The 288,358-nt window shown below is 40.7% G+C and overlaps 1 protein-coding gene and 1 long non-coding RNA gene across 5 annotated transcripts; one reads left to right on the top strand and one right to left on the bottom strand.

Moving 5' to 3' along the window:
* Nucleotides 1–6,622: 6,622 nt before the first annotated feature.
* On the bottom strand, nt 6,623–189,370 carry LOC125452818 (CYFIP-related Rac1 interactor A). 4 transcript variants are annotated; one of them, XM_048531703.2, is made up of 12 exons: nt 189,231–189,370; nt 75,802–75,870; nt 31,643–31,722; nt 27,738–27,859; nt 26,930–27,035; nt 22,757–22,893; nt 22,596–22,673; nt 22,383–22,499; nt 17,322–17,401; nt 16,612–16,738; nt 15,494–15,564; nt 6,623–9,614 (listed from the first exon to the last, which is right to left on the bottom strand). In XM_048531703.2, exons 3-12 carry the CDS (start codon nt 31,713–31,715, stop codon nt 9,545–9,547), a joined length of 981 nt encoding a protein of 326 aa, XP_048387660.1. In that variant the 5' UTR covers nt 31,716–31,722; nt 75,802–75,870; nt 189,231–189,370; the 3' UTR covers nt 6,623–9,544. The 4 variants fall into 4 exon arrangements, with proteins under 4 accessions (XP_048387660.1, XP_048387661.1, XP_059501606.1 ...); XM_048531704.2 differs by lacking the exon at nt 31,643–31,722 and adding an exon at nt 31,923–32,001 and having other exon boundaries at nt 6,624–9,614; XM_059645623.1 differs by lacking the exon at nt 31,643–31,722 and adding an exon at nt 31,923–32,001 and having other exon boundaries at nt 6,624–9,614; nt 189,257–189,301.
* LOC125452819 (uncharacterized) lies at nt 27,754–33,409 on the top strand. Its single transcript, XR_007247603.2, has 3 exons — nt 27,754–27,928; nt 28,595–28,631; nt 33,223–33,409. It is a non-coding gene; the product is annotated as an uncharacterized LOC125452819 (long non-coding RNA).
* Nucleotides 189,371–288,358: the final 98,988 nt, after the last annotated feature.

Below are 288,358 nucleotides of genomic sequence, written 5' to 3' on the forward strand. Positions count from 1 at the left end.
GAACTCTACATGTTTTCATTGGAGTAAAAATGATTAAGGGGAGCTTACAAAATTGTTCTTTTATGAGCAAACAGAAATGTTGAAAGGTATGCCTCAATAGAAGTGTCTAAAGTTTTGAATTGACATTGGTCTTCTGTCTTGTTCAACAATGCAGCTTTCTTTAGAATGTTAAATAAATGCTTTCCGGTGGATTATGCACAAGGCAGCCATGAATGGCACAGATTCAAATCAAGGAACTTTCAAAGAGAAAGTAGCCTGTCCTCCTCCTGCCTGGAGGTTGAGAATCAGGAAATTCGAGCTCATTGGAAACAATCTCCTCAGCAACTACAAAAGCAAATTCTAAATTAATGTAATAAAGAAAAGCTGCAAATGCTGGAGGTTTGGATTAAAAACAGAATAAACAATAAATACCAAGTGTATCTCCTTCTTTAAGCAAAGTTTTCTCTCTGAAGTAAAAATTTTTTAAAAATCTGATATCATTTTAAGTCTGAAATTTACTTTAAAAAATGTTTAAAATTATTCTCCAGCTTACTTTCCAATCCTCTGGAGAACAAAACAATGTTGTAGAACAGGGAGACCGAGGGATACAGGTACATTATTCTCTGAAGTTTGCGACACATGCAGGCAAGGTGGTTAAGAAGGTATTTAGCACGCTTGTATTCATTGCCCAGGCTTTTGAGTATTCGAGTTGGGATATTGAGGTCGTACTGGATGTTGGTGAGGCCTATTCTGGAATACAGTGTGTAATTCCGGTTGCTTGGTCATAGGAAGGATATTGTAAAGCTGGAGAGGGTTCAGAAAAAAAATTACCAGGATGTTGTCAGGAATGGAGGATTTGAATTATAAGGAGAGGATGGATAGGTTGGGACATTTAAACTAGAGAGTAGGTGGTTGAGTGGTGACCTTTTAGAAGCTCATAAAATCAGGAGGGGAGCAGATAGGGTGAATGACAGGTGTCTTTTCCCTAAGATGGGGGATTTCAAAACTAGGAGGCATATTTTTAAGGTGAGAAGAGAAAGATTTACAAAAAGACATTGGGGCTTTTTGTTTAAAACACGGAGAGTGGTTAATGTGTGGAACTAACTTCAAGAGAAAGTGGTGGATGCAAGTAAAGTTACAACAATTGAAACATATTTGGATAAGTACATGATAACCAAGTGTGAGGCTGGATGAACACAGCAGGCCAAGCAGCATCTCAGGAGCACAAAAGCTGACGTTTCCGGCCTAGGCCCTTCAGCAGAGAGGGGGATGGGGAGAGGGTTCTGGAATAAATAGGGAGAGATGGGGAGGCGGACCGAAGATGGAGAGAAAAGAAGATAGGTGGAGAGGAGAGTATAAGTGGGGAGGTAGGGAGGGGATAGGTCAGTCCAGGGAAGACGAACAGGTCATAGAGGTGGGATGAGGTTAGTAGGTAGGAAATGGAGGTGCGGCTTGAGGTGGGAGGAAGGGATGGGTGAGAGGAAGAACAGGTTAGGGAGGCGGGGACGAGCTAGGCTGGTTTTGGGATGCAGTGGGGGGAGGGGATGAACTGGGCTAGTTTTGGGATGCAGTGGGGAAAGGGGAGATTTTGAAGCTTGTGAAGTCCACATTGATACCATTGGGCTGCAGGGTTCCCAAGCGGAATATGAGTTGCTGTTCCTGCAACCTTCAGGTGGCATCATTGTGACACTGCAGGAGGCCCATGATGGACATGTTGCCTGAGGAATAGGAGGGGGAGTTAAGATGGTTCGCGACTGGAAGGTGCAGTTGTTTATTGCGAACCGAGCAGAGGTGTTCTGCAAAGCGGTCCCCAAGCTTCCGCTTGGTTTCCCCAATGTAGAGGTAGCCACACAGGGTACAGTGGATACAGTATACCACATTGGCAGATGTGCAGGTGAACCTCTGCTTAATATGGAACGTCATCTTGCAGCCTGGGATGGGGGTGAGGGAGGTGGTGTGGGGGCAAGTGAAGCACTTCCTGCGGTTGCAGGGGAAGGTGCCGGGTGTAGTGGGGTTGGAGGGGAGTGTGGAGCGGACAAGGGAGTCACGGAGAGAGTGGTCTCTCTGGAAGGCAGACAAGGGTGGGGATGGAAAAATGTCTTGGGTGGTGGGGTCGGATTGTAGATGGTGGAAGTGTCGGAGGGTGATGTGTTGTATCCGGAGGTTGGCGGGGTAGTATGTGAGAATGAGGGGGATCCTCTTGGGGTGGTTGTGGCAGGGGCAGGGTGTGAGGAATGTGTTGCGGGAAATGCGGGAGACACGGTCAAGGGCATTCTCGACCACTGCGGGGGGAAAGTTGCGGAATGTGGACATCTGGGATGTGCGGGAGTGGAATGCCTCGTCCTGGGAACAGATGCGGCAGAGGCAGAGGAATTGGGAATAGGGGATGGAAAATTCCATCCATTGAACTGTGTTCATCCAGCTTTACACTTGGTTATCTTGGATTCTCCAGCATCTGCAGTTCCCATTATCTTGGATAAGTACACGAATAGGTTTGGAGGGATATGGGCCAAGTGCAGGCAGTTGAGACTGGTTTAGTTTGGGATTATGGTCAGCATGGGCTGGTTGGATCAATGGGTCAGTTTCCAAGGTGTATGACCTACAATAGCATCAAGATGGACTTGCATGCAATAATTCTTACCCATACTCCTACGCTGCAAATGCTCAAACGACAGATTTCTTGTCATGAGCACAAATGAATAGTTCTTGGACAACTGTAATTTAAAAGTACAGGTTTTTGTGGATTTATTAAGGTCTCTGAAAAATCAGACAATACTAATATACGATGCATCCCCATATGGTGTTGGGGTAATTTTATCCAACAGAATGGATGATGGGTCAGACAGACTTGTGGGATATGTGTCAAGAACCCTTACTGCCACAGAGGAGAAATCAATAGAACCAAATAGTCACTTGTGGCTTCAAAAAGTTCCATCATTATCTGTATGGGGGCTCATTTCACTTTAATGGCATTCTACTGGCCTGGATACGAATAGACAACGCGGGTACCCCAAGTTATATTCCCTTACCAGAGACAGTGTACTTTTTAAAAATAAGTGTTTTAAATTGTTGTTTTATAAGGTAATGAGAGCGCTAAACTTTGAAGTTATTACAGGAGTAATTCTTTCTTCAGGGGCCAATTACTTGCCCTTCTTGTCATCTTCCTCACTTCATACGAGGAGGAGAAATTTATGCTTCATATTATATTTCAACATCCAGCCCCTGACTTCACAATATATTTTAATCTTACGTTTTAATTGAAGAAAAACCCATTAGATCTAGCACATACATACTTGGCAAAAGTTTATTTAATTTAAACTTTCTGCAAAAGTACAAATTCGCAATTAACAAATGGCACAAATTAATATCCCTCCGCCCATCACATTATTTCATGTTTCCCAATGATTTGTTAGCACAATGGTGGCACAGTGGTTAGTGCTGCTACCTTACACAGTGCGAGAGATGCTGGTTTGATTCCAGTTTTGGGTGACTGTGTGAACTTTTCATATTTTGCATGGGTTACCTCCTTGTATTTTGGTTTGCTCTCAGTCCAAGATGCGCAAGTTAGGTGGACTGGCCATGGTAAATTGCCCCATAGTGTCCAGGGATATGCAGGCTAGGTGGGCTGGGTCTGGGGGGAATGCTCTTGGGAGGGCTGGTGCATACTCAATGGGCCTAACCGCCTCCTTCAGTACTGTAGGGAATCTAACGCTTAGGAATCACAGACAAATAACTTTTACTGGAAAGGAATTAAATTTGGCTTTATAAATTTAACAGTACAGAGGAATATTTGACACTCAAAGTCACAATGTTTGCTGAAGTATTCGCATTACAATTTCTAAATGTTGATACCTGCACAAACTAACACTTATGATCCACTTTCGGATTGTACAACATCCTAATTACATATTCAGTTGTGAGGGGGTTTTGACAAAATAATCAATTGGAGGAATTTATAAACATGCAATTTATTTATTTGGTTGAAGTGTGATTACATTTTAATTCTCCAAGAAATGACATTGAGAAGTGATTTCAAAGAATGAATACTACAATGTATTTTGTCAAAAAAAAATTGAGATTATATTACAAGTTATAACAAGTATATCTTATAAATGTAATAGAATGAATTAAGATCCCAGCTATCTCAATTTATTTTCCATCATCTTCGTGAAATAATATTTTTACTGTTCAATTTGCAGTGACTAAGTAAAGGTCAGTGGCAGGTTACAATTAACGAAGTCTCCTTATCGAAAAATAGACTTGTCAACATGTAACAGTGCACATACTTAGTTCCACAGGTTGCAGCACAGAAAGGCTACTTGACTGTGGAAGCTGGGGACTGTCACTTTTCAATAACACTAGGGCACTCTTCAATTGAGACTTAATAGATATTTGTCACATGTTTCTGACGATTTGCTTTGACAGGATACTACCATCAGTATTACCATAATTTGGCTATTCTACATAACACAGGCCTCAATAATGCTAAAAGAATATCCAAGTAACATTTGCACCACACAGATACCAGAAAATAACCATTTCCAACAAGGGAGAATCTAACCATCCACATTCAATGGCGTTACCATCGCATAATCCCCCACTACTATCATCCTGGGGGTTACCACTAACCAGAAACAAAACTGGATCAGCTATATAAATATTGTGGCTACAACAGCAGGTCAGACTAAGGGCATTCTACTGTGCACGACTCACCACCTCACTTCCCAAAGCCTGTTCAGCATCTACAAGTCATAAGTTAGCAATGTGATGGAATACGGTTGCCTGGATTACTGCAGCTACTAGACTTAGGAAGCTCTAAACCACTCAATACAAAACAGCCCAAGGCATGGAGGCATCAGAATCTCACTGAGAGGCAACTACTTTATTCCATGTATTTGCATATCATTATTAGCTCAACTTGCTTAATTACATGTTACTCAATTTCTCTTCCCAAGAACCTAGATGGCGTAAATCTCTGATGTAAAATTCAGAGCAATTGCAACTCACCAAATGATTAAACCTGCCACCATTTAACTAAGGGTGCACCACATGGTTCCCACAGGCTCCATGGCTACCGTTCCCCCTGAAATGTTGTCCACCCAAGCCAGCATCGGGAGCTAACCAGCCTCATTGCATCAAGACTGCTCTCAAAGCAATTCTCATACCACTTCAGCCCTTCAACATCTGACTTTGTGGCTCAGAGGATCTTGTGACTTGCAACTTTCTTCCAGGTCACTTAGCGCACAGGAAAACTCATGCATTAGCATAGGACATTTCTATGGCTCTTGGCTTATTTTCTTTGCCTCCACTCACTTGGTTGGAGGCTGCCAGCCTCTGCTGTTTATTCTGATCTCTATTGTGACAAGTTGTCTGCCTCCGCCTCTGCACTTAAAGCACTGTCTAATCAAGGGATAAGAGAGTCACTGCCCTGCAGTGTGGTAAGTCAATGACAGCAGCTTGCAGAATGTGACAAATACACTGCATGTGCTGCGAGCAAATGGTCACAGCTGAGTCAAAGGGAGCAAACTTTACTGGGGTCAAAGGGAACTACACTCAGTCAGGGGTTACAGTCACATTCAGCTTCTGGGCTCACCGATTCTGTTGGCCACAGTCAGTTAGGAGCTTGGTCTGACCAGCATTTGGAGATCTGTGTCCTTGCAGGGCAGGAAGCGGGCTTCATTCAGTCTTACAGGTCAAGTGTAATCAGTCAGGGAATTATGGGTAGGTCATCCTTGATACTGTGGAGACATGGTCCAGGGGCTGGGCCATTCTCAGTCCAGGCAGTCTCACCATGTGATTTCAGGGAGTAGGACACTGTCAGTTCTTGCAGAGTGGGCAAAATGATCAGGAGTATATTCTTGGTGTCCATGGAGTCCTGGGGCAAGTGGAATGTTTAAATCTAGGGATGGGGTTTATTGCTCTGGGTCACTGAACGAATGATTACAGTGAAAGGAAAAAAAATTACTCAGCAAGGGTAGGATCTCAGAACAAAGGAGAGGACCAGGAGGATGGTGTTTTAACTGGTCATAGTGACTCTGACCTCAACATGCAAGTGTAGATCCAACAAGAGCATGGAAATTTAAAAAGCCATGGGCTCTGGTTGTCCAGTGGAGACAGTAATAATTATATAAAGGAGCTGAAGTATAATTGATTGAGCAAGTGTTCCTTAAAATACATTCAGACATACCACTTTTCTTTTCACAGATGTTTGCTGCTCATTTCATATACTTGACATATCAGCATATTTATTTAAAAAAATGTCTGTTAGATAACTGGCATAATTAGAACACCAACCACCAATATTTCTTTTGTGCCATACAAATAATACTGATCACTTATTTGTTTATTGAGGAACAAATGCACACCATGGTTTCATTTTTACTTCACGCATGTATAACAAAAAGAAAAGCAAATACCTGGTTTCACCTAAAATGTGGTCATTATCTTTGCAAGTAAAAAGTCCATAGGAAGAGTTTAAAATATTCACTTTGTCAGAATTAGTATTTTATTATGTTGGTTAGATTCTGATTGAGCAAATTTCCCTGCACGGTAATATCTTTTGAAGAACTACCATCCAGTATGATGCTTCCATTAACATTGCTTTAACAAATAATTGCAGTATCAGGCCAATTGATTTTTCATCATTTTTAATCCAGTTTAAGTTAGAATTCAAAATACAGAGCAATATACAATGTATCACAAACAATATCAAAGCTTTTATTACTCATATTAAACTGCAACAATAACTCAGTGGAATAAAATAGCAAATCTCACATAGGATGAATACTGTTTTAGTACAATGGAACTGAAGTGTCATGCCACCATTTAAAAGGCCTGATCTTTAAACCAGCTTTAAACATATTTTAAAGTGGCAAATATTACTCTTTGGAGAATGCATTTAAGCCATATTTTCATTTTCCACTGCATTCAAAATACTGTTTACAAACAGAATTTTGCCAAATAAATCCTCTGAAACTTATAAATTAATGCTAATGATGTGATGATCAAGTATTCACAAAAGTTGCTGACTTTCTACTACTGTGCTCTCATCTTGGCAACTTTAGAGAAAGGCTGCAATGCAAAAGAAATGCTATGATGGTTATGTTCCATTAGTAATGGAATTGAGATTCTACAGTTTTGTGTGTGATTTTTGTTACCTGTGTGAAAAGGATGTTCTTGAATTTGATAATGCAATTCAACCCAAGTCAATATACTTTAAAAAAATACAACATGATTGGGTTCTTCATAATCTTTTACAGTGCGGCAGCAGATTCACCTGGCTCAAATCGGACACAATATTCAATTGTATTAAATTGTTGTGGCTGATCTCTCAAGGCACCTAATGTGATGTTCCAAGTGGATGCAATCAGATTTAACCCCCTTGCTGGCCACTTTGTCACTGAATTCTGTAGGCTATTTATGGAAGTATTAACTTGTACTAGTGGTGTTGCTGACAATCCAAGAAAATATTTTCACTTTTCCACAGGCGCACAACATTAATTGCAAGGGTTGGACCTACTACACAATCAATCATTCTCGATCGAGTCAACACAACGCTGTTTTCCCCAAATAAAAACATTGCCATGGAAATAACTGACCAATCCTAGATTTTTAACTCAGGTTTTCAAGTTGCATTTTTTAAAAAGTAAAAATTTTGTAAAATTTAATACTCAATTAACTCCAACCTTATAGTCTGTAAAATACTCCACATGTAATGGAGAGGCTTCATATAAATAGATAATACTTCAAAATAGTAATGTGAGCATTCTGATTGCCAATAAAAATCAAACCTGCGAGCTTTAAGTTTCCTCACATTTTTAAAATCAGGATATCCAGAAGGACAAAGGGTCGCTGAGTAGAATCTCAAATGTATAACAAGCAAGTAAAATATAATGTTTGAAGAGGAAAATCAGTATTTGCCCTAAGGACATTTTCCTCAGTTCATGACACTGGCTAGTCATCTCTTCAAGGAGATTAGGGCCAGCTTGCATGACCAGAAGGCAGCTTTAGAAAATCCTACTACCATTGCTACCCTACTGAGATAATTTTTTTCTTAAAAATTAACAATGGTAAATCTGTGGTGTAAAAAGAATACATTGTTGGCACGCATGTACTATAATTTATACTTTCACTCATGATGCTGACTATTCAAAACTTCAGCAATTGTGGATTATTCATTCAACCATATTATGGAAACAAATATTATTTATGTGCATTATTGTGACATATCCCCTACTTGCAGAATACAGGTGTGATATATTTTGTTAGAATTCATATTAAATTGCGCTTAATTTATGCGCACTTCATTCATAGAATGCATCACGTGAAATTTTATTGCTTGTATAAAAAATACGTTGAAATAGAAATATAGTTTTACATCAATGAAGACGTTAAAGAAACATACCCTCTTCTTATAGGCCTATATAATTTTCCTTAAATGTTTTTCATTTGTTCTCCTTTCTGTTCAGTTTGCTTCCCTAAGCTATATTTTGCAGATATCATTTCAGGTTTAACATTTGCCCTCAATCATTAAAATGGTTTTTATTATTACTTTGCAGCGTAACACTCTTACGTAACAAAATTTGGATTGATTGATTTATCAGTCTGTAGTACATGCTCAGCAATGACTGCAATTACATTCAACTAACAGCATGCGACCTTGTGCCTATTGCTTATCGGCATACCGATCTTCTTGCCAGTATGTAGTATTCCCCCTTCTTTTAACTGAAAGTGCATATAAATGTAAAATGCACAACCTGGCAAATTAAGTCCAGACTAGACATATAATCTTATTTTCATGTTCATGTTGTGAAGCTCAGAGAAGAAAATTGACTGTATTCCATTAATGGTCTGCTTTAAAATGCTAGCACAGAAATCGTGCAGTTAAAATGGTATGGCTTTTTAATCTTATGGGCTTTTATTTTAAACATTTCATAGTCTGTTCATTTTTTTAAAATGACAGATAAACCCGGAGTGTAAAAGTGATTCTTAAATTCATTGCTGCAGGCTAGTAAAAGAGACGTTATCTCTTCAAAGTTCAAAAGCATGTTTCCAACCAAATATGAGCACCAGATGGAACAAGGTGCAGATTTCAATGATCTATGCCCATAGTAGCTGACTGGCCAAACATGTGTAGGACGACTTGAAAAATCAGCAAGCTTGTGTGTTGTTCTTTGTCATAGTAAGAACTGGTTCCCTGAATGCTAACACACTAAAACACTAGCAAAATTTACAGTAGGATTTGCAGATGTACTGGATCTTTATAGCAATATAGAGAAATTCATACTGGAGCAAAATAGCATTGTAACATCAATTCTGCCAAAACCAAACTGCACTTTGCAACATCAAATATAAGGCTGCAGGTATGCTTCATATTATGCTATGTAAAAATTAAAAAAAATGCCATTCATGGGTTTTATTATAAAGGTTTTTCTTCATATGTTAAGTGATGAGGAGGGAATGGGTATGGTAAATAAGACAAATAAGTATTAACACCAACTTGTATTAAATTATGTAAACATGTACATCTTCTGAGGTCAGGACAGAGATCCTCTTGCCCAAGGAGTTACTGAACCTGAAGCATGGTTCGAATCTGTTTGGATGCTGATTCATCATTCAGGTGTCTTGTGGTGTACCTAAAAATTATTTAATAGTATACACTTATTATTGAAGAGATTAATCAACCACAGTAAGCAAAACTATTGCTGCATGCTAAGACTTTTAATTATTACTTTTGTCAGGGTATCTTTGGGGTGTTGTGGTGTAAATGCCAATTCTTAAAATGTAGCTCTTTCTCCTTTCCTACAGGCAGTACTGTACCACACATGCAAGACAGCAGTTTTTAAACAATTCAGTAGGGTCCTCTTAGATTTAATTAACGTGAATAGATACAAACACCTTTGGTCAAAAAACAATTTCCTTTAATGTGTTCAGAGATAATGGGAACTGCAGATGCTGGAGAAGCCGAGATAACAAAGTGTGAGGCTGGATGAACACAGCAGGCCAAGCAGCATCTTAGGAGCACACAAGTTGATGTTTCGGGCCTAGACCCTTCATCAGAAAAGGGGGATGGGGAGAGGATTCTGAAATAAAATAGGGAGAGAGGGCCCTCAAACTGGTTCCACCAGACCATCAAAGAATGGCTGATCTGTACCTCAATTTGCCTTTGCTTTAAGCCTTCAATATACCCCAGCCTAACAGAAGTGTAACCCTTTGTGAGTTTGAATGCCTCAATAAAGATTACCCCTCAACTTGTAGAAACTAAGAAACACTGTTAAAAGCAAACTGCTGGGAATTCTGTCCTGTATTTTACATGCTGAATTTGAGGAAGGTGATGGTGGCCTTTCAGTAGGTCAGAAAGCTGCGGTCAACCTCGTCTTAGCATTTCTAGGAGCAGTGACCCGTTTGTTGCCATTATGTGACAAATGGCCAGGCGTCAAAACTCGCAGCCCTTAGGGTTACAGATTACCTAGGAACTGCTGGTCAGAGGGTTGGCTGCTCTTCAGTGCCAGCAGTGTCACTGAGAGAGGTAGCCAGGGAGCCAGTGGCGAGAGCAGGTGTTGCCTTCACAAGTGCTGTCCTTGCTGGAACCTCTTTCTTGGGTCATAAGAGTGGCCAATCAGGAAGGGATTCCTCTCTGCCAGTTTTTACCAAGGATCTCCCCCCATGGCAGAGGGGATCTCTTCCTCATCTTGCTGAAAATGGCCTTAAATTGATCACTTTAGGGCTTCAACTTGCATTTGGATGAAGAGACCACCTCCATCTTTAATGGGGACATAGGAGTGGGAATAGTCAATTTAGCCCACCGAACCTGCTGTGTCATTCAATACAATCATGAGCAATCAATGCCTTTTCTCCAAACTATGCCCACATATATTTTTCTCACTGGTATTCAGAAGTTCATCGCCAACCTATGTGGCTTCTTCCTTAGTTTGAAATTATATCTTTTGGGTCTAAATTCCCCAGCTGCAGCAAATGTTTTATACGCACCCATCCTGTCTATCCCTGAAGATATTTTATAGCTTTTACCTGTCACTCTTCAAAATTCTAGAGAATAGAGGCTTAGATTCCCCAATACCCCTTCATAGGACAGTCCCGTTATCCCGGTAGAAGTCTGGTAAATGCTTATTGCACTACCTCTGTAGCAATACCATCCTTAAGATAAGGGGACAAACACTTTATACAGTACTTCTGATGCCATTTAACCAAGGTATTATGCAACTGAAGCAAGACTTCACCAGTCCAGTACTTCTCTTGTGATGAAGGCTAACATACCATATGCCTTCCTAAATGCTTGCTGCATCTGCATGTTAGATTTCAGTGACCGACTGATGAGAATTCCCAGGCACTTTTGTGTATCTATGCTTTCTAATCCCCATGTGTTCCTCCTACCAAAGTGGATGACCTCACACATTTTCAGATTAGATTCCATTTGCCATGGTCTTGCCCACTCACTAAATGTCAAATTCTCTGGAAACCACCTTAAAACTATGCCCTTTAGTTTTGGACTCCCCCACCCTGGGGAAAAGACCTTGTCTATTTTCCCTATCCATGCCCCTCATGATTTTATGAACCTCTTTATGGTCACCCGTCAACCTCTGACTTTCCAGGGGAAATAGCTCCTATCTATTCAGCCTTTCCCTATGGCTCAAACCCTCCAACCCTGACAACATCCTTGTAAATCTTTTCTGAACCATTTCAAGTTTTACAACATCGTTCCTACAGCAAGGAAGCCAGAATCGCACACAGTACTCCAAAAGCGGCCTAGCCAATGTCCTGCACAGCCGCAACATGACCTCCGATCTCCTATACTCAATGCACTAACCGATAAAAGCAAGCATACCAAAGACCTCCTTCGCTATCCTATTCGCCTGCGACTCCACTTTCAAGGAACCACGAACTTGCACTCCAAGGTCTCTTGTTTAGCAACGTACCCCAGGACCTTACCATTAACTGTATTAGTCCTGCCCTGATTTGCCTTTCCAAAATGCAGCACTTCACATTTATCTAAATTAAACTCCTTGGCCCATTGGTCCATCTGATCCAGATCCCGTTGTACTCTGAGGTAACCTTCTTTGCTGTCCCCTACACCTTCAATTTTGGTGTCATCTGCAAATGTACTAAATATACCTCCTACGTTCACATCCAAATCATTTACATAAATGACAAGCAGTGGGCCCAGCACTGATCCTTGTGGCACACCATTATTTATAGGCTTCCAGTCTGAAAAGCAACCCTCCACCACTACCCTGTCTTCTACCTTCAAGATTCTGTATCCAAATAGCTGGTTCTCCCTGTGTGTAGTGCGATCTAACCTCACTAAGCAGTCTACCATGAAGAACCTTGTCGAACGCCTTACCAAAGTCCATATAGATTACGTCCTCAACTCTGCCCTCATCAATCCTCTTTGTTACTTCAAAAAAAAACTCACTCAAGTTCGAGAGACACGATTTCCCATGCACAAAGCCATGTTAACTATCCCTAGTCAGTCCTTGCCTTTCCAAATGCATGTAAATCCTGTCCCTTAGGATTCCCTCCAACAACTTGCTCACCACCGATGTCAGGTTAACCGGTCTATGGCATGATGCATGTGGTACTCTATTTGTTACCATCTGCTAGTGTCAGGATGACCTATTTCATCCTACTGTCTTCTGCCTGCTAGCTTATATTCATGCCAATACATTAACTCATATCTCAAGTTCTTTACATTTGCTGACCAAACTCATATACGGAACTTGTTAAAACACTTCTGATAATCCGAGTGCATTATGTCCATTAACTCCCCTTTGTAAATTATTTTAAAATCAAAAATCTCTGACAGGTTCAGATACAATTTTCCATTCACAAGTTCATGCTGACAATGCCGAACTAGACCATAATTAACCAAGTGTCCATTTATTATACCTTTTAAAAATAGTTTGCAATATTTTGTTACAACTGCTGTTGGCAAGGCCAACAGGTCTATGGCTCTTTGTTTTCTCGCTTCCTCCCTGCCTTCCTACATACTGGGGCGACATTTACAATGATGCAAAGCAGTGATTTTCCAATCTGCAGGATCCATTCCAGAATTTAGGAAGATGTTAGCTATAAGAGTGGTGGATACATTAGTTCTCTCTTTCAACACCCTGGTATGTAAATCCTCAGGTCTAAAGGACTTATTGTCCTTCAGACCCATTATTCCTCCGATGCAATCTTCTTACTAATAGTAACTTTCATAATTCTCTCAAGTCCCTTAAATTTCTAATTCTGGGATATTTCTTTTATCATCCATTGTACATAATCATACATTATATATAATTTAGTACAGATAAAGTATAGAAGACGCTGATCAGTCTAGGAAACAATAGTGATAATCTTGGAACTAATATTGTGATGTTCAGTGATGAGGACATGGCTCATGGAGATAGCAGAGAAGCTAAATTCATCCTATTTCACATTTCCTCATTATAAATTCTTGACTCTGCCTGGAATGCAGCCACATTTGTCTTAGTCAAACATTTCATTTGTATGCATCTGTGGAAGCTTTCACTGCCCATTTTCATGTTTTTTTTGAGAGTTTACATTCATATTCTGTTCTCCCTTTATCAGTTTCTAGGTCTTCCTTTGCTGTATTTTAAAATCCTCTGTGGTCAGGTTGCCACCAATAGAAATGGCTACTAGGCTGGTTAAGAGCTATTATCAAGCACGTTGGGAATTTTGGTTGAGCTAGTTTAAACTCTAACCTCAGTTAAACTGCAGTTTCCTGTGTTGACCAAATAAGGCAAGTGTTGTGGTGTCTCTAGAAACGCTGGCACTATACAACCTGAAATGCAGTATGGAATGTAGCTGTTTACAATTTGGTTGTAAACATTTGAGTTGTTTGCCAGTAAATTCCATTGGCAGGGATTGAACAATGTGATCAGGATTTGATCAATTCATTGGCTGAACTCCAGAGAATACTCTGGAAATCAAGCATATTTTGAAGTAAGCAGAACAAAAGATTTTCTCAGGAGGAGGCTCTGTGACCAGCACTTGAGAAGTATGTATCCTAAAGTTATCTTCAGAGGAAGTGAAGAACCATGAGGTGAGATCTACACTCAGTACAAAGATTGCCTCTTCACTCGCATCAGCTAATATTTGATTCAAGCCAAACTTATGGAGTTAAAGTTAGAGTCAGGGTTTAAGATGAATTAAATTAAAGGGAAGTTAAATGAAGTGTGTTAAAATTGAAGTTAGATAAAATAAGAAGTAAATGTTGCAATGAATGTAGGTTTTATATTAAGTATTGGTACTTAAAGAGTTGAAATAAAGAAGGGTTTTTAAAAAATTCAATTCTGATTAAAGCCTTAAATTAAAGCCTTTTATCTGTCAAACAAGGGAAGAACACCTAATAAAAGGTTTGCGTATTCCTTCATGGGCAACACCTCCCAGTCCTCAGAATTAGTTCCATCCCTGGCAACTGTGCAGACCTTTTCTTAATCTTATACATTACTTAACTTGCTTTGCTGGCCACAGTTGGCTAACTTGCCCACTGCTTGAGTGAATTACTCAGAGTAGGGAAAATAGTAACTTTTCTACCCAAGTAAATGATACCAAGCATTCGTAGTACCTGTGTGGACAATGTTACTCAGAGACTTGAATTAAAAACATGCTCAATTCACCTTGTAAAGCATAAAATTTTGGCAAAAGTTAAGACTACACTATATCTAAAACTGGTGTGTATTGGAAACCTGTTTCTTAATTTGGGTGGAAGTTCTCAGTTTGCCTGTCCTACAACGTTCATTGCATTTCTCAACATAGCATGAGTGAAATCCAGACGTCTTAGTCTTCGAGTAGCCTCAAGCCCTATATGAGAAACGTGCTTTGGAATATCACTAACTGCTGGACAAGTATGAGGCCATATCCTTTCAAGCAAATACTAGCTCATCCAGCAATGTACATCCTGCTATCTGCAAGTTGATCATTACTTCTCAAACGGTGATGTACCATGTAACCAATAGGCCACTCCTCAACTTTACCTTCACCGAAATGCATAACATGGCCGTACAAAGCTTTCCCCAGTATGTTAATAACCACAGGTAATACACAAGAGAGCCCTTTAGATACAATGTATCAGAAAAGAGAAATGAAATGGAAGCAGTCACTCTCAAACACTCTGAGCAGTTCAAATATATTAAGCTAGAATGTAAAGCACAAACAATTTTAAGATTATATTCAAAGGTAGGTTAGGTTCTGCCATGGAATTTCATTGGATGCAAGACTTTGGAATGAACAGTTAATTTACTTACAGGTATACATTTATCCAGTGAAAATCAAGTATCAGTGTTTACTAAATACAATGGAAGATTATTTTCATACCTCAAGGCTAAAACTGTATGCAGCCAGCTAGACATTAGGTATAAGATCATTAGATATGAGCTACAAAGCAACTGAAGATAAAGCAGGCTGCACTCAATTTGCAGTGAGAAATTTTACGTGTGTCTCATAATATTAATTCTTAAAAGAATCTGGTTTGGAAAAAAGAAACAAATCTTACCTGAGTGCATTCAGAAGACCTTCCACATTGTTTGGTGGCTGCTCTTTCAGAACTTTTATGCATCCTTTCATCTGAGAAACAACATAAGCAATGGTTAAGTTTCGGTAATACAAACATTTGTTATTTTTTCTATTGAAATTTTACAGTATTATTATCTCGTTAGAGTGGTGGTACATTTTAGCATAATGTCCTGTTGTGGTTTTTAAATGGGCGGTTTAAAGCATCCATCTCTTCAAAGAATTTGTTTCAAATCAAATGCACCCTATTAAAAACACATTAAAATGTCATAAAGTGAAGCTCAGAGTTCATATGAATCTTCAGTTGGAATCAGTCATTTGCTGTTAATGACCTGGATTTCTATTTAATGATCTGAATGTCGGCGAATAATCTTTATTGTAAATTTATCAAATGAGTCGACAAATCAAAACCAACGTATAGCAAGTGTAGCATAAAAAGAAGTCCCCTAAGTATATTTCATGCTGCTTCACACTAACGTAATGTCTCTATCTGGTAAATCTGTTAGATATCATGAGCAAAAATACCATTGAATAACCTCATAAGAATCCAGTTACATGATATGGCTGTCTAATGTGTCAGAATCCAGAAAGCCAGTTGGTAAAAGATATTCCTGGAGCCAATATCTAGTCAATCTAATACTTATTTAGAGTGGAACATTAGATGTTTACAGCTCCTTACTCAACCACTCTCAGTCTCAAGAATGTTTCCTAAAGTGAAACCCCAGCCTCTTCATCCTGTCCACAAGACCCTCAAAACCTCAACATGAGTCGATAAGGAAATTTCTAAAATGTCATAAACGTATCTGTTTTTCTTAATCTATATATTTAAATATAGACCATGAAAGAAACTGGCTTCGAGACTCGGGAGGATGATCATGAAAATAGAGAACGTGAAGCAGGGATATGGTCAATACTTCGCATAGGATGCAATTCAGCACTTTGCAATTTTACAAGCAAAGGTAAAGAAGGTAGTTGATGGCAATAAAAATCAACACTTAAAATGAGAGTGTATTTTAAATCCAATGAAACAAGACAGCCTTATTTCTCATTCTTATTAAACACAATAATGATGCTTATTTTCTCCCACATATATTTCCTTACATCAATTTTTGATGTTTTTGCGAATGCTCCCACAGGGTGTACATGATCATACAGTATAATGACGCCCACCATCACTCTCATACAGAACAGTAGAGTTTCGTCATTGGTGAATCTGCTCTTGTACTCCCTGTTTAAAAGGTAGAAGTTTAAAATATACACTTAAAATAAATTATTACAAAATTGATTAATAAAATGATTTACAGTACTTTTCATTATTATCAATGGAAGTGGGGTTTTGAGGTATACAGAAGACCATTTCAAATGTCTCTGGTTTTCAAGATAATGCTGATTAGTTAACTAAAAAAATAATCATTACTAGCAGGTGATAGAAAAAGAAACAGAGACCAGCATATATTTAGCATCAGAGGCCATCAAAAAATTGTGACATGCTTGATGCATAAATTTTTTAACTGCTACTTTAAAGAGTATGATTTATTCATTGTGGCAGACTGCTTTTCTATAATTCAGTGCATTTTGCCACAGCTCCACAGCCCAAATATTATTAGTATACTTTTTGCACAAAGACAAAAAGGCTCGAATAATTCAAGCACTTTTGACTATTTTGTTTCATACATTCAGAATTGTACATCTCACTGCCCATCAGGTCCCTTTTGGAAGATGATATTTAGGCAAGGTAAGAATCTCACACCGAAGTCTGATCAATAGATGCCACAATAACGTGAAAATGTGAATTTCTGGATCATACTTACGGTGTTTCCAACATAACTTTGCACACACTGGCCATTGTACTTAAACAATCAGTCGTATTTTCTATAGGCAGGGTCTTGTTCTATAACAGAAAAAGTAAAAACAATTATAATTTAAGACATAAGAATCCGCCTACAAACCTGAATATGATACAATATTAAACGTAATATTCTTTGACCATTGTGAAACTGAGATTTCCCTATAACTTTATCAACAATGGTGCAGTCAAAACACTTCATTCTCAACCAGGTGCAGTCAGACTGAACCCTTATAGTTAACCATTGTTTTGATTCTTATTTGTTTTGAGAGACACATTTTACTTCGGCCCAGGTGCATGTGTTGAACAAAGTATTTAAGTGGCTGCAAGTACTATAAACACTTCCTGCAGGTAGCACCAGCAGCATGCACATGTGAAGAAGTCCACTACATAATTTTAGAGCTTCACAATAGATGCAGTCAGTCTCCAAGACGGTACTTCTTGAAATGGTCCAAGACTCAGATGGAACTAGGTCTGACAAAGAGCAGCAGAAGCTTTTGTGGGTTTGGAACTTGACCCTTCAGAAATCAAGATACTGTCACCTGGTTTTCTTCAGGGGACACTGCAATTTCTCACACCCGCTTGTTTCTTTAAAAAAATATTACTCATACGACATGGGCATTGCTGGCTGGCCAGAGTTTCCTGCTGTCCCTAGTTGTCCTGGAGAAGGTGGTGCTGAGCTGCTTTCTGGAACCACTCTAGTCCACCTGCTGTGGGTTGACCCACAATGTCATGAGGGAGGGAATTCCAGGATTTTGACCCAGCTACAATAAAGGAATGGCGATAGATATGGTGAGTGGCTTGTAGGGGAACTTATGGGTGGTTGTGTTCCCATGTATCTGTTGCCCTTGTCCTTCTAGGTGGAAGTCATTGTGGGTTTAGAAAGTTCTGTCTAAGGATCTTTGGTGAGTTTCTGCAGTGCATTTTGTAGTTAGCACACACTGCTGCTACTCAGCATCAGTGGTGAAACGAATGGGTATTTATGGATGTGGTGTTAATCAAGTGGCTGCTTTGTCCTGGATGGTGTCAAACCTCTTGAGTGTTGTTGGAGCTGCACCCATCCATGCAAATGTGGAATATTCCATGGACATGCTTTGGGGAATTAAAATGAGAGTTACTCACCATAGCATTCCCAGCCTCTGACCTGCTCTTGTAGCTACGGTGTTTATGTGGCAAGTCCAGTTGAGTTTCTGGTCAATGGCAACATCCAAGATTTTGATAGTGGGGTATTCAGTGATGGTAACAACATTGAATGTCAATGGACAGTGGCTAAATAGTCTTTTATTGGAGATGGTCATTGCTTGGCATTTGTGTGGATTGAAATTTCAGTGTGGGGAGCACTTTGGAAGCATTGACTGTAATTCTGTAAGTTTTAAGTTGCTTTTGGATAAGGAAAGGTCCAGTCCTTGGGGAAAGTACTAAATTTAGGAAAGGCTAACTACCACAAGATTAGGCAGGAACTGGGGGTTGTAGATCAGGGGTAGTTGTTTTGAGGGTATATCCTCATCTGGCAGGTGGGAATCTTTTAAAAGTTGATTACAGTTCAGGACCAGCATGTTTTTGTGAAAATAAAAGATACGGATGGCAAAATTCAGGAGCCATGGACGACAACAGAAATTGACAGTGTAGTCAAAGGGGAAGAGGAGGCATAAATAAGATTTAGGAAAATTAAGACAGGCAGCGCCCTCAAAGAATACACATTAAAAAGTAGGAAAGAACACAAACAAGGAATTAGAAGGGCTAAAAGGGGTCATGAAATGTCTTTGTCAAACAGAATTAAGGGAAATCCTGAGGTGGTTTATACACATAAGGAGCAAGAGGGTTGCTAAGGAAAGTGGTGAGATCATTAAGGCATACTTTACATTGGTATTCACAATGGAGGACGTGGTGAATGGTGAGTCTTGAGAACGATATGTTGACATTCTGGGGCATTAAGGTAGACAAGTCACTAGGATCTGATGAACTCTATTCCAGAATGTGAGGGAAGGCAACTGAGGAAATTGCTGGAGGCTTGTATAAAATCTTTGTACCCCATTAAGTCACAGGAGAGATCTCAGAGGACCAGAGGACAAGCAATATTATTCCTTTGTTTAAGAAGGATGAAAGGAATAATCAAGGAAATTACAGGTCAGTGAGCTTTACATCAGTGGTAAGGAAATTATTGGAAATTATTTTTAGGGATAGGATTTACCTACATTTGGAAAAAAAATGGGCTTATTGGCAATAGGCAGTAAGGCTTTGTGTAAGGAATGTTAGATCTCACAAATTTGTTTGAATCTTTTGAAGAAGTGGCAAAGATGATCGATGAGGGCAGGGTGATAGATGTTGTCTGTATGGACTTTAGCAAGTCTTTTGAAAAGGGTGATAAAGGCAAAGTCACATGGGATCCATAGTAAGCTGATAAGATGGATGCAGAACTGGCTTGGTCACAGAAGACAGACAGTAGAGGTGGAAGGGTAGTTTTCTGACTGGAGATTTATGATCAGTAGTGTTCCGCAGGGATCAAATGCTGGGGCCCCTGTTATTTGTAATTTGTACAAATGATTTGGAGGAGAATGTAGATGGCCTATTTAGTAAGTTTGTGGTTGACAAAGACTGGAGGAGCTGTGGATAGTGAGGTGGATTGTTAGAGGAAACAGCAGGATATAGAGAGGCTGGAGACTGAGGTGGAGAAATGGCAGACAGAGTTTATTCCAGGCAAATGCATTTTGGAAGATTTAATGCAGGAGGGAGGTATACAGTAAATGGCAGAGGAGTATCAACATAGAGAGATGTAGGTATACATGTCCACAGTTCAATCAAAGTGGGAACACAAGTGGATAAGGTGGTCAGGAAGGCACATTGCAGACTTGCATCTGTTGGTCACAACGCAGAGTATAAAAATCAGCAAGTCATGTTGCAGCTGTATAGAACTTTAGTGAGACAGCTTTTGGCATATTGCCTTCAAGTCTGGTCACCACACTACCCAAAAATATGGGGAAGCTTTGGAGACGGTACAAACTTTAAAAAAGTTTACAAATGTTGGTTTGCAACACTCTTCATTGCATTCATGAACCTGACCAAAGCTTTTAATTCAGCAAATCATAAGACTCTGAGGATTCCAAGAAGCAAGGTCCCAATCGTACAACTGCTTCTTGGTGCTATGACTGCAAGGAGCTTGAGTAGAACATCCTGAAACTGACCCCTTCGAAATCCAAACTGGGGTTAACTGAAGCAATGGGGTAGGCTAAAACTATTTCTAATCTAGCTGATAAGGGTCATTCATCTTATCAGATGTCAGTTGTCCTGTAGTGTCAATATTAAATACTGCATTAATGGAAATCACTTTATTCTTGGTTGCTTCCATGTCAAAACTAGAATAAATATCCCAGCCATTATGAACTGCAGTTTGTGGAAGTAGTGCAGTATCATTGCCCACACCAAAAGGTCTGCACATTGTTAACAATCTCTTCAATTCCATGAGTGTTGCCAAAATAAAACTGATCTCAGCCCTCGCCTGGTCAGCCAAATATTACACATCCCATACATGTTAAAGGAAACATTCTGAAATATTTCAAAATGTATCAATATCTTGGCAGCCACTTATCTCTAAAGACTACCATTGATGAGGAGATCCAGTACCGAATTAGCAGTGCCAATTCGTTATTGTATGCACGAACTCCAATTGTGAGTATTTGACAATAAAGACTCCTGCAAGTCAACACAAGTCTAAGTGTAGAGAGCAGTTATCATCACCAAAATCACAAGGTGCCTCAATGTTATGTGGAATTCATGCACAGTTGTTTTTATGGATTTGCTTCAAAAGCAGAATCCAATTTCTGCTCCTTTTAATGGTACAAAAAAATTATAATCATTATCTCATCCGAACAATAGCAGTACTGTTAATACTCAGGTGAGGTAATAGAGTCAGTCATACAGAAGGGAAACAGACCCTTCGGTCCAACTTGTCTGTGCCAAACAGACATCCCAATCTGACCTAGTCCCATTTACCAGCTTTTGGCCCATATCCCTCAAAACCCTTCCTATTTATGTACCCATCCCGATGCCTTTTAAATGTTGTAAAGCTACCTACCTCTACCACTTCCTCTGTCAATTCATTTCATGTACACACCACTCTACATGAAAAAGTTACTCCTCAGGTCCTTTTTAAATCTTTCCCCTCCTCTCTTAAACCTATTACTTCTAGTTTTGGATTCCTGCCAACAAGCAAACAGATCTTGTCTATTTACCCTAACCATGCCCCTCATGATTTTATAAACCTCTATAAAGGTCACCCCCCTCAGCCTCCAACAATCCAGGGAAAAAAGCCCCAGCCGATTCAGCCTCTCCTGATAACTCAAACCCTCCAGTCCTGACAACATCCTTGTAAAGCTTTTCTGCAGCCTCTTAAGCGTAAAAACATCTTATAGAAGAGCTTCTAAAAGTGGCCTATTCAATGTCATATACAGCCACAAGATGACAGCCCAGCCTCAATACTCAATATTCTGAGCAATAAACTTAATCTTGCCAAACATCTTCCTCACCATCTTGTTTATCTGAGACTTCACTTTCAAGGAACCATTCACGACACCCCTTTGTCTCATTGTTTGGCAACACTCCCCACTGCCCTACCATTAACTGTACAAGTCCTGTCCTGGTCTGCTTCAGATTTATCTAAATTAAACACCATCTGCAACTCCTTGGCCCTTCTGGTCAAGATCCCATTGTACTCAGACAGTCTTGACTGTGGACTACATCACCTATTTTGGTGTCATCTACAAACTTACTACCATACCTCTTATATTCACATCCAAACCATTTATACGAATAATGAAAAGCAGTGGGTCCCAGTACCAATCCTTGTGGCACACCACTGGTCACAAACCTCCGTTCCGAAAAGTAAATGTCTGCCACCACTTTGTCTCCTACTTTCAAACCAATTTTGTATCCTATTGGCTAGCTCAACTGGGCTCTATGTAACGATCTAACAAAAAGGCAATTATTACTATATCACAAATTAGACCAGTACCTGATTTGGTGCACATACCTCTGATACAAATTTGGTTGTTGCATCACTTAATGTTTTTAACATTGGTGTAGCTTCTGCGTAAAATAAGGACATTCTGTTGGCCATTTCATTGTTTACTTCATTCTCAGCATCTAACTATACAAGCAGGATAAAAAGAGCATGGATTAGTTTTAAAGTTACGTAAACCCTATTTCACTAATTCCATTTTAGTCTCTGACAGACTGTACTCACATGCATATTATTAATTCTGTTACGACTAATTGTTCGTCTGTAATAGCTAAAGTCATTCTGGATGGCTGGATTTTTCATCTAGGACAGAAAACAACAGGATATTATAATTTAATAAATTTTGCACTTTATTAAAAGACCACAGGCAAGTTTGAATATCAAACCTTAAGCTCATCAAAACGGAGAGTAAAATGCAGAATTTCAGCAAACTGTTTGGCCAGAGCTTGTTCCCGTTCCAGATGTTGAGTTGGCGTATAAGGTGGGTACGTTAAAGATTCCAAAAGACTCTGCAACGCTTTCTCTGTATGTTCAAATCAAAAACACATAGTAAAAGGAATTTGCATTTTCCCGCCACAAGTTAAAGTTTGCAGTCAAAATGGAGTGAGTCTCAAAAATTGTCACAGTTAGTAAACCAGGCTATCAAGAATCCAAATTGAGCAGATTTAGCAATTAGCAAATTTTGAGAAGATTTGTAGCTCAGGTTGAGGTTCTGGATGTAAGTTTGCTCACTGAGCTGGAAGGTTCGTTTTCAGACATTTCGTCACCATTCTAGGTAACAACAACAGTGAGCCTCCTTTGAAGCGCTGGTGTTAGGTCCCCCTTTCTATTTATGTGTTTAGGTTTCGTTGGGTTGGTGAGGTCATTTCCTGTGTTGGTGATGTCATTTCCTGTTTCTTTTTCTCAGAGGGTGGTAGATGGGCTCCAAATCAATGGGTTTGTTGATGGAGTTTGTTATTGGAATGCCATGCTTCTAGGAATTCTTGTGCATGTCTCTGTTTGGCTTGTCCTGGGATGGATGTGTTGTCCCAATCAAAGTGGTGTCCTTCCTCATCTGTGTGTAAGGATACGAGTGATAGTGGGTCTTGTCGTTTTGTGGCTAGTTGATGTTCATGTATCCTGGTGGCTAGCTTTCTGCCTGTTTGTCCAATGTAGTGTTTGTCACAGTTCTTGCAAGGTATTTTGTAAATGACGTTTGTTTTGCTTGTTGTCTCTTTAGGGTCTTTTAAGTTCATTATCTACTGTTTTAGTGTGTTGGTGGGTTTGTGGGCTACCATGATGCCAAGACGTCTGAGTAGTCTGGCAGTCATTTCCGAGATGTCTTTGATGTAGGGGAGAGTGGTTATGGTTTCTGGGCACGTTTTGTCTGTTTGTTTGGGTTTGTTGCTGAGAACTCGGCGGACTGTGTTCATAGGGTACCCGTCCTTTTTGAATATGCTGTGTAGGTGATTTTCTTCTGCTCTTTGTAGTTCCTCTGTGCTGCAGTGTGTGGTGGCTCGTTGAAATAATGTTCTAATGCAGCTTCGTTTGTGGGTGTTGAGACACATACACCAGATACCACTAACCTCATCAGCAAGGACATCATCAAGCTAGTGGACCTATGCCTTACCACCCACTTCACTTTCAAGAACAAAACCTACAGACAAACCAATGGAACACCCGAGGCAGTAATGCAGAGACCCGAGCAAACAGCTCTGCCAACCATCTGTCCCAAACTTTGGGTCTGATTACCTTTGTCATCACTAAACAAAACAAATTAGAGGAAACCTTCAAGACCATCAATAATACCCTTTACTGGCATAACATTCACAAAAGAGGAGGAAAACAACAACAAACTGCCATTCCTCGATGTCACAGTAGAGCGAACAGCCAATGGGGAACTTCAAACCAGCGTCTACAGGAAAACAACACATACGGACCAAATACTGAACTACAGGAGCAACCATCCCAACACCCACAAACGAAGCTGCAATAGAACATTATTCCAACGAGCCACCACACACTGCAGCACAGAGGAACTACGAAGAGCAGAGGAAAATCACCTATACAGGGTATTCAAAAAGAATGGGTACCCTATGAACACAGTCCGCCGATTTCTCAGCAACAAACCCAAACAAACAGACAAAACGGGCTCAGAAACCATAACCACACACCCCTACATCAAAGACATTTCCGAAATGACTGCCAGACTACTCAGACCTCTTGGCATCAGGGTAGCCCACAAACCCACCAACACACTAAAACAGCAGATAATGAACTTAAAAGACCCTAAACAGACAACAAGCAAAACAAATGTCATTTACAAAATACCTTGCAAGAACTGTGACAAACACTACAAAGCTAGCCACCAGGATACATGAACATCAAATAGCAACAAAAAGACATGACCCACTATCACTCGTATCCTTACATACAGATGAGGAAGGACACCACTTTGATTGGGACAACACATCCATCCCAGGACAAGCCAAACGGAGACACGCACCAGAATTCCTAGAAGCCTGGGCATTCCAACAACAAACTCCATCAACAAACCCATTGATTTGGAGCCCATCTACCACCCTCTGAGAAAAAGAAACAGGAAATGACATCACCAACACAGGAAATGACCTCACCAACCCAACAAAACCTAAACACATAAATAGAAAGGGGGACCTAACACCAGCGCTTCACTGGAGGCTCACTGATGCTACCTAGAATGGCGACGAAACGTCTGAAAACGAACCTACCAGCTCAGCGAGCAAACTTACATCCAAAAGGTTTAGCAATAACAAACAAATGCACGGACATAAGACTAATTCATTTCATACCGCTAACACAACTTCAAATCAGCTACACATTTGAAAATTTGGTGCGATATAATTGTTAATTTGGTTAGGATCTTCTCTGCTTTCAGGAATAACTCTTGCACAGACCTGCAATATCAAAGTTAAATGAATTATTTGATGAGCTGAGACATTTGTTTACAAGCGCAAGATAGAAAGCCTGATCCAATTGTGTCTGCCATCAGCTGTTTACCATTACCAATGCGTTTACACGAAAAAGTCACTTTTCAGGGGAGCTCCAGACTATCTAATGAAAATTATTGTTACTTAGTTTGTTTTACAGGATTGAGTTTGATGGCACATGTCTCATTGATGGGAAACCTGCAAAGTAATCTACACAGATAGCGGCAGAGTAAGATAAACTAGCCGGAGCTCCTCTGCTCCATCCATTCTTTTTTTAAAAAAATCTTTGTTTCCTCCTTTTCTGCATCTTTTTTCCAACTTCTGACTTGGACTTCGCTGGAGGCGAAAGGGACAGCTGGCAAGTCCAGGAGGTGACTCCATGAGCAGAGGCCAGCGTGGGGAGTCAAGTCCCGGAGAAAACTTACCTTGAAGCAGCTGAGAGCTGGTATGGGGCAGAGTGGAGGCTTGAAACAGAGCGGGGACAGTTTTCAGACTTGGGTCTGGAGCAAGTGGTTAGACCACATGTGGGAAGCCTGCGCTGAACTACTACAATGTAATGTTTATTTGTGATTTATTTATTGGCTGTGATGTCTATCCTTTTAACTATGTTATATTTCTAAATTATACTACAAATCACTGTAGATAATGTAACTACTTTTATTTTTATTCCTCTTTTCGTATCTAAGATTTGCACCTTGGTACTTTGTACCGAAGATGGGACCATAAGAGATGACATTGTAAAACTTTCCACTGTATTTCTGTACTTCAGTACACATAATAAACAAGGGCAGGGCTTATACATTTAATGGTAGGCTGCTGGATAGTGTTGTAGGCATTCAGGTACATAGTTTTTTGAAATTTGCATCACAGGTGGACAGGGTGATTTAAGGTGTTTTAGTACCCTTGCCTTCATTGCTCAGACCATTGAGTGTAGGAGTTGAGACATAGAGGTTGTACAGGGCATCGGTGAGACCTTTTCTGGAGCACTGTATGCAGTTCTGGTTGCCTTGCAATAAGAAGGATAATATTAAATTGGAGAGGGTTCAGAAAAGATTTACCAGGACGTTGCTGGAAACTGATTTGGTTTGAGTTATCAAAATAGGCTGGGACATTTTTCCCTGGAGCATAGAAGGTTGAGGGGTGACTTCGTAAAGTTTTATAAAATAGTGAGGGGCACAGATAAGGTGAATAGCAAATGTCTTTTCCAAAGGCTTGGAGAGTGCAAAACTAGAGGGCATAATTTTAAGGTGAGAGGAGGAAGCTTTCGTGGATCTGAAGGGCAACCATTTCACACAGAAGGTGGTTCATATGTGGAATGAAATAGTAAACGCAAGTACAGTTGCAACATTTTAAAAGATATTTGGATAGGAAGGCTTTAGAGGGATATGTGTGACACACAGACAGATGGGATTAGTTTAGTTTGGGAAACTTGGTTGGCATGGACAAGATGGACTGAAGGGTCTGTTCTGCATGCTGTATGACTCTAAATAACAATAAAGCATATTCTAATTATAAATGTGATTTTCTATGTTACATCAGGTAGGTACAGTGTAACCGAGCTTCTATACTCTCTCTGCACAAAAATGGAAAAAAGAAAGTTTAAAAGCTTACCCAATCTTATAGAGAATTCATAGAACCTCTTAAGTCTCCCAACTAATGGGCACACTGAGCTCCATGCTCTGTCCTGCAGTTGGCCATCACTGGGATTTTGAATTGCCTGGGAGAAAACAAAATGTTTCGCACTGGCATCATACCTTAGAATTTTTGAATGTGTACACTGAAATGCCAAATGACAATGCTGGTTCTATGGAAAGCTTATTGCCAATATTAAGATAACAAAATGTGAGGCTGGATGAACACAGCAGGCCAAGCAGCATCTCAGGAGCACAGGTGCTCCTGAGATGCTGCTTGGCCTGCTGTGTTCATCCAGCCTCACATTTTGTTATCTTGGAATCTCCAGCATCTGCAGTTCCCATTATCTCTTGCCAATATTAATTTAACTTTTGTTATTAAGCTGAAAAATCGGGCAATATAGGTATCTTATTCCCTATATTCAGTTTGGGTCAGTATAAAGCATTAGATTATATATGAAATCCTTCAGATTAGCACTGCCATCTTTAAGTACTGAAGTACTCCAAAGTGTACATTAATAATAATAGATTCTAATCAGATCTCACTGCAGAGCCATAGTACTTTAGATCTTTCATATTCTATGACGAGTATGGTTAAAAAGATTGCCTAGCTTTCTAAAAGGAGTCAAATAAAATGACAACTCAGTCTAATAAATTATGCACATATTTCTAATAAATACAGAATGGTACAATTTGTTTTTACAGAATTCAAAATAACATTAACACTCTACACATTCATTTTTAAAATTAAATCAACACTTGTAAATGAATGAATGTTACTGGCATACATCTCTTATCTCTTGTCCAGCTCCCTTATAAGCTTGCAGCTCTGTCAAAATGCTTTCAGAATCCTGCAGTACAGCATTCACTTGGTTCCAAATCTCCCGCTCTCCATCTGTAGGTTGTGCGTCTACACAAATATGACAAGATTCAATGGTGAAAAGAACCAAGATTCTTACATATTTAGTTTGACACTAAGGTGAATTTATAAAGAGGAAGAAAAAGTCTGATTTCAAGATGAATACTTCATCGATTTTTTATTTTAAAATTGAATGCTATTATGCTGCAGCATGTGCTTAGTACAAGAATAGTATATATAGCTGCTTGCTAATTTTAAATGTTTCTATCTTATATATTTTGAATAAGCAATTGCAAATCTGTCTTTCCGCAACTTTCAGTTAATGAGTAAATTCAAATAATATAAATGATCGGTTTCTTGCGATGTTGTATTAAGTCAATACTACCTCTCATGAATTTTGACTAATGCTAGTTATTGATATCAATGTTCTGAAGAGCCAAGATAGGCTTTTATATTTCATTTCTTCATTCATATGCATTAAACAGATAAAGTTTTTCCCCCTAGATTTAAGGATGTGGAAGGAGAAAGACTCTGAAAGCTTGTATTTTCAAATAAACCTGCTGGACGATAATTTCTTCTCTAGGTTCAGACCATTGAACTGTACGATAGGACTTCTGTTCAACCAATGGCATTAGCTGTCATCAGACATCTGAATTTATTCCTTTTAAGTTTTTAAAGAAAATGTGTAAATACTCTCTATTTGCAGCATGAATTCTAAAATTTTTATTTCAATTCATCTCAAAATAATAAAACTTTAAATAATTAAATACCACATCTTCACATTAGAATCGGGCAGAAAGATCCAAGTCAACATGTACCAGAAGTAAGTAATAATTTTAGTTATGCTTTTACTAGATTGAATTCTGCGGGATGTTTAAATGGCATGACTTGTGTTACAGTCATCAATGACTACCTGAAATTTTACCATAAACTCTTGTCATAAGAGGTAACTAGCTCATATAATTTAGATTTTTTCTCAACTGAAAGCTAACAGCAACTTTTTCTTAAGCTTATTATATGCAGGATAGTTTCAGGAATTTTCAGTTTGAAACACTAACAAAGGAATGGGGGCCATGAATAGTGCTAATTATTTTAACCTTGTTATTAACAATTCACACTAGTGAAAAAGAATACCAGTGGTGTACAAGTTAATACAAAATAATTCATATGATGATGAAGTATTTAGGATTATATTTTCCCCTGCACATGCCCAGCTCGCTTAGGGCAGTCAATTCTGCAGAAATAACCTGCCAGCATTGTGTTGTCACAAATCACACCTGAATAATCTTTCATTTTTATCACCATTACACAAAGCTAAGAAAGATTGTAAATTACCAGAATTATTTACCATAAATAATCATGGCCAAGCCTCTTGAAAATTCTTAGAACACTTTTTATAGCCCATGAATGCTACATCACTTCCTAACATGTTCAAAGCAGAAGGTTTTCAGAACAATGGCAGACATAGCACGAAGGAAATATTCAGGAAATATGTTGGATTCCATTTTAAACTGTCAGATTTAAGCTGTCTGCAGGTTCTAATACAGTACAGTACATAACTGAATACAAATACAGCAATAACTTAATTCATTTAATAGTGTTAGTTTTAATTAAAGTTTCAAAAAAAGCTTCTGCATTTAGATCTGTAATTTTCAACTTTAGTTATTTTAACTGCAAAATATCATTAATTACATTGTTAACTTTGACTTACTGCAGTTTTGATAGAACAGTTGAACTTTTATTTTAGTAGGTGAGACAAGGAAATAAATGGCACATCCACTACAACACTTCCCATCAATTTCAATTTCTAGTACAAGATAATATTATTGCAACTGATACAAAACTCCTCTTATGCTAGTTTGTTAAAAACCCTCTTTCACTACTGTGTGGCCACTCACCCCCCTATTCCTTGGGTATAGTCTACATAACACATACTTCATGTGTGCCTTAGAATCATCATCAAATCCAACAGCCATTTCTCCTTCTATATCTTTCACTTAACCGAGTTATCATATTTTTCTGAACCTGTATTCCTCATTTTCCAACTCGGCAAATAAAAAGCAAAGTGATCAATAACTTGCCATTAATCTACATAAAGTTATCAAGTTCTCTGCAAATTCTTCAATGTTGTCTTAATGTATTCATTTTCATTTTGTAACCCATAATCAATTAAAACAACAGATTTGAAGGAGTAGTCAAATTATGACAATTCTACTATTACTATATGTAAATATATTTAAATAACTGATTTTATATCATTTATGATGTATAAGAAGCTAAATTAATAAAGTTTAACTAGAACCTACACTGTGCTGAGCAGTAGGCAGGAAGACCTTTGTAAGCAATTTCACAGCATTGTTTTTGCTATCCTTTATTTAGTTTGAGCAAACGTTACATGGAATGGAGTTTTTTTTAAAAAAGATCAGTTTTGGAAACATTGGAAGAAATTGGTCTTTAAGCTAGAATTGCCTCAGAGAGGAGTAAAGTGCATCAAAGCTCCCATGGGCTTGATTTACAAGTAGATAAGCAATATATAAGCAAATACAACTTCAACACATCATGCACCAAATTGGGTTAGTACACAACAACTAGATTCCTGTAATTATGTACATTTCTAAGCAGTGCATTATCCTATCAAAAGGATAATTAAAATAACCCTCTATATTACATACAGCATAAAGCCATATATGCTGAGAGTAATTCTGGCCAATACCCCCATCGTACACTGTAGCCAACTAAAAGAACACCAGCTTATTAAAATCATGCATGAATATGTAATAATCACCAGGTTCATAAAATCAGAGTGGAAAAAAATGATAGAAATCTAAATTTTAATATTCAAACCTAATGAAATTAGAGACTTAGAAACAACAAAACTATGTTTGCTGGGTGATTAGAAACTATATTTTATATCTCATTGAAAGTTTTCATGTTGCTTCAATTAAATTCCTTAAATAAATAAATAAATAAATTATACAACGGTAAATGGTGAAGAGTAGCAGATTCAAATGGCAAGCCTCATTGTTGAATACATTTTTCCACACTGAGATTTCTTTAAAATGGGCATATTCTAAGAAATTAACTCAACAGAATTAGAAATTCCGGTGAAGAATCATGCATAGCATAATGTCATCCAAGTACCATCCAAGGGGCATGCAAGGAACAAAATGTCACTACCACTACCTAAATGATCTTAAACATTTGTCTTACGTACAACAACAAACCATTTATGCGCTGCAGTGATCTGAGAACTATGCTTTTCTAAATAAAATTCTTCATGTTAATTTAAAATGTACATAATTTCAGAAAATAAGTTAGGTTAATCCAAAGAGAAGAGTGCTTAATAAACAATACATTGTGAGCAAATAACAACATTTTGATTTACTCTAGAATCTATTGTCGTGCAAGCTATTTAGTTAGTTGTTTAAACTGTTTAAAATCATGTCCAAACATGGGGGAAAATTTTCTAACTTTAGTGTAAAGAAGGTATTTTTAATTGGATACAACTGAAGTGCTAAGTGTTTTGTTTGGTTTTTTCAGCAGTACAGAGCGTGAGATTAATTTGCCAGATCAAATGACCGTAACCATCATAACATGTTCACTAACTTGGTGTTTTGGGTTCTTTTACAATTGCAAACTCTATTGTTGTTCTTGGTTGCAGTGCCAACTGATAATGGAAAAATTGCATAATGTTTGAACAGATTTAGGGAAGTTGTAGTATTGCAGACACCCAAATATACACCATTTTAGTTCCTTTCACACCCCAATTTCTCTATTCTACAGGCACATGCAGATTGGTTTTATGATAAAAGCCAAGCAAGAATCTATTCTCACTTTCAAAGTCAAGAAAAAAATTTGGCCCTTGATCAAACTCTGTGCAAGTGAGAACTTTTAGCAGATTCCCCATTTGGTTCCTGAAAGAGAAAAAAAGGGAAGAGATAGATGCACTATATGGCAAATATTAAAAGCTACTGAAGGGAAACTGCTCTGTTGGTAGAAGTGAATAATTTCCATAAGTATTTTGCTCCTCAACCACATTTTGTGAGAAGGATTTGATTTCAAACAGCTGAAGCTTAGGCTTATAGTGTTCATTCTGCCCAGTACTGCAACTTACTTTCAAAATCCAGGAAAAAATGTGGATAGTTTTCAATCTCCCTGGTTAGGACCTTAAGCAGATTACCCATCCCAGCAACCTGATTAAAATGGAACACATAGTTTAAATGAACATTAAATAACGTAGAACATTTAATAACTGCAGCTGTGAATTCAGTTTAAAAACTGAAAGTAAAATTATAGAGTTAAAACATTTCACATTAAATATCTTTCATACAGAATGATCATTTATTCTAGTTGCTTCTCACAGTAAGATTACAATACACGATTTGAACAGTTTCTATGATTATCACCAGTTTAAAAACAAATAACCATATTCTTCAGGTTCATGTTACAGATGATGGGAAGCCATGATTTCAAAAATAAAATGGAACCACCAAGAAGAAAAATGCTGACGAGTATATAATAAAAATGTACAATTGTCTCATGGCATGTTTTGCAAGAAACAATGTATAAGTCATGGTAAAAATCAAGAAGTTTATATGAAATAAAATTACAATCAGCCATCAAGATGTTTGTGCAGAAGTTAAAAATAGTCCCATTAAACCGAAAGCACTAGCGGCTAATCCTCACCGATGGTAAGACTGGCAGCAGAGTAAGATACAGAGAGTCAGTAACTGAAAGACAAAATACTGTAGATGCTAGAAATACGAAATAAAAACAGAAAATCTTGGAACTCCTCAGAAAGTCCTCCAGTATCTGAGAAGAGAGAAAGTTGGTCAGTGAACAAATGTTTACATACTGTCCTGTTATTATATTACCCATGGCAGGAGAAGACTGATCCATAGCAACTTTTACTGCAAAGGCCAGTGGCAAGTGAGGTGCAGGATGGGGAAGGCGCTGGGCGAGAACCTTTTTTCAGGATCCTTTGGAGGATCCCATTCTCAACTTCCCAACATGGTCATACCCTCCTTTACCTTTCCACACTCGGCCTCTTGTACCCATTCCTGTCCCTTGGGCCTGCCAGCTGAGCCCCACCAATACCCTGAACAATCCTGACGTGGGGGAAATCCATAACCACACCTTCTTTATGAATTGACTGTAGTCGCATTGATGAGTATCAGATTACCAGACACAACGTGACCAGAGGGCTGCCAGCCAATCAGACTGTATGATAGCTCTCTAGGACAAAACATCCTTTCCAATGGGGGCAGCAGACTTGATCTTAGGCAATTTGAAAGCCTTTGTAATATTATATGGATACGTGGCAACCAGTATTAGCAGAGATGGGCCATCCAGCAACTCTTTGGTTGACAGGGCAAGTAAAATTCCCACCCAAAATTTCATGACTTTTCTTTCAGAACCATTGAAGAATCATCTGAAGAAAGGTCCATGACCCGAACAGTTGCTGGGATCTTAGAGGACCTGAGTCAGCTATGGCGAGATTTGCGACAGAATCAGATGAGAAGTCCAGCATGGCTAATCTCAGCAAACTCAGGAAAAAACTAAACATGCAAAGTAAAATACAAACAGAAATAAACTTGTAAATTAAGCCTATAATCAAAGCATTACTTCAAAGAAATAAACTCTTGCATGTGAAATAGCATCTTTCACAATCTCAGGACATCCAAAAGCACCTTACACTTAAAATCTCAGCTGCCAATTTTGCATATAGAAAAGTTCCATAAACAACATGACGTCTAAATTTTCTTTAATAATAATATTGGCTGTAAGATTGATATTGATTTGGATATTAGGTGTGGTGGTGCAAGGTTCCCTGTTTGTCAAAATCAGGGCCTGTCATTTTTTATGCCCACCTGAGGGCAGATACATCTTATCAAATAATGTAGCACTCTATTTGTATCGTTTTGAAAGGTGACAATAATTTAAACAGATCATTACCCTGGATTTGGGGAATTTTATTAGTATTTTAAATCACATTCCCAATATGTAACTTGATAGCAAAACATGTCTTTTCAGTGACCTCTGCTTCACTCACTGTTATTCATCAATGGCTAAATTCGCCAAATAGATTTGGATGAGGTTTAATCAAAGCAGGTAAGGTGGAAAAATATGAAGATCTGCACACAGGTCTTGGGGACGAAAGTGAGTTGGTGGTGTGTTACAGTTCGTTCACATGTATACTGCAGCCTGTAGCTGACCAAGAATTCCCTCTCTTATTTCTTTTCACATTCTGGCTGAGTCATGAATGCAACTTCCTTTGCCTACCAGATCTGCTGAACTTTTCCAGCAATTTCTGTTTTTGTTCCTTAGCCTTCTAGTGCTGGACTCAAACCTGGACCTTCTAAATCAGAGGCAGGCTGAGTTTTCCAAGCTTTTCCTTAAATTTTATTTCCAATTTCCATCATCTGGAGTATTTACTTTTAGCATGTGTTTAATTAACTGCCATGACTCTTATAGGAATGCCTACCTTGAAGCAGTTATACTCTTCTCCCAGCTGGTATTTCCATTTGGCCTTTCTAGCTTATACACCTTTGCTTTCTACTTCCTCCCTTTTTGTTTTCGGATATCGAGTCAAACACAACTTGTTTCAAAAGATTCATTTCCTTTCTCTCCTGCTTCATCTTATTCCAAACTTGTCTTCTCATTATATCTGAAGATGTAGTTTTAATGCCACATGTACACTCCCAATGCGTCTCTAAGAACACTGATTCGTTCTATCATAAAGCTGTCCTGCACCATGCTTTCAATTTCTGCCTCACTTCACCTAGCACTTTAATAAAAAAAATGTATCTTCCTTTCAGGTGCGAAGGATCAGAGGCTCCACCAACTTGTCAGTACTGAAACCCATCCAGGTCCTTCCTCCCTTTTCCTTCCATCTGACCCCACCCTCTCACTTCAGCTTCATCACCTCATTTACAACTTGATTGCATGATGCTGAGCTCTTCTTCCATTGCCTCTACCTCCATACCCACTTCTTTGACCAGGCATCCTTCCCCTGCTTAACAGAACCCTTCATCTATCTCCAAAATTTTCCATGCACCGGTACCTTTTCCAATGGCTGCTGTCTCTGGATGTTTTCATTGAGAGCCTCCAATATAAACAAACATTGGCCACGTCAGTTTCTCTGTTCCTCTCACTCAGAACTTGCTGCAACCTATTCTCGAGTTCAATCATAGCATAAGCATCAAACCCGCGTTTCAGGGGTGGCACGGCTGTTGTTTGTTGTACCGAGGTCTACCTGGTAGGGGTTGAAAATCAACTTTCTCTTACCTCCCTCTGGGCTGTGACTCCAATACCAAACTCAAGCCAGAATATTCAGGACCATCACTAATCTCATATTTTCTGGAGATCTTCCATTTGCTGCATCCAATTGCACAACCTGCTTTTACCTCTTTCCCAACGTCCATAAAGAGGACTGCCATGGTTAATCCATTGGGAATCCTTCCGAAGGTATTACTGTTTCATGCCATTGACACAGTGTCATATTGAGGTTGACTGAGCTAACAGATGTGTGGTCCCAGTCGATCGGGACAACATATCCATACTAGCACCAGTCAAACAGAGGCATGGCAAGGAATTCCTGGAAGCCTGGCATTTCAACCAGAACTCCATCAACAAACACATTAAACTGGGCCCGATATACAAACCACTGAAAAAAACCACACCACAAGTGATGCCAACCATCCCAGAAAACCGAGGCATGTAAGTAGCAAGCAGGACAGAATGCTAACGCTTCACCGGAGGTGCACTGATGATGTTACCTTGCAGTTGTTTTGTCACCCTGCTATCAAACACACCGGCTCGGCTAGCAAGTCTACAACTCCTAGTGATCCTTGATTATTTATCTGCAGTTATTGGGCAGCTGTTAATTTCAGTGCCCATTTTATTAGTTGCGATCAGGAGTGGGTGGGAAGGTACCGAGCGGGGCATCAGTCCTAGTTGACAAGCCAACCTGCTGTCTCACTAAATTCACCCCTTGCAGCGGTAGGCAATATTCAGACTATTAGTTCAACCTAATACTGTTCCATAGAACACAATTTGCCCTATCTTGATTCAATTTAATTCTCCGCATTTACAGTTTCTACTGAAGTATATTGACGATTATTTTGATGTCATCTATCAATTCAACAGTTTCCTGTGTCCTGGTTTCAAATGTATCTTCTTCATAATGGATGTCCAATCCCTTTATGTCTCTGACTCCCCATGGGATCATCTCAGAACTTTCTGCTTCCTTATCAAATGGAGACTTAACAAATCCCTGTCCAATGTCACATCCCTCTGTCAGGCAGGGTTTGCTCTCAGTCTGAATAACTTCTCTCTTAACTCTGCCCACTCCTCCAAATGGCAGGTGCTGCTGTTATACCGACATGATTCCCAGTAATGCTTACCTCTCTGTGGAATATGTGGAACATCCATTGTTTCATTTTATTCAGGCGCCACTCATCATTTTTACTGGCAAATGATTACTGTATCCTTGCCACCTTCTGCTACTGCCAGGAACTGAGAAAAAAAGACCAGTTACCAATTTTCATTCTGTCCTCCCCTTTGTTTGGTCTATCTCAGAGTCTTCCTTTCCCAGACTTCTTGGTCTCCATTTCTGGAGTTGGATTTTTAGTGCACATCATTAGGTAACCCAAGGACTGATATAGCTACCTCGACTACAGTTCCTCAGACTCCTCTTTCTGTAGAGACTGAATTCCATTCTTAGTGTTTTTCTGACTCTATATTCTGATGATGCTATGTTCCACACTAGTGCTTCCAATAAGTTTCCTCGACTGAAGTTTCCCACCCAGTATGGTTGACAAACTCCTCCAAAGTGTTCAGTCATTTTCACACACCTCATCCCTCATCTGTTTCCCTCTTTCTTAGAGGCTTGTCAGGGTTCCCCTTGTCCTCACTTTTAAGAATTTGCATATCTTCAGTCAGAAGTGTGAGTGGATGATCCAACTTGGCCTGCTCCTGAGGGCCCCAGCATGGCAGATGTCAGTCTTTAATCAAGGTATCAATTCTACCTAATATCAAGAAACAGCTAAAGACACTGTATACTGCAAAGGTCAAGGGTTCTGATAACACTGCAGCATACACCCCCCCACTTAAACCCAGGCAACTCTTGATCAAGAGCAAAATGATGGCGAGGTCATTGACAGTGCTGACAAATGTCACGTGCAAAGGAACAATCTACTGACTGATGTCTAGTTTGGGTTCCATCAGGGTTATTCGGCTCCTGTTCTCATTATAGCTTGGTTACAAAAATGGGCAAAAAAAGAGTTGAACTCCAGAGTTGAGGTGACAGAGACTGCCCTTGACAACTAGGCAACAATTGACAGAGTATTTCATCAAGGCGGCCAAGCAAAACAGAAGTCGTCTGTGGTAGTCAGAAGTTAATAGTTTCAGCTCCAGGATATCAATTCAAGAACTCTTCAGGTTAGTGTCCTTGGTTGCATCATGACGATCTGCAGAAGTGGGGGTCTTCACTAATGATTGGATAACATTCAGCATCAGTCATGCCTCTTCAAATGTTGAAGCAATTAATGTCCATGTGCAACTACACCTGGTGAATATCTAGGCTTAAGCTGACAGGTGGCAAGCAATGTTTGTGCCACACACACCAGGTAATGATGATCTACAACAAGTGAGAATCTAACCATTAACATCAGATGTTCAATGTCATTATCACTGCTGAATCTTCCAATGATAATATACTGGGGATTATCATTGTCAAAAACTAAACTGGAAAAAGAACTAAAGAAACTGGAGGGAATCACCCTGGGCACTAATTTTCTACCTCAGAGGGCTTTGGAATCTTAATTCATTGTGTACATTCAAGACAGAAATTGATTGCGTTCTGATGACAAAAGGATACAAAGATAGTGCAAGAAGGTAGCACTGAGGTAGATGATCGACGTGAATTAAGTGAACGGCTTAGCAGGTTTGTTAACAGGTTGAATGGCTCACTCCTGTTCCCATGCTTAGGTAAATGTGATTAGCCTGTAGTACTTGAACTTTGTAAAATAACAAGTGATAAATGAGACAGACAGTATCTGTCAACAAATCAAGTTTGTAATTTGCGAAATCGAACTCAAATGTTGCAAAAATCTTTATTGCACAAATTACTCATTGTGCAGAGCCTATTGGTGCAGTAGTAATATCCCTAACTGAGCCACGAGGCCTGGCTTCAAGGGCCACCTGCTGCAATAGGTGTGTAATAACATCTCTGGACAATTGGATTGAAAATATCTAAATTTTTACTTTCAAGTTACAATGCAAAACAGATTTAAAGCTCCACATTGTCTTGCATACATGCCAAGACTTGGACTTTGACTTCTGCAACTAAAACAAGAATCACATATGTAAGTAGATGTGGCATATCGGAAAGGTTAGTGACAAGTTCCCCATAGTAGAGGTGTGCATTACAGAAAGCAGAGCATCTCTTGTACCACAAACTTTCGTACCAACTAATATTGTGATTCAAGGCATTTTTCAAGAAGTGGTTGCTCCAGAAACTGAATGAGCTCCAAAAACTCAAAGAAGCAACATGACCTATTGAATGCAGTCAATGTATAGTTGGTTGACCACAAAATAGTTCGACACAAATAAGTGTCTAGCGAACAGAATAAAAACAGGATAACAAAGTGTGGAGCTGGATGAACACAACAGGCCAAGCAGCATCTTCAGAGCACAAAAGCTGAAGTTTCGGGCCTAGACCCTTTATCAGAAAAGGGGCACGGGGAGAAGTTCTGAAATAAATAGGGAGAGAGGGGGAGGCAGATCAAAGATGGATAGACGAGAAGATAGGTGGAGAGGAGACAGACAAGTTAAAGGGGAGGGGATGGAGCCTGTAGAGGTGAGATCTTCCTCTCACCTATCCCCTCCTCCCACCTCAAGTCGCACCTCCATTTCCTACCTACTAACCTCATCCCGGCCCCTTGACTTGTCTGTCCTTCCCGCACGGACCTCTCCCCTCCCTACCTCTCCACCTATACTCACCTCTACAGGCTCCTTCCCCGCCCCTTTACCTTGTCTCTGTTTCCTCTCCACCCATCTCCTCTACTCAACTTTGATCTGCCTCCCCCTCGCTCCCTATTTATTTCGGAACCCTCTCCCCATTCCTGAAAAAGGGTCTAGGCCCGAACACCAGCTTTTGTGCTCCTAAGAGGCTGCTTGGCCTGTTGTGTTCATCCAGCTTCACACTTTGTTATATCGGATTCTCCAGCATCTGCAGTTCCTGTTATCTCAGAATAAAAACAGGATTTGCTCCATGTTAGTTTTCTATCTTCCAAATTTCTCTCCAGCATGATGCTGTGCAAAGCCAATACTATATGAATAATATGTCTGTATACATGACATTGAGAGCAAAGGGAAGAGGACCAATTATGGTTTAATTCTAATAACTTAACTTGAAATGTATATAACAAAATCCTCAACATTTAAAAAAATAAATTCAATTCACGCAAGCCATAGAGGACAATACGTGGTTATATTGGTGTTTGGTAGCATGTAAGTTTACATGAAAAAACATTAGGATTCTAATTAAATATCTGTCTCCTCCTATACTGCTGGAAAAAGCCCTGTTCCTGTTATGTTTCTCCAGCCATTTGAGAGAGGCTGGAAATATTCCTGAATCCAATGTGTGTATGTATAAATCCATTAGCTTTGGATTGTATATGCTTTTGGAATAAGGATGATGTAAAAGCTCCAATACATAAATATGGGAAGCAATTAAAGTGTTACTGTTCATAAGTGCTGACTGTTGTCCAGTGTTTGAGCTAAAGCTGATAAACACAAAATTGTTAAAAAAAACTATTTATTCTGAACAGAAATAAATCAAGGTGTCTAGCATACCAGAATGTAAATGGCCATAACATGAAATGTTAATACATTTAAGCATAAATCTTACGTCTTCAGTTATCAAAATATTAAATAATTGGTATTTTCAAGAGTTTAGAATAACATTTTGAGCTTTGTCACTCTAAAGAAAATTAGATTAAACTGTGTTGAAGAAAGCTTTGAGGTCTGCACCAATCTAAAATTGATAGTGAGTCTCACTGCAAACCTTTCCCCAACATTGTCAACTTAGACTTGCTTGCAATTCCAAGTTGTATATCACCAGGATAATGCCTGAAATTTTAACTTCATCGTGTAGAGAATACTGGCCCATATTTCAGTAAGTGACAGGTAGAAAGAACTTGCAACTTTGTAGTACTGTTTAAAACATCAAGATTTATGAACACTCCTTATGCAGCAAATCTCCTGTATTCAACAAAATCACAAATTGCAAAACTGCCCATCCGTGCCAAAAAACAAGAAACAACAAAAATCAAAATCCGCAGGCAAAACTCGCATATCCATAATTTTTAACCTTTTCTTAAATAAGCTCAACACTCTCAAATTTTATCATTCGTAGGGGTTCTCAGGAATGGAATGACTGTACTTTTCAAGTATAGCCACTGTTTTAGGCATATTCATAGGATCCCTACAGAGAGGAAACAGGGCCTTTGACCCAACAAGTCTGCACCAACCCCTCAGAGCATCCCATCCAAACCCATCTCCCGACAACCCATCTAATCTGCACATCCCTGAACACTGTGGGAAATTTAGCACGGCCAATCCACCTAGCCTGCACATCTTTGGACTGTGGGAGGAAACCCACGCAGACAAGGAGAGAATGTGCAAACTCCACACAGTTGTCTGAGGGTGGAATCAAACTCAGGTCCTTAGCACTGTGAGGCTACTGAGCTACCATACAATTTACACCTGTCAATTTGTGCAGAGCAAGATCTGACAACAAGTAACCAGATGTGGTGCTGATAGAGAGATTAGTATTGGCCGCAGCACCTTGGAAAGCTCTCCTGTTCTTTGATGAATGATCTCATGAGATTTTTAACATCCAACTGAGTGCAAACAAAGCCTGTGTTGAAGATTTCATCCAGTCTACGTAATGGACGAGTTTCTCTGGAATTGGATACAAAACCAGAATTTTCTGATTCAGAGGCAAAAGTATTATCACTGATCCATAGCTGAGGTATTATACATATACAAACAGAGTGAAATTTCCCCAACATTTCACCTTGATTTCATGCAGCAGGCAACATCAACAAAAAATAAATAAGTTGAAGCAGTTAAACCTAATTCTTAAGTAGCAAAGTGTAGCGCTGGATGAACACAGTAGGCCAAACAGCATTAGAGGAGCAGGAAAGCTGATGTTTCGGGACTGGATCCTCCTTCAGAAAGAAGGGTCCAGGCCCAAAACGTCAGCTTTCCTGCCCCTCTGATGCTGCTTGGCCTGCCGTGTTCATCCAGCTCTACACCTTGTTATCTCAGATTGTCTCGCATAGGCATTTCCTACTAACTATAAGCCTAATGCTTGCCAAATGGTACGAGTAAATAGAGCTACTTCAATGGTAAAAACAAGGTAATGGAGATTTTACATTGGGATATACTTTCCTACAGAACATGTTAACTAATGATTTATGCTAGAGGTGCATGGCCATTTTGCACTGACATGATACATACACCAAAGCTTAACCTTACATGAGTTACAGTGTGTTTTGGAAGATTTCATATAAATGCAAAAACCGCAAAGTTATTTAGTTCTTAAGGGTAATTGATCTAAACTCTGTTATTTATGTGTAATATACTATTAGATTTTGTTTAGAGAAATTGGGAGCAGCTAGGGGACTTCAGTGTCTAGCTTCCTCTTTTGTGATTGCAGGGTGAGGGGAGTGCTGAGAGGATGTTGAGTTGAAATCTGTGTACGAGTTGTAACATTGAAGCTGGGCTGCTGTGTACACCTGTTGAGCTGTCACCCACTGCAAGTTGATTTGGCAGAGGTCAGCCATGAGCAGAGGGAGCAGAGAAAGGCTGTTCTACCAGACTCCTCGAGCTGGGTCATCACAGCCCACAGAGGAATGCAGAAATGGATAAAATAATGTGTCGGGCTTTCTTTGAAAACCTTTTCATTTTGAGCTAAGATTCAATGGAAAACAATGCATTAGCCAGCACTGACATCAAAGATGCAGAGGTCAAAATTCAGTCAACAGTTGTTGCAGCATTTATGATGACCTCTAATTACTTCCTGTGGCCCTAGGGCTCTGGGCATCAATACCATGTCCACTGCCACTTGTGCCACCAAGATGCTTCAGGAAGGAGGTGGCAGCTCTGACTCCATCCTGTCCCTAACTTTCTGGAATGAAAATACACTGGCCGGGCAATGTCAGTCAGAGATCACAATCTTGGGAAATGGAAGATCCCATGTACTGGCATGGACAGAGGATTGACTAACGGGCAGAAACCAGAGAGCGGAATTAAAGGCATCTTTTTAGGATGGCAGTGGAGTTCCACAACTGCTCATGTTATACATTAATGATCTGGGCAAAGGAGCTGAAGGCATTGTTGCTAAATTTTCAGATAGGTGGTGGGACAAATACTGTTGAGGAGGCAGGGAGTCTGCAGAAGGACTTGAACAGGGTAGGGTCCACCAGTTATCATGGTAGGAGAGTGGGAAAAACGGCAGATTGGAATACAATATGGAAAAGTGTGAAGCTATTTTGGTAGTAAGAATAAAGACAGACTGTTTTCGAAATAGAGAACGGCTTTGGGAATTTGAAACATTAAGAGACTTAGGAGTCCTAGTTCAGGGTTCTCTTAAGGTCAACATGGAGGTTCAGTTGATATCAGAAATAATGGGAACTGCAGATGCTGGAGAATCCAAGACAAAGTGTGAAGCTGGATGAACATAGCAGGCCAAGCAGCACCTCAGGAGCAAAAGAGCGTTTCGGGCCTAGCCCTTCATCAGAGTGGAATGGGGAGAGGGCTCTGAAATAAATAGGGAGAGAGGGGGAGGCGGACCAAAGATGGATAGAGGGGAAGATAGGTGGAGAGGAGAGTATAGGTGGGGAGGTGGGGAGGGGATAGGTCAGTCCGGGGAGGACGGACAGGTTAAGGAGGTGGGATGAGGTTAGTAAGTGGCAAATGGAGGTGTGGCTTGAGGTGGGAGGAGGGGATAGGTGAGAGGAAGAACAGGTTAGGGAGGCAGGGATGAGCTGGGCTGGTTTTGGGATGCAGTGGGGGAGGGGGAGATTTTAAAGCTTGTGAAGTCCACATTGATACCATTAGGCTGCAGGGTTCCCCAGCGGAATATGAGTTGCTGTTCCTGCAACCTTTGGGTGGCATCATTGTGGCACTGCAGGAGGTCAATTATGGACATGTCATCTGAGGAATAGGAGGGGGAGTGGAAATGGTTCGTGACTGGGAGGCGCAGTTGTTTATTACGAACCGATTGGAGGTGTTCTGTTCGGTTCGCAATAAAACTGCACCTCCCAGTCGCGAACCATTTTAACACATTAATAGGTGTATACTGTAGGTCAGCAGATGCAACTACTCACAAATGAATACTGTACTACTGAGCCTGAAACAGTGGCAAGTTGTTGTGAGGTATAAACCTGGACACTCTTAACATTGTCCTACATGGTATTCCGACTTATGCATAAAACTGACTTGCAAATGGACTCCAGAATGGAACACATTTGCAATGTGGGAACGGCATTTACAAGTTCTACAAAACTGGATAACAAAGTGTGGAGCTGGATGAACACAGCAGGCCAAGCAGCATCTCAGGAGCACAAAAGCTGATGATAGGTAGAGAAGAGAATATAAGGATGGGGGGGGGGGGGGGGGGAGGAGGAGAGAAAGAGAGTAGGTCAGTCCAGGGAAGACGGACAGGTCAAGGAGGCGGGATGAGGTGGTAGGTAGGAAATGGAGGTGCGGCTTGAGGTGGGAGGAAGGGATGGGTGAGAGGAAGAACAGGTTAGGGAAGCGGAGACAGGCTGCCCTGGTTTTGGGATGCAGTGGAGGGAGGGGACGAGCTGGGCTGGTTTTGGGATGCAATGGGGGAAGGGGAGATTTTGAAGCCTGTGAAGTCCCCATTGATACCATTGGGCTGCAGGGTTCCCAAGGGGAATACGAGTTGCTGTTCTTGCAACCTTCGGGTGGCATCATTGTGGCACTGCAGGAGGCCCATGATGGACATGTCGTCTGAGGAATGGGAGGGGGGAGTTAAAATGGTTCGCGACTGGGAGGTGCAGTTGTTTGTTGCGAACCGAGCAGGGGTGTTCTGCAAAGCGGTCCCCAAGCCTCCGCTTGGTTTCCCCAAAGTAGAGGCAGCCACACCGGGTACAATGGACACAGTATACCACATTGGCAGGTGTGCAGGTTATCTTGGATTCTCCAGCATCTGCAGTTCCCATTATCACTTCTACGAAACTGGTTTGGTTTTTGCAGCTGGAGTTTGTGTTTGGCTTTCCTATAGTAGCAGTAAAGTTATCTTAAGACAGACACTAATATAATAATTCACCTTCAAAGGCAAAAATGTCTTCATAATGATTTCAAACATGTATCAAATCAAGACAGAAAATTGAAACTGAAAGTGTGTCTTAATTTAGCTCCATTAACGTTTGGTCACAGAATGAATTTGCAGGGTGAAAGAAAAAGGAAGATTACCAGTCAGAAATTAATTATTGAAGAAAGATATAGAATAATAGGTTTTGCTGTTTTTGTTAGGTAACTTCACTAACGCTTTGTCTGTTAGAAAGTGAAATATTTCAGAATATAAAGATTTCCACTGTTTATGTGTTTATAATTTCTATTTCTTTTGCACTGATTTTAACGCAAGGATACCAAGTTATGTTTATTTGAAATGACAAAATGAAACAATAATGAAAGAAAACAGATACTCAGGTAACATAGTAACAAGGCTTCCCATGGCAACAAGATGCTGTTCTGTTGCCTCACACTGCTGCTGTTATGCCCAGAGCACAAGTACCAAGTGCAATCAGCCAGCTGTCAGAGATCATCTCCAACTGCAGCTCTTGAATTTCAGGATTAGTAAAAGCCAGGGAGGACTTCCTCTTTGCTAAAGTTACAGTTAAACATAAGTACAGTAGATAATGGCTGTAATTCGATACTCTTTCTTTGCAAGTTAAAGCCCATAGTCTAGTCGATAAAATAAGTTGAGGAAAAATAGTCAAGATTTTATGAGAAAGCTTTCTAATAACTGGAATGGTAGTAGATCCGGCACACATTTCACATGCATATTGGGAAACAGCAAGAACACAGTCAAAGATAGAAATAGGGCAGTCCTTCAGAGTAAAGCCTATTAAAATATTTCTGCGATTTCTCTTTCTTTCACATTTATTCACCAGATGATGGCGTCACTGGTTAAGCCTGCATTCAGTGCCCGCCCCTGGTCAATTCAGAGTTAACCCACTGCTGCAAGTCTGGAGTCACATATAGGCCAGAAGGGTAAGGATGGCAGTTTCCTTCCTTAAAACATTATTAGTGAACCAGAGATAACACAGTATGGAGCAGAAGGAGCATAGCTGGCCAGGCAGCATCAGAGGAGCAGGAAAGTCGACATTTCGGGTTGGGATCCTTCTTCAGAAATGGGGAAGCTATACAGGTTTTTCTGAGAAACGACAATCATTAGACTCTGAATTCCAGATTTTTTTAAAAAATTGAGCTCAAATTCCACTCTCTGCCGAGGTAAGATTCGAACATTGGTCCCCAGAACATTAACTTCGTCTCTGTATTAACAGTCCAGTGACAACACCACTAGGCCATCGGCTCCCCGTTGTGTTCAGTCACTCTTTGTAGGCATGCTTCAGCCAGCTTAAAAGAACTGATTATTCACAATGAAGAGAAGAGGAGTCTTTTATTTTCCATGCATGTAGCTTCACTGGGCATATTTAAGAGTGAGAACAGTATAGCATAACATTTAGGTTACTGGACTAATGATTCCAGAGATAACGGGAACTGCAGATGCTGGAGAATCCAAGATAATAAAATGTGAGGCTGGATGAACACAGCAGGTCCAGCAGCATCTCAGGAGGACAAAAGCTGACGTTTCGGTCCTAGACCCTTCATCGGAGAGGAATGAAGAAGGGTCTAGGCCCGAAACGTCAGCTTTTGTGCTCCTGAGATGCTGCTGGACCTGCTGTGTTCATCCAGCCTCACATTTTATTATAATGATTCCAGAAACAGGTATTCAAATCCCAACATAATAGCTGGCGAGTTTAAAATCAATTAAATACATTTGCAATTAAAATCATCAGTAATAGGGACCACAGAACAACCAGGCTGTTGTAAAAACTCAGATAATTCACCAATCTTTAAGAAAGGAAATTTATGTTTCTTACCTTGACTGGCAAAGTCCTTCTCATTACTGTTTAGAATCAATTAATCCAAGGAGCTCTGGCTCGTTCATCAACAATCTCTAAACCCATGATCCCACCAACTAGAAAGAGCATGGACATCAACACTGCCTGCAAGTTGCACACCATCCTAATTTGAAACAATAGTCAGAATCTTGTTGAGGCATCAAGGGTCTTGCCTGCCAACTGGTGAGCCAGTGAAAGATGTACAATCTGTGTTTACACGAAGACCTACTGAACCATCAGTGACCCAGACAGTGATGAGACCACCAGCAGGCTTTCCCCTGGGATTGAATCGACTCCTTGGGGGCAGAAGTCTTGCCTACTGATAACGGTTGGCCAATTAAAGGTTCACAGGTCTTGTTTTCAGCTGTGCCACCAGGGAGGAGAAGGCTGCTATCAAAAAGACACGGACACCAAAGTCCCACAATTATGGAGTAACCCAGGCTACAGGTACGCAATTCTAGAAGGTGAGTTTTGCAGGGGGTGTCAAGGGGAAAGGAGTAAAGGGGGAATTTGCTAGATGGTTCTCAACTGACACCTGTCCCAATGCTTCCCTAAGTCCAGATCCGCCATTATACACTGAGTGCCACTTGGGGGCTGAATGGTTCACTTCTGCACCTATTTTCTGTGTTACTGCTTGACACATGAAAATTGAAGTCAATTTCAGAATTCAAAAATCAGAGAATCATCACATTGTTACAGTGTAGAAGGAAGCCATTTGGTCAATTATATCTGCACTGATTTCAGGACATATTATTGCACTTTTTTGCTGCGAAAAACTTGAGATATCAGTCTGAAGATGGTTGCAAATGCCTTTCTTGACTTTTTGCACTCTGTGTGTGGTGCTGCCGTGGCCGAGTATAGGAATGTTTGTGGAGCGTGGCGGTGGATGCAGAAGTGAACCATTCAGCCCTTCAAGTCTGCACCACCATTCAATATGATTGTGGCTGATATGCAATCTCAGTATCCCATTCCCACCCTCTCCCCACTCCCCTTGATCCCTTGGTCCACAAGGGCCATGTCCAGTTTCCTCCTGAATATGTCTAATGACCTGGCCCAAAAGCTTTCTATGGGAGGGAATTCCACAGCATCACAACTTTGAGTGGAGAAATTCTTTGTCATCCCAGTCCTGAATGGCTTACCCTTTATTCTTAGAATGTGGCCCCTTGTTCTGGACTTCCCCAGCATGGTGAACATTCTTCTTGCATCCAGACTGTCCAGGCCATCAGGATTTTATACGTTTCTGTGAGATCCCCTCTCATTCTCCAAATTCCAGCCTAGTCAATCTAGTCTTTCATCATATGGCAGTTCTGCCATCCTGGGAATCGGTCTGGTGAACTTTAGCTGGATTCCCTCAATGGCAAGAGGGCCCTTCCTCAGACTAGGAAACCAAAACTGCACACAATACTCAAGTAGCAGCCTCGCCAAGGCTCTGTATAACCGCAGCAAAATATCCTTACTCTGATGCTTAAACCCTCTCGCTATGAAGGAGAGCATGCGATTAGCTTTCTTCACCGCCTGCTGCACCTGCATGCCAACCTTCAGCGACTGTTCCACCATGACATCCAGGTCTTGTCACACCTTACCTTTTCCTAAACTGCCACCATTCAACTAATAATTTGTCTTTCTGTTTTTGTGACCAAAGTGGATAACCTCACATTTATCCACATTATACTACATTTGCTGACTATTAGCCCACTCAGCCAGTCTATCCAAGTCTCTTAGCATCCTCCTCCACACACTGCCACCCAGCTTAGTGTGCAATTAAAAGTAGGCAAAGTAACTGCTTTTATTAATGATCCAATGATACATACTGGAAAGTGTTCAGGGATTGTTTGATGTGACTCCACAGTTAAATAGTCTGGGGATATTGTCCAAGCTCACACCAAAAAAAATTACACATATAATGTGCTCTAAGTTTGTCTGTCCTGGTGGAACGATACCTTAGTCTGGGGCTGCCTTCAAAAGAAGAACTTGACCAAACATTTAAGGTATTAGCATCCAACAATATGGATTAAATAGAGTTAAGGCCTACATAACAGCTTGCAAATACAAAATGGCACATCATAGATCTTGGAAGGAAAAAATTCCTGTCAACATCACAAGTTCAACCATAACACAAACCAACAGAGACTGAAAAAAATCAACTAATACAAAAACTCAAAACTACAGAACTAAAAAAAACATTAACCACTCCAACTATAAAGATGGAACATTACAAATGCCAGTTACCAATATTTTAAGGCCACTATAACAAAACAGAAAAAAAAATTGCACAAACTAGGCTATGTTAAATTGCCGGTACAGTTCAGGGATGCTTAGCTTCGGTGGGTTATAGGGGGATGGGTCTGGGTCTGGGTGGGATGCTCTGATGGATAGTGTGGACTTGTTGGGCCGAAGGGCCTGTTTCTGCACTGTAGAGATTCTTCTTCTTTTATAACACAGCAATTACATGAAATCTAACCAAAGCATACAAATTATACCAGATAACATAGTTCAAAAATGACACATGGAGGAGAATATAGAGAAAATGTTCTGCAATGTGGGCAATACCAACACGCTACTTCTATTATCAATTCTAGGTACCCTAAAAAGGTGGTAACAGAGTTTTCTATGCAAAACACTAATTTTTTTATGAGCTGTTTCTCTCAATTATGAAGCATTCCAATTTTTATTGAAGTGATAATGAAGTAACTGATATTAGACTAAATCAGGATGATATGGTAGAGAACTTGAAAGAGGTGATGTTCCAAACACTTTGCTGTGTGTTAGGTATTAGAGATGAGTTCATGAAGTGCTGTCAGAGGAATTTTGCTGAGTGATAATGGGAACTGCATATGCTGGAGAATCCAAGATAACAAAGTGTGGAGCTGGACGAGTACAGCAGGCCAAGCAGCATCTCAGGAGCGCAACCTTCTGATGAAGGGTCTAGGCCCGAAACGTCAGCTTTTGTGCTCCTGAGATGTTGCTTGGCCTGCTGTGTTCATCCAGCTTCAAACTTTGTTGTCAAAGGAATTTTGCTGATTTGTCATAGTCTAACCTGTAGATGGCGCATTGACTGAGCACTGGTGGTACAAAAAGAATTTCTGTTGTGGTGGTGCATTCAATGATATTGCTGTGTTCTGGATGAGGTTGAACTTCTTGAGTATTACTGAAGCTGCAGCATCAATGCAATGATAAGAACTCCAACATACTCCTGATGTAGACCTTCTAGATAGCAAAGGGGCTTTGAGGGTGTCAGAGTGCATCAGTGCAGAGTAAATGGGCCAAATCTGTTGTATGATACTATAAATCACTTGTTAAAGTACACAATCTTAATTCTCTTCTCATAGTAAATGATAAAACAACTGGTCCAATCTATAGTAATTGTAATGAGGTAAGCTAGGTTTACCTCAGAATATAGGTTCCCTGATTGGACCAGATTAACAACCCTATCAGGAAGCCCTGACCAACAAGTAAAAGAACAGCAGTATCAACCATCCTGTTCACTCTAAGAGCTCTCTCAGAGTCAAGGACTCTTGACATCTAAGTAATGGATGAGTTGGTGACAGGATACTGGCCTCTGAGGAGTTACTTCACTATTAAACTCCTGATTCGTGATGATCCTCAGGGTGACGACGCTGGATGAAAATAGTGTTGCCCAAAAGACAGGGGAGAATATATTTGGATTTCTTGTTTATGAAAATCCCTGCCTGCCATATTTATGACATAAATGTTACCTGTTATTTATCATTACAACCTTTTCTATTACTGTTCCCATTGCTTATGTTCTTATTCAATGTCTTGATGCCCTGTTCAAACATTGTTGCGGGGTGACAATAAGCTACTGTTTTAATGGTATCATTTTGGTTGGAACAGAACATGATAAATCACCAAACTGCCCTACAATTATCTATTGAAAATAGAAAGATCTTTGAGCAGGTGCGTCTAGCATCCAAAGATGCTGCCCTTAGGAAGTCCTGAATCACAGGCTGCTTGGCTGGTAATATTTAATCCTTTCTGTACAAATCAAAGAAAAAAAAACATTTACATTCACAAAGCACCTTTTACAATCACAGGATTTCTCCAAGTAATTTACAGTCAATGAAGAATGCCCAGTGGTGTCATTATTATTCCAAGATAAGAACTGACAATTTATACAGCAAACCCGTGACAATGGATAATAACCTTTTATGATGCTGGTTGAGGGATAAATATTGGCAGGATATTACTGCATCCTGTTGTTCATGAAACTGCCTTCATCTTTTAACATTGTTTTGGTTATATACTCATTAATATATAATGCTGATATACTCATTAGTATCTTCAATCTTTGGGCTGTAAGTACTATGTAAATGATGTTATTTTCATGAAATACAATCTGTATTTGCATAGAGCTTTTCACACAATTAACGTTCCAAGTTCTTCACAGAAATATTTAAAGTAGAGTTTGACAATGAACCATGTAATGAAATATAAGGGAAGATAGATGAAAGCCTGATCAAAAAGGTATACTTTTAGGAGTACGTTTTAAGTAGAGTGAAGTAGTAAAGCAGAACGGTTTAATGGGGAAATTCCAGAGCTCAGAGCTTTGGCAGCTAATGTTGCAGCCAATAACTCTGGAACAATTAAAATTATAGATGTTGAGGAGGCTTGAAATAATGAGAATAATTCAATACTATGCTGTTGGAGGAAATTAGAGATGCGGAGAAGTGAGGGCCATGGAGGGATTTGAAAACCTAATTTTAAAATCAAAATGTTGCTTAACCAGGAGCCGACCTTATTTGGTGAATAGGACTAGGTGCATGTTAGGACATGGGCAGCATAGTTTTCAATGGCTTTGAGTGTACAAAGATGGGCTTGGCCAGAAAAAAGTGTTGGAACAGTCAAGTTTAGAGGCAATGATGGCACCAATGAGGGTTTCAGAAGCAGGGAAGCTGAGGCAGGGGTAAAGTCCAGTACGTTGGAAGTGGAAATTGGTGATCTTAGTGAGATAGTAAGTATGCAAACTGAAGCTCATCTTGGGATCAAATGACAGAGAGGTTACAAACAGTCTGATTAGATCTCAGTTTATTGTCAAGCAGAAGGATGGATTCAGCAGCCAGGAATCAGGGTCTGAATGTTTTTTGTCCTCTCAATATTTAATTGGAAGACATTTTTGGACGACTAGTAAAATTAGATTCTGATGACTGGTCACTGGGCTGACATGTGGGCTTAGATTTAGTGCGAATGACAGGGGAATACGCCGACACATCAGCTAGTTGTAATCACACACCATTTCCGTGATAGAGGAGCAGGCACTTAACAGCCAACTTCAGGCCTTCTATATAAACAAAAGTTCGTAATGTTGCTGACAGCTGATGGCCAAGCAGAAACCAGCAACTCTACACTGCTCAATTATGTTCAAGAGGCCCAGCCCAAGTAATTGCCACTGGATTTCTCTTAAATGGGGTGCGATGTATGCCACAGGCCAAAAGGAAAGTGGCTTCTTTCTTTCCCTCGCAATCCCCAAAACTAATTTAGGTAACTCTTCAAACTGTCAGCTGAGCCACAGTAGGCCAAATGGTCTCCGTTCATATTGCATGATTTTACAGACTTCATGATGTGACTAAGCTAAATATTTCACTTAGTCTGGGCTATAGCTGTTGCAGTTGGTCGCAGGGCTATTGAGAGGGAGCAGGGGAGTGAGATTCATGGTAGGCCAACAAAACAAAATCTAGCAGAGGCAAGATCAGCAAACAATCTTCTTGGGTGCCTTATGATTCTATGATATCTGGTGAAGAATCATTTCTCGCTGTTCGAAGCAGACAAACAGGAGTAAATAGCAAATTCATTATGTTGCCTTTGGCATATTTCTTTTAACAATTCCCTTCCACTTCACAGCAGTTAGAATCACTGTATGCAATTTTTTTGGAACAAACAAAATTACAACAGATGAATATGAAACACATCATGCCAAATAACAGCAAAGATTCACTGAAAATCTTAATAGGAATACAGTGAATTACTTGGTAATATTCAGATTTAAAAGGTGAACTGTTAATATATCTATACAATGCAAAAAAAACAAAGATGCACATAAAGTCTTTGTTCCTGGCCAGCACGGTAAATTCTCTCCAACTTTTTTGAAATCAGTTATTCAACAATGTTAATCGTGTGTGCCACTCCACAGGCACTGATAAGTTCCAAATCACAATTCTTCTTGTTAGAGCCTGAGCAGCATGTTTTGGTTGATAAAAGAAGTTCATTCACACACTTTACCTGACTTCCGTTTTATATCTACAATGAAAGCAAAGAATTTAACAGCGATCATTTCTACCTTATCGTTCACTATGTTGCATTCAGAGGTAACGGTGCGGCAGTGTCAACAACATACTCAAGAGTTGTTGTTGTTTTCACAGATAGGCAAGATCCTTGATGGAGCAAATATGATCCAATACATGTTTTACATTCAAACTTGCCAAAATGGGGATGGAATGCTCTATTCTTTATTTTAGTTATAATGGTGCTTTGACTCCTGAGGTGCATATTGCACTATTAGCAGGTCAATGAGTCACCAAAAATTGCGCCAAGACAAAACAAATTTCACTCAATACTCTGAACCAAGCATATTATAGGTTTTAAATGAGGAGTCCAATCAGATTATGTGTCCCAGAATTCTTCCTTTTGCAATATATTATTTGTTACTGCATGCAAATAAAGCACATTTTCAAATGAAGGTTGAAGTAGAAGATAATTTCGCACTGTTTTAAGATGAGAGTTGATATTTCTAGAGTGAGTGTGGTTGGTACTTGCAATAAGATCATGACAACATTTCAAGATATCACCAGCATGAAAGAGTTTCAAAAGCAGTGCGGTGTTCCTGTACCATCCCCCTTCCTGAAATGATCCCATTGGCTTTCTGAGCAAAACTGAGTCTTAGGCTGCCATTCTCAATGTGTGAAATCAACTAACAGGCATCAGAAGGGAAGGAACAGATGTTTACATGAATTAAGTTCCCAACATAAATCACCAAATAACGCACCACCTGAAAGCTTCAGTTTGGTAGCCACCTGGCAACACACAAAATAATGTGGGATTCGCCATATTTGATGAATTTTATTCACTGATGTCACAGAACTTAAATCGAAAGCTCTGTAAAATAGATCCAGCAAAAAACCTGATCTCACAAATGGCTTGTGTTCTCTATCAAAACAATTTTCTCATCAAACAAATATGACCAACTGATCAAGGATTAGTGTCTACACAGATCTACTCATCCTAAAAAAATGTAAATTTATAGAGAATTCTCCGGAAAGTCATGAAACTAAAAAATTAAGTTTGCGTCCCCAACAGATCTTTTACATAATCTCCAATGTACAACAATCTCCAATTATCTTAAAAAAAAAATTGTCACCGGATTTTGTTGGCATTTGCTAAGCCAGCATTGTGGCCCATCAACTGCCCTCAAGAGTGATGGTGAGATGGTAGGGTATCCTTGCATCTGCTGCTCTGTTATTCTTGTTGGTTGAGGTTATGAATTTGGAAGATGGTACCACTCTAGACTTGATAAATTGCTGCAGTGCATTTGCAGATGGTAACACACTACTGTCACGGTTCACCAGTGTGACAAGGAAGTTACTGTTTAAGGTAAAGTATGGGCTGATCATTAAATGGGATGCTTTATTCTGGGAGATGTTGAGCTTAATGACTGCACCCAGTCAAGCTCCTCCATTTGATCATCACTCTTGTGAGGAATAGGTGATAATTAAGGTGGCTGAGGAACTTCATACAGAAACAAAACAAACTGTTCTAAATATTATAGTTGGTCGGCTCAGATATTTTCTTTAATTTATTCATGAGAATGAAGTATGACTGGTAAGGTCAACACTTATTGCCCATATCTAATTATCTTTGAGACTGTGGTGGAAGTATGCGTGGCTTAGGTTAACCTCAAAGAGTTGTTAAGAAGGAATTTCTTAGATTTTGATCCAGTGGTGAAGGAACTGCAAACTATTTTCAAGTCAGAATCATGTGTGCTGTGGAACCTCTAGAGAGGATGGAGCTGCACTCAAAGCAAAAGTATTCAGTAATACTCTTGACTTGTGGATGTAAATGGTTGACAAGCTTTGGAAGTCATGAGGTGAGTTACTTGTCTTAGAAATGCAGCCTGTGACCTGCTCCAGCAACCACTGTCTTTATATTACTGGCCAAGTTACATTTACGGTGGAGAACTCAGTGATGATAATGTCTTTGACTGACAAGAATAAATGGTTGGATTCTCTTGATAAAGACAATAATGCCACTCATTGTCAAGAGGTGGCTAGATTCTTTCTTTAAACTAAATATCAGACAAAGTCTGAATCAACATGCCCACTAATTTCTCTTTGTGGTGTATATCTGATTTAAATATGTGGCAACTGCACATCCTCCATGGAGAGTTTTAGGGTAAAGATGTAAGATGTTATTCCCTAAAGACCATTAATGACTTAATAAGTTTTTACAACAATTAAGAATTGTCACCATTGCTGAGTCAATATGCTGGATTGTTGTCATTGTCACTATTGCTAAGTCTAGCTGTATTCACCAGCTCTTAGGTTTATTTATTGAATTTATATTCCACTAGCTGCTATGGTGGGATAGGAACCCAAACCCATATAGCAGGCATTGTGCAGTATCCACAGAAAATCTGTAGCAACGTACTGGGGCTGAGAAGATTGTGGTGGTGGAGGTTAAACATCTTCCTTTGTGCGAGGCATGACTTCACCCAATAGATGGGTTCAATTTTATTGGGACTCACCAATGCCACATTTGGTCAAATGTTGTCTTGATGTTGAAATCACTTTGATTCACCTCTGGAATGCCGCCTTTTTTACCTTTGTTATCATGAAGTTTGCAGTGAGTGGGCCCGACAGAACTCAACTTGTTCCTCACTGATCAATTCATCGGTGAGCAAGGGCCACTTGGCGGCAGTGTTCCAACAACACCTCCATCACTTTGCTGATGATGGAATGTGGAACAATGGGGTGCTAATTGGCTAGGTTAGATTTGCCATGCTTTTTATTGATAGGCAATTTTCCACATTGTCAGATAGATGCAAGTATCAGATATACCAGAACAGTTTAGCAGACAGCGTGGCTACTTTTGGAGCACAAATCAACACCACAGCCAGGGTGAGGTCAGGGCCCACATTGCTCAGCCAGCTTTTTTACATATCGCATGGAGTGAAATGAATGAGACAAATTGCATTTTATGTAATGTTAAATTTGAACCATTATATAAATGTTCTTTGACAAACTTTATGAATAATCCATATTTTTGTAAAAGAAATGTTGCCATCAACTCCTGATTTTCATGTTTCAGCAACTTGTTTTAGTTTGGTTCTCATTTTTCACAAGCTACACAAGTTTAATGGTGAATACTTGTTTAAAACACACCTAGTGCTACACTGTCACTTACAAATATAGCACAGATTGCAGTACAGTAGCTTTCTTGCTGTCAGGTTAAGATTTTCTGTTGAAGAGTGGGTCAAAGTGGAACTTGTGCTGGGTTTATTAAGTTCAGTTATATAAAAAGACACGTTCTAGCTCCACAAGTATTAGTTCAAATATTTGATTTGCAACATTCTCGGAGTGCTAAATTCAACTTGATATTCTAAGGGGATGGCACAGTGGTTAGCTCTGCTGCCTCACAGTACCTGGGACCCAAGTCCAATTCCACCCTCAGGTGATCATCTGTGTGGAGACATTCTCCTAGTATGTGCATTGGTTTCCTCCGACAGTCCAATGATTAGGCAGATTGTGCAATTTAGCATGACCGAAGTGTCTAGTGATGTGCAGGCTAGGTGTTTGGCCATGGGGAATGTAGGGTTACAGGGACAGTGTGGATCTGGGTGGGATGCTCTTCAGAGTCAATGTGGACTTGATAAGCTGAATGGCCTGCTTCCACACTGTAGGAATTCTATGACTTCTCAAAATGCTCTAAAATTATTTCATACCAATATTTTGTTTTCTAGTAGCTGAATTATTTATATTGAAGTGAGATTGCTTATGGTCATTGAATGATGTTGCAAAATTAAGTGAGTAAAATAAAGCTCCATACTGAGCATAAGTGCACTTAGAGGATTTCAGCATTCCAACCCGACAATGTTAGTGCTACTTCCATATGTGAGGCCACTTCACCACCCTAGTTGTATAGTTCTGTACAAAACACTGAACAACATGAAATAAGCGATAAATCTGGGTAGGATATCCCTGCTCTCTCCTGTAATGCTACCTGAGCTCTTCAGTACCTCATTCAAGTAGTCAGAAGCCAATAAATCAGTATCAGTAAGCTTTTATAACTGTCTCTGAAGGCATGGGTGAAAGAAACATAAATAACATACATGTACACCTTTAACTTAGCAAAGCATACCAAGATTCACCATTTTGCTTTAGTTTTTTTCCTCTTTTTGGCACAAACTATACAGATTACATGGTGAGTGAACAACTGATGAATTTTGGAGTATAGTTACAGTGCAGAAGGAAGCTATTTGGCTCACTATAATCTGCGCCAGCACACAAATAATCTTTTATTTAATAAGAAGTTTACTGGATGTGGGCTTTGCTGACTTGGACAGCATTTATTACCAATCCCTCGCTGTCCTTGAGGTTGGAGGTGCCACTGTGTGTCGGTGAAAGGAGTGAATGTTGAAGGTGATGGACAGTGTGCGAAACAAGCAAGCTGCTTTGCCTTGGATGATGTCATGCTTGAATGTAGGAGTCTTCCATCACATTCCCAAACATCTCACCTAGTGCCAAGTCCTACCTTCTCCTTTCAACCCTGCACATTCTTCCTTTTCAAGCAACCATCCAACTCCATTTCAAATATCTTGATTGAATATACCTGGGAGAATGGATTCCAGACCCTACCCACTCACTGCCTGAAAAGTTTTCCCGCATATGACTTTTGCTTATTTTGCTAATTACTTTAAAACTGTGACCTCAAGTTTCAAACCCTTCCACCTATGCAAACATTTTCTCCCTTTTCAACTCTATCCAGATCTTCTGTGATTGAATATGACCTCCTCACAGCTTTCCCCCATCTACCTTCATGACAGATACTCCTCAACCCTGTAACTATTCTTGCAAACCTGTTCTGCACTTTCTCCAATGTCTTCACATCGTTGCTCACGTGTGACACCCAGAACTGTATAAAATACTCATAAAAGGATTACGAACTCTTTTTATGAAAAGATGTCCATATGCTACATACTACTCCTTCCTTTACCAAAATGACATGCAGTTCAGATTGCAAGCACCTTTAGGAGAGTCATTGGACATTAAATCAGGTAAAAGAATTCTAGTTGTTCCCTGATTTATGAGCCCAAGGTGCTGAGTCAAATGTTGCCATTACCAACTGCCATAAATTACATTCACACAGAACATGCACAAATGAGGACATCCTTGGTTTGCATGTGCTTAGCATTATACCAACCTACATGTTTATCCACATCAACATGAGTTCAAAGATTGTTAATTCTCACCCTGTTTACCAGGTAAGTTTGAACTAATGGCTCAATCATAGAAAGGAAACTGATTTTTAATCAAACATCCTCTCTGGATCAACCGCCTCTCATGTTAAGTCTATCCATCATTTCTCTGTTGAAACGTGTTATACACTACCTCACAGTGTAAGGATGGAATCAAGTCTACTGTGACAGGAAGATGGCACTCAAGTATTTGTGTTTCTTTCCCATTGGACATGGCACAATGATAACAGTGTGGACTACAGCACACCATGTATAAGCCATCTACTGAAAATGCCAAGCTACCCCGGTATCATGGATTCTACTCAACTCTGGGATTATGTTTAAAAAAAAGTCTAGATAAAAGGGAAACAGTGGCAAGCACCTTTCTTTCATTATAATCACATTCTTCACCATACATTCAGACGTAAAACAAAGTTTGGAGGTGATGGGAAATGTGTATGTGACAGGCAGCCAGAGCGGAAGGTGAGGTCCTCCACCTGAAAATTTAGACAATCCTTAATTGCTGTGCAGTCACAGAAGCAGCACTAGCAGGAGCCAGTTTAAAAAAAAGACTTCAACAAAGCCTGCTTACTAGTTACTACCCAGCATGCAGTCTGAACGGTCTGATCCTGTTCTTATTTCTTATGGGCTTATGGTTACAATTCATCTTACAACCCTGGAAAAATATTATTAGTTTTAAAGCACACTTCATGTTTACTTTACTGCAAGTTTAAAAAAAAGCTTTTTAAACTTGGATTAGACATGGAAGAGAAACCTTACCTCTTATTCATATATGTATATTGTATATATGTCAACTTAATTATTTATATTTCTTCCTTGGACACGGGAAACCTCAGACAGAATTTCTCAGACACTCCCTCCCCCTCCCTTGCACTATGCTACCCAAATGTTCAGCTCGCGAAGGAAATACATAGATGCATGGTGTAGACTCTCTTGTGCTGTGGGGAGTTATGAGTTATTGGTTGAGGCACACATTTAGCAATTGGCTGGAAACCCACTATAAAGAAAATATATGCATTTACATAGAGCCTTCATGATCTCAGGATATCCAGTAATGCTTTACGGCCAATTAAGGATTTTGGAACTGAAATGTTAGAAATATGACAGTCTGTTTGCACATAGCCAGCTCCCATGGACAGAAATGTTGAAGTTAGTAGAGCGAACAGCCAACGGGGAACTTCAAACCAGCGTCTACAGGAAAACAACACATACGGACCAAATACTGAGCTACAGGAGCAACCATCCCAACACCCACAAACGAAGCTGCATTAGAACATTATTCCAACAAGCCACCACACACTGCAGCACAAAGGAACTAAGCAGAGCAGAGGAAAATCACCTATACAGCGTATTCAAAAAGAATGGGTACCCTATGAACACAGTCCGCCGATTTCTCAGCAACAAACCCAAACAAACAGACAAAACAGGCTCAGAAACCATAACCACACACCCCTACATCAAAGACATTTCCGAAATGACTGCCAGACTACTCGGACCCCTTGGCATCAGGGTAGCCCACAAACCCACCAACACACTAAAACAGCAGCTAATGAACTTAAAAGACCCTATACAGACAACAAATAAAACGAACATCATCTACAAAATACCTTGCAAGAACTGTGACAAACACTACGTTGGACAAACTGGCAGGAAGCTAGCCACCAGGATACATGAACATCAACTAGCCACAAAACGACATGACCCACTATCACTCGTAACCTTACATACAGATAAGGAAGGACACCACTTTGATTGGGACAACACATCCATCCTAGGACAAGCCAAGCAGAGACATGCACGAGAATTCCTAGAAGCATGGCATTCCAACTGGAAGTCCATCAACAAACACATGGGCTCCAAGTCAATCTACCATCCCCTGAGAAAAAGAACAGGAAATGACATCACCAACCCAAGGAAACCTAACCAGATAAATAGAAAGCAGGACATAACACCAGCGCTTCATCGGAGGCTCACTGATGACGTTACCTAGAATGGTGATGAAACGTCTGAAAACTAACCTTCCAGCTCAGCGAGCAAACTCACATCCAGGAGGATTTAGTGCTAAGAAAGTGACTGCTTCAAGCTGGATGGCGTCGAGTTTCTGCAGTGATTTTGGAATTGCATCCACCCAGGCAAGATGTGGAGAGCATTCTATCCCGTTTCATGACTTGGACCCAGAAGATGGTGAATAGGCACTTCAAGGAGGTGGGTCAGTCACTGCAAAATTCCCAGACTCTGATGCACTCTTGTAGCCACAATTTTTAGTTGGCTAATCTGGTTAATACCAAGCACTGGATATTGATAGCAGGAGATTTAATGGTAATGCCATTATCAAGGGCAAAAGTTAGATCCCGTCTGGTTTGAAATTGCTTGGCGCATATCAGTCAAAGCCCAGATACTGTCCAAATCTTGCTGCATACGAACATGTGCTGCTTCAGTATCTGAGGAACTCAGAAATGGTGCAGAACACAAAGCAATCATCACTCCAATTGCTCTTATTCAAAACAATGGCAAGGGACTGTTTACATTCAGTAGGAGGCAGATGAATTCTCATCTAGGAGAAGATTTTCAACACTGCTTCATTTAATAGTGAATTTCTGTGCTGTAAATTGACAGATATCACCTACTTCAGAGTAAAAAGGATAAGAAGAACTTAAGCCGCAACTATTACCATGGTTCCTAAGCTTACTATTCAAATGAACACTGGAAAATCTGAATACCGAACTGTTCTGAAAAGACAGAAGTAGATATATAGCTTTGACTTTGCTGAATGGTCAATTAGTTTGGCAACACCCAGCATTTAGCATTGTATCTGAAAAATAGCTTCTTTAACAAGATGACTAGAAGATCTTCTTCATTATCCTTGAAACTATACCCCAGAATCAAAGGGTGCGTTGGAACGTGGTGGCAGGGGAGACAGCAATATAACTTGATCTACAAAGCATGTGCCAAATGACCTCCTTGTATGCTGTATCCTTCTCCAATTATAAATGAGAAATAAAACAGTAGTAATCAGCATGTGACAAATATTGCAATTTTAAAGAATGGAACAACATTTCCTGCCAGTTTCTGTGTTCATTATAATATTTAAATCAGGAGTCTGTGTCTCAGCCCACCAAAGAGTGAAAACAGTTTTCATCTGGTTACCATAACAGCTGTTGACAGTCAGCACACACTATGCTTACAGACATTGAATTCAAATTCTAAAATACTGTACTGAGCTTTGCTTGCTTACTGCAACAACAGCTGTTACAGTAACTAGTTGGTAACATCTTGTGAGACAGGCGGATTATTTTAAAACTTTCTGCTTAAAACTGAAGTGCAGATGAAACAAATGACTGTACAGGTCTACAGGACAAAGGCTGGTTGCAGCTTTCTGCCCTAAAGTAATACCCAACTCCCACCATGATTTTTACCACATCAAATCATGTGTTTCTTTAGTACACAAGAAGGGTTTTCAATGTCCAACAGCATAATGGTTCTGCCAGATTAAAACAAAAATACCTGATATTTTCAGATACTTTCTACTATGCAGGGTTTTGAATTATCAGGTTTTCATTACTGAAAATATATTAATCCAAAAAAGACCTGAGACAATGCACCACTAATCACATTTCTTCCTTAAACGCTTTATGAACATCTAAATTAATTGTCAACAATGATGCAAAAGCAAAGTCAATTTAATCATAAGTGCAGAATGCACTGGCTACAGAAGTCACATTCTTACATATGCAGCTCATCAGGGAAACTGCATAAACCTAAATAAATACATGAAAATGAATATAGTGCAGCATGGTTTTTTTTTGCAGTTAAAAGGTACTCAGTTGACTTCCTCTATAGCAATCACAGGCCAACAGCTCAGACATCTGTTCAAAAATGCAATTACTTGTTCTGGTAGAATTATGCTTGAGCAAGTTGCGCAGCCAAATATTAAATCAAACAGTGCCACCTGCAGGGCATTATAATAGATACACAGACTCCATGACAGGAGACCATGTACAAAACGTGTTCCGCTGTCTCACGACAGTTGACCATTCTGAAACTGGGAGGTGAATTTTCCAAGCACTTGTTGATGACATACAGCCTGCAAGTGTCCCTCAACTGGGATCACTGGACAGAAACTCAGGTGTAGTGCATCCATAACTGTCCCATGTCCATGGTGAGTGAGCAAGGCTTTTCACTTAGTGTTCTTGAAAACGATCAAGAATTATTTAATGGCCTGTTTGCTTCTACAACTTCTCACCCTTGTGAAACTTAAATTTAAAAACAGTAGTACAACAAAAAATATTAATTACATGTAGGAAGGTGACTCAAGAGTGATTCACAATGAAGGAAATGGATGCATTTGGCACTGAATAAGTGGAAAATCAGAGGAGAATGGAGAAGCCCGACTGGAGTGAAAAATACATGTTCAAAGATGGCCAGTATAATTTAAGGCGTGAAAAGGGCTTGAAGTGATTTTTTAACCTTTACATTACATTTTAGAGCAGCACAAAATGAGAAATAATTGCGCTGGGGTCAAGAGCCAGCTTAAGGCTAATATACTTCTCACATTTCTCAATGCATGGCATAAACCTAAGTCCGCTACCACCTCACCTTCAGGGAAACAGCATTTCAATCATTAATTCCTTTTGCACACTTCTACCAGTGAGCCTAACTTACATGACACACTTTTTTCATGTGCTTTATTCACAAATATTGCAAAGGTACTCTATGTAGCAGTTCAAAATTGCCACAATATAAAATGCAACACAGATTTCTTTGTTTCAACAGAGTATAAGGTGCCCCCCCCTTACACTTACTATTGCAGATTATGTTTACAATATGCATTTCATGTTAAATATTCTGACATATACAGCCTAAGGGGATTTCCATGCTTTCCAGGCCTCATACACTATAGTCTACCACACAGTGAATGAGGGTCATTGTGCCCTTGCAATTATTAGCTCCTCCATATTTACAAAGTCGACTGTTTCAGAAAAAGATGTTATAAAAATGAGCCTATTCTCCCATGCAGCTCTAAAAATGCACCCAGAAAACAGGGTGTATCCCATTCACCTCTTGTGCCTTGTAGATCATAGAAATCACTGAATTCCTATAGCGTGGAAGCAGGTCATTCAGCCCACTGAGTCCACACCCACTATCTGAAGAGCATCCCACCCAGATCTCTCCCCTCCCTCACTCTATCCCTGTAACTCGGCATTTCGCATGGCTAACCCACCTAGCCTGTACATCCCTGGACACTATGGGCGATTTAGCACGGCTAATCCACCTACCTTGCACATCTTTAGCCTATGGGAGGAAACTGGAGCACCTGAAGGAAATCCAAACAGATGCAGGGAGAACATGCAAATTCCACACTGACAGTTACCTAAGGGTAGCATTGAACCCAGGTCTCTAGTGCTGAGCCAACATGCAGATGGTGGCTTTGGAGGAATCAGCAGGTATGTTGGTCACTGTATAATTCTGAGCATCTGAACTGCTTTTGTAGCTATAGTACTTATGTGGCTGGTTTAATTCAGTTCCTGGTCAACGGTAAACCTTTAGGATGGGGGGGATTCAGTAATGCCACTGAATATCTAGGAGAGATGTTCCCGTTGAGTCTTGCTGAAAGGGTCATTGCCTGGCACTTGTTTGACCCAAATTTGGAACTATTCAGGCCAAACCTGAAATCGGTTCTTGAATGTGGACACGGATTCCCTCACTATCAAAATCATGGGTGCCGTTGAACATTGTACAATGAAAATAGTTGATGATATCTGTGTCTAAGATATTATCCTGAGAACACTTGTAATGATGTCCTGGGACTGAAAACATCGACATCAAACAATCACAGCCACCCTCTTCTGTGCTTGTTATGACTCCAACCTTAGTTATGTTAGGGTTCCTTGATGCCACGGATAATTAACTGCTGCCTTGATGTCAAAGGCAGCCACTCACACTTCTGGAATTCACCTCTTGTGTATGTCTTGTAAAAAACGGCAGGAACTGAGTGGTCCTGGCAGAATCCAAACCGCATGTCAGTGAGCAGGTTACTCCATTACAGGTGCAACATAATAGCACTGTTAATTCCCACTGTGATGACGGCCACATAAGTATATTCTCAAATGTTGAACGTATTGGATTTGCCTTGCTTTTTGTGGACAGAACATAATTAGACACTTTCAGGTAGATGCTAGTATTGCAGCTATACTGAAAAATCTTTTGTACTATTGCCAGAATATTATTGGGGCCCATAATGTTAGAAACGGATGCAGGCACTGGATACAGCTAAGTATCGTGTGACTGTACTGGCTAAAGTCTGGCATCTTCGATAAGCGTGATCTCATGAGAAAACAGAAATGCATTAACTATTCAGCACTGGTAGCGACTATAACAAATGCTTCAACATCGTCCTTTATGCTGATGTTTTCAGCTTCTCCATTGTAGAGGATGGAATATTTGTGGAACCTCTTGCTCCACTAAGTTGTTTAATTGTCCACCAGTTTTAATACTGTATGTGGCAACACTTGAGGGCTTAGATTTGATTTGTATGCTGTGGGATTGCTCAGCCCTTTCCATGCTCCTGCCACTGTTTGGCATGTCGGTAGTACTGTGTCGCAGCTTCACCAAGTTGAGGTGTACCTCAATATTAGGAATAATCAAAAGATTTCTGGATCTGCATGCACAAAATATCCTGCTGTATTGTGGTAAATAGAACTGTGTGTTGTGGATGATTGAACAGTAAAGAGGTAGAAGCAAAAAAAGGTGAACTCATTCACAGCAGCAACAACAGGATCTAAAGCTAAGCTGCAGATGGCATGTGTGTTGCGGGGACAGGGGTTGCGGAGGTGGCAGGAAGAGGAGCTACTAATTATGTAACCATTGATTTCATACAACAAAAGCTTGATAACCTAAAGAAAAGAAAATGATAGTATAAACTCTTGACCAAATTCAGTTCGACAACAGTGGTTCTCAGTAATCACAGTAAGAAACATTAGTTGTTTCCTTTTGAATATAGCACTTAATTACAGGCTCTGGATGGGCTATATGAAAGTAACACAATTAATTTAAATAAAAGTTCGAAGGAGGGAGCATGACCTTTGGATTTCCTCTAATTTTCTCTTTACAGAACCTTTATAGCCAATGAAAAGCAGATAAGTGATCGGATTTGAAATCACAACCGGTGTTGTTCTTTATGCTGCTTTCAAAAGGCTTGCAGCAACTTGCTAGTGTACTGAGCAGCTTGGACTGTGTTCAGCAGATCCCTTCCCAATAAGTTCACGTCAGCAATCAAGCACAATAGGCTGTAAGGACAGTGCTGGGAGGTAAGCAGTCAGTGGTTATAATCAGGCTGCTTGGAGGCATCAGAAGGCCCGAAAAGCATACTTTCTCAACTGTGAAACCGAGTAACCTCCTGCTCTTAGTCACCCTTTCACTTCATCTTCCTGTGACAGTATCATAGCATTGGCCTTCCAATAGGGACTTACTGCACCATTATTTTAAGGCCAGTCTTCAAGCAGATATCGTACATGTCAAATCTTACTACTGTAACAAATACACAATATGTACAGGCCATTTTCATTATTAATGGAGTGTTAGTCAATGTTTTCAGTTGAGAATTAGTACCGCCTATACATGCTGCATTCCAAACAGATACAGCATCTGTTTCTATGCCATTATCATGAACCAGTTCACAGCAAAATAGATGACATTGATGTTACATGAAATGGGCACGTTTATCAAATAAATCCTGAGCACTTTAAATTAAATTACTATAAAAATGAAAGTGACAAAAAGATAGGGGCCAGTCAGGTTCTTCAGCTGTTGGTTCAGTTTGCAATTGGTTAGAAGGGTGGTTAGTCACTAACATATTCATGAGGCTTCAGATGTTCCTTAACACGACTAGAACACTATATACAGATAGATAACCAATACATAAAAGATTAATACAAAGATCTCTAAACAAACATCAAAAACAAATTTCAAACTGTTTTCCAACAGTTCATAGATGCTAGATTTCAGACCAATCTTCAATTACTTCAATCACTCCTCCCAGTTTCTTTTCCTCCCAACAACAGAGACAATTTTATGACTCATTTTCAAGTCTGCTGGTAAGAAACTTCACAATTCTGACAGCATACACTTTTCAGCTTCCTGGTTTGGAAACCTCACACTAAAACACTTAAGATAAACTGACTTATCTTAGTTCAGGGGAACCAAAGTGTGAAGCTGGATGAACACAGCAGGCCAAGCAGCATCTCAGGAGCGCAAGCGCTGACGTTTCGGGCCTAGACCCCTCATGAAGGGTCTAGGCCCGAAACGTCAGCTTTTGCGCTCCTGAGATGCTGCTTGGCCTGCTGTGTTCATCCAGCTTCACACTGTTATCTTGGATTCTCCAGCATCTGCAGTTCCCATTATCACTGGTTCCCCTGAACTGACTTGATTCTCCTGCTCAGGGAAACTATTTCACGTCCTTAACTCCAATCTTGAACCTCTGTTCTGAAGTCAAAACTAAAGTGCTACTCTGTCTTAAAGAAGACAGAACATTTTCTGTTAACACTACAGGAGCTCTCCTAGGCATTTTATTGCAGTCACATGCTTTCTTGAAACTAATGTACTTACATCACTGTTCCAAATGGCTTTCTAACTACCTCTATAGAATTGATCCACATCTACATGTCTCACTTCGGCAATTCAAACCCCATAAGATATCATACATACTTTGTCCAATTTTCAAGACATATTGACACAAAGAAAAAATGAACAAGTATCCTTAAGAGGCATCTCTATTTCCTAACAAAAATTCTCATAACTATTTCTGATATAGTAACAGTAATAACATGCTTACATCGCATCAGACTTTCAAAATTATATCCGATGCAAGGTCGATTTTGATCAAAGAATTCAGTTTCTTAATAAATCATCACTATGACATTGTGCTTGCCAGCCACATATTTATGTTAACTAAATGGCTGTAGCATGAACGAAAATAAATTTTTCTGTCAAAAAATACTTCAAAAATAAAAGGATCAGAATCCTTAAACAATAATCTCTTTGGAGTTTCTGAATGTGTAAATTTCAACCTTTTGTAAATGTTCAGGGGGGCTTTCTCCATGATCGAATAATTCTTTTCAATATACGGCTAAGTTTTGAGAAAAATAACTTACTGTCCATTCAATCCAATTGCATTGACATGCAGTAAAACAACACCCGCACCAAGGTCACTGGCATCACCAGTTAGCTTGAAAGGATTCTCATAAGTCAGTTTTGTAAAACCATTGTAATTTTCACCATAGCTTTGAAGTTGTCTAACATTATTTTGTCCTTTGACAATAAAATTCTAAAGGTGTCATTTCGGTTCTGAAATACCGCCATCACTGCCAAAATACAAGATTTTGCATTGGGCTCAGGAAATTCAGTTCTCGCTTCACTCGGTGCTACTAGACTGGTTTCACAGTGCTGCACAAGTAAGTCACTAGCAATTTAGCAGATTCACTTTGGGCTAGATAATGATCAAACTGATGAAACAGGTCATTCAACTGATTTGACTTCTACTTGTAATCCTTGCAAGTGTGGAAACAGACCCTTTGGTCCCACAAGTCCAGTGATCCTCACAGCATCCTCACAACCTACCTAATCTACACATCCCTGAACATGACAGGCAATATAGCATGGCCAATCCACCTAGCCTGCATATCTTTGGACTGTGGGAGGAAACCAGAGCATCCAGAAGAAAGCCACACCAACAGAGGAGAATGTGCAAACTCCACATTGTCACCCAAGGGTGGAATCAAACCCAGGCCCCTGGTGCTATGAGGCAGCTGTGCTAACCACTGAGCTACCTTGGCACTAGCATAATGAAAACAGGCTGCTGTTTCTAATGTTCTTTCCAGGTTCACTGAACATAGCCAATCAAATGCAAACAATCTAGTTACATAATCCCTAAATGATTTTCTTGTTTAATCTTCAGAAAGTTGCTGGTTTAATTTCCATTTCAAACAGCACTACTTTGCATTGATAAAGCCTATCTGGTGATCCAAAAGCTTTGGCTGTATCATTCAAAGAAACTTGGCAATATCCTACTACAAAGACAATCTTAGTGATGAACCATGCTTGTCTAACTAGTGTTTTTAAAATCAACTGAACTGGCTTGCCTACCTCAGATCCATATTTCAGTTTCTTTTATTTTTACTGGCTGTTCTACCTATCTTGGTGAGGCTGATACTTTTGAACCAACTCCAAGATAAAAAATCAATTCCTTCAGTGTAATCTGTTGTATGACTTCGAGTTACGAGGTCATGCTTTAATTCATGGTAAATAATGGGACCAGTTTGTCACCTCTATACCTTCAATTCGTAATTGACTTCATTACCTCTTCTGTATGAAAAATTATGTCAACCTGTATTAATGACTGTTTTGCTCCATTGTTTCACTGTATATTTACTGGTTTACCTCCTTGATTTGAAGAATAAGGTTCAGAATACCGTTTAAGATAAAATATTCAGAACATCCAATGGTCTGATTCTCTTCATCAATGGTCAGAAAAAAGATTTCTGTACTGAGTCATCTTTTCCTTTACAGAAGATTCTCAAGAAGTATTTTCTCTCTGTACCACAGCAACAGCTTTAATATCCATCTCCTTTCTTATGCATCCTTTTCTAATGGGTTTTTTGTTTCTGAAATCAGTCTACTTGTTCCAATTCATGTTAATATGTCCAACCTTATTACAATTGAAGCACATTGTCTTTACATCTCTTTCAGGTTCTAGCCTTTCTCCCTAAATACTTTAGGATCCTGTTTGCTCCCCTAATTTAGTACTTTCTCCATCCCGACTATTTCTAAACCTCCAATTTCCTTGTGGATGTCCATATGACCATTTCACCATATGTAAATGTCTGTGTTAGATATCATAAGTATCTGCTAGAACAGCTGTCTCTCACATGTTTAATACATGACACTCATCTAAATAAGTATTAAGATTTACTTGTGTGCTATTTTTGAATTCTTATATAATCTATGATTTCCCCAAAGTACTCACTTATTGTTCTTTGAGTTCATTAATTGAAACCACTGATCCCATACTATTTCTTATAACAAACTGAGTTCTATCTTCAGCTCCTAAACTTTAATTGATAAACTCAGTGTCAGCATACGCATTCAGAATATCTTTTTCAAACGGTTTCACAGGTCATAGATTGTTCTCCTGCCAAACTGGTGTATGCAAATCATTTCTATTCCTGTCAAACGATGACCAGCTTCTTCCTCGCTATTATCAAACTTATGAATGGATCTCTCATATCAGAACTGACCTTTCTCTGCACCTTTGCTGTAGCTGTAATACTATATTCTGCATTCTGTTCTATTACCCTGTTATATTTATGTAAGGTGTGATCTGTCTGATAAGCATGCAAAACAATATTTTTCACTGTATACTTTTCACATGGTTCATGTGACAATAATAAATCAAATAAAATTACTCTTGTGACTTGATCTGCCCAACTACTTTTCAAACAAGGTGAAATTTCCTTTGGCTCGGTCCTCGGTAACTATAGGCACTAAACACCGATCTCTGGTTAAATCAAATTACTTACTGGAATCAGAACCAATCTCTATGCTACTATCCCTTCTATTTTCTTTTATCCTAAACTGATCGCTCTTTGAAAATCAAACTTTGTCAATTCCATTTCTATTGCTCTTTTCTCTTAATTCTCTTTTTCAATTGCTCTCTTTTTCCACTCTATTTCAAGAGTTATTTTAATTTCATTTTTAACTGAATCTTATTTAATTCTAGCTGAGACATCTCAATTTCTCTCCTAACTCTAAATGCTGGATAATCACTAAGCATCTTATCTTTAAGAGATCCTGTTTTTGATTTTAACTTCATTCTATCGTAGTGTAATCTTACTTAAACACTTCGAAAAAAAATCCACTGCTTTAGCTTCCACTCCCATACAAAGACTTAGCAATATACAAAGCCATCTTGAAAATCCAATTTGTGCAGTAAATGTCACTACAATATTCTTATTTCACATGTAGAACCTCCACATGCCTATTTCTTTCAAGAAGGTGGAGATCCCTCTTAAGTTCAATGCATTCAAATCCCAGACAACAGACCCTCACTTTGCTGTGATCTCAGGTGATAGAATATTGGACAAGTGAGATCCCAGGACGAAACCTGCACTGACAGATTGGGTGTTTAATTTTTGTAGTTGTCACTGAAACATATTCACAAAGAAGTTTTCAGATGTTCTTTAACAGTAGAACATGTTTATTCTTTTTCTTTTGTGTGATAAACAAAACTATATATCTAGACGACTGTTAGAAAGATCTTAATGAGGGCCCTCTTGTGGCACAGTGATAGTGTTCCTACCCTCAGTTAGGGTCCTGGTACCAGTCCCACCTGCTCCAGAGGTGCATTGAAACAGCTCTGAAGAGGTTGATTAGAAAAAAAAAGTAAATCTTAATAAAAGCATCAATAAAGTTACAATTTATTTCCAAATACTATTCTTTTGCAGATACTAAATTCCACAGAAATTTCACTCCTATCTCAACTGTAAGTTTTAATTAACTAACTATCTCCTCTCTCAGTTTCTATCTCTTTGTATTAGAGACAAATTTATGATTCCTTTCTGAATTTACTGTTACGTACCTTTTATAATTCTGATAGTGCAACATTTTCAATTTTACTAACTTGAAGATTTTTATCCAAGCTCTCCTGGCTTTGAAACTTCAGTTTAAAACCTTTCAGTTAATGTGACTAGATCCCTGAACTAACTCGATTATCTCCCTGGGAGAAAAAGTGTTCTACATTCTGAGATGAGACCTTAAATCTTCTGTATTGCATGGCCAACTTATTTTCACCTACTCAGTATCCCCTTTATCAATTTTTTTTCTTCCCTGACTTATCATCAATCATCACTTTGTTTGCCTAACTTTGTCTCGCACTCTCTGACCTCTGTCTTCGCCTGGCCATGCATTCCTTGAACACCCCTCACCGGACACAAAACACTAACTCTGCTTTTTCTCCACAGATGCTGCCAGACCTATTGACTTTCTCCAATAATTTCTGTTTTGGTTTCTTGAATCTTCTATTCTGAAATCAAAACTTACAGAACATAATAGGTTTAGTCTGTCATAAGCTCAAGAGCATAAACTTTTCATCCATTTACATTACAGGGGTTCTTGCCAGGCACTAGAATGCAATCACATGCTTTCTTGGAATTGATATGGTTTGACTATTGTTCCAAATGACTTTCTGATCTATTTTTTAAAATATTCTACATCTTTCATCACCTTATAATTTAAGAAGCATGCACATTGCACTAAATAAAAATACATAGCCTGTCCAGAAGTTTGGAAAATTGCATCTATTATCATCGGAAATATTTTCATGGCTTGTTCACATTCGACAAATTGCTCTTGATCGATAATTATATCGCTAATCCGAAACTGAAAAAGACACAAATTGGAAAGCAACTACTTGAAGGGAAAACACTGTAGATTTAATGCATAACAAGCAAATGTGGAGCATGTGGTATAACTTCAATGGTCTGAAAATAACATGCTGTTTAAAGTTTATTATCTATCATGTTGCAGCATTACTTGAGAAGAAATCAGGTTCTCTGGAGAAGTCCAAATGTTTGACATATTTCATTTGTACACTATAGATAAAGGAACAGATTTGAACCATAAATGCAGGTAATTTATTTATGCACTAAAGAGAAAAATGCCACAAGTTAGTCAGTGGTCCTCTTTACTTTGATAGGAGAATGGATATGCTAACTTTTAATTTGCTAGATACAAGGTGGAAGTTTATTATTAGACCTCTTAAGACATAGACAATAACGTCGTCACAGCAGGAAGCCACCAGACACTAAATATGACCCGACTCCCTTTTCACCTCCAAAACTGGACAGCCTCTGTAGTATTCACAGCTGCAATATTGACCGGCTTAAGTTTTACATAAGGATTTGACTGGCTGAGAACAGTTGCAAAATGGATGGCTGATACATATTTTTACTGAAACTATGAGTCTTTTTTAATGAGAAATCTCATAACAAGAGACTGTATCTTAAAACATTTTTACATCTCATGGTACAATCTAGATAAAAATAATGCAACTGCAATCTAAAATACTTTCAGGTTTTCATAATAAAAGCACTCAATATTAGTTCAGACGTCATGCCAAATAACTTTTAAAAATGACAACAGAATACCTTCACTAATAAGTGTAACAATCTGCAGCTACAGCAGTAACACCATATCCTGCATTCTGTTGTATTACCCTGTTGTACTTAAGTAAGGTATGATTTGTCTGATTAACTCTATCCTCTATTACTTTAGGCACTAAACACTTATTGGTAGTTAAATTACATCACTTACTGGAATCAGAATCAACCCCTAAGCTAGTACCCCTTCTATCTTCTTTTATCCTAAACTGCTCCCTCTTCAGGAGGTCAGAGTTTTGAGGAAGGGACCCGAAATGTTAACTCTGCTACACAAATGCTGCCAAACCTGCTGAGCCTTTCCAGCAACTTCTGTTTTTGTGCCCGATTTATGGCATCCACAGTTCTTTTGATTTTTATAAGTGTAATTCAAGCATGTTCAGATTTTCATAACTTGATGCCTCATCATAAATAGATGCTACAATAGAACAGTACCCTGTTACATGACCCACACAAGTTCTACTTTTAAAAAAATGTTCACTGATAACAAATAGCATTCCTTAATAACAATAAATATACTTACTAAGCTACCATTTAAACCATTCCTTGTTTAAATAAAAAGGACAACATAATGAGCAAACACACTGAAATACAAATATACAACATCACAGAACTGTGGGATACAGATGGCTTTTATTTTGCTGAGTAACTGAAATGCAGCTGGATTTTGACAGATGGCAGCAAAGTTGCCCTGATTGCTCAGTACCCACTGACAGCTAACAAGTGTAATGGTGGTAAAGGAATGTTGAACAACACCTAATGATTCTCAGTCGGTGTGCTGCAGTGGGGTGAATGGATGGGTAGATAGCAAGGATTAAATAAAAGAATAGAGAAAAACCTCAAGCAAATATACGAAAATATACGAGTATGTTGTAAAAAATGATGCACTTTAAAATTATTTCCCTATAAGTAAAACCCAATTTCATATACAAGTTGTTGTAGAGATAGTAGGAACTGCAGATGCTGGAGAATCTGAGATAACAAGATGTAGAGCTGGATGAACACAGCAGGTCAAGCAGCATCGGAGGAGCAGGAAAGCCTGATGTTTCAGGCCTAGAAGAAATAAAGTGTCTACGCCCAAAACGTCAGCCTTCCTGCTCCTCTGATGCTGCTTGGCCAGATGTGTTCATCCAGCTCTACACCTTGTTATTTCATATACAAGTTTCTCAATAAGCCACCAGTTATTTACAATCAATTTGCCCCATCAAATGCAGTACCAAACCTAACTACCAGAGGTCAGTATAGATTTACTTACCAATTTTTCATAACCAAATTTAGTGCTGAGGTTTGCCCAGGTTTTCTAGTAAGAATCAGAAATTTACATGGAAATATAACAAGATTATTATCTGGCTTTCTTACAGAACCAAATCTTTTAATGGGATATAAAGAATCTTCATTTATGAAATACTATACCTTCAAGCACTTCTACATCTTTCCATGAAATATATAACTGTGCTCTGAATAAATATGAAAGTACAAGGGGGCTTCTGAAATGATGTGTAGAATTGTCCCCCAGTAAAGCTGCTTTACCTTGAATCATATTTTTGCATTTCTTAAATAGATAAATATACCCAAGTGTTGAGTGCACCTCCCCAAGGTGGCTCACAGGGATAGCTGCATGATCAGTTGAGACAATAGCTTGTCATGGTAAAAGGTGCTGCACATCAAATACAAAATTTTTAACAAGACTTATGATTTCAGAGTAGAAAAGGATTTTAAGAAGTCTGCATTCTTTCTCCTAATTATGCTGCTGAAACCTTACTTTGAAATTTGTACACGTGGGCCTCAGGTGAAGGTAAAGTTTGCCAGTGATGCATTCTGCATTAATCAACAGTTATATCTGAATACTGGTTACTTGTGAATAGTAGCAAGCAACATTTCACATATCCAACAAGTTATTGACCAAAGGAGATAAGTGGAAATAATTGATAATATATTACATGTATTTAAGTGCATTTCTTACACAATCAACCTTTTCAGATGCACCATGCCACTCATTCGCCACTGAAGTGTGCAGATTTATTATTCATCCTTAGGCATTACCAGCTGCCTATGCTTTCTTGAATTGTTTTCTCGAGCATATGTAGTGTTAAACGCTAAATGGAAACACTAACAGTGCCAACTGGTCAAACCAGAATGGTTGTAGATTTTATTGCCTGAAAAAAGAAAGACTTTTGTAGTGGGATTCTGTCAACATTTTACCAAGGTGGGTTGCACAATGTAAATCTGTAGACTGCATACAAAGAATGAAAGGACACAATACAGGTAGGATGAAAAACAAATTAAATGAGGAACAAAAAAGGAGGAAGAACCAGGAAAGTAAAAAAGCTTAGAAACTATGGTAAGTTTAATTCAACGCCAAAATGTATGAAACTTATTTGTTACACTGCACATTTACCAGCGATGATTCTTCAATTAGAACAATCTATTCCAATGTTATTCTTCTGCTTCATGTTTCATCCCTCTCCCTTTCTTCATTAATTCCCCTCTGAATGATACCATACATTCCCTGTCAATGGCCATTTGTGGTTAAATGTTTCTTCCAACGTTCCCTTATGGTTTTCATGTGAACGTGCTGAATCCATGCTTTCTCATCGTGGCGTGTCAAGCAGAGGAATGACTTTGTGTGTTTGGTCTTTAAAAGTGTTTGTGTTGAAACCCTCAATTAGAATTCTTCGAGTTCTCTCCATTCCAGTAAAACAAAATTCAAGTCTTTTTCATAAGTATAACTGATTCTCGTTCGCTGAACCATATCAGTGGATTTTCACTTGACCATTTCCACAGCTCAATTAACTTTCTTTTAAAAAGGACCTGAAATTATAGTTGAATATTCTAAAATATAGGTTTTCCACATTTCAGTGGCATTATAGTTTTAATAGTGAAAAAAATAAGAATTTCAAAATAATGTAGATGTTATAGAAGAATCTCTACAGTGCAGAAACAGGCCCTTCGGCCCAACAAGTCCACACCAACCATCAGAGCTTCCCACCCAGACCCATCCCCCTATAACCCACCGAAGCTAGGCATCCCTGAACTATACTGGCAATTTAGCACAGCCAATCCACCTAGCCTGCCCATCTTTGGAATGTGGGAAGAAACTAGAGCACCCGGAGGAAACCCACGCACACATGGGGAGAATGTGCAAACTCCACACAGACAGTCACCCAAGGGTGGAATTGAACCCAGGTCCTTGGTGCTGTGTAATAGCAAGGCTAACCACTGTTCCACTGTGCCACCCAAGTTCGAGTACTACATACATCCTTGAGTACAGGATTGGGGTTGAAATTCTAATGCTGACTTTGCCTTCCTGTACACAGAAACAAAAAAAGACGCACTTTGCTGAAATTTATGTTACATTCAATCACATGAGGAATTAGAATGCTGATGTTATTGAAGATGACACAACTGCATGATTTTCATATCAGCAATGCTGTCTAGGGTATAACACTGCAGAACTGAAATAACAGGAAAATAGTACTATACAGAATAATTGCAAAGATCATTGTTCAAGCATACACAATGTTTGTAAGCTCTCATTATAATTAGCAGTTTATAAACTAACATTAAGCTCCCTTTTAAAAGAAATATGAATAAATCAACTTCTCAAACTTGTGGACAAATACGGAGGCATTTCAGAAAATAAATACTGACTGTATATCTCAGACTGGGAATATGTATACAAAATCAGCCTTTTGTGGAGGGAGAAAAGCCTTGGAACAAAAGAGGGGTTATTTTTGGGTGAGACTCAAGCATTTACTCGGCTACCATTTCTAGACAATAATTCCAGATAATAGCCAAGGTTCACAAATGGATGAGCAGGTGGCTAAGGCATAGCCGTTCGAGCGCTACATACATTCTTGAGTACAGGACTGAAGTTGAAATTCTAATTATGTACAAAGCATACCAGACAAGCATCTGGCAGTCCAGGCTATGGAGTACTCTATAAAATCACAAAGCTGCATGCAACATTCATGTTGGCTAACAGCTGTAACTCAAAAGGAAACTGGCATGCTCTACTATAGTTTTTACTGTGAAATTAAGTCATACAACAAAAAAAAACTTTCCACCTACCTGGCAACAGCTTTGGAGAAAAATGTTCTTTGTCACACAGCCAGGTATTATGGTTTAATGCATCAGAATCTAGAAGTATAAACACATATTTTAATTAGAATTAAAAATAATATGTTCACTATACTATTAAAACGGGAAGATTTTCTGTAGGCCACCTCATTTTGACTTATTGTGAGCATTTATCACATCAAACAGGTAATACAGGTCTCTACTTGGTCTGTTACAATCAATAAACTCAGAAGAGAAAATGGGAAGAAAATTTACGACATCCTGATAATAATGCATTTCAATCCCAAGTGTGCTCAGAAGACCTCAAGCATACCAGTAGTTGCTGCATGCTCCCTCCCTTGTGACATCTGGGTACAAAAGTAACTGCAGAAGATGGACAACAGCTACATCAAATGATTCCCTTGACCTCTTCTGTCTGTACCAGTTGATGGCCAGGCGCAACCCCAAGAGGAGCTCCTTCTGAGTGCCCAATTCCTGCAGCAAAAGGTTGTCAACGATCAGGACTTTTTACCCCCACGTTAACTGAACTCTGGTGATTGAAAAGTAAACTGATGTAGTTTCGCAGGACATTCTCTTTCCTCCATAAATGTAACTAAATGTTCCTGAAACAGGAACAGAAACTGCTGCAGAAATCAGCAGGTCTGGCATCATCAGTAAAAGGTTACTGCATTCGAAATATTAAATTCGCTCCTCTCTCTACAGACGCTGACAAACCTGCAGAGTTTCTTCAGTACTTTCTGTACTTCAGAGTTCCAGCATCTGCAATTCTGTGTCTTTATTTACATGTTCCTGATATTAATTGGTGAAATAGTTAGTTAATATGTTAATAATAAGGGCGTCCTTGACCGCGTCTCCCGTATTTCCCGCAACACATCCCTCACACCCCGCCCCCGCCAGAACCGCCCAAAAAGGATCCCCCTCGTTCTCACACACCACCCTACCAACCTCCGGATACAACGCATCATCCTCCGACACTTCCGCCATTTACACTCCGACCCCACCACCCAAGACATTTTTCCATCCCCACCCCTGTCTGCTTTCCGGAGAGACCACTCTCTCCTTGACTCCCTTGTTCGCTCCACACCGCCCTCCAACCCCACCACACCCGGCACCTTCCCCTGCAACCGCAGGAAATGCTACACTTGCCCCCACACCTCCTCCCTCACCCCTATCCCAGGCCCCAAGATGACATTCCACATTAAGCAGAGGTTCACCTGCACATCTGCCAATGTGGTATACTGCATCCACTGTACCCGCTGTGGCTTCCTCTACATTGGGGAAACCAAGCGGAGGCTTGGAGACCGCTTTGCAGAACACTTCCGCTCAGTTCGCAACAAACAACTGCACCTCCCAGTCGCAAACCATTTCCACTCCCCCTCCCATTCTTTAGATGACATGTCCATCATGGGCCTCCTGCAGTGCCACAATGATGCCACCCGAAGGTTGCAGGAACAGCAACTCATGTTCCGCCTGGGAACCCTGCAGCCTAATGGTATCAATGTGGACTTCACCAGTTTCAAAATCTCCCCTTCCCCAACTGCATCCCTAAACCAGCCCAGTTCGTCCCCTCCCCCCACTGCACCACACAACCAGCCCAGCTCTTCCCCCCCACCCACTGCATCCCAAAACCAGTCCAACCTGTCTCTGCCTCCCTAACCGGTTCTTCCTCTCACCCATCCCTTGCTCCCACCCCAAGCTGCACCCCCATCTACCTACTAACCTCATCCCACCTCCTTGACCTGTCCGTCTTCCCTGGACTGACCTATCCCCTCCCTACCTCCCCACCTATACTCTCTCCACCTATCTTCTTTACTCTCCATCTTCGGTCCGCCCTCCCCCTCTCTCCCTATTTATTCCAGTTCCCTCTCCCCATGCCCCTCTCTGATGAAGGGTCTAGGCCCGAAACGTCAGCTTTTGTGCTCCTGAGATGCTGCTTGGCCTGCTGTGTTCATCCAGCCTCACATTTTATTATCTTGGATTCTCCAGCATCTGCAGTTCCCATTATCTCTGAGAAGGTTAACTGTTGTTTATCATTTCAAGCCACTAACTCGATCACAAAAAAAACACTTTTCATGGGTAAACAGTTGATCATCAAAATATCACAACAGTCAGTGGGTAAAATCATACAGAAAATCGACTTATCTAACACATTAAAAGTGGAGAGGAGAAAAGGTATAGAAGTTTACTGTCAGGTTATTTTGGTATAAACATTACATTTTAACAAAGAATTTTTCCACATACCTAGTTGTAATTATCGATTGTCTTTGGTGAAATTGTTAACTGCATTTATCACCTGATAAATTCAGAAGCCTTTCACATATTATGCACAACAGGAGTTCTTTGCAATATCGTATCTGGGCTTTTCCCTCTCCACATCATCCAAAATGACTGTTTGTTAGGCCTCATGTGCTGTAGATGTCTGAGATTGTATGGTCTGACTTTGTACTATAATTTTTCTCTGATCATCAACAGCATGGATTTCACATCAGGTATGATAGTACAATCTCGGAGAGGTAAGCTTAAATAGGCAACATTTATGTGGCTGAAGTCCAGCCATCAAGTCTGTCACAAGTTCCAGAAACTCTGGCAGCAGTTACCAACCCTACCTAATTCGTTAGTATCGAATTACGTTTCTGCCTTCCTGTCTGACAACTTTTCCTGGTCTATGGTTGCAGTCCCGCTAGTTGGGTTTAAACCATCGAAAAGCCTTAAAAATCTAGCGCACAGAATGTGTACTAATGTACAGGGTGTCTGCACTTAATGCTATCTGTTTAGTGTTATTTCGCTGTAACATTGCTAAATTATTAGCACTATAAGCTCTGATGAGTGTCATGAGATTCATATTAACATTTGTTACAATACTGCACGCCAGCATCTTACCTTACCTAAATGGTGGAATTTTGGAACAAACAGTCCTTGACCTCAGTCTTGAGGCCATTCTAAGATTGTCCCTTCCCTCAGAGACCCTAGACCATCTTCCAAGGCTGCTACCTGGTCCAGCCACTTCACAGCCCTGCAGTATTTCTATGGATCCCAACTCTAGTTCTAAAACTGATTTTTAGGGGAATAAAAAAAGTCTTTTCACTTATAGACACAATTTTCAGGAACACAATACTGACTTTACGTCATGATATAATAAGAACACCTTATTCCTAAATGATTCGAGGCCGTTGAGGTTGTTGTAAACAATCAAGTACATTTTTTAAAAACTATCATTAGGTCAACAATTTTTATCCAGGAATTTAATAATTGTACTGGGTAATACCTAATGTTATCCACACTCATTGCTACAGATCACTTGTGTGTAACCATTTTTTGGAAGTGTAATCAGTTTCATTTTTATTTTTCCATGCGATATGGACAATACTACCAAGGCCAACATTTATTTTACATCCTCAGTTGCTCCCAAGGAGATAACGCTCTCTCCATGCGCCTGATGCCCTTGCACTTTCCAAGCATTAGAGGTCCCGGATTTGGTATACGTAGTCAAAAGTTCTTGCAGTGTGCCTTATAGATGGAAAACACTGTTGACGATGATCATTGCCTGGCACTTGTTTGGTATGATTGTTACTTGCCACACAGCATTACCAGCCACAGAGTTATCCTGGTTTGCTGCATGTCGGCATGTGTTACCTTATTATCAAAGGATTTGCAAATAGTACCGAACACTGAGCAATAATCCCAATTTCTAATCTAATGAGGGAGCGAAGTCATCGAAGAATGAGCTGAAGCTGGTTCGGCCGAGACCACTGCCTGGGGCATTCCTGCAACCATGCCATTTGGGACAAAATGACTGGTTGCATTTATAGAAGACAAATGCATTTTGTGCAAATTGCAACTCCAACCCGTGGAGTGTTTTTCCCCAATTCCATTTGACTTTTGCTTTTATTTGGGTTTCTTGATTTCACACTTGGTCAAATACTGGCTTGATATCAATGGAAGTAACTCTCATCTTAGCTCTAGGATTTGTCTCTTTTACCCAAATTTGGAAAAACAATGTAATGAGATATGAAGCAAATTGGGTTCTGCAGAACCCAAGCTTAATATCAATGAAAATACTATTGATGAGCAAGTGCCACTTCGTAATATTTGAATCAGCAAAGTGCATTGAATTTTCTAAAGACTGTAATGCTGCTGAGTTCAAGAAGATAACAAGATAGATTACCCTAACTTCTGACTGAAGGCAGGTGCAATTTTCTATGCCTCATCTTCTACACTCAAAAACAGAAGTTGCTGTAAAGCTCAGGAGGTCTGGTAGTATCTGTGATGTTTCTTCACAGATGCTGCCAGACCTGCTGTGCTTTTCCAGCAACTTCTGTTTTTGTTCCCGATTTACAGCATTCTTTTGGTACTTATTCATTTTTCATGCCATTGTGCGGGCCCCTTCTGTTATTGAGGGATGTCCATGGAGCCTCTTCTTCCCATAGTTTGTTTAACTGCCCACGATAATTCACAACTGGATGCAACAGTACTACAGGGCTTTGATTTTGTCCATTGCTTGTGAAATCATTTCGCTATATTGTATGGTCTTTAGCTGTTATGCCTGCATGTGCTCCAACACTGCAACTTCTCTTCTAAAATGGCATCTCATTTTGACATACTCCCACTGCTGCTCCTGGCATGATATGGCAATGCCAGTGTTCGACACAGGGTGGGTGACAAAGTCAGAAGTCACACATCAGGTTATAGTCCAACTGGTTTATTTGAAATCACAAAGTTTCGAAGCACTGCTCCTACATCAGGTGATGGCACTTGATGAAGAGGCAGCACTCCCAAAGCTGGTGATTTCAACCTACTGGACGATAACCTGATGCCATGGGCTCCTGACACGCTCTCCTAAACACCTTACTGAACCAGAGTCAGTCCAATGCTTGATGATAATGATAAAGTGAGGAATAACCTTCGTGATGAAGTTAGAGATTATTTTGAATACTGTAGGTGCTTCACAGCACTTAACAAAAACCTTAGTTTGTGCTGCTACATTTGTCCTGATTCCATTCTCATTTAGCATTGTGGTAGAAACACCAACATGACAGAAAGAGATTAAAAGAGAATTGATAATTAGCTTAGAGAGGACAAGGTTAATGAGCACTTTCTCACGTGCCTTTTTTTGCCACCCGCCTCAAGTATCTAACGTAGAAGACTTGGTGAGCACAGTTGATTGTAATGTTATGTAGCCGCACTAGATGATGGATACTTATTATCCTAACATGCTGTGCTTCTTCCCAGTGGTGTTCAACGTGGAGAAGTACTAATTCAGCAGCTGAAGGGCAGTACATGATAATCAGCAGAAGGTTTCTTTGCCTACGTTTGGCTAGATGTCAAGAGACTACATGGAATCTACCTGAAATGTTGAGATCTCCCAGGGTGACACCTTCTTGCTGGATATCGCTGTTCCGCTGGCTGTAGTGGGACTATTCTGCTAGTAGAGATTCCATGAGGTTGACTCCTGGGCTTCCAATGTGGTAGCACGCTAGACTGTTGATTAATCAATCTGTGAGATAGCTCTCACGATTTTAGCTCATGTGTACAAATCTTAAGCAGGAGGTCTCAGCTGGTTGTGCATTTGTCATATCCAGTGTCTTGTTTGATGCTGGTAGTCATCTGCCCTATTCTATTCTTATTAGAAATCATACCGTATTTAGATAAAATTGAGTGACTCACTAAGCTATTTCGGAAGACAGTAAAGAGTCAATTACTCTGCTGGAGCCACAAACAAGCCAGTAGATTCCTTTTCCTAAACAAACTCAGAAAATGAGCTAGGTTTTTACAATAAATCTGCAGTTTTGTGGTCAGAATTGTTAACAATTGCTTTTTTAATGCAGATTTAATTAATTATCTATATTGAAATTCCTCAGCTGCTGGGGTAGAATTTGAGCTCATGCCTCTCAATCAGTTGTCCAGTAAGATAATCACTGCATGCTGTCGTTATGCATAGAATCAAGACTAATGTTGGCATTACATTGCACTCTGTCCTTTTGGCTTCCAACAAGATGACTCTGAACAGCTGGCAATGAAGTGAAAGCAAATCTATCAAATGCACAAGCATCAGTATATTTTTCAAAAAAAAAAACTAGCCTTAGCAAATAGTCAACTGAGTGTATCTCAAGGATAGAGCCGTATATAAAATTAACGTATATAAAGCATATCCAGAGACACAAATATCTAAAAAGATAGGTACACTACAAATGACTCAGAGCTCATGTACAAATCAATACCTTGAGTGCATCAAATTGTTTGTGCTGATTTAAGACATTTGTCAATTTTCACATTTTATAAATATTGGCCAGAATTGGCCATGCTCAGGGAGAGTTTGATGATTGGGAGGGGGCAATTTAATCAGGTTGGAAGATGGTGAGTGGTGATATTAAGGGAATAATGTCTCTATCCCAATTACATCTGGGCCAGGAAGCCTTATGGATATCCTCATTTCACCATTAATTGAGGCTGTTCAGTGGGCAGATAATGCTTCATCCTGCCGTTGATATTGACCCTGGAGTCAAGCAAGGATGGATGTGCCTCATGGGAAGCCCAAGAAGCAGGTTCCAAAAGGTGCGCCCTCTGTGCCAATGAGTAGGGAACATTTTAGAATCTGAACACAGACCATGTGTGTACGTGTGCATGTTTGTCTGTGTGTTGTGTGTGTAGTTAGCATTATAATGGAGGTGGGGTTACTATCATTGGATAATTTCTAGTGCTCTAAATTACACACTGCAATCTGTTAAAATCAGCCATTAAAAAGGGGTTATAGCTGCATGCTCAGAAAAACCTAAGAAACTCAGAAACAGTCAACACAGTTTTATTGAAAGGAAATCATGTTTAACTAAGTTACTGGTGTTTTTGGAGTAACGTTTGCTATAGGTAAAGAGAACTGGAGATATACCATACTTGGCTTTCGAGAAGACATTTGGCAAGATGCCACATAAATGGCAACTGTAGGTGAAGAAGCTCATGGGAGTAGCAAATTAGCATTGATAGAAGATTGGGTGGCTTGGTTGTCTGTATAATGGGTCCTTGCCTGATTGGCAGGATGGTGATGAACGGAGCCCCACAGGGATCTATGCTGGGGAATCAAACTCTTAAAATTTACATCATTGACATAGATTAGGATGCAAAGGCAAGGTGGCTAAGATTTGTAGCTAATACCAAATTAGGCAGGGAAAATATGATATGAAGAAGACACAAGGGTTCTGCACAGAGATAGATTCAGTGAGTGACAAAAATCTGACAGATGGAATACGACGTAAGAAAATGTGAAGTTATTCACTTTAGCAATAAGAATAAATAAGCAGAGTATGACTCAAATGAGCAATGACTGCAGAACTCTGGGGTGCAGAGGGATTTAAAAGTTCTGGTGCATGAGTCATAAAAAAGTTAGGATGCAGGGACAGCATATAATCAAAAAAGCTAACAGGACATTATCCTTTATTGCAAAAGAAATTACAAAATAAAGTAAGGACGTTATGCTTCAGTTCTTCAGGTCACTACTAAGACCTCATCTCAAATAAAGTTTGGAGTTTTGGATTCCCTATTTAAGGAACAACGTGAATTCACTGGAAGCTGTTCAGAGATGGTTTGAGGTTGATATATGGTATCAGTCTGTTAAAGGTAGTTTGGACAGGCTGGGCTGGTTTCCACTGGAGTTATAAAAGAGTGAAGGGTGACTTGATTGAAAGGATAAGATCTTGATCGATTTGGACAGTTATTCATGGAAAGGATGTTTCCTCTTGTAGTGAGCCCAGAACTAGGAAGCACTGTATTAAAATTAGGGGTCACCATTTAAAGGAAAGGGATGAAGAGAAATCTTTTCTCTGAGAGGATTTTGCGGGTTTGGAACATTCTGCCTCATAAAGGTGGTGGCAGTGGGGTCAAATATTTTTATGGCAGGGGAATCAAGGGTCATTGGGTGTAAATGGGAATGTGCCATTTGAAACACAAACAGATCAGCCATGACCTTAATGAATGGCAGATTAGTATCAAGGGCTGAATGGTCTATTTCTGCCCCTATTTCTTATGTTTGCATGAAGACTGACTTATTCTGTATTCACAATATTACAACAAAATTTATTATTGAAGAACACACAAAAAGTCTAAATAATCCAGCAGCAGAAGTAATTAACTAAAAGTAAAACAAAAAGAAAATAGATTTTACATCTAATTACAGATGGAAATATTTCTCAAAAATGGTTTTAGGACCTGCAGCTTCATAACCACTGAGAGCTGAACAAACAAGTATTGAGCACTTGAATAGGTGGCAAGATACCAACCCACAAGGCAGATGTATAGGATTATAACAGCTTAAAGCCAACAGCTGAGAGACGTCTGTTCAGATTCCTAACTAAATCAATGTTTCACTTGTGAAATCTCAAATCCGTGTTGAATTAGTTCACCAAACATTATTGGATAGGCTCTTTAAACCAACACCTCAGTAAATTGGTCTCTGCCGTTTTAAATGACAAATCTATTTAGGACCAAATTGTAATGTTCTCATTGAGACTTGGAGCACAGTTTCAACTGAAAATAAAATTTCAATTAATTGATACAGATTGCTTCCTCCAGGCAGAAATAAACTTGTTTTTTTTTGTTGAATTATAAACAAATCTGGAGTATTCTGAAATCATGCTTCTTGAATGGTTGATCCATTTATCAATGTTAATATTCACTTCAGAAAATTAGTACTTTCAACAGGACTATCAGATCATGACAATATTAGATAGCATGCCACACATTCCTGCATAGCTATGCCCAATAAACAGTAATCATCATTTATGGTATGTGTGAATATAGAATACTGGAAACTGTAATTTAGATTATAATTATGGAACATATGTTATTAAATAAAAGATACTAAATTCGAAAGACAGCTATTTGATCAAATTGGGGCAAGACCTCAATATAGTAGTAATCAGCACTGATTTTGTTCCCAGTCTGGGTGCACAGAAATGGGAGAATTCCCAGTTCCAGGAGCCCAAACTTTAAGTACAGCTCCCCACACTTCCCTTTTTCCACAGAGAGGCAGATTGGAAGAGGCATTAGGTCAGATGATCCTAGAACTGTTGAGTGCTTAGACGTGGACCCAACAAGAGTTAAATGACTTGAGACTTGAGCAGATCTCATCCAAGTGAGAGGCATATGTTAAATGCGTAAGTGTCTTCATCCTGGTGGAATTGTCTTGTCTTGATCAGGTGAGCATCAAAATTCTAACTAACTGCCATTCAATTGTACCCTGGCCCAGGAACACATGGTCTTCATAGGCTTTCCCATGGGAGAATAGTCATTGCTGGTGCGCACAAACGGAAGCTTACTGAAACCTCTTACATCACGGAGATGATGTATCTCAAGATCATGTCTTGGAGATGGCACCAACTTGACACCATAACCTGTTCCAGAGATTATGCAGTCATGTTGTCAGCCCCCAAGACACAGTGAGTTAATCTGTGATCAGCACCACAATCATTATCTCATCCAATTACCCTCATGCTACCCAATCATTAGGAAGCATCCACACTATTGTCCCTTGACCATGTCTTTTACAACTGTTACAACTCAATTATGAAACTCAGCTGTTCTGATAATGGAATCCCACAATTTTGTAAGCTGTCACAAATGTGGAAAAAAAACCAACTGACCACAAATAAGACAGAAAAAAGGCAGGCAATTTGGCACACAAATTATGTGTTGGAAAAATATAAACAAGTAAAACTATTTCTGTGGCTCAGGAGTCCAGAGAGAGAGTTATTTCTACATTTCTATTAATTTCAATAATAAAGGCAGGATGCTGTCTGCAGTGTGACAGCCAATCTTCGATTTGTCAAGTCATCAGGTGGGTTCAGATCTTTTCTCGTACTAAAATTCTCATTTTTTGAGTTTCCTAGATTTTAAATTATCTTTTCATGCATACAAAAAGTTGGGAGAGAAACAGTTTCCCTATGCCAGCTCTCAACATTTCTGGTCGCTAACAAACTGCAGCTGGATCAATCAACAGGCTGTCATCAGGCAGCTTTTCCTTAACACAAAAGGATCCTGGTGCCACTCATCTCAGGTGTAACAATTCACTATTTCAAAAGTACATACTCCTAAACACCTAAAACTGTGCATCACCTGTTTTTCAAATTTCAAAACTCTCATGATATCTTAGTTATGCCTGACTTCTGATTCAGTTCATAGTCCACAGGGAAAAACATGTGGTCTCTTACCTTGGTTGCATAGTGGCAAAGGAGAATACCAGTGAGGCTGTTAGTGATCATGGTGTGCAGTGTGTTGTTTTGAAAACATATCCATTGCATGCAGAGCAAGAAGTTGTGCACAGGGCCAATTTCTCCAGTAAAATACAATAGCAATCACTGATAGTATATAGTGAGAATGCTTAATACATGTAACTGTCATAAGGTGATTGAGATCAGGTTATTCAGAATGAATAATGGTCACACAGAAAACACAATTGGAAGAATGGGACCAATAGCTCTAGGATTTACCAATCAGGGCCTTCAAGTCCTGAATAATGAGGTGCAAGAGAAAATTGCTATACCCTCTGGGTTGCCTTAATACCCTGACTACTACAAAGACAACTTGACTTCAAGCGAGGGCATAAGGAGAATGTCAGTAGTGAGGAAGAGTGAGGCCTGCTGCATTCCAACAAGATGCATAGCTTGGCTAAACCATAAATAACATCAAGTGAGGAATCATATCTGCATATTACAACCAAAGCACAAGGCATGCTACAAACATGTGCTTCAACACTGAAACTGGTGTTTGTATACAATTCATGTAGCTTCACACCGAACACATGAATGATATGGTGATACACAGAGGAAGTGGTGAATCTTATGCACTATATTTTAGGCTAAAATTATTTCATACAGTCAGCTAAGAATGGAGATGGCCTGGACTGAAGGTGAAAGAACCTAACTGTGACTCATTCATCCCTTTGTGCAGATGGTGATGAATATTGCTCGGGTGCATAACCAACTGTCATTCAGTAATAGAGAATCATTGCTCACAGATCACCATTCTATATGGTGTTAATGAGGCTAAACTATCAAATCGTTGAGAATACAAAGATGGTCAGGCTCTTGTGGTGCAGTGGTAGTGTCCCTACCTTTGAGCCAGGAGGCCTGGGTTCAAGTGACACCTGTTCCAGACGTATGTAACAACATCTCAGCAGGTTGATTAGGAAAATTTCTACAGTGAAGGAGGCATGAGGGAGTGCAAAGATGGCATTATATCATAAACGTAGAGTGAGAATGAAGAAGGAAAAATGAATGCTATTCCTAAATACTACTCCTCCCATATCTCAGCTTTGCTTATTCACTTCAATCTGGGCCACCTCATACCTCGGGCATCAGGAAGAGGAAAAAGATAACCAAAAGCTGAGGCAATATGTCTTTCTTTTCATCAATACCTTGGAGAGTTTAGAGACAAAGGAGATAAGAGAAATAAGAAGGGTGAGACCTCTGAAGGGTCTGAAATTAAAGATGAGAATTTTAAGATCAAGTCTGGGATCCAGTATACGTCAGTTAGCAGACAGGTAATGGTGGAACAACCCTTACTGCAAGACTGAAAAGGACACAACAGAGTAAAAGAAACAGATGATCATGTTGTACTGACTGTACAATTGCAGAGTGCTGTTGCCAAATCAAGGTGCATAGACTTTTTCAGATTCACCGACATTTCCGTAAAACAAAAAGCATTTTTGGACTTTAAAGTGGAATAAAAGTCCAAAACCGTTGTTAGTCTTGCATGGATCAAACTGAAGAATCCTTTAGAAGAGGCCAAAAGCTCAACTGGCCTAATTACATAAATATCCTAAGAGATATGAATTGTAGCTCAATATGCATTGAAATCACATTCTGAGATTATATTCCAAATTAAGTGAAACATACAGAAGTGTCAGCATTTGAAAATGACTGAATGCTTTGATGTGGCACGTACTGTACTTTTATATAAGAATGTTCTCAATATCAGTGAGCAGAATTGTGGAATGACATGAAATGAACATCTTGTAGATTCTAAGAACAGCATATACTGTAAATAGCTTCCTGAATTTAATCTGTCAATTAAATTCTAATGTGAGTTTGCTGCCGAGCTTCTTTTGCTAAGCAACCAGTATTTCTTTTTACCAAATTTAATACACTTCTAAAATTACCTTACGAAAGTATAGAGTAATACATTAACACAGTAATGATAGTGTGTTGCTCTTAAATTTATTTTCAAAATGTGTTTTCCTATTGACCAAAAGATTCTGCACTCTGAAGCAATGACGCCTGTGCCAGTAATAATTAAAGTCTGCCGAACATCAGGAACAGAAGTCATTGCCATGCAGCCCACACAGCCAACAGAAAACTGAAGATCGAGGGAAGGTAAGCAGTGCTGGTGATAATGTTTGACCGCCAGTAAAAGGATTCAAATAGAAACACCAGTTCTGACTTCAATTGGAGCTTTGACCTTCACTGGATGAATTTTATCAGCTCTCAGCTCAATGTGGGTTGGTAGGCTATAAATCCAGACTGGTCCAATCCTATTCCCATTCTATGTTTTACAGTTTCTGAAAGGATAACTAGCAAGAATTCAACTACTGAATGATCAAGCTCCTCCATGTCCCAGGGACTACAGGTTAACTGCAATGTCCCTGTCAGAAGTGTAGCCCCTATACTCAGCACAATGACTGAACTCTGCAACTTGCAAATCTGTATGGCTGAGCATCCTGTGCCATCAATCACCATCACCCTTTGTAATAAACAGTGATTATTCAAATTAGAGGCAAGTAGAAGCAATCAGTATTGGGACTACAATCATTCATGATTTATTTTGGATTTGGGAAGAAGAAAGCCACATTTAAAATGTTCAGGTAATACAAACACTAAAGAACAATGAAAGATAATACAAGACAGCACTAGAAAACTTGCAGACAGGGTAATTAAGTGGCTAGTAAATATAAGTGTAGATAAATGTGAAGCAATGCACTTTGGTATGAAAAATTAAGAAAATTAGTTGCATGGAATGGTTAGAATTTCAAACCACCAATACAGAAAGTGGCGAACATAAATTACGGCGATGTCTCAAAATGAAACTGAAGTATAAGTGAGAAAAAAAAACAGAAACTCAGCAGGTCTGGCAGCAACTGCTGACAGAAAAACATAATTAACATTTCGGGTCCAGTGACTCTCGTCAGTACATGTGAGATATTCTCTGGAATTATTTTGCGTCTAAAGCTATCCAATAGGTTTCAAGAAATGCTTTATTAGTAGAACATAGAAGAATACAGTGCAGAACAGGCCCTTTGGCCCTCAACGTTGCGCCGACCTGTGAGCTAATCTAAGCCCATCCCCCTACACTATCCCATCATCATCCATATGCTTATCCAAGGACTGTTTAAATTACCCTAATGTGGTGGAGTTAACTACACGGGCAGGCAGGGCATTCCACGCCCTTACCACTCTCAGAGTAAAAAACCTGCCTCTGACATCCGTCTTATATCTATCACCCCTCAATTTGTAGCTATGCCCCCTCGTACAAGCTGACGTCATCATCCTCAGAAAAAGACTCTCACTGTCCACCCTGTACAGCAAACTTTGTTTTCAATGGCATCCTATGAGCTGGCATTTTCAATAAACTGGCAAAAAATTATATACCTCAAAAAACTGGAAATAGTATCAATCTCAGAGTAGTCAATTGAGGGCGTGAGTGGGAAGGCTCTCTGCTGAAAAGCTTTATTTCAGGCGAATGTGCATTATTATTAAAAGAGATTTATGCTATAAACAAAGTATAAGAAATAACGTGCCCAGATTAAGTGAATACCCATTGGTGAGTTTCTGATAATAGCACCCATTTATGGGCTTTCAAAAAGACATGCAAAATTAAGCTTCTTCACTACTAAAGAAATACTAAGACGACCATTTCAAATATTATTTAATTCTATACAAATATTATTGCTGTACAGAACTGTAATTAGTAAATGGTTCAAAATAGTTTTTCAAGTCTCCTCAGTTAGGACGGCAGGATAAGTAAGTAGGGCGTCAAGTGGATAACGGAAAGGGTGAAGGTTTAAGATGTCATATGTATAGTATGCCAGCGTAATGATGGCAGATAAGCAAGGGGTAGATGCCAACTGGGCAGAGAGGAAGGTTCCAAGTGGACAAGATACCAAGTCAGAAGGGGTTGAGGTGCAAAATGGGAGGGGTGAGATGCAAATTGTTCAGGTGCCAGGGTGCAAGGGAGGAAAGGGGCAATGTAAGTGATGCAGTATCTAGGAGAAATCTAGTCTTGGTTAGAGTTTAGGGATGAGTTTGGAGGTGGGGGGGGGGGGGGGGAAGGTGGACGTGGTGATGCTTCTGACTGGTAGGGGACAAGGACAAGATTATAAATAATGGGAGTTGGGATTTGGGTCGTGCCTGTCAGCAGGGGGTGTTGGGTCAGGTCCATCAGTGGTGGAAGGGTACAATCTGTTGTGGTTGGGCTCAATTTTATTGCAATACTAGGAAAGATTTGGATGGCTTGCAGGGGATCAGGATGGAAATGGCCCAACAGGCTGGAGTGAATGGGGTTGGATTGGGGGTTGAGGGGGGGATAGGTACTGAATAATGACTGGGGAAGAGTTGAGCATGTCAATGAGGCTGGGTAAGACAGTTTGGTCAAGTGCAGTGGAGGGGAAGGGGGTCAGGTGCAGGGTGCATCAGATCAAGGTCTGGGGGTCACAGTTTGGAGCAGATGTAGCTGGGGAGTTTGAATTAAATGTGGGATCTGTTGAATAGTTATTTAGGATTTACGGGTTATGTACTTAAATAGTTTAACTTTTCCTAAGTATTTAACGTCATCAGAATGGTCCAAATTTTGCAATTTAAAATGGAGACTTCCAGAGGGTTCTAGGCAGAGAGGGATTTTCCAGCAGAAACCTCAATTCTCTGGACAATTCCTTCAGAACATATTATCATTCTTTAATCTAGGTTGGAATAACAACCGTCTCACCTTTGGAACACTTGGGCTACTATTTTTCCAAAAAAATAGTTATATTCTGCCTGATAGCAACAACAGATGCTGTTGATTGTAATTGTTTATGGAAGATTTTATATTTGGCAATTGGCAAACAAATTTGAGGGAAAATGTGAGCAAAAATTTTCAAATTGCAATTTTCTACACAATTTGCATCCGATTCGTCAATTTTGCAATTATGCAAAAAGGGAAATACTTGCCAAAGTTCTTGGTAAAACATGTCTGACCATTATTTTTATTAAATTTGGACTTTTATGTTCTCCCTTACTTGTCAACTTTCTCCATTTGCTTTTCAAACAATATCCCATCCAAATTAGATAATGCGCCTTTCTCATTCCATTTCTTCTATATTCACACTTGTTATTTTGATGCACTCACATTTCTCAAAGATTACAATGATGCAATGATAACACTGATTGGCCAGTTTTTGTTTCTCTTACCCATCTCCTCCATCTTCAATGTCATTGCTCTTGTAAGGGAAGCTGTTCATCTTTCTGCAGTTCTCACGACAGATCTATATCACAGATGTGAATGAAGTTCTTTCTTTCCCCCCACCTCTTTTCATGTGCTGATGAGTACTTCCAGTGTTTTGTTATATAATGAACTTAGTTCCTGTATAGACTGGCATAGTGCAGCACTGTTAAGCAGTTTAGGTCTTGACAAAGAATCAGCTCACTTTTCAATATATTACTAATATACTACTAAACCTCTGTAATGCTAAACTTCTCCAAACATGATTTTGACATGATCGCTGAATGAGTAGTGGGAAACATTCCAAAACATACACTTGTTACTTCTATCTAGACATCTCCTATTAGTTTCTCTGTAGGGCTGTGGAGTGTCTCTCTCCCACATCATTCATTTCAATATAGTAGAAAAAATTGACCCAGTAGTAGTTCAATGCAATGAGATTTTCAAAAATAATCTAACCGGTCTTCGTACATAATCAGATGTTCACAAGACGAGAGAAAGCAATTTGTGACAAATAAAGTTGAAATGTAATAGACACCTATATAAAGTGCCAAAGCCTGGACTTTATAATACGAAACATGAAAAGCCAGACATGCAAAGTATGGTCAACTACAAAATACAAAGTATTTTGAGAGCTGTGAGAACAGTCTATATTCAAGGACTTGAAACCACAACAAACTTATAAATGGACAATATCTTTACAGATAAGAGCTCAACAGTTGATAAATTACAGATTTAACAGCTGGTATTTCCCTTCACAAATTTATGGGAGACAGTCAGGTTTCCCCAGAGATTACTTTCACAATGAGCTACCAGCAGAGTTTTACACATTACATTAACATGTCATGCACGGGTTTTCCCTGTTGCGACATTAGGTATCTTTTCTTCCCTCAGCATAAAGTTGGAGGGGTGGAGAAGAGGTGCGATGGGGAATTAGTAATTATTTATATTAACTCAAATTAAGTAACTAATGGGGTTGGCAGCTGTGAAACATTGTCCATTGGGTGATGGCTTCTGCAATGGGTTAACAGTAATGAGAGGTCATATTCCGCACAACGTCAGGGCTTCCATTACATGTAGTTTAACATACCAAAAAAGGTAGATGTCAACCTTAACAAATAAAAGATAGCTGTAAGGAAAGAAATCTTAAAAACAAGTGGAAAAACATGATCGAATTACATTAACCCTTAATGCACTGATGTGCAAATTTCTGTGATAATATTCTGGAAATGTCATATTACCATGGAATTTCACTTTAGTTTCCAAAACATAGTTGACTACTTAAAGGAACATGCCACTGTAACAGTAGAGTCTGAAGTGCTCTTATTGGTAAGAAGCCAGGTCATACAGTCTTAGGTCAACAACATAGAATGTGCCCCTTCAGCCCACTGAGTCTGCGCCAATCAAAAACAACCACCTAACTATTCTAATGTAATTTGCCAACTGTTGGGCCATAGCCCTGTATGCCTTGGTGTTAGTAAGGCCATCAATATTTTGAAGTACAGAAAGAGACAGATTATGCTACACATCATATATAAAAACCTCAGAATATCACATTTGCCTCATGAAAAAAATTAATGCGCTCATTAGGGTGTCTGTGGGTTGTAGTTTGAAAAACTTGTGCCTTAATAAAACTAGTGCAATTTTTGCTAAGTCTATGGAGCATCTGGTCAAGGTAATGTAAAATTATTCTAGATTTATTTACTTTCAACCATTATTAACAATAGGATATCCAGCTCAAAAATGTTTACTGATGACTCCATTGTTTTTTGGTTTATCTCTGCTTCATGATCATGTCTGTATAGTTAAATATTAGGAATGCTAGTCACACGACAATAAGTGAGGCCAAGACAGAGATTGTTACCATTGCATACTATTTTAAAATTTACAAGAAATCTTTTCAAATCTTTACACTTCTATAGTTTGACCGATCTTTTTTAAAACAATCAATTTCTGATGACTCAATTTCAAATAGCTTCAATCTTAAATATTCCTCTACCCCTCTAGCAAATATTTATTCCAAAAGTACCTGGAAAACGTAAATTGGTCTTTCCTCGTTTCTCAGGGGAGAACAAGAATCATATTGTATATGATGGAGCGAATAGAGCTGAAGAAAACATAAAATTTTGATTCTCAGAACTGAAGGGTAAGTACAGTCACAGTGACATTAAGGGTACAATGATGGCAAGAAGTCCAAATTTAAATTTTGATTTAACAAATGCCAAGATGAGAAATTAAGATGAACAAAATAAACAAATTTAGAAGACTTCTCTCCAAGAATGTTATGCCTTTGGAGTAGTTTACCAATGGATGCAACAAAGGCAAAAACAGTTGATGTGATTCAAAATACAGACCATACCAACGGGAAATATTCATACGTCGATAAGCCAAATAGTCTTTTCTCCTTCTAAATCTCCTCGGATTCTCTCCAAATAATGAGATGCCTTCTCAGTTACATTGTCAATGGTAAAAAGCACAGGAAACATTTCCCCCACAAAAACTCGAAAACAAGCAAGCAATCTCCCACCTCCCAAAGTTCAGTTGCTAATTTGCATTGGCAGCATACTGGGAAAAGGTCATTTGCTCACCCTTTGGTAATACTTGGTGAAAAGTTGCCTGGTTTTAAAGGTGGAAGAAAAATGATTTGCAGACCAGAGGTATAGAAGAAATATGTATTCAATACAGCTTGTAAATATATATCTCAAGTATAAAATGAATAATCAGGCATGGTGATAACACATTGTAACTCTCTTATCCTTATAAGTAATAAAGGTGAACAGAAGGAAGTGTCCCATTGCATGCTGTGTACAGTACATCTCTATTTAGCTTGCAAGCTTAATTTAAGAACATGTCCTTGTTTCAAGGCTGTCTTGACAACAACTCTAAGTTTCAGAAGGTCTAAATGATTACCTGGAAGATGCCACGATGTACTGTGGTGAAATGTCATTGGTCCCTAACTAATATTTTGTACTGTGTATTACTTTCAAAAGGGAATTGTGTAATGGGTGGCACATAATAATCAAACTCTAATTCAGAGAAGGAGAACTTTATGCAAACTGCCTCTTATATCTTGGTGTGGAGTATACAAGTCTGATAATGTTCAATCTTCACAAGATTAATTTCAATCAGCAGCATTACCGTACAGCATACTGCTGCAATAACGAAAGAGTTTCATCTTCATTCTACCTAATTTGAGTGTTTCCTACATGCTAAGTGCTGTTCTACTGTACAGGACGCAACCTTGAACATACTTGCAAGGAAAACCTCAGTTCACTGGCAAGTGCATCTGAGCAATGCAAAAGTCTCCTTTTCCAAATCATGTTTTTGTAATTTCACTAGATGAACAACTGACACCAGGAAACTAACGTTCCTCCCTGACATATACTGAGAAATCCTGGTCTGGTCAGATTTAAATTTCTTAATTGCAAGCTCAGTAAGAAGAAAGATAGTAGTGTATTTTAAATAATGGTGGACCAAATAAAATAACTATAGAATTAAATAAATAGAACTGAGGAGACCATTCAGCCTCTCATGCCTGTTCTACCTCTTCAAATGGGGCAGCACAGCGGTTAGCACTGCTGCCTCATGGCACCAGGGACCCGGGTTCGATTCCACCCTCGGGTGACTGCGTGGAGTCTGCACATTCTCCTCGCGTCTATGTGGATTCCCTCCAGGTGCTCCGGTTTCCTCCTACTGTCCAAGCATGTGCAGGTTAGGTGGATTGGCCATGCTAAATTGCCTATCTATTCAGGGATGTGTAGATTAGGTGGGTTATAGAGGGGATGGATCTGGGTGGGATGCTCCGAGCTGATGGGCTGAAGGGCCCGTTTCCATACTGTAGGGATTCTCTGAAACATTTTGCACAATTGGGTCCACTCTAATTGACATTACTCATTATGCAAGATACAATGTGAAACCCTCCTTTTGCTACATGGAATAGAGTAATCAAATGACAAATGTTAGATCTTAATTTTCAAAGATGATTTATAGTATACTACTAGAGGTAACTTGAATTTTTCCGTTCATTGGTTACACTCCCAAAGGTAAATTAAAGCAACCCAAAATGAGTGCAACTGACTAACAGTACAATGTATTAGTACTTAATGCCAAAAATCAGCTCAATCCTTCAGTACAACAAAGTGTGGAGCTGGATGAACACAGCAGGCCAAGCAGCATCTCAAGAGCACAAAAGCTGACGTTTCGGGCCTAGACCCTTCATCAGAGAGGGGGATGGGGAGAGGGTTCTGGAATAAATAGGGAGGGAGGGAGGGGGGGGGGGGGGGGGGGGGGGGGGAGAAAGAGAGGCGGACCGAAGATGGAGACAAGGGAGTTGCAGTGGGAGAGAGATTCCCTGAGGTTGGTCCAGACGGAGGAGGGTAACTTCTTCAGGTTAGGCATCCCTGGAAGAGGCTTCTCAGGTGAGGTTAAAATTGTATCAGAGATAACGGGAACTGCAGATGCTGGACAATCCAGGGCTTCCAGGGATGCCTAACCTGAAGTTACCCTCCGGACCAACCTCAGGGAATCTCTCTCCCACTGCAACTCTCTTGTCTCCATCTTCGGTCCGCCTCCCCCCTCTCCCTATTTATTCCAGAACCCTCTCCCCATCCCCCTCTCTGATGAAGGGTCTAGGCCCAAAATGTCAGCTTTTGTGCTCCCGAGGTGCTGCTTCGCCTGCTGTGTTCATCCAGCTCCACACTTTGTTGTCTTGGATTCTCCAGCATCTGCAGATCTCAATCCTTCAGTACAGCACTTCTTCATAGAATCCTTCATTCTGAATGTTTTTGTGATTCATCTAAAATAGATTCTCACTTGATTTAGAGACTGACAATGAGCACTTTTGCTACTTTGTCAAACTAACTATTGCAAACCTCAACACTTGCAATAATTCTAAAATAATGTCATTTGGGTGTCATTCTACTTTTGGGAAGAGGTCTGATACTGAACTAGGTCAGTGTTTCCTGAACCATGATATGTGCTAGGATGCTGGTGACTCGAGGCGGGGATGTTAACTCTTCCAATATTAATAGACATTTTAGACAAAATACTGAAAGACATTAGCTTGTTTTTGGGTTTAGAAAATCAAGGAGTCTTTGGTTAGAACTCTCCAGATTATCAAAGGACTGAGAAAGTCTTAAGTTGTCAGTTGTGCGAATATCCAGGCAAAAAGACTTGCAGCTCACAGGACCAAAAATGCGAAGCAGTGAAACCAAAACCTACAAATTTAACAGGGAAGGAAAATTTCTCTGGTCTTGAGTAGCTATAAAAAGTGATGGTGTTAGGGGATAGACAGAATTGTTTTTTAGCCATGTGCTTAGAAATATTTCAAAGCAGTATTGTATTTAGACGGAGATAATGGGAACTGCAGATGCTGGAGAACTTGAGGTAACAAAAGTGTGGAGCTGGATGAACACAGCAGGCCAAGCAGCATCTTAGGAGCACAAAAGCTGACGTTTTGGGCTGAGACCCTTCATCAGAAGGGTATTTAAATGGCTTGGTTTGGTTAATGTAATTTTTAAAACATTTCTTTTGTGTAATAAACTTCTATTTTATTGCTAAAGCTAACTCTGCAACTCTGTGTGAATATGTTTTAGCAAGAAGCATCCCTTTAAATTAAAGAAAGAAAAACTATCCAGCCAGATTTCAGTATGGGTTCTGACCTATCCATTAGGAACATCAGCAGGGATCATACCACACTGAATACTGAAATTATGCACTCAAAAATACTGCTTAGGTTATTCACTTCACCTAAAGTGGTCTTCACCTTTCCATCACCTAGTGTGTAAGTTTATTTTCTGAGACTAAGTAACTGAGCTCTCCAGAACTAATGTATTTATTTCATTAGAGGTTCTTCTTATAGATCATTTTTCAAATGGTTCAGTTTCTGAGCTTTCATGTAATTCACTGCCTGTGCCTCTCCCTCTCTACTGATAACACACTTCTGAGGCAATTTTTGCATTCCCCAAGCATGGATCTTTGGCATTATGCTTGACAATGAAACTGGATAATGTTAACTTTTCACAGCTAGTTCATCCCAGCAGGATAGCATACTTAGTTTCCATTCTATGCTCCAATACAATTGTTCCAGAAAATTTATTTAACCAGGAAAAAAAACAGATGGTACTTCCACTATGCTTCAAATGTTTTGGAGTCAGACCTTTCCAAGTCCATCATACTAAATCTTCAGAAATATAGCCTTCATGTGAAAAATCAACTGACCAAGTAAGTAAAAGAAATTCTGTCACACAGCAACTTAGTTGCAGCTTGAACAGCATTCTCTGGGTGCATATTTTGGTGCAGTGCATGTTTAAATACATGGTTTGCTGTATTTTCACAAAAAGGTAATAAAAAATGTCAGCATAAATGGTGTAAACAAAACACAAAACCAGAGATAAGTTAAGGGGGACGTTATATTTAGAAATTAAGTTTCTTGTGGTTCTAATATCAATTTGGAAACTTACTGCATATTGTTAAAATGCTGTTGTATTCAGAATAACACTGATGCAAGTTAATTTGGTCACCAAAATGACATTTCAGAACTCAGCAGCACTGTACCTTAAAATGCATCAGAAACAAGAATGTAGTTTAATCGGACGTTGAGATGGTAGCAATGTCATATTTTCACAAACCTGTCTCCCAAAAACAGATTTCCTTGTTCACTTGTACTTAATTTTCAGATGTAGTTCTGTTTTTGTAGTTGTACCCTGCTGGTAGCCAAACATGCTGCTTATTTGCAGGCTAGTTTTAGGAGCAGATAGGAGAAAGGGCTCAACCAATTAAGTGTTCTAAACTTTGTTTTAAGTTAATCCAATTGCAAAGTTTTAGACAAACTTGATGCCAGTTAACCTTAAATGACAACTGTCTTTTAGGTCAAGTCTAATTGCTCTTCTGTCTCTTGGCCCTTTCCATGGAAATAATTCAAAGTCAAAAGTTGCATAATTTGCCAATGACTTGTGCAAATCCGGTGATTTCTGGTATAGTTGGGTTTTGTCATATAATTCTACTTATATTGATAAATGACAGCTTTACACTGATCCTACTTTACTCATTACCTTATTATTGTTCAGTATGCACATGTTAAAGAATTGCTTCCAGGTCTAAAAGAGGAGTCAGCAGTATCATATTTCTTTACACTCAAACTTTTTTAATAATCCTTAATATCGCAACAAAAGGAATGGGAAACAGAAAACTACTTCCAGATCAATTAATTTGCAATAACTTACATCTCCAGAGCGCCCAAGACAAGGGAAACAACTTGGGGGTGTTTTTTCTAAAAAGGAAATTGGTCACTGAGTAAGAATCAAAAACAGGAGACCACAGTGATCCCTGAATTAGGGATTAGAAATGAAACAGCAGGGTGGTTCCAGGTCCTAACATTCCATGCTAAATTTTATACACACACACACACACACACACACACACACACACTGTAATGTTCAATGCTCCAGTCAACTAAGTGCCTAGGGACCTCGTAGTTGTCTATTCAGCACCGGCAAGCAGGCTCCAGACACTGGAGAATCAATGGAAGGACCTGAGCCACTCAGTGATCAGCAGCCAAACCACCTAACTACCTGCCTTCTGTCAATGAGGAAAGTGGAAGAAGTTACATCATTACTTTAAAAACAGAGACAAAGAGAAAGAAACAAGAATTTAGCCTTAGAAATACAGTAGAAATTGATGGGAGTTGGAAGCAGATAAATCTCCAAGACCTAAGGGTGCAAATTCCAGAGGCCATCACGGATGTGGGGGAAGGGGGTGGGTGCTTCTTGTGAACAATTGCTGCACTCTCTACCTCTTCCTCGCAGCTTCGTATAGATGTGGCCAGATCAACATGAGCTGCCTGCACTACTGACTGGAAATTCCAGTTGGAGCAGGAATAGGACAATTCATGAGAATTGACCTTCTGGTACAGAAGCAGCATGGAAGCCAGAGGTGCCAAACTGTGCTTCCTTCAATCAAGACCCTGACTCTTTTTAAAAATTCACTAGTTAGACCAACATTTTATTCTTCAGCACTTCAATGTGGGGCAGGCTTGTTCAGTAGTGGCTCTGCCCTCACCAACTACGGAATCTGTCAGACTGTACTGCAATCAGCTAACAGTTGATCAGCAAACCCCTTTGTAAATCACAGACCTTGATGTTAAAAAGTCTCATCTCAACAGAAGCTGCTGGTCAATAATGGGCTAGCAACTTTCAGGTCACTGGAGGCCCAGACTTCAGGGCATCTAACAGGAAGAAGGCCATCTTTTTCTTTCAAGTTTTGCAAAGTGCAACCTGCAAGGACATGAAAACTGGAGTGGAGGGGAGGAGTTGGCAGTGGAGGTGTTGGTAGTAGAAACCTAAAGACAAAAGGAAGGGAAGCAGCATTCAGCTGCCATCTTCTTATCTCCAATCACTGCCCCTGATTAGCTCCAGAATAGGGTACATTGAGGATATTCTGTCCCAGCAGGAGAGTTGCTCTCATTCCTCAGTCAATAAATTAGCTATTTTCCTCACCTGAAATTAGACAGGTAAATGGGCTGGTGAGGAGTTGAGGTAATTAAGTGGTTGCTAACTGATCACTTACGGACCTGGATTGTTGGCCAGGAAGGTTTGTCCTCATTGGACTTCTACCTCAGCAATTATGTGTTGGGCGTGAAGAAAAGGGGCAAGTATCACTCAATGGCCAATTCATTCAACTATTCTCTCTTCTTGCTAACTTTTAACCTCCAAGGAAGTGAAAATTGAACTCAAGGAGTTGGCTTTCTTAAAGGCTTTCAAATGCAGATAGAACAATCACACATCTGGTGGGTTGGGAGCATGTAGAAAGCAAGTTTGAAAAAAATGTGTAGCAAGTGAAAAATTAGTGCCAATGATGAAGCAAGAGTGTGAGGATCAAAGGTTGTGTATCAGGTTTTTATATTAACAAAGATAAAGTGCAGATAATGGCATCTGGCCAACACATACAGCTTGTCCTTCGATGGAAACCTACGATTTGCCATCACAGATTGTTGAGGCTGGGGAAGGTTTTGGAATTGAACAATTAAAAGTCAGTTCAATGGGGCAGGTGGGATCAACTGGACATGAGCAAAAGCTTGTGCTCTACTGGGGAATTTTGAATGAATTCTTAATTTGAAGATGACAGTGTGAGTCTCAAGGGCTTTTAAGGATTCAAACTTTGCATGGTACACAGTTGGGTCAAAGTTCCAGCAGCTGTGTAAAATAAGTACAGCTGTAAGTGAACATTACTGCAATAGTCAAAAAGAAGCTGGCTTGTCAATGGAGTGTATGTAGTGAACAAAGCTGAGCTTTGGATAAATCAGAATTTCATAACTCTACGTCTGTTTATTGGCTAAAATAACAGCTAAGTTGGCTAATGAAGACAAGGCACATGGGAAAAGGTTGATTTTTTATAATGCATGGACTGAAATAAGATGATGCTGCAGAATAGCGATCAGCCCTGTCCAGCAGTCCTTAAGATGTGTTAATGGCACCTCAGATAATCTACTTAATTCGGTGGAATGATCTAATAGATTATAATAACAAAAGTATATCAATCAGCATTTGAGCCAATTCTGACTTCATTTTAGAGCACACTCCATCAACAGCTCAACTACCTTTGCTCAAATATCTGTTGAAACTCTACCCAAATCAATTTAAGCAGTAGAAATTGAGTAAACAGCATTCACAACTTTTTGAAGAGTTCCAGGCTCTCACTACTTCTTATGTAGAAAAATCCTCCTGAATTTACTTAAGAAAAGCTTAGCGTGTATCCACTTTTTCTTGTGCCATTCCCTAAGTTATAGTTTCTCTGAAAATATCCTACTCAATTCTTACATAGTTTTAAATACCCCAATTCTATGAAGAACAACCATCTAAATTCAATAAAATGAAAAGCAAAGAGCATTTCATTATGCAACCCTCTAAATCAATTGTGCTCGAGAACCTGTATCACACCCTGCCAAGCTCAATGTATCAGTATCATTCTTGGCACTCGGGGCTGAAATCTGAACACGGTACTTACCATTATAGCTTATGTTGTTCATCCTCAACAAGTACTAAGGCCAAGAGCATCACCTATGCTGCCTTTACTTCAAGGCAGATAAAATGGCCACACTGTAACATGATCAGCAAAGAGAAATAAAGAGATAGACAAACAGGAGGCTGGAAGAACACAGCAAAACCAGGCCAGCATCTGGAGGAAAAGAGAAGTTATTTTTCGGGTAATACCCAAAATGTTAACTTCTCTTTTCCTCCGGATACTGCCTAGCTTGCTGTGTTCTTCCAGCCACCTGTTTGCTTAGCTTGGATTCCAGCATCTATAACATTTTTGTCTTAAAAAAATAAAGAGATCATCTGTTCAGTATTCAAACCAAAATTCAAACATATGGGATAGTAACATACAAGATTGAAATGAGGATTGGATAATGAAAAAAAAAGGACAAATAAATGTACTATTCCAGGTTTGGTAGTCTGGGACTAATGGGATACTGCATGGATCAGTGCTTGGGCCCAAATGTTCACAACTTGTGTTAATGATACAGATATCGGGACCAGATACAATATTTACAAGTTTTCAGATGACTCAAAATAAGACAGAAATAAGAAGTGAGGGGAGGATGCAAAGAAACTTCAAGAGGTTTTGGACAGATTGAGTGAGGGGGCACGAATATGGCAGATGGACTATAATATGAAAAAGTATGAGGTTATCATCTTTGGTAGGGTGGAATGAAAGAATTTTCTTAAATAGTGGAGAACTTGGGAGGTGCTTATGTCAAAGGGACTTGAGTATTTATAAGTCATTGAAAGCTGACATGCAAGTGCAGCAAGCAATTAGGAAGAAAATATTATATTGGTCTTTATCTCAAGGGAATGAGAGTGTAGATTAGAAATGGCTGGCTTAACAGATATAGAACCTTGGCAAGACTGCATCTGCAGTACTGTGTATAATTTTGCTCCACTTACCCAAGGAAGAATCTACTTGTTTTAGAGACTGTGCAACAGAGTTTCATCAGAATAATTTCTGCAACGATAACAGTCCTTTGGGGAGAAACGGAGGAAACTGGGCCTGTATTCTCTGACCATTTCGAAGAAATGAAAGAAATTATCTCACTGAAATTATCAAAATTCTTAAAGGGTTTCACAGGGTAAATCCAGAAGAGACATTTCCCTGGGTTGGGGCCCTACAGCCAGAGGTCAGCATCTCAAAGAACTAGGGGACGAATCATTTAGGTCTGGGATAAGGAGGAATTTCTTCACCTAGAGCGAGTGATATTTTGGAATTCTCTGATCCGAAGGCTACAGAAGCTCCATCATTGACTTACTTTTGTATTTCTACATTCAAGACAGAAATGAACATTTTTCCCACGTACAAGTAACCTCAAGGGACACTAGGTTAGCACACAAGAAAGAAAGTGAGGTAGATAGTCAGCCGTGCCCTAAAATAATGGAGAGGCTCAAGGGGTTGAATTGCCTATTCCTATTCCTCTATTTCTATGTTCCAGGAAAGCAACAGATTAATTATGCCACCACTTCCCTCAAAGTCAAATCCACTGTACAACCACAACCTTCTCCAGCGTGTTGTCCTTGTGCAGAAATTGCTCTTTTACGTGTCATTTTGTACCTGTTTTTTCAGTAATGGCTGTTTCAGCTACAAACATTCTCACCCTCTGGGCCTCCCGCTAAGTGAGCTGCCAACTCCTTCTTCCAAAATCAAGATCTTTCAAACCTTCTTCAACGATTGCACCTCCTCACTTTTCTTTCCTAATTAGTATTCTCTCACCTTCCCTTTTTCCTTTATGTTCCCTCCTTCTGTGCAGCATTTCAGGATGATGATTTCTATACCAGGAGAGCTACAGAAATGCAAAGTACATTGCTTGAAAAATACTGAATGCTGTATTTACATTTGACGGTGAGAATTTCACAGAAAGATTATGAATAGCAGAAGTCTGGATTGAACATTTTTGTAAGGGATGGATGGGAAACATAGACAAGGAGGAAGCATTTGCAATTTTGGCTTTCAGGATCTTGCCAATACAATATACTTTGAGAAATTTTAAATGCTTAGCGTACATCTTAAAGTTTATTGTGCCTATAGTTGTAGATCTGAATGCTTTCTTTTCTGCCGTTTCTGTGGTGCACAATACATTTACTCTAATGGTAAGAAAATTAACATTTTGAATTTTTCTGCAGTTTCATTAAATGTTATCCCTGCTGTGCGTGAAGTATCAGCTTCTTGCTGGATTACCCATTCATGGACATTCTCTCTTGCTTTTTTCATATTGCTTATTTTTAAATAATTTATTGCATTATTCAAATTTACATGGCATTTAAAAGAAACAAAGATGAGAGATATGTTCTCACACAATTGGTGAGTATCATAAAGTTTGGCACAATGCAAAAAATGCACTGGTTATTGAAACCGATCCTCCCCACCTATACTCTCCTCTCCACCTATCTTCTTTTCTCTCCATCTTCGGTCCGCCTCCCCCTCTCTCCCTATTTATTCCAGAACCCTCACCCCATCCCCCTCTCTGAAGAAGGGTCTAGGCCCGAAACGTCAGCTTTTGTGCTCCTGGAGATGCTGCTTGGCCTGCTGTGTTCATCCAGCTTCACACTTTATTATCCTGGTTATTGAAACCCCTCTTCTGGATAAGTTTGATGTAAGTACACATCTACTTATGACAGAGCCTTGGGCTGCTTCAAAAGTTCCTCCATACAGTGTGTAGTCAGGGCTTAGTCAAGCTTAATGAAAATAAAACTTTAAGAATAGTACAAGATTTTAAAAGCATGTCATTTAACAGTGTAGTACACTGCCCCGAACTTTACTAGTGTAATATTGCATAATATAGTACGACATCATTACAATGCCTTTCTTATTTTCCCAACTGTTATTTTCAGTCACAGTGACAATGACAAAGTAAGTTTGACAATAAAACCGCTACATAGAAAATCATGTACCTTAAAACAAGTTTATACAATAAAACATGATGGCTAGATATTTTCTTGCTGAAGGTAGCATAGATGACAGCCTAGTGTCATTATCATTGGATTGTTAAGCAAGAGATTGGAAACCTGCGTGTGAATCTCATCAAGGCAGATGGTGGATTTTGAATTCAGTTAAAAACAAAAATATCTGGAATTAAGAATCTAATGATGACCATTGATCCATTGTCAGTTGTTGAAAAACCTAACTGGTTCATTAATGTCCTTTAGAGAAGGAAACTGCCATCCCTACCTGGTTTGGCCTACATGTGAATCCAGAGCCACAGTAACGTGGTTGATTTTGAACTGCCCTCTGGGTAGGTAGGAATGGGCAATAAATGCTGGTTTGGTTAGTGATGCCCTCATCCCGTGAAAGAATAAACAAAAAGTACCTGTCACTTATATGGTACAAATGTTACCTGCCATTTGTCATCCTGCATACTCTCTGTAATTGAGAGCTCTGCAAACTCCATGCTGGTCAAAAGGAAACAACAGAAGTGGGTGTAGTTTTCTTAATAACATGGGAAAAAGACCAAAACATGGTGACAGGTTCTAATAGGTGCAGATGCAGAGCTGGCTAATAAAAGAATAAAACAAGTACACCATAAATGGGCACTGTATATTTTCTTCACTCAGGAACTTTTATTAAAAACTACTGTAAAGAAACAGGCAGGTAAATATTATGCTCTCTGATGAAGGGTCTAGGCCCGAAATGTCAGCTTTTGTGCTCCCGAGATGCTGCTGGGCCTGCTGTGTTCATCCAGCCTCACATTTTTTTATCTAGGTAAATATTTTAGTTAGTTACACAAGGATGGAACATCATGCAAAACAGATTCTAGGGGTGAATTTACCAACTTTAAGCTGATACATGCTTAGCTCTTTTTCAGATTATTCTGGCAAGCCTCTATATTAAAGTTAAATTCATGATATTACATATTGGAAGAAAATATGAGGGATATATATTTTCAGGAAACTGGTCACATTTATATAGCATTGTTCACAATCATACAGCATCTCAAACTGCTAAACAGCTAATTAAGTTTTCAAATGCAGTCATTGTTTATAAGACATTCATTAGTCAATTCACACATTCTCATAAACAAAGATGTGATAATGACCAACGAATCAGTTCTTGTGACATTGATTCAGGGATAAATACTGGTCAAAAGACTAGGGATAACTGATCTGTGCTACTTCAAGATGGCGCTGAGGGACTTTTCTACATGCACCTTGGGAGGAATGGGCAGGGGATGCAGTGCAGACAGAGCCTCGCTTATACATTGCATCTAATAGAGATCATCCTCTATGTGTGCAGCACTTCCTCAGTGTTACTCTGTAATGAAAGCCTTCATTTGGTGCTCAAATCTTTTGAATGGGTCTTGAACTCATAACCTCCTGCCTCAGGAGGTGATAGTGATACAAACTGAGTCAGAACTGACATGATTTGGTATGAGTAAGGATGAAGCAGTGGATCTCGGAATGCTCATCACTCAACCCTGTCTCACCCAGGTCACTGCAGAACAGCAAACAGAATGCAGACATTTAAAACACCTCCTGATAATTCAAAGCTATTTGGTGCACCAGAATTTTCTTTTCGGAATTATCCAATTATATGAATGAAGTTACATAAAACAAAAGAATTTAGTCATGAAATGTAAATTATTAGTTGATTTGAATGGAGGATTTTGAATTAGGACATTAATAAAGTGGTAACTCAACACTGCTGTGATCAGGGTGCACTCTGCATACTGCAATGCAGAAAAGAGGGCACAAGACTGTTCTCATTCATCAAATTGTCAAATTTCAAAAATGGTTCAAAAAAAATGTACCCTTTCACCTTAAAAGAAGCCACTTGATAAATTTTGTAATAGAATGTCACCATGTGTCATGTTTGCATGGCGAATTCAACCGATCAGATCATACTATAATTTGAGAGATTTCCAGCTATTCTTTGTCATGTCTCAGACACGTTACTACACAGTACAATCTCAACTGACTCCTAAGTGAACTGAACAGCATGAACTAAATAACTTCTAAATGTTCTATAAATCTTTCTGCATGACTTAGTGTCTAGGCACAGGTCCCTTTACTTTCAGAGTCATCTCAATTTATTATTTTCTCTAAGTAGCATTAACTTGCAGTACATGAACAAACAATCTTCAAAGGCAATGACAGCTGCTTTTTAAACACAGTTTTCTACAGCTGATCAGGCATTCTGGACAATATTATAGCAACTTAAAAGTAAGGAACTCCATTTGCTGTTTGGACAAGACACTGACACTGGACCTAAAAATACATTAGATTACACCAACAGTACAATATTAGTAGAAACAGACAAAGATCATTAAAGATCTTCGATGTTAGATAAGCAGAGGTCAAACCCTACTTTCCTTCAAGTGTTGTAGTTTGTCAGCGTTTTGTTTTGTTTTAGAGGCAACCTACCTTTAAACTTACTGAAGGCTGAATCTTAGCATGTAGCAGTCATTTTAAACATTTGCTTCTGTATAAACAATTCGGTAAGTTTATTTGTAAAGAACCACATCTGGTTTGTTGCATTTTCAGCTGTATGTGCTTTCACACTTGGTTCACATGAGGCACAGCTCAATGCTTTCACACATCTCACATTTATGAGTCAGACAATTGTGGAATCAAACTCTATGCCAGGACAGGAGCACATAATTTAGACTGACATTTCATTGAAATCCTGACAAAATGCCAGATGCTTTCTCTCATCTTGCTGTTCCAATCATTTAGGTGGGCATTAACGATTCCCCCTGACTACTCATGACCAGGCTGGATACAGGAGATTGTGAGAAGCTGTTCCTGCTCAAAGGAACAAGAACAAGAAGGCATAGATTTAAAGTGATATGCAAAAGAAGCAAGGATGATGTGAGACAACTATCACTTCGCAAAGAGTTAGGGTCTGATGTGCCTTGCACAGGAATGTGGTGGAAGCAGGTTGAATTGAAGCAGGACATGAGAGGCTTTCTATAAAGCCAGGTCTCTAAGATATAGAAAATGGGCTGGCTTTAAACTGATATATGCAGCACTTGGTACTAGACATCTTTTCAACCCGCTGCTAAAAAAAACAATAGCAGTCAGACAGGAAATAGTTTGGGTCGATGATGTCAAAGAGCATTGCTGTGGCCCTCAACATTCTATAAAGAGGACCTAGAAATCATCCAACACATACAATACATCAACTGTATATTCAAACGAGGTGCTGGGTTCCAAGACTAGATGTTTTCTGGAAATACTATTATATGATAACTTGCGTTTAATTTTTCTTTTACTTCCAAAGATGGAATTCAAATGGAAAAGCAAATACTTTTAGGTTGAATATTTTCATCTGCACAAATCAGAAAACCCTTGTAATTCAGTCAACTGAATAACCAAAGAGGTTTTTTTAGGCATGCAATAAACACAAAATTCTGGCACACCAGCAAGTTATGCTTTATTATTATTTCTAAATTTGAGTTACAAGGGAGAAAATTAATCTTTTTATTGCTTCTCACAAAACAGAAATTAGATGAGGAGGATTTCTTCAACCCAGGGGTCGTGAAATTGTAGAACTCATTGCTACAGAAAGCTGTGGAGGTCAAGTCGTTGAGAGTATTCAAGTCAAAGACAGGTAGATTCTCGATTAGTAAGGAGTTGAACGGTTGTGGCAAGAAGGCAGAAAATGGAGGTTGAGAAATACATCACCCACTATCAAACAGTGGAGCAGATTAGATGGGCCAAATGGCCTAATTCTATTCCCATATTTTATGGTTTTAGGAATACTTTGGATTTAATAATCTATTCAAAGCTTTGAACAGTTGCATGCGATCAGATCTATTATCAGACAACAAATTCATAGGTTATATTCATGCTATATAGGCTTTTATGTACATAACAATTCCTTTCAACCAGAACAGCAATTTAAAGACTATTGAATATCGTCTCAGACTCTACTTTTTATTACATTTGATTCGAGGATCCGTACTGTTAATTTTGAGGGTAGAATTCCAATTGCATGTGCTCTTGAATACTGTCTGATTGAGAAAACAATGTTATGTTTTATATGACAAGACTTAGTTTTCTTTGGACAGTAGTGCGCACTTGGAATTGTTAGGTAATCAAATAGATTGAAAATACATTCTCCACCTATATAATAGGCTTCCTATGATCAAGCTTTGTAACCCCTGTGCTGTACCATGCTTGCCTTTTGCAGCTCAGGTCAGATTATTGTCTAATTCACTGGAAGGCATTCTTCTTGCATAAAGCTCAAACAGTTCTTGGAGGATTATTTCACATGTGGTCTTCATAATAAGATGCCTGTTACTACAAAGCTATACAAGATTTTACTGGCTCACTCAGAGAAGTCATGATTAATGGCAGATGTGCATCACTGCTTTTATTGTATCAGCACAGTGACCTAAGCTTTGTGAAGGTGCAAAATGAAATATGGGCCCTAAGAAGTCAAAGCACTGTAGGGAGGTAATGTATTTTTCTACCTCATGAATGGACCTCAAGTCACCATCAACCAAAAATCTTGGCAAATTTTCTAACTCTACAGCACAAAAAAACTCTTCAACCATTAACACCAAAGTGCAAATCTTTCTTGCCCCAAAAGCTCCCATGTGCACACCATTTTTAAAACATTTCTGCTGCTGGTCAAGTTTATCTGTACATTAATGGAGAAATTAAACTAGGTCTAGAGAGTTAACATTGTTTACTTTTTTGATAGCACATAAGGCACAGTGGATCTCTCCTACAGCAACCCTCTGGTAAATCTCTTGCATTTCCCGCACGTTAGCTCTCAAAACCCCACACTCCCAACAAAAATAAACACAGATTCTGCCTTGTCCTCAGTTATCACCTAACCAAGTTCCACGTCCAGCATATCAGTCTCTGCCACTTCTGCTCCTACAATCCAACCCCATGACCAAAGAGATATTTCCCTCCCCACTCCTATTAGCCTTTTGTAGGGACCGCTCTCTCCGCGACTGCTTCGTGAGCTCCACACTCCCCACTAACCCTATCACCCCCAGCACCTTTCCCTGCAACCCTAGGAAGTGCTACGCCTGCCTCTATACTTCGCCCATCACCTTTATTCAAGGCCCAAAGCAAACCTTTCATATCAGACAGGGGTTCACCTGCACATCCGTAAACTTAGTCTACTGTATTCGCTGCTCCCAATTTGGCCTCTTGTACATCAGTGAGACCAAGCGTAGAGTTGGAGATCATTTTGTACAGCATGTGCACTCAAATGCAACAAACGACAACAATTTCCGGTCTTCAACCATTTTAACTCCCCCTCTCACTCCTTGGGTGACACATCCATCCTGGGCCTCCTCCACTGCCACAATGACACCACCCGCAAACTGCAGGAGCAACACCTCATTTTCCGCCTCAGGAACCTATAGCCTGATAGCCTAAACATGGGATTCACCCGTTTTAAAATCCACACTCCCCCCACTCCGGCTTCATCCCATGTCCAACCGTCCCTCTCATCCCAGCCTCCTTGGCCTGACACGACCTGTCCATCGTCTCTCCCACCAATCCGCTCTACCCATCACACTGGCCAATGCCTACCACTCTCTATGTGCGTTCACCTATCACCATCCTACCTACCTTCCCCAGCTTCACTCCTCCTCCATTTAACTCCCTCCCCTCTTCCCATTTCTGAGGAAGAGTCCCAACCCAAAATTATCAACTTTCCCACTCCTCTGATGCTGCCTGGCCTGCTGTGTTCCTCCAGCTCCACACTATGTTGTCTCTGACCCTGTATTTGCAGTTCTTGCTATCTCAAAGCAAAAATACATTTTTTCCCCCCCACAGACTTTAACATATTTAGCAAAACATTCAAGATATCTCTGGATATTTTTCACACAAGTACTCCTTCCAAATATCTCTGAATATTTGAGAATGCAAGGATTTCATGGTAAGAATTTCTAATACTGTTCAGTTCATCACAGGCAAATTCATAATCCACAAATGCCAGAGTGGAAGGAAGGTTCAATTTTGACTTTTTTAGAAAATTGCAAACCAGGTCCAGGCCAGATTTTTAATGTACTTTCGACAAGTGAGGATCTCTGCAGGGGAGATAATTTTGGAAAACTCTTGTGGTCACGCCATAATTGCAGGTGCAATGTATAAAAGTGCAACTAAAACTACTTTACATCAAGGCATTCAGTGCCATTATACAAAAGTAAATTTGTCATTATCTCATGGCTTATCATGGCAAAAGATGTTAATATTAATAATATTGAAAGGTTTATCGTATACACATAATGCTGTCACTGAACTTGGAAATGCAAACATGAAGTAGCAAATGAGGACGTGGCAATATGTTTGACGAATACCATCAACAACCTTGAATCATCAATAAACACAGAATGAGGCTGACTGGATTTTCTCCGCTCCCTAACATGGTATGAGCAATGGTGAAGAAAAGTGGGAATATAACCCCTTTTGATGCTCAGAATTGAACATAATTCTGAGTTGAAATTAACACCTTACAAAAGTTTAGCAGTGCTTCCTTGCTGTTCCACTCTACATGTTGATCAATAAGAGTCCTGGATAACAAAAGGTAAATCACTTCTATTGCGAAGTTGGGTAGAGTACTTGTGGATCGGGAGGTAGGAAGTTAGAGCATTGTCTCCAAAGGCTATACAGTTAGCAGGTCAAGCAGCAGTTTTTGCCAAGACGACAACTTTTGAATTCAGCCAATCAATTTGAACCAGGCGCTTGGATACCAAAAACAAATTAAATTTAAATCTGATGGTTTTGACAACATAGGATCAATCCTATTGTACGAAATTGATAATATAAGGGTATAAAAGAAGGGGGAAGTTGGACAAAACCCCAGAGCTAACTGCCATCCACAAGAGCTAACTGCCCTCAGCTCTCAAGAGAGAGCCGTTGGCTCTCTCAGCCTCCTCTATGTCTTAGAGAAAGCAAAGAAATAACAATGGTACCCACAGCACAACTAGTTGACATGCCTGACAGAAGAATTGACGGAGAAGGCACAGAACATTCTGGAAGACATGTAACTTGGCTGTAATTTTGAGAGAGTAAATTTTGTGTGTATAAGTGGGATTTGTATTTATTGGAACTGCATATCATTACAATCTTGCTTTATTTATCAATAGTTAGTAGTTAGAAGAAAATTTATTCGGTTCGTTAATAGCCTCGTGAATTTGTTCACTGTTAGGGTTAGATAAATTAATTGTTACTTGTTGATTGTAAAGTGAGTTTCAGGGATTTGTTTTCTTTATCCACTAGAAGTTGCTGAAAGGCAGGTTCCAACACTTTCCACCCTCCTTTTACAGATTGTAGGGCGACGTGCTCCTCTTTGGGTGTTTCATTTTTAGTTCTCAGGGAGGGTTCATCCTCCACTTCACAACAGATTGGGGGGCTCGTCATCTGGGACTTGGATGGATCTGAATGGATTTGGACAGAATTGAGGTACGACAGGTCCCAGCAGATTTAAACAGACCTTTGGACTAGTGCCCTGCATCTTTAATTAAACCTTAAGCGAGAATTGGAAAATCTGTTTGATTTTGGTTGCTTGTTGTTGGTTAAATCAATGGTGGAGAAATGGCTCTTAATGCTAAAGACATGCTAGGGGTCAAGAATGCTTTGCAAATTTGCCAAGAAAGTTAAAAAAAAATAGAAAAAGGTGATACTTTTAGAATCAGCAAAATGGCTGAAATTAGGTTGAACTAAGGTTTAAATAAAAAGTTTAAATTATAACGGAGTTGGTCAGGCATTTCGGTATATCAGAGAAATGGTTACGTCCAGTGAAGATAGATTAAAAAAAATTGTAAATGAGGCATTTGAAGATAGAATGTGAAATTAAACGGCCGGAGTTAGAGGACGCAGAAAGGGAAAGTAGATTCCCAACTGAAATATGGACGTACATGGAATAGTGTTAGGTTAGATGGGCTGAAGATCGGTATGACAGGTCGGCAAGACATCGAGGGCCAAAGGGCCTGTACTGTGCTGTAATGTTCTGTGTTCTATGTTCTATAACCAAAATAATGAAAAAAGATCAAAATCAAAAGGTATCAAGAAGCATTTTGAGATTTTTCATTTGAGCCTTAAAAGGCAACTTCAAAATCTCGTTATTGAACAGCATCTACCTTATTGCCATGTATTTGCATCTTGTTAATAGTTAATGTAAATATTATGTCTTCCCTTTTTGATTGGGGGCTGAAATGGCAAAAATACTAATTTAAATATCACAGATTACCAAGTGATTGCTGGCTTTTTTGAAAATAAGTAATCTGACACCTGTTGTAAGTATTATTTACACAATTGCTGGTTCTAACAGGAAAAGATGGTTTGCAGGTGAGCGGGAGCCAACGGCTGTGTCCAAATGCAGATTTAGATAGCAACAAATAGCTGACTGGTCTGTGAACTAGAGATTAGCTATCCATGACAAAGGCCTTCTATGTACCTGCAACTGTGTGTTTAGATCCCAGGTAGCTGAACAGTTTGAAGCTGTAAACGAGATAGTGAGAAGCCATTAGATCTCAAGGCCATGAACTGTTTCCTGCAGTAACACCTACTTTACTCCTGAAGAACACCAGTTTACATTTCCTTAAGCAGTTGTAAGTCAGTTACCTTCATAAGTACAAATCAGTTACCTTGTGGCTCCTGCAAAGAAATTAAAGCATCCAGAGAATGTCAAAAAGCAGTGCTCACATCAGCACAAGAATCATCTCAGCAAATCCCGTAAATACGTTCCACTGATCAGCCTTCCTAATCTTCTCGTCCACCCATAAACCCACTTTTGCCCTGTCCATGTCTGTCTTTGTGTATGCGTGAAGGGGAGTTTACAAGGTTGGGCGGGGGGGCGGGGGGGTGGAGTTTTAATACGAGTCACATGCCAATGATTCAGAACTGTTACCTATAGCTATACTCTTTACTTATAAATAAATAATAATTCTTGTTAAGTACAGAAACCTGGCCTGTACTTTTGTCAGCCAGGGTCTAAAAGATAAATTGAGAAATTCTGCATAGTAGGAACAGTGTGGATTGATTTCTAGTGCATGCTACCCTAATGGAGTACCACACTAAAAACTTGCTTTACTTATGTCATTTTCAATTCTGCTCTTCTTTCCCACAAAACTAGATGACACTAATTCCTGACACATAAATCAGATCAGGTATCTGACAGTTGCAGCTCACCACTTGCTTGACCTGGCCATTATCCTACTGTGCGTTCAGTGATTATTCCCTGCGTGCTCTGTGACCAGATCCTCCTTGAACCTTTGTTTCTGTAAGCTGGCAGGGAAAACAACTAGTCTCACTATGTCATCATCACGAGACCACAATTTGCATACTTTGGCCAGGTCACTTTACAAACTAAGACACATATAAATCTAATATTTAGCCTGTTTTCTTAATGGCCACTTACATTGTGCTTAATTGGAGCCTGCCAACCCTATGTCCACCTCATATTGTATTCTTAGCACACACACATTAACTTCATGACTGACTCGAGATTGCCACCCTCTGTGTATGTCACATTACATCTTAGCAAACAAAATCTTTTGTACTGAGTTATAGACAGCTCTATGTTTTACATTGTTTTTTGGTGTAGTAACACCATAATGGGATTGAGGGGTGGGTCACAGGGGTGAAATCATCTCAAGTCTGAGGCAGGGTCTGTAATTTATTCACATGGACAAGGTGGAACCTTGCCATCTCAGATCAAAAGTCAGCTGCACAATAACAGCACAAAACAGCTGATAGAGTGTGGAAAATGGTAGAGCAAGTTGCTGCCTCTCTCTTGGAAGAGGAAAACTCTTGGAATTGAAAACGTTGCTAGGGTAATTGCAGTAATCACACCTCTGACAACTCAGTAATGCCACCCATCTGGGTTCAATATTCACGTCATCAGCTAAACATTCATTGCCCGGAATGTACATTCCAAATCTTGGCCTGAAGCAATCTCAGAATTATGATGCAGAAGGAAGCCATTTAGTATTTCAGTTTAGTGCCAATCTTCTGCCATTCCCCTGTAACTCTGCGTATTAATAATAGTCATCTACTATTCTCCTGAATACCTAAATGTTTCTACCACATTTCCAGGTAGAGCATTCTGTACCTTAACCAATCACTGTAAAAACTTTCATCTCACCTCATTTATTTATTTTGCAACAGACTTACACCAGACCCTCCAGCTGTAGGTATAGAACAGAAGATATAGCAGAAGAACAGGCACCTGATATATTTACAAGTGAAAACCATTTCTCCTAACCAATGCGTCCATATTCCATGATTTTGAGAACTATTAAATCTCCCCTTAGGAACGTAATACACTGTATGCTTTATTAGCAGATTTCTCTACTGTCCTTCCACATTTATTCACTATTGCACAAATGCACATAGGTCTCTCTGCTCTGGCACATGCTTTAGAATAGTGTATTTTATTTGTACTGTCTCTCCATGCTCTTCAAACAAAAGTTACAATTGTACACAACAAGTTTCATCTGCTACCTATCCATCCACTCAACAGCTTATCAAATGTCCTCTTGGAATTCTACATGGTCCTCTTCACAGTTTACAATTCTTCCAAGTTTTGTATTACCTGCAAAACTTTGAAATTGTCACCACATACGAAGATCTAAATCTTTCATAAAATTGGGAAAAGTAAGGGTCCTCATACTAAAACCATGTGAACTCCACTACAAAGGGGTAGCAAGAACAGCAGATGCTGGAGTCAGAGACAATACAGTGTAGAGCTGGAGGAATGCAACAGGTCAGGCAGCAGAGGAGCAGAAAAGTTGACTTTTCGGTCGGGACCCTTCTGAAGAAGTCAATTTCCTGCTCCTCTGATGCTGCCTGGCCTGCTGTGTTCTTTCAGCTCCACATTGTGCTATTTCAAACTCCACTACAAACATTTCTCCAGCCCAAAAATATCATCTACCATTAATTTCAGTTTCTTATCCACCAGCCAACTTTTTAGCCAAATTATTACTACCACTTCTATTTCATGAACTATAACTTTCCTCATACGTCTGTTGAGTAGAACCATATGGACTTCCAAAGTTGTCCATAAATGCCTTTTAGAAGTCTAGGAACTCTGGGGCATCACACTGTATATACTAATTCCCTCCTTAGGTCAGAAAAGCAAGTGTAATCTGACAAAAATACTTCAAAGCAAAATCTGCCGCTCCTGTTTCCCAAATATATTCCATTGCTAGCACTGGAAGACAACGCTTCGCAGCGGCCACTTCCACAAACTGAAATCTAAATATGCAAAGGCAAGATTTACAAGGACGTGTTTTCGTTTTCGGGGCAGTTACGGTAAGGTGTTTAATGATGGCTCACTAGTAGAATTCTGCATCCAAACTAGCACTAAAACTTTAGTTCTAGCTGAATGAAGTGCAATGGAACAAGGTTAGAAACCTTAGTGCTCCTTATGACAATGGTGTCCTTGGGATGCTTTCATCCCACATAGCATAACATTAAGCTTCAATGCGATGTGGGAGCTGAACATTTTTTTCAAAAACATATGCTATCTGACCAACATTTGTTTGTTACGTATATCACAGAAGATCAGCTATGGCGAGAGGCCTGAACTCTCATTTCAAGGATCCCGGATGCCTGATAACACCTGTAATAACAGAGTCAGGGGCTTGAGAGAAAGAAGCAATGCTTGGCCTTTACAAGTTCTTTCACCTGTGGGTTGACAAAAGACGCTGCTCATTTCTCATGAGTGCAAGCTAACCAGTTCTAACAGCAAAATAAATACTACAGTAGACAATTTTAAGAGTGGAAGTGAAGCTATATTTACAGAAATGCACAGTTATTTACAAATGTGTCATGCGTGCCACCTATGAACCCTCAATCGTTTTCTTCTTCCTCTCCCTCTCATTACATCGAAGTGCAATTTTGACTCCAGAACTGGGATGGAGGAAGCTCAATCTGTACTTCGTCTTACTGGCCTGAAAGCACTAGCTGACCTTTCCTAGGGCATTTAGGCCTAAAGAGTACTGGCCTACTGAAAATGTCCTGAAGTACAGGCTCATACTCTTCAGTTTGAACAACTATAAAGTTTTCCGTCACCATCAAAAGGTTGGGTGGGAGGTGTTGGAGATGAAGGAGCCAAGCATTTCTAAAATATCCCAACAAGTTTTGGGGCTTCTGTGTCTGGTCACTCCTTACTATGGGTGCCTTCTGGTTCCATACTGTAACCTAGAAAAAAAAGAGGCAACTGCATTGACGTCAAGATCCCTTTCTCACTTTCATTACGCCATTGCAACTCAGAAATGATGCATTTAAAAGCTGGAGATATAGTCCATGAATCTTATTGACATGTCTGCACAGTGGAAGTATGTGGCGTCCCTGTGAGTGTAAGGGAGCAGAAAGAAAATCATGGCTCTTAACCTTAACACAGCACAGGCGTTGTTGACCTTCCTCCCGTATTGCTGAGCATTTCTTTTAATCCAGGACACAACACTGACCCAGACCACTATCAGCGACCTGGCTGGCTGGGGCTGGTGACATGGTTTCTTTCAATGATCATTCCCAGTCCCTGTCTGCAAAGGGTTAAACAGACTTTCTTTCCAGGCCATGTGCTCAGCAATAACAATGGATCGCCATCCTTATTACAAAGTACCAGGTGTCCAGCTGGATTTTATGTATGGCACCAGCAATATGAACACCACATGATCCCAGCAGTGGATAGTGCTTGCACATCACCAGCAGTGTGATTCCCTTAAGATGGGCAACAAAAAGCTCAGCCATATAATTAAGGAATTGAAGAGCACAAGAGGAAAATCCTTCAGAGCCATGGTGGACCAGACACCTTGAATCTCACTCAACAAAACATAACTGGAAATGGGGAAATTCTACCTTGTGTAGTTAAGGCATACAGTAGCTAACACTGTGCTTATCCAGATTCAGAGGAAACTGTCTTTCTAGGGAAATATTTGAAAATGTGCACAAGTTTTTCAAAAGGGTAAATGGTGAACAAAACAATCTTAATTGGGCCTTTAAATATAATAGAATTTTACAGTACAGAGGAGGCCATTTGGCCAATCATGTTTCACCAATTCTGGAAAGAAATAGAGGTAGTCCTATTCTCCATAGCTCCCTAATTTAATCACTTTCAAATATTTATCCACCTATTGTTTGAAACATTCTGTGGTATCCACCCTCTGTCACTCCCTATGGGCAACATATTCCAAATTCTAACAACTTTAGCACAGCCTGCCATCCTTCTCTCATGGTTCCTCTTAGTTTTCATTATTCCAGCTTTTGCATCGCTCCTGCATTTAGGATACTCTACCAGATTACTATCACTATTAACATTCTGATATGCATCACATGCCTCCTTTTTCTTCCTTATTTTCTCACTGCTATCCCTAGTCATTCTGGCTTTAGATAACCAGTATTTATTTTTCAATGGATATGTCCCACAAATATCTTAACGTGGCATTATAAAATCATAACGGTGAAAACATTTAGCTCTCCCCTCCAAGTCTCTATAAAAGCTGACATTTGGTGCAGGAGGATTGATCTTCTCAAGCTCAGTCATCAATGAGGTACTTTTTGATAGGATGGAGTTAATTGGCAGCAATATTTATGCCATTACTTCTTAAACAGTAGAAAAAATTTATAGGGTGCTCACTAGTTCTATTCAACTTAGCCTGCACTTCCTGGGTGAGGCAGCTGAAACTCACCTGGTGACAATGTGACAAAATAGCAGGATTGACAGAGCTGTGAAACTGACAGCCTGGAATGCCATTAAATACTGAAAGGATCAATTGCTTCTTGCCAAAGTGGAAAGCTTTTCCTTGAAGGGCAAGTTCCAAATGTGAATTTTCACTGCTTTAAGGGTTGTCTGAAAAGAATCGATGCACTGGGCTTCGGGGAAAAGGCAAGAGAAAGTGGTACAAAGTAAATTTGTGACAAAATCTGGGACAAAACAATATCTGTGGAGAGCAGCCACAAACATGAAGGACTGAATCACAACTCCATCAGAGGGTGAGTGGAAACATGTAAAGTGGGTTACCAAAAGCACATTATTATTCATTAAGGATAGGCCAGGCAGCATCAGAGGTGCAGGAAAGCCAACGTTTCGGGTCTGGACCCTTCTTGAGAAAACTTTGGCTTTCCTGCTCCTCTGATGCTGCCTGGTCTGCTGTGTTCATCCAGGTCTACACCTTGTTATTTCAGATTCTCCAGTATCAGCAATTCCTACTAGTTCATTATTCATTACATCTGCTATTAGATGCAAAAGCCTTAGACTTACAGTGTTAACTTTGATATTCAGCATGCTTGATGTCGGCAGCAAGGAAACAACAGGGACAGGACCTTGTGCATTTGGGCCATTTGTCCACTCACAGTAATGCAAATTAGGCTGTTTGACTACAATGCTGCTGGATTTCTGATCAGTGTTCTCTTCACAACGTATTCATTTAGAATTGATTGGAGGGACAAAAGTAAAATATGAAAACTAGAATATCTACCAGCACTCCTGCCCCATTCCACCTTGCACCTGAGATAGAAAATTGACTACATTGATTGCTGGCATTCAACATTGTTTGTGAAATACTGAGTGTCAGGCAATGTAGTTAAACCCATTAAAGCATATAAATGAACTTAGCTCCGAGTACCTGTTCAGCGGTGCTATATGCAGGGCACACGAACGGTTACATGGAGATAAATATATAATTCCCAGTAATAAGCAAATGTTTGAAACTGCTAACATAAACAAAATTTGTATACCTAGTTTGGTCTAGAATGGATTCAGATGTTGATACAAATGTAAATCAGGCAGTAACTTTCAAGAAACCCCACAAGTGCAACTGAATGGGGAAATGCACAAGCTGCTGTCCAAGATGCCCTCTACCTCCAAATTCTATCTCCTACTTCTGACTCTCGATTACATTAAGGCTCTGGAGAGATTCTAGAGATTTACCAGATTTAGAGCCTCCGTTTTTGTAGAAAAAGCAAAGAAACTGAGATAATTATCCTTAAAGAGAACATTCATCAAGCAGAAAATAATAAAAATATTCAAAGTCATGATGGAATTTAGATAGATTAAATAAGCAGAAATATTTTCCACTGGTAGGAAGTCAGTAGCCAGAGGTTACATTTCAGGTAATTGACAGAAAAACCAGAGGGGAGTTGAGGCTCTTTTTTGAAATGTAGCAGGTGTCATGATCGAAATACATTGCTTTTTTGGCGGGAAGGTTGGGAGATGTACTTGGTGGGAACAGATTCAATGGTAACTTTAAATTGAACTGGATATATACGTAAAAGGACTTTTCTTTTCCTCCCAAAGTTATGAATGAAGAGAGGGAGTGTGCTATTAACTGGCTACTTCTCTTAAAACATGGGCCGAGTAGCATCCTGCTATGCTGGCGATGCTAAAGATTGTCACATCACTCTGAATTTCACTGTTCCAAACCTCTCCTGGTTCAGAGGATGAATGGATTTTAGGCTGTAATATTTTGAAACCAACAAGCTATAACAGAGCGAGTTTGGGTTTTACTTCTGAATTCTTTTGTGGGCAAGTTCCTCGTCTATATTGGGCTTTGCTTACGCTTCACATCTAAGGCAACAAACTGGGGACATGAATTGTAAATGGGAATCCATTTATAACATTTTTACCTGTACTTGCTTTACTCAGGATTAGGCTAAGTCACGCACTCTTGGCAGACCACAGAGCTGTTCTCTCATTGTTGACATCTGGTGATTGTTTAATCTGAGGGACAAGGGGAAAGGGTCATAAGGAGAATCCTTCAATATAACCTCAGCTGGTGAAGGAATTGAACCAATACTGTCAGCTTCACTCTACATCACGAACTAGCCATCCAGCCAACTAAGCTAAACAGACCCACCCTTCTGAGTTAAACCAACCTGCTGCTGCATTCACTATCTCATGTAACTTACTGTAATTAATTTGCTGTAATCCACCCACATTGCCAAATTGCTAAAAGTGATTATTAAGAACTCCTTAAGCTGTTTAACATTGGATGTCAATTTGAATTTCTGCAGGACGCAAGCTTTAGCAACAACCGTCCTTTTCAATATAATAGCATTTACTGCAATGGATATTAAAGTATCAACTCCAAAACACTATTTTGTTATACCGTGCATAATGAAACGGGAGAGATTTTTCATCAAAGTTAATACAATACTTAAGTCCTCATCATTAGTGCATTAAAAATTCTGACTTTCAAATGCTATTTTAGAGATTTCAAATATTTAACAGTGTGTAAACAAAAGCATTACCGTAAACATTTTAACAAGTCCACTCCTCAGTACACCAATATTTGATAAAGAAGCTCTAAGTATGCAAATACCACAGGAGTCCTTAATTAATTTTTTGGAGTGGATGAAACAATTATTAATTTATGTTTCTCATCATTTGGAAAGATTCTAGAAAGTAAAGGGTCAAATGCCACATATAATTTCAGACACTAATGCTTTATTATGTATTTCACTTAAAACTTAATGAAGTGAAATCTCTCTCTCAGGATCATAAGCTTCCAATGTTAAATGACAGTTTAAGCCAGTCATGCCAGTCTCCAATGGGTTAGAACATGAATGCAAAACTGACTTAAATTTGCCACTAATGGCATTCTCTTTCTTAGGATTATGGTCAAATATAAAGATGTTCCCCTGAAGTCAGGGTCAAATATTTTTTCTTGAGCAGTGCTAAAAAAACTTGGCCCTCTATCTTCAGCGTGCTCATATCTGAACTTCAAACGTTTGCTGCGGTCTGCAACTTCCTGGCACCAAAATCCATAAAATACAGTTAGCAAAGTTTGCGTTCCCTACTTCTGCAAAATGATATATTTCAATTGACCCACTTGCACATACCTATTCATCCCCTTTTCTGCATCTGCAAAGTTAAGGCTGCCTGTCTGCCACCTTGTAACAGATCAGACTAATACTTCTCACTAAGAACAATGATGACCAAAGGTCCTCTTCTACACTCCCCACAGAAGTCTTCTCTTCACTATTAACTGCTAAATAACAAACCAAGCTAAACCCTGACCTTGCAATATCAGTATCCTGTCTGACATAACCCAATGTTTGATCTCACATCCACCCCACTACAGAGGTTATCAATACTTCCACAATATTTCCACATCCTCCACCCCCAATTCATACACTATTGAAACCCTAATCATACTTTAGTACTTTGTGCATACTTTAGTAATACTCACCGTCAATTATTTAAATGCATTTCTTTCTCCCTTCCCATTATCCATATCTCACAACTTGTTCAAAACACTAATGTATCTATACCTCTCTCCTCAACTATCACTTCTGTCATACAGTCAGAGTCATACAGCATGGAAACTGACCCTCTGGTCCAACTAGTCACACTGACCATGTTCCCAAACCAAAGCAGTCCCACTTGCCTGCACTCAGCTAATACCCCGGCAAACCTTTCTTATACATATACTTATCTAAATGCCTTTTAAATGGTGTAACTTCCCTTGGTAGTTCATTCCATACACGAACCACACTGTTTACAAAAAAAAGTTGCCCCATATATCCTGTTTAAAAACTTCCTCCTTTCATCTCAAAAAATATATTCCCAGGTTTGAACTCCCCTGTCCTAGGGAAAAGAGCCTTGCTATTCACCTTATCTATGACCTTCATAAGTTTACAAATATCCATAAAAGGTTACCCCACTGAAAAAGTCCCAGTCTATCGAGCCTATTTTTTATAACTCAAATTCTGCATTCCCAGCAACATCCTGGTAAATATTTTCAGCACTCTTTCCAATTTAATAAGATTCTTCCTCCAATAGGGTGATCAGAACTGCACACAGTACTCCAGAGGAGGCATCTCCAATGTCCTGTACAACCTCAACATAATATCTCAACTGCTATACTCAAAAGGTCTGAGTAATGAAAAATTGCGTGGCAAACACATTCTTAACCACCCTGTCTACCTGCAATGCACATTTCAAAGAATTATACGCCTGAATCCCCAAGGTCTCACTCTTCTACAATATCATCCAGGGCCCTACCATTAATTATGTAAGTCCTGCCCTTGTCTATTTTACCAAAATGCAATACCTCATTTATACAAATTAATCTCCACCTGCCATTCCTCTCTCTTTGTAATCTTCGATAACCTTCTTCACTATCACATTAATTTTGGGGTCATCTGCAAACTTACTAACCACTTTTCCTACACTCTCATCTAAATCGCCTACATTAATGACAAAAGTGGACTCAGTGCCAATTCTTGTGTGACACCGCTGGTTACAGGCCTCCAGTCCAAAACACAATCGTCCATCACCACCCCCTGTCTCCTTACTGTCAATCTTGTGTCCAATTTGCAAGCTCACACTGAATCCTATGCGATCTAACATTATAAATTAGTCTATCCACAGAACCTTGTCAAAGGCTTTACTAAAGTCCGTGTAAACAACTTGCTGATCTGCACTGGTGGGTGCATTGAGAGCCACTCACAACTTTAAATTCTTATCCTTGGCTTCAAATAGTTTCATATTCTCCTCCCTATCTCTCCAATCACACAAGCTTCTCTTGAAATCGATTCCTATGCTCCAGTCTCTGGTGCATATCTTGGGCCAATCTGCCTAATATGACTTATTTATTATTTGTCATGCTTTTGTGAAGTATCTTGATGTTTCTCTATGCTGAAGAAGGAGTTAAATAAATGCAGGAGATTGTTTCAAAAAAAAAACGCTTAACATTTTTACCTAGTTTGAGTGGCCACAGATCAACTACACAAAACTGGTTTCAATTCAACAATAAATGACAATCTTGTACAGACTCAAGTTGACTGATGTAAGAAACATACAAAGTGTTATGTTGGTGCAGCAAGAAGTGCTGTACTGAGATTAAGTCTAACGAATCTGAAGAACAAGTGTTGTTGTTTAAGCGCTGAACAGGAAAGACTTGTCCTTTATAATCGTAATGCTATCTACCACAGAGTCATATGATCAGGGAGCAAAATTTGGAAAATTCCCCATTTGTGACTTAAAGCAACCCCGGTAGGGACACTGTCCTAGATTAATCAGACAAAATCTATTCCCGGGCATAATGGTGTGCTTCCCAACCAGAAGCTAAGCCAGTTCTCCCTTAAAGATACACAATGATTCAGCACTCATTGCAGAAGCCAGGGATTTCTCTTAGAAACTTTACACTGTTATTGTGTACTGCTTCTGTTTAAACCTATTCCATACAGTCAACAATATTTATAGCTTGGCTTGAAACATAGATAGAATAGCAGCATGCTGTCAAATTGTATCAGAATTGTCAATCTTAGTAAAGCACGCAATACGAAGCATGGGAGTTTCAGTTCACAGGAGGTGTCGGCCTGCTGCCATGCAGTTATAAGCATGAACAAACAAACAATGTTGGGAGGAAGCCCAAATTGTAACAATGCTTGGCAGTTAAAGTGGAATAACTATCACCTACAAACTAAAAACATGCTGTTCTAAACCTAAATTTATCGCACATCATTAATAATAAGATCTCACAATTTCAGGGACTCAAGTTAGGATTGTCTTGTCCAATTATGAACTAAAAGAATAACAATGTATAGCTGTTAGTTGAGCTAAACCAAATGCTGTAAAAAGAGAGGACTAGCAAAAAGTGGGCTATAAATTTCGGTGGAGATAGTAAGAGGTGAGTCAGAGATAACAGTGTGGAGCTGGAGGAACACAGCAGGCCAGGCAGAATCAGAGCAGCAGGGAAGTTTACATTTCGGGTCAGAACACTTCTTCCATAGTGGGCTGTAGTGCCAGAAGATGCTGAGACTATGTGCTGGAGACCCGCACAGAAAACCGTTTTTGGAGGATCTGGATGTTATCTATGTAGAGGTTGTCACGGTTGGGACCAACTTAGGATGGCCTGACTGTAGACTGAAGTCCATTGGGGATGATCCGGTTCCATAGGCAGGTACGGAGAAAGGAGTTGAGGCTGTAGTACCTGGTCTGCTTAAGTATGTGGTAAAGATTTTCAGGGCCAAAGAGATTACCAGAGGGTTACATTGTGAGAGAGATCCACTAAGGTCTTTCCAGAGGGAAGTCAACTTCTTCAAGGTTGGTATCATTGGAAGAGGCTTTGTAGTAGGGTTATAAATCACTCAGAAATAGGAAGAACTGCAGATGCTGGAGTCAGAGACAATATAGTGTGGAGCTGGAGGAACACAGCAGGCCAAGGGTCCCCACTCAAAACATCAACTTTCTTGCTCCTCTGATGCTGCCTGGTCAGCTGTGTTTGTCCCACTCCACACTGTTATCTATAAATTTAGGTGAACAATTTCTTTCTGGAAGAGTTGTTTGAAGGTATTAATGTCAGTAATGTCAGAATCTGTAAAGTGCACACTGTTAAGGTCTTTGCATTGATTTTATTTTCACAAAATAACAAAATAAGTAATGACATACAGCACGAAACAACAAACATAAAAAGGGTGATCGAGACACTAGTTTAAGCCAAGTTAGAACATTTCAGAAGCAGCAACAGTAAGGGTTCTGGAATGAGCGTTAGCTGTTAAGAACTGGGAAAGTGGTAAAATGATTTATGCTGTTGTAAGAGGTGGTCCAACGATAAAATTGTCAGACAACAAACAGTGTCCTAGCCAGAGCAGGAGTGTAAAGACTTGTCATCTGTTCTTCTACCGCACTGATGTCAGAAGACATTTGAGCTGCCACAAATATAACTCAAGAGGTACCAATCCACTGGGTGCAGAGTTCCACTTTGTTCCCTGACCTCATCTTGGGGCAAGTTGATGCTGTCAGGCAGCCTTGGCTGGTTCCACTCTGATTTTTCTTCAGAGCTTCTACCAGACCTGCTGAGATTTTCCAGGAATTTCTGTTTTTGTGACTGGTTCCATATCATACTAAGTCATTCAGAAATTGACAGCTTCTGAAATTTGTCTACTACTTTAAATATTCCACTTTTGAATATTCTCCTTCAATAATTTTTAGATTAGTTAAATTGGCCTCAATTGGGAGAAGAATGATGTCAGTATTTTGTGCCCCTATCCCCTCCCTCCCCCAGTCCCCTGCCTTCAGGGGACTGAAAAGTTAGCATCCCAGTGGTGTTGAGTGAATTAAGATTGGACATAAGTCAGAGTTCTGGACTATCTCAAGATTAATTAGAACGGGTGAGTTTAGAAATAACTGTATGAATGAGGGTTTCAGCAGCTGATAAGCTGATACAGGGCTTGTTATGAATATCTAATTTTACAAATATCATTTGTTTTTGGAGTACACCTTTTAAGTTGGAGATTGATTTTTTTTAAAAAATCAGATATATGAAAGCGCTTGGTCCAAGATTCTGTTAAATAGGCCTACGGTATTTATATATTAAATAATAGCCTAATGTCCATTATGTAAGGCCACAGTAGAAGGTATGAGAAAGTAAACAGTCGGTCATCTCTGAGCATTTTGATGGAGATACAATGCCTACATCTGTCTCCAATAAATCATTTATATACTTAGCTAAAACAAGAGGGAAAATTGGGAATAATTTGTTTAAATCATTGTCAATGAGATCCCAGATATGCCATGTTACTATGGCGATAGATGATGGGTCTATTTCTTCAGCATTGGAGATTTGGATTTTATTTGGGTGATTTCTCACAAGACTGAAGAGTTGACCTCCAGAAGTAAGAAGAGGGTGATGCTCCTTGACATCAAGTCAATATCTGACCAAAAGTGTCATGAAGGATCTCTAGTAAAGCTGGATTCAATGGGAATCAGGTTGATAAATCACTACTAGTTGAAAATATATCTAGCACAATGGTTGCAGTTGTTAGAAGTTAATTATTTCAATCTCCGAATGCCCCTACAGGAGTTCCTCAGGGTAGGGTACTAGACCCAAACATCTTCAGCAGCTTCTTCAATGACTTTCCTTCCACCATGACATCAAAATAGTGTACTTTGATTTGCAGAAAGCATTCGGTAAGGTGCTACATCAAAGACCACTGCACAAAATAACAGCTCACATTGTAAGGGACAACATATTAGCATGAATAGATTAGTTGGCTAACAGGAAACAGAAAGACCGAATAAATGCATCATTTTCAGGTTGGAAAGATCTAAGAGGAGGATACAGGGAGCAATACTGCAGCCATGGCCATTTTCAATCTACTAGATGAAGGCACCAAATATATGCAGCTAAATTTCCTGATGGTGTAAAGTAAAGTGGAGAAGTAAGCTGTTAAGAGATAATAAGGAATCTGCAAAGAAATACGCAAACGTTAACAGTGGTCCAAAAAAATGGCAACTGGAATACTAATATGGTAAAGACGTGAACCTGAAACCTTGGCAGGATGAATAAAAATGCATCACTGAATCCCTATACATTAACGTCCTGAGCACTACTACTGACCAGAAACTGACCTGTTCCAGCCATAACTGTGGCTACAACAGCAGGTTAGAGGTTGCAAATTCTGGGGGAGGTCATCTCTCGACTCTATAAGTCACCAGTGTGATGGATGGATGCATGCATCAACAACGACACACAAAAAGCTGAACATCAAGGGCCAAAGTTTCAAATTTTCAATGAGATACAAGATATGAGTGCCGCTGGCTAGGCCAGCATTTATAGCCCAGAGGGCAGCTAAAAGTTAACCACATTGCTGCGGGTCTGGACAAGGCTAGACTAGGCAAGGATGATAAATTTCTTCCCCTAAAGGACTTCAATGAAGCAGATATATATTTACAACAATTGAAGTGAATATATGGTTACCATTAGGCTAGATTTTTTATTCTACATTTTGTTTTATTGAATTCACATTTTATCAAGTGTCATGGTGGAACTTGAACCCATGTGCTCAGAGGCTTGATAATGAAAACACAAATATTGCTGAAGAAATTCAGCCGGTTTGGCAGCATCTGTGGAGAGGAAAACAAAGTAATATTTCGAGACTGATGAATCTAATTCAGAGCTCAGTGTTGAAGAAAATTCATTTCAAATTCAAGATGTTAACTTTGTTTCTCTGTCCACAGGTGCTACTTAACCTGCAGAATTTCTCCAACAATTTCAGTTTTTTTTTCAGATCTCTAGCATCTAAAGTACTTTGACTAATGTTCTGGAGATAAACGCAAGTTAATTGGATTATTAGTCTAGTGACATCACCACCACATAAGTGCTTCCCCACTTAACTGGCACTCATCCACTATATTCAGCATTTATTACGGCTAACACCAACACAGTGTGTACCATCTACAAGATGCAATGTTTGAACTCCCAAGGCTCCTTCAATAGCACCTTTCAAACCTGCAACGTCTTTCACCAAAAAAGGACAGGGCAGCATATACATGAGAGGCCCACCACCTGCAAATTTCCTTCCAAACCCCACACCATCGTGACTTTAAACAATGTTGCCATTCCTCCATTGTCATGGATCCAAATCCTGGAATTCCCTTCCTAACAGCACTGTGGATGTTTAATACGCCATATAGATTACACAGTTGACAAAGGTGGTTCACCACCTTCTCAGTCAATTAGAGGCAGCTAATACCCTCTTCTCCAGCTTCATCGCCATCATCCTTCATCTAGTCAAGAGCATACTTCCCAGTGGTGTGGACATTTTGCTGCCCACGTGTAGGCACTTTTCAGCCTTAATTGGTCAACATTCAAAAGCGAAGCAACACTGACACTCGTGGGACCTCTGTACGGTGATGACAATGCCATCTCTGTGCCCTCAGAAGAGAATCTTCAAGTGTTCTATAATGTTTTTGCAGGCGCATATCAAAAACAAAGAAATGGTCTCAGACTCAATCTCAAGTCCTTTACCAACATGTCCCAGGTTAAAATCTGGTCTATCTCTCCATAACATCAATAGAGAAATACTCCCAAACAAAAAAAATGCTTCGGCAACCTGAGAAGTCACCTCTTATCTAAGGCTGTTATCGATCCAATTCCAACTCTGCATCCAATCCATGGGTGCCACTTTCAGAATCCTAAGAATGAGAGTCATTGATAACCACAGCAGTTGTGCTGATACTGTGGTTTGCACTTAAGGCAGTTGTCCTTCTGGCTCTTCTGCAAGGCTCCGAAACTTGGGCTACAAATAGATGCCATTTTAAGGCCATGGAGAAGTACCAATGCTGCTTCAGACAGACTTTCCACATCGTCAGGGAGGACAGATGTACTAACATCAGCATCCTTGAAGCAGCCAATAAGGACCAGCATTGAGGGTATGATCATTTGCAATCAACCTCACTGGGCTGGCAATGTGTTGAGGATGTCTTAGTTCCAATTGCCAAAGCAAATCTTCTTCACTCAGCTCAAGGATGGCTTTCAAAAAGTTGATGGTGAAGGAAGTACTCCAAAAGATTCTCTCAAGACTTACCTCAAGAAATCCAACGTACATGTTAACGCCTGGGAGAAATTCAGAAGAAGCCGACATGAAGGAACGTCCTGTCTGAGGGACAATTCTTTGAGAATACCCATCAGTAAGAGGTCTGCAAAAGGAGCCTGAGGAAGGAAAGCCAGTGATGTCTAGTCCATGGACCAATTCCATCCTCTGGAAACACCTGCCAAGTGACACAAATTTCTTAATACGTAATGAATCCTAAATCACTCTTTGTTGCAGATTTCTGCAGTTTCTTCTCTATTTAAGAGATATTCCATACCTCTATTCTTCCTGCCAAAATGCTCATAATCTCAGTTTTCCATGTTATATTCCATCTGGCCAACACATAAGTGGGGAGATTGGGAACTGTCTGCTTAAGTAAGTTACTTCAAATTTAAAAATTGGAAGCAGAGCCCCTATATATTCTGTTTAATTCAACCTTAATATTAACAATAATGCCATTCTAATGGAGGATGAATTTAAGAAATCGAAGGTGAGCAGAGTTCTAGCTGTCACAAACAGTATAGAATAACAACAAACTATGGGAGGGGAGTGTGGGAAGTGATGATATGCTATAACCACCTAGCTTGAAATAGTAGAATGTGTTAAAATATATTTATTATGTAGGACAGAGTGTTGTAAGCAATAGGAGTGAGAAAAATAGCAGTGGATAGTGTTACAAGGAAGAGGAACTCAGCAGGGAACTGTTAGGGTGGAAACCAGCTCATTAAGATGAAACAGTCTACAATTTAAAGCAGATACAGTCTGTCTTGCATGGACAGCGGCAACATGCAAATACAACACAGCAAATTACAAATGTGGCTTACATAAAATAACTGAGACATAAATATGAAAGTTATGGTGCCTTTATCATTTCAAAGGTTATTTTAGCAAAGTAGATATGGCAGAGCTACACGTGACATCAAAGAAACAAAAAAAAATTCATTTCTGATGAAGAATCGCCAGACTCGAAATGTTAACTCTGTTTTCTTCCGAAAGATACAACTAGATCTGCTGAGTTTCACCAGCAATTTCTGTTTTGGTTTCAAAAAACAGAATGCTAACAGTAATTTCAACAGGCTGCAAATAAACTGGATTTTAGCTCCACAACAAAATATGAAACAACTTGCATACAGCTAAATAAAATGAAATAAAATACATTTAAGCCACAATTGGCTGAGCCAATGAAAGCAAACATTGCATGTTATCGTAGTCATATTGCATTGCATGCGAGGCCATAACAGTCTGAAATACCGCTTACATAAGGCAACCTTTTGAGACAGACTATTGGTTGGATAAGTTAGAATGTAGCATATCTTAGTTCAAAACATGAATGGTTCTTGGTCAGACCACTTCTGGCTTGCTGTACTTTGAGTAACGCTCTCAAAAGAAAATTTCACACTATTGCATCAGACACACATGCAAAAACAAAGTCTTTTATTGCCCTGCTGAAAATAATATTTCAAACAAAAGCTTCAAAATATCAATTAAAAAATATATAAAAGGTTTTACATGTTTTAAAATTACTTTGAAGCTTAGTTTTGACATGTATTTTCTCCTGAAAGTAAATGTTTAGTCTGGGATACTAGTGTCAGCAACATTCACAGTTAGCCCCATTAGGTATTTGTAATGAGAAGAAAATGAAAGTAGGCATTTTTACCACAAAGAATATCCCAGGCAATTTTAAACCCAGGCTAGTATTACTGATGCAATAACTTATTTTTGCATAGCACTTTTAACAAAATGAAATATCACATGGCCCCTTACAGGAGTATTACAAAACAAAGTATGACACCTAGCCAGAGGAGGAAAAGACATAACGTATATGAGAAAACATTTCATCATAAAAAGGAGTTTTTTGAGCTTCTTAAATCAAGATAGAAAAAATATAAGGAGAGCATTCCAGAGTTGAGTGTTGAAACAACTGAAGATACAACTAGGGGATGATGTGGAGGATAAAAAGAGAAGAGTGCAGATATGTTCGATGGTGGAGATGCTGGAAGGAGGGCTTGGCTGTGGAGGTGTCTGAAAAATGTTTCAGATCTTTGCTAATTATTTATCCATCTCGCCATTGTCTCTTTAATTTCAATTGTTGATTAGCAAACTCGTAATATTTAAAAATGTTAGGGGCAAATAGAGAATTCAGGCAGAACTATTTTCCAAGTGCAATGGCATTGAGAATAAGATATTACAAAGGGGAACAGTGCAAGTAAGTTGAAAAACTAACTCCAAATTACTTTTGGAGAACATAAGGATTGAAGAGCTTGATCAAAAGTCAGGCTGAAAATATCTTGTGGAGCAAAAACCAAGCTTAATAAATTGATTATTGATTTAACTTGTTTGATCTGGGGAAGTAGCTGGAAATGTTACAAGAGAGGCACCTGATTTTCTAATTCTCATTACTCGAGTGAAATATCCTGGAAAAGTCCATCTGTACGGAAGATGGTTGAGAGCACTTGAGCTAATTTGTATATTATCTGCAGTGAAATAATTTACTAATCAGTTTGTGATCTGTGTAAAGAATTGCAGGGTACATGCAAACATCTGCTTGCTATATATCTCAATTACGTCAAATGAGGGATGAAGATGTGAGAAGGGCTGAGATTTCAGTGGCTTTTCAGAGTCAAAGACTATACATTCTATGTTGTATAAATACGCAACACTTTTTAGTAGCTATGAGAATCTTTGCAGTGCTCAACATCTCCGGATTTGATCGAGGAGCATAACATTGCAAATGCCAAAATAGGCCTTGTTGAAAGAAGAATCTATATGAAGTCTGCCTCCCTGATTAGCAGTGAATTATAAAATCAGTAAAGTTAGCACTTGTAAGGCTTTCTTAAAATAGTGAAATTAATGGGTCAAACTATGATGTCTTATTATAAAATTATGCAATATTTAATTAAAATTTCTATCTTTAAAAAACTGTGCAAATAATATTTCGAGTGGGGTGTGACATATGGGGTTTATAAACTAAAGTTAGCAAAAGGAGAAAATGCAGTGGTCAGAGTAAAGTTCTGAAACTCTTTGCATTTCGTTGTCTGAATTGACCACTGCATTATTGCAAATTCAGAAACAACTGCATGTTTAAAGTGCTTTTGAATTTTGTGTTCAGAACTTTACGCACATCTGGAAAACTGATTTGGTCACTGATACACAAAAATGTCATGCTGGTTAATACAGCAGTTTTAAAAACAATAGTATATAACAACCAGAGTAATCTTCATTTGTATATTCATCATTGGTGATACTGTATCCGAGGTAACTTACGTCAGGGTAGAGTTAGGAATTTATTTTTTATGAGTTTTTTATTCCAAATTGTAATCACGAGCTGCCTGCGTGATCAAGAAATGGATAAGTATCTGCTTAATTATGAAATGCAAAGTGGGAAATGTGGAATGAATATACTTTTGAAAGGATGCATCATTCTGTGTGTTGCTGAAACTTAGGGATCCAGTCTTTGAATTAGTCAAATTAGCTAATTTCTAGGGGCTGGGGTGGGGTTAGTCAGCGATATAATGTTCAGGAGTCAAATCTGTTTTTACTCTGTGCAATACTTCCTGCGTGACAACCTGAAGTCTTGACTCTCAACGTCCCAGTGAGCAAGGCAACTGCTCATCAAAAGTTGAGAGAGCCGGGTCCTCCAAAGAATGAAGGCCTACGGATGGTCATACATCCAAACTCCAACCATCCAGACATCGGAAGATTTGGAACAGTAAAAGCTATTTAAACAGTCAAACATGGTTTCCAGATCTCTCGGCTTTGAGGGCTATGGTATAATTCCTCATACGTGAGGAATAAGAGAATGATCAGGGAGAAGGTAGGGCCGATCAGGGATAGCGTAGGGAACTTGTGTGTGGAGTCTGAGCAGATAGGGAAGCACTAAAATGAGTTTTTTTGCTTCAGTTTTCACTAAGGAAAGGGGCCTTGTTGTCTTTGAGAGCTTTGAGGAGCAGGAAAACAGGCTTGAACAGATCAAGATTGAGGAAGTTGATGTGCTGGAAATTTTGGCAAACATTAAGATAGATAAGTCCCTAGGGCCAGACCAGATTTATCCTAGGTTGCTCCAGGAAACGAGAAAAGAGGTTGCTAAGCCGCTGGCGAAGATCTTTGCTTCCTTGCTCTCCACGGGAGTCGTACCGGAAGATTGGAGGGAAGCAAACGTTGTTCGTCTTTTTAAGAAAGGGAATAGGGAAATCCCTGGAAATTACAGACCAGTCAGGCTTAAGTCTGTGGTCAGCAAGGTTTTGGAAAGAATTCTGAGGGATAGGATTTGAGACTATTTGGAAAAGCATAGCATGATTAAAGGGAGTCAGCATGGCTTTGAGGGGGGCAGGTCATGCCTTACAAATCTTATTGAGTTCTTTGAGGAAGTCACAAGACAGGTTGACGAGGGTCGAGCAGTGGATGTGGTGTACATGGACTTCAGCAAGGCATTTGATAAGGTTCCCCACAGCAGGCTCATTCACAAAGTCAGGAGGTATGGGATACAGGGTAATTTGGCTGTCTGGATTCAGAATTGGTTGGCTCACAGGAGGCAGAGAGTGGTTGTAGATGGTGAGTATTCTGCCTGGAGGTCAGTGCTGAGTGGTGTCCCACAGGGCTCTGTTCTTGGGCCTCTGCTCTTTGTAGTTTTTATAAATGACTTGGATGAGGAGGTTGAAGGGTGGGTTAGTATGTTTGCTAATGACACAAAGGTTGGAGGTACTGTTGATAGTATAGAGGGCTACTGCAGGCTTCAGCGAGACATTGACAGAATGCAGAGCTGGGCTGAGAAATGGTAGATAGAGTTCAACCTGGATAAATGCGAAGTGATGCATTTAGGAAGGTCAAACTTAAATGCTGAATATAGGATTAAAGGCAGGATTCTCGGCAGTGTGGAGGTACAGCGGGATCTTGGTGTTCAAGTGTATAGCTCCCTCAAAGTTGCCACCCAGGTGGATAACGTTGTTAAGAAAGCATATGGTGTTTTGGCTTTCATTAACAGGGGGATCGAGTTTAAAGAGTGACGAGGTTATGCTGCAGCTCTACAAAACCCTGGTGAGACCACACTTGGAATATTGTGTCCAGTTCTGGTCGCCCTATTATAGGAAAGACGTGGAGGCTTTGGGGAGGGTGCAAAGGAAGTTTACCAGGATGCTGCCTGGACTGGAGAGCTTGTCTTACGAGGAGAGGTTGACTGAGCTCGGGCTTTTCTCTCTGGAGAGAGAAGGAGGAAGAGAGGTGACATGATTCAGGTGTACAAGGTAATAAGAGGCATGGATAGAGTCGATAGCGAGAGACTTTTCCCCAGGGCACAAGTGACTGCCACGAGGGGTCATAATTTTAAGGCGTTAGGAGGAAGGTATAAAGGAGACGTCAGAGGGAGGTTCTTCACCCAGAGAGTTGTCAGCACATGGAATGGCTTACCAGTGGTAGTCGTGGAAGTGGAGTCACTAATGACATTTAAGCGACTTCTGGACATGCACATGGGCAGCAGTAAATTGAGGGGAATGTACGTTAGGTTTTTATTTTTGGATTAGGATTATTCAACGGCACAACATCATGGGCTGAAGGGCCTGTACTATGCTTTCTTTTCTATGTTCTATAAAGGGGCTGTTGGAAAGATGGAAAATCCAGAAGTCTTCCTGCCGTAGCGGCTTTGAATTGCAATACGCAAAACTAACTCATAATGCACTCCTCCACCCAGAGTGTGTTTTCCTTTTGCAGTCTGCAGTAATAAAGTGCAGAACACTCATCCTTATTTAGAATGACTTCACTATTCACCTTGATATTTAAAGATCATGCATATTTTGTTTCTACAAGCTGTTTAAAAGGAACACGATGAATATATTCATGTCTTCTGCCTATTGATAATGTGATCTGCTACTTAATTTTAAGAAAATTGAAGCAGTTTTTTAGCCATATATGATCATAGACATAGGGCAGGTGCTGAAGACTATAATGATTGTTCAATTCCTCTGGATTAAAAGGTGTGTGCTTATGCTCACATCTCCTATCCACCAGCCATCCTTAACCATCCACAGTATAGCTCCTAAGCACAGCTAAAGGACTACTTCTTTTTAAATTCATTTTCAATTGCCTGATGAATTGAGAGTTTCCATGACAACATACTAGAAGAAAATATACTGCATGTGTGGGCATGAGAAATAATCTTTTTATTTTAATGCATATGGTTTTTTTAAGCCAATATTTACTATAATAGATTTTATCATCAATAGATTCATTGAGGATATCCTACACAGAGCAACTTATGGATGTGAAAAATGCATAGCACCATTTGCTTGCATATTCAGCCATTCATTCTTTGTATCATATTCTCGTTTGATTTAGTATTTCATTATGCCTCCTACATAACTATGCAAATGAGAGCTCGGTTTGACCCCAGTTACACAACTGCAGTCCAATGTCATAGTTCCCTTGCAATGCTGTATTCATTTTTAACATAAGGCAACAGCACAATCCTTTAGGTTGTGACTCAATGACGATGTCACTCAAAGATCCTGAAAAATTACCAACTTTAGTGAGAACAGTCATCAACATTACATAAAATGTACTCAACAGATCTGCTATTTAACATACATAAAATGCAAAAGGTTAAGTTTAAAATCCATCATCACAAGAGAAGATCTTCAGTACAGAAATAAAAAAAACTGTGTAAACAGCATCTTCAGCTTCCTAATTCTAAAAAGTGCATTGTCCAACTGATACAAGTACTTTTTCTGCCTTAAAAGGCACTATTTAGCTACTTCAATAAAAGGAGTATTCTTGTGAAATATTGTCTCCTGCTTTAATTCATGCATTGCTCTGTATTCTGTTTTTTGACCATTTTAATCCACCTCAGACACAAGTCAAACACATGACTGCTGAGTAAGCACCATCTCAACCGTACACGTTGATGATGACAACAAAGTGAAGCTCCTGCCATTCACAAAACCAAGGAACCAAATTGCATGAGAACCCACAGTGCTCTTGGCTTTCCAGACATTTATTTCAATAGCCAGAAATTTGGAGTTTCGCAAATTGGAAAAGCCGATCTCAGCACCCTCTTTGTCCAATGCACATTTCTATTGAACAAAATTAATTCAAAAACAATGTCTCTCAGTGTCAGGCCTAGAACAGCTAACTCGACAGTGCTTAAAATTGTGATAAAGATCCATCTTAAGCAGTAAATAAAATTCAAGACAAATGGATCACTAATTTGTAGAATACCTTCGACTTCTTCAACGGAACTTTATGAATTTAGCATATTTTCTTCTATTAGTGCCACAACCATTCATTAACAAATATCAACCAGATAAAGCACCACAGGTAGTATATCTTTGTTAACAAGAAAGTTACGAGGTCCAATTGCAAAAAGAACTTCAGTTTTCACAGATCAGATCAAACGGAATTGCTACAGTGAATTGCAATTTTTAGGGGAAGCCTTTGATTGTTCAACTGTGAGCAGAAAATTGAGAATCAAATCACCAGAAGTTAGACAATATACATCTGACATCAGCAGCACCATTGGTAATATTCATTTATAAAGAACATGATTTCTGTGTTCCAATCAGATGCAAATAAAGAACAGAATCCCTTCCTTTAAGCTGTGAGAAATACACTGTCCTGGGCCTGGAACTATAGCACTGACAGAGTAGGTATGGTGCTTGGAAAACACATTTTTAAAAGCACTGAGATTATGTCTATATGTTACAAATTGAACTATTTTAAGGCTTTTTTTGATTTAATTTGATTTGATTTGATTTATTACTGTCACACATACCCAGGTATGATTAAAAAGTGTGGTTATACATGCTTTGCAGGCAGATCATAGTATACAAGTTCATCAGGGTAACAGTGCAGAACACAAATGCTACAGTTGCTAAAAAGGTGCAGAGAGAGATCAACATAACATTTAAGAGGTCCATTCAAAAGTCTGATAAGAGCAGGGAAGAAGTTGTTCTTGAATCTATTCATTTGTGTATTCAAACTGTTATACTTTCTGCCTGATGAAAGAGGGTGGAAGACAGTATAAGTGGGTGGGAGGGGTTTTTGATTACGTTAGTTGGTTTATATTGGCCACATTTATTAACTCTAGCTTTCAGCATCTGCAGTCCTAACTGTTTCCAAGCCAAAGGATGGTGAGGCTGATTTGCATGATGGACTGGGATGTGTTCACAACTCTATGTGGTTTCTTTTAGTCTTGGGAACAGCAGGTGCCATATCATGCTGTGATGCATCCAGTTAGATGCTCGATAGAAAGCATCCTATAAAAATTTAAAAAGTGTCTTCTTGAACACGCTGAATTTCCTTAGCTCCCTACCTGGTAGTTTGAACAAAATATCACAAGCAAACATGTTCCCATTGCAGTTTCAAATCAACTATCCAAGCTCCATTGAAACTATTTTTCATTTCTCAGGTGAAGAAATACAAAGGTTGTAGGCTTCAGTTACAGGAGGACAAGAGCTTGAACTCAAATACACATTCCATTTTCCTAATGAACACGCACAGTTCAAGCGCAATGTGTAAAAAGGAAAATTAAGGTGCAACTGCCTGAAGATTCAAAGTAAAAGGGCATTAGCACTTGGGACTGGGTGGTGCAGGGAATGAATGACTCAACATTGACTCAAAGCCACCCAAGGAACAGGATGAAAGTCTTCTTATTAACTGACCACAAGTGAGATATATTTGAGCTATTGAACAAGGTTCTCATGAGCAATAGCCTACAGCATAAAGCTAATTCTCATTGGCAATTTTGCATTGGTTGCAGTGTAAGTGAATGGAATAGCTATGGAAATGTCAACCGGTGCAATGTGATCTTTGAAGAAAGATGAAGGCACATAGTTGAGGTAATTATTTTACACACAAAACATCGGCTTGTGAATTGCAACATACACCTTGTACTTTTAACTGGTGAAGCGAATAGCAGTAATACCTAAAATTCTACCTTATTTGCAAGTTCGGATTGTGACAAAAGCATGCTAAACTAATGATGATCGAAGAGAATGATGGGAAAGCCTTAAGAAGCTGAATGTTTCACTTCTGTTCTACTGTCTTAGAACATAACATTGCAGTGACAAAATATATACTGGTAGTCCCCAAGTTGCAAACGGGCCCCATTCACAAGTTGATTTGCAAAACAGTGCAGGACAATATAAAAGTAGCTATTCATCAAGTGTTCATATGTCAGATTTTTAAAATTGCACCCCTGCATTGCATCGCTTTCATAAACTCAAGCATTTGTAAGTTGACTGTTTATAAATTGGAGACCCCGAGCACTCCACCTTTACCGACAATGAAATCAGCCCTTCACTTTTACATATAATTGAGATGTTTTACTGATGAGCTATACCATAGGGAGCACAAAATAACTTGTAATAAGAAGTTTCGAAAATGGCTGGTCTTTCTCCACAAGAAAAAGGAAAAAGAGACAATGTTAGAAAAATAAAACCAAACCATTCAACAGCATTATTTTCAACGGAGTACATCTGGAATGAGAAAACACTCCATCCTTGTCCATTTATTTCTTTATTGTTTGGTCTTTTAATTCTTTTCATCCATTATTTCTCCACAAACAAACAAACAAAACAAACAAGTTGTTGCTCCTTGGGTCCTTTCTAAATCTTTCCCGTCTCACCTTACACCCTATGCCCTGCAGTTTTGGACTCCCCTACCCCAGGGAAAAGGCCTTGACTATTTACACTATCCATGCCCCTCATGACTTTAAAACCTTCTTTAAAAGTTACCCCTCAATCTAGGGAAAACAGCCTCACCCTATTCAGCATTTCCCTATAGCTCAAATCCTCCAATCCAGGCAATATCCTTGTAAATTTTCTCTGAACCCTTTCAGCTTTCACAACATAACAACAGAACTGGTCTAACCAATGTTTTGTACAGCTACAACATGACCTCCCAACTTCGGTATTCAATGCGCTAACCTACAAAGGCAAGTGTACCAAACACCTACTTCACTACCCTGTCTACCAGTCAAAAGTTGCAGATGGGAATGGGTGAAATCTCTGCAAGGAAGAAAGGAACTTAGATACTTTCTGTGTGGGGCCTTGATTACCATGATAAACCTGCGGCTCACTGCACCAAGTGTGACCTGTATTGCCTTCCGTATTCATGCAACTTGGAAATGAAAAATGGCTGTGGCCACACCTGAAGTGGCCAATTCTTTTTTTGAGTAAGTGTGCATGCTCTACTTGTGAGCAATAGGAGGTGCTTCAAGAATGATACAAGAGTGGGAGGGCAAGCTCAGTCTACATACAGCACTCACAGTCATACTATCTTTGAAGAGTAGGACCTGAGCAGCATTCATTCACTTAAAATCATACAATCATAAAAGTTATACAATACGGAAACAGACCCTTTGGTCCAACTTGTCCATGCTGACCAGGTTTTCCAAACTAAACTAGTCCCATTTCCCTGCATTTGACCCATATCCCTTTAAGCCCTTGCTTGAACATACCTCTCCAAATGGGTTTTAAATGTGGTAAATGCACTTGCAACCACCACTTCCTCCGGCAGTTCATTCCAAAGACGAACGACACTCTTCATGAAAAAGCTGCCCTTCAGATCACTTTTAAATCTTTCTCCACTCACTTTAAAAATATGCTCTCGAGTTGAGAACTCCCTACCCTAGGAAAAAGACTTTTGCCATTCACCTTATCTACGTCCATCATGATTTATAAACGACTATAAAAGTAATCCCCTTCACATGCCAGGGATAAAAGCCCAGTTTATCCAGCCTCTCCTTATAACTCAAACCCTCCAGACCCAGGAATATCCTTGGAAGTCTTTTCTGTGCCTTTTCCAATTCAAAGGGATCTTTCCTGTAGCAGGGCAATCAATACTGTATAAGTACTCCAAAAGTGGTCTCACCAACATCCTGTACTGCTGCAACATGATGTTGTGACTCCTATACACAATGCTCTGAACAATGAAGGCACATGTGTCAAATGTTTTCTTCACAATGCTGTCTACCTTTGATGCCACTTTGAAGGAACCTCAGACCCTAAGTCTGGCTCTGCGGCAACACTCCCCAGAGCCGTATCATTAACTGTGTAAGTCCTGCCCTGTGTACGTTCCCCCCACTACTGGATAAATGCTGTCCCCCATCACATCACACATCAGCTCTGAAAAGGAGTCATCTAGACTTGAAATGTTAGCTTGCTCTCTCTCCATGGATACTGCTTGAGTTGCTGTGATTTTCAGTAATTGTGTTTTCAAATGTTGCTGATTAAAACAACATTTAAGACAATGTTCTTAAGATTATTCAGCGTCATCACATCAGAAATACAGTTAAGTATCAATATCTAATAATCAGCCTCACCAATAAATCAGAAATCTATTTTTTTAATTCAACTGTTTCTGATTTAACTCAACACCAATAAACCTTAATTACACGCGTACAAATCATATCTGTTTATAGAGACATATTTTGCATTTTGTAACATACTTTCAATACCCAAAATTTAAGTAAGTACAAATATTTTCTAAGCAGTGAAGGTAACATCCAGTTCCAACTTTCCTGATTGAACAACAGTTTCCTTTAAAATAAAAGTCAGCAATCAAATCGATGAAAAGACTTTGCAGTACTGGACTGTGTTCAAATTTTGCACCAACATGAAAACCTAATCAAATAAATTAAGCTGGTAAAGTATAAACATTGCATGGCCTATAACACTAACATCATTGTTTGACAGATCTCCAAAACAATTCAAGCAGCAAATGTTTATGAATTCTCTCTGTTAACAAACTGAGCTTGTGCCTGTCGATAGTGATCTCTATTCCTGATGTTGATGTCATGTGCATTCCTTGTTACGAAACGCATGAGATCACAAAGACTACTTCATTTGAAACATCTGTAAAGAGCAACGAGGGGTTGCAATCCTCTCCACAACACTCCCTGTGGAGCTGGTCAAGTCCTAAATGACATTGTTGCTAGACTTGGTCTACAGCAGGTGGTGAGGGAACCAGCAAGCAGGAAATACATACTCAACTATTTGCAGCAAGGAAATGCGTCTGCCGATGACAAAATGGGAAGCAGTAACCTTTACAGAGTTCTTAAGCAAATGAAGTTGCCTCTTCATATTGAGAACAGTCTTCATCATGTTGTATGACATCATCACCCTGTCAAAAAAGATTGACTTCAAATAGATCCAGCAATTGAAATCTTAGCCATCAGCAGTAGCAGCAGAACTGTTCTCCAACACAATCTATAGCCTTGTGGCCTGCCATACCCTCCAATCTAATATTGCCAACAAGGGGATCAACCTTGGTTCACTAGAACACAGGAGGGCATGCCAGAAACTGCACCAAACATACCTAAAATTGAGCTGTTAACCTGGTGACACTGCAAATTCAAAACTACTTGTACGTCAAACAGCATAAACAGGCTAAGTATTTCTACAATCAATAGAACAGATAGAATAAGCTCTGTCGTCCCGCTGCATTTAGTCTCAAATGGTGGTGAACAATTAAATAGCTCACGGGAAGAGAAGACTTCATAAATATCCTCATTGTCTATGATAGGAGACCCCAGGACATCAGTGTAAAATGGAAGGCTGAATCATTTGCAACAACCTTTAGCCAGAAGAGCCGATTCTCCATCTCAGTCTCCTCTGCAGGTCGCCATCACAGATGTCAATCTCCAGCCAATTCAGTTCACTCCACGTGGCATAAAGAAATTTCTGGGATCACTGGATACTGCAATGACTCTGGGCCCTAATAAAATTCAAGCAGTATTACTCAAGATACATGCGCCAAAAACGTGTTTTGTCACTAGCAAAACTGTTCCAGTACAGCTACAATATTGATAAGATAGAAAATTGCACAGATATGTTATGTATACAAAAAGCAGCATAGTCTATTCTCAATCATTAGTAAAGCGATGAAAGGTGTCATCGTGGCTACCAAACAGCACCTACTCATCAGTTACCAGCTCAATGATGCTCAGTTTGGGAATAAAAAGAAATATATTTTTTCTTAAAAAGGTTCAAATACTTATTCATTAAAATGTCATTAAAATCTCAAATGGTCACAACATTAAAAGGAAATACTATCTAACAATTTAGTAAGCCAAAAACATTTATGACAAATCACAAAGTCCTCCATTATGAAATGGCAAAGCCGCAAGGATTAAAGTCTGGCAGAAATAATTTTCTGCATTGAATAACAGTAAAGAGAATGGAAGAATTGATACTTTTCACCATTTCAGCTACTTAGTCTTATCCTTCCTGCTCACACTCTGGCTTGTGGCCAGACCCTGGCCTGTTCTCTTCGCATCTCTTACTCAAGCTGTTTTCTTCTTTCCTCATTCCAAATGCTGCCAAATCCAAGGCACCCACTGTTCAACTGCCTGCTGCTTCTGTCCACTCCCCCATGACCGGCTCCTACCTCCACCTACCCCTTCTAGTTTCTTTCCCAGTTATCACAGGCCCAGATGCTGGTGTGTACAGATTAATACCAAATGACAACTCAGTATTTAGAAAATAAAGTTAAAATGTTTAATTTTCACTTTGTCAATAATAACATATCTGCTTTTAACAAACCAAAGTCTCAATGTAGCCCATTATTCCAAACGAATGTCAATGAACTTAAACAAGCTTGCCAAATTTCAATTATCGCAGCTCCTACGTGAATCAATCTTTAAATGCACTCTGAAGTATTTGCATTTATAATACATGGTAAATAATATTGCTGTCATTTTGGTTCACTTTGTTCATTTATCATTGGACTAATCTGGCCCCCTGTTCAGGTAGCTTGTATTCGAACAAAAGCCGATGGAGAAATACCATAGATTCTACATCAGAGACATTGCAATTGTGTGTACATCAATTGTCCCCTGTAATGACAGAAGCATGAAGCTCTGCAAATGCAAATTTAATGTCTCACCTGACTCTGCCATTTCTGCATTACTTTTTATACTTGACAGTGGAACACAATGCTTCAGGATATCATATCCACCCCATACTTAACTGTAATTATGTAATCACATGGTCTGCAATGGATTTTTTTTAAAAAAGAGGTGCTATAATACTTGCGTTTAACTCAGCCAATGTAGCACTACAGCCTTGGTTCTACAACTTTTGTTTACACGAGATTACATAGATCAGAGTTCCTTATCGATGGCATGACAACGGGCTCCTTACAGAAGGGAAACATCCATTCCACACTGCGTGAGCGCATAATATTTTGCTACATTGTAACTGATTTGAAGGATCACAAGTACAAGTACAATCACTGACATGTCGTACTCTTTCTTATATTCCCAGACATTAGCTGCTCTCTCACTGGAGATGGAACCAGCTTTGGGAATATTCCTTGTGGTCTTGCTGACTGTAAGACAACAGCATTGAAAAAGACATCAATTACAACATCACCACCAAGCCGAACAAAGGCAGAGATTCTGAGTGGCTGCTGCACAGCCAGAGAACCAGGAGCTGAAGATCCCCAAAGGTGATGCCAGACCTTGAATCTGCCAGCGTCATGCTCATTACCTACAGTTCTTGAAGAGCCAGTGAAGACAGAGACTATGAATATCTCCATCCTCCTCACTAAACTCACTTGTCTGGTATTCATTCTTTTTTTAATTCTGAAAAAGGGTACATCTGAAATATGGTCACCTGCGCTCTCTGCAGATGTTGCCTGACCTAACAAGCATTCTTTATTTAAACTGCAGTTTCTTAGACATTAAGTTAATGTCTCATGAAGCCATGATGTGGAAATGCTGGCATTAGACCAGGGTGGACAAAGTCAAAAATCACACAACATTGGGTTATAGTTCAACAGGTTTACTTGAAGACACAAGCTTTCGGAGTCTCGCTTCTTCTTCAGGTGTCAGTAAGAGAGGTGGCCTCAGACACAGAATTTATAAGTAAAAGATCAAAATGCAATGTGTTGAACAGACCTAAAATGGCAGTTAAAATTTTTAATCAGTTAAGAAGGATTAATATGCAAATTACAGAATTTCTTTTAGTCATCTTGGGGCAGTGACTTAAATGTTTTATCAGTATGCCAGAGGTGACATCTCAGGTCAGGCAATGCATTGTAGGTGTGAGGCCTTGTTTAGAATCTGGCTATGTGTCAACTTGGAGTAAGTATGGTTTTATTTGCAAAGTAGGAATGTATAAAACATCACATTGACTGTCTACAATGTGTGTACTTTTTGAACAAAATGGAATATATCTGCAACTACAGATCTGAAAATGCAGATTCACCCCATAGATTTATATAGGAGCGGGAGTGGGAGATTACACATATTGATATAGACATCCAGTTTCTACAGAAATGCAAGAAAGCAGGGAAGATCCCAAAAAGGACAACAGATCATGAACCCACTCAAGTCGACCTGCAACAGATTACACTGAAAGACTTTGCCATCAACTCTTCAATCATCTCACACACAAACTCTGCAGCACGCACTGTAACCTTGAAATCAACATGGAGTATATTCTGAGCTTGCACTCAAGATACAGCTGTACAGTTAAGTGACACTACCAAGCAGATAAGGCAATGGAACTACTCCACCTACACGCACACCAAGAACAAGAAACTGGAGAAACTTGGCACCACCATCAGCAGTAGCACCTCGCCAAGACCTTCCCTACAACTCCACTTCTCATCTTCAAACAACCGCCTGACCTTAAACAGACCACTGTTCGCAGGAAACTACCCAGCCTTCAGGACAACATAAACCACAGCATTACACAACCCTGTCATGGCAACCTCTACAAGACATGTCAGATCATCGACATGGATACTACCACGACATGTGGGGACCCAACCTACTATGTGCACTGCAGATACACATGTGACTTGACCAATGTTGTCTCTCTCATACAGAGAAGTGCTAGGCAAGTTTGGTACCAAGAGGAAGACCTCAACCAGGATCTTGGGTTGATGTCGCACGTGGTGTGACCCCACCACATCACATCCACCCACCTACCCACCCACACACTCTCTCTTGCACACACACACACACAAAAGTCCATGGGGTTAATTTGCATTTGCAGATACATTCTATTTTGTTCAATTTGTGGACAGTCAATGAGGCATTTTATAAGTTCCTACTTTGGAAATAAAACCAGTCTGCCTCCAAGTTAATACACAGCCAGATTCTAAACAAGGCCTCACACCTAAAATGCACTGTCTGACCCAAGATGCCCCTTCCGGCATACTGATAAAACCTTTAGTTATCTCAGGACAGTGACTTGAAAGAAATTCTAGAATGTATATATTAATCCTTTTTAACTAACTGAAGATTTAATTGCCATTTTAGATTTGTTCAACACATTCACATCGGTTCTATGACCCTTTGATCTTTTGTTTATACATTCTGGGTCTGACATCACCTCTCTCACTAACACCTAAAGGAGGAGCGGGACTCCGAAAGCTTGTGTCTTCAAATAAACCCGTTGGATTATTACTTGGCGTCGTGTGATTTTTGACCTTGCCTCATGAAGGCATCTGAATAGCCTTGATTTAATACCAGTTATGAAGAGTCTTCAGTTTACAAAGAAATAAACTAAAACAGAAACTATACGACTTAACAAATTTAAAATATAATTGTAAGGAGAAGCAATTAGTACAGAACAATCCCACAACAAATCTCCAAGCATTAAGGAGGACACAAAACTCATTTGATAAATTTTGACAAAGGCTAAGGGTCTAGTGCTGCAGGGTGGGACTTTGGCAGATTTAGCACAGCTTTGGCAGTACATCCTTAATTAACTTAAGAGCCTCTATAATGTATGCCTCTATGCCTGGCAGACTGGAAAATAGGCAGGTATATAGCAGACAAAATTAACTTCTCAGGGATGTATTTGTTGTACATTTTGGTAGAAAGAATTAGGAGAGGTCATACAAAATAAATGCTATTTTGAGAGAGCAGTAACATATCTAGAGGGATAGGTACACAAACATTTGAAACTGAGACAACGGTTTAAAAAAAGAGAATCGTTGGCTTTACTAATGCAGGAAGTTGATATACAAAGGATGAAAGTTATGCTAAACCTCTACAAAAGTTCATTTAGGCTTTGGCAGATGCCAGACACAACACGTGCAAAAGGAAGTGGTGATTTTTGTGTCAATAAGGTTAAGAGGAGATTTGTAGGAGGTCAGCAAACACAGGAGGTAGATTCAAAATGATTGGCAGAAGAAGATAAACTTTTAGAAAGAACAGAGCAAATTGTTGTGATCTTGAAATGCAACGCCTAAAAAGATGTTCTACATAGAATCAATAGTCACAGTCAAAAGGGAATCAGATAAATGTAGCTGTTTGAGTGGTTCACACACTTCATTCCCTGTAGTGATTCAAGAAACAAGCAACAGTGGGGTGAAGTGAATAGCACTACAACAGAGCAGGCACAGACAGGATGGTCCAAGCGGCTTTCCCATATGCTGTTGTATTATTCTAACTTCTAAAAATAAAACATTTCAAAAAAATGTTAGTCGCATATAAACTGAACTTCATTAAACAGAATATTTTCTTTGGTTTATTTGTTAAGAAATATTATTTCAAATCTTTTACATAAAATCCAGAGTGCTGTCCAGACTTGAATCATTTAATAAAAATACTAGTTTAAGCAAAAATTTTTTAAAAAGTTTTAGTCATAACTGTACTGGCCACTTTGTGGTAAAGTGCCTGTGGGAATAGACACTTTACATTCTAAACAACCAACTGTGTCAGGGGAGTAAGAGTTTTGGCTGGTTTCTTCAAAAGCGAAACATTCACACCACAGTCAACAGTGCAGTTTTTTTTATATACAAAAGAGTGTGTGGCTCATGTAGTGTAAAATGGTGCAGTTATTTCCTCTAGTTATCTTTCCTAGTACAACAGCTCGGGGTGGGGCTAAGTTGAAATGAACATCTAGTCTCAGACTGGTACAAAAACACTTAACCTAAATTCCTGTCATAATACGCTAAATAAATTAAGTGCATCATTGCATCTGCATCTGAGGAGTTGTCCCATTAGGCTGAAGAGAGCAAATTCAATTTAGGCAATCTTACAATAACTGATTGGAATTTAACAATTGCAAAAAAACACTCAAACACACGTTATATTTTACTCCACCTTCCTGCAAAAGCCATGAGGCAAGTGCAGCAATTAATTTCAAGTAATTACATTCCCTTTCAAGTCCATGCTATGTTGCTTTAGTTGCAGATCAATGGGCAAAGTAATAAACAATAATAACATTCTGCACTTTAAAAAATGAGCATAATGAACATTCCAACACATCTCACAGTGGAGCAATTTAAAAAATTTTTTAAATTAATTAAAGGGACGGTTGGACGCAAGTCAGATTTATTTTATGGGTAAAAAAGTGACAGATAATACCAGACAGTTGGACTAAGAATATCCTGTAAACAGTATAAAAAAGAATGTTTTACTTGTATTCATGTATTACACTTTGTTACACACCCATGACAATGAAATATAACTTAATAAAAACTAAATACCATCATTATTTGAAATTTACAGATTCAATCATCAGAAATTGAGTCCATTCTGGCCCATTCCATAAATTGCTACCCAGCATTTGTTGCATACTTTGTTACTATATTTATTATGTTCCACAATTCAACGGCAGGCTTCTGAAGCGATGATTATCAGGCTCAGAAACCTTTTTGTTAATCTATAGTAACAAAAGATGTGGCTGCCAAGCAGCGTCTTTGGTTAAACGAAAGAACTAGCTTCCCCACGAAGGTAGAGTTTAAACGCAGTGCTATACTTCTGTTTTTGCAGCGTGATAGCAGAAGCTCAAGTGTCTTAGTCCAGCAATTTCAGCTGTGCAACTTTAAATTGAATACTGGATGGCAACGGTGCTGCAGAAGTTTCAGCATTAGCATCTTTCTATTTAAAATCACAAAAATGCTCTTCCACTTTTGTTACATTCACTCTGCAAAAGAAAGACAAATGGAATCAAATTCACAGCTAGTAGGAACTGCCAATGCTGGAGAATCTAAAGTGGCCTCAATCTTAAACTTACATTTATTTATTTAGAATGTGTTAAAACAACAGAAAATCAAACTATAGCTTGAACCAGTCAAGTTTTCATGTGAGTTGATAGGCATCTGGAAGGAAAACAAAAATACAGGTCTACAGAGAAAGGGCCAAAGGGTGGGATTAGCTGAACTGCTCTTACATAGAACAGGCACTGATTCAAATGCCCAAATAGCTTCCTTCTGTATTGTAACTATTCTAATTCGAAACATTTCCTAAAGTAAAATTTGATGCATTTACAAATGTAGTTGTTAATTGAAGTTCAAAAGTGGGAAAAAAAAGAGTAAATTAGAAATGTTCCATGTGGATTTTAGATAGTGTCCTTTAAAACAAAATCTATTCCAGAAGTCAGGCGGAAGCAATGATAGAAATGACAGATACCCTACAAGCTTGATTGTAATAGGTGGTAATAGCACAAACGACTTAAGGAAATGAAACTGATACCTTTTTTTTTAAAATGAGACACCGTTTTCCTGTAGTCTGGTACACAATTCAGTGCACATTCCTTAAATATGCACTTAAACCACTTATACAATGTACATGATTTGACATTCCAACTAACAAATTTCCACATTCAGGAAGTATGTATGAAATTTAGTTGCAATTACCCTTGATTACCACAAAATATCACACCAAAAATCATTTATCCTCAACACAGATTTGGGGGTATGTCTGCATTAGCAAACTTCAGTTTTTTTTCTGGCTATGGGGCATTACAAGATTTCCATTAAATACCAGCTTGAGGTCACAATAATTTAAGTAAAAGATATGAATGATCTACAACAAATTGTATTTTCCTTTGCAGAGTGGATGATGTAGGATACCAATGTTACCAAAAGGACTGAAACACTTGGCTAGACTCCTTCCTGAAAGATTTTCTTACAATAAAGCAACTAATAATCCACTATCCTCCTTTAAAAAGAAAATCATGTATAATAGAAGATCTTCAAGTTTTAAAAGAAAATCTTACTGACTGATTTGAAGCCCAGTTCCTAGGCTGAAAAACCCAGCTCAAAGATCAAAGCTTTTCTATTTAAAATCCCTGGATCTAAACAGTTCCCATTCTTACATCCTCCTCCTTTCTCTGTTGGTTCCACAGCTTGACACATCCAGAAGTTATGGTAATGTTCAAGCCTCAAAATCAGGTCACAAATCTATTTCTCAAAATTATGTAGGAATATGGGTAATGATCAATTATGGTAGAAATGTTAGCAATATTTTGCCGTAAAAAAAACTTGTTACCCAAGATAAATTTAAACATCAGTTGGCAATATGTTACCTATCTTCAAACTATTTAACGTGACAGGTAAATTCTTATCTCTGAGAAAGAGGTAAATATATATTTGGTTATCCAACCTGATATAAGGGCTAGCTACAGAATTAGTTCAGAACATAAACACAGCTGACCTCGAAGAACATCCCACCGGGCAGGAATGACATAATCAGCCTCACTACCACAAGATCAGCATGCATTTATATAGCATTCTTAAGATAAAAAGTGTCAGTCACACTTTGTGAAGGTGTAATTAAATTTAAAAAAAGTTGTGCTTCATGAAGGATTTTAAAAGAAAGATGGAATTCGGAGGTGGAAAAGTATAGCGAGAGAATTCCACGGCAGGATTTAGACATCTAAAGCCATGGCTGCCAAAAGAAAGGTGGGCCTACAAGTTAACCATACTACAAAAGAAGGAAGACTTGATTTTACATTGCATTGTTCATTGTCACCAGGTGTCATGGTGTGCTTCACAGCCAATGAGGTACTATTTGAAAAGTAGTCACTGTTGCAATATAGGAAACACGACAACCAATTTGCACTTAGCAAACTCACACAAACAGCAATGGGAAAATGATCATATAATCTGTTTATGTGAAGTTAATAACAAGATACATTTTGACGAAGGTACTCGAAAGTAACAACAGAATTCAGGATTTACCTGAATCATCAATTCAGAATGATACAGAACTAGAGTTAATGATTCAAGTAAATCCAATATTTTCTGTTTTTGTTTCAGTACAGCCTTTTTTTAAAATCTTGTATAGTGACTAGGTTCAAGTTTACCTCAAACCATGGTGGTGTCTGTCAATTCTTGATTCACACAATCCTTCTATTTCAGCTCCTCAAATATGTTCTTGTCATTTAATAGATACCTTAAGTAGCCTTGCTATTGCATGCAATTCTGGTCTCCCTCTAATAGGAGGTTCTGAAACTTGAAAAGGTTCAGAAAAGATTTACAAGGATGTTGCCATAGCTGAAGGATTTAAGCTATGGGGAGTAGTTGAATAGGCAGGGGCTATTTTCCCTGGAACATCACAGACTGAGCAGTGACCTTATAGAGGGTTATAAAATCATGAGGGGCATGTTTAGCGTAAATAGGCCAGGTTTGTTTCCCTGCCAAAACTAGAGGCCATAGATTTAAGGTGAGAGGGGCAAGATATAAAAGGGACTTAAGAAGCAGCTTGTTCATACAGAGGGTGGTATGTGAAATGGAATAACCTGCCAGAGGAAGTGGTGGAGGCAGGTATGATTACAACACTTAAAAGGCATCTGGATAGGCATATAAATTGGAAGGGTTTAGAGGGAGATGAGCAAATGCTAGCAAATGGGGCTAGATTTATAAGATATTTGGTCAGCATGGACACATTGGACCGAAGGGCCTGTTACAGTGCTGTGTGTCTCTATGGCTTTATCCATGTAAGTTTTGACAGAGATTGCTGAAGAGCCTTGGTGCAAGACAGAATGCAGACAGTAGAAAAGTTTGGGCTGGGAGAGAAGAAATGGAAATAAGTTTTGAAATTGTCAACACTTAGCCCCAACAATTTTTGCAAATAATGAATTCCAGATTTTCATAACTGTATGAAAAAGTGCTTCTTGACATCTACAATAATGTAGATCTAATTTTAAAGGTTACACCCTCTTGATCTGACATCTTCCCACAAGAGGAAATAGATTCTCTCTACATCCAATCAAATCCTTTGATCATCTAAAACATTTCAATTAGATCACGCCTTAACCTTCTATGTTCAAGTCTAACCTCTGCAAACTGTTCTCATAATTTTACAAATCAAGCTCAGTATCATTCTAATCAATCTGCCCTACGCCCTCTCCAAGGTCAATACATCTCTCTCAAACTGCACTGCCCCAAATTAAAGAGTACACTGAATCAGTCTAACCAGATATCTGCTAAAGGTATCACAATTTCCACCACTTTGCACACCAATCCTCTCGAGACAAAGACCAATATACCATTAGCCCTTTTATGTAGCCTTTGTATACGTCAGTTATTTCCCACAAATCTCTCTGTTCATTCAAAAGTATTGCAGTCCATTATTCAGATTGTATTCTGTGGCTCTTAGGTCATTTATGACTAGAGGATAAAAATGTAGATGCTTGAAGAGCACAATTAGCAATATGCTGATAATTTGAGCACAGATATTATCCTTATTTCATCTCCTATTTTCCAACAAATTCTCTATTCATCCCAACAGATTACCTACAATTCCATTTCACAAATTCATATAAGTGTGACAGTGCAGAAAGAAAACATTTGACTTGTGCTGGCTCTGTGAATGAGTAGGGCACCCAATGCTACTCACCTGCACGTTCTCCCTGTCCAATCTTTTTCAGATAATTATCTAATGCTCTCTAGGCTGCCTTAAAATTAACCTTGCTGACACCACACTCTTGGGCAGTGCAGTCCAGATCTCAAGCACCCACTGCAAAGAAATAAAATGTTGATGTTTCCTTTGTATCATTTACCATTTATCTTGAATCTGTGACAATCTCGTTCTTGATGATTCTACCAATATGAGAGCAGTTTTCACTATCTGCTCTAACCAAAGTCTTTAAGATTTTGAATGTAACTGTAAAATTTCTTTTATACCTTCCCTTCTCTAAGGAAAACTGTCCTTACTTCCACAACTTATGTAACGAATTCCACAGCATTGACCATTCTCATGAATCTTTCCCGCAGTCTCTCTCTCTTACCTTTACATCACCATTTGAGCCCAACTCAATGTTTCACATAATTTCAGCAAAACTTTTGTTCTTGTATTCTGTACAGCCATTAATAAAGCCGAGCATACTGTGTGCTATATTAACCACTCCATCAACTTGTCTTGCCACCTTCAATGACTGACACATTTGCACATTGAGGTCTCTCTGCTCCTGTACTTCCTTCGAATTTTACCCTTCATTTCATATGGTCTCTCTTCCTCCTACCAAGGTGAATCAATTCACACTTCTCTGCACTAAATTTCATTTGCCATATTTCTGCCTATTCCTCCAATGTTGTACACATTCTTTTGAAATTCTACGTAATCCGCCTCACAGTTCACAATGCTTCCAAGCTTCTTTACATCTACAAGTTTTGAATTGTGCACAGGACATCAACATCTGGATAATTAAAGTACGTAAGGAAAAGGAAGAATTCCAAACCAAACTTGGGGAACAGCAGTACAAACCTCTCTCCAGTCTAAGAAACATCAATTAGCCACCACTCTGTTTTTCATCACTCAATTTTGTACCCACATTATTATTACTACTTCTTTTATTCCTAAGAGCCATAACTTTATTTATAACTCAATCTTATACACTGTGCTTCACGACTCACCATAGTAGCACAATGGAAATCAAGCGCCACTTTTCCCAGAGTCATCACCAAAATTAAAGACTTCATAGGAGACTGAACAAAATTCCCCAAGTTAGCTTATTTTCAGACCCAGGGTAATAGAAAACATGGGCCAAGTTTCTATCTTTAACAAGAAATACATTTCTTATTGGTATTAGATGCTAGCCTCAGGTAAACAGTTATAAACCCTTGCCATTTAACAGTAGAAATCTAACACCTTATAATATCCTCCTTATGACATGTGCAGACAGACGGGGAACAAAAAAGTTACAAGCAGAGGAAAACTGGGAAGGCAGATCAGTGGTTTCTATTCGCCCACTGCAAAGATGATCCTTATGCTTCTGATGTTTGTCAGAATGTTGCTTTTCAGTGATCTTTCTCTGGATGTTTCCAATGGTTTGCAAGTGACACCAGGTGGCTAGTCAACTTGAAAGAGGCTTCTGACTTATCAGTTAAAAGTTTCAGCTTACAACAACTTCTGAAGACAAGAAGAACTGTTACATTCACATTTAAAGTGGATTCTGACTGCAGAGAACAGAGACAGTTCCTGCCCTGGTAGAGAGGGGAAGTGGTTTGGTCTCTATTTTAATCCCAGTTCTAAATTGATCAGTTACCAGAGAACGAAATCATCTAGTCGTTGCTAGGCAAAAGGCTTTTGTCAATGATGGCTAGTCATTAGTCCATAGACCAAACATCACCTTGTTACTATCCAGCTGCATCTGTACATAACTCATTTGCAGATGAACTAGAGCCATCCAAAAAGTTCAATTGCTTGTTATTCAAACGGTTGTTTACATGATGCCTGCCATGATAATCAGGTTTTTTGCTTTTCAAAACATACAGTAATCCTTTTGAAACACTTAAAAAATTTCTGGATTTCTGTCCACAATTTTAGAAAGCAAAAAAAAGTAGTTTTTAACTGTATCATATACCTTTTGGAAATCCACATGTACCATTTCAACAGCACGGCCCTCATCAATCCTCTGTTTCCTCTCATGGCGTATTGTTCTGACACAAGATAAAAACAAACTTCCTGACCAAACCACATCACAGCAATAGCAACAATGATTAAAGTTTTGTAATCTATAATTAAGAAACAGGATGTAACTGCCTCAAATAAGGAGTTTAGCAGACCTATCAATTTTCTGGTTTTTAAAGTCATAAATTTGGCTGATGAAACATCCCACATATTTAACCAATTGCAACTAACAACTGCGATCTAACAATCAAAAGTAAGTATACCCCAGGGAGTTCATTCAAGACTTGACTTATTGAGAACATATGCATTTTAGAATCTAGAATCTAACTAGATTACAGCACTCTGCAGAAAGTTACTTAGGTTTTCTGCTGTGCATGGCTTCTAAAAAGCTTATATATCATCGGGAGAGAAGCTAGACACAGAGTTAAGGATGAAGGGTCTAGGCCTGAAACGTCAGCTTTTGTCCTCCTGGGATGCTGCTTGGCCTGCTGTGTTCATCCAGCTTCACACTGTTATCTTGGATTCTCTAGCATCTGCAGTTCCCATTATCTCTAAACAGAAAAAGCAAGTTTCCCAAACTAAACTAGTCGAATTTGCCTGCATTTGGCTCATTTTCCTCTAAACCTAGATAAAACCAAAACAACTAGGGATGTTGTAGATCGGAAACAAAAACAGAAATTGCCGGAAAAGCTCAGCAGAGCTGGCAGCATCTGAGGAGAGAAATCAGAGTTAATGTTTCAGGATGAGTGACCCCTCTTCAGAACTTCTCCAGTTCTGAGGAAGGGCCGCTTGACCTGAATTGTTAACTCCGACTTCTCTCCTCAGATGCTGCCAGATCTGCTGAACATTTTTGGTAATTTCTGTTTTTGTTCCCTCAAAACCTTTCTTATTCACCTACCTGTCTGAGGTGTCTTTTAACTGTTGTAACTGTACCTGCATCTACCATTTCCTTTAGCAATTCCTTCTACATACAAGCCACCTTCAGTGTTGAAAAAGTTGCTCCACAGGTCCCTTTTAAATCATTCTCCTCTAACTTTAAATATATGGCCTCTAGTTTTGACTTCCCCTACACATAAGGTGAATAGCAAGGTCTTTTCCCTATCAATGCCTTTCGTGATTTTATAAACTTCTGGAAGGTCAGCCCTCAACTTCCTAAGCTCCAATGAAAACCAGCACAGCCCATCCAGCCCCTCCCTTAACTCAAACACCCCAATCCCGGTAACATCATTGTCATTCTTTTCTGCATCCTCTCCAATTTAAATGATATCCCTCCTACAGCAGGGCTACCAGAATTGTACACAGTGCTCCAAAAGAGGCCTCACCAACATTCAATGTACAACTGTAATTTGCTGTCCCAATGATTACATTCAATGGTCTGAGCAATGATGTCAACGTGCCAAATGCTTTCTTTACCACCCTGTCTATCTGTGGCACAACTTTCAAAGATTTATGGAGGTTAAGGCCTACGTCTCTGTTCAACAATGCTCTCCAGGTCCCTACAACTCCTGCCCTGTTCATCTAAACACGATGCAACATCTAGCATGTATCCAAATTGAGCTCCACCTGCCGCTCTTTGATCTATTGGCCAAATTCATCAAAATCCCTTTGTAATCTTAGATAAGCTTCTTCGCTGTCCACTATTCCACCAATTTTGGTGTCATCCGCAAGCTTACTAACCACATTTCCTAAATTCACATCCAAATAGTTTATATAAATGACAAACAACAGCGGATCCAGTATGGATCCTCGCCAAACATCATTGGTCACAGATCTCCAGTCTGAAAAATACCCCTCTCAAATTGGCAAGCTCTCCCTAAATCCCTATGATCTAACTTTACTAACCGGTATACCATGCAGAAACTTGTCAAAGGCCTTACAAACGTCCATGCAGACAATATCTACTGCTCTGCCCTCATCTATCTTCTTGATCACGTCCTCAAAAAACTCAATAAAGTTTGAGAGACACAATTTCCCACATGTAAAGCCATGCTGACTATCCCTAAACAGTCTTTGCATCTCTAAATTCAAGCAAATCCTGTCTCTCAAAATCCCCTCCATCAAGTTACCAACCTCTGATGTCAGACTCACCACTCTACAGTACCCAGGCTTCTCCTTGCAGATATTCTTAAATAAGGTCACAACATTAGCCACCCTCCAGTCCTACAGAACCTCACCCATGGTTGTAAATGATACAAAGCCCCACAATTTCTTACTCCATAGTAAAAACGGTTGTGAAATATTCATTTTAGTATCTCTCCCATCTCCTGTAGTTCAACACAGATGACCTTGTTGATCTTTAACGAGTCCTATTCTCTCCCTCATTGCTCTTTATGTACTTGCAGAATCTCTCTAGATTATCCTTAACTTTATCTGGCAAGGCTCTCATATTCCACTTTTGTCCTCCTGATTTTTCTTGAAAATGTTCTAACACCTTTCATACTCTTCAAGAGATTCATTTGATCCCAGATATCTGCCCAACTCCCTCTTAAAATTATTTATGGAATCCTATTCCACAGGTTTATTCAAGTAATGTTCTAGATCCTGATGACTTAGTGAAAATATTTCTCCTTACCTCTCCTCCAAATCTTTTGCCAACGACTGTGAATTTATAACCTCGGAAATTGATCTATTTCCTTTATTTCTGCAATCAAAACATTTGCGGTCACCTTTTAACCTTTTTCTAACCTCTCCTCATATAAAATTCTTCAACTTTGATAATATTCCAGTAAATTTCCTCTGTGCCCATCTTCAGGTCTTTCCATCTTTGAAGAAGTGTATGTCCAAAACTGACTACACAATACTCCAGCTGAACCCCTAACCAGTGATTTATCAAGTTCTACTGTGATCAACAGGTACCTGTTTTTATTTTCTATTCCTCTTTATTTAGAAACCCAAATAACTAGCACACTTGTTTTAACCATATTATCAATGTCACTTTAAATTTTTAGATATTTGTTTCCTTTTCTTTCATGTTATGTGAGCATCACTTGCATAACCAGCACATGTTGCTCAGTCCTAATTACACTTGATAAATTAATCACAAATGCAAACCACATGGTGTATATATATCCACAATAGTTAGTGAGATCTAGGATTCTGAGGTAGCAACATCAAGGAGTGGTGTGAGGCTTGGAGAAGAATTTAAAGGATTAGGTGCTGTTATCTGTATGCTGCCCTTGTCCTCCCGCGTGTTGGGGATTGCACATTTGGAAAGATATGTGTAGACAGACACCTAAGCTTCACTATTCCATGACAATCTTCCCAGCATGCATCGCTTTATACTTCACTGCATTAAATTCAACAGCTTCTGCACACTTCACCATCCTGCCTATTTGCTATTGTAATCACTACCTACTACTTTGCCAAGTTTGATACCATTTGGAAATATTGTAAATGTTGCTCCCTACATTTGAATCTACAGCCTTGATTTTCACCATGATGGAGATCATCTCCATCACAGCAAAATGTGGGAAGTAGTCAGGAATCCCATGTTCCATCCTGAACACAGCATTTTTTTTTATACATTGCAGGGCCAAAATGAATGCAGGTCATAGATCATGCATGTATAATTCCCAGAGGCAGCTGGCCATTTGAATGACCACTGCCTCTGCTGAAATGGGATTCTGCATTAATCAATTTTTTGTTGTGTGACACCTTAGTCTTTTTACACATATATCTTTAGCAGACAAAACAACTTTGTTTTTTTGTCAAGACGCATACTGCGTTATGCCTGTGCTGGACAATAGGTGAGTTAACATGGAGAGGGAAGTTCATATAAGCAATCAGCCATGATGTGTTAATAAAATTACTTTGGCGAATGCTTACAGTCATCAAGAAGAATGTCAACAATTCTGGAAAATGCTATGAATTTTCAGGACCTCTGTGACAAATTTAGGTTCTGTACAGCAAAGAAAAGTGTTTTGAGGTCATGGTGCTAGTTCTCAAGGTGCAAATCCATCTATTTTGAATTGATGCTTCCTGCCCCAATGTGCAAAAATTTGAAACCCTCTCCTACACTGTGCCTCAACCTTGCACCGCGAGCCGAAACCTAATTTCTAGTCACATTTGACACTTTGAGAAGGCTTACAACCTACGTTTGAGCTATAATCACAGGAAACCCACAATAGAAGCTAACATGGTATAATACCAACAGTATAAATCTGTGACAATTTTCACTACGCGAGTTTTGGACGAAATCATTTTTATTTTAAAGCAGATGCCTTCGTTGTTCCAAATTGCTTTTCCTCACCAGTAGAAACTGCTTTTAAACAAAAATGGAGTTGCAAAGTACTAAATATTACTGGTATCCTCAATCTATTTTAAAATATCAACTTGCGAAGAACAAAGTGAATTCTACAGTGAAACTGCTCGACACAACGATATAAAATCCAATGACTTACCAGTTCAGAAAATGACAATTAAAAATAATATTAAATCAGTTGTAGCCAAAGCAAAGGGCCCCTTAAACCATCTGCCAACAAGCCTGAAATAAGTCCGACTTGATCTCTCTCCCAGGGCCTCAAAACACACTTCTGTGCAAGATACTTTCATACAAAATTACTTGCCGTCCTTAATTGCCCAGAGGGCAGTTGACAGTCAATCATACTGTTGCTGTGGGTCTGGAGTCACATGTAGGCCAAACCAGGTAAGTATGGCGGTTCCCTTCTCTAAAAAGGAAGGAAACCAGATAGCTCTTTTCTGACAATCACAATGGTTTAACGGTCATCATTTGACTTTTACTTCCAGATTTTTAGTGAATTCAAAATCCACCACTTACTAGGAGGGTATTCGAACCAGATCCCCAGAACATTACTTGGCTCTCCAAATTATTAGTCTGGCAAAATATTACTAAGCCATCACCTCCATAAATCACTAAGAAAAACCTGTGCGATTCGTTTTTCAGTATTCCAATCTAAATGCTACAAATGGATTCAGAATATTACTAAATTTGCATTTAGTAGTGCACATTAAGCAGTGCTGCACCCATTAGATATTCTCTTTGGTTTTCCACTTCATTTCTATATTGTAATTACAAATGGTCAAAATTACTGCGTTATTTGCTAATCTTTGCTAACATTAATGAAGAAAGGCGTCAGTAGTGTACATGTAGAGTGACTCCAGACACCCAGCAATGTGGTTGACTCTCAGCTGCCCTCTGAAATGGTCTAGCAAGCCACTCAAATGTATCAATTGCTACAAGCCAGTCAGATGTATCAATTGCTACAAAGGCTCAGAAATGGAACTGCACGGATCACATGGCATCGACCTAGGCACTGGAAAAGACAATAGCAGAAACAGCCAGTCGACCCCGAAAAGTCCTCCTCACCAACATCTGGGGGTGAGTGCAAAAACTGGGAGAGCTGTCTCACAGACTAGTCAAGCAACAGCCTGAAATAGTCACACTCACAGAATCATACCTTACAAACAATGTCCCAGACACATCCATCACCATCCCCGGATATGTCCTGTCTCACCGGCAGGACAAATTCAGCAAAGGGGCGGTACAGTGGTATACTATTGGGAGTTGCTCTAGGAGTCCTCAACATTGACTCTGGACCCCATGAAGTCTCATGGCTTCAAGTTAAACATGGGCAAAGAAATCTCCTGATGATTATCACATACTGTCCTCCCTCAGCTGATGAATCAGTACTCAATGTTGAGCAACACTTAGAGGAAGCACAGAGTATGGCAAGGGCACAAAATGTGCTCTGGGTGGGGGAATTGCAATGTCCACTATCAAGAGTGGCTTGGCAGCAGTACTTGGCAGCCTTGGATCAAGCTGTTCAGATCAAACAGGACATAAGTGCTAGACTGTGTCTGTGGCAGGTGGTGAGAGAACCACCAAGAGGGAAGAACATGCTTGACCTCATCCTTACTAGGATGAGGTAAGTGGCCAGCTGCAGTTGCATCTGTCCATGACAATATCGTAACAGTGACCATCGCACAGTCCTTGTGGAGACGAAGTTCACATTGAAAACAACCTCCATCGTGTTGTGTGGCATTAATCACAGTGCTAAATGTCACAGACTTCACACAGATCTAGCAACTTAGGAGTGGGCATCCATGAGGCGCTGTGGGCCTGGAATATGCCCCACTCAACCATTACCATCAAGTCAAGGGGTCAACCCTTGTTCAAATGAAGAGTACAGGAGGGCATACCAGGAGCAGCACCAGTTTTACCTGAAGATGAGGTATCAACCTGGTGAAGCTACCAAACAGGACTGCTTGCATGCCAATCAAAAACAGCAAGTGACAATCAGAATTAAGTGAGCCCACAACCAACAGCTCATATCTAAGCTCTGCAGTCCTACCAAGTTCAGTCGTAAATAGTGGACAACGAAAAACTCACTGGAGGAGGGTCACAAATATCCCCATCCTGAATGATGGGAGAGCCCAGCACAGTGCAAAAGACAAGGCTGAAGTATTCGCTGCAATCTTCAAGTGGATGATCCATCTCGGCCTCCTTCAGTGGTCCCCAACATTACAGATGCCAGTCTTCAGCCAATTTGATTCACTCCACGTGATATCAAGAAACGGTTGGAGACACTGGATGCTGCAAAGGCTACAGGCCCTCTCAACATTCCGGAAATAGTACATACTTGTGCTCCAGAACTTGCCGCTCCCCTAGCCAAGTTGTTTCATAATATAGGTATAACACTGGCATCTACCCAACAATGTGGAAAATTGCCCAAATACGTCCTGTACACAAAAAGCAGGACAAATCCAACTCAGCCAATTATTGCCCCATCAGTCCCCTCTCGATCATCAGCAAAGTGACGGAAGGTGTCATCAGTGCTATCAAGCAGCATCTGCTCAGAAATAATGTGCTCAGCCATGCCCAGTTTGGGTTCCAACAGGGCTACTCAGCTCCTGATCTAATTACAGCCTTGGTTCAAACATGAACAAACAGCTGAATTCCAGAGGAGTGGTAAGAGTGACAGCCCTTGATATCAAGACTGCTTTCGACAGAGTCTGGCGTCAAGGAGCCCTGGCAAAACTGGAATGAATGGGAATCAGAAGGCAAATGCTCCGGTAGTTGAGAGTCATACCTGGCACATAAGATGACAGTTGTGGTTGTGGGAGGTCAACATCCCAGCTCCAAGACATCTCTGCAGGTGTTCCTCAGGGTAGTGTCCTAGGCCCAACCACTGTCAGCTGCTTCATCAATGACCTTCCCTCCATCATTAGGTTGGAATTGGAGATGTTCGCCAATGACTGCACAATGTTCAGTACCATTCGTGACTCCTCAGAAACTGAAGCAGTCCATGTTCACAAGCAAAAAGATCTGGACAAAATCCAGGCTTGGGCTGACATGTGGCAAGTGACATTCTATTCTCACAAATGCCAGGCTATAACCATCACCAATAAGAGACAATCTAACCACTGCCCCTTGACATTCAATGGTGTTACCATTACCGAATCTCCCACTATCAATAGCCTGGGGGTTACCATTGACCAGAAACTCAACTGGGCTCACCACATCAACAGAGTGGCTACATGAGCAGGCCAGGTGGAAATGCTGCGGCAAGTAACTCACCTCCTGACTCCTCAAAGCCTGTCCACCATCCACAAGGCACAAGCCAGGAGTGTGATAGAATACCCCCCACTTGCCTGGATAAGTGGAGCACCAACAACACTCAAGAAGTTTGACACCATCCAGGGCAAAGCAGCCTGCTTGACTGGCACTATATCTACAAGCATTCACTCCTTCCACTACCAACCCTCAGTAGCAGCAGTGTGCGCTACCTACAAGATGCGCTGCAGAAATTCACCAAAGATCCACAGATAACACCTTCCAAACCCACAGCCACTTCCATCTAGAAGGACAAGAGCAGCAGATATATGGCAACACCATCAGCTCCAAGTTCCTCTCCAAGTCACTCACCATCCTGACTTGGAAATATATCGCCACTCCTTTACTGTCGCTGGGTCAAAAACCTGGAATTCCCTCCATAATAACATTGTGGGTCAACCCACAGCAGGAGGACTTCAGCAGTTCAAAAAGGCAGGTCACCACCACTTTTTCAAGGACAAAGGGTTGGGCAAGGAATGCTGGCCAATGAGCGATGCCCACATCCCACAAATGAATTTGTCTATACGTCCACTTCTACTGAGTTTAATGCCTCCCTAATTAAGGCCAAATGTACGTTTTATTTTCAAACTAATATCTCAAAGTTAAGTTGCACATATTCCATCTGACAAATTACTAGGATTAAGTCACATTTTAACAAATTAGAAGCTCCTCATTCTATTTTCAGCTTGTCTACCCTACTCCTCCTCACCACATTTCAGCAAAATCAAATGACAAATAATTCTCAAACACCAGAAAGCTGAAGAAAAAACAACTAAATGGCATCTTTAAATACATTAAAAAAGTGTTTCCAGATGCCTATGAAATCAACTTACCAATAACTGCATACCTTGACAAGTGCAGTGCAATGTTACTTACACAATGCAATGCCACACACTTTGCGAAATGACCAATGATTAAGATAAGAACGACAAACTCTCAAACCCAGTAACATGACAAAAGTCTCCATGGCAGAAGTTTCAGCCTAGAGGCACAACCTCAGTTATCTTGGCATCAAATTGGCCTACTCTACCATCAAAATTGTATAACAATATGGATCCAGACAGTACCCGACATCAGCATTAACATGAACACCTCGACCTTCACCCTCCCTGCATTTGGGTGGTCAATAATCTGGTACAGATCGCGCAAAATACAGAAATTTTGTGAATTCTTTTAGAAATCTTTACATGTGCTTTGTAACAACTTGGATTTATACAACACCTTTAATATATATTAACATATTCAAATTCCACTGTAGCATAAGTACAAATCTGACAGTGAGCCGCACACTGAGATACTACAACAAATAATCATAGGTTTGGTAATAGATGTAGACTTTAAGCTGGATCATAACTGTCAGGATTCTGTGATATAAATGAGGAGAAAGAAGCAAGGAGGCAGAGTTTAGGAAGAGAAATCCAAAGCTTAGGCGCAACATAACATGTGGAAAGGCTAAAGTTAGGGATGCTAATAAAGGGCCTAAACTGGAGAAGCATTGAAATCTTGGGAGGGTTCAAAAGTAAAATACTGCAAATGCTGGAAATCTGAGATTTTAAAAATGCTGGAAATGTTCAGGTCAGGCAAACTGAGGGGTGAAAGACAGTTAACATTTAATGTCAACAGTCTTTAAATCAGAAAAAATAACAAGGATGCAGATGCTGGAAATCAGAAACAAAAACAGAAATTGCTGGAAAACCTCAGCAGTTCTGGCAAACCCCACTTAAAAGAAAAAGAGATTTAAAAGCAAAAGTAATTTTAAACTTGGAACATTAAGAGTTCTAAAATGAACGTAATTCTAGCTCATTATGTGGAAAAAAATTTTAAAGCAGAAATCTGATATTAAATTAATGCATGAACAATGTTTGTTTTGTTCAGCATTACAATACAAATCAATCCCATACAGTCACAAGGAATTCAGTGGAAAAAATATTGATTTACATTTTCCAGTTGAATTGATATCAAAAAGTTTCTGCTATTATTACTTTATGAAACTAACATCAACTGGTATCTAATTATCTGTAGTTAAACATGGAAAACCAGAAACTGCTGTCAGTAGTAGAATTTAAAGCCCCTCGTGGCAGGTTTGGAGACATTTAAGCACACAGGTAGGTGTGGTTCCAGGGACCCAGTTGCCACCTTGCCTCTGTCCAATTAAATCCATAGGAGGAAAGCCAATGGTTGGCTTGTCCACGAGAGCACTAACTGAAACCCCTGAAGTGGGAAATTAAGCGGGTGTTGAACCAGCAACAGTTGAAGTAGTTCCACGTGGGCATTTCCTTTTACATTCTCCCCATCTGATTGGGGAGTTGGTGTACTTGGACCTCCCTTACTTTGAAAAACAAACTATATTTATTATCTGTCAAATTCCTTCATTATAAACTTCATAGATATATTAAGAAAATGACATTTATATTTCAGCTTCAACCTTAACTTCCTGTATAAATCCCAACATTTGCTTTGTTTATTTACAAAATTTATTCAGAAGGAATGATAAAATCCTCTGATTACATTCCAATTCAGGGGCTATGATAATCTCTCAAAATGACTGGCCCTTTAGTCTGTCTGACAATGTTACAGACATCAAGTGCCACAGAGATGTTTGAACATTAAAGACAAACATTCTTAAAAAAGGGCTCTGTTGCTGTCCCAAATCCCAGATTAAAATAAATATCACAAGCGTTCATACACTTGAATTGGGAAATACATTAGGTTGGGCAATGGAGAAAGAAAAACCTGATATAACAAAATATGAGATGACCAGTTTTTAGTTTTGAGGACAACTGTAGTCATGATGTAGGGGCGTCTGTGTTAGAGTGGAGTAGACAAGGTCAGAAATCACACACAGGTTATGGTCCAAAAGGTTTATTTGAAATCAGTAGCTTTTAGAGTGCTGCTCCTTCGACAGGTGAACAGTAGTATAAGGAATAATAATACCACAAGTAATTTGAGATGGCAATTTGGAAAAGGAAGTAAGTGTATCACAACATTTGAGTATACAGACAAGCTGACTTAGATGCTAAATACAACATAGCATTTTATACTGTAATAGTATTTTCATTGTGCCATTAGACTAAAGACCTGCTGCATGGAAATCCAAAGGAGTGACAACCATATTCCACTGCATGTTAAATCAGCTTCAGAACTCTCTGCTACTTTCTTCTTCGCACATTTGCGACCAAAAGAAATGAAAACAAAAAGGAAATGGTGCTGGCAATGATGGTTGTTGCATTACTGTCACAATAAAGTGCAGTACTAGCTGTATTGCAGTCAGTCATTCACTTCAATGGAAACAGCACTTTCAGGGAGGAATTATTCTCAGACACTGCAACCAAAGTGCTGTCAATATAGGAAGACAACTGGACATATTTGTTACTGTATCATTTATTTGCATTTAAAATCATCCATATTCCATTAGATTGGCTATTGTACTGCTGTCCAATTAGAAGCACTCACACCAATGTAATCAAGTAAATCTGTTACGAATATGAATATTTGTTGAAATATTCAGTAAAATAAAATTGTCAATTACCCTATTTACATGCAATTCACGAGACAAATATATCTGAGGATTTCACCATAACAGCATTTATAGTAAACTACAGTACACAGCTAAGAGATTATACAGAAAAACAAATCAGACTTGAGCCAATGAGTGTTTCTTACATAATAATGTACTGTCATGAAATGCTCACACCACCACAACTAAGAAACTACACACAGAATGCTGATAACAAGGTGTGGAGCTGGATGAACACAGCAGGCCAAGCAGCATTTTAGGAGCAGGACAGCTGACCTTTTGAGCCTAGACAGCCCAAAACGTCAGCTTTCCTGCTTGTAATATGCTGCTTGGCCTGCTGTATTTGTCAAAAATTCCAGTGTATTTACAACTTTGTTTTGATTTCAGAGCAGACATCTCTCAAGATTCCAGATAACAATTAACCAATTAAACAACAAGGACAAGATCGATGGTATCTGATGGACGTGGTTATACAAATTACTTCCTTTAATATGGAAGAATTAGGAAACTGTAATCAATGTTATCACTTTCATAAACACTTTTTGAGTATGGGTAAGGCATTTTGTTTGCATTCACATGCAGTGAAGCTTGCTGACAGTATTATCAATATCTTAAGTTACCATCAACTTAATTTTCAATGAGAATAAACTGGTACAACAAGCAAGTAGACAAATAATTCCTGAAGATGCACTATTCCTCCTCAAAGCAAGTAACCAAAATTCTATTCTAGTAATGAAGTCACCTTACTTTTGTTTTGTTTTATCTTTTTAATGAGATCAGCCTGTCTTTCAGTCATGTCAAGCAAGTGATACTATGACCATAGTATCCATATTTGAAAACAGGATTATTTGTTGGATGAAGTAGAAATTTACTGACAGCTGTCATATCATTAACAGTGAGTCTTAGCAACTATAATTAGAAGAAAAGGAATACTGATGGTAATTTTGAGATTCACTGCTGCGAGTATTAAGTAAATCAAGCATTGGCCCTCAAAAGAAGTGCCTGCTGTATGCAATCTTGGCTCACAACTGTTGAAAACAATCCAGAATTTAAAAGAAGGCTCACAATGTTGAAAACAATCCAGTATTTAGAAGGCTCACACCAAACTAGAGTCTTTTAGCTATGGGCTAACTTCTGAAACTATTCGTACTGCTACCTCTTTTCAACCAAACTATGCCTAGAAATTAGAGCAACAGCAGAACAAAGTCAACTCTTTCCAGCTTCTAATTTTTTTTCCCACCTAATACCGAGGCTTAGCTTTATACTTCCGAAACAGTATTCATTTTACTAAAGCCCATTTGTTGGTCAGTTAGGGATTTGTAGCTCTTGCTTAATATTGGCAAATGTTGACACGTAGTACTCCACAATTAAAATGATTAATTACAGGCTATAAAAGGGTGGTAGAGAACGTGCATATCTTGCACAATTATTTTATACCACTACAACTCAATAACAGTTTACCCATATGGAGTGCCTTTAAGGTAATAAAACATCTCAAAGCATTTCACATGAGCATTAGCAAAACTTTTGACGCAGCCACATACGGAAAGATTAGGTCAGATGATTGAAAGTTTGGTTAAAGGGACAAGTTTTAAGGAGTGTCTTAAAGAAGGAAGGCAAAGAAAAGAGATGGAGAGGTACAGAGAAAATGTCAGAACTTCTGGCCTGGGCAACAATGGTGTAAAGTTAGGACTACATAAAAGCCCAGAATTAGATGAGTACACATGTCTCAGAGGAATTTAGGAGGTGGATCATATTACAGAGATAGAAAATATAGAAAATAGAAAACATGAAAATAAGTGCCAAAAAAACAACTGTCACTTCTTTGAGAAGATGCTGCATCTTGTGCCATTCAAGCATTTAACAACCCAGTGGTGGCCCACCCCAGGATCAAGAACTTAGGGGCAAAGGTCGTGTCTACAGAGACGCCAGCCAAAGGCCAGAAGCTCTTCTATACTCAGCAGCGCCATCCGAAAGGTGGTGGATGCTGCGTCCAGATGCCTTTGAATGAGGGGCCTCACCAGGAGCCTGCAAGCAAACAGAATTCAGAATTCACATCAGAACTTGCTTCTCATGCTCCCTATACAGTGAGCCAGTACCTGCCTCTGGATTGATACCAGCAGCAGTGGGATGAATGCTTTAAGCAGGAAGTAACTGGTCACTTAAGGGTCTCCTTTAACGTCAGGGTGGAAAGGATGCGATGGAAGCAAGCAGCTGACAGGGTCCCCACATGCCACTCCCCGCCGTCCCGAATTAAATCACCCATGTCCAAACTCAGCACAGAAGGGTCAACAAGATTCTACCACATCATATTAAGAAATTTTTAAACTGCACTTTGGTGTTTGATTTCAACAAGAAGTACAATGTCATTAACCATGAAAACAGCAATCTAACTGATGAGCGATCAAATTTAATCATTTAATTCAATAAATTTGGAATTTTGCCATGAATGCTTTTGTATTGCTACAAACCGCCACCCCCCTTTTTTTAATAAAACAAATATCCTTTAAGGAAGGAAGCCTGCCTTATTAACGAATTCAATTCCGATACAGAACTGGCTCATGATGTCCTGTGTGGTCACCAAACAAATAATATTAAATAATCCATGCCAAATTCAAAACTTTAAAAGAAAAGTCAGATGGTCATATCAGCAGTAACACAATAAATTTACAGGAATAGCAGTTTTGAAGCTCAAGGTGTTAATTGTTAACTTATTAAAAGCTATTATTTCATCCATTACCTCATTAGAAGGATATGGGGATGGAGACGTAGTGATACAGTCAATGGAATTATAGTGCAGAGGCTCAAATTAATGCTCTAGGGCATGGATCAAAAGTCACTGTGGATGTGGTATAATTAATTTTAATTCTATTAATACACATCTGGGCTATGTACAGCTAGTCTTAGTCATGGTGACCATGAAAACTGTCATCAATTATTGTAAGAATCCATCTGGTTCACTAATGTTCTTCAGGGAAAGAGATCTCTACCTGGTCTGGCCTATATGTGGTTCCAGATATTCAGTAGCGTGGTTCATTCTTATCTGCACTTTGAAATGATCGACCATGTCACTCAGTTGAAAAGCAATTAGAAATGGCCAGGAAATGTCAGGCCTGCCAGTGACGCCCACATCCGTAAAAAAAAAATCCAAAATAGCATTAATTGGACAGAGATAACGCGGTGTGAAGCTGGATGAACACAGCAGGCCAAGCAGCAGAGGGGCAGAAAAGTTTGACGTTTTGAGTCGGGTTCCTTCTTCAGAAAAATCGGGGAGGGGAAAGGGATTCCGAAACAAACAGGGAGGCAGAGGGAGGAGGATAGAAGCTGGGTGAAAAGGAGAAAACAGGGTGAGAGGAGACAGACAGGTCAAAGAGGCGGGGTTAGAGCCAGTGAAGGTGAATGTAGATGGGGAGTTAGGGAGGAGATAGGTCAATCCAGGGAGGGGAGATAGGTCAATCCAGGGAGGACAGACAGGTCAAGGGGGCGGGATGAAGTTAATGGATAGAAGATGGGGGGGGGGGGGGGGTGGGGCTTGAGGTAGGAGGAATGGTTAGGGAGGCGGGGACTAGCTGAGCTGGTTTTGGCATGTGGTGTGGGGAGGGGAGAATTTGAAGCTTGAGAATTCCACATTTATACCCTTGGGCAGCAGGGTTCTCAAGCAATATAGGAGATGCCGTTCCTGCATCTTTATCCATCTTCTATCCGCGTCCCCCGTCTCCCTGTTTGTTTCGGAAGCCCATTCCCTCCCACATTTCTGAGGAAGTGTCCCAACCCGAAACGTCAAACTTTCCTGCTCGGCCCGCTGTGTTCATCCAGCTTCACACCATGTTACCTCAGATTCTCCAGCAGCGGCAGTTCCGACTGTCTCTATTAATTTGACAGAGCTTGTTTTCTGTAACTAAGTAGCACTTTCTGACCTCATTCCTCTTCTCAATGGCAGTTCTGTTTCAGCCCTATCATCTCTGTTCACTGCAGTCCTCCAACTTCAATCTTCCTCCTTGAAGTAGATTCCATATGGGTCTCATTGCCCAAACTTCCCACTTTTATTTGGTTCCATTATGCGCATCTAGCTACTTTTGTCCTGCTCCTTCAGCGTAGCTGTCTGTCCCTGCTTTAGAAATGTTTTCACTGCACACCTTGATAGTTGCCTAAGTCCAAATTGACCTTCCTTCTGTCCACCTAATGCTCAACATCAATAATATTTATGTCAAATTGCTGGTTTTATTGGTCTTAGATGTCATTCTGCCTCCACTAAATCCCCATTAATATCTACTATTACCCTGAACATCCACTAATTGTTCAGTACTCACGACCCAGTTCAAAACTATCCTGTACCCAAATGCTCAGTACTTCTGTGTCGACAGATTTCTCCATCCCTTTGAGCTAGGCTCTTCTTTGTAACCATTATCCACGAGTTCAGCTATGCACCATGCTTAATCCAGAAACCTTTACCAAAACCAAAATATACCAGATTGTGATCAGAGATAATGGAAACTGCAGATGCTGGAGAATCCAAAATAACAAAGTTTGGAGCTGGTTGAACACAGCAGGCCAAGCAGCATCTCAGGAGCACAAAAGCTGACGTTTCGGGCCTAGACCCTTCAGAGAGGAGGATGGGGAGAGGGTGCTGAAATAAATAGGGAGAGAGAGGGGGGCGGACCGAAGATGGGGAGAAAAGAAGATAGGTGGAGAGGAGAGTATAGGTGGGGAGGGGATAGGTCAGTCTAGGGAGGATGGGCAGGTCAAGGAGGCAGGATGAGGTTAGTAGGTAGGAAATGGAGGTGTGGCTTGAGGTGGGAGGAGGGGATAGGTGAGAGGAAGAACAGGTTATGGAGGAGGGGACAAGCTGGGGTGGTTTTGGGATGCACTGGGGGAAGGGGAGGTTTTGAAGCTTGGTGACATCCACATGGGAACCCTGCAGCCCAATGGTATCAATGTGGACGTCACAAGCTTCAAAATCTCCCCTCCCGCCACTGCTTCCCAAAACCAGCCCAGCTTGTCCCCGCCTCCCTAGCCTGTTCTTCCTCTCACTTATCCCCTCCTCCTACCTCAAGCCACACCTCCATTTCCTACCTACTAACCTCATCCCGTCTCCTTGGCCTGTCGATCCTCTCTGGACTGATTTATCCCCTCCCTACCTATCTTCTTTTCTCTCCATCTTCGGTCTGCCTCCCCCTCTCTCCCTATTTATTTCAGCACCCTCTCCCCATCCCCCTCTCTGAAGAAGGGTCAAGGCCCGAAACGTCAGCTTTTCTGCTCCTGAGATGCTGCTTGGCCTTCTGTGTTCATCCACCTCCAAACTTTGAGTTCTTTAAGCACACCTGCATTTTTGATGGGAAATTTACGTCAGAACTTGCTGTCAAAAATAGAAGTGGTCTTCCTCTGGCATCTGAGGCCTGGTGAGACCAGGCAAGCAACACAGTATCTCCTTGACGAATCAAACTGAAGAATCATTATAAGCCATGCAGTCTCAACCAAGATATATGTTTGTTGGAGCATTTTATTCAAACAAAATCAAATGTGAAGTCAAGTGAAATAACAAAGAAGATTGGAGTAGGAAAAGAATAATTTTTGGAAATTAACATCTGGACTGCTGTGAACAGTTCTGGTCCTCTTATTTAAGATATAATTCCATTGGAAATAGTTCGGAGAAGGCTCACTAGAATGATCCCTGGTAATGGAGAGATTGTCTTACGACCGAAGATTAAACAGATTGGGATGCTACTCACTGGAGTTTACAAGAACTAGAGGTGATCTCATTGAAGCATTTGGGATTCTTAAGGGACTTGGCAGCATAAATACTGAGAGGATGATTCCTCTCAGATAGGAGAGTCTGGGACCAGGGAGCGTAGACTCAGAACAAAAGGGTGCCAATTCTAGACTGAAACAAGGAATTTCTTCGCTGAAAGAAAGAGTTATGAGTCTTTGCAACTTTTTGCTACAGGCAGCTATGGGGGCACAGTCCTTTTGTATATTTAAAGCTGTGATAGATAGATTGCTCAGTAAAGGGAATCAAAGGTTATGGGAAAAGGGCAGGAAAGTTGACAAATGCTGATAGCCCCACCATTAGTTCAACCACAAGATCAACCAATTTTCTGAAGAAGGGTCTCGGCCCGAAAGGTCAGCCTTCCTGAGCCTTCCTGCTCCTCTGATGCTGCTTGGCCTGTTGTGTTCATCCAGCTCTACACCTTTTTATCTCAGATAAACCACAAGATCAACCACAATAACTCAACCTTTTATATTCTTGTGTACGTCATCAAGAAGTTGAAACAAAGTAAGAAGCAGTTAAACAGATCCAGTCAACTGTAAGTGTGGAAACATTTTCAACTTAATAAGCAGTAATTGTTCGGATTTTGACTATTTATACATTCTTCATTTTGCACTTGACTCTCTGGAAGCAAAACAATTTAAAATCACTGTTTCAGCTCCCTGCCCAAGAAATAATGCTTCTGTATTAGGTCAACTTCTCAATTAACCTGTCAACTAAAGAAAGCCAACATTGTCATTCACATCTGGACTTCCACATGAACCCAGCACTAAAAAAAAATGTAGGGTAATTACATCTCCAAACATTAAGGAAACGTACACATTATTTTCTACAATATAATGTCCCTTTCCTTATGAAACAGTACATCTGACCTATCTTATAATATATTACGGCAAAACTGAACAACTGAGGAACAAGCCTATTCAACTCTTGTTTATCCATCCAGAAAGATCTCACATATGCATCACAATGCTCCTTTGTTGTCACTTAATGATTTGAGAGCTACTGTTCTACAACTTGTTTGGAAGCATCTTCTATGTGCTGATAAATCCTTTGATTTGAGAGTCTGAACTCAGGTCCTCTTATTCTAGATTTTTTCTAATCATCTTATTCAGAGATGCGATGACATCTCTAGAGCAGGTGGGACTTAAACCTGGATTTTCTGGCTCTGAGGAAGAAAATCTACTCCTGCAGCACTCGCTCTAATCATGTAATGCATTTTATATTAATGTTCAAAGTTTACTGTTATAATTGTCTTAGCCATCTTAGATGTTCTGATTTCAACATGTTGACATTCAAGTATAGTAAGGTTTCTCAAATTTACCCTCACCTATTTCAACACCATGTTTAGAGCATGTTTTCCTTTCTATATACAGCACTTTACATTTGTCTTCATTAAATTTGATCTACCGTCATTCCACATTCAAAAATATGTCATCTGACTCAACCGGAGAGATAGTGCCTTAATCCACTGTTCTGAGAATTGGCATTGGTTGCAAACATGGCCAATTGATATTCTGTTTCTGTGTCTAGGTCACTGATGCAAACTACAAGCAGCCTAAGTGCCAACAGCAATTCGTAGACTACTCACACAGACAATATAACTTAAGTAAATCTTTCTACCCTCCTTTCTTATTCACTTTTATGCAGATTCTAACCCATTTGAAATTTCCATAGTTTTGACTTACCTAATAAGTCTTTGAAGAGCAAATTTTATCAAAAGCCTTTGAAAATCAAGGTATACCACACTGTGGAGTTTTGTAGCATATACCCGACGTGGCACTGGCAGAAGATGCATCTTCTGAATTCATGTTTGTCTTGTAGTAAGCGATTAGGCATATAAATCTGCTAATTAATTCCAATGTTTTACACAGTGCTAAGGAAAAAAAACTAATACATTTGCTTCATTACTCTTTTTGAAAATGGGCATCTAGTTAATTTATTTTAAATCAACTAAATTGAGTTCCCTGTCCTCACAGTGGTATGAAATCCTCACTAATCCCCGCTTTGGTCTATCCAGGATTTGAGCATGAACATCACTGCTCCCTGCCAATGTGTTTGCTTTGAGCACTTTCAGACAGTCTAAGCATATAACCTTATAAATAAGTCATCACTTTTGCTTAGGTTTCCTCTATTTATGAAGGGCACGCTGCTCACAGTTCCTGCTGTGAATATTTGGACAAGGTAATCAGTTAAAATATGAACTATCTTGCACTTATTATCCATTGTAGCTTTCAAGCCTTTTACAAGTATTCACATATTGCTGAAGTATTATAAGGACTTGTTAACACCATGGCTTTATTCCATATTTATCCATGCCCTTATGTCCAACCCTTTAGCAGGATTCTTCATACTCCTTTGTTTAGTCTAGTGGGCCCCTTTCCCTTTCTGCCTACAAAATGTACAAGATTTGATCTTCCCTGTTATTTAGTTTCTGTTTAATTTGCTGTTTATGTTAGTTTCCTTCCCCTTTATCTATCAAATATATATTGCATAAAGTTGAAGCAAGGTCATTAGGCCAACATCGGCATAAAAATTAAGTTCGAGAGAACCTAGGTTTCAGAAATACCAAGGCCATGGAGCCAGGTATAGATAGCTTTAAAATGGCTAACTTTGAAATAAACAAGACAATGGTTGAAGCAAATAAGCAAGGTGGGAAAGTAAGCCGCAAGGTGACTAAAAGGATATAGATAGCATAAATGAGTAGTGAAAAAAGGTGACAGAAGTGGTAAAATAGGAAATTTTATATTTTTGCTACCAAAAAGTACAAGGCATTAAAAAAATCAAATTGTTGGCACTAAGATGGATTTGGGTATCTTGCGCATGAACGAAGTAAGTTAAAATGCATGGAAAGCAAGAAATTAGTAGGTGGATGTTAGCCTTTATTTCAAGAGCATATGACCATAATAGTACGGAAGTCTTCTACAATTAAGCAGAACATATGGAAAGTCATCTGAAGCAGTATAGTTTTGGTCCCTTTACCTGCTAAGCTTGGAAGAGGAGCTTAAAAAGATGCTCCGGGTTGAATCATGGGACAAAAGGATTATCTTACAAAAGTTTATTACGTAACAATAACCTATATACTCTAGACTTTACAAGAATGAGAGATGATCTTACTGAAATGTACATTTTTTGAAGACCTTATGAAGTAGGTGCCAAGAGGCCTCAGTCTGTGACTCGATAATACAGAAGTGTCAAAGTCTCAGAACAAGGAATTGACAGTTTAGGATTGAGATAAGGAGGAAATGTGTCACAGATGGTTTTACATTTCTTGAATAATTCTTTAAAGATAGCTTTGGATTCTCAGTGTTGAGTTTGGTCAAGACTGAGAATGATAGGTCTTAGGATTTCAATTGTTGACTACGAGACCGAAAGATTTGAGAACACAATGGTGAATCAAGAGACAAAAGAAGGCAAAAAAAGCAAAGTGGGTGGTGTGATAGATCAACCATAATTGTACTGAATGATGGAGCAGGTTTATGGGACCATATGACCCACCCCTGCTCCTTTTCTTGTATACACAGCTGAGTTATGCAACAGCATTTCAGTAGACAAAAGTAGGCCATTTTTAAAATGATACAGGTTGGTCTCAAATATAAAATGTTGTAAAGTAGATCTGTACCTCGAGTTGTGGATGTTGTGGTTGGTTGAACCAGCTCGGTGAGCCAACTAACCGCAACATAAAATGTTGGTAGAATTTATGTACTACATACAAGCAGTTATCAATTGCGTACAAAACTGTGAGGTTTGCAAGTAAACTTATGATTTAGGTATCTGCCCAAATATAGTTGTTTAACCATGAATGTAAAATCTGAAACCAACATAACTGACCGCATATCAGAATGTCAAATTCTTTAGTTCTGCATGCCCACTTTTTGGACACTGTCAGTTTCTATTGCTTTCTTTCTAAAAACCAAAGCAAAGGTTCTAAAAATCTACTTGTATTGAACTGGTTTTTGAAATTCCTTCATCTTTACACTATTATAGTAAATACTGATCAAATTACAAACTCTCCCTCCTACCAAATATTGCATTTCTCCAAGTGGAAGTCTTGTAATTTCAACTGTTATAAAGCAGCGCAGATCATACCCGTCCTTATTAATTTCTATATCAAGTATCAAGGACCAAGCAAAACCACATCTGACAAACAACAAAAGCAGTCTCTTAAGATCCAAGCAAGTAAGTTGGTCAAAATTTGATTGTTTGTCCATGTCTTTGAAGTCACTTTTTCCTGTCCTGATCAGCAACATCCTTGACATCTTTTCTAAAATTGGAAAAAATCAAAAGTTGAGATAGTTTCTTTGATCATGATATGTTATAGAATTCAGTGTGCTGGAAAAGGATTTTCATTTATTATTGATGTTTACTTCTCAATTCACTTTTCATCTCTAATTCTTCACAAAATATGTTGAGCAACGTCTACAATAATCAACATTGTCATTGCTGACCTCAAAATGTAGCCCACTGTCAAAGAAGGCAACCCAAAAAGTTAGTCATATAAATTTGTAGTCAGTAATATGAATACTTTACCAACACCTTCCACCCCAACCTCAAGTTTTTCACATTGGACGTCCAGTCCCTATACACCTGTATTCCTCATGCAGATGGCCTCAAGGCCCTCCGCTTCTTCCTGTCCCACAGGCCCGACCAATCCCCCTCCACTGACACCCTCATCCGCCTAGCCGAACTCGTCCTCACCCTCAACAACTTCTCTTTCGATTCCTCCCACTTCCTACAGACAAAGGGGTTGGCCATGGGCACCCGCATGGGCCCAAACTATGCCTGCGTCTTTGTAGGTTACATGGAACAGTCCCTCTTCCGCACCTACACAGGCCCCAAACCCCACCTCTTCCTCTGTTACATTGATGACTGTATCGGCGCCACCTCTTGCTCCCCAGAGGAGCTCGAACAGTTCAACCACTTCACCAACACATTCCACCCCAACCTCAAGTTCACCTGGGCCATCTCCAACACATCCCTCACCTTCCTGGACCTCTCAGTCTCCATCTCAGGTAGCCAGCTAGAAACTGATGTCCATTTCAAGCCCACTGACTCCCACAGCTACCTAGAATACACCTCCTCCACCCACCCTCCAGCAAAAAATTCCATCCCCTATTCCCAATTCCTCCGCTTCCGCCACATCTGCTCCCAGGATGAGGCATTCCACTCCCGCACATCCCAGATGTCCACGTTCTTCCAGGACCGCAACTTTCCGCCCGCAGTGGTCGAGAACGGCCTTGACCGCGTTTCCTGCAACACATCCCTCACACCCCACCCCCGCCACAACCGCCCCCAGAGGATCCCCCTTGTTCTCACATACCACCCCACCAACCTCCAGATACAACGTATCACCCTCCGACACTTCCGCCATCTACAATCCGACCCCATCACCCAAACTATTTTTCCATCCCCACCCTTGTCTGCCTTCCGGAAAGACCACTCTCTCTGCGACTACCTTGTCTGCTCCACACTCCCCTCCAACCCCACCACGCCCGGCACCTTCCCCTGCAACCGCAGGAAGTGCTACACTTGCCCCCACACCTCCTCCCTCACCCCTATCCCAGGCCCCAAGATGACTTTCCATATCAAGCAGATGTTCACCTGCACGTCTGCCAATGTGGTATATTGTATCCATTGCACCCGGTGTGGCTTCATCTACATTGGGGAAACCAAGCGGAGGCTTGGGGACCGCTTTGCAGAACACCTCCGCTCGGTTCGCAACAAACAACTGCACCTCTCAGTAGCGAACCATTTCAACTCCCCCTCCCATTCCTCAGACGACATGTCCATCATGGGCATCCCGCAGTGCCACAATGATGTCACCCGAAGGTTGCAGGAACAGCAACTCATATTCCCCTTGGGAACCCTGCAGCCCAATGGTATCAATGTGGACCTCACAAGCTTCAAAATCTCCCCTTCCCCCACTACATCACAAAACCAGTCCAGCCTGTCTCTGCTTCCCTAACCTGTTCTTCCTCTCACCCATCCCTTCCTCCCACCTCAAGCCACACCTCCCACTTCCTACCTACCACCTCATCCCGCCTCCTTGACCTGTCCATCTTCCCTGGACTGACCTATCCCCTCCCTACATCCTCACCTATACTCTCGTCTCTACCTATCTTGTTTTCTCTCCATCTTCGGTCCGCCTCCCCCCTCTCTCCCTATTTATTCCAGTTCCCTCTCCCCATCCCCCTCTCTGAAGAAGGGCCTAGGCCCGAAATGTCAGCTTTTGTGCTCCTGAGATGCTGCTTGGCCTGCTGTGTTCATCCAGCTCCACACTTTGTTATCTAATATGAATTTGCCTTTTGTTTGAATCTTGCACCAAGACAAGGGGACCTCCAGGGATCCTGCAGCAGTCGTGTCATCAAGCAGGCTGAAAAAGTATTCAGAGATATTCTCAAAGAAAGAAAACCAGATAGTAAAATGCACAGATCATCCTCCTCTCTCTGAAAATAATGCTTACAGCGAGTGCAAAATAAATCATTGGGACATAGACACGAGATGTTGAAATTGAAATAAACATAGAAAAATGCTCTAGAAAAAAAACTGACATTACATAAACATAAATAAATATTCTAAGGGCCAGCGCATTTTTCGCAGTAATTAAGAAGTTAATATGCTGATAAAATCCAAGTTATATCACATTGAGCAAGGTTGAAATTTTTACAGTGAGACTTAACTTAAAACAGCACTACCAACATCGAAAGGCATTATAACAGACCAAAAATGGATTTGAACCAGCCAAATAACTACTGTGGCTATAAGTATAGGGCAGAAGCTGGAAACTTCGCACAAGGTAACTCACTCATGTCTCACCATCAACAAGGCAAACATCAGGAGTGGTGAAATTCTCTCTGCTGAACTGGAATACAGGTCAAACAAAATGCAAGAGGCCTGATGTCAACCAGAATACAGCAGCCTGCTTGATGAGCACTCAAATCACCAACCTCAACATTCACTTCCTTCACCATTGACATACTGTGGCAGCGGTGAATAAGATCCACTGAAAGTATCCCACGAAGGCTACTCCAAGAGCACCGTTCAAACTCAAACTGTAAGACTTCAAAAAAAAACAAAGGCAGCAGATTTGGACGATCACCACCTGGTTCCCTCCCAAATCACTCACCAGTCTGACTTAAGTGTATTGCCATTCCCTCTCAGGCATTGGGTTGAAATTCTGGAACTCCCTTCTTAGCAGCAACGTGGTGTTGCTGCACTCGAAAGACTGAAGGGTTTGAGAAGGCAGCTCACCATTCTTGGGGCAATTAGGAACGGGTAATAAAAATTAGCTGAGCCAGTGATGCTCAATCCTAAGAATGAATTAAAAAAAAGTAAAAAGGCAAGTATGGATCCACTCAGTGATTTTTAATTCATTGTAGTCTATGCAGACTTCAATAGGTCCCCTATGGAATAGCACAGGGTCACTAACAAGTTCTCACTTACTGATTAACTTCATAGTGATGGGCTTCAGGAGTTGCTGTCAATTTCAGATGAGCATAATTAATATTTCAAGGCCAGTAACCCTTCTTCAGAACTGATTGTAATTAGGAAAAGGTGATCTGTCTCTTCTTTCTCTTCCTCCCATAACAACGATTGAGTGCAATGGTCCTCACTTTTCATCCCATTAGCCACCATGTCCATAGGATCATGTGAAAGTGTGAGGTCATGCACTTTACTAAGAAGAATAAAAGCATGGGCTATTTTCTAAATGGGGAAAAGAGTCAGAAGTCTGAAGTGTAAAGAGACTTGGGAGTTCTCTCAAGGTAAACTTGCAGGTTGAGTCGGTCGTCTGGAAGGCAAATGCAATGTCGGCATTTATTTTGAGAGGACTTGAATATAAAAGCAGGGATATACTACTGAGGCTTTATAACGCTCTGGTCAGGCCACATTTGGAGTATTGTGTGTAGTTTTGGGCTTCATATCTTAGGACGGATATACTGGCACTGGAGCAGGTTCAGAGGAGGTTCACGAGAACGGTCCCAGGAATGTAAAGTTTAACATACAAGGAACTTTTGGGGGACTCTGGGACCATACTTATTGGAGTTTAGAAGGATGAAGGAGGACCTAATTGAAACTCTCAGAATACTGAATGGCCTGCACAGACTGGATGTTAGGAAGATACTTCCATTGGTAGGAGAGATTAGGACCAGAGGGCATAGCCTTAGAGTAAAAGGGAAGACCTTTTCAGGATGGAGATAAGGAGAAACTTCTTCTGCCAGAGTGGTGAATCTATGGAATTCACAGCCACAGAAGGCTGTGGAGGCCGGGTCATTGAGTACATTTAAAACTGAGATAGATAGGTTCTTGATTATCAAGAGGATCAAGGGTTACAAACAAGAAATGGGACAACAGGGTTGAGGAACTTATCAGCCATGATTGAATACGTAGCAGACTCAATGGGCTGAATGGCCTAACTTCGGCTCCTACGTCTAGTGGTCTTATCATACGCCACCATTTTCACTACCACCGGGTCAGAAAAATGAGTGGAAAGAGACAGTTAGCTGAGTTGACTGGGTAAAGGGTTAGTGATGCCAACAACATGGGTTCAATTCCACACCAGCTGAGGATACTACAAAGGGGTCCTTTTCTCAATCTCTCCCCACGCCAGAGGCGTTGAGACCCTCAGGTTAAACCACCACTAGTCCCCCCCCCCCCCCCACCCCGCTCTCTCCCTTTCCCTCTCTAAGAGCAGCATTATGATCTGGTAAGACTATAATGAGTTTACATTTTAGAATAAAATAAAAACATTTCTTTAGGTGCTAAAATTATGCATAAACTCAAAGACAACATGATCGCCTTATAGTGTTAATTAGAGTTTGAATTATCACATTGCTTGATCTTCCCTTTCTGAAGGCAAACAAAATCTTTATAGTACTTTTCCCAAGGAACAAAATATATATTTATAAAAGATATAGGTTCTAAGGACCAAATAAGTCTTCTTTGTTCCATGATTTCTTTCTTAACTTGCTCCAGAATTTTTAAAAAAACCCTTTCTTTTTGCCATGCAAAATAGGTCAATTTGTCTTCATTTAAACAGGTCCCTGCCCTAAGAGGATAGACTTAGTAAAACCACTTATATTGTAGCTGCAGGGACTGGATGCATAATTGTAGAAAATATTAAGAGGCCATGTGAAAGAAGTGTTAAACAATACTGAATATTGAGAAATTAAAGCAAATCTGGAATGAGTAAAATCGCAAAATGTTGAAGCAGCTTGAAATATACCACTATTATAAAATTGTAAGATATTTATACCAATTATCAGAAATTTGCCATAAAAGCCAACAAAATACAATCCAATTTCGATTAGATTATATTTTAAACTAAGGCATCACTTATCTCAATGCTTACCAGTAACAAATTGATGAATCAACTCCTTCCAAAAAATTTCCAGAAATCAAAACAGTAATTCAAATCTTCTTCCATCATAAAAATTTGAACAATGTATTGAGAATGCACTGAAGATTTCCACAACAATATCTGCTAGATTAGCTTCAGTCATGTTTATTCCTCTCAAAAACATCATACTTCTTGGTGTTGTCTAAGGAAGCATTCATTGTACCCGTACGGCAGTTAATAGTAAGTGGTAATTGGTCAACTTGCATATTGGACCTCGAAATATATGTTATATTCTCTGATTTATTAGTCCACTTAAGCAAAGACATGAATACATAAAACAACAAGTTATTGGACCAATAACTTTGTTTTGTCACTGTCATTATTTGTGTCAAGCTTGAAATCACCACAGATACCATTTATATTAAAACTTCACATGGCTAAGTAGAGAAAAGTTGTCCAGCAAGCAGCTACAGGGTATAAATTACCAAAAAATAAGTCACTTCAGCTGTAACATCATTAAGTCATGCTCACAACTAGGTAGGGATGATATTCCACTATTTTTGTGTACTTTTTAAGACTACAAGCTGGGAAGGTAAATTAAACTACAAAATTAATAGTGAAAGTACAAATAGGTTAAATAGGATTCTAATTTTAGAGATTATAAAGCCATTCTTGTGATATCATCATAAATTCCTCCCTGTTGATCTCAACTGAGATTTTGTCCCCATGGAAAATATTATCATTAACCTGTTATGAATAATACTGCACAATGAGTGTTCTCAACTAGACACCCAAAATTACCAAGGTTAATTTTAAATCCCCAAATGACGACAACATGCATTTATACAGTGGCATTAAAACATTCACTGAGCTTTGGTAAGTTGAATTTGGCACTGAACTACGTAAGAAGATACAAGGATAAAAGGCTAAAAGCTTCATTAAAGAGGTAGGTTTGAGATAGGAACATACGAATCAGGAGCAGAATTAGGCCATTCGGTCCTTCAAAGTCTGCTACATCATTAAATAACATCATGGCCGATCTAGTTGTGTTCCGAATTCCGCATTCACATTTACTCACGATAACCTCCGATTCTTGTTAGGCAATGGATTCAATATACCTCAACAATTAAAACATTAAATGAGGCCACCTCCACCACATTCTGAAGCAAAGAGTTCCAAAGTCTCAACTCTCAGAAAAAGATTCTCGCCAGACTCAAAACATTAGCTCGCTCTCTTTTCACAGATGCTGCCTGATTGGGCTGTGATTTCCAGCATTTTTGTTTTCAGTACAAATTTCAGCATCTGCAGTAATTTGCTCCTCCAAGATTCTCTTCATACCCGTACCAGAAGAGGCACTCCTGATCATAAAATCACCAATTCAGGAAACATCCTTCCAAATTCGTTTTGTCAAGGCTGTTCAGAATCTTACAAACAATCACCTCATACTGTTCTAAACCCTAGTGAGAAAAAGCCCAGTCTGCCCAATCCAACCTCATTAAGCAACTCAATCTTTCCAGGTATCAATCTCGTAAACTAGATGTGGTCTCACCAAAACCTTATATCTGAACCATATGATCTTAATTTTATGTTCAATTCCTCTCAGAATAAAGGACAATATTCCATTAGCCTTTTTAATTACTTGATGTAGGTGTACACTAAACGTTCCCAACTTAAGCACCTCAGAATTCTGCAGCTGTTCTCCACTTACATCATATTCTGCTTACTTACTCTACTTGGCAAAATGAAAAACTTTGTTCTACATTATATTTCATCAGCCAGATTTATGTCTACTTAGCCTACCTGTAACTGTCTGCTTCCTTGTTATGTTATCTTCACAATATTCTTTCCAACTTTTTTGTGCAAATTTAGCCTCTAAGCATTTGAATTTCTCATTCATGTCATTTATTGTAATAATTTTTTTTTAAAAAGGGGTCTATCGAAGACCTCTGCAGGACCCCTCTTGTTGCATCCTGACAATCTGTAAAAGATTTATTTATGCATCCACTCTGGCTGGCTGTCAGAAAACAATCTGCTATCCATGCCAGAATGTTATCCACTATACCATGAGCTCATAGGTCAGAAGAAACAGAAACATGTGTAGGTCACTTGGCTCCTCAAGACTGCTCTGCCATTCAATAGGATCATGGCTGATCCAACACTCTTCACATCCATGCTTGTGCACTTTCCCCATAAACCTGGATTCTCCTACTGTTCAAGTCTATCTATCTCAGCCTTAAACACACACCAGGACTCTTCACCCACAGCTCTCTGTGGCAAGATGTCCTAAATATTCATAACCCTATGAGAGTAGAAATTCTTCCTCATTTTAGTCTTAAATAGGCATCACTTTTTTTTTTCCTGAGACTATGCCCTCCGGTCTTGGATTCTCCAATGAGGGGAAACATCCTTGATGTGCAGGTACCAGTGCTGGACAGGGATGGACAAAGTCAAAAATCACAACACCAGGTTATAGACCAACAGGTATATTTGAAGACACAAAAGCTTGTCTTCAAATAACATGTTGGATTATAACCTGGTGTCATTTGATTTTTGACCAGTAAACATCTTCTCAGCATTTACCCTGTCAAGTTCCTTAAGAATCCAACATGTTTCAATGAGATCACCTCTCATTCTTCTAAATTCCAACAAGCAGAGTCCCCATCTTTTTAAACTTTTCTCATAAGACAATCCTCTATACGAGAGATCATCCTCATGAACCTTCTCTGAAATATCTCCAATGAAGTGACACCTTTCTTTTAAAGAAGGGGACCACAAACTGCTCACAGTACTCCAGATGCGCTCTCACCAACACCTTGTACAGTCGCAGCAGGATTTCCCTACTATCATACTCCAAGTCCCTTGAAAAAAAGCCAACATTCCATTAGCCTTTCTGATTACTTGCTACATGTATGCGCTTCAGGCACAAGCACCAAGGCCCTTTGTGTGGCATCTTTCTGCGGTTTTCCTTCATAGTATTATTTCAATGCTCTTTTGTTCTCCCTTCCAAAATGAACTTCATTTCTTTCCCACATTATATCCCAGTTGCCAACTTGTACTCAACCTATCAATCTCTCTCAGCAAACTGACGGTACCCCTCTTGCAACTTGCCTTTCCACCTATTTTTCTGTTGCCTGTAAATGTGCCTATATGACTTTCAGTTCCTTCCTCAAAGTCAGTAATAGACATTGTAAACAGTTATGGTCCCAGCTCTGATCCCTGTGGAATCCCACTGGTTACACGTTGCCAGTCTGAAAAAGAACTCCTTATCATCACTGATAGTGGGAACTGCAGATGCTGGAGAATCTGAGATAACAAGGTGTAGAGCTGCATGAACACAGCAGGCCAAGCAGCATCAGAGGAGCAAGGAAGCTGATGTTTCTAGCCTAGACCCTTCTTCAGAAATGGGGGAGGGGGAGGGGTTCTGAAATAAATAGGGAGAGAGGGAGAGGCGGACAGAAGATGGACAGAGGAGACAGGTGGAGAGAAGACAGACAGGTCAAAGAGTCGGGGATGGAGCCAATAAAGGTGAGTGTAGGTGGGGAGGTAGGTCAATCCAGGGAGGACGGACGGGTCAAGCGGATGGGATGAAGTTAGTAGATAAGAGATGGGGATGGGGCTTGAGGTGGGAGGAGGGGATAGGTGAGGGGAAGGACAGGTTAGGCAGGCGGGGACGAGCTGGGCTGGTTTTGGCATGTGGTAGGGGAGGGGAGATTTTGAAGCTTGTGAAGTCCACATTGATATTACTGGGCTGCAGGGTTCCCAAGCAGAATATAAGTTGCTGTTCCTGTAACCTTCGCGTCGCATCATTGTGGCATTGCAGGAGGCCAAGGATAGACATGTCGTCTGAGGAATGGGAGGGGGGAGTGGAAATGGTTCATGACTGGGAGGTGCAGTTGTTTAGTGCGAACCGAGCACAGACGTTTTGCAAAGCGGTCCCCGATGTGGAGGAGGCCACAACCGGAACTGCGGATGCAGTATACCACATTAGCAGATGCACAGGTGAACATCTGCTTGATGTGGAAAGCCTTCGTGGGGTCTGGGTTGGGGGTGATGGGGGAGATGTAGGGGCAGCTGTAGCACTTCCTGTGGCTGCAAGGAAAAGTGCCGGGTGTGGTGGGGCTGGAGGGGAGTGTGGAGTGGACAAGGGAGTCACGGAGAGAGCGGTCCCTCCGGAAAGCAGACAAGGGTGGGAATGGAAAAATATCTTTGTTGGTGGGTTCGGATTGCAGATGGCGGAAGTGTCGAAGGATGTTGTCGAGGTTGGTGAGATGGTATATGAGGACCGGGGGATTCTTGGTTTAGGTTGTTATTGCGGGGAGGGGGTGTGAGGGATGAGTTGCGGGAATTGCAGGAGACACAGTCGAGGGCCTTCTCGACGTGTGTGTGTGTGTGTGTGTGTGTGTGTGTGTGATCCTTGAAAAATGAGGACATCTGAGATGTGCAGGAATCAAACGTCTCATCCGAGGAGCAGATTCTGCAGAGGCAAAGGAATTGGGAATAGGGGGTGGCATTTTTGCAGGAAGGTGGGTGGGAGGTGTAGTATTCTAGGTAGCTGTGGGAGTCGGTGGACTTGAAAGGGATATCGGTTTCTAGGTAGGCTAGAGATGGAGGCAGAGAAGAGTCCAGGAAGGAGAGAGAGGTATTAGTGATGGCCCAGGTGAACTTAAGGTTGAGGTGGAAGGTGTTGGTGAAGTGGATGAGCTGTTCAAGCTCCTTAAGCATCCACAACGTCATCACCTCAGGTGACCTCCCACCTAGAGCGTCCAACCTCATCGTTCCCCAACCCTGCACCGCCCGCTTCTATCACCTTCCCAAAATCCACAAACCTGACAGGCCTGGTCGACCCCTTGTCTCCGCCTGCTCCTGCCCCACCAAACCTATCTCCACCTATCTCGACTCCATTTTCTCCCCCTTAGTCCCAGAACTCCCTACCTACATCTGTGACACCACCCACACCATACAACTCCTCCAGAACTTCCAATTCCCCGGTACCCAACACCTCAACTTTACCACGGGCGTCCAGTCCCTGTACACCTGCATTCCCCATCCAGGCCCTCCGCTTCTTCCTATCCCACAGGCCTGACCATTCCCCCTCCACTGACACCCTCATCCACTTAGCTGAACGCATCCTCACCCTCAACAATTTCTCTTTCAATTCCTCCCACTTCCTACAGACAAAGGGAGTGGCTATGGGTACCACATGGGACCAAGCTATGCCTGCCTCTTTGTAGGTTACATGGAACAATCAATCCCTCTTCCATACCTACACTGGCCCTAAACCTCATCCCTTCCTCCGTTACATTGATGACTGTATCGCGCCACCTCGTGCACCCATGAGGAGCTCGAACAGTTCATCCACTTCAACATCTTCCACCCCAACCTCAAGTTCACCTGGACCATCTCTAATACCTCTCTCCCCTTCCTGGACACCTCTGTCTCCATCTCCGGCAACCACCCAGAAACCAAAATCCATTTCAAGCCCACCAACTCCCACAGCTACCTAGAATACACCTCCTCCCACCCACCGTCCTGCAAAAATGCCATCCCCTATTCCCAAATCCTTCGCCTCCACCGCATCTGCTCCCAGGATGAGGCAGTCCACTCCCTTTTATCTCAGATGTCCTCGTTTTTCAAGGACCACAACCGTCCCGCACCCCACCACCCCACCCCCCCCCCCCCGCCCCCCCCCCGCCCCCCCCGCCCCCCCCACTCAGTGGTCGACAACGCCCTCGACTGTGTCTCCCGCATTTCCCACAAGTCATCCCTCCAATCCCCTCCCTGCAATAACAACAAAAACAGACTCCGCCTCCTCCTCATGTACCACCCCACCAACCTCTGGATCATCCTCCGACACTTCCGCCATCAGCAATCCGACTCCACCACCAAACACATTTTTCCCTCCCCCACACTTATCTGCTTTCTGGAGGGGCCACTCTCTCCGTGACTCCCTTGTCCACTCCATATTCCCCTCCAGCCCCACCACACCCGGCACTTTTCCCTGCAGCCGCAGGAAGTGCTACAGCTGCCCCTACATCTTCCCCATCACCCCAACCCAGACCCCAAGAAGGCTTTCCACATCAAGCAGATGTTCACCTGCGCATCTGCTAATGTGGTATACTGCATCTTCCCGTTGTGGCCTCCTCTACAATCGGGGAAACCAAGCAGAGGCTTAGGGACAGCTTTGCAGAACGTCTATGTTCGGTTCACACTAAACAAACTGCACCTACCAGTCGTGAACCATTTCCACTCCCCCTCCCATTCTTCAGATGACATGTCCATCCTGGGCCTCCTGCAGTGCCACAACGATGCTACCCCAAGGTTACAGGAACAGCAACTCATTCTGCTTGGGAACGCTGCAGCCCAATGGTACCAATGTGGACTTCACAAGCTTCAAAATCTCTCCTCCCCCTACCACACGCCAAAACCAGCCCAGTTCATCCCCATTTCCTTAACCTGTCCTTTCTCTCACCTATCCCCTCCTCTCACCTCAAGCCCCACTCCCATCTCTTACCTACTAACCTCATCCCACCCCCTTGACCTGTCCGTCCTCCCTGGACTGACCTACCTCCCCACCTACACTCAACTTTACTGGCTCCATCCCCGACTCTTTGACCTGTCGGTCTTCTCTCCACCTGTCTTCTCCTCTATCCATCTTCCATCCGCCTCTCCCTATTTATTTCAGAACCCCTTTACCCTCCTCCCTTTCTGAAGAATTGTCTAGGCCAGAAACATCAGCCTTCCTGCTCCTCTGCTGTGCTCATCCAGCTCTACACCTTGTTATCTCCTTATCCCTACTCACTGTTTCCAGCTCTGTAGCCAATTTTCTATCCACACCAGTACAATATCTCCAACACAACAGGCTCTTGTCTCATGGCTTATCATTTGTCTCATGATTTGTCAACATTGCTTTGTCGAATACCTTCTGGAAGTTCAAATAAAACACAGCCGCTGCTTCCTTTCTATCCACTCTTCTTGAGATGTCTTTGAAAAACTCCAATAAACTAGTCAGACATGATTTCCCATTTATGAAGCCATGCTGACTTTGCTTAGATTACAACTTTCCAAATGTGCTGCAAATAATTGATTCCAATATTTTTCCGATAGCAGACGGTCACCAATCAGCGTAGTTACCTTCTTTTTGCCTCCCTCCCATTTTGAATAGGAGTGTCATACTGGCTGCTTTCCAATCGTCTGGTACTTCTCCAGAATCCAAGGATTTTTGGAAAATTACAAGCAATGTATTTATAATCTCTGTAGCTACCTCTTTTAGGATCTAACTGCTATACTACTTTGTGTAATGTCCTTTCATATGAAGCTTTAACAAAGGTATTCTGGAAATCCAAGTCCTGTGCATCAGTGAGTTCCCCTTCATCCACATCAGAGATTGTTTCTGCAAAAATTCCAATAAACAGATGAAACACAGAACCATGTTGACCTTTCAAGGTCATCTTAAATTTCTGAAATGCTTAACTATCAACTTGAACACCTTCCCCATGACAGGTGTCAAGCTAACTGACCACAGCTGCCTGTTTATTGCCTCTCTCCTTTTTTGAGTAGAGGAGTTAAATTGGCTGCTTTCCAATCTGATGTAAACATTCCAGAATCTGATGGGTTTTGGGAAGTTAACACTAATTCATCTACTATCTCATCATTCATCTCTTTCATGCCCCTGGAATGAAATTCATCAGGGCCCAGAGACTTATCAACCTACAGTTCCATTGGTTTGCTCACTACCAGCTCCCTACCAATAATAAATTTCACCAAGTTCCTTTCTTCTTTCAACTTCCTAATTTACAACTATCACTAAAATGTTTTTTCCATTCTCAGAAGAAAAATCTGCTAACTTTTTATCATCTACCGTGAGGTCCTCATTCTCACCCTCTTAGAGGACTTAACAAGCAGATTCAGATGCATCTGGAAGTCAGGTTGAGTTGCTCAGACATGTTAATTCCAAAGCTTAGGGTGAGACATTAGAATGTAAGATAAAGATTTGTATAATTCATAAAATTTGGGATATACAAGAGACCAGAATTGGAGAAGCACAAACATTTGAAGTTTACCGAGCTGAAGAAACTAACAGGGCCAAAATGATGAAGGAATTTGGAAACAAAGTCAATAATTTTGAAATGTAGGTATTTTTCAAACAGGAGCCAACATAGATTAGCAAGGCAAAGGTGTTGAGTAATGAGGATTTGATTCAAACTGAAGACAACGCCAAAGGAATGAGTTGGTCTCGGGGACCAAAAGACAGTAGTCTTCCCAATATTTATTTGTTTCTACTCATTCAGGATTGGATATTGTACATGCAGTTAAACTATGTTCAAACAACCGAAATCAAGAGGGGGTAATGCTGGGGTGTAGAGCTTGGTGTTGTCAGCATGTAAAACTTATAGCAGGGTTCAAAAAAGTGAAATGTGCAGGAAATAATACATACGAAAGTAATTGGAAAAGAAACAAATGAGAAGAGAATGACAGCCTATTCATTAGGGAAGGCCATCCCCAATAACAGAAGTTGGGAGGTACAAATGCCTGTTTCATTTAATGGTGATACATAGAAGCCATGCATGTTAAAGTTGATTATGAGAAGAAAGATAGAGAAATATGCCAAAAATATGCTTGAAAAAAAATGATGAAACCGACATCAAGATCTGATGTAGAAATGTAGAAGAACTACAGTAAAAGGAAGATTGTAGAAAATGTCAAAATTCATTGACAGAAACAAAAAAAAAATCAACAACTGTACGAAAGACTATGGTGAACCTTATTTTTTAGCACATTCTAAGATAAAGGATATTAAATATTGGCATGTTAGTGTTGGGCTTACACAAGAGATTAGCAGAAATTCACCAATACTGTACTAAACAAAATCCAAAGCAAATTTCAATGAAGTGACTATAGAGCATACTGTACACTTTGTTTTACACACCAGAAAGTTAATTGAACTGGAGTATATCTGACTCGCCCATCCCCAGCTCCTCCTCCTCTCATCTCAGCTGATTAATTTCACTTGTAATTAAATTTCTGTGGGCAGCTGGACAAAGCAACCAACACACTGCACATAACTCCTCCAGATACTCAGATCACTACACACTTCAACATGTGCATTGGTTTTCCTCAGATATTAAGGATGTCAGAGGGCCTTTGAATGTACAGCAGTTTAACCCAGCCCATTTATGCAAGATAATAATATTGCTCATACCACCTTGTTTGCAAAATGCCACTAATACCACCACACAACACAGCTCTCAATCCTTGATCCATTAACTCAAATATCTAAAATTTTAAAAAAGTCAGGCATTTATTTCATTCACAGTTGGACACATGTAGTCCACTTGCAACCAGCTTTGATCTAGTCAGCTCATCTCCAGGCAACAAGAAATGCCACTGTGGCAAAATGAATTAATGCACTGCCTTCCCATGTCAAGATCTGCAGCAACGTCAATACATTGCAGATCGTCTTCTATATACATGTGTGCACAGAGACAAGTGCCCCGAATGAAAACATACTGTTCTGATTTAAAGCTGGCAATACAGGCAAAGTTAACGTTTTTTTAAAAAAAAACATATATTTGAAAGCGCACAAAGCTCTCATAAAACTTAAGCAGAGGCTTCAGTAGTGGTGGCGGGGGGAGAGAAAAGGCCACAGACAGCCATGAGGCTACACTGGGCTAATTGGCATCAAGCCATCCTTTAATCTAAGAGCTGAAAGCCCACTCAGAGGACATTCCCCTCAGCTGTAATGTTGAGACAACAAGCCCCAAGAAGCGGATTAGTCCGGTTCTCCTTCCCACACAACCAGCTCTCAATCACTACTTTTCCTTCCCAAAAGAAGCTGCAGGGACTGGGGCTATAGAGCAACAGAAAAGAGAATAAACAAAAACAAAGACAGCCCTACCTGGTTGCACTGCCCTGAAGTCTCACCTGGTGAACCATCGAGGATAAAGGCTATGTCGATGTGCCCTGATCTCCGTGCCCGGTACCACTCACCCTCCTGCTGCTTCTTCTTAACGGTCCTGAGCTCCGGCTGCCAGCTCGCGCTGCACACAAACCCAGCTACAGCCCATCCCCAACAGCCCGCCCCACTCCCCCTCTCCCATTGGCCGGAGTCCCTCCTGATTGACATCGCCCGAAACCCCGCCCATCTCCCCCACGCCCATTGGTCAGAGTGCCGCTTGATTGATTGCCCCGTGCGTCGGCTCCAGCTTTCTCCAATGGACAGGATCTGATTGACAGCCCTCGCGTCCCTGCCCGACCGCCGCACCACCATGTGAGAGCGCCGCCTGATTGACAGCGCGCGGGTCCCCTCCCTTCCCCGCCTTACACGCCGACTGTGACACGCATGAGTGACAGCCCGTGGAGCAATGGCCATCTCCTTCACCCTGACTACCATAGCCATCCCTCTCTCCCATTCGATGGCTGATTGACAGACAGCGATTCCCCACCCATCTCCTCCACCCATTGGCCAGGGCGCCGCCTGATTGACAGCCAATGTCGCCCCGTCCGTTCTCCCTCACCCATTGGCTGGACCCACCTGATTGACAGCTCGGGCACTGGTACTCAATCTCAGCCGCTGCAGAAGAAATGGGCTGTTCAAGTGGAAAAGTATCAGTGCTGGCATTCCCTTGAGGGTATGGAGAGTATGAGGTCGGGTGTTATATCCTGAAAGGTGCACGTTATTTCTCCCTCTCCAACTTTCTTTACCATCTTCAACTATTGAAAATATACCCTCTTTCCCATTGTCTAGGCCATTAATACAAACCAGGAAAAGCAGAGGTTCCAACACTGGGAAAACTTCACTATAAGTGCCTGTTCCAGTCCAAAAATACATGGAATAATTTCTACTCTCACTTTACTCACTACACCTCAGTTATTTCTGGTGTTTAACTATAGACTGGTACCCTGAACTTAACAATTTTGCAACCTTCAAGTATCTGAATCGCCTCTTCCTTCAGTGAGACCTGGGCAGCATTTTGCCTTTGTTGAAACAATGCAAAGTTCAAAGATTTTGAGAAGATTAGTAGCACGGGTTGTGGGTGAGGTTGTCGACTTGCTCGCCGAGCCAGTGTGTTTGATTGCAGACATTTGTCACCCTACTTGTAAGTGCGCCTGCGGTGAAACGTTGGCATTCTGTCCTGCTTGGTATTTATATGCCTTGGTTTGCTGGGGTGGTTGACGTCACTTCCGGTTCTGTTTTTCAGTGGTTTGTATATTGTGTCCAGTTCAGTGTGTTTGTTGATGGACTTCCGGTTGAAATGCCTGGCCTCCAGGAATTCCCTGGCATGTCTCTGTTTGGCTGGTGCTCTTATGGTGTGGTTTTTCAGTTGAATTTGTGTCCTTCTTTGTCCATATATATAAAGAAAGACCACACATACACACCAGATACTTAATTACACCAGTAACCACTCCAACACCCATAAACGGAGCTGCATCAGGACATTATTCAAATGAGCCACAACACACTACAGCAACCCAGAATTGTAGTACAGAGCAGAACAGGAGCACTTCTACAAAGTTTTTAAAAGGAATGATACTCAAAAAGCACAATCTGCCATTGACAAACCCCAACAAGAAGACGCAATACAGCCAGACATGCTAGTAACTCTACTGTACATCAGGGACATGTCAGAAATGACCAAACTACTCAGACCCCTAGATATCAGAATAACCCACAAACCACAAACCACAAACCAGCCTGCAACGGCTACTGCCAAACGTAAAGGATTCCATACCCGCAACCAGTAAAACCAACATAATATACAAAATACCATGCAAGGACTGAAAGAAACATTGCAGAGACCAAACGAGAAAAAAACTGACAATATGGATACATGAACACCAACTAGCCACCAAGAGACATGACCTATTCTCATTGGTTCAGTACACATAGTCAAAGAAGGACACAAATTCGACAGGAACAACACATTCATAATAGCACAAGCCAAACAGAGACATGCCAGGGAATTCCTGGAGTCATGCCATTCCAAATGGAACTCCATAAACAAACTCATTGAACTGGACCTGATAGACAAACCACTGAAAAACAAAACCAGAAGTGATGCCAACCGCCCCAGCAAACTCAGGCATATAAATAACAAGTGGGACAGAACACCAGCGCTTCACTGACAATGTTACCTAGCAGGGCGATGAAATGCCTGCAACCAAAAATAGTGGCTCGGCAAGCAAGTTTACAACCTCGTGCCGCAAAGTATTCATTTAATACCGTAACCATACTTCCGGGCTGCACACATAATTCTCTTTTTGGCCTATGAATAGCCCCACCCCTTTTACAAAACTTGTACTGTTTATGTGCTTTTAAAAGACTTCTGGGTTCCTGCATATGTTTGTTGTTCATCCTTTCTCATTCTCCGTTTTCTTCACTTATTTCCTTCTTCAATTTCTCTCTGAACCTCATGCATTTAGCTTGCTTCCAATTGTATTATTCACCTGATGTCTGTCATTAACACAGCTTTCTTTTTTTGCTTAATTTGATTATTTCATCGTCTGCAAAAGTCAGGATTTGTTGGCCTTTCAAGACTGTGCTTGATCTATCTCTTATTTAAAGACAGCCATATAGCATGCTACTCTTTGACAGTAATTTGTCTGAGCCAGACACATTCCTACCCCATTGAAGGATTGCTCCTTGCCCCTCCTCATTGCCAACTTTAACATTATGATACAATGATTACTATCCCCTCAAGGTTCCAAACTGGTCCACCTCATTGCCCAGAACTAAATCCAGCAACACCTCCTATCTCGTTTGACTGGACGCACGCTGCTGTAGAAAATGTGTAGCACCATCTTGTGGAAGTGCAGTGCAGCAACCATTCTGATTGCTCATCAAAGTCCATGTAAAATGATTGATGTTCACAGTGTGCATCTGTAATCAAGATCTCATTGGCTGTAATGAATGTGCTCCGACAATTATCTGTCATTGAAAGGACAAGAAAAGAAAATTCGAAAGGACATAGGCCTGTAATATGAACCTAGTTTTTCTGTTTTAGCCACACATGCTGCCTTATCTGACGAGATTTTTCCAGCAGATTTTGTTCCACTTTCCCCAGCAACTTAATACTTGTCTTTTAACCAAATTATCATTTTCTATTCAATCAAATTAAAACAGACATGAATAATTATGTAACATTATATCTAATATTAAATATATAATTTAAAGGATTGAGTTATTAACTCTTTATTTCTTTGCTAAACTTAATGAATTTGCAATCATTAAGTCTAGTTATTTATTACCACAATAGGGTAGCAGCAGTAGGTATCAGACACACGCACACACACACACACACAAAGACACACACACACACACACACACACAAACGAAGCACGTTAAATACTTGTATAGGAAACTATCCTGTTATCCATATCTCAGATCTGCACTTTGGTTCTAAGCATCCAATCTAAGCAAATAGTATTTTAATTACAACATGCCCCCATATGTGGAGTGTACTGTAGTCACATTAATCATCTTTCTAGTGCACAATACAGCCTGCTGCTGTGGGTCTCAACCTTGATGCTGAAGCTGATTAAACTGCAACATCTGGGTCAGCTTAGTTCTGTGATTACTTTCTATCCTGGTTGAGAGTGAAACCCTGACCCTTTTTTGGATTTGCTCTGTTTGATGCACTGTATTTTAACTCTGCCTTTGTGACCTTAGTTCCTTGCATTTAGTCACCGTGATTTGGAAATGAAATGAGGTCAAAATAAAGCATTTGCCTGTGCTCCTATTGCTGATGGCAGTTGCAAAGCCATTATTATTTCCTGCTTGCAGGAACTCAGTTCCTGTATCAGATTCTGGTTTCTAGTCTTTCCTGGGAGTTTTAAATAGAATCTCATCTTGTTTCAATTTAGTATAATGCTATTTCTAAAGATGTTTAGAACTTACACAGGATCATTACTAGATTATGCCCCATTGGAGAAAATTAGGATTTTCCCTTCATCTGCGCATATCTCCCGAGTCCAAAACAATTGGCTGTGCTTTAATAAGTTTACTTCTGCTTTACAATACATCGTGGATATGCATTTCCATTTTTATGATATTTATGTTATACATCTATACAACAATTGCTGAACATAAACATAGAATATAGGAAGAGGAGTCAGCCATTTTGCTCTCTCAGCCAGCTCTGTCACTCAGTGTGATCATGGCTGATCATCTAATTTAGCACCCTGTTTCCATTTGCTCACCATATCCTTAACCCCGATGAAATATATATCACCTCCTTGCAAACATTCAATGTTTTGGCCTCAATCACTTTCTGCAGCAGAGAATTCCACAGGCTCACCACTCTGCGTAAAGAAATTTCTCCTCATCTCAGTCCTAAAAGGTCTATGCCTTATACTTAGACTGTGACTGCTGGTTCTGAACTCCTCTGGCATTGTGAACATATTTCCTGCATTTACATTGTCCAATCCTGGTAGAGTCTTACAGGTTTCCCGGAAATCCCCCGTCATTCTTTTAAACGCAAATGAACATAGCCCTAACCTATCCAGTCTCTCCCTGTACATCAGCCTGCCAATCCGAGAATCAGTCTGGTAAACTTTCATTATATTGTCTCATTAGCCAGAACATGCTTCCTCAGATAAAGAAACAAAACTGCACTCCAGGTGTGTTCTTACCAACATGCTGAAGAGTTGCAGCAAAATATCCCCGCTTCTCTACTTGTAACCTCTCATATGAAGGCCTCCATGCCATTTGCCTTCTGCATTGCTTGCTGCACCTGCATCCTTACTTTTAGTGACTGGTGTGTAAGGACACTAAGGTTTGTTTTATCCATTCACGGGATGAGGGCATCACTAGCTAGGCAGCATTTATTGCCCATCCCTAATTGTTCAGAGAGCACTTAAGAGTCAACCACATTGCTGTGGGTCTGGAGTCACATATACTCTAGACCAGGTCAGGATGGCAGTTCCCTTCCCTAAAAGACATGAGTGAACCAGATGGGTTTCCCCCCAAAAATCAATTCACGGTTATCATTAGATTCTTAATTCCAGATATTTATTGAATTCAAATTCCACCATCTGCCATGGCAGGATTCAACCCCACGCCCCCAGAATATTATCCAGGTCTCTGGATTAACAGTCCAGTGATAATACCATTAGGCCAACACCTCCCCACTTGTTGTTCTCTCGCTGTCCCAATCTATTGCTGTTTGGATGATAACCTCCGACATGGTTTTGCTACCAAACTGGATAACCTCACACTTATCCATATTATACATGCCAACTTACTTAACTTGCCCAAATCACTCAGATGCTTCTCTGTACCCTCCTCACAGCATACCATCCCACAGATTTTGTCCTTTCTGCAAGCTTGGACATATAACATGAAGGTTCCTAATCTGAATCATGGACTGCCGGCCACTCAGAAGAAGATCTTCGATTTCATCTACCAACAAGTTCTGAATCTAAGATCACAAGGTGTAGAGCTGGATGATGCTGCTTGGCCTGTTGTGTTCATTCATCTCTACACCTTGTTAACTCAGATTCTCCAGCATCTGCATCAGATTCTCCAGCATCCTACTATCTCTGAAACAGTTCTGAACCTATTTCAGTACATGATTTCCAATCCCATGCACTTTTATTTTGCATATTAATTTCTTACATGGAGTCTTATCAAAATTGGACCGATGTAATTCAATCCTAGTTCAGTCATAGAATCCGTACAGTGTGGGACCAGGCCATTTGGCTCATCAGGTCCACACAGACCGTCCGAAGAGAATCCCACCAAGACCCTATCCTATCACTGTAAATCTGCATTTCCCACCCAATTTGCGCATCCCCAGCCACTATGGATAACTTAGCGTGGCCAAACTACCTAAACTGCATATCTACATGGAAACTAGAGCATCTAGAGGAAACCCACGCAGACACAGGGAGAACATATAAACTCCACATGGACACCCACCCATGAGTGGAATAAAACCTATGAGAAAGGTTGCTAACCACTGAGCAATGGTGCCATCCACTATTGTGTTGCTATTACACCATTTTGCAAATGGTAGTGGAATACCTCTATTGAGGATGGAGGGGCAGCAGGAAGCTTCTTTGAACAGTTTTCATTAAAGATATAAACATAGGAATTTATATTGGAAAATGACAGGATGTGTATTCTAACAGAAGACTTTTACAATTTGTCTTGGCTAAATGCAGCTTTTAAGTGAAACGTTAGAGAAAGGAGGAATAAGTGAACCAAAGCAGGATACATAGGCAAAACATATATAAAATACAACAAAGAACTGTGGGTAAAGTAAATAACTATCGATACTGAAAATCTGAAACTAAAAACAGAAAATGCTGGAAAAACTCAACAGGCCTGGCAGCATCTACAGAGGCAGAAACATAATTAACATTGTAAATCCAGTGACCTTTCATCAGAACCTTTTTCCAAGGCTTTTATTCAATTGCTTTGTTGGATCACATTTCTTATCATTTAAAATTCTTTCAAATTGTTAGGATAATAATTCATTCAATTTATGTTACCCCTCTTGTTCCTGGTTTCATAGTATTATTAGTGATGCTAATTGTTGATGAATATGTTGGATAGCATGGTAGTTCAGTTGTTAGCACTACTGCCTCAGAACACCAGGGACCTGGCTTCAATTCTACCCTTGGGTGACTATCTGTGCAGGACCCATCTGGGTGCTCCAGTTTCCTCTCACAGTTCAAAGACATTCAGGTCTGATAGGCTGGCCATGCTAAGTGGCCCATAGTATCCAAAGGTGTGCTGTCTAGGTGGAGTAGCCATGGTAAATGTGGGGGTGGTGGGATGATCTCTGGAGGGTTAGTGTGGGCTCAATGGGCCAAATGACCTGGTTCCACTCTGTAGCAATATTATGTTGTATAAAATAATGGTTCTCAAGGGGTTGATGTCTATGATTTACATTCACAGTTCTTTCAGTTTTTACTTGGTTAGTGTTCATGTTACATTAGCACCACCCATTCTACTGAGGCTATATACAGTCTTTGGGTGGGGACAGTGAAATCTGTTCTCACTTTCATAGGGAGTAGATGGAGCTGTACCAGTTCCCTAAAGACCTACCAATTAAGCTAGTAATGACCATATGTAATTGTACTTATGGCTTTCATGCAATAAAGCTTCTTGTTATCTAAGAACAATGTTTCTTCTGTAGATTCTGTACTCTGATGGATTCTCTACTACTAATCACTAGACAGGTATGAGACAAAGCAAATTTAAGGGAGAATTGGTGGTCATGAACAACCTTTTCAGCTCATTGGTAGTGTCTTTACCATCAAGTCAGGAGTCCCAGGTTCAAGTCCTACCTGCTCTAGAGGTATGTAATAACATCTCTAAAAATATAGATTAGAATTTTTTAAATCCCTACAACATACAGGTAGGTGTGCAAATACCACTAGCTTCCAGCAGTGGCCATTTGGGAAAGGACCATTTTTATTGCTCCAAGTTTAATTCTTCATTTTAATATGCAGATTTCGTAAACTTTCTTCCATTGTTTTTAATGAACCTATGAACAATATTTTAAAAATCTCTTTTCTTACTGCTACCAATTTCCATAAAAGAAAATGTCCCAGTTCTGTCACAGACTTACTGAGAGTTTTACATATTTTAGAGTTCTGCATGTTTGTAGCATTTTTCTTTCTTTGAATACTTGTGGATATACTTCCTTTGTGCTCCTCATTTGAGACAATTCCTGGTGGTGGAGGACACATCTATAATTACCCAATCCTACTGCCAAATCATGGTGGCTGAATTGAATTGAGGCCAGAGAGCCAGAGTTAAAATGCAGTGGGTCAAAAAGTAGCAAATCCAGCATTTTTTTTTACTAATTCATGGGCTTTTGGCATCACTGCCAAACAATTATTATTCACCCTTGGTTGGTTGCCCTTAAAATGGTGATAGGCCTTTTTCTCGAGCTGCTTAGTAATGAAGTACCAGCTGTGTTTTTAAGGAAGGATTTCCAGGAAGTGAACCCAGTTGCTCTGAAGGAATGCTGACACATATCCAAGTCAAGTGAGTGATTAAATAAGGAACTTCAAGTGTGATTGTGTTCCAATGTGCCTGCTGCTCTGGATCTTCTTGGTGATAGAGGTTGTGAGTTTTGCCAAAATAAATACCTCTGGGAGTTTCTGCAGTGCATTTTGTAGATGATACATACTGTGGCTATGTTGTTATGTGGCAGAGAACTGACTTAAATTATTAAAGTGGTGGATGAAGTGTCAATCAGGTGGAATACTTTGACCTGGACAGTGCTGAACAGAGAGTCATAGAGTCATACAGCATCAAAACAGACCTTTCAGCACAGCCAGTCCAAGGCGAGCGAACACAATCCCAAACTAAACTAGTCTCACCTGGCCCATATCCCTCCAAACATTTCTTATTCATGTATTTATCTAAATGTCTTTTAAATGTTGTAACTGTATCTACATCCATTACATCCTCTGGAAGTTCATTCCACACATGAAGCACTCGCTATGTAATAAAATTGCCACTCCCAACAACATGCTGGTAAAATTCTTCTGACCCTCTCTAGTTTAATAACATCCTTCCGAAAACAGGGTGACCAGAGCTGGAAACAGTACTCTAGAAGCGGCCTCACCAATGTCCTGTATAATCTCAACATAATGTCCCAACTCCTATATTCACAGGTATGAGCAATGAAGGCAAGTGTACTAAACAGAGATAATGAGAACATCCCCGAGTCTTTAACTTGCCTGTCTCCTCTCCACCTATCTTCTCCTCTATCCAGTTTCGATTGTCTCCCCCTCTCTCCCTATTTATTTCAGAACCCTCTCCCCCTCCCCCTTTTCTGATGAAGGGTCTAGGCCTGAAACGTCAGCTTTTGTGCCCCTAAGATGCTGCTTGGCCTGCTGTGTTCGTCCAGCCCCACAGTTTGTTAAGCGTACTAAACACATTCTTAACCTACATGCAATGCAAATTTCAAAGAATTATGTAACTGAAGCCCTAAGTCTCCCAGTTCGATAACTCTACCCAAGACCCTACTTTTGATTGTAAGTGTCTTTCCCTTGTTTGTGTTACCAAAACACAATACCAGGCATTTATCCAAATAAAACTCCATCTGCCACTCTTCAGCCCATCTGGAGTGTTGTTATATTTGCAGCTATCAGATAAGTGGGAAGTATTCCACAACACTCCTGATGTGTGAGAAGACTTGTTAGGAAGTGATCTCACCTCTGCCCTACTCAATTAGCCACAGCATTTATTTCGCTGGTCATTTTCAGTTTTTGGTAAATGATCAATCTCAAGATATTGATAAAGGCAATTTGCCAGTGCTACTATCTTTGAATTGTCACAACTCCCTGGAGTAATGTACTGGAAATCAAGCCCCAGTATTCCTACTGTCATTACTAAAGTTAAAGATCTTTAAAAGTTAGCAGAATTCCCCAATTTACCTGACTCTGACACCCAGATTGATAGAAAGCAGGAGCTAGACTTCTTCATTGAACAATAATCACTCTTTATTACAAGCAATTAGGCTTTAGTTACAGGTAAATAGTTATAAGCCATCAGCAGATAATACTAATTAGGTCCTGCAGTGGCAGCAGGAGTGATTTCCAAGAGCTTGTGACAGTAGCAGAACTGAAACTTGAAGCTTTGGGAAGGGAGGCCCAATCACGTCACCGATTATGTTATGGAGATAAGAGTTTTAGATTTGGATGCTTCTCCCTTTCTTCTTGGCTCAGTGTTTTTTTTTGTATTTCAGCTTTTGTTTTTTTTAATTCGGGATTTTTCATCTTAGATGGTTGTGTTGTTTTTTTGTACCTAAGATAGTGCCAGAGAAGGGGGACTTTGTACACTTTTCACTGTACTCCTGTACTTGAGTACAAGTGACAATAAAACCTAATTCTACTTCTAATTTGAATTCTGATATTTAAAATTTCCCTTAGAGAGACCACCCCACCTCTTGCAAACATACACAGACAATCAGACAGGGTCAAATAGGTTATGGATATGGGGAATAAATGAGAAAGATAGTCATGTAGCTTTTGTTCCCAGATTGAGATTGTCGTAATGACTTTTTGGATGGCCAGCACGTTCCTTCAATCATCTTTCTCTGAGTGTTTCCACTGGTTGGTAAGAGACACCAAGATGGTAAATTAAGTTCTGAAAAGTCTCTGGCCTATTAGTTAAAAGTCACAGCTTATAACAACTGTTGCTGGAAAGTTAAACTGCTCTTTACAGGTTTGAAGTGAGTTTTGATTGAAAAGAATCAAAAGACCAGTTCTAAGCTGAGGGCAAACTGAAAACTTCTTCCTCCCTCTTTCTTTCTCTGTCACTTGTGGCCAGATTCAAGCAGCTCAGTTACCTGAGAACCAGTCACACAGTTTTTGACAGTCATTGATGACAGGTCACTAGTCTGTAGACCAATCAACTTTCAGCGAACACTGAAATCTGCATTCTGTACACTCCCTTGGTACCAACTCATCTGCAAGTCAACACTTCAATTGTTGTTATTTATATAATGCTTGGCATGGGTGTCCAAATGTTTAATGCACTCTTTGCCAAAACACTGGTTTATAACAGCTCAGTCTCATTTCAGTCCACACGATTGCTTACAGAATGTTGGGGGAATGTGTTCAAGCTTTGTCATCTTAGAGATGGTCTTTGCCTGGCACTGTGAAGCAAATGGCACCTGCCATCTATCTGCTTAAATCTGGATCATGGCCAGGTTTTACTACGTGAGAATATGGGCCTATGTTGGAAATACAAGTAGAGCTGAATATAAGATAATGAAATGTGAGGCTGGGTGAACACAGCAGGCCCAGCAGCATCTCAGGAGCACAAAAGCTGACGTTTCAGGCCTAGACCCTTCATCAGAGAGCAGGTCTAGGCCCGAAACGTCAGCTTTTGTGCTCCTGAGATGCTGCTGGGCCTGCTGTGTTCATCCAGCCTCACATTTTATTATCTTGGATTCTCCAGCATCTGCAGTTCCCATTATCACTTAGAGCTGAATATAATAGATTCTGCTATAAAGGTTGTTCTGGTGATGCAAATTGGCTGCAGCACAGCTGACGAATAGGGAAACGCTATTTCTAAAATGTGAACATATGTTGGCTATAACGCTATTCCATTGGTGCTTAGAGGAGTATGAGTAGGCTTTGATCCATCAGAGGAGCTCCCAAGAATTAAAGATCATTGTGTTGATCCTGCAAAGCAAGTTGGATTTGAGGATGTGGAGATTGAGGATGTTGAAGAGCTGCTTGAGTCCCACTGAGAAGAACTCTCTTCAGCTGATCTACAACAACTTGTCACTGAAGGGTGAAGTGGGAACTAGAGACAAAGCAGTACCATGAGAGCTTTCCACTTCTGTTCTGTCTTCTCTCCTGAGGGAAATTGAGAAGCAGCTTCAGCTCTCAGAGGACAGTGTTTACAATGCAGAATGCAGCAGGGTAGCAATTTGTGGAGGAAGAACTTATTTAGCCCCATACGAGCGGCATCTTCATGAAAGAAGACAAAGGGCAAATCAGCAAAAACCTGGATGTCTTTTTTTAAACCAAACCCCAAGAAACAGCCAGAAGACAATGAGCCACAGTCATCCATTTCTGAATTAAGTATTTTTCGCTCTAAACTTGCAACCACGACTGCGCTTGAAGGTGATGATTATGATGATGATGATGATGGTGATGATAATGATGACTCTCAGCCCCTGCATTAACAACAGCGCAATCTCAAAACTTCCTCCGCCAACAAGTTATCTTGACATTTTTTCAAAGTAAGGTGTTAGACTTATTGTTGTTTCATTATTAGATATGAATTAAATATTTATTCAAACTGTGCTATCCTTTGTGTTAGGCCTCTGAATTATTTTTGAGTGATTTTGAGTGTTTGTTTTGGTAGTTCTCTAACCCCACTTTTCCATAGGCCTAGTTATTTCTAAAGCGCGATTTTCCATAACACGATGGTTGAGCAGGAACAAAACTATTGCCTGACGGTATTTGTAAATCATCAGTGAACACCCCACTTCAAAATGCAGGCAAGCTGACTTGATTTACTATAGTAGGGCCTGGGATGCTGTCCTGAAGAATATCCTGGGAACAAGATATTTGGTCTGACAATAAAAATGATCTTCTTTTGTGATCAGAGATGATGGGAACTGCAGACGCTGGAGAATCCAACAGAACAAAGTGTGAAGCTGGATGAACACAGCAGGCCAAGCAGCATCTCAGGAGCACAAAAGCTGACATTTCGGGCCTAGACCCTTCATCAGAGAGGGGGATGGGGAGAGGGTTCTGAAATAAATAGTGAGAGAGGGGGAGGCAGACCAAAGATGGAGATAAAATAAGATAGGTGACGAGGAGAGTATAGGTGGGGAGATAGGGAGGGGATAGGTCAGCCCAGGGAGGGCAGACAGGTCAAGGAGGCGGGATGAGGTTAGTAGTGGTGAATGGAGGTGTGGCTTGAGGTGGGAGGAGGGGATAGGTGAGAGGAAGAACAGGTTAGGGAGGCGGGGACGAGCTAGGCTGGTTTTGTGATGCAGTGGGGGGAGGGGACGAACTGGGCTGGTTTTGGGATGTGGTGGGGGAAGGGGAGGTTTTGAAGCTTGTGAACTCCACATTGATGCCATTGGGCTGCAGGGTTCCCAAGCGGAATATGAGTTGCTGTTCCTGCAACCTTCGGGTGGCATCATTGTGACACTGCAGGAGGCCCAGGATGGACATGTCGTCTAAGGAATGGGAGGGGAGAGTTAAAATGGTTCGCAACTGGGAGGTGCAGTTGTTTATTGCGAACAGAGCGAAGGTGTTCTGCAAAGCGGTCCCCAAGCCTCCGCTTGGTTTCCCCAATGTAGAGGAAGCCACAATGGGTACAGTGGATACAGTATACCACATTGGCAGATGTGCAGGTGAACATCTGCTTGATATGGAAAGTAATCTTGGGGCCTGGGATAGGGGTGAGGGAGGAGGTGTGGGGGCAAGTGTAGCACTTCCTGCGGTTGCAGGGGAAGGTGTCGGGTGTGGTGGGGTTGGAGGGGAGTGTGGAGCGAACAAGGGAGTCCCACTCCCGCACATCCCAGATGTCCGCGTTCTTTAAGGATCGCAACTTTCCCCCCGCAGTGGTCGAGAACACCCTTGATCGCGTCTCCCACATTTCCCGCAACACAACCCTCACACCCAACCCCCGCAATAACCGCCCAAAGAGAATCCCCCTCGTCCTCACATACACGCCATTAACCTCCGGATACAACGCATCATCCTCCGACACTTCCGCCATCTACAATCCGACCCCACCACCCAAGACATTTTTCCATCCCCACCCTTGTCTGCTTTCTGGAGAGACCACTCTCTCCGTGACTCCCTTGTTCGCTCCACACTGCCCTCCAACCCCACCACACCTGGCACCTTCCCCTGCAACCGCAGGAAATGCTACACTTGCCCCCACACCTCCTCCCTCACCCCTATCCCAGGCCCCAAGATGACTTTCCATATTAAGCAGAGGTTCACCTGCACATCTGCCAATGTGGTATACTGTATCCATTGTACCCGGTGTGTCTTCCTTTACATTGGGGAAACCAAGCGGAGGCTTGGGGACCACTTTGCAGAACTCCTCCGCTCAGTTCACAATAAACAACTGCACCTCCCAGTCGCAAACCATTTCAACTCCCCCTTCCATTCTTTAGATGACTTGTCCGTCATGGGCCTCCTGCAGTGCCACAATGATGCCACCCGAAGGTTGCAGGAACAGCAACTCATATTCCGCTTGGGAACCCTGCAGCCCAATGGTATCAATGTGGACTTCACCAGTTTCAAAATCTCCCCTTCCCCCACCGCATCCCAAAATTAGCCCAGTTCGTCCCCACCTCCCTAACCTGTTCTTCCTCTCACCTATCCCCTCCTCCCACCTCAAGCCACACCTCCACTTACCACCTACTAACCTCATCCCGCCTCCTTGACCTGTCCGTCTTCCCCGGACTGACCTATCCCCTCCCCACCTCCCCACCTCCCTACCTATACCCTGCTCTCCCCCTATCTTTTCCTGTATCCATCTTTGGCCTGCCTCCCCCTCTCTCGCTATTTATTTCAGAACCCTCTCCCCATCCCCCTCTCTGATGAAGGGTCTAGGCCCGAAAGGTCAGCTTTTGTGCTCCTGAGAAGCTGCTTGGCCTGCTGTGTTCATCCAGCTTCACACTTTGTTATCCCTGATCTTCTTTTGTGCCAAGTTTGGTTCCAACAGTTAAAGGGATCCCCCCATCAAAACCTGTTGGCTTCAGTTCGACCAGGGTTCCTTGATGCCACATTCACATGTTACCTGATGTCAAGGGAAGTCGCTATGTTCATCTCACTCTTGCTCTGTCCATGTTTGGGTACAGGCTGTAATGAGATCTGGACTGAATCAACCTGGAGCAACCTATGGAATTAAAGTTTCAGTCTATCCAGTCTTTCCATTTTTCAGACCAAGCCAGCAGCAATTTGATTTCAGAAAGTCAGAGGTCACGCAACAGCAGGTTATAGTCCAACAGGCTTATCACGATCTTCCAGAGCATTACTCCTTCGTCAGGTGAAGGTCACCATATCCCAGCATGACAAGTATTTCAAGAATTTATAATAATTCTTTCTTCATAAAATTCCCAAATCTCATGCGCTGATTTCGTAATAGATTTTTATATACATTTTAGGTATATATTAAATGGGCACTTTATGAATATGTTTCTTTTTTGCAGACAGGTGGAATATTTTAAAGAACCTCTCCCTACCAATACCAATACCAACCTGAACAAAATAAATCTAATTCAATAAAATGTAACTCAAACACCTCCAATGAACAATGATGCAGCCTTACACATTCTCTTCCTTGCAGCTTTTCACCGATCCACCTCCATACATTCAGGCCTCAGACACGTATTCAATCAACCAGAGTCAACATTTCATCTGCCCACACTTACTCACCCACGAGTTTTATCCTTGAACATAATTAGGCAATCTCTCACCCACACACCTAGTTACCCAGCCAGTCAAATACACTTAAGATCACCGCAGTCACGAATGTGCTATGTAACTGCTTTGTTACAGAAATGGTTTCATGCACATAATTACAATGTATGCGAAGGGGATGAATATTTACTCAACTTAACCAGTTACACAATAGATCCTGGAGTGCAAATTATTTGGAGCTTCAGGTCTTCCAATACTGTATCGATGTATTTAAAATTCCGTGGCTTGCAATACTTTTGACTAGCCAATATTATTGCATCTGCAGTGCTAAGAATCTGTCTTCATAAATTATTAATTTTATTGGTATTATTAGTGTCTTAAATAACGCCTTTTAACAAACTTAAAGCAGTAGAAATCCAATCTTTAACAGGAAATGATGACCATAATTTATTTGTAATTTTACTTTTTGTGTTGTTTATCTGAATCTATTACTTGGACTGTTTACTTGTAACTCATTGAACAAGTAAACACATGTATGACTAAAGCAAAAGTAATTTAGCATTTTCATTTACTGGCCAGAAAACATGCATGAGATTATATGTCTCTTCTAAATAACCAATTGTATAATGTAATGTTACCGAATCTAATGAGATTTTTAATTTCTGTAATTCTACAATAAATGTACAATATACAGAATTAGAAAGGGAAAGAGGTTTAATGGAATTAACATGCAGAAAAATGTTAAATGGGTGATCTGAGGAGTAAGGACAGACCTAAACTAAAACATAACGATAGACTAAACATGGTAGTAAGGAATTACTTCCCTACTACAGCAATAATGTGGCAGCTATTCCTGTGTCAATACTCTCAAAAGCTGAGAATGAGCACATAGGAATCGATATTCTGAATGAATATTTCCCCCAGTTGTTCACAGGGAAATACAAGAGCAACATGCTCGCTAAACAGTAATCCAAATAAGATCAATGACATGCTTTGAATGAAATAGAGGCCCCAGGGAGACTGAAAAGGCTCTGAACAAATGACTGGAATCAGATGGTATTTATCCTGTGCTGAAAGAAACTCGGAGCATATTTGTAAGGTACTGAAAATGTTCATGAGGAAGGAACGAAGCGTTGAGGAGGTGCCACTGGATTAAAACAGGCTGCTGAGCTGTTTTCAAACAGAGCAATGAAACAGACGCAAGTAACTACAAATCCCTTAGTCTCACCTCCTTTCCCTGCTAATGATCATGCCAGTTATGGTTGTTAATTTTGAGAACCTGCTATAGTAATAAATTGATGAACTGTAATCTATATTGTTTCAGCAAAAGCATGTCCTGCTATTGAAATCTCACCTTCTCTCAGGACGTGATAATGCTTACATCTTACGTTAAATTGCCTGTTGTTATCAACACTTTTTTCTACTTTTAGATAATGATGTTGCTATTTTCAGCAACAATTTACAAGAATTTACAAGAATTTCTTACAAACTTTTCATCTGCACTTTCTTTTTAAAAATCATAATTATATCTTAGCTTAGTGTTTCATCTGGACTTGAATGTAATTTATTTCCAATTACAGAATGGTTAAGTTATAAATTCAATACCATAAGTTGTCTTTCTCAGTTATTGAGTGAAAATGGTTTTGCTCAGTTAACCACTGAAAATGCTCCACAATCTTTTCTTTTGGACTTCAGGTGGCTCTTTCCAGCACACAAATTTGATCAATTTTCACATGGCTGAAGAATACTAATCAGGAGGAATGCTTGTAAATTTAAAATATTCAAGGTTTCACTAGTTTCTAATTAATGTAACTCCACAACAACAAAAAGCTCATAAATTTACATTAATCGTCTCTAAATCAACTGCCTCTCTTAAACTGTCACTGTCACACTGATTCTAGTGATGCACCTGACCTATATATTGCTAACTCTGGTATAGACAATGCTGATATTTATTTATACCTTGTTCAGCAATGACATCTTCACTTGCATGAACACCAAAATGTTAATCATTCAAACACAAATATAATCCATAGTAATTACTCGATGAGTTTAGATCAATGGTGATCTTTTTTCAGGCAGATGAGATTATAGCCCTGATAATTCTAATGAGGACATCTGTCCTAATAATAGATTATTCCACTTACGAGTCATAATTTACAGAGGCACTGGAACTATCACAGCATTAAAAACAATATTAGTACAATCAGGTGGCTGCAGAGCCTGCTTAAATATAGTGTAAGAACCCTTTGCATCCCATTAACTTATAGTCCATCAGTGGCAAAAGTTCCATGTTATGCAGCAGATTAATGGCTGCCAGTTACTGATCAGCTTGTCAGTTTATTGCTAACTGCAGCAGAATAAAAGGAAATATTGGGAAATTGTTTGAATCACTAACAATTAAACCTTTGCACTACAGGTCTCTAGACACTCAATTTCTATGTTGTGTAGAATTTATGTTCTGATCCATGAGCTCTGCAGACAAGCAGAAATTGTATATAAATAGGTTGCGCACACGAATATTCTACAGAAAAATGGAACGGGTTTAGGGGTCATGGAACAACAGCAAAGGCAGCTTTGTTGAAAAGCAATTTTGTCGTGGAAACTGTCATTAATGAGGTGATCAATCACAGGATGAACAGATTACTGTCTTTAATGGAAACCACAAGGACATTATGACAAGATCTTTTGCTAGATATTGTCATAGAATTTGACAGGATACAACTGCTGTTTTTTTTGTTTCGAATGACATTGGAAATTATATTATTTTCCTGGATTATCGTCTGGCTGTCAATCTGCTTCAAACATGATTTCAGCAACTTATGAAAAGAGGCAAATTGAAGATAGTGCAAAATAAAAACCAAAATAATTGTGAATTCTGGAAATCAGAAATAAAAACAGCAAGATGCTGCGAGACCTGCTGAGATTTTCTAGCAATTTCTGTTCTGTTGGTGAAAAAAGGCAAATCTGAAATAGAACGAAACATAAAATACCAGATTTACACAATCCATAATCTTAGATCAGAAAAACATTGTTCAACATTTCAGGTGTGGACCTTTCATCAGAACTGGAAGCTAGAGAATAATTCAATCTCTAAATGGGTAGAAAAAGGAAACAGCATGTTTGATACACAACCGTAAATCAATCATTTTACTTGTTATCAAAAACGTCTTGTTTTGAAGGAGTGGAACAATGAATACTGGTCCCATTCCCGAACTCTTCCTCCGTTACATTGACGACTGTATCGGCACCGCCTGGTGCCCCCACGAGGAGCTCAAACAGTTCATTCACTTCACCAACACCATCCACCCCAACCTTAAGATCACCTGGACCATCTCTAATACCTCTCTCTCCTTCCTGGGTCTCTCTGTCTCCATCTCTGGCAACCAGCCAGAAATCAAAATCCATTTCAAGCCCACCGGCTCCCACAGCTACCTGGAATACACCTCCTCCCACCCACCGCCCTGCAAAAATGCCATCCTCTATTCCTGATTCCTTCGCCTCCAATGCATCTGCTCCCAGGATGAGGCTTTCCACTCCCGTACATGTCAGATGTCCTCATTTTTCAAGGACCACAACTTCCCCCCCTCAGTGGTCGAGAACACCCTCGACCGTGTCTCCCACTTTTCCCACAACTCATCCCTCACACCCCGTCCCTGCAATAACAACCAAAAAAGAATCCCCTTCATCCTCATGTACCACCCCACCAACCTTCGGATCCAATGTATCATCCTCCAACACTTCCGCCATCGGCAATCTTACCCCACTACCAATGACATTTTTCCATCCCCACCCTTGTCTGCTTTCCGGAGGGACCACTCTCTCCATGACTCCCTTGTCCGCTCCACACTCCCCTCCAACCCACCACACCCAACGCACCTTCCCCTGCAACTGCAAGAAGTGCTACACTTGCCCCCACACCTCCCCCCTCACCACCATCCCAGGCCCCAAGATGACTTTCCACATCAAGCAGATGTTCACCTGCACATCTGCCAATGTGGCATACTGCATCCACTGTACCTGTGGTGGCTTCCTCTACATTGGGGAAACCAAACGGAGGCTTGGGGACCGCTTTGCAGAACACCCACGCTCGGTTTGCAATAAACAACTGCACCTCTCAGTCACGAACCATTTCAACTCCCCCTCCCATTCCTCAGATGGCATGTCCATCCTGGGCCTCCTGCAGTGCCACAACAATGTCATCTGAAGGTTGCAGGAACAGCAACTCGTATTCCGCTTGGGAACCCTGCAGCCCAATGGTATCAATGTGGACCTCACAAGCTTCAAATTCTCCCCTGCCCCATTGCATCCCAAAACCAGCCCAGCTCGTCCCCACTTCCTTAACCTGTTCTTCCTCTCATCTATCCCCGCCTCTCACCTCAAGCCCCACCCACCCATTTTCTACCCACTAACCTCATCCCACCTCCTTGACCTGTCCGTCCTCCCCAGACTGACCTATCTCCTCCCTACCTCCCCACCTACACTCACCTTTACTGGCTCCAACCCCGCCTCTTTGACTTGTCTGTCTCCTCTGCACCTACCTTCTCGTCTATCCATCTTTGATCCACCTCCCCTCCCCCATTTCTGATGAAGGGTCCAGGCCCGAAAGGTCAGCTTTTGTGCTCCTGAGATGCTGCTTGGCCTGCTGTGTTCATCCAGCTCCACACCTTGTTATCACGGATTCTCCAGCATCTGCAGTTCCTATTATCTCTGAGGCTATTATAAGGATGGTTATCTCAGTAAGGTAATGAGGAAAGCATTAAAAGAATAAAATAACAGGAAAATTTTGAAGTCAATTAAAGGTGACAAAATTATGCAGAGAAATATAAGTGAGAAATTGGAGAGTTAACGGGGAAATAAAACTCCAGAATTCTGAAGTAAAAAAAAAGATACTGACAAGATATTACATCCACCAATTTTGTTAGACACTAAACTCATTTTGCAGCTGTCTCCATCAATAGATAAGTTCACAAATCTAATTCCATTCAGAATGCCCAACAATGTATCGACTTCATGTAACACAGATAACTGCAATAAATGGTAATTAGGCCTTTTAGGCTTAACTGCATTCATCACAAAAAAACTTCTACTTCATTTGACGTTCTCATCTTCAAGGTACATCCAATTAAGAAGGGCAGCTCTGTGCCATTTCTCAAATGGTATGACATCAGTAACTTAACAGAATCTTGAATATTTTTAAGGCAGTTAGATAGATTTTTGATTAACAAAGGAATAAAATGGAATAGGCCTAGGCAGGAAATGAAGTTGAGGCCCTCATCAGATCAATCATGATCTTACAAAGTGGCGCATCAGGTTCAAGGGACTAATAAGTACATTCCTGCCCCAACTTGGAGGTTTGGATTTTTATAGAATTTGATAATTTGAGGCCTAGGCAAGTGAAAGCATAAACAGAAATGGTGTGTCTGGTGTAGTTGACTAAGAAATTATGTCCAGTTGAACAGAGACTTTAAGAGCAGGGTGATGGGAGCCAGAGACATTTACAGCGGCAGAGAGGGGATGAAGACATGAATAAACTTAATAATGAGGTTAAAAATGTTAAGACTTATGTATAAGTCCGAGGTCCACATGCATGAATCACAAAAAAAACTCGCATCCAAGTTGTGGTGACACGGTGGCTCATTGGTTAGCAATGTTACCTCACAGCACCTGAGACCTCAGTTTGTTTCCAGTCTTGGACAACTGTCTGTGTGTGTGCAGATTTTCCATTCTTCCTATGTCTGCCTGGGTTTTTGCTGGGTGCTCCAGTTTCCTCCCAGAGACTAAAGATGCGCAGATTAGGTGGAAATGTGGGGTTTTGGGGGATAGGCTGTGTCTGGGTGGGATGCTCTTCAGACAGTCATTGCAGACTTGATGGGTTGAATGGCTTCCTTCTGCAGCATTGGGGTTCTATAATTCCCAAGTAATAGGGAAGACAAATAGACTGTTGGCTTTTATTTCAAAGAGAATATAGTATAAAAGTGATGAGGTATTACTGAAACCAGAGAGGTTGTTACCTGTGGCAGGGTCCGGGACAGGATGGCATCACCTTAGCTTTGCTTTGGTTTTGTAAACAAATGCCAAATTAATCCACGTGCACATTTTAGCTGAAATGCTGCTTTAGGTAGTTTGATGTCCAATCCTGCCACTTTTTCCCTGTGCTGAACTTGCCAACAACATTTGCCTTACAGCAAATGGCGCTATTGGTAAGTGAAACTCTCACCAATTCATTCTGTTTCTGTGTTAAAGATTGTCATTTGATTACCACAAAAAGCCATGGACAAATGATTTTTTTTTGTTAAGGAGCATGAAGAATCATTTGCTTTTCTTTTGGACATGTTTTAAACTTTCAAGAAAACAATGTTTTAAAATATGAAAAAGAAATATAATTTTCTGCTTGCATCATGTATTACACCCTTCTGGAATGGTGCCTGCTTCTCAGACCACGTGTCTAATCCTCCTGGTCACTGCTGAGGAGTTTGTAAACTCCCCAGGAATCTCCAACCCTGCTTTCAACTTGAGTCCCTGACTGGAGATGATGTTACTTGACTTCTGCCTCTCCCCAGAGCCTCCTTCGACAATGGCAAGGTTTGACAATTTGTGTGAAGCTGGAAGCAGTTGCGTGCTGGACTGTCAAAGGCCAGGGCTTTGATCTGGCTCAGAATTCTGGCCCATCTGTAAATGGCGATCGGGAATGTGCTGAGTGGAGTTCTGGAAGGTTCCTCCACAGGATGTGTTGGGTATAGTTTGCCTGGTGGGTAGCTGCACACTCACACTCAGCTTACAGGAAACATGGTCTGCTAGTAATAAAAGGGATGAAGAAGGCATTGTTATGAAGCTGGATGGTGAAAGTCTCTGTTATGGAGAAGATACAGGAGTGAATCTTAGCACAGGACCAAATAGGACAGTGAGATGGCACAAAACTTACTTGGCATTGATAATGTGAAGTTTCAGTATTATCTAAGTCCAGCTGCATTCATTAGGAACTGTTTCATTATTCATAAATTGAGAAATGAGCTGAACATTTTCAAATGACAATATAGGAGGCACAGTTAGTAAGTTTGTGGATGACGCCAAAAGTGGTGGTGTAGAGATCTTGATCAATTGGGCCAATGGATTGAGGAGTAGCAGATGGAGTTTAATTTGGATACTGTGAAGTTTTATATTTTGATAGAACTAATAAGGGCAGGACTTATACAATTAATGGTATAATGGTATAATAATGGTATATTAATGGCATTTAGATACTGTTGTAGAACAGAGACGACAAGGGATCCAGTTACACAATTCTTTGGGATTTGCATTGTAGGTAGACAGGGTGATTAATAAGGCATTTAATTCACGCCTTCATTGCTCAGACTTTGGGTATAGCAGTTGGGACGTCATTTTGAGGTTATACAGGATGCTGGTAAGGCCTCTTCTGGAATACTGTCTGCAGTCCAGGTTGTCCTGCTATAGGAAGGGTTTTATTAAGATGGAGAAGATTCAAAAAAGATTTACCAGGTTGTTTTGGGAAATGGAGGGTTTGAGTTATAAAAAAATAGGCTGGATAGGTCGGGACTTTCTCACTGGAGTGTGAGAGATTGAGGGGTGGCCTTATAGATGTTTATATAACCATGAGGGGCACAGATAAGGTTAATAGAAAAGGCATTTTCCCTATGGTGGGGGAGTTCAAGACCAAGGGCCATATTTTTAAGGTAAGAGGAGAAAGATTTAAAATTTAAAAAGGACATGAGGTGCAACCTTTTTATATAGAGAGTAGTTATTGTGTAGAATGAACTACAAGAGGAAGTACTCGATGCAAGTACAGTTACAACGTTTAAAAGGCATTTAGATAAGTATATGAATAGGAAAGGTTTGGAGGAATATGGGCTAAATACAGGCATGTGGACTACTTTAGTTGGAAACATGGTTAGGGTGGACTAGTTGGACCAAAGGATCTGTTTCCATGTTGTATGAGTCTCTGGCTCTATGATTATGACTCTAAATCATCAGTGAACAGAAATGATTTCCACCTTGGAGAGCCTTCCATTGGATCCTAATGGCTTTCTGTTTGTTCTTGGAATGCTCTTCCACAAAATCTATTCAACTGGGCTTGGTCACTTTTTGATGAAGGAATTATGATGATGTTGAATGTTGAGGTTAAATTGTGGTGGAATGTAATTGTGCTGCTGCTGGTGGCCTACAGTATGGCATTGATGAACCTTTTGGAACTGCTGACTCTATTTATAACCTACTTCATATGATACAATAGTAGTGCCACACAACATGATGAAGATGTATCAGAGATAATGGGAACTGCAGACGCTGGAGAATCCAAGATAACAAAGTGTGGGGCTGGATGAACACAGCAGGCCAAGCAGCATCTCAGGAGCACAAAAGCTGATGTTTTGGGCCTAGACCCTTCATCAGAGAGGGGGATGAGGTGAGGGTTCTGGAATAAATAGGTAGAGGGGGGAGGCGGACCGAAGATGGAGAGAAAAGAAGATAGGTGGAGAGGAGAGTGTAGGTGGGGAGGTAGGGAGGGGATAGGTCAGTCCAGGGAAGACGGACAGGTCAAGGAGGTGGGATGAGGTTAGTAGGTAGGAAATGGAGGTGCGGCTTGAAGTGGGAAGAAGGGATGGGAGAGAGGAAGAACAGGTTAGGGAGGCAGAGACAGGCTGAGCTGGTTTGGGGATGCAGTGGGGGGAGGGGATGAGCTGGGCTGATTGTGTGATGCAGTGGGGGGAGGGGACGAACTGGGCTGGTTGTGTCTCCATAGGGATTGTGTGTTGATCAATGCTTTCACTAGCAGAAACATTTGCAGAAATGAGATGGGTGAGGACAAGGTCTGGAGTTGATCATTCCTCATACTGGCTGTCTTACCACTTGCTGTAAGTCAGACCTGACAGTTAAACCCTTCAGGAACTGATCAACTCGATTACTGGTGAGGCTTTTAAATATTTTTGGTAATGGACATTGAAGATACCAGACGGAGTGTATTCTGTATAGTACTTTCTTCAAGTTTTATTGAACATGGAAGAGTAGTAAGGATAGAGTTAATGATCAAAGGTTTCCTTGCCCATATTTGACTTGAACCCATGAAAGTTTACAGGAACTAGAGTCAGTGTTAAGGATCTCCAGGAACATACCACTCAGGAATGCTGATGGAAGGGCCTTGAACAATTGTCAACAGGAACCATTCCATGGAAACCATTATATAAGGCTTTTGGATGTTCAAAAGGGTCAATCTCCCAATTTGAGCCCCAGGTAGTAACAAGGAGGATTTAACAGGGTTAATAAGGCTGGTTGTGTTTGTGTTCTGTCTTAAATTAACACATATTTCACAGCCAGAGGCCTTACCAGATGCTTGTTTTTGTGACAGTTGATAAAACTAAGTGTCTTGCTCATCCAATTCACAGTATCAGAAGGAATCAGACACCACTCTCATATCACATATAAACCAGGCCATTTAACAGTAGCAGGTTTGTGTTCCCTAAAGGATGTGGAAAATTCTGAAGATATAATTTTTAATTGATACTGAATGCCCTTGTTTTCATTCTTATTCTTAAACTTTACCTTGTTATGATGATGCATTATATTTAATCATTCTCAGAGGATTTCAGATCTGTAGGATTGTGGAAAAATGATTTATTTCAAGATTTGTGGACACATTGGAGTGGTTTCTTTAAAAGAGATTGCTGAAAGGTCACTGTGGAGATTGAATGTTTCTTCCAAAGGTGGCTTCCTGTGACTCACATTACTGGTGAGAACTGCTTGCTGTATTGCAGACTCTGCTGGAGTTGTTGAACAGTGGCTGCCTTGGAGGGATTCTTGTTTTTATATGGTCTCCTATTGAACATTAAGAAGCCTGCAGAGATGAGCTACCCAGCTGATCTCTCCTTTCAGTGCAACACCCGGCACCTTCCCCTGCAACCGCAGGAAATGCTACACTTGTCCCCACACCTCCTCCCTCACCCCCATCCCAGGCCCCAAGATGACATTCCACATTAAGCAGAGGTTCACCTGCACATCTGCCAATGTGGTATACTGTATCCACTGTACCCGGTGCGGCTTTCTCTACATTGGGGAAACCAAGCGGAGGCTTGGGGACCGCTTTGCAGAACACCTCCGCTCAGTTCGCAACAAACAACTGCACCTCCCAGTCGCAAACCATTTCCACTCCCCCTCCCATTCTCTTGATGACATGTCCATCATGGGCCTCCTGCACTGCCACAATGATGCCACCCGAAGGTTGCAGGAACAGCAACTCATATTCCGCCTGGGAACCCTGCAGCCATATGGTATCAATGTGGACTTCACCAGTTTCAAAATCTCCCCTTCCCCCACTGCATCCCTAAACCAGCCCAGTTCATCCCCTCCCCCCACTGCACCACATAACCAGCCCAGCTCTTCCCCCCCACCCACTGCATCCCAAAACCAGTCCAACCTGTCTCTGCCTCCCTAACCGGTTCTTCCTCTCACCCATCCCTTCCTCCCACCCCAAGCCGCACCCCCAGCTACCTACTAACCTCATCCCACCTCCTTGACCTGTCCGTCTTCCCTGGACTGACCTATCCCCTCCCTACCTCCCCACCTACACCCTCTCCACCTATCTTCTTTACTCTCCATCTTCGGTCCGCCTCCCCCTCTCTCCCTATTTATTCCAGTTCCCTCCCCCCATCCCCCTCTCTGATGAAGGGTCTAGGCCCGAAACGTCAGCTTTTGTGCTCCTGAGATGCTGCTTGGCCTGCTGTGTTCATCCAGCCTCACATTTTATTATCAATGAAAACCCAAGTTGAGTTCAGAGTGAAACTCCTCAAAGAATGATTGCAGGAACTGCTCAATATAGCGACCATGCTATGTCTGAAAGTCTTCAGACAGAACCTTGTGTATCTGGGGACTTGGCTAATCATGCCATAACATCATACCAATGAACTTTGGAATATTCAATACTTTATCATTTTGCCTTCAAAAGTAATCTATTGACTAAAGAATCACTTTTTCAGTAAGTTAGAGATAACAAGGTGTAGAGCTGGATGAACACAGCAGGCCAAGCAGCATCATAGGAGCAGGAAAGCTGATGTTTCGGGCCTAGACCCTCCTTCAGAAATGGAGATGGTGTAGGGGGTTCTGAAATAAATAGGGAGAGAGGGGAGGTGGACAGAAGATGGATAGGGGAGAAGATAGGTGGAGAGCAGATAGACCGGTCAAAGTGGCGGGGATGGAGCCAGTAAAGGTCAGTGTAGGTGGGGAGGTAGGGAGGAGATAGGTCAGTCCAGGGGGAACGGACAGATCAAGGGGGCAGGATGAGGTTAGTAGTTAGGAGATGAGGGTGGGGCTTGAGGTGGGAGGAGGGACAGGTTAGGGAGCTGGGCTGGTTTTGGGATGCGGTGGGGGAGGGGAGATTTTGCAGTTCCTACTATGTCTTTTCAGAAAGTTAATGTATTTTCCTGAAATTTATGTACATGTTTGTTTGTGTTTGAGGATATTTAGAAGATATTTACATTTATATTTCTATGTTACTGGCTCTGTGTATGTTAACCAAGTATTGCATCTTCATTCAATAAGCATGTTCTAATAATAAACAAATAAGTGTATTAATTAAGAAACCTGATTGATAATCTTATTCTATTTAAAACCTCCTATAGATAAGGTCTTTAATTGGTTATCAGTGACTGGAAAATCTATTTTTTACTCTATGCGAAACATGTAGTGGCACGACAGTGACATGCACTCCTCCTGCCCTGGTTGTAACTGACTTTTGACTCATGGCTAAAGGAATAGAGTGAAGCAGTAGAGAAATGTTGCTGCAACTATACAAAGCATTAATGGGCTCATTTGGAGTACTGTGTACAGTTGTGGTCCCCTTACTTGAGGAGAGATGCATTGTATTGGAGACAGATCAGAGGAGGTTCACTAGATTGATTCCAGAGATGGGGTATGGGTGGGTTTTGCATAGGAAGAGAGACTGAGCAGTTTAGACCTATACTATCTGGTATTTAGAAGAATGAGAGAATTATAGGATTATTAGAATAATAGGATGCTAAAGGGTGTTGACAAAGTAGACATCCTATCCGTGTTTACTCATGTGAGGCAATCTAGAACAAGAGGTCGTAGTTGTAAGATAAGGGGCAGCAGACTTAAAACAGAGATGACAAGAAATTATTTCACTGAAAGGGTCATGAATCTATGGAATTCACTACCCCAGAGGGTGATAGATGCTGGGATATTGAGTACATTTATGGAGGAAATAGACTTTTAGTTAGTAATGGGTTGGAGAGTTATGAAGACTGAGCAGGAAAGTGGAGTTGAGGCCAAGATGAGATCAGTCGTGATTATATCAAGTGGTGGATCAGGCTCAAGGGGCTGGATTGTCAACTCCTGTTCCTGAATTTTAAACTCCTATATTCTTCTGTTTAATTTTGCTGACCAGAATTTGAAAGTGCCTTTCTATACAAGTTGAAATACAGGTAATAGATTGCTATTAAGGATAAGCATCATGGAGCTCACAAACACATCAGTTTAGGTATTTAATAAAAATTGTAGACCAGAAGTGAACATAATTGGAATGTTGTGATGCATGTTGCTATATCTATTAGAATTGAGGAAATTAAGATGGTGAATACCTTGAGAAAGTAGCATCATTAGCCAAGGTTTGAAGTTGGATCCTCTGCCTAATTGAGAATAAAAAATAAATCCGAAAACAATGCACTACCCATACAATCCTATAATAGCCTACCAGCCACAATGCACTTAATCGACGATCCTTTCCTATAATCCTGTGTGGGCGACTGAATGCATGCATGACTCACAAGTTAACACGTTAAAATGAGCAACAGATTTGTGCTTGTACAGTTGCTATGAGGCTGCGTGAACAATCATTGAACAAAAATTGTATTGCAGATTTTCAAAGATTTTAACCTGTCAAACTATGCTAGCAAGTGCCAGTTTGCAATTGCTCATTCTCAGAACATTTAGAAAGCCAGAGTTGTGAAACTTCGACCCATAGTGACACTGAAGATGGTATTGCAGAAGCTGAAGACCTCCTCTTGGGCACAATGCATCTTAAGATGTTTCTAGTATGGCCTGTATGAATCTCCATGTTAGGAAAACTGAACAGCATCCCCAGTTTATGCCAAAAACCTTTCAACTGATGACTGCAAGCTTTCAAAAACAACCTTAGCTGTTGATGTAAGACTTTGTTTGCAGACTTGGATCACACAGGTCCATGCAACATGTCACTCACCAAATGGCAGGTGTTCAGCTGCAAAAAGAGCCTAGTACTGGTGTTATTTAAAAGGCCAGACACCCAACACACAAGTAAGATGTTTTAACATAATGCCTGAATGAAACATTTCTAGAGAAGTTGCGGCGAGTTTCTGGGTTTGGTAGGGAGTATTGTTGTATCCATAAAGGATAGGCAGAAGATCCAGTGAGTTGTCCAGACAAAGACTGCAGCAGATTTGGGGACAATGGTGCCAAATTTTCTTAGCATGCATCCTCATCAGAGTTCACTTATACATCATCTTTTCACAGTCCTTACACGAATCCTCAGTAGTCCATCTTCCTATTGTCTCACGCTTGTCTAAATCTACATGTGCTTAGACACTGAGTGTCAGTAGCATGTAGCCAGGGCACAGGAGAGGGCAAAGATAGCATGGGCTGAAGGCTTCTAGAGGATTAGGTCATGCAGGCACATTGTACAGAATACTTGAAAGTGTGCTTCAATGGGAGAGCATGTAAATGAAGGCTGGTGTGTTTGTACATTGAAATGTTTAGTGTTTTGGAAAGACTACCATTTGGCCTTTTACTCGACATTAAGGAAAAAGAAAGAATCTTGTGTCAACTTGGTGCTGTGACCAAAGCTTAGAACATTAAAGTCAAATCAGCATTGCCAACTTATTGAAATTGTGAACTGCCTTCTCTGCTGAAGACTGTTTTACTGCAATACTGATATCCTCATCATTATGCCATTGCATATACTTCACTGGAGAGATGTAAATGCTGCTATAACACTAATTTTGAGATCTGCAGGCACTTCTCAAAGACTGATGCAGGTCAAATAAATAGTTAATTAGTGAAGTGACAATAATCCAATGAAGTCAGTGCAGGGAAATGGAATGAGGTTGGCAGCAGTGAGGGGTGAGGGGATCATTGCTCTGGGTACTGTCGTCAATGTGGGGTACTGGTGGGTGTGGGGATGAAGATATTCTGGAGGCGGGCATCATGGGACATGTTTTTGATCGCACCTCTTCAGCCACATATATCATTGAAATTACCTGTGTTTTGCTGCTCTGAAATGAGTCCTTTACGGATCAGTGGTCAGGTTATGGACTGCGTGAGGCACTCAAAAAATGTCTCAGTGTCCCTGAACTGAAGTAGAACTCCAAATTACATATTGAAATATGTCTCAGGCAGGATTGCTGACCAACCATTTTGAAACCCAGTTGAACATCATATGAAGAGGCATCAGATTTTCTTTTACTGATTTTCATCATCAGTTTCTGGATTTTCCGTATGAAAGCTCTGTTCATGGATGAAATTTGCTGCTGGGCTGAAAACCATATTTTCTCAAATTTGCAGCTGTACAGATGAGGGGCAGCTGTCGTATTTTTGGATTGTTATCTTATGGGAATTGGCAAATGTGCCCAATTCAGCTAATTCACCTCATGGAGCCACTACACTGCTTTTCACTAGTTCATTTGGAACAACAACTCTGGCTGACTCTCAAACATGATGTACATGTGAAGTAAAAACAGAGGAGTGCATGAAATGGTCATAGAATGTCTGAAGATACTCAGTTTTAAGAGAAACGTACTTTGAATTCTGCAGCATGGATGTTATGACTAGACTGTTGAAGGTTAGTGACAAATCAATATTAATACTTAATTGACAAAATCAATACAATCATTTACACTTGTCACCAAAACAGAGACTGACATGTTCCATGTCACAAGCATCTCCTCCAGGGCAATATTCAGCACGTATACACACTTAATTATATCTCCCTCCTTTGCAGTCTGATGTGCACATGCCCATCTACAAAGCAATCTAATTGAAGCAACATCGAACTACAATAGTGTGAAAAAAAACTAAGTTAGCAATTTTACGGAAAGTTGTTTATCATCCAACATTACTCTGAAGAGCATTACATCATTCTGGAACAAAATGTAATTAATTTGCTGTTGTATGCATTAGTCACATTTCAAAGTATTTACCACACCAATGTCTTTACTGTGATATCCCTGGACTCGGAAACAATCTTGTGAAGGAAATTTGTAAGTTTTTTAACAAGACTGTGGAAACTTTAACCATTTGCAAAACAAATTGGAAAGGGCCTTTAAAAGTTTCTGACAATTTTGGAGGACTTGGTTATAATTTGCTTAGATATACTTGTCCATGTGAGCATGTGGCTCTTGACCTAGATGCAGCCACAGTAGGCAGGAAGTTTTCCTGTTATGCAGAATAATAGTCAGAAAACATTGGAGGAACTGTGCAAGGTGCTAAAAAATTCAAAAACCTGGAAAAATATTTGAAATGTAAGTCATCTTGTCAGTCTTGAGGATAGAATTGCCACTTAGCCCTTCAGGTCACAGATCCCAGGTTCTGCTACAGTTGTTGGCAACGTTTGGAGACAATGTCCCAGCACATTCTCAGTTTGTGCTGACATTACGCCTCAGACATCAAGAGGAAATGGTATTGAGGGCTATAGACACTGGTCACCTTGCATGTCCTGCAGATCTTGGGGATCTTGAGGTTTTCAGTTGTGACCACTTCATGGGGAATTTGCTTGACATCTGCTGGAGGCTGCTATTTATCCTGGGGTTTGCTGGTTCATCTTCTCCTTCTACATTTCACTATATTTTACTGTGATGGTAACTCCTTCTGTGGCTGGATCCACCAGTAATGTTTGCAATCTCCAGGCACAGTGAAGTGGTGGGGTAAAATTTGACATATGTGGGGAGAGGGAAAGGAATGAACTGATATTGCATGGGAGGACATTGGATGCTGTGGGTGGTCATCATAAGCACGGTGTCTCCAACTGTAAATGCATGTTTCATGATAGCGGGCAGAACTGAACTACAGTGATAGGACTCAAAGGATCAGGATAAGAGTTGAAGCTGTAACTCAAAGCTGTGGGTAGGAACATGTGGAGATCAGTAGCGATGGACTGTTCAGGGAGTGCCAGGAAAAAGAGACATGAAGGTTTGATGATTATGCAGAGCTTGAGATTCATGGTGCCCAGCATGATTTGCATTGCCTTCTTTGATCTCTTGACTCCTAATTGTAACCTAAAATGTAAATAGAAATTAACTTTGGCTGCATCAGTGTGGGCAGAGCTAATGGTTTTCTTCTAGGTTAAAATACAGACTACACTTTGAGAGATAGCGGGTCCTTTAAGGGGCATTTGCATCAATCATGCCCTTCCAGAGTACAGGTCGAAGTTATTTGTGAACATATCACCAGGAAAAAGAGACATGAAGGTTTGATGATTATGCAGAGCTTGAGATTCACCATGCCAGTGAGATCCATGCAGTGTGCAATGGTGTAACATGTAAATGTTGGACACAAGCAATATTGACCATGTCACTGGTCTTTGTAGATTGCAGGTAGTTGTTTCAGTGAGGCCAAAGTAATCCCTCATGACCAGAAAACAGACACCCGCTGACCACAAATCGGAAAGCAAATGCAAGATTTCATTGGCTGCACAGAGGCATGGAACTGATATCAAGAAATTGCTGAAGACACAGCAAACTGACAGCATTTAACAATTGTACTGAAGGCATGTGTTTCAGAACTAGCCATGCCCCTAGCTAAGCTGTTCCAGTACAGTTCCAATGCTGCATTAACTCGATGTTCTGGAAAATTGTCCAGATGTGTTGGGAAGTCATCGATATGCTATCAATTATGTTACTCAGCAATAACATGTTCATTGATGCTCAGTTTAGCTCCTGCCAGGGTCATTCAGATCCTGACCTTATTACAGCCTTGGTCCAAATGTGAACAAAAGGTTCTAACTCAAAAGGGGAAATGAATGTTCCAGCCCTTGACATCAAGGCTAGATTGAACGACTTATGACATTAACAAACTGCACTCAATAGGACATGGGGGTTACATTCCACCGATTGGAATTATATTTAGCACAAAGGAAAATGGTTGTAGTTGTGTTTATGACAGTCAATTATCTTACCCTCAGGTTATCACTGCAGGAGTTCCTCATGGTGATTTCCTGTTAGGAAACGCCTTCTGCTGCTTCATCAATGACCTTCCTGCCATCGTAAGGTCAATTGTGTAGACGTTCACCAGTGATTACACAATGTTCCACACCATTCACAACTCCTCATGTACTGGAATGTGCCACATTGTATACAGCAAGCTCTGGGTAACATTCAAACTTGCATTGATAAGTGTTAATCCAAATCTCAATATCCTTTACAACCTGGGCTCCCTGGACTTACTGCCTTTGCCCTTAAGAGGAATACCTTGGACCTGATTTCTCACAATATACTTTTAAAAGACTCCCACTTTCCAAATGTAGACTTACCTGCCAGCAGCTGCTCCCAGTCTATTTTTGATAGATCCTGTCTAATGATATTGAAATTGGCTTTCCCCTAATTTTGATACTTAACTTCTGCACTATCCTTACCCCTTTCCATAATGGCTTTGAAAGTGACAGAGTTATGGTCACCATTCCCAAAATGCTCACCTACTGAAACTTCATTCATTAGATTCGATCTAGCACTGCCCCATCTCTAGTAGAATGATCAATGCATTAGCACAAAAAGCTCTCCCAAATATTTAAAAATTCTACCCTGTCTAATCCTTTCTCACTAGGAGTGATCATAGTTCATACTTGCTAAATTGAAGATGCTGCTTGGCCTGCTGTGTTCATCCAGCTTCACACTTTATTATCTTGGATTCTCCAGCATCTGCAGTTCCCATTATCACTGACACAACTGGAGTCCTGTTTGTCTCACATCCTTCTATGATTTGCCAAAATATTTCCTCTTCTATCTCCCTCTGACTGTTGGGAGGCCTGTAGTATAATCCCAGCAAAGTAATAGCCCCCATTTCTAGGCTCTTTTAAGACCGTTCCAAGGTGTTTTTCCTCATTACTGCAAGGATGGTTTCCTTTACCAGAAATGCAACGCCCACACGTCTCGTACACCCCACCAAACCTGCACGCACCACTAATCCTTTTCGCACACACACGTGCACGCACAGACATACACACACACGCACAGACACACAGACACACACACTCACACATGCACACACACACAAACACATGCACGCACACAAAAACACACATATACACACACACGCACACACAAACATGCACATGCACACACACGCATGTACACACAAACACACACACACACACACACAAACACACACACACGCACACTTACACACAAGTACACTCACACACACACACACGCACACACACTCCTATGTCCTGGAATGTTAAGCTGCCAGTCTTGTCCTTCCTTAAAGGGGTGACAATATCATATTTCCAATATTGCTGATCACTGTTCTAAGTTCATCCACCTTACTAGTTAAACTCCTTGCATCTCCAACAAAAGAGAACCCAATCATCTCCCTTGACTTTCAACAGCATTACTATCACTGAATCCCCTTCTATCAACATTCTGGAAGTTACCATTGACTAGGAGCAGAACTTTACCAGCCATAGGAACAGTGGGTCATAGGTTGGAATTTTGTTCTGAGTTATTCATTTCTTCCATCCTCAAAGGCTGTCCATCATTTACAGGATACAAGTCACAAGTGTGATAGAATACTCTCCTCTTTTCTAGATGAATGCGGGTCAAACAACGCTCAAAAGACTTGACACCATCCAGGACAAGACAACTTCCTACACTTTCAACATTGATTTCATCCACCACCTATATAATAGGAGTAATTGTATCATGTACATGATGCACTGCAATGATTTATCAAGACTTACCAGATAGCATTGTCTCAACCTGTAATCTCCATCTCCTAGAAGGGCGAGGGCAGCAAGTACACAGGAATGCAACTAACTGCAAGTTCTCATTCTGACATGGAACTATATCATCCTCACTTCACTGTTGCTGAGCAAAAATCCTGCAAATATTTCCCTTAAAGCTCTATGGATGCAGCTAAATCCTGCAGCAGATTTAGAATGCAGCTCACCACCAACTCCTCTATGATAATTAGGGATGGGTGGTAAATGCTGGCCCAGCCAACAATGACATCTTGTGAACACATAAAAAACAGTTGTACAGACAAAATAAAGTGAAATTTAGAATTTCATTTGAAATATTATTTGCCTGTTAAATCATGCACAAGTTGCATAAATTCTGATTCATGACAAAATAAAAGCTACAAAAATTGAAATGCTAAACAGCAGTTTCTTCATCTGGGGTGTCAAACGAAAAATGGGTTGTTTTACATAATAATACTATCCTTGACTTTGTCAAACAATTCTGGGAGTTTGTTTTTAAGTAAGTGTTATACAGGAATGAAAAGCTACAAATTCCTACCCATTAGGATGAGTGCTATTGAAAACATGTGATAATGTTTTCAAAGGAGCTGACGTGTTACATTACTTGGAGATTGTGATACTCTTTTCCTGGGACCCAGCCGTTCCCTCCACTCTATCTGTATGGTGAAGTAACTGAAGTGTACAGAGACACAGGACATTGAAACCAAGTGCATCTTCCTGCAGAACATCTGTCAATGAATATTGGCAAAAACAACATAAATGAAAAGAAGTCACAGTTGTTGATCTCTTAATCCTCCAGTAGCTCTCTCTTCTGGTTCTCCTAATTCTGCCCACCAAGTTGAGTACTATTCCCTTATCCTGAGAAACTGATAAGCAACTCTCTTATATTCATTGACAGATTTATTTTTTTTCACATCTCTATTCCCCTTAACTCCCTCTCGTGTTCCTTTTCAGCTTCAAATATATCAGTCTACTTCAGCTCTAAATCACCCACTCTCTTGAAATTACAACATGTTGCAATTTTCTATAGTCTCTCCCTGGATCTGAAAATTGTGGCATCCCTTACCTTGCTCAACCTCTCCTTCCTTCCACAATGCCCTGAGTTAATCCCCAGTAACATTTTGAAACATAACTGGATACATTGTTGTCACTATTACTCAACACTTTGGATTATGAGCTGATCACTGGAACGAGGCCTAATCCTCCCAATTCGAACATAAACAACTGCATGATTTGTTTATAAGCTACAACCATGACCAACAATTTCTTTTGAGTAAAGCAGGCAACATTCAACTCCACAAAGCTCTTTCTTTTTTCAGGACTATGTTCCTCTCAATTTTGGTGAAAATAGTGGAATGAATATGATTAGAGTTGAGGATAGTGCACCCCTCAAGTTAAAGCAAATTAAAGGAGAAGGTAATTCCTTATGTAAGCATAGTTGGTAGAAGGTATTTATCAATCAATATTTCCTATAATCTAATTTTCTATTATAATACTCATTTTAAAGTAACTAACATTCATCTCTTTTTTCCATAAACCTTTTAGTAAGTTGAAAATTAATGTACTGCCTGATATGAATTAAATAAATCAATCTGTTGAAACCTTTTTGGATTTTCCAATCAGGTAGCATTGAGCTCCTGTTGTTTAAATTATGGCGTAAAATTTTGAAACAACCACATGGCGCTTTGAGATTGTAAGAACTGCAGATGCTGGAGTCAGAGATAACAGTGTGGAGCTGGAGGCACATAGCAGGCCAGGCAGCATCAGAGGAGCAGGAAAGCTGATGTTTCAGGTTGGAGCCCTTCTTCAGAAAGGTCTTCAAAAGGATTTCAACCTGAAATGTCAACTTTCCTAACCCTCTAACATGGGGCTTTAATGTGTCCTGTCAAGGTACAGTGAAATCTGGCCTTGTACCTGGCTTTTCCTCACTTTCAGTTTTCCATTTCCATCCAAAGTACTGGACCTAGACAGTAAAGAAAGGCCAGAAGGTATGCTGGAGGAGACAATGATTGAGACATCTCCTCCTGATTAGTTAAGCAGAGAGTGAGTGTAGGCACCCTGCCACACTAGCAGCTGAAGTTATGGGAGAAAATGACTGCAGTGGTTTGGAAACTAAATCTAATCTGTGGGTTTAGATGCCTTAACAATGTTGGATTGGACTGTTCTTTACAGGTAATCACTTCTCTGCCATGTTCCTTAAAGCACCAGGAAAAGGTCATGCTCTGGAATTCAAATAAAATTTGAAGCAAATCAGTAGGACTTTTTGCAGCTGTTGCAGTATATTTGACATGTACCTATTATTTAATTGCTTATCAATTTGAAGACTATTGAATCACCCGATAAAGAATTCATAAAAAGTGTACAAATGTGACCTGCCAATTTGGAATCAAAACATACATTTTGTGCCTGTCTGATTATTAGAGACCAGTTCCAAACACTGAAAGTTAACTCCTAATATGTTGGGTCACTGATTATCAAACTCAATTGCCTTGTGGCAGTCACCAAGGGAACATTTTGGTAAAGGTGCAAACATTGAGACAAACTATTTTTGCAAGTGGAGGTGCCGGTGTTGAACTGGGGTGGACAAGGTCAGAAGTCAGACGACACCAGGTTATAGTCCAAGAGGTTTATTTGAAAATCACAAGATTTTGGAGAGTTCCTCACTTCACCTGTCAAAGGGTCAACATTCCAAAAGCTTGAGATTTCAAATCAATCTGTTGGACGATAACCTGTTGTTGTGTGAATTCTGACCTTCCTTTTTGACTACAATGAAGTTCAATTTCGTTTTGCTTTAACATAAAAGATTACTGAGAAAAATTGGTTCTAGAGGAAAGGGCATTTTACATAAATCAATTCAGGGTGTAAACCTAATGATGTTACGCAAAGCCTGGGCCACTGACATTTCTCATTCTGAGTTAATGCTCTGGAGGTTCATGTTGTTCAGCTCATTGGTGATCTATTCAGGAGTACTGTTAATGGCCAGCAGATGGCAGCCGTGACCAGACATGGACGCAACTGATAAATTAATGGGATTTCATCCAGTGCTTTCGAATAGGTATGAAAATCTTCCGTAAAACCAGCAAGTGAGTGATTTTAAGATAACAAAGTGTGAAGCTGGGTGAACATAGCAGGCCAAGCAGCATCGTAGGAGCACAAAAGCTGACGTCTCGGGCCTGGACCTTTCATCAGATGAAGGGTCTGGGCCCGAAACATCAGCTTTTGTGCTCCTGAGATGCTGCTTGGCCCGCTGTGTTCATCCAGCTCCACACTTTGTTATCTTGGATTCTCCAGCATCTGCAGTTCCCATTATCTCTGAAGTGAGTAATTTTAATTGGGTTCTTACATGCCACCATGTTGTTTCTGTGGTTAAAGTCAGGAAATCACGACTGAAATAGAATAGTTGGAAAGTTTGTCTTACATTTATAGATAATGTACCTGAATGGAAATGTTGGGCTTTTGCAATCCATTGTGGGACAATGCAATTAAAAGAGATGTATTTTCAGAGCTGTGATGATAAACAGGAGGTGGGGGGGGGGGGGTGCGCAGGGACAGATCTAATTAGATATTTCTTTCAAATAGCCAACACAAAAGCACTGCATTAGGTAGTGTTCTGCTGTGCTGCATGACAGTAGGCCCCCTGTCAATATGAAGCTTCAGACTGAGGCGGAAGGTACAGTGAGGTAGGGGTGGCAAATTGTGGATGAAAATTAGAGACCAAACAACAGATTGATATCTGTGTTGCAGCTCAATTAATTTGGATCTCTGGATTGGATATATTCTTGCATGACACGATCACAACTGTGTTTAAATGCACCATTCGCCTATTCTTCCATTGGAATACAAATTCAAAAATGAGTGTGGAACAAGCACCACTTTCACCTGGGGACTGGTCTTCTTGACACCTGCAATTACTAGGTTGTCATCTTATTGCTTATGCTTGAGAAGCACAGCAAATCCTGTGATGTGATGGGCAGAGAGCCAGGGTCCTGTTGTCATTTAATGGGGTTAAAGGTCCTGATGCCATAGTAAAGGACAAGTATTCATCCCGCACAAGTCAGAAGCATCACTCAGGCTCTCAGAGTGGATGCCTGTAGCTATGGTAAAGGTGCCACAGTCTTATCAGACCATAGGACTGCTCTCTGATTAGAGAGAGACACCTGCTGGTGTTTTAACCTGAGGCTCACCACACCTCAGGCAGGGGGAGAGATGGGAGGAAGAGAAGGAGGGAATTGAACCCATACTGTTGGCATCATTCTGCATTGCAAACTAGCCTTCCAGCCATCTGAGCTAAATTGACCTAAACATTCAGGACCCCACAGTCTCCCTGTTCCCCGTACAGATTTACACTCCTGGCCAGCTCCCTTAACTCATGCCCATTATACTCCAACCTCCTTGCTGTCGATATTTTCAATCAGCCTGGTCAGATGTGCTCAGTTGCAACTCTGGATCAGCTGGGACTTGAACCCCATCCTCCAGGCCCAGAGGTAGCGATGAACCACTGCACTGCAAGGGCTTTTCTTCTTGTTGTATATTTGGTTAAGATTGTTTCGGTGAGATTACTCAGCCTTTGGTCGATTGAAGCAGCAACTTTAAGTTTAACGTCAGCTTTTAACCGTAGCAGTAAGTTTTTAACATGTTGTGGAACTATGTACAGTTCTGCAGAAGTATGTCTAACTCTGCTGAAGACACATTGGCTCATATCACAAATCTCTCAGTCTTGTACTCTCTTACATTAAAACTATGGTACGGGCCAGTCACACAGTTCCAGATATTAATCCTTTCTAAAGCTTATACTACACCTCCCGTGGCAGTCCCCTGCCCCCTGACTACTGCTAATCATTTACAATTCATACCCCTTCTCCAGACAACTGGGTGTGCCCTGCACAGGGATGCTAGAATATTCCTTGTGCTAATCACAGAGGTTCCAAAAGAGTGTTAATGAAATAAATTGTTTGTCACTGAGGGTATACACATGGCATTTGACAACTTTATTTAGAGTTTCCTTTCTATTAATACATAAAATTCATTGATTAGCACTATTCCATGTCACGTCCATTACTGTATCCTGAGTACCAGCATATCCTTACTCATTTCAGGATGAATATCAATTCACATAGGCACCACTGGCATGGCCCATCCCTATTTAGAGCCCATCCCTAAATGCTCGCAAGAAAATAATAGAGTAAAATTTACTGAAATCGTTGCAGTCCATGTGGTGAAGTATAATCCCAAAGGGCTGTTAGGGAGTGAGCTCTAGGATCTTGTTTCAGAAGTGTTGAAATAATGGCAATAACCATATCAGGAGGACACGTGGACTGTAGGTGTTGCTGTTTCCTTTTATCTGTTACTTGACTTGTTAGAGGTCATAGGCTTGAAAGGCTTACGTTAACAGATCTTTGGTACATTGCTGCAGTGTATGTTATAGATGGCACACACAACCATCACTGTTCATCACTAATATAGAGAGCAGGTGTTTAACATGACGGATGAGATTTCAACCAAATGGGTTGCCTTCTCTTGAACATCACTCATTCCAGCAAATGGACAGAATGGAGGAAATGAAGTCGGTTATGCGCTTCAACATTGTGGGTGGATGTCCCATTACATCAAATATTTTGGGCAAATGCCTATGTCTGGCACATCAATCTCCTGTTTTGACTCTGTAGTCAATCTCGTCAGTAACTCATACTCCAGTAAATTATCACCTGCATTACTCCTTCACTTAGTCCTGGCTCCTGCAAGCTTGGTCATAGGGTATCACAGTGTGTGTTATGGAAAACCAAATCACTGAATGAAGTTGTGACTGGGCTTCAGGGAAAGTTAACATAAGAACGTAAGAAATAGCAGGGCACTCAATCGTGATCCTTCCCCACCATTCAACAGGATCATAGGTGATCTGAAATGTGTTAAGTCTGTTTTCATGTCTTCCCTCTATAACGATTGACTTCCACAACTATCAAAACTACATCTACTACTGTCTCAATATATTCAATAGCCCAGCTTTTCACAGCAGTTGACAGTAAAGAATTCTAAACACTGGTACTCTTCTGAGAAAAGAAATTCTCCGTTGTCTCCACTTTAAATAGGTGACACCTTATTTTGAAACTGCACATCTAATTCTGGATTCCTCCAGCAGAAGAAACATCTTCTCAGAACTCATAAGCCCCTTTAGAATATTTTATGTTTTAATAAGATTATATACCATTCCTCTAAATTCTAATGTCCAACCTACTAATCTTTTCTATAAGATAAACACTACAGCCTAGGAATCAGTGTGGTAAACCTTCGCTGAACTACAGCCCCTTCAGAAAGGTGATCACAGTTGAGCTTGATTTTGCACTCTAGGTGTGGTCTCGCCAATGTCCTGAACTATAGTAACAAGGCATCCCTACTTTTACACTTCATCCCTTTTGCAATAAAGGTTAACATTTCATTTGTCTTCCCAATTACATGTTGCACCTGTATACAGACTTCTTGTCAGTGTACAAGAAATTGGTCTTTCTCCTGTCAATAGCCTGCTTTTTTATCCTTCCTGCCAAAGTGCGCAGCTTCATAATTTTCCGCATTATACTTCACCTACCATATTTTTGTCGATTTGCTTAATCTACCCACATTCCTTTGCAGACTGTTTGTATCCTCTTCAAAACTTATTCTTCTACGTATCTTTGTATTGTCAGCCAATCTGCTTACAGTGTATTCTGTCCATTTATCCAGTTAAATAGATGTTAATTATTGATGCGCCAGTACTGAGTTGGGTAGCATGTCACTTGCTACAGTCAACACAGTGTGGAGCTGGAGGACACAGCACATCAGGCAGCATCAGAGAAGCAGGAGAGTCAATGTTTCGTGCCTAAATCCTTCGAACCCTCTTGAAGGGTCCAGGCATGAAACGTTGACTGTACTGCTATTCTGATGCTGCCTGGCCTGCAGTGTTCCTCCAGCTCCACACTGTATTGACTCTGTCTCCAGCATCTGCAGTTCTTGTTATCTCCCCGTCACTAGCTACAGTTTTCCACCCTGAAAAAAATGATCCATTTATTCGCATTGTTCCTCGTTAGTCAGCCAGCTCTCTATCCAGTTAATTATCTCCCATCTAGTGTAGTTTTACAAATTATTTATTAATGAAATGTAGGCATCATTGGTTAACCTAACATTTATTGCACTTCTCTAATTATCCTGAGGGCAATGAAGGGTTAACTACATTGCGTGGGGCTGGAGTCACATGAAGTTTCAGACCAGGTAAGGATGGTAGATTTCCTTCCCTAAAGGACATTTAATCAGATCCAGATCAGAGTCTTGCCATTTTCTAATGGACTATTAACATTGGGAACTTGAGTGAATTGACTTATTTTAGAGTACAGTAGGTTAATTTGTTTATAACATTGTTTTATTTCAGAAATTTATGACTGGTTTCAGCTGCTGGGTACTAGGAAGCAATCCTTTTCCTGAGCATTTAAAATAATTAATAAACTACTTGCTCTGCCTTGATTTGAGTGCAGTGCAGTCCAGGTAGTTTGTTTACAGCATTCATGCCAGTATAAAACTATAGCTACTATAAAACTACAGCAAAAACAGTTCATTCAGGGATTCAAAGGCACTTCACCAACCTGAAGCATAACAAAGTATAAAAGGGAACTGACCCCAAAATTGGAATAGACTTTGCAGTTAGTCAATTGAGCTCTCTATCTCTCTCTCTCAGTGCAATCTGTCAGCTATATTGGTCTGCCCTTCAACTACCTTTATACAGCAGGTTTTGTTGTTTTAAAAAAAGTTTTAACAACATTTGGGCGTAGGTAGCGGCAGAGACCAGCAATATTCCTGCTAGGTGGAAGTTGGCAGTCTTTGTGATGGATGGCATATGGAATTGCAAACTAAGCTCAAAGTTGAATAGCATGCAAAGGTTATAAGCAGACTCATTCAACTTGAGGTTACGGTCAGGACAGAAATGGAATTCATAATAAGTTCCATGGACAATGACTTCAGTCTGCTAAATATTTAAGTGAATATACTTTTTTCTCATTACAGGCAACATGCCAGACAAGCAGTGTGGCAGTGGAGCCATCAAGACAGGTGATAGTTAGTTGGAGCTGAGAGTCATCAATATAAATATTGAACATCTCATTATGCAACTGAAGTTTATGAGCAATCAGACCTCAGGGCTGCTGGTGGTTAATTTTGTGACAAAGTATGAAGACATTACTTCTAATGCTAATGATATGTATGTGCGTTTTTAGATACCCGTTACCTAAATCCATAAATTATATTCACCATTATTTTAATTGTTTTAGAACATAAAATGTAATCTTATCTGTTGATAATTTGCTGTGTAATGTTTTATAACATTACTTTGCAACAATTAAGTATAATTTATAGGTTATTTCTGATGACCACTTAAAATATATCAGAAACGAGAAACATTATATCATCTAGGTAAGATTAACATCATGAAGAAATATGGGTCATAGATTGTTATCACCATTATTGGAATTGATAGCGTTACTAACAGTATGCGGTGACAAACAGCAAGTGTGATACACAAATTTAGCTATGAAAATTCCAGAGCAAGACTTGCTTCACACATCTTATGTTGCGAAATAGATTACAAAACAAGATCTAGAAATTGGATCACCGGGAGCCCCTTTTACTTGTGCCTTAAAGTCTTATGACAAGTAGCATGCACAAGTGTTCCATTGGGCAGGTATGGATTCAGACATTCCACATTCGCTTATTGATATTCCTGTTATATAGACTCTGAACTGTTTTTATAACCAGTTTTTCAGAAAAAAAATGTTTTCCCATTGAAAACTGAACTCTGCACAATTTAACAAACATGTTTACTTCCATTTTTCATCAGGTTTATAACATAAATAAAAAGGGAAGTGAAAATTACTTTTTTCTTTAATACTGCATTGGCTAACTGTAATTTGCCATTCTGCTGGTTGAACTTTAAAAAGACATGTAAGAATACGTTATTCAATAATACTTCCAGATTTGAAAGCATTTAATTAGGTACAAAATATAAATCATCCAATGACACCAGAGGTCATTGTTTGTTTAAATGATAAAATGAAAATAGTGATCACGTTTGCCCTTCTGATAAATATTCATATCAGCGCAGAACAAACGTGACTTTGTGAGCTTGCATTTCGAATTGGAATACCAAGGCAACAGCACAATTTTGTCTGGTAGTAAATTCAATCCAATCTCTTTTGTGTCTGTTATTACCATATTAATTATAACAACAAGCCTTCTACAAGGTTGGAATGGTTTTCGTTTTTCTTTGAAATGCAAAGGATTTATTCTACAGCTGTGGCAATAGCTATTAGCAAATAACATTATTCTAAATACTGGTACTGAAATTTATTTCGGCTCTCTTTGTCAATAGGTTCAGCTTAGTGGATCATGTATGATTAGCCAGTGCTTGTCGATCACAATGCGGACATTCCAATAACTTTCAACTGCCTCCTCATTCCAATAAATTCAGTTACCAGACAACACTCACCACTCTGTTAATTGGCTGGATACATCAGCAGGGTGTCAATATTGTGAGTGGCCAACATCAGTCAAAGCTGACCCGCATGACTTAAAACAATATGCATAACCCTCAGGGTAGTGGTGTTCTGGCTGCAACAATTGCTGGCAGTGGCGTGGAAAGTGAATCTGTCCCAGGAGCTATTTAAATAGCTGGACGTGGAAGAGAGTGATCTTTACGATTTTCTGAAAACACACTGGCTGTTTTGGTGGAGGAGACGGAAAGAAAGAGAGATTTACTGTTTCTGCAGTGACTCAGGGAACCCAAAAGTTGCATGTGTTATGGGAACTATGGAGGTCAATGTTAGGAGGGCAATGCCCAGAGGATCTAGATAAAGTGCCATACGAAGTTCCATATGAGTGATCAAGCTAAGTAAATGCATAAATACATATCCTAACCATTGCGCTGTTAGCTATACAGGCCATTCAATACAAACTATCACCACCAATTACATGATTGATTGATTGATTGTCACGTGTACTGAAATACAATGAGAAGCTTTGTTTACAAGTGGCCCAGGCAGATCATAGTAAGCAAAGGATGTGCAGATCAAAAAGACTAACTACAGATCAAACATACTAACAATCCCATCAATCAGTACTCATATTCATATGCTTCACCACACACTGACTCAGCTAGGACTGCAAACATCATACCCACGTCCAACAGTGAAGTCCCACTTTTGGCTATTCAATTCCTTAGGGCACATACACTGTTCACAATGGGATCACCTGAACAGACTATTTGGCCTGAAGGAAGGAACTATGTCATACACTGCCATACAATGTGGCAGAAACTGAAGGCAGCAAGAGCTAACCAGAACACAGGTGATCCTATATGTCCTAATATCAATGGAGGAGATGCCTGCCCATTATTGGGAAGGATTGCCACTTCTGGGGGTGGAACCATTATAGATAATCCTCTATACCACACTCCAGCACCCTCTCATTATAAACCTTATATTCTGAATTACATATAAACATTCATCATCACTGATTAACAGGGGATCGAGTTTAAGAGCAGCGAGGTTATGCTGCAGCTCTACAAAACCCTGGTGAGACCACACTTGGAATATTGTGTCCAGTTCTGGTCGCTCTATTACAGGAAAGATGTGGAGGCTTTGGAGAGGGTGCAAAGGAGGTTTACCAGGATTCTGCCTGGACTGGAGGGCTTGTCTTATGAGGAGAGGTTGACTGAGCTTGGACTTTTCTTTCTGGAGAGAAGGAGGAAGAGAGGTGATCTGATCGAGGTGTCCAAGGTAATGAGATGCATGGATAGAGTCGATAGCCAGAGACTTTTCCCCAGGGCACGAATGACTGCCATGAGGGGTCATAGTTTTAAGGTGTTCGGAGGAAGGTATAAAGGAGACGTCAGAGGGAGGTTCTTCACCCAGAGAGTTGTGAGCGGATGGAATAGTCTGCCAGTGGTAGTTGAGGAAGCGGAGTCATTAGTGACATTTAAGCGACTGCTGGACATGCACATGGGCAGCAGTGAATTGAGGGGAATGTAGGTTAGGTTATTTTATTTTTGGATTAGGATTATTCCACGACACAACATCATGGGCCAAAGGGCCTGTACTGTGCTCTACTTTTCTATGTTCTACGTTCTCTATGTTCTATTTTATCTTCTCCCTACCTCCACTCTCCATGGTCAGAAATCTCAACCTTGTGTCTTACCCTATTCTTAGTTAGTCAAGAAGTACAAACTGGACAGATTGTACAAACCTGGACAGGTTTTGTAGAAGAGTGGTGGGAAGACTACAACGATGAAGATGCATCATCAGTCAATTTCACAGATAACAAGGTGTAGGGCTGAATGAACACAGCAGGCCAAGCAGCATCAGAGGAGCAGGAAAGCTGAAGTTTTGGGCCTAGAACCTTCTTCAAAATGGGTTCTGAAGAAGAGTTTAGGGTCGAAACGTCAGCTTCCCCTCTCCTCTGATGCTGCTTGGCCTGCTGTGTTCATCCAGATCTACACCTTGTTATCTCAGATTCTTCAGCATCTGCAGTTCCTACTATCTCTGAGTCAATGTCACAGTCATGCCCATGAACTTTGATATTGCCTTGTATACTTGGAGGATGGCACAGAGGCCAGATGTACACACGGAGAAATGCCAGGCACATGTGCCCTGCTTGCTAAGGGATGCAGCTGCACATGCTCACTGGGCCCATATTTGTCTTTGCTAACCTCTTCCCTTTTGACATAAAAATAGAAGCTTCTTCTGTCCATTTTTGTTTCTCACTGGTTTTCTTTCAAATGCTCCCCTTTCTTTTATATTTTCATGGTCTTCCTTCTGTGAATTTTGACATATTCTCAATCCTCAGGCACACAATTTCTTTTTGATCTTGAGGAAGAAAAAGACCTCATCTGTCTTAAAAGGGAACAATTTTATTCTTAAACCTGTTATTCTTAAACTATGCTCCCAGTCTCAATCTCCACACCCACCCTCCCCACAAGTGGAATTTTCCAAACAGTATCCAGTCTTCCTAATTCTTTCAAGATCTTATCTTTCAAAGTGATTACTTCTAATTCTTCTAAACTCCAACGGATACAGTCTTAACCCGTTAAACCTACCAACTTTTATAGATGCACCATGGATGTAACACATTATTCTGCATTCTGTTCTATTACCCTGATGTAATAATATAAGGGCTGGGTTGTCTGGTTACCATGTAAAACAGTGCTTTTCACTGTATCTTGGTACATGTCACAATGATAAATAAATCAAACTTCATCCTAGGAATAATGAGCTGGGTGCACCTTCTCTTAATTATTTCTAAAGCTGTAATATCCTTTTTTTCAAATACCAAGCTACCCAAACCAGTTCTACATCTTGATTTTTTTTCAAGATTATGTCATCTATTTTAGTTTATAATGCTGTCTATGTCATTGATACCTACGTGACCACGACAATTAACCATTTGCCTCCTACTTCAAGTTCCCCTCCAGCCCAGACTGATGTTGCCAAAGTTGGTATCAGGCAGGCAACATAGCTTTCTGGTTTCTCATTCATAGCTTCAGGAAACCGTTATCTTCTTGATTAAACTGTTGCCATGTTATCAATGTATTCCTATTAGCTCATCAATCCCACCTACCTCGTTTACATGGTTTTGAGTAATGTGGTGCCATGGCCACTTTGCTCATCCACCCTGTCGACCTAAACCTCAAACCTATTGGAGAAATGCAAGGATTAGGAGTCTTCTAATTCTACCTCCTCAATCTCCATGCTAGATTAACTTGCAGTCAAATCCCCCTGTCCCTGGCTGTGGACTGAATCAGATGACATTATTTCAAGGGACATGAGAGCAGTCAAATGACCAGGTAACCTTCACTGTAACACTTTGTGTTACCTTCAAACACCCAATGCTTGTGTCAAGCTACTGCTCTGGCCAACATTCTGCACAGCTAAGGCAGTACATGGACTATGTTTTCTTGAAGTCTCTCTGTCCCAGAATAATGTTATTCAATACATGTTATTGATGATATATAGGCACACCCTTGTTTTCTGTTTTTCAGCTTGTGAGAAGATTGTGATGGTAAGGTGAAACTTGCTCTACCCAGACAGAAGAATTAAGTTGTTGATGTTTACTCTACAATGCCATGGTGTTCCAGTACCATCCTGTTATAGATTCATACAGATGTACAGCATGGAAACAGATCCTGCGGCCCAAGTCATCCATGCCGACCAGATATCCTAAATTGATCTAGTCCTATTTGCCAGCATTTGGCCCAAATCCCTCTAAACTCTTCCTATTTATATACCCATCCAGAAGCACCTCAAGTTGTAATCGTACCAGCCTCCACCACTTCCTCTGGCAGCTTATTCCATAGACACACCACCTGTTGTGTGAATATATTACAATCTGTGCCAACACCAACATTGACATCACCAAGAGTGAGCCTTCTCCCCAGTGTGATGGTACTCCTACAAACCTGCTGAGATTGCTTGTAGAATCTATGACCTTATATCCGTCTGTTATCAGTGCATAGGCACTGAGTGCTGAATATTGGTTTCTGGCAAGATTTATTTGAAGTATTTGGTGATAACAATGAGTAGTGTAAAACATTTCGGTCCAATAACCTGTTTCTGCACTGTGGAATCTGTATTGCTAATAATATAATGACACTCAACAAACAGAGTGACAAGCAACAAATAAGATCGTTGAAATCTCTGCAGAGGTAATTTATTGATGGAGCACACAGTGAGATTTGGCTGATTGCCAAATCCACTGGCAATTTGCAGCAGTCTATCAAAGTTTTCAGGATGTGGTTCTAGGGACTTCTATCTCTGCCATTCCTCTGTTGCCAATAGTAAGATTATTATAAATAAATGGACTTGATATTGGTCAAAACTCAAAATCACTTGTGTTAGCATTGCAACAAAAGATTCTCTTTTTAGGAAAGGTCCAAATTTTTGATGCAAAATAGTGCAGGCCACCATTAAAAATCTGCAACTTAAAGCAGATTTACTTACATGGAAATATAGTCTCACTTTGTGCTGTTTTCCTTGGAGGCGACTCACAGAGGTTGTCATGACAACTTTTAGTATCGATGAAAATTTATCTCACCGCTAGACAAACCTTGTTATACTTCAAACACTTTTGCATGAATGCAGTGCCACCTTAAAGTACAGAAAGGGATGTTTGAAATAATTTTTGCAAACAGTTTTATGCGTCAATATTATTTAAATTTTTAACAAGTATGCAGATGAACATGTTCAATTTGTTTGAGAATAGTAGGATGTTTAAATAAACCTGCTAGAGGCACTAACCCGAACTCTCTGAAATTACTAATCAAACCTTCCATATGTCCAAGTCAAACAAGCCAGGAAATTGATTGAACTTCGATTATTTCAGCATAATAATTGTTTACGCAAAACATGACCCTCAAAACAAAACACAAAATTTATGAATGCCAATAAAAATTAAAAGTTTCTTAAATGTAATGGGCCTATATTGCTGATGCAAGAATATGGTGACAAATTCCAACATTCTGGATTTAAAACACCATTTTCTGTTATATGGTTACGAGACATTCTTCATGATAAAGGTAGATGGAGTTGTTTGGAATAATATTAGCTTCTGGCAGTGGTGTAAAGATGATCTTAGAAGGAGAGTCTTTTTATAACCTATTCAATCTTGCCTTCTTTTAACTTCATGGAAAGGAAGATTTTGCCCAGAGTATTGGTGTGTCCCATTCCATATCACCAAGATTTCATCATTGTCAAAAGCTCGAAAGAGCCCACCCAGCTATGATGTCTGTCATTCCAATTTTGTCACAGATTAAGCCTGCATGTGAAATCATCTGCCTATCACATTAGAAGCTAATATTGTGTTGCAACCTTTGTAGTACAAGTAGCTATCTGCAATATCTTTTTCAGGATTTTGATCCACTTGTGATAAATTTTAAAAGGAAAGTTGCTTTCGGAAATTTAGCTTGTACTGTGTGAATGTATAATTTCACATGAACACAGATCCTACACAACTAACATCCATGCTTAGCTGTCACATTACTTGGAAACCAAAAGTCAACTGAGTCAAAATGAATGGAATGTGGCTGGAGCCTCGAGAAATGATTAGTTCACAATTAGACCATGAGACATAGGAGCAGAATTAAGCCATTTGGCCCATCAAACCTACTCTGCCACTCAATCATGGCTGATTTGTCTCTCGGCCCCTTTCTTCTACGTTCTCCTCATAACCCTTGATCTCTTTACTTATCAAGAGCCTATCCATCTCTCTCTTAAATGCATTCAATGATTGGTCCCCACGGCCTTCTGTAGGAGTGAGTCCCATAGATTCACCGCTCTCTGGCTGAAGAAATTACTTTTCATCTCAGTTCTGAAGGCTTGTCCTTCACTCAGACACTGTGGCCTTGGGTCCTAATCTGTCCTACTAGCGAAAACACCTTCTCCATGTTAGCTGTATCCAGTATTCTGTATGTTTTAATGAGATTCCCCTCATCCATCTTCCTTCTGCAGCCCCCCTGCTTCCCAAAGCTATCTGTTCCTCCATCTATCTTTGTGTCATCTATCAACGTAGCAACAATGCCCTGGGTTCCTTTGACCAGATCGTTAATGTAGGAATGATCTTTGTGTACACATCAGACTAACTACATTTTTATAAAACAAACTTTAATTGGTGCTACAGCATTTGCGAATTCTGGGGAATTGTAAACAATTTATTATCTGCAAAATACAGCTAACTCATAGAGTACAGCTATTTAGTTGTTATATTTACTCTGTAGGACGGATGCTGATCTTTCCCCAGTGTAGTCTAACATTCAATTGGATCAGACCTGTGTTACAATTCAGATTCAACATTTGAGAACTGTATTGGTCACTCGCTCAGTCACATAGATTAAATTATATTGATCAGTTGTCAGATAGTTGCTTCAATTTGTTCCAAAGTTCAGACCCAATCACGTCTGAGCTGCTGTTTTAATTTTTTGCCCATTCTGCCATGCAAAAAGTTTTCAAAAAGGAAGTACTTTAAAATTTTGGGTCCTTAAAGAAACAACTGAACAGAAATCAGCATTTCAATCCCTGAGCTTCCATATATCGTGGTTCATCTGTTTCTCAAAACTCTATGAACCAACCTTTACTCAACATCTCTTCGGTTCCCTTGGCTTAGGAAAAGTCTGTTGATCACTGTTAAGCTAGCATTTAGTACTTTGGTGGCACGGTTGCTCAGGGTTAACACTGCACACTGCAGCCTCACAGCACTAGGGACCCAGGTTCAATCCCAGCCTCGGGTGACTGTCTGTGTGGAGTTTGCACGCTCCCCCCGTGTCTGCGTGGGTTTCCTCTGGGTGCTCCAGTTTCCGCCCACCGTCCAAAAGATGTGCAGGCTAGATAGATCAACCATGCTAAATTGCCTGTAGTATTCAGGGGTGGGTGGGTTATAGGGGGATGGGTCTGGGTGGGATGCTTCAAGCGGCCTTGTGGACTTATTGGGCCAAAGGCCCTGTTTCCACACTGTAGGGAATCTAATCTACTTTTGAGAGAGAGTTCCATACTTCTGTCACTCTGCTGAAGAAAACTTCCTAACTTGCATTCTTATAAGCTGGCTCTGATTTTAAGATTATTTGTTTTGTCTTCGATTTCCCGAATTGTGGGGTGGGTGGGGGGAAAAATATTTCCTGTGAACAATTCCTGTCATATTCCAAGATGCTTCAATCAAATACCCCTTAACGTTTTAAATTCCAAGGTTAACCAGTTTCGTTTGTATAAACTCTCCTCATAATTTAATGTGTAGAGGCCTGACAGCAATATTCTGGTGAATCCATTTTGGCCTGTTTCCAAGGCTATTTTATCTTTGTAAGGTGTGTACTTAGAGGCCTGCATGTTATAAATCTCTGGTTAGATCACATCTGGACTACAGTTGTCAAAACACTTCCTTCTATTTATAGTTTAGCTCTTTAGCTAACATTCCATTAGCATTTTTTTTTCAATTTTTTAAATGTCTGACTAGTACATTTTATGTGTAAATGGATCTTTAAATCCCTCTGGACCATTTTTTGTACATTCATTAATGGGATGTGGGCATTACAGGCCAGGCCAGTACTTAATTGCCCATCCCTAATTGCCCTGGAGAAGGTGGTGATGAGCCATTCACTTGAACCAATGCAGTGTTGAAAGTACACTCACAGTGCTGTTGGGGAGGACATTGCAAGATTTTGACCCAACATCATTGAAAGAATCATGACGTAGTTCCAAGTCATGATGGTGAACGGCTTGGAGGGGATTTTCCGTCGGTGGTGCTTCCATGCATCTGTGCTCCTGTCCTTATAGGTGGTAGAGGTGACCTCTTGGAAAGTGTGGTGAACAAAGCCTTGATAAGCTACTTCAGTGTGTCTTGTAGATGCTAAACGCTGCCACTGTGTGTCAGTGGTGGGTAGAGTGATTGTCAGTGGATTGTGTGCCAATGGAGAAGGAGCTTTTGATCTGGATGTTGTTGAAAGTCTTGAGTACTATTGCAAATGCACTCATCCTGGCAAATGAAGGGTATATCACCGTACAACCAGACCCAAAATGTTAAGTCTGTTTTTTCCTTCACAGAGTCACAGAGTTATATAGCAAGGAAAGAAGCAATCAACCCATTATGTCTGCACAGGCCATCAAGTACAGATTTATGCTCATCCCATTTTCTAGTACTTGTCTTGTAAGCTTGCATGCTATGGCATTTTAAGTGTCCATCAGAATACTGCTTAAATATAATAATTCTTCTTGTCTCTATCACCCTTTTTGGGTAGTAAGTTTCAGATATGTACCACTCTCTGAGTAAAAGCAATTCTTCCTTAATCTCTTCTAAATCTCCTGCCTCTTACTTGAAATCTATAGGCCAAATTAATGAGCCCCTATTAAAAGGAAATGTTGCTTTCTCCGTATGCTTCTGCTAATTTTGTAAATCTCAATCAGGATTCCCCCCTTACTCCATACTATGCAGTCTTTCTTCATAGTTGAAACACTCCGGCCCAGGCAATATTCTTGTGAATCTGCTCTGCATTGTCTTGAACACAAGTGGTTACCAGAACTGCACACAGTACTCCAGCCGTGGCCTAACTAACATATCACACAATCCTCCCATACCTCCCTGCTCTTGCAGTCAAAGCCTTGATTAATGAGACATACGGGACACTTGCCTTTCTTAACCACCTTACCCACTTGTCCTGTTGCCTTCTAGGATCTATGGGCATGTGCACTAATGTTCCTCTGATCCTCTGCACTGCTTAGGGTTCTAACAGTCAACGTATGCTACTTGCCTTTTTAGTCCTCCCAAAATGCAGCACATCACACTGTTAAGGATTAAATTCCATTTGTCACCAGGAGGCACATCTGAACAACCTGTCTATATTGATTTGTAGTCTAAGGCTTTCCAATGGTTAGTTTATTTCTTGTTGGAGATTGACATTGACTAGCACTTCTGTGACATGAATATTACTTGCTGCCCACCAGTCCAAGCCCGGATGTTATTCAGGTCTTGCTACGTGCAGACATGGCCTACTTCAATATCTCATGTGTTGCACTTGGTGCTGGACATTCTGTAATCATCAGCAAACATCCTCACTTCTGGCCTTATGATGGAAGAAAGGTCATTGTTGCAGTAGCTGAAGATGATTGGGCTTAGGATGCTAACCTGAGGATACCCTGCAGTATTATCCTGGGGTTGAGATGATTGACTTCCAAAGACCATAGCCAGCTTCCTTTGGTCCAGATATGGCATTAACTAACAGAGTTTTCCCCTTTATTCCTGTTAATACAGGTTTTGCTAGGGCTTTTTGATACTACAACTTGATCAAGAGCTACTTTGATGACAATAGCAGTGACTCTCACCTCACCGTGGGAATTTAGTTCTTTCACTTGTGTTTGAACCGAAGTTGTAATGAGGTTCCCTCTGACCATTTTGTTAATAATTGACAGTAGACTGATGGTGGACGGGGGGGGGGGGGGGGGGGGGGGAGACGGGGGGTGGGGGGGGCAGCAATTTTCCACATTGTCAAATAGATACTAATGTTGTTGTTTTACTAGAGCAACTTGGCCAAAGCTGCAGCTAGTTCTGGAGCACAAGATTTTAAGGATGTTTTCAGGGTCCATAGCTTTTACACTATCCAATGTCTCCAAATATTTCTTGCTATCACTTGGAGTGAATTGAATTGGTTGAAGATTGACATCTGTGAGAGAGGAGGTAAAGATAAACTGTCCATGATATTTCTGGCTGAAGACAAATGCAAATGCTTCAGTGTTGCCCTTCGTACTGATTTAGTGGGCTCTCCCTGTGCTGAAGATTAAATTATATCAAAGAGCCCATACTGCCCGTTGTTTGATTATGCATCACCATCCATCACTGTGTCAGCACTTGGATCCAATGTAATGGCTGTGGAATTGCTTAGCTCTGTCTCTCACTTGCTACTTTCATTTCTTGGCATACAAACAGTCCAGTGGCATAGCTTCATTAGGTCGACACCTCATTTTTAGGTATGCCTGGTGCTGCTCCCAGCATGCCAGCTGGCAATCTTCATTGGACCAGTTTTGATCCCTTTGCTTGTCGATTGGGGATATTCTAGGCCATGAGGTTTTGTATTGTGGTTGAATAAAATTCTACTACTACTGATGGCCCATAGTGCTTTGTGGATGCCCAGTTTTGAACTGGTAGGTCTGTTCAAAGATGACGCTTTGTTTCCACAAGTGCTGGGCAGTAGTTACTTCAATCCATACTTGATGCATACATCAGTGGCAGATTACTGATGATGAGGTTACTTACATTTTTCCTTCCTGTTGGTTCCCTTGCCTTCTTCAACTGCTGCAGTCCTCCTGCTGTGGGTTGACACATCATACCATCAGGGAAGGAATTCCAGGATTTCAACTCAGCAACAGTGGATGTCTTTTAAGCTCAGCAAGCCAAATCAGAACATATCAAGCCACTCTTGGTGATGGACATTGATGTTTCGCACTCAGTATATTCTGTGCTGTGGCCACCATCCATATATCCTCCGAGTGATGATCGCCATGGAAGTATACTAACTTGCTTTATAGGCTAACGTAATAATGTTAGCTGCACCTAAAGTATGCGGCCGTGGTTGGTCTGGCATTATGACTTAATACTTATCCATCCACAAGCAATATGTGAATAATATGGCCCTTGAGCCTTGCTCAGAAGATCTGACCTAAAGGCTTTAACTAAGTGAGTCATTGCTTCCACCTCAATGAACCTCTCTGACAGTTCCTGTTTTAAAATGTATCATACTTGTTGCAACATCTTCCAACAAACTGACCAATAGACTCTTGGGACTACTGAATCTCTGGCATTAATCAGAGTCTGTTAATCCTGAAGTAGATTCTTGTCTTGAGCTGGTCTTTTTGAACTTCCCAGATCTTTTTTGGATATTTCTGATCATCTGCCTCAAGAACACCTTCTTCCCCAATGTCATTAGACCGCTAGATGGACCTGTTAAATTTCAAATCAAATGTTGATCTTGCTTTTTGTACACCTTTCATACAGTCGTAACTTTGCATGCCTCACTCTGTTCAACCACCCTATGATCTGCATGTCCTTGTATGTTACGATCTGCCTGTATTGCATGCAAAACTAAACTTTTCACTGTACTTAGGTACATGTGACAATAATAAGTCAAATCCAAATCAAAAAACAAAGACAGGAATGTGTTAATTCTGCAAAGTCTATCTTTGCTATTAGCAAGCACAATTTTTAGAGATCTGTTCTCCGAATCACTTGATCTGTCAAAAAGAGATAACAAGGTGTAGAGCTGGATGAATACAGCAGGCCAAGCAGCATCAGAGGAGCAGGGAAACCAACGCTTTGACTCTGGTTCCTTATCCAGAAGGACCCTATTTCTAAAGAAGGGCCCAGATCCGAAGCATCAGCTTTTCTGCTCCTCTGATGCTGCTTGGCCTGTTGTGTTCATCCAACCCTACACATTGTTATCTCAGATTCTCCAGCATCTTCAGTTCCCATTATCTCTATCAAATAGAACTTTATATTTTGTTTGAATAGTTGTAATTCAATAAATATGTTCCTGGATGCTGTCCAATCCATAAAGAAACATTTGCAACCCAATTACTTTTGTTGGTATTTTCACTTTCCATTTTTTTAAGAAGTAAAGCACAATGTAGTATTATTTATTTTACTGGTTTGCTTCTTTGTCTTTTTGTTTCTTTGTTTGGTTCTTTTTCTTTCCCTTTTTCTGCTCTTTTAAGAATTGGAAGTTTGTAGTCAAAAGCAGCTGCCTGATTATGGTATTTATACAAACAATATCGACTCTTTTATTATTTTCTTTCAATTTGGAGAAAGAAAATGGTGGAATTAATATCTGGACATTGGTAGTCCTTTTTAATATTGGCAACCATGGAGGTTTTTAGTGCTTTAAGTGCTCCTAAGGATGAGATTTCTAAATTCTTGGAAGTGCAGGGCCAAATTAGAACAAGTCAGCATGGATTTAGTAAGGGAAGGTCATGCCTGACAAACCTGTTAGAATTCTTTGAAGAGGTAACAAGTAGGTTAGACCTGGGAAACCCAGTAGATGTTATCTATCTAGACTTCCAAAAGCCCTTTGATAAGGTGCCTCATGGGAGGCTGCTGACTAAGGTGAGGGCCCGTGGTGTTCGAGGTGAGCTACAGGCTTGGATTGAGGATTGGCTGTCTGACACAAGGCAGAGAGTTGGGACAAAAGGCTGTTTTTTGGAATGGCAACCGGTGACAAGTGATGTCCCACAGGGTTCAGTGTTGGAGCCGCAGCTGTTCACTTTATATATGAATGATCTGGATGAAGGGACTGGGGGCATTCTGGCGAAGTTTGCCAATGATACGAAGTTAGGTGGACAGGCAGGTAGTACTGAGGAGGTGGGGAAGCTGCAGAAAGGTTTAGACAATTTAGGAGAGTGGTCCAGGAAATGGCTGATGAAATTCAACGTGAGCAAATGTGAGGTCTTGGACTTTGGGAAAAAGAATACAGGCTTGGACTATTTTCTAAAGGGTGAGAAAATTCATAAAGCAGAAGTACAAAGGGATCTGGGAGTGCTAGTCCAAGATTCTCTAAAGGTTAACTTGCAGGTGGAGTCTGTGGTGAGGAAGGCGAATGTAATGTTGTCATTTATCTCAAGAGGGTTGGAATATAAAAGCAGTGATGTGCTTCTGAGACTTTATAAAGCTCTAGTAAGGCCCCATTTAGAATACTGTGTCCAATTTTGGGCTCCACACCCCAGGAAGGGCATACTGGCCCTGGAGCGTGTCCAGAGGAGATTCACACGGCTGATCCCTGGAATGCTCAGTACGATGTACGATTAACGTACGATGAATGGCTGAGGATCCTGGGATTGTATTCATTAGAGTTTAGAAGGTTGAGAGGAGATCTAATAGAAACTTACAAGATAATGTATGGCTTAGAAAGCTTGGACGCTGGGAAGTTGTTTCTGTTAGGTGGAGAGACTAGGACCTGTGGACACAGCCTTAGAATTAGAGGGGCTAAATTCAAAATAGAAATGAGGAGACAGTTCTTCAGCCAGAGAGTGGTGGACTTGTGGAATTCATTGCCACGGAGCGCAGTGGAGGCCGGGACATTAAATGTCTTCAAGGCAGAGATTGATAAATTCTTGATCTCACAAGGAATCAAGGGCTACGGGGAGAGTGCAGTGAAGAGGGGTTGAAATGCCCATCAGCCATGATTAAATGGCGGAGTGGACTTGATGGACCAAATGGCCTTACTTCAACTCCTATGTCTTATAGTATTATAGTATTATATTTAATCATTTGCGGGATGTGGGCATCATTGGCTGGCCATCATTTTTTGTCCATCCCTAGTTGTCCTTGAGAAGGTGGCGGTGAGCTACATTCTTGAACCATTGCAGTCCACCTGCAATGGAATGATCCACAATGGCCTTATGGAGGGAATGCCAGGATTTCAACCCAGCAACTGTGGAGGAATGCTAATGTATTTACAAGTTAGGATAGTGAGTGACTTTTAGTGTTTTTAAGCTGTATTTTCCTCTGGGTTATTTTGAAGCTACAATTCAGGATATTTAACTGCCACCTTGTTGCTGGATTTCCTGTCTACCAATCACTAGGACTGTTTGTATTCACATAAACTGACGCTGCTCTTCGTCTAAATTATAAAGTTTAAGATTGTTCAATTGGTCTTCAATTAGTATTCCAGATATCTACCTGAAAAATATTGGAGTTCTTTTTTATAGATGGCTGCCACTGCTAACCGTGATATGATTTTGCTGCCTATATAGTAATTTACCTAATGCAGCATCACTTGTGCAGTTCTCATCACATAAAAAAAAAACTGGACATGGAGATCATGAAGAACAAATCCAACAGGTATTTATTATGACTAATAATCATATATAAACATTATACAACTCAGGCACAGGTGTGTGGGCTAGTATTAAGCTCTTAGTTGTAACAGAGCTGAAGGTTTCCAATAGCATGTCATGCTTCATTTGGTTCTGGGTAAGATTGAGTGTGTGACCTTTATACCTCAGGTCATATGCCATATACCAAAGTGATATCATGAACACACATCTTAAAGGCATGCTAACATTGACCAAGTGATGTAACATATCAGATTGCTTTAAACTTATCAATTAAATTATTGATTACTTTCTACTCCTGTGATATAAATTTACAACTCCAACTGTGAAAATGCACGCAAAGTTTTGTTTTCTTCTTTATTCATTCATGGGATGAGGGCATTGCTGATATGGCAGCATTTATGCGATAGGGCACTTCAGAGTTAACCACATTGCTGTGGGTTTGGAGTCATACCTAGGCCAGACCAGGTAAGGATGGCAGTTTCCTTCTCCAAAGGATATTAGTGAACCAGTTGGGTTTTTCCCCAACTACTGACAATGGATCATGGTCATTATTAGATTCTTAATTCCAGATATTCACCGAGTTCAAATTCCACCATCTGCTGTGATGGGATTTGAACCAGGGTCCCCAAAGGATTATCTGGATTTCTGGATTAATAGCCCAGCAATAATACCACTAGGCCATCACCTCCCCCTTGTTATTTGATAAGAACATAGAACATAGAACATAGAACAGTACAGCACAGAACAGGCCCTTCAGCCCACGATGTTGTGCCGACCATTGATCCTCATGTATGCACCCTCAAATTTCTGTGACCATATGCATGTTCAGCAACCTCTTAAATGACCCCAATGACCTTGCTTCCACAACCGCTGCTGGCAACGCATTCCATGCTCTCACAACTCTCTGTGTAAAGAACCCGCCTCTGACATCTCCTCTATACTTTCCTCCTTAAAACTATGACCCCTCGTGTTAGCCATTTCTGCCCTGGGAAATAGTCTCTGGCTATCAACTCTATCTATGCCTCTCATTATCTTGTATACCTCAATTAGGTCCCCCTCCTCCTTTTCTCCAATGAAAAAAGTCCGACCTCAGTCAACCTCTCTTCATAAGATAAGCCCTCCAGTCCAGGCAGCATCCTGGTAAACCTCCTCTGAACCCTCTCCAAAGCATCCACATCTTTCCTATAATAGGGCGCCCAGAACTGGACGCAGTATTCCAAGTGCGGTCTAACCAAAGTTTTATAGAGCTGCAACAAGATCTCACGACTCTTAAACTCAATCCCCCTGTTAATGAAAGCCAAAACACCATATGCTTTCTTAACAACCCTGTCCACTTGGGTGGCCATTTTAAGGGATCTATGTATCTGCACATCAAGATCCCTCTGTTCCTCCACACTGCCAAGAATCCCATCCTTACTCCTGTACTCAGCTTTCAAATTCGACCTTCCAAAATGCATCACCTCGCATTTATCCAGGTTGAACTCCATCTGCCACCTCTCAGCCCATCTCTGTATCCTGTCAATGTCCCGCTGCATCCTACAACAGCCCTCTATACTGTCAACGACACCTCCAACCTTTGTGTCGTCTGCAAACTTGCTGACCCATCCTTCAATCCCCTCATCCAAGTCATTAATAAATAAAACAGGAAGTACTGGAGAAAGTCCAGCAGCATCTGCAGAGAGAAGAATGGAGTTAATGTTTTGAGTTCTATATGACTCTTCTTTGAACTGAAAGGGATGAGAAAACAATAACATTTATGCTGTTGATGGAGGAGTAGGACCCAGCAGAATGGATTCTGAGAGTGCCCAAGGCAAAATATACGCAAGTACTAATAGTGGTAAAGGATGATAAAGGTGTAAGGTAAAAGTGTCCATTCTTTTGACAGCAAAGGCAACAAATTATAAAAATGATGGGTTTGGATAATAGAAGTGGAAGACAGACGATCTCACACTCAGTGCTGAGACATAGAGGCTGTTTCTCCAGCACTTGCAGCAGGTTTATTTTATCTGCAGTACTTTGCTTTTACTTGACTCAAAATATTTGTTCAGTGTCTCTGAAATTTCTTATTTCCCATGACAATTTTTCCTGCCTCTGCTTTTCACGGACCAATGCTTATTTTAGTAACACTTTGGAGTAGTGTTAGAAGCTAACACCCAAGCCGTACTGTCACTTTTTCACTGCTACAGAGCAGAAACTGTTTCTCAGTTATGCACAATTGACAATTTATCTCCACTCTGAGAAGTAAGAAAGTGATTAAAATGTGTACTCACCATTCAATACTATTGCATTCATTGACAGAACTGACAATCACATGTATTTATACAAGTTATGGAGTTCAGGAAAGGTTTAAATTGCTTGGATTCTTTTTATTAGAATAAAGGAGGTTAAGGGGTGACTTGCGAGGTCTCATGTTTAGGCAAGAGCTAGTTCTATAGATTTGGAGATGTTTCCATTTGCAAGCCAAACCAGTACTAGGATCTGTAAATATAAGATAGTGTCTAACAACTGTAGCAGGAAACTCATGAGAGGAATGTAGAGCTGGATACCATTCAGTGAAATGAATAAAATGGATGGCTTTCAAAGGAGCTGGGAAAGTTAGATAAGGGAGAAAGGAGCAGAAGGAAACATTGGGGTTACACAATATAATTGCGGCAGGAGGCTCATATGAGGCAAAAGCAATAACTTAGGTTTGTTTTGGTACTGTAAGTACCATGCTACCTCATAGCATTGCATGCTCTATGTGGCAAATTGGAAAAGCAGCCAAAGAGTGTCACAGTCCTGAATTTCAGTTTGAGTCTTGCCATGGACTCCATGAATTGACTACAAAGAAAAGATACACATACAAAATGGCCAATTGACCACTAAATGTTCATAACAGAGTTGTGTCGTGACGCCATCTATCTGTGATATTATGACATATAAATGCATATAGGTCTGGGAATATTTGTTGGTATCACAATGAGGTAGCAGACAGTGCACCAGAACAAAGATCACCTGTTACTAGGTAGAGTAATAGAGTCATAGAGACATACAGCATGGAAACAGACCCATAATCCCAAACTAAACTAGTCCCACCTGCCTGCGCTTGGCCCATATCCTTCTAGATATTTCCTTATTCACACACTTATTCAACTGACTTTTAAATGTTGTAATTTTACCTGCATCCACCACTTCCACTGGGAGTTCATTCTCCACATGAACCACTCCGTGTCAAAAAATTACCCTCATGGCCATTTTGAATTTTCTCCTGCCGCCTCAAAAGTATGGGCCCCCCCAGGCTTGAAATGAACCATCCTAAGCAAAAGACCCTGCCATTCACCTTTTCTATATCCCTGATGATTTTATAAATGTCACAAAGGTCACCCCTCAACCTGCTACGCTCTAGTGAAAAAAGTCCTAGTCTTTCCGGTCTATTTTCATATCACATTAGACTGATTGTAGATACTCAACAGTCTTTCAAATATCATAAGACCATAAGATCATAGGACATAGGAGTGGAAGTAAGGCCATTCGGCCCATCGAGCCCACTCCGCCATTTAATCATGGCTGATGGGCATTTCAACTCCACTTACCAGCACTCTCCCCATAGCCCTTAATTCCTTGCGAGATCAAGAATTTATCGATCTCTGCCTTGAAGGTGTTTACCATCCAGGCCTCCACTACACTCCGTGGCAATGAATTCCACAGGCCCACCACTCTCTGGCTGAAGAAATGTCGTCTCATTTCTGTTCTAAATTGGCCCCTCTAATTCTAAAGCTGTGCCCACTGGTCTTAGTCTCCCTGCCTAACGGAAACAACTTCCCAGTGTCCACTCTTTCTAAACCATGCATTATCTTGGAAGTTTCTATTAGATCTCCCTTCAACCGTCTAAACTCTAATGAATACAATCCCAGGATCCTCAGCCGTTCATCATACATTAAACCTACCATTCCAGGGATCATCCGTGTGAATCTCCGCTGGACATGCTCCAGGGCTAGCATGTCCTTCCTGAGGTCTGGGGCTCAAAATTGGACACAGTATTCTAAATGGGGCCTAACTAGAGATTTATAAAGTCTCAGAAGCACATCACTGCTTTTATATTCCAACCCTCTTGAGAAAAGTGACAACATTACATTCGCTTTCTTAATCACGGATTCAACCTGCGAGTTTCATCAGCCATTTCTTGGACCACTCTTCTAAACTGTCTAAATCTTTCTGCAGCCTCCCCACCTCCTCAGTACTACCTGCCTGTCCACCTAACTTTGTATCATTGGCAAACTTCACCAGAATGCCCCCAGTCCCTTCATCCAGATCATTAATATATAAAGTGAACAGCTGTGGCCCCAACACTGAACCCTGTGGGACACCATTTGTCACCAGTTGCCATTCCGAAAAAGAGCCTTTTATCCCAACTCTCTGCCTTCTGTCAGACAGCCAATCCTCAATCTAAGCCTATAGTTCACCTCAAACACCATGGGCCCTTACCTTAGTCAGCAGCCTCCCATGAGGCACCTTATCAAAGGGCTTTTGGAAGTCTAGATAGATAACATCTACTGGGTTTCCCTGGTCTAACATACTTGTTACCTCTTCAAAGAATTCTAACAAGTTTGTCAGGCATGACATCCCCTTACTAAAACCATGCTGACTTGTACTAATCCGACCCTGCACTTGCAAGAATTTAGAAATCTCATCCTTGACAATGGATTCTAGAATTTTACCAACGACCGAGGTTAGGCTAATCAGCCTATAACTTTCCATCTTTTGTGTTGATCCTTTTTTAAACAAGGGAGTTGCAATAGCGATTTTCCAATCATCTGGCACTTTCCCTGATGCCAGTGACTTTTGAAAGATCACAACGAACACCTCCTCTATTTGCGCAGCCACCTCCCTCAGAACTCTTGGATGTAGCCCATCGGGGCCAGGGGATTTATCCATTTTTAGACCTTTTAGATTTTCTAGCACTTTCTCTTTTGTAATGCCTACCGTACTCAACTCTGCCCCCTGACTCTCCCTAATTGTTGGCATACTACTCATGTCTTCCACTGTGAAGGCTGACACAAAATACTTCTTCAGCTATTTCCTTATCTCCCATCACTAGTCTTCCAGCATCAATTTGGAGCGGCCCAATGTCTACTTATGCCTCTCGTTTGATTCTTATGTATTGAAAGAAACTTTTACTATCATTTCTAATATTACTGGCTAGCCTAACTTCATATTTGATCCTCTCTTTCCTTATTTCTCTCCTTGTTATTTTCTGTTTGTTTCTGTAGCTTTCCCAATCTTCTGATTTCCCAGTGCTCTTGGCCACTTTATAGGCTGTCTCTTTTTCTTTGCTACATTTCCTGACTTCCTTTGTCAGCCATGGCCGTCTAATCCCACCCCCCTTCCCACCCCTCACCCCCGATAATCTTTCTTTTCTTTGGGGTGAACCTCTGTACCATGTCCTCAATTACACCCAGAAACTCCTGCCATTGTTGCTCTACTGTCTTCCCCGCTAGGCTCTGCTTCCAGTTGATTTTCGTCAGTTCCTCCCTCATGCCCCTGTAATTACCTTTATTTAACTGTAACACCATTACATCCGATTTTGCCTTCTCTCTTTCAAACTGCAGACTGAACTCTACCATATTATGATCGCTGCCTCTTAAGTGTTCCCTTACTTTAAGGTCTTTTTTAAAGTCTGGCTCATTATATAGCACTAAGTCCAGAATAGCCTGCTCCCTTGTTGGCTCCATCACAAGCTGTTCCAAACCAAATTTGCTTTCAATATTTTATGACCATGCCTTGGGAGGAGTTTGTTAAATTGTAACAGTTCTAGATGGTATCCAAAATTGTTAAGCTGCCAGGTGAGTGGGATAAGCTGGGTTTCCCTTCTTTATTCTCCTGTCCCTTCAGCAGCTTGTAACAGCATCTCCGGAGCACAAAAGCTGACGTTTCGGGCCTTGACCCTTCATCAGAGAGGGGGATGGGGAGAGGGAACTGGAATAAATAGGGAGAGAGGGGGAGGTGGACCGAAGATGGAAAGAAAACAAGATAGGTGGAGAGGAGAGTATAGTTGGGGAGGTAGGGAGGGGATAGGTCAGTCCAGGGAAGACGGACAGGTCAAGGAGGCGGGTTGAGGTAGTGGGTAGGAAATGGAGGTGCGGCTTGAGGTGGGAGGAAGGGATGGGTGAGAGGAAGAACAGGTTAGGGAGGCAGAGACAGGCTGGGCTGGTTTTGGGATGCAGTGGGGGAGGGGAGATTTTGAAGCTGGTGAAATCCACATTGATACCATTGGGCTGCGGGGTTCCCAGCAGAATATGAGTTGCTGTTCCTGCAACCTTTGGGTGGCATCATTGTGGCACTGCAGGAAGCCCATGATGTACATGTCGTCTGAGGAATGGGAGGAGGAGTTAAAATGGTTTGCGACTGGGAGGTGCAGTTGTTTATTGCGAACCGAGCGGAGGTGTTCTGCAAAGCGGTCCTCAAGCCTCCGCTTGGTTTCCCCATTGTAGAGGAAGCCACACTGGGTACAATGGATACAGTATACCACATTGGCAGATGTGCAGGTGAACATCTGCTTGATATGGAAAGTCATCTTGGGGCCTGAAATGGGGGTGAGGGAGGAGGTGTGGGGGCAAGTGTAGCACTTCCTGCGGTTGCAGGGGAAGGTGCCGGGTGTGGTGGGGCTGGAGGGCTGTGTGGAGTGGACAAGGGTGTCATGGAGAGAGTGGTCTCTCTGGAAGGCAGACAAGGGTGGGGATGGAAAAATAGCCTTCTCGTTGCCTTTCTCCCAGAGAAAAAAATCTATGTTTTAAAAGGAGCAAATTCAACCAGGCTTTCTTGAGTTCCTGTCAATTTGCATATGCACAGATAAGTTGATAGCATGCTGGGAGAGAGAGAGAGTTGCTCACAGCACACTAACCCAAACCCAGGCAAGTAAACGTAAGTAAGATAACAAAGTGTGAGGCTGGATGAACACAGCAGGTCAAGCAGCATCTCAGGAGCACAAAAGCTAACGTTTCGGGCCTAGACCCTTCACCTCATTTCAATAGTACAACTTGTCCACTAACACACACTGACCGCTGAAAGGATTGCGGTTGTTTTTTTAATCCTCTCCTTGCATGTCCTTAGAAGGATAAATCTCAAAATCGTCTGCAAGGTGGCTTTCTGCTAAGAGGGAGCCAATAGCCTGTTTCTCATTTTCTGTTCCTGTTTTATCTCTGTCTTGACATTTGCCTGGTTCTTTACAAATGTGATCTTCCATGGGTTCCACACAGGAGCTTCCTGACAGCACCGAATTTACAGAGTCATAGAGCCATACAGCACAGAAACAGACCCTTTGCTCCAACCAGTCCATGCCAAACATAATCCCAAACTGGACTAGTCCCACCTGCCTGCTCCTGACCTATATCCCTCCAAACCTTTCCTGTTCATGCACCTGTGCAACTGTCTTTTAAATGTTGTAATTGTACCCACATCCATCACTTCCTCAGGAAGTTCGTTCTATACGTGAACCACCCTTTGTGTAAAAATTTTACCTTATGTCTGTTTTAAATCTCGCCCCTCTCACCTTAAAAACATGCCAGTTCCTCTTGAAATTCCACATCCTAGGATAGGACAACTACCATTATTCTATCTATACCCTCATTATTTTATAAACTTCTATCAGGTCATCCCTCAACCTCCTAAACTCCAGTGAAAAAAGTCCCAGCCTATCCGGCTTTCTTGAAAACTCAAACCATTCACACCTAGCAACATCCTGGTAAATCTCTCCTGAACCCTCTCCAGCTTAATTAAACCCTTCCTATAACTGGGTGACCAGAATTGGATGCAGTATTCCAGAAGAGGCCTCACCAATATCCTACAAGACTTCAACATGCCTTCCAACTCCTATACACAAGGAACTGAGAAATGAAGGAAAGTGTGCTAAATGCCTTTTTAACCACTCTGTCCATATGCGACCCAAACTTCAAAGAATTATATACCTCCATCCCAAGATTCCTCTGTTCTACAACACCACAAAAGGCTCTACTATTAATCGTATAAAGCCTCTCCTTGTTTGTTGTTTCTGCTGTCTTATTTTGTAGCAATCCTCTAGATATTCTTAACATAATGTAGTTTGGAATTCATAATAAATATCGTCCATTGTACTTTGGGGTTCCGACTCATCATCATGACAATCTGGAAACCCAAGCGACAGAGTCAGTGATTAAATGTTATTGCAATGCGGGGCATCAAATGAGCAAAGCAAGTCCATGATGGCCAAATTTGTAAAACAATAGTGACTGGTGATTCAGAATGCTGAGTACTTTTTCAATTACTGTGTGCATGTTTTTCATAACAAAATTAAGGAAAGACCACAAATTCAATTTTAGCAGGCTTTTTGCTGAGCGGCTATGACAATACTAAATTTGAAGAATGGATAAAGCTGGGTGTCACTTTAATTCAGTTCAAACAATGATTGTAGAGAAAGTGAAGGTTACAATTAGGTGAATGAACAGGTCTGATTATTTTGCTTTGACTGCTATCTGTATTCCGATGACTCGTGTAATTCATTTTCGCCAGAGCCTTAATAGCGATGTGTGGTAAGGCTTTGCTAGCTAGCTCCTTTAGCACCTGCTAATCCAACAGCTAGCAGTCAGCTAAGTTTCTATTTCCACGGGTTTCCTGGGGTGGTCTCTCTCCACAAGGCCGAGTACGCTTCCTCATATCATCTTCTCAAACTCAGCTCATTACCTGTGCACCAGGCCCCCATGGTACTCAGATCATGTTCTCACTCACCGCTGCTGGGATGTCCTGTGATCCCTGTCACTGGCGCTATCTTTAAAGGGTAGCTGTGCACCCAGTCAAAATATTGCCAGTCTGGGCTCGCCCTGCACCCTGCATGTAATGGGAGGGCAATCACAAACAAATGCTCCTTGCACATGCCATGCACATTCTAACATGAATTGCTGTTGAAGAACAAAGTGACAAAGTTTATCCATCCATAGCTTCATTCCATCCTACAAACCTGTCAAAGGGAATGCCTCTCTTCGCCAGTATCCAGTCCATTATGACACATTCTGTGGGACTATTGCAGTGCGCAACATGGAAGGATCATGTGGCACACTCTGTCAGGAATGTACTGCAAGACCCCGCACACTTGAACTCACCTGCATCTTCCTGAGATCTATCACCTGGTCCTGCGAAGAATAACTGAATTTATCTATACTAATCTTGTCAAGAGTTGCATAATTGAGACATTAACCATCATCGTAAACCTTGCCTCCAAGTGAGAAATCCAATCCTTGAAACAAAGCAGGAACATGAGGATGCTCAAGGAGCTCAGCAGAATGGCAGCTGTGGGGTTACTTGGCACAGGCTTCTAAAATGTGGCACTGATGATTACAAATGGTGTGTGTACTGGAATGAAGCCCTGCTTGTGTTGAATCAGAAAATGTGGAGCTGGAAAAGCACAGGAGGTCACCCAGTATCTGAGGAGCAGGAAAGTCAACATTTTGGGTCAGAACCCTTCTTCAGGACCTTAAGAAGGGTTCTGACCTGACACATCGACTTCCCTGCTCCTCAGATGCTGCCTACTTGCTGTGCTTTCCCAGCTCCATACTTTTTGACTCTAGCTTCCAGCATCTGCAGTCCTTACTGTCTCTGGCTTGTGTTGGATGCAGTCAGTTACATGTGGTATAGCATTCTTAATCTGACACAGGAACAGTTTATGGTGTCCTACACACTGGGGAAGCCAGCAATTTTGCTAGAGCCAACTGTCTGTAATGCAGCATCAACCTCTTCATGGAGGGTTGAGGTGCAGGGTGATTTAGCACAAATGTATCAATAGCAGAGATCTCACACAATTCTGCAGTGAATCCTTGGAAACACTAGTTTCATAAAAAAATTAACACAACTGTTATGTTGATAGCCATTGAGATAGAATGATTATCCACTCTTTCACATTACAGTTCCTACTCCAGCAGTTGGATTCTGCACATCCTGAGGAGACATTCAGCTTCAATCCCTTCATGTCAAGACTGGTCAGCATCTGCTGGAGGTTGCATAGCAGTGTCAGAGACAATAATCCTTGTCATTGTTAGATCCAATGATAATACTTCCAATTAACCTGCGTGGAGTCAGAATAGGTTCTTTGTAATGAGAGCAGTAGGCATTCATATCTCTTGCAAATCATGGTTTAATCATGGTTTAATATATTAGGGAGGCATAGCTACAAATTGAGGGGTGATAGATTTAAGACAGATGTCAGAGGCAGGTTCTTTACTCAGAGAGTGGTAAGGGCGTGGAACGCCCTGCCTGCCAATGTAGTTAACTCAGCCACATTAGGGGCATTTAAACAGTCCTTAGAAGAGCATATGGATGATGATGGGATAGTATAGGGGGAGGGGCTTAGATTAGTTCACATCGGCACAACATCGAGGGCCGAAGAGTCTGTTCTGCGTTGTATTGTTCTATGTTCTATGTTCTATTCCTGTGTTCCGTGGGACGTAGAGAACAGGAAGGGTTATGTATTGCCTCTACATAAAAAATTAAGATAAGGACCTTCATTAGTGTTGGATCAGCAGTTGTTTGTCATTGATACAATGATTTGCATGGGAATAGTGGAAGCATGGTTAGTAAGTCTGCAAATGACAACAAAATTGGCAAAGAAAGTTATCTAAAGGTACAATAGGATCTTGGCCAACTGGGCCAATGGGCCAAGAAGTGGCAGATGAAGTTTAATTCAGCTAAATGCGAGGCAGTGCATGTTAGTAAAATGGGAAAGGGCAGGACACACTCAGTTAAGGTAGAGTCTTGGGCACTGTTGTTGAACAGGGAGACCTAGGGGTTCTGGTACATAGTTCCTTGAAAGTGGCATCACAGGTAGACGGGGTGGTGAAGAAAGGGTTTGGTATGCTTGCATTCGTGGGCCAGACAATTGAGTATGGGAGTCACAACGTCATGATACAGTTGGACAGGACATTAGTGAGGCCACTGTTAAAGTGCTGTGCACAGTTCTGGTTGCCGTGATATTGGAAGGATATTATTAAATTGGAAAAGCTGCAGAGGAAGGGTCTAGGCCTGAAACATCAGCTTTCCTGCTCCTCTGATGACGCTTGGCTTGCTGTGTTCATCCAGCTCCACACCTTGTTATATTACCAGAACTAGAGGGTTTCTGTCATAAGGAGTGGCTGAATAGGCTGGGACTTTTTTCCCTGAAGCATAGAAGGCTGACGGGTGACCTTATAGAGGTTTATTAAATCATTGATGGGCATAGAGAAGGTGAATATCAAAGGTCTTTTTTTCCCATGGTGGGGGAGTTCAAAACTAGAGAGCATAATTTTAAAGCGAAAGGAAAAAATTTGAAAGGGAACTGAGGGGCAATTTTATCATATAGAAGGTCGGCACAACATCGTGAGCTGAAGGGCCTGTTCTGTGCTGTACTGTTCTATGTTCTATGTTCTATCTATGTGGGATGAACTGCCAGAGGAAGTGGTGGATGCAGGTACAGTTATAACATTTAAAAGACATTTGGACAGGTACATGAAGAGGAAAGGTTTAGAGAGATATAGGCCAAATGTAGGTAAATGGACTAGTTCAGTTTGGGAAACTTGGTCAGCATGGTCAAGTTGGGGCAAAGAGTTTGTTCTCATGTTGTATATCTCTATGGCCTGTCTATGACTATATTAGTCTCCTGAATTTAAAATAAATGAATGTTATGTAAGTGAAATGGTAAAAGTCTCAATAATTAAATCAAATCAAATCAAATAAATAAAATCAAACAAAAGGAACAGATTTACTGCACAAAATACAAACATGAAATCCTATGAACATCTATTTTTGAAGGAGAACATGAATCCGATTTAAATTTTGTCGCTGTGCCATGAAATGTCTAACCCAAGAGCCTACTATGGTTTCCTTGATGTAGTCAATATGTGAGCTGATGATTTTCAGTAAAAATAAATGAAAACAGCCTCTGTCCATTTTGTTTTCTATTTCAACATAAATAATTTTCCTAAAGGATAAGCTGCCACAAATTTGACTTAATTAAAGAGTATCTTTTTAATTGTTAATGAGTTGTGGGTATGACTGACATAACCAGTTTTTATTGCTGGTGTCTTCATTAAGAGAACTTTAATCTGATCTTCTGGGTAAGATATATAAAGGGTTTCTCTAGAAATTACTTCAACGTCTAAGAGAGTACTTAAATCCCCTAGCATTGTGGGCAGGAAATATCTGCATACATTTTTTCTCTGGAAACTTGCTGCAGCATATCATTTCTGAAGAAGGATCCCGAATCGAAGCATCAACTTTCCTGCTCCTCTGATGCTGCCTTGCCTGCTGTGTTCCTCCAGCTCCACACTGTGTTGTCTCTGACTCCAGTATCTGCAGTTCTTACTATCTCTGCTACATATCATGTAGGATAAGGGTAATTGGAGTCGTAACTTTAATCATATATGAAGCTGGAGTTAGTTTTTCATGCATATGCAAACAAGAAGTGAAACCGTCCTTTATAGTCCTGCCCAAGACTGTGCTGATGTGATACAAGCAGTACCAGTCTCACTGAGGGACAACAGGCTGATGGTTTGCCTGCATTAAAAATGTAAATGATTTCTCTGAATGGAATTGCTCTTCCTGCACCATGACTAACTACCTTTTGTCACTGATGCTACTACTTCTCAGGCCTACAACCCAGCTTCAGTTCGCCCATGCCACCACACCCCAAAGGATTGAGCCGTGTACAATCAGGGATCCCCAGTCTCATCCCCGCACCTCAGCTGCGTCTGGCTCTGATTTCTGATCACCGTCAATGCAAGGTTTCGACTCCCTGATGCCCTGTCACTGACACTGATTCCTAACGTCAAATGCAAATGAACTCTGCAACAACGCCACCCCTGTCGCCATCACCAGCATGCCCTTGACCCAATCTTAAGTCAACCCAAAATCGCGCTTCTCACATCTCTATATACTACGAACAATATTGTAAGCCTTCAGTCTCGCATGCAGTGGCTCGGCAGCCACTTTGTTTAGCTCAGCCCATTTGAATAAGTTAAGCTTTTCAGGCATGGTAGCAAATGTGATGCTTCTAAGATTATGATATTTTGCACCTATGGGGAGAATCTTCTATTCTGTATGGTGGTATGGTTGGAAGTGGAAGGGCACGTCAGCTGGCAGGGTGGTGACACAGCCAAACTCTGCTGCCTTCTCACTTTCACCGGAATTAGATTTGGGCAGGATGGCTCATAACCAATGTCCTGGCCCTGCTGCCCATTGATGCCCTGGTGGGGGCAACAAAAGGGTCACTGCCTACAGCTGGTAGACCATCCCAGTGCAGACAGTCTATCTCCATGTGGCATTCACGACAGCTGTTGCGCTGGAGGTCACCTTTAGTGGAGTGGCGCTGGAGAAACATCCTCAAGGCAATTGGTGCCTGATCAAGGGATTGGACATTGAGCAGGGGATTTGCCTGTTGACGCACGCCTTGTCTCTTGCCTCTTACTCGATGATTCCTCTCCCCGCAGTGTCACCCCCCAAAACCCTCACATCTAAGAAACCTACCCCACTATATCACTTAGCCATGCCCCGGATTCTTTACAATGCTAGAACTCTGACTGTGGGGTGGGGAGGGAGGGGTGTGTGGGTGGGGAGTTTGGCGGCAGGCCTGGCTGCTGCAATGACATTGCTGAATGTAAGAACTGCTGGCCTGTTATTGGCTGACAGCTCTTCCTGGATGGAACTTGACCAAGTCCCTCCAGGGCCTCAGTTCCTGGGGAAAGCACACCAATGTCCTTGCTGCTGCGTGATTCTGTTGTTGTTTAGCAGGCCTTCCTGTGAAAAGGCAGTGTGGGCCTCTCTTGGAAGGTGGCAGAACACCCACTCCATTCCAACCTCCCTGTTTCCGCTCCATCGCTTCCCCCCCACCACCCAACTCCCAACCCAATGTTTCAGCAAGGTTACACTCCCCTTCTTTCATTTAGCAAATACTGAAGGGAATATGTGACCTGTTCTTCCCCCGTTTTTGTGGAAATTGAGGAACTCCCTGTTAGTGGTATAAAGGATATGTATGAAATAGAACTTTCTCACTGCGTTAAAATTAAGAGGGGAAAGTGCTGGTTTGTCATTTGAAGTACAAGTTGCGCTCAAAATTACTTAACCAACAGCACTTTTAGTCAGTTTACTACAGTAAAACTTTAAAAACACCAAATCTTGTGTCCAACTAGCAACTGGAAACTCAATTGTCCTTTTGAAAAGTTAGAAGTCGCCGTGAGCATTGTTACAGTCGTATCTCTTAGAACATGGCTGAATATTTTAATTAACCAGACATAATTGGAAGAGAGAAGGATCAAGGCCATATGGGCAAAGGTTTTCTCCTTTTTTGTATTGCTATGGTGTTATCAGTGATTATCAAACATTCTCAGGAGTTGGAGAGACATTATATCGAACTCAAAAATGAATAACGTCTTGTTAAAATTTAAGTAGTCATTGTAAATTTGTGATAAAACTTGAATTTATTGATAAAAGGATGGTTTCCATTTCAGCTGCAGCAAAATCAAAGTGTTCGCTAGCTTCAAGAAAGTCACAGATGTACTGACAGGGAAAAAAAATCCTCTCTTCAATTTGTGTCATTGATTTGGGCTTCAGAATGGTAGCACAAACATAGAATACTGATGAAGGCGTGCAATGTGGGAGTACTTGGATTACTGCACAGTGGCACTGGAGCCTGAAGGTTGTTGAATAAAGTGTCACATCCTTCAAGCTAAGCTGCTTTGTGTTTTGGTGGGTTGAGTTAAGTAAAGATAAATTGAACTGAGAATGAAAGAAATGATTTTGGAAATTGCCAAAACTGCAGTAGAAAATTCTTCTGACCTGTGAAGGGAAATTTAGAATTGTCAATATTATTTATTGGGGTAGAAATTCAATGGCATCATTTTATTTTCAAAGGTCTAATGTGGATAAATGTAGTGGTGAGAAGGCCTGTCTGACTTGTAGTGAGCTGGGGTCCACTGTTTAATTTATCAGGGTCCCTTTTCATAAAGGTTTAGCTTAATATTCTTACTATTATGCTCTCATCTCTATAAAAGTGTATGTTCCTGTGAACTATCTCATCTAATGGTGAACTGGGAACAGTAGGCACCCCGAGCATATTTAAATACAGCCTGCACATGTTAAAAAGAAGGTGCACTCTGGCCGAAGGCAACTCTGTCGCTGAATGTTTCTTATTGTGACAGGAAAAGAGAAACTGCAGGGCTCCCAGGTTTACAATACTGCTTTGGAAGAGGCAGTTTGGGAATGATGAATTTTTCCCAACTTTACATCAAGCCTTTAGCTCCTCCTGCTCTCAGCTGTCAGCACATTTGTCTCCTATGCCCCATCATGCAGACATACACACGGGCACACACACACACACACACACACACACACACACATTCACAGATGTACACAAACAATCACAGACACACATACATACACACACACATAGACACAGACAGAAACACACATGCATGCACATGCTCAAACTTACATAGACACACACACATGCACACACATGCACAAAAACATATACAGATACACACACACACGCACAAGCACATGTATATAGATACACACATAAACATACACACATATACATAGACACACACAAACACATGCAGACACACACACAGTCACTCATATCTGATCAGTCTTCAAAAATTGAGCTATACTTGTGCACAGGATTAGTGGCAACGGCCTATCATAATCATCTCATAGCTATAGAGTCATACAGCATGGAAACAGACCCTTCGGTCCAACCAGTCCTGAACATAATTCCAAATTAAGCTATAGTCCCATCTGCCTGCTCCTGGCCCATATCTCTTCAAACCTTTCGTGTTCATATACCTATGCAAATATCGTTTAAACATTGTAATTATACCCACATCCACCACTTCCTCAGGAAGTTCTTTCCACATGTGAACCACCTTCCGTGTAAAAAATTGTCGCTTATGTCTTTTTTAAATCTCTCCCCTCTCACCTTAAAAATGTTTCCCCTGGTATTGAAATCCCCTATCCTAGGGAGAAGACAACTACCATTAACTCTGTCTATATCCCTCATTATTTAATAAACTTCTATCAGGTCATCTCTCAGCCTGCTACACTCCAGTGAAAAGTGTACCAGCCTCTCCAGCCTTTCTTTGTAACTCAAATCTTCTGTACCCAGCAACATCCTGGTAAACCTCTTCTGAGCCCTCTCAAGTTTGATAATATCCTTCCTATAATTGGGCGACCAGAACTGAGCACAGTATTCCAAAAGAGGCCTCACCAATATCCTGTACAACCTCAACATGACTTCTCAGCTCCTGTACTTGAAAGACTGGGTGATGATTGCAGGCATGCCAATACCTTTTTAACCATCCTGTTTATATGTGAAGCAAACTTCAAAGAATTATGTACCTGCATATCCAGGTCCCTCCATTCTACAACACTACTATCAATTGTATAAGCACTACCCTTGCTTGTTGTACCAAATTGCAGTTCCTCACATTTATCCAGAATGAACTGTATCGGCTCTTTTTCAGCCCATTGACCCATTTGATCAAGATCCCTCTGTAATCTTGGGAAGCCTTCTTCACTGTCTACTATGCCACCAGCTTTGAGCCTAATACACTTTGGAGGTCCTCGCTGAAAGATTGCTTTGCCCTGGGACAGCACTCAGGAAAACCAGATTGCAACAATTAAGCAAGATTTTAGAAGAAATATTCCTTCCCGTGGAGCCAAGAGACAGGAATCCTCAACTCACTCCCTGTTCAAACATGGTTGTGAAAGTTCTAGATCATAAGGTAGAATCTTACAGGAATCTGAGAGATGTGGCCTATGACATCTTGTGTGGTAGAACTGGTTCACAAGCCCTCCAATGCCTGTTTCAACTTCAGATTACATTACTCCATCACATTTTTCATTAGCAGAATGAAGAGTTTGTCGCTAGGTTCACTGAGATGCCTGTTGATGGTCATTATTGTTAGATAAACATCTACAACATGCCTCATTCATATTCAGTCTCCCACTTTACCAAAAAGCCCAGCAAACTAGATGTTTGAAAAAGTCAACAAGGAAACCAGAGCATGCATGGTGGATTCAGCTCACATGGTGAGTGACCATGTTAGAAATGAGACATAAACATCTTGGACAAGTTATCTGGAGCACTAGCCATATGCAGCCCACATCCATGAGCATTGGTCTCTGACATGTGACATCCTCTGAGACACCTCATGACAAATCACTGATCAACTTACAGGATACTTCTACATTTGGTAGTTCTTGACACAATAAGCTCAGGGCAGCCTCTGACAGCCTGTTTGGGGCAGTGAAAGTCAGGATCTGCTCTAAATGGGTGAGAAACTGATTGACCATCAGCACAGCACCCATTTTGAGTTTCTCTGCTTTTTTGTGGTCTGTTTTCCTCATGGAATGAGAGGCAGGCAGATACTATGTAAGATGAAAGTGGGCCAGGCAACAACTACTTTTGATGGATGTGCGGACTGAGTGAGTGGGCAGCATGTAAGGTTGTTCTTGTCGGGGGTTGGCATGTGTGACAGTGACTGAGGGAAGATGTTGCAGGCAGTAGTGAGGCAAGTAGAGTATGATGCTGTCGTGGGAGGTGGTTGCAGAGGTAAATGTAGAGTGAGAGAGAGGTATTGAACAGAAAATGATGGCACTCATGCTGGGGCAGACAAGAATGATGTTGACCTTCTTTCTACTTCATCTTCCAGGTGACTCAGTGTTTCACCTCCGTTGCAACCTTGGACCAGGCTGGCAAGGCCTGGTGTTATGTACTCCACTGATGGTCCTACCGAAAGAGAAAGTGCCAGGTTGGCATCACTCCACTACGGCCTCTAGCATCCTGCCCACAAAGCAGGGCACCAAATTCCTTCTGTACAGGGCAAATGTCAGCTACCATTCAAGGCATTTTCTGGACTGGCATTTCTTCTCCGCGAGCAAGATAGGCTTTTAAAGATACCCAGTGAATTCTGAGACCTCTGCCGGATAATTTCCCTTGAGGAAATGCACCTTTAATTAATTTACAATCAACATTCATCCACAAAATAAGTCATCAATCATCGATTTTTCTGAAGGAAGTATGTCTTTCGTTGTGTATCTGCTCAGAGAATGGGTCTAATGAAACCTTTTTCCTTCTAAATGAGAATAGTTTCACAAAATATCTTACTTAATTTTGGATATTAGCATTGCACACGAATTACCATCCATCTTTAAATTTCAGGAACACCACAGGAACTAACGTAAGCATTCAGGTCTCTCAAAGCCTGTTCCACATTCAATAAGAGCATGGCCCACATGCATAAATATAGGCAAATACATTTGGGAAAATAATACTAATAATTGCTGTTAGCTACATACGGAGAACTGCCTGCTTACACTCCAAATTCGATATTGGTGTTCCTCCAATCGCTGGTTTGGAGTAGTACTTCACAAGATGTACCCTGGGAGTGAACAGAAGCAGGTGACAGATATCCTGATACACAAGGAGAGACAAAGAAAAGCAAGAAACCATGAAAGTAATGAAATAGAAATACTGAGAACATGTGAGATGAGTAAGGCAGCAAAGGAAGAGAAGGACGGCAATTTTTTATTTATTGATGAACCACGTCCTGAAAGAGTGACTGCATGACATAACAGGCTATGGCTGGGAAAATGGTTTTCATGAGCCATGTAGACCAGCTCAGGTTGAATTAGCGGGAAGGTTTGGTCAGATTTGGCTCAAATATTAGCATTCTTTTCTCTAAGTGAGAACATGGTGGGTTCAAATCCCAAAGGGATTCATATGTAAGAATCTCTAGGCTGACACTCTACTGCTTAGAGGTCTATTGAATGAGGAGTTAAATTAAGGCCTCATCTGACCTCTCAGCTTCGTGTAAATGATCCCTTGGCATTATTTTAAACAATAGTGTAGCAATTGTAATGAGGTCAGCCAGGTGAACCTCAAAGAATATGAGTTTGCTGATTGTTAACCTCATCCAATCAGAGATCCCTGGCTGACAGCTAAGAACAGGAGTGCCACGGGTTCTGCTCTCTCTGATAGCTTGCTCTGAGCAAGCCAGACCATTGTTCAGGACTTCCCACTTGTAAATAAAGGGTAACTCAGGTGACAGGATACCAGCCTCTGTGGAGTTATTTCAAATAGCAGGAGAGTTGTCCCAGGTATCCTGATTAAAATGTATTCCTCAAACAACATTGACAAAAATGGATCACCTGAAATTAGCATCAGTGATAATGGGAACTGCAGATGCTGGAGAATCCAAGATAACAAAGTGTGGAGCTGGTTGAACACAGCAGGCCAAGCAGCATCTCAGGAGCACAAAAGCTGACGTTTCGGGCCTAGACCCTTCATCAGAGAGAGGGATGGGGAGAGGGAACTGGAATAAATAGGGAGAGAGAGGGACAAGACCGAAGATGGATAGAGGAGAATATAGGTGGAGAGGAGAGTATAGGTAGGGAGGTAGGGAGGGTATAGATCAGTCCGGGGAGGATGGACAGGTCGAGGAGGAGGGATGAGGTTAGTAGGTGGGAAATGGAGGTGTGGCTTGAGGTGGGAGGAGGGGATAGGTGAGAGGAAGAACAGGTTAGGGAGGCGGGGACGAGCTGGGCTGGTTTTGGGGTGCGGTGGGGGAAGGGGAGATTTTGAAGCTTGTGAAGTCCACATTGATATCATTGGGCTGCAGGGTTCCCAAGCGGAATATGAGTTGCTGTTCCTGCAACCTTCGGGTGGCATCATTGTGACACTGCAGGAGGCCCATGATGGACATGTCGTCTGAGGAATGGAAGGGGGAGTTAAAATGGTTCGTAACTGGGAGGTGCAGTTGTTTGTTGCGAACCGAGCAGAGGCGTTCTGCAAAGCGGTCCCCAAGCCTCCATTTGGTTTCCCACCTCTTCCTCCGTTACATTGATGACTGTATCGGCGCCGCTTCTTGCTCCCAAGAGGAGCTTGAACAGTTCATCTACTTCACCAACACCTTCCACCCCAACCTCAGGTTCACCTGGGCCATCTCCAACTCATCCCTCACCTTCCTGGACCTCTCTGTCTCCATCTTAGGCAACCAGCTAGAAACCGATGTCCATTTCAAGCCCACTGACTCCCACAGCTACCGCACCTTCTCCCACCCACCCTCCTGCAAAAACTCCATCCCCTATTCCCAATTCCTTCGCCTCCGCTGCATCTGCTCCCAGGATGAGGCATTCCACTCCCGCACATCCCAGATGTCCGCGTTCTACAAGGACCGCAACTTCCCCCCGCAGTGGTCGAGAACGCCCTAGAACATGTCTCCCGCATTTCACGTAACACATCCCTCACACCCCGACTGCGCAATAACCGCCCAAAGATAATCCCGCTAGTCCTCACATACCACCCCACCAACCTCCGGATACAACGCATCATCCTCCGACACTTCCACCATCTACAATCCGACTCCATCACCCAAGACATTTTTCCATCCCCACCCTTGTCTGCCTTCCGGTGAGACCACTCTCTCCGGGGTTCCCTTGTCCGCTCCACACTCCCCTCCAACCCGACCGCACCCGGCACTTGCCCCTGCCACCGCAGGAAGTGCTACATTTGCCCCCACACCTCCTCCCTCACCCCCATTTCAGGCCCCAAGATGACTTTCCATGTCAAACAGATGTTCACCTGCATATCTGCCAATGTGGTATACTGCATCCAATGTACCCGTTGTGGCTTCCTCTACAATGGGGAAACCAAGCGGAGGCTTGGGGACCACTTTGCAGAACACCTCTGCTTGGTTTGCAACAAACAACTGCACCTCCCAGTCGCAAACCATTTCAACTCCCCCTCCCATTCCTCAGACGACATGTCTATCATGGGCCTCCTGCAGTGCCATAATGAAGCCACCTGAAGGTTGCAGGAACAGCAACTCATATTCTGCTTGGGCACCCTGCAGCCCAATGGTATCAATGTGGACTTCACAAGCTTCAAAATCCCCCCTTCCCCCACTGCATCCCAAGGATTCACAACATATCGAAAAGACAGGGAGGTGGGCAGAGGGGGTGGGGTTGCCTTGTTAGTTAAGAATGGAATTAAATCTATGGCACTGAATGACATAGGGTCAGAGGATGTGGAGTCTGTGTGGGTGGAATTGAGGATATACAAAGGCAAAAAAACTATAATGGGAGTTATGTACAGACCTCCTAACCGTGATCAGAACCAGGAGCGCAAGATGCATCAGGAAATAGATAGGGCATGTCAGAAAGGCAAGGTCACAGTGATCATGGGGGACTTCAATATGCAGGTGGACTGTGTGAATAATGTTGCCGGTGGATCCAAAGAAAGAGAATTCATGGAATGTTTGCTGGATGGCTTTTTGGAACAGCTTGTGGTGGAGCCCACAAGGGAGCAGGCTATTCTGGACTGAGTGCTACGTAATGAGCCAGACTTTATAAAAGACCTTAAAGTAAGGGAACACTTAGGAGGCAGCGATCATAATATGGTAGAGTTCAGTCTGCAGTTTGAAAGAGAGAAGGCAAAATGGGTGTAATGGTGTTACAGTTAAATAAAGGTAATTACAGAGGCATGAGAGAGGAATTGACGAAAATCGACTGGAAGCAGAGCCTAGCGGGGAGGACAGTAGAGCAACAATGGCAGGAGTTTCTGGGTGTAATTGAGGACACAGTACAGAGGTTCACCCCAAAGAAAAGAAAGATTATCCAGGGTGGGATTCGACAGCCATGGCTGACAAAGGAAGTCAGGAAATATATCAAAGAAGAAGAGACAGCCTATAAAGTGGCCAAGAGCACTGGGAAATCAGAAGATTGGGAAGGCTCCAAAAACAGACAGAGGATAACAAAGAGAGCAATAAGGAAGAACATCAAATATGAAGTTAGGCCAGCTAGTAACATTAGAAATGATAGTAAAAGCTTCTTTCAATACATAAGAAACAAACGAGAGGCAAAAGTAGATATTGGGCCGCTCCAAATTGATGCTGGAAGGCTAGTAATGGGAGATAAGGAAATAGCTGAAGAACTTAATAAAATTTTGCGTCAATCTTCACAGTGGAAGACATGAGTAGTATGCCAACAATTAGGGAGAGCCAGGGGGCAGAGTTGAGTACGGTAGGCATTACAAAAGAGAAAGTGCTAGAAAATCTAAAGGGTCTAAAAATTGATAAATCTCCTGGCCCCGATGGGCTACATCCGAGAGTTCTGAGGGAGGTGGCTGAGGAAATAGCGGAGGCTTTGGTCGTGATCTTTCAAAAGTCACTGGAGTCAGGGCAAGTCCCAGATGATTGGAAAATTGCTGTTGTAACTCCCTTGTTTAAGAAAGGTTCAAGGCAAAAGATGGAAAATTATAGGCCGATGAGCCTAACCTCGGTAGTTGGTAAAATTCTAGAATCCATTGTCAAGGATGAGATTTCTAAATTCCTGGAAGTGCAGGGTCAGATTAAAACAAGTCAGCATGGTTTTAGTAAGGGGAGGTCGTGCCTGACAAACCTGTTAGAATTCTTTGAAGAGGTAACAAGTATGTTAGACCAGGGAAATCCTGTAGACGTTATCTATCTTGACTTCCAAAAGCCCTTTGATACAGTGCCTCACGGGAGGCTGCTGAGCAAGGTGAGGGCCCATGGTATTCGAGGTGAGCTACTGGCTTGGATTGAGGATTGGCTGCCTGACAGAAGGCAGAGAGTTGGGATAAAGGGCTCTTTTTCGGAATGGCCATCGGTGACGAGTGGTGTCCCGCAGGGTTCAGTGTTGGGGCCACAGCTTTTCACCTTGTATATTCATGATCTGGATGAAGGGACTGGGGGCATTCTGGCGAAGTTTGCCAATGATACAAAGATAGGTGGACAGGCAGGTAGTACTGAGGAGGTGGGGAAGCTGTAGAAAGATTTAGACAGTTTAGGAGAGTGCTCCAGGAAATGGCTGAAATTCAATGTGAGTAAATGTGAGGTTTTTCACTTTGGAAAAAAGAATACAGACATAGACTATTTTTTAAACGGTGAGAAAATTTGCAAATCAGAAGTGCAAAGGGATCTGGGAGTGTTGGTCCAGGATTCTCTAAAGGTTAACTTGCAGGTAGAGTCCGTAATTAAGAAAGTGAATGTAATGTTGTCGTTTATCTCAAGAGGGTTGGAATATAAAAGCAGCGATGTGCTTCTGAGACTTTATAAAGCTCTAGTTAGGCCCCATTTAGAATACTGTGTCCAATTTTGGGCCCCACACCTCAGGAAGGACACGCTAGCCCTGGAGCGTGTCCAGTGGAGATTCACATGGATGATCCCTGGAATGGTAGGTTTAACGTATGATGAACGGCTAAGGATCCTGGGATTGTAATCATTAGAGTTTAGAAGGTTGAGGGGAGATCTAATAGAAACTTACAAGAGAATATATGGTTTAGAAGGGGTGGACGCTAGGAAGTTGTTTCCGTTAGGTGGGGAGACTAGGACCCGTGGGCACAGCCTTAAAATTAGAGGGGGTAAATTTAAAACTGAAATGAGATGACATTTCTTCAGTCAGAAAGTGGTGGGCTTGTGGAATTCATTGCCGCAGAGTGCAGTGGAGGCCGTGACGTTGGACGCCTTCAAGGCAGAGATCGACAAATTCTTGATCTCAAAAGGAATCAAGGGCTACGGGGGGAGTGCAGGGAAGTGGTGTTGAAATGCCCATCAGCCATGATTGAAATGGCGGAGTGGACTTGATGGGCCGAATAGCCTTACTTCCACTCCTATGTCTCATTGTCTTATGGTCTTAAAACCACCCCAGCTTGTCCCCGCCTCCCTAACCTGTTCTTCCTCTCACCTATCCCCTCCTCCCACCTCAAGCCACACCTCCATTTCCCACCTACTAACCTCATCCCGCCTCCTTGACCTGTCTGTCCTCCCCGGACTGACCTATCCCCTCCCTACCTACCTATCTACACTCTCCTCTCCACCTATCTTCTCCTCTATCCATCTTTGGTCTGCCTCCCCCTCTCTCCCTATTTATTTCAGAACCCTCTCCCCATCCCCCTCTCTGATGAAGGGTCTAGGCCCGAAACGTCAGCTTTTGTGCTCCTAAGATGCTGCTTGGCCTGTTGCGTTCATCCAGCCCCACACTTCGTTCCCTTAAATTAGCAACAGCATTTTCTAAATCACAAGTGAATACACTTCAAAGGTACTTTATTAATTAAGAGTGAATTGGAGCATATTATCAGCATGAAGGGCACTATGTAAATGAAAGTTTTTTTGTTCACTTAATGACAGAGAAAACCATTTCGCAAAGTGGAATAATGGACATTCCAAAGCTTGACGGATCTTTTGATTGCCTGTCTAATCTTCTAGATATTAGATAGTACCCAATCACCTGCTGGCTGTCCTGCTGTGTTTTAATTTATTTCAGTTCGCTTAAAAGGCTGTGCTTCTCACACATCATGGCATCACAGTTAGGTTATTATGTTTTTCTCCATCTCACACTGCTTTCTGTTCCTGAATTTTAAATGCAACAGCTTTGAATCACAGATACTCGATTTTATGGAACTACTAAATAATTTCTGATCATTACAAAAACAAAGTTTAATGAATGCCTTGCTGACATAATTAAATGGTTTTGTCTGTGTTAATTGTGGCATTGTTGTTTCAGCTTTAACAGACATCTATGAAACAGTTATCAACTGCTGTTTACGTCCTCCTCATCTAGTCGCTAATGAGAATATATTCAGTTAATTATTAATTTTGCACTGATACGTTTAACCTTTTCTCATTCATTACCTCTAATTTATAGATTATTTGACTTTTAAAAAAGCCACGCATGTTTCTCCTCTTCATTCTCACTTCCGTTTTTAAAAATTTGAAATTTCAATATTGTTCTTTCCGATAAAGAAAGAAAACACTGTGGAGGTTGGAAATCTGAAACAAAAAGAAACAGAAAATGATACTGGAGCTGGAAAAGCGCAGCAGCTGAGAGAGCAGGGAGTCAATGTTTTGTGCAGAAACACTTCATCAGGACTTGGGAGGGCAGGGGAGACCAGAAATAAACAGAAGGTGGGGTGTGGTGCTGGGGAAGGGTAGGTGGGATGGTGATATGTGGATGCAGGTAGGGCTTATTGTGGTTTGTCAGTGAGAAGGGTGTTGCTGGTAGTTGAGTAGGAAGAGGGGAGATGATGGCCTGAGGTATTATCACTGGACTGTTGATCCAGAGACCCAGATAAAATTCTAAGGATAACAAAGTGTGGAGCTGGATGAACACAGCAGGCCAAGCAGCATCTTAGGAACACACAAGCCTGCTGTGTTCATCCAGCTCCACACTTTATTATCTCGGATTGTCCAGCATCTGCAGTTCCCATTATCTCTGATAAAATTCTAGGGAGCTGGGTCCAAATCCCTCCATGGCTGACGGTGGAATTTGAATTTGCTAAATATCTGGAATTAAGAATCTAATGATGGCCGTGAATCAACTATTGATTAATGGAAAAAATTGTCTGGTCCACTAATGTCCTTTAGGGAGGGAAACTACCATCCTTATCTGGGCTGAACTACATGTGACTCCAGACCCGCAGCAATGTGTTGACGCTTACAAGCCCTCTGGACAATTAGGGATGGACATTAAATGCTGCTTAACTAGCTATGCTCTCATCCTGTGAGTGAGTAAAAAGAAAGATGGACAGGTTAGGTCAGATCAGGGAGGTGGGACGTGGCAGTAGGGTTGGGGTTGGAGGGATTTTGAAGCTGGTGAAGTCGATATTCTGGCCCTTGGGCTATAAGATCCCCAAGCGAAATGTCCGGTGTCGTTCCTCTGGTTTAAATTTCACTTCACTGTGACAGGGCAAGAGGCCAAGGATGGACATGCCACTAGGGAAGTTGTGGGGTGTGGTGACGGGGGGGAGCAGTTCAAATTAAAATGGAGGGCAACCAGAAGGTCGAGTTGCTTGGTGAAAGAGATGTTCTGTGAACCTGCCCCAGAGGCTACGTTTGATCTCCCCAATATGCAGGAGACCATATTGGAAGCAACAGATTGGATGAAGTGCAGGTGAATCTCTGCTGGATCTGGAAGGATTGTTTGCGGCCTTGGCAGAGGTGGGGGGGGAGTTTTAGGGACAGGTGTTGTATCTCTCCTGGTTGCAGGGAAAGGTGCCGAATGTGGTGGAGAGGTCGGCGGGGAGTACAATGCTGATGAGGGAGTCGCGTAATGATCTGTCCCTGGAGAAATCATACGGAGTGGGGAAGGAAGCAACTTTCTGGTTATGGGGTCTGATTGTAGGTGTTGGAGGATGATATGTTGGATTCAGAGGCTGGTGGGGTGGTATGTGAGGTCTAAGGGGACTCTATACTTATTGTCTTTGGTGGAGAGGAGGTTTGAGGGCAGAAGTGCCGGTCATAGGGGAGATATGTTTGAGGGCATCTTTAATCACAGAGGAGGGAAAAGTATGGTCTCGAAAGTTGGAGGATATCTGGGATGTCCTGCAGTGGATGACTTCACACCCGGGAGCAGATATGGCAGAGATGGAGGAATTGAGAGTATGGGATATCACTTTTGCAGGTGAATGAGTGTGAGGAGGTGTAGTCGAGGGAGTCAGTGAGTTTGAAATGGATGTCAGTGGTAAGACAGTTTCCAGAAATGGAGATGGAAAGGTCCAGAAGGGGAGGCGGGTGTCGAAAACAGATGCTACCAGATCTGATGAGTATTTCTAGCATTTATAGGTTTTATTCATTCTTTCCAATAGCTGTTGCAAAAGTGGATTTATGTTGGGTTTCTGAACCCAAGGTTTGCAGCAACTTTCTCCTGTTTTACCTAAGTGACCATTCATCAGTTGTAATGGAAAGGTGGTTGTGGTATATTCCCAGATGACCACTGCAGGAACCTTGTGGTTTTTCATCTGTACCGGTATCTGGTACCTGATGAGTGTTGTTTGATGTAGAAAGTTGGCACCAAACCATCCATTGTAATTATTTTCCTACTGGCCTTTCAAGTGTAAATAACTCACCACTGAAGACTACCCACAGAAGATGCACTGTGCTTAAATAATAGGAGGGTTTGATATCATGATAGCAATGGAGACAACTGCAGTTGCTTAGGCGTAATCAGCAGGACTTTAGGGAGCTGGTCCAGATGTATCCATTCCCTCTGAAAGCTGTGGAGGAGGGACACTCCTTGATTCCACCCACAAATTGTGCGAGAATGAGCAGAATGCATGGAGACAATGTAACATGGACACTGATCCCTCAGCAATGTTGATGGATTAAAACTGGGACCTGCAGTATGGAAAGTCATTGGTAGGTTAATGTTGGGTGGAGATATACAGATCTCACGAATGTAAGTCCATTTTTTGAACCATTAACAGATATTGGCTTCACTGGCCGGGTCATCGTTTATTGCCCATCCAATAGCTACCTTTTAAAAAGGTGGTGGTAAGCTTTATTCTTGAACTGCTGCCATCCATCCAATCTATGTACAAATAGATTAGGCTGTTGAGGAATGAGATTCGGGCTTTGTACTCAGTGACAGTGCAGGAACAATGATGTATTTCCAGGTCAGGCATGGAAAGGAAATTGCAGGTGCTGGTGCTCCCATGTATCTGTTGCCCTTCTTCTAAATAGTAGTGATCATGGGAAGGTAGTGTTCAAGGAGCCCTGGTGAACTTCTGCAGTGCATTTTGCAAATGGTACACACTGCTGTTACTGATCGGTCATGGAGTGAATGGATATTTATGGATGAGGTGCCAATCAAGTAGCTGCTTTACTTTGGATGGTGTCAAATTTCTTTGGTGTTTTTAGAAATTCACTCATCCAGGCAAGTCGGAAGTGTTTCATCTAAGCTGTGCCTAATAGATGGAGGACAGGTTTTGCAGCATCAGTATGTGACTTATTTGCTGCAGAATTCCTAAGCTCTGAACTGCTCCTGTGGCAACAGACTGTGCATGGCTCATCCAGTTCAGTTTCTAGTCAATGGTGACTCCTCAAAATGTTGATGGTTTACAACCCCTTCCATTCACTGTTCTGATGACTGGGAGTAGATTGAGGGGTGAATGTATGGCTGGATTAGATTTGGCCTTTTTTTTGTGCACAAGACATGTCTGGGTAATTCTCCACAATACTAGGTGGATGCTCATGTTTGTGTCTTTTGGCTTGGGGGAACTAATTATGGAGCATAAGTCTTCAGTACCTTTGCTGGAATATTGTCATAGCCTTTGCAGTGTACAGTACCTTCATCATCTGGAGTAAATCAAATTGGTTGAGGACTGTCATCTGCAATAACTTTCTCTTACTGTCATCTGTAATGTTGGGGAGCTCTGGAGGAGGCTGATGTAGATCCACGCATACACTCACCACTGCTGGTTGAAGATTGTTGCAAATTATTTAGCTTTGACTTTTACACCAACATCTTGTGTAATTCCCTTACTAAGGATGGGTATACTTGTGGATGGACCATCCTCTGCCAGTGAGTTATTTAGTAGTTGACTACCATGCATGACCAGATGCGTCAGGCCTGCAGAGCTTAGATTTGATCTAATTTGATTATGGATCACTTAGCTCTGTCTATCATTTGCTGCTTATGCTGTTTAGCATGCAAGTGGTCCTGTTTTGTAGGTTTACAATATAGACATCTCATTTTTTGGTACGCCTAGCACTGCCCCTGGGATGGTCTCCTGTGATTTTCTTCATTGAGGGGTGATCCCTGGCTTGATGGTAACGATAGAGCGAGGGATCTGACAGGCCATAAAGGTGCAGAGTCGGGTTGAATACAATTCCACTGTTACTGATGGCTCACAGTGTTTCGTGGATGCCCAGTTTTGAGTTGCTGCATCTGTTCAACGTGAAGGTGGAACTTCATTTCTGTATAGGTTTATGAGGTGGTCACTTGAAGCAATGCTGTCATGGTCAGACGCAGCCGAGGCAGGCAGATTGATGACAATGAGATTAAGTCTGGTTTTCTCTCTTGTTGGTTCCCTCACCACCTGCTGCAGACACAGTCTAGCAACAATGCCTTCAGCACTTGATCAGCTCACTCAGTAGTTATTCTTCCGAGCCATTCTTAGTAAAAGACGTAAATTCCCCACGCAGAGTACAATCTGTACCCTTGCCACACTCAGTGCTTCCTCAAAATTCCTGTTTAGCATGGACAAACGTGGATTCATCAACCTAAGGTTGGGTATTGTATGGTAGGTGACATGGTATCTCAATGGTTAGCACTGCTGCCTCACAGCGCCAAGGACTCAGGTTTGATTCTAACCTCAGGTGACTGACTGTGGGAAGTTTGCACATTGTCCCTGTGTCTGCGTGGGTTTCTGCCAGGTGCTCTGGCTTCCTCCCACAGTCCAAAGGTGTGCAGGCTGGGTGGATTGATCATGCTAAGTTGCCTATAGTGTCCAAGGATGTGTAGGTTAGATGCATTGGCCACAGGAAATTCAGGGAGATGGGACAGGGTGGGATTCTTTTCAGAGGGTTGGTGTGGATTTTTTACGCTGAACGGCCTGTTTCCACATTTATAGAGATTCTATACATGGCTGGTATGCAACGCAGAGTAACACCAACAGCACGGGTTCAATTCCTGCTCCATTTGATGTTACCATAAAGGACTGTCCTTTTCAACTTCTCCCCCCATCTGAGGAGAAATGCCCTATTGGTTAAACCACCAACAACTGTCTCTTTCTAATGAGAACAAATTTATCTTCATTAGCAGGATCTCTTGAACTAATACTCATTCAAACTATCCCAGATTCTTTTGAATATTGATCAATAGGGTAACATAAGACATATTGCAAATGGAAATGACAAATCTGGAAAAAAATGATGGGTTTGGAAAAGAAAAATGATTTTACACAAAAGGAATGAATGTACACAGCACTAATTTTGTTTAAGTATTGGATTGAGGGCTAACAAACAGTGTTTATGCAAATTACTGAACAATTGTTTTGAGGCATTAGGAGAGTGCAGGCTTTTGAGTGTACAATAGCTATATTTCCAGTTCACGTTTTTAGAAAAGAATTGACTTTTGATCATGATAGATGGAAAAATCCCAGTGAAAGACTGGATGAATCAAATAGTTTAAGGAACGAAATATTTCAGTAACTTCTCAATAAAAGGCCATCGTAAATCCATTCATGCAAAATTCCACTTGTGCTATAAAACTTTGCCTGGAGGAAATGAAGCTAGATTGATAACTAATGAGATATGTAAAAAGCTCAAAGGTAAAAGAGGGTTTTAGTCAAACTCTTGGCTTTGAATAAGTAGGCAGATGACGGCAGGAGATAATTTGTTAACTCTTCCTACAGGAAGTGTTAAAGTCAAATTGCTGGCCCTGACCTGCCATTAAATGAAAGAAATAAGAAATTGCTGTGTCACCAATTCAATTATCCAAGTCTGACAAATGTGCCACTGATATTTATCAGTCCACGGGGTAGGTCAGTAATGCTTCTGCTGTTGCCATGGTTTACAATACGAAGAAGGTCTAGTGAAGGAGAGAATTAATTGCATGAAGATATACCATGAATGATTCTTTTGACCAAATTATAAAATAATTAGAGAATAGGAGCAGTGTTCATAAGACTCAAGATACATTTGTTCCAATGTTGATTTGTTCTCTGTATATCGTTACAATTTTTTAAAGGCACATGAAGGATCAATGGGGTATTGTATTCATAATTTGTTGTTTTTAAGTGAGACATCCCTTTTATAAAATAAACTCTAAAATGGCAACAAATATGACTCAAACCAAACTGATGGCAATTTTCCATTATGTAAAATTCAAGTCTGCAATATATCAAGGACATAAAATTCTAACCATCTTGGATAAATTTCTGAAAATACCAACAGCTTTTTATGAGCTCCTGTTAAAATTGTAAAGAGTTTCCAAAATGTATGGAGTGGAAACGCGATTCACTTTTTGCAACTACATGATGTATATCCTAGCAGAAAGGATAAAATTGAATGGAAATAATAATTAACTATTGATTTTTGTTTTTAAAAAAGAAAACCTCTATCAGTACAATCATTACCTGAAGATTGAAAAAAAAACATTGGTTTTAAGTAGTAGTAAATAAATTTAATTGCTTGGAACAGCTAAACAAAGTGGCACAATAATTGGAGTGCCATTGCATAAAGTGTTTCTGGATTGCTTTGACATTGACTTTGAGGCTTCGTTCACATATCTATGGCTCAATTAATCAAATTTATCTTTAAAGATCTGAGCAGACAGTATGCACAGATTTCACTAATCTGCAAATTTTACCCTTGAGAGGTGAATGGGTCACGACCTCAGACTAAGATATCCAATTCAATGCACAAGCACTCCATCAGCAAGTTATGTTAAAAGTGGGGTTAACATGTTACACTGCAGTCCTGCCAGCTGAAGACTGTTCAATTTCAAATTGTATTAATTATAACTTACCCTGTGAATGAAATAGAGGGGAGATAAATACTGTAAATGCAATCTAAGAAGTGAGTTTAGAAACACAAGGAGTTGAATCTTACTTCTTTTTGGATGTACCCAACATACATTGAGTTTTTATTTGGGTGAGATTTCTTTCACGAAGCCTGGAGGGTATCCTCGCTGCACTTTACCAAACTTGTCTCATTAGCTACGGACCCTGTCCCTCTGGTCTGATTCTAACACCTTCTTACCATGTGCCATTCCCAGAACAGCTTGCCATTTAGCAGATATCCCTGAATGCACCAGTACACCGCTTACCTGTGCCATCTTTAAAAGCCTGCTGCACGCCTGGATTAGCACTGTCAGTCTGGAGATGGCATGCACAGTTCATGATGTTTTCTCCAGATATGGCAGACAGGAGGAAATCTTTTTCTGCTTTGTGGACATGGATCTAGAGGCCCTGCTGTACAGGGTGATGTAGAAGCAGGACTTTCCATTCCCTTCGGAGAGCAGTGGAGGCCTTGACATCAAACCACATTAGCCTTGCCACCTGGCTCAGTACAGCCTCAGCTTTTGGAGGGATGTACAACATGGGAAGAAGGTCAATATTCTTCTCCACTCTGCCAGCATGTCGCAATTTTCTCTCAGATACTTCACACTCACTCTACGTCTGCTACTGCACCTATCTCTCACCAAGGCTCATGTTCTACTAGTCTCACTACTGCCTGCGACACCGTTCCCCACTCACACTCACCCAGTCCAATCCTGAGGCCACTAACCCTGTGTGGCTTCTGTGCTGCTCATTCGCTCACTTGGGATCTGTCCCACTTGTACCATAGTGTTAGCTGTGCCACCCACTTTCATCTTCCTGAAACCTGCTTCTTCCTCACGGTAGGAGAATAAGAACAGGACAGAGGGACTGAAGGCTGGTAGTGGGCTACGCAATATTTAGGTCCTCCCCCCGATGTAGAGAGCACCCGGGTTCTGATCTTCGAGTGGCTTGGTGACCATTTCCAATCCCATGGACTGGCATTGACTTACAGTGTGGAAATCTCTGACTGAGTCTGCTCCCCACGCACCCTTACACCCCGCTTCGCCCAACTTGACTGGGGACTGCTGACATCTATGATAGGTTTCCTGGCTTTGTCTCTACACTAAACGGCAAAGCAAGACACTCTATGAGCCTGATATTGCTGCCTGAGTAGTAAAGTGCACAAAGGAAAGGCAGTGTCAGGACGCTGTGAGTATCCACGTATGGTCAACATGAGTGAGCAGTATGACAGTGAGCAAAGAACCAGGAGATGCAACACGATCGATTGATTTGATTTATTGTCATGTGTACCTAAGTACAGTGAAAAACTTTGTTTGTGAGCCGTACAAGCAGATCATAGTGAGCAAGGATGTACAGATCATCGGGTAAAAAATAAAACTTGGACAGAATAAGATATACAGGTTTAACGGCACAGAGCAGGTACTAGCCAAGATCAACATTAACAAGAGATAGCACAGTGTGGAGCTGGATGAACACAGCAGGCCAGGCAGCATCAGAGGAGCAGGAAAACTGACATTTCAGGGATAATAGGAACTGCAGATGCTGGAGAATCGGAGAGAACAAAGTGTGGAGCTGGATGAACACAGCAGGCCAGGCAGCATCAGAGGAGCAGGAAAACTGACATTTCAGGGATAATAGGAACTGCAGATGCTGGAGAATCCGAGAGAACAAAGTGTGGAGCTGGATGAACACAGCAGGCCAAGCAGCATCTTAGGAGCACAAAAGCTGACGTTTCGGGCCTAGACCCTTTCGGGTCTGGGGCCTTCTTCAGAAATTAAGTTTCCTGACCCTAAACGTCAACTTTCCTGCATCACTGATGCTGCCTGGCCTGCTGTGTTCCTTCAGCTCCACACTGTGTTATCTCTGACTCCAGTATCTGCAGTTCTGACTATCTCAACATTAACAAGACTGGCTTTATTTGAAGCTAGAGAGTCCATTTGTCAGTATAATTACAGCAGAGAAGAAGCTGTTCTTGAATCTGTGGGTGCGTGTGTTCAAGCTTCTGTATCTTCTGCGTGACAGAAGAGGCTGCAGGAGAGAGCATGGTCCAGTCTATGAGCTGGCTGTCTGTCCTGGAGCAAACAATGTCCTTGCCGAAGCATTATAATGACAGTTGTTGTTGCAGCATTGAATTGGTAAAGCATCTTGTGTTATTGCTTTGAATGGTGGAGCATAATGGGCTGAATAGACTACTTCAGATCCTTAATACTTCTTGTGGATGAGAGATGTGCCATGAGAGTTCTTAGGAGCTTGTACATGTCAGGTAACAAAGTCCATAGAAGTGGATACATGAAGCTGGTGCCCACCAGGTGTACCCAGAGATATTGATGCCTGGTATCCAACATGGAGGTAGTTTAGAGTGGATTGTGAGCTGAATTCACCAGGTACCCTCTCTGATGTCGAGTTGTCTTGACGTCCAACTTGTTTAATGAGTTTACTAAGGTAGAGCCTTAATATTGACATGATCAGTTAAGCCAGCAGAAATGCATTTAACTAGAATAATGCCCCTTCATTAGCTACTCTCTGCCAACTAGTGAGGAACTCACCACGCCACTTGTGGAAAGCTGAAAAGATAGAACAAGATGCTCCTGACATGGAGATTGCCCTCGGTGGGCTGCTCAATTCTGCTGCAAATCACGTGTAGCCCTCATCAGTCAGACCCTGATAAATTTGTGTACAAGAAGTTTAAACCAACCTGTAAATACAAGCAAGAGTTTTGGCCCAATGTTGCGAATCAAAAGCCAGCCTCCAGAAAGGGCAACAATAATTTTCTTCCATTTTCAGGAGTCATAGAGTCACAGAATAGCACAACATAGAAACAGACCCTTTGGTCCAACCTGTCCATGCTGACCAAGTTTCCCAAACCAAACCAGTCCCACTTGCCTACATTTGGCCCACATCGCTCTAAACCTGTCCTATGTAAGCACCTGTTGTAACTGTATCTGCGACTTCCTCTGGCAGTTTATTCCACACACGAACCACTCTCGGTGTGAAAAAGTTGTACCTTAGTTCCTTCTAAATCTTTCTTGTCTCACCTTAAAAATATACCCTCTAGCTTTGAACTCCCACACCTTAGGGAAAAAAACACCTTCCATTCACCTTGTGCACACGCCTCATGATTTTATGAACCTCTACAAGGGTCAATCTCCTGCACTCCAGGGAAAAAAGTTTCAACCTATCCAGTCTCTCCTGTTCAGATAGCCCGACTGAATCTGGTGTATATTGTTAGACAGTGAGAAGAGAATAGTCTTTGTAGAAAGACATGTAAACTGTACTTAACTATTGCATTTTTTTTTTAGGACACAGATTTAGAATAATTGGCAAAAGAACCAATATATGGAACCTCTAACTACATCAGAAAGCCCTGAAATGTACTGTCTAAAAGACTGGTGGACGCAAACACATTAATATCTTTCAATAGCAAGTTGTATTTAATTGAAGAGGAAAAGCTGGAGGCTTATTTGTAAGGACAGCGTGTTGGGACTAATAGTATAACTCTTCCAAAGAGCTAGATTCAATGGGTGGGATCCTAGTTCCCTCAAATCTTAAAGATAGAATTGGCCCTGATGGGGTGAACAGCCTTTTTTTCAAATTGCTGTGGAATTCTATGATTCTACCTGTGACTAACCTTGAAAATTCACAATGAAGTGAGACAGGAACTCACCACAGTCCTGGCACTCCACTGCAGTGGCCTCATGGGGAAGGACACTATTCATAATTTACCTATATTTTCACCTTTACCATTTTAAATCCATTTAGTTTGTTTTTGATTGTGGGTTGAATTAGGAAAAGGTCTTTTTTTTTAAAACCACAAAGGACTTAGTAAAGAATTGCTGCACTTTTAAAAAGAAAATTATTGAAACAAATTGTGAGTCACATTCACACTGCTGTTTTCGAAGCAAAGCAAGTGGGGTGGAAGTGTAAGGGGAGACAGTCCAACACTGCACTGTGTGTACAAAGTGACATTCCTTTGTAACAAGTAACTAATTGTCATAGAATCCTTATTGTGTGGAAACAGGCCCAATGGCCCAACAAGTTCACACCAACCCTCGGAGCATCCTACCCAGACCCATACCCCTAGAACCCACCTAAGCTACACAACCATGAACACTATGGGCAATTTAGCATGGCCAATCCAACTAGCCTGCACATGATTGGACTGTAGAAGGAAACCGGAGCACCCAAAGGAAACCCACACAGGAAGAATGTGCAAGCTCCACACAGACAATTGCCCAAGGGTGTAATCAGACCCAGGTCCCTGGCGCTGTGAGGCAGCAGTGCTAACCATTGAGCCAGTGTGCTACCTGTGGCTTGTAAAATTGTCGCCAGGTGTGGATGGTGAAGGCAATTGCCTGATGACAGCTCTCTGTTCAGTTTCTGGGTAGCTGAACAGCTTTTAGATGTGAATGGTACAGTGAGAGCCGTTTGGATTCTGGAAGTGGAGGTGACCTCTCTCTCTCTCCCCCTGCACAGCAAAATACCTGAAGCCTGAAGAAAGCCAGCTATTTCATCCCACCAGCTGCTGTAAGCTATTGCTTTTGACAAATAAGCCAGGCACTGTACGATTTGTGAATAAGCCATCCTGTGCTTTTCCAGGGAAGAAGTATAAGAACCTGAAGGAAAGATCAGAGAAGTGGCAGACTTGGAGAATCAAAACAAACACTCCATCAATCCCAACATCTCTGGGCATGCTTCTTGGGCACTGACTGCCCACAGCTGGCATCTAAGAAGGTTAGTATCGAACATATACAAGCCTTTCCAGATCCTCATGCCACATCTCCGACTCCCTTAGAAGATACCTTTCTACTGTAATGCTGCACTTTGGAGTACACTGGTATCTTTTCATTGTAATGATACTGCCAGGACAGTTTGCAGGCAGGGACAAGAGCTGATATCATAGATTTGGCATTTCAGTGCTTCTTGCTTGCTTTCTGAGCACTCACACACTTCATGCCTACCTGAATACTCAAGAGCATCTCTGCTTTGCTTCGACTTTTTTTGCACTTTGCAAACACACTGCATGAGCTTCAACTAAATGGCTATGGTTCAGAGTCTAAGGAGAGTACATCTCAGTCGAGCCTGGAGGGATCACTTTCAGTTAGGTGGTCCCAGCACTGTGTGTCAAGGAGAATGTCTGGTGGTTAGTCCAGGGATTTGGAGATGATTAATCAGCCTCTTAGGATGGTCAATGTTAGGGGTCCATTTCATTTCTGTTTTGGGAGTGATCCATGGTCACTCCTGCTGGTTCAGTTCAACCTGTCCAACAATTCATGGTCAATCAGCCAGGAAGTTGTAAAGGGATCAGTCAGGGATAAGATTCCTCATCAGTGGAGATAATCCATCCCAGTTTGTCATGGTCAGTCCTGAGGATCAGCTGAACTAAAGTCAGGGCTCTGCTCAGGGGGCTGCTGCTGTGCTATGGACGCTGGCGAAGTCAGTTGTGGGGCCTGGAGGAGACCTGTTTGGATGCAGAAACAACAATCATTGAGGGGACTACCCAACATATAATGGCAGAGCTCTGCACAAATTGTCCAGTGGTGGGAAGGCTTGCTGCAGGAGGGGGCCTAGCAACAATATGATATGGTTACCACACACCTCGAGTAGGTGGGTAAGTGCTTTTTCTTTGTTGAGATGTCAGTGATGTGTGCCCCTTCCAAAGGACAACTGTATTAATCAGCCATTTGCACAGTACAGGTTGAGATCATCGGCAATCCTGGTCACTAGTTGTTTTTTTAATTCATTGGAAGAGATTGCCCAGTGTCTGGTTTCACTGCCTTTCTCAAACGCCCTTCGTGCCTGTTCATTGTGAAACCTGATTGGCCTATTGAAGAGGATCTGGAAGACTTTGAGATTCTGCATTTCCTGAACAATCCATGCCTACCAAGATGCCAGAGATAACTGTATGTGTTTAGCAGCCTGCCTGTGTGCCAGAATGCTCGATCAACAACAATCTGAGTATTCTACAACCTTTTTTCTTCCATAAGTGAATTGTTATTGGCCGAAGCATTTTTCGCCAAGGTAATAAAAAAGTTTCTTTTTCCCTTTTTGCATGAGTGTGTTTTGAGTAAGTTTGAGGGATAAATTTTGTACTTTCTTACTGTAAACCATGTGTGTTCATTGAATAGGTTTTGTTTTGATATTTATCAATAAATTTGTGAATGTTAAAAGATCTATTAATTCTAACAGAGAAATGAGATAATTGGCCATACTGGAAACTTGGTAAAACAACTGAATTGATGTTGTGGCTCATGTGGTAGTGAAACTAGAGAGACAGAGAGAGAGACATAGGGCAGTTCTCCCGTCTTAGTCATAACCCCCTTCAGTAATGCATTCCATCTGAATTGGGTGACTTTCTTTTAAATTTGGGACTGTCAAATTTTTAAATAACTCTCCAACTATTTTTCATCTTATCGAATATTGCTCCTGCTTCGTCCTTCCCTTTGACATGTGCAGTGGAGGCAGATATGATACATTTATTTAGTGCCTCAGCCAGATTCTCTATCTCAGTGAGACGATCGAGTTAACTGCACCAGTCCTCTTATAAACACATAAATCATGTGTCCCTTTTTATATTAGCAACAAATTGCTTTTCAAACTCTTTATTTTTGTGATTTCCTTCCTTTTTGTATAGATCGCTTCTGCATAGACTTTCAAAATTCTCTTCATAGTTTATCTAACAATAAGTTGTTGGAGTGGTTTAGGGAGGCCTGTTGCCTTAACTTGACCATGTCACGATGTCCCTTCCATTAAGTAACTAATTGTCTGTCAGGCTATCTGCCTGCCTATTTTTCTGTCTGTCTGTCTTTCTAATATAAACTGATGCTTATGGTCCTTTGGAGACTATGAATAATTATCTGTGAAGACTAAACTCCACATCATTAAAAGATTTTGGAGTTACCGAAAATGAATAGTGTACGTTCTCTGGGAGAGTACAAAAACTGAAGATCTTCAATAATAGTAAGGGATTTAGAAAATCAGATGCTTTCGCAAAAAAGTTATGTATCTCCAGTTGTAAACTAACAACTGGTTCAATATCCATTTCCTTTTTTTTGATTAGATTCCCTAGATTCCCTACAGTGTGGAAACAGGCCCTTCGGCCCAACAAGTCCACGCTGCCCCTTGGAGCATCCCACACAGACCCATCCCCCATAACCCACACACTGTGAACAGTACAGGCAATTTAGCATGGCCGATCCACCTACTCTGCACATCTTTGGACTGTGGGAGGAAACCCACGCAGACATGGGGAGAATGTGCAAACTCTGCACAGACAGTTGCTTGATGCTGGAATTGAACCCAGATTGCTGGCTCTGTGAGGCTGCCCTGATAACCATTGAGCTACCGTGCCACCCAGCCTTTTTATATCTAGAAATGATTCTTAACATTACTCTTGAATGATCTGACTCTAATTTTCAGACTATGTCCATTACTTCTAGAGTTCTCAACAAATAAAAATAGTTTATTTTATCTACGCTGTCATTTCCTGTTAATCTTTAGAAGACTGTGATCGAATTACTCCTTAATCTCCAAAATGCTATAACCTCCACTCACAACTGAAATCCTGAAGGCAAGGTTTCATTTATGTAGACCTGCACTGTACTCCAACCCAGGCCAATATATCCTTAAGATGTGGTGCCCAGATCTGCTCACAGTAGTCTAAGTGGTGTCTAACTTAGGTTTTGTATAATTTTTGCATTATTGTACTCCAGCCCTCTATATATAAGGCCAGCATTCTATTAGCTTTCCTGATTATTTTCTGCATCTGTTCATGACTTTTTAAAGATCTATGCAGTCTCTTTGTACATTCACTTTTTTATTTCATACCATCTAGAAATTACTACAATCTGCTCTTTTTTGATCCAAAATGGATAACCTCAGACTTACACTGAAGTCTATTTTCCACAGTTTTGCCCTTTCACTTAGTCTATCAATATCCCTTTGTAATTTTATGCTATTATCTACTCTGGACTTGAAACATTAACTCTGCTTTCTTTCCACAGATGCTGTCAGAACTATTGAGTTTCTTTCAGCAATTTCTGGTTTTATTTCAGTTTTCCAGAACCTGTAGTTTTTTTTATTGTTATTTGGCAACTACTTTACTGTAAGGAGTGTGTAAGCTGCGCGCAACCTCCTTTGGAAGGTGAATAAGACCTGAAAATATAGTCCACTACGATACAGAACTATCTACTACCGTTATTACAAATATTTCTTTCACATAGCTGAGAGCTGTGCTCTCTCAGATAGAGAACAGATGAAAAGTGTCATGTCTAAAGATGAGGATGGACATAAGGAAAGAGCATTTTTTTAAGGAAAGCAGGTTGTTATGATCTGGGGTACGCTGCCTGACAGGATGGTGGACGTGAATACCATAGCAATATTCAAGAGGGAACTGGATAATTAGATAAAGGGCAAATATTTTGGGACTATGTGGAGAAATCAGGGCGATAGGTTAATTGGATCACCGTGCCAAAGGACTAGCAGGACATAATGGACTGAGTAATGTTCCACTGTGCTATACTGTTCTATGATTCTATAATTCTACCCTGACATGTCGTAGCCGATTATAAAATAAACCAAGGATCAATTGTTAACTGATTAACAACTGATTATAGCCACTCATTTGCTTTAATATATTTGAATGTTTTGCCATGTTTTCCCTGTGACCCATATTTTTAAAGACTTTATTAGCTCCTGCTGGCTGTGTTGAAAAATATGCCATTATGTGGCTCAACTGACAGCTTGTAAAAAGATGTCCAAGTTAAATGTGCTAATTCAACAAATGATTTTAAAATCTAGTCATTAAAAAAAATGGATTTGTGTATTGAGATTTTGCACATTTTATTAGGCTTCAAAGCTGTTCAATTTCAAATTGTGATATGAGGTTACAATGACTTGAATGTCAGAAAAAGAAACACATTTTCTGAAGAAGGGCCCAGACCCGAAACGTCAGCTTTTCTGCTCCTCTGATGTTGCTTGGCCTGCTGTGTTCATCCAGCTTCACACTTTGTTATCTCAGATTCTCCAGCATCTGTAGTTCCCACTATCTCTGACCCAGCTTTACACCTTGTTATCACATATTGCCCTTAATACGGCCCCAGTCATCCTGACCAGAAACTGTGAAATTGGCCACATGTAGTGAAGGAACTGGCCAGTCATTTTGAGCCTATTCTTGTGGATTTAAGTTTTAACAGGCTAGGACTGGGTGGTATGGTGGCTCAGCAGTTAGCACTGCTACTTCACAGTGCCAGGAACCCAGGTTCCAATTCCACCCTTGGGCAATTGTGTGGTGTTTGCACGTCCTCCCTGTGCCTGTGTGGGTTTTCTCTGGGTGCTCCTGTTTTCTCCCACAGTCCAAAGATGTACAGGCTGTGTGGATTGGCCATGCTAAATTACCCATAGTGTTCAGGGAAGTGTAGATGAGGGGAATGGTCTGGGTGGGATGCTCTGAGGGTCCCTGTGGACTTTTTGGGGCTGAAAGACCTGTTTCCACACTGTAGGGATTCCACGATTGCCTTTCCCATAAAAGGCAGAAGGGGCATAATTAACATAACAAATGATGAAATCTGTGGGGTTGCCACTTAAGTGTAGCAACAAGTGAAAACCTTAAACTGTGGGATTGCTGATTCAAGGCAGTCGCTGGCTGGTTCTCCTAGCAAGTGATCCCTTGTGGACTTGGAGGACAATGACTTAAAGACCCCTCATAGAAACCTGTAACTGCTTGTGCCTCAATCGCTAATCTTCTCCACTGCAGGGCTTCAGGCTGAATTCCTGGTTCTGCCGCTTCTCCCTGCACCCTCCACCTCCATGTTCTGATCATTCCCCCTTCAAGGTTTGATCTCTACTCACTATAACACCCCCAGACCCACAGCCACACCACTCCGCCTCAGTTGTTGCTCTATAATAGCTCTAACAATCTCTGTTCCTCTCTGACAATTCTCACCTCAGTTGCTCCAAACGCCAAGAGAAACACTATTTACATTGCAGGTCAACATAGGTTATTTGCACACTGTCAGTTCAGCCCACATTCAATTAGTATGCTATAAATCTGCTGGAACTTCATTGTCTCTATTTGAAGCAACAATAGGTTCTATTATTGGTTAATATTTCTAAAGGAACATGGAGACCAACAAAAGGACATGAGTATTAATTATATTTTACCAGTATGCTCCTTGATACTATGATTAGAATATAAGAATACTGTGCAAGAAGCACTGGTGCTAGATTTGATAGCTATGATATGCAATTAACCCACACCCGTTGATTGCAATTTCAGCAGCACACCAGTTTCCTGCTGTGGCTTATTTCCATGACTGTGGTATCCAGCTAATTACATAGTTAATGCAATAGCAGGGGGCCCACATTCTTTGTAGCTAGCCCCATGGGCAGTTACCCTTCCCTGCTTAAAGTCAGCCTGCCCTCTTAAAGAGGAAGCACATTCTGACTGAAACAGTTGCTTGGCAGTATTGGTTGCGGAGAAT

Source organism: Stegostoma tigrinum, chromosome 4 (assembly GCF_030684315.1).
Source record: "Stegostoma tigrinum isolate sSteTig4 chromosome 4, sSteTig4.hap1, whole genome shotgun sequence".
In the NCBI taxonomy this organism is placed as follows: Eukaryota; Metazoa; Chordata; class Chondrichthyes; order Orectolobiformes; family Stegostomatidae; genus Stegostoma; species Stegostoma tigrinum.

Bases quoted from the DNA above. Each gene is read 5' to 3' on its own strand.
- LOC125452818 (XM_048531703.2), bottom strand. From the start codon at position 31,715: ATGGGGAATCTGCTAAAAGTTCTCACTTGCACAGAGTTTGATCAAGGG. The intron at 27,036-27,737 runs GTATGCCAGTAA...GTTTTCTCCCAG, and splicing joins CTGGACAAGAGATAAGAGAT to GCAATTCAAAATCCCAGTGA. The intron at 15,565-16,611 runs GTAAGGAAATAT...GTTGTTTCTCAG, and splicing joins CAAAAACATCAAAAATTGAT to ATGAAAGGATGCATAAAAGT.